At 48.0% G+C, this 286,094-nt stretch overlaps 6 protein-coding genes, 2 long non-coding RNA genes and 1 other non-coding gene across 13 annotated transcripts; 3 read left to right on the forward strand and 6 right to left on the reverse strand.

Annotated features, from left to right (window-relative positions):
- Nucleotides 1-297: 297 nt before the first annotated feature.
- On the reverse strand, nucleotides 298-32,612 carry HNRNPR (heterogeneous nuclear ribonucleoprotein R). Of its 2 annotated transcripts, XM_070382855.1 has the most exons (11): nucleotides 32,465-32,612; nucleotides 29,180-29,348; nucleotides 26,816-26,934; nucleotides 26,163-26,270; nucleotides 24,374-24,487; nucleotides 11,035-11,211; nucleotides 9,341-9,476; nucleotides 7,686-7,891; nucleotides 3,963-4,112; nucleotides 1,695-1,816; nucleotides 298-1,577 (listed from the first exon to the last, which is right to left on the reverse strand). In XM_070382855.1, exons 2-11 carry the CDS (start codon nucleotides 29,334-29,336, stop codon nucleotides 965-967), a joined length of 1,902 nt encoding a protein of 633 aa, XP_070238956.1. In that variant the 5' UTR covers nucleotides 29,337-29,348; nucleotides 32,465-32,612; the 3' UTR covers nucleotides 298-964. The 2 variants fall into 2 exon arrangements, with proteins under 2 accessions (XP_070238956.1, XP_070238963.1); XM_070382862.1 differs by lacking the exon at nucleotides 29,180-29,348 and having other exon boundaries at nucleotides 32,465-32,488.
- Nucleotides 32,613-47,543: 14,931 nt separating this feature from the next.
- ZNF436 (zinc finger protein 436) lies at nucleotides 47,544-54,153 on the reverse strand. The gene is given in 4 exon segments (XM_005905166.3): nucleotides 47,544-48,966; nucleotides 48,969-49,712; nucleotides 52,330-52,456; nucleotides 53,244-54,153. Coding segments are annotated over 4 exon segments (1,410 nt in total). The 5' UTR covers nucleotides 53,277-54,153; the 3' UTR covers nucleotides 47,544-48,460.
- A 127-nt stretch (nucleotides 54,154-54,280) lies between these two features.
- Nucleotides 54,281-56,998, forward strand: LOC102285282 (uncharacterized). The gene is made up of 4 exons (XR_011466893.1): nucleotides 54,281-54,416; nucleotides 55,294-55,487; nucleotides 56,263-56,372; nucleotides 56,656-56,998. It is a non-coding gene; the product is annotated as an uncharacterized lncRNA (long non-coding RNA).
- Nucleotides 56,999-59,026: 2,028 nt separating this feature from the next.
- On the forward strand, nucleotides 59,027-60,859 carry LOC138990787 (uncharacterized). Its single transcript, XR_011466895.1, has 3 exons — nucleotides 59,027-59,209; nucleotides 60,275-60,406; nucleotides 60,727-60,859. It is a non-coding gene; the product is annotated as an uncharacterized lncRNA (long non-coding RNA).
- Nucleotides 60,860-61,016: 157 nt separating this feature from the next.
- On the reverse strand, nucleotides 61,017-109,033 carry TCEA3 (transcription elongation factor A3). 4 transcript variants are annotated; one of them, XM_070382890.1, is made up of 13 exons: nucleotides 108,806-109,031; nucleotides 106,977-107,039; nucleotides 102,259-102,321; nucleotides 101,389-101,494; nucleotides 100,795-100,939; nucleotides 92,698-92,760; nucleotides 78,920-79,083; nucleotides 78,691-78,747; nucleotides 74,549-74,703; nucleotides 67,954-68,100; nucleotides 66,196-66,267; nucleotides 63,657-63,697; nucleotides 61,017-62,032 (listed from the first exon to the last, which is right to left on the reverse strand). In XM_070382890.1, the coding sequence occupies exons 1-12, from the start codon at nucleotides 108,872-108,874 to the stop codon at nucleotides 63,689-63,691; spliced, it is 1,113 nt and encodes a 370-aa protein (XP_070238991.1). In that variant the 5' UTR covers nucleotides 108,875-109,031; the 3' UTR covers nucleotides 61,017-62,032; nucleotides 63,657-63,688. The 4 variants fall into 4 exon arrangements, with proteins under 4 accessions (XP_070238991.1, XP_070238999.1, XP_070238985.1 ...); XM_070382898.1 differs by lacking the exon at nucleotides 61,017-62,032 and having other exon boundaries at nucleotides 63,584-63,697; nucleotides 74,549-74,698; nucleotides 78,686-78,747; nucleotides 108,806-109,033; XM_070382884.1 differs by lacking the exon at nucleotides 61,017-62,032 and having other exon boundaries at nucleotides 63,584-63,697; nucleotides 108,806-109,030.
- A 4,095-nt stretch (nucleotides 109,034-113,128) lies between these two features.
- ASAP3 (ArfGAP with SH3 domain, ankyrin repeat and PH domain 3) lies at nucleotides 113,129-163,183 on the reverse strand. The gene is given in 26 exon segments (XM_005911999.3): nucleotides 113,129-114,513; nucleotides 115,871-115,929; nucleotides 115,932-115,960; nucleotides 116,505-116,730; nucleotides 117,827-118,022; nucleotides 118,151-118,258; nucleotides 118,352-118,419; nucleotides 119,035-119,150; nucleotides 119,318-119,403; nucleotides 120,574-120,751; nucleotides 120,936-121,030; nucleotides 121,312-121,445; nucleotides 121,527-121,717; nucleotides 121,848-121,896; nucleotides 123,767-123,854; nucleotides 124,173-124,242; nucleotides 125,376-125,485; nucleotides 125,666-125,752; nucleotides 125,934-126,009; nucleotides 126,427-126,512; nucleotides 126,760-126,871; nucleotides 134,468-134,517; nucleotides 136,223-136,297; nucleotides 139,249-139,394; nucleotides 139,477-139,549; nucleotides 162,941-163,183. Coding segments are annotated over 26 exon segments (2,754 nt in total). The 5' UTR covers nucleotides 163,070-163,183; the 3' UTR covers nucleotides 113,129-114,396.
- Nucleotides 144,213-144,319, forward strand: LOC138985080 (U6 spliceosomal RNA). The gene has a single exon (XR_011462340.1). It is a non-coding gene; the product is annotated as a U6 spliceosomal RNA (small nuclear RNA).
- Nucleotides 163,184-187,096: 23,913 nt separating the features above from the next.
- Nucleotides 187,097-210,149, reverse strand: E2F2 (E2F transcription factor 2). Its single transcript, XM_070382931.1, has 7 exons — nucleotides 209,471-210,149; nucleotides 204,110-204,215; nucleotides 201,519-201,738; nucleotides 200,786-200,945; nucleotides 199,029-199,142; nucleotides 197,030-197,222; nucleotides 187,097-190,341 (listed from the first exon to the last, which is right to left on the reverse strand). Exons 1-7 carry the CDS (start codon nucleotides 209,720-209,722, stop codon nucleotides 190,073-190,075), a joined length of 1,314 nt encoding a protein of 437 aa, XP_070239032.1. The 5' UTR covers nucleotides 209,723-210,149; the 3' UTR covers nucleotides 187,097-190,072.
- A 23,020-nt stretch (nucleotides 210,150-233,169) lies between these two features.
- Nucleotides 233,170-234,804, reverse strand: ID3 (inhibitor of DNA binding 3). The gene is made up of 3 exons (XM_014481274.2): nucleotides 234,423-234,804; nucleotides 234,220-234,303; nucleotides 233,170-233,667 (listed from the first exon to the last, which is right to left on the reverse strand). The coding sequence occupies exons 1-2, from the start codon at nucleotides 234,720-234,722 to the stop codon at nucleotides 234,244-234,246; spliced, it is 360 nt and encodes a 119-aa protein (XP_014336760.2). The 5' UTR covers nucleotides 234,723-234,804; the 3' UTR covers nucleotides 233,170-233,667; nucleotides 234,220-234,243.
- Between the last annotated feature and the right edge of the window lie 51,290 nt (nucleotides 234,805-286,094).

Genomic DNA, 286,094 nt, shown 5'->3' on the forward strand with positions numbered 1-286,094 from the left:
AAATTATCCAATGCCTGCAAGAATGTTCAAAAGCCTGAGCTTGTTTTTATAAAAATAAAGGATAAAATTGCCAAATTAGATGACTATGAAAGAACATCAATCAATGAAGTGCTATTTGGAATAAGTATTAGAATTTAGACTAATCCTCAGTCTGATATCCACGATACATATTAGAATAGACAAGAAATTTTGCATGAATTTGATCACTCACATAGGCAGTTATAGTTTGAAAACAATATTCCTTGCAAGGATTACGAATAAAATAATGTTTTAGGACACAATTGAATTTGAAATAGGTAATGTTTTGAATAGATTTTTGAGTTTTATTGAAATCTTACATGAACAAGAAATTGGAAATACAATCACATCAAAGAACAAATTGTCACGGCTTTGACGTTTAAGCCAAACAAATTTTGTAGGGCAGGTTTCAAAAAGGTGTGAAGTTATAACAATTTAAAAACACAGTTGACCTACTTCTAGGAATGCAAAACATACAATCATAGGTTATTTTCAATACAAGAAAACTTAAATTTGTTTGCTTTTAATTTCTTCAAACTACTAAGACAAAGCACTAGCTTGTATTTTTATTTACAGCATACTCCATACCCCTATGTAAGCTGTCCCAAATCCAAAAATGAAACTGTCCAAAACCAAAGGTTCTGCAAAATCATGATTTTAACAGTGTGCTCAGCTTGTTTTGAAGCTAAAGTGAAGCCTGAAACGATAAAAGCATTGTAACTCCCAGAATAAGGGAACTCTGCAAGCCCAATAATGTCCAAGAGCATTTATGAAAAGAGGAAAAAATAAAAAGACTTGAGTATATACACAATAGTGATTTCTTCAGCCAAATACAAATGGCAGCAAATTGCTACTTAAAGATGAAACAGATAAGCCAATTTTTTTGAAGGATGTAGATCTAGAGCCAATCGTATCTTGTCAATATCATTTTCAAGCCCTCACTTGTCTATTTCCACTGTTGCCCATAAGTATCCTGATAAAATTCCTGGTTGTCATTATTGTAACCATAGTTACCAGAATAGTCACCACCTTGCTGAAGCGGCTGTTGAGCGATGGGTTGGGAACCCCAGTTCTGTTGGTTGTTGGTCTGACGGCGCTTGGAGTCAGGTTGGTTGTACCCGTCTGCCTTTCTCTTGCCTCCTACATTGCCCCCACGGTTGCCCCGAGATCCACGGGAACCACGGCCTCTCTGCTGTTGTGCAGGACCCCCTCTGCCACCCCTAGAGCCTCTTGGTGGTCCCAAAGGTGCCCCCCTCTGTGAGTAGCCAGCTCTACCTCTTGGAGGTGGTGCTCCCCGCCCCCTTGGTGGTGGTGGAGCACCTCGCCCTCCCCTTCCTCCTCCTCTTCCTCTTACTGCATAGCCATCATCATAGCTGTAGTAGGGATCTTCATAGCCTCCACGATAGTCGTGATAATCATAACCATAGTAATCATCATAGTAATCTTCATAGCCATAGTAATCTGGAGGGTAGCCATATCCACCTCTCCCCCCACCACGACCCCGACCTCTAATTGGAGGTGGCATGCGAGGAGGAGGGTGATAGTAATAATCTTCATACCTAGCAATGGAGGGAAGGGAGAAAAGAAAAAACAAGTTAGATTTTTCCTGACTTCAAGATTCTTCCTAACTTTTTAAACTACCGGATCTCTGATATATTTACTAAATGCAGACTCACGCAGTACTCCTCGAGGCCTGTCTAGCAGCTTGGCGCTCTTTCCTTTTCTTGTCTGGTGGCTTGGCTAAGACAATTTCAATTTCTTCTCCTTCTATTTCTTTGCCATTCATTTCATCCATGGCCTATGCAAAATTAGAAACAAATTTATTTTACAAGTAACAGTACCTTAAACATAACATTGTCTGTACCATTTAATACACCTCATAAACAATTTAATTCACAACTGTTTTAATTTCCAAGAGGAATATAGCCACCAAATTTTAAAAAATACACAAAATACTTATTCCCCTCAACCTTACTTTATGTGCAAGTTACACTGAGAATAAAACTGATGTCCTATTATTATATTTAAAAAGATAAAGCAGAGAGCTGCTTGTTACTGCTCCTTAATTGCAAGTAACTAATTCCTCCAAGCTAAGGCCAAAACAAACAGCAAATTCCCATCTGGAGAACATGCCAGTATTAACAAACTTTTCAGGATTAAAATTTTTAAACAAACATGGCATTCACCCTGTAGGTCTTAAACTGTTCTTTAATAAAAATATCAAGAATTTGAAATATAAATGAGACCATCGGTGAAATTCAACATGATACTAACCAAAAAAAAAAGAAAAAAAGCATCTTCCCCACCCCAACAATGCTTAACCTGGTATATACTTTACCTGAATGGTTAAAAGCACAGAGCCCAGCAAAGGCTTGAACTAATTAAGACTCAAGTACTCATCTGGAAGCAGTAATCAAAAGTATTCCGGGCTCTAGTTTTTTATTTCTATCATTCCACCTAATAACTTCTGCCATACTTCAAGGTTCAGGTAACTCAGTAACCAAGTATTACCTCCTCACCAGTTTTTCTGTTTCCCAATACAACCCTCTCTGGACATACATAATAAAATGCTCTAACCCTAAAGAACATTTTAGTGATTTACAAGTATCCAGACAAAAGATTAAATCAGTATCTTCCTCTTACCGAGTTTTTTCCCCTTTACCACCTAAGCTTTTGGCTGCTTCAACTAAAGCAATTAAATGAATCTATAAAAGCTTCCTGGTATAAACAAAAGAACAGAGCATCTGTCTATACTCTTTCCTCTGGCTATCTTCTAGGCTAGAAATCTTACAATTTCAGAAATCGCTTTGGCAAACCACCCTTGAAAATTATTTTCAATTATGAACAATCAGTTATTTAATACCAAGTAAATCAAAATGAATATTTAGAAGGTATAAATTTATTAGTTATCTGTCCTTCCTATCACTCGCAATTCAGAAGCCAAACAAGTTCTGTACTAAGCTATGAATTTTATAAGCAATACTGTCTCAGTAATTAGCTTCCATCAAAAAGCAAACCAATAAATTCTACTAGTCAAAGATTCTATAAAGCACATTTTAAAGCAGTACCCTGGTCAGGAAATAAAACCTGCCCTAATTAGACGGGGGGGGCGGCCGCTTTACTGACAAAACATGCAAAAAAAGAACCAGGCCTGAGTCACCAAGGGTTTTAGATCTATCTCCCCAATTATATAAAAAATCTTTTATTTTTGCCCTGTGTTTTGTTTTGTCAGCCCCTCCCCTCCCCTTTTCTCCAGAAGGGAGAGAGGGACAAGAGGAAGAAACTGAAAATTTCAGCCATTAAAGATGATATTGATCCACTATCAACGGAAAGCAGCAGAGTACTCAGGTTATATGTTCTAGACACTATATGAAAATACTGTTTTTCATACTTTTCAAATACTATCAACAAGCAAATTAACTATTATATGCAAGAAATATTTCTAACAACTATTGAAACTGTGAGAACCAAAGAAAGGCAAGACTATGAAGAACTAACCATTCCCTCAGAACACACCCACTGAATTACACTGTACTAGATATGAAGCCATGTACACTACTCAGCTCCACTCATAGGTTCTTAAACAAGTAACTAAAGTAGTTACAATGTATTCACTATCATTTTGGTATTTATGGAAGCTAATTACTATTCCTTGTTAACATTTTCAAGGTATCATGCTATCAAAGCTTAGGCTTACAAAAATAATACAGAGATTAAAAGTAACTTGCCTGAGGTCACAAACTCAGTTAGTAATAATCAGGCTTTGAAATATAGAGTCTTACCTGTTACATTACTACCACTTCACAGAGATTATTAAAAGAAAGCTCCAGAGTTCGGTAAAAGCTGAAAACCAATTTCATTTGTTTATAAAGTCACTTTGTGTGTTCTAGCAAGTTTCAACAACAAAATTCACATATCAAGAAACAAAATATCAAAATTTCTACCTTAACAGCTGCTCCTCTGTCTTCGAAATGAACAAATGCATAATCTTTCAACTTCTTCACTCTTTCAAGTTTTCCAAATTCAGAAAATGACTTTTCCAATATTTCTTCTGTCACTGTAGTAGCCAAGTTTCTCACAAATAAAACTTTCACCTAATATAACAAACATACAAAACTGGCATTGGCTACTTAATTTTAGCTGAAGTCCTAAAGTATTTCTTCCTATTTTCATGGCGTAGGTGTTCTTCTCAAAAACAATTAAGTGCTAAAGGTGCTACCATAGAAGGTATGAAAACTGAGAAAATAATGGTTACCAATGTATATAAATTATCAGTTTCTTTTCCTGCCATGTTATTACAGTGCCTAATACTGTGAACAGGACCTTCAAAGGACCAAAATAAAATTATTACTAAGTTACTTTACTAATTTAATAGGGTCCCTTTGTTGTTGTTTAGCTGTTAAGTCTTGTCCAACTCTTGTGATCCTGTGGACTGAAGCCCACCAGGTTCCCCTGTCCATGGGATTTCCCGGGCAAGAAGACTGGAGTGGGTTGCCATTTCCTTCTCCAAGGGATATTCCTGACCCAGGGATCGAACCCAGGTCTCCTGCACTGGCAGGTGGATTCTTTACCTCTGAGCCACCTGGCAAGCCCAACATGGTTCATAAGTCCCCCCGAAACAAGTTTTTTTGTCCCTCCTTCCCAACCCAAGAACTGGATGAGCTCATGATTCTAAAGTTCATATGAAAAAATAAACAAGCAGTAGTAGCCAGGGAAAAAATAAGAATAAAATTTAGAGACTAGTCCTACTAGATAAAACAAACTATCAATTCATTGCTTAAATCATTTAATCAGTGCAGTGTTGATCTGAATAACGACGAAAAGTGGACTCATACCCCATACTATATACTAGGATAAAGTCCAAATAGATGGAAAATTTAAAAGGAGGGGGATGTTTAAAGTATTAGAAGAAAATAAGAAAATAATTATGTAACACTGCACTGGAGAAGGTTTTGTTAATTTAAAATCTATATGAAGGACTAAAAAATTCAACTACTAAAAAAAAAGATTTCCATGTGGTAGAAAATACCGTAAGTAAAATAAAAAAAAAAAAAAGCATCACAAACAGTTAACCTGTCTTTTATATCAGAACTCTACAAAATAAGAAAAAGATCAACAGAAAAACAAATGAATGGAAAGATAGGCAAAATTCATGAATACATGGTTCATACAAAGAAACAAATAGTCCTTAGATGCATAAGAAATGTAAATTCAGGCATGTACAGTAAAGAGAGACAAATCATAAAAGAGCTATGAGATACCACTTGTTATGAAATTTGGCAAAACCAAGTTTGAGCCTATCCTCTTTTAACAAGGATAGGAAGGAACATCCTGTTGTATTCTGCTTGTGGAGAACAGAATACAAGTGCACCTCCTACAGAAAATATGGTCAGTGTCTTAATAATTACAGATGCACTTACCCTTTGACCCACAAATCTATCCTATAGATATGTCTGTACTTATATTAACTGAAATGATACAAGCTTACTCATTACAGTATTATAACAACAAAAGATTAGAAACATCCAATGTCCAGCTAGTTGAATATACTATGGTACACCTACAGAATGAAAAAGTACATATCATAAAAAATTAGGAGCTGATATTAAAAAAAACAATGTGAGGATACACCATTGTTAAGATTTTTTCCCCCATTTTATACCTCCAAAATAGGGATCCAATTTAAGTCAATGTGACAGACAAGCACTTGTCATAGTTTAATTGGCAGCATTTTACAATTTCTTAGCGATACATAAAATAATGGTATACTTCCTTAGAGCTAAAATACGAGATGAGATGAAATATGACAGTGAATAAAAAAAACATAATTCATTAATATAGCTACCAGTAACCATTTGTGTCAGAAGTAGGGAAGGAAAGAATATGTAATTATATTTGCCTGCTAAGCACTACAAGGATAAACCAGAGACCACTAACACTGGATATCTACAAGGGACAAGGAGGAAACAGTAGTTGGAGCTAGAGGTGGGAATTCCTTGGCTATACTTTTCTATATAATTTTGATTTGTGAACTAAGGAAATACATTACTTGTTTAGACAAAAAAATTAACCAAACAAATTGTTGCCTTAGATAAAGGACTAAGTAAAGAGGATTTGGGGAAGACACAAATTCAAGGGGGGAAAAGTCTTCCACCTCTATCTTTAACCCCTTTAATTTCCTCAATGTTGTCATATTGACATCTATTTCTACATCAGACAGGCCTCCATTACTTTATTTACCTTCTTTTTTGAAACTCAACATAGATCTTTTTTCTTTTCTGAGATGAAACCAAAGTATCCTATATAAAAATTACCAGTTGAAATAATGTTTAAAGCACTCAGTAGGAAAAAGAAAGACACCTGTATGTACAACTGAAACTAACACAACGTTATAACTCAACTATAACCTAATATAAAATAAAAAATGCCCCCTCAATCCGTAATACTATTTTTAAAATATTTTAGAAAATGCAATACAGGCTATAGTCAGTTTCTACAAGACAGATTCAAAGTTGTAAGAGATCTTATAAAGAGATTTATCCAACTCCAATAAAATAGACAACATCCAAATTCAGAAAGTTTGCTCAAAGTCACAACTGCATTAGAAGAAACAAGTGGAATTAAAATCAAGCTAGTAATAAACAAAAATAATCAGGGCTCTTCAGATTTCTAGCTCCTTCCCTTGACTCCTATCTACTCTAGGAATATAGAAGTGTGCAACACATCTGAGTCTCTCTGGTTCATTCTCAGTGGATCTTTGTATAATCCAAAAATGTTTTTGCTTACAAAAGCTTTTATCATGTTAGTATAAACCAGGTCCCTCCTCCAAATTAATCAACAGTGAGGACTGTCACCTCAGATTCTGAAGAAGCTTGCAGAAAAGACTTTTCAATCCAGAATAACCCAACCATTCATTTATGGTCATCCACAGAGTTGTGGCCCCCAAGAGGTCAAGAGACATACACCAAAATAATCAAAAATTCACTAAAAGCCAACAGAGATGCAACTCAGATATGTCCCTTCACCCCCAGGAATCACCCAGAGGAAAGCCTAAGAACCAGGACTCACGGAACCATCCTTTACCAGGCCAAGACCCGGCAATGAAAGTATAGGGCTTAGGAAGAAAGTGAAAGTCCACTACAGGACTTGCCATGCATAAGAGCAAACATGATAACCCTTCACCTTTCTTCATGGAGACAATACTATAAGGAAACTTGATCCATTAAAAAAGACACTAAATCTAAATAAAATTTAATTCATAGTCATAGTATGGTCAATGAAAATTATAATTCATAATCTCCAAAACATTACTTCTCTCTTTATTCCATAAGACCTTGTTTTTTTTCTTTTCTTAACATTTTTATCTTTGTATCTTTGACAGTGCCAAGCACTAATCAAACTCTCAGTAGGCATAGAAACACATAATTGAAGGGGGATTTAACGTCAGTTCTTTTTACACATTTATCTGCAGAAAAAGAAATGGTCAATGGAAATTCCTGGATACCAGGACAGGCTGTTAAATTGGTGCTAAAGCAGGTTTTTGCTTAAACAGTTAAGATCAAGAGCTACAATTTGTATTTACTGTAAAATTTGAAATATTCAAGCTTATATTCTAAGTACAAAAAGTAAATGATAACCGCACCCCCAACACAAGATACTGCATTTACCTTCGCCATGACTTCTGGATCTGGTTCTTCCACAGGGTCAGCCCATTCAACTGTAACTACATTCCCCCACACTTTCACTTTTCCACTCATCAGCCGGCGTCTGGCTTGTGCTGCGGACTTGTGATCCTCATACTCAAGGAAGCAGAACCCCCGATTCTTCTTTTTGTCATCGGGTTGATGATAGAGAATAACGTCCACCAAACCCTCTGTTAAACCAACAGCCAGATATATAAGCCAAAAGCATCCACCACACATTTAGCGCTTAGGTAGACCTAAATCCACTTGCCGAAGAGCAAAAAGTAATTGAAGAAGCCTCATAATGATCTGCTAATTATCCAGCTAGACAACTAAATCAGAATTATTAGATATGGAGCTATGGACGATATGTTATGTTCCTTTGAATTTTAGGGGCCCTGAAAGTACAGTCATAGACAGTAAGTCCAACTACTGTATTCTGACCTATAACATTCTATTTTACAATGTTTTAAAGAGTGTTTGACCTAACATGACCTTACTAAAACTTATGAAAATACTACCAAGGAACTTAAAAACCAAATATAAATTCAAGAGAACACCCAACAACTAATTATAACCAAAAATCATCCTTGACTCTTAAGTTTTTAAAAGTTACTATTTTTACCAAGTAATAAATAAGTAACTGGTTAAAATGTACCTCTGATCTTAGTCCTGTACCCTCACCTTTCCACATATTATCCAAATCCTTAAGAGTAATTAGATTTTATTTCTAGCAGCAATATCCAGAATGTGATTTGGATGTGGTAGAGAGGAAGTAAAGGACCAGAGATGAGGCAGTCATAAAACTAGGAGATTACGGTATTGGATGGTTCATCCACATTGATGTTGAAAGTACTAACAACAAGTTAATTCAGGACCGAAGAGAAAGACTATGAGCCAGAAGCAATCTTCAATTAACACAAGACTGAAACCAGAAGAGCAACAGATAACAGCTTGAAGGAAGGGGAAAGGACTGTTTGTCTGTAATATGTCTGGACAACAAAAATGTAAAGAAATAGTGGTTTTTATACAGGACGAAGAAGCAATGGTCTAAAAGTTGTCTTTTACAATGCAGCTACCATTAGTGGGTCTCCATCAGCATTTTAAAAAATGAAATGGAATGTGTATGATTAAATCATATTTGGTAAGTGAAAATGTAATTCTGCTAAATTTTGTTACATACAAATATATAGATATAGATATAGATATATATAGATAGATAGATCTGTGATCTAAAATTTTCTTCTCCAATCAATTCCACGGATTTAGGATTGGAAATGCGGAAAAATCTGAAGCAGACAAGGTAAGAGGAAGAAGGAGAGGAGGAGAAGCGCTCTCGTCCCCTTGGTCTTAGAGTGCACTGAACACCAGATGGGGAGAAAGCCTTCACTTGAGAGCTACAGGGCAAAGATGGTGTCAAAAGTTATGGTTCAATTAAGGAAAAGAAGCGAAGAGGACATTCCAAGAACTTGAGGCTACAAGAGAAGTTGTTTAGTCCAAACCACTAAAAGAACAGAAAGGAGGAAATTTAGACACTCAGTAGATGCGGAAATTCTTAGATTAAGATATACCTCTTTTTTTGCACTTATAGTATACCACAGATTTCCCAAAACTACTTTCTAAATACATTTTTGTTTTACCTGTGACTTTACTGAATTCTTCCAGAATGTTTTCTTTAGTCTTATTCTTCGGAATTGATCCAACAAAAAGCCTGTTGTTTGCCACAGAAATGCACACTCCAAGGTGTTTACCGGGGCGGATTTCATAGCTGTCACACTGAAAGGAAGAACAGAACCAGACACCCCACAACCACCCCAAACTCAGAACAACTGACCTCAGTCTAAAAAACCAAACAATTCAAGGTCAAACACTCCCTGCTTCATGAATTCACCAAGTTCCCTCATGCTTGCCATAATATAAAATGTGTTATTTTAAACTTTTACAGCCTCTGTTTTAGTTTGGTTTCATTAACCTTCACTGCTCTATCAAACATAAATGAATCAAAGTTATTCACTCTACCTTTGAAAAGATTTGATTTATTTCAATATTATCAATCTCAAGATTTTTAACCAGAGAATTTTAGAAAAAATACCTGAGACTGGTAATTCAGAGCCCTTGGAGATGAAATGAGATATAGATAAGTCTCAGGAAAACAACAATATGTAAAGAATAACAACTATGTTTAATCAATGCAAAGAAAAGTAGAAGAATTTCACCTTTTACATAAAACAGAATTTAAAAATTTTAAACTTCATATTAAACATAATACTTTCAAAATTGTATTAAATCATAGGAATAAAGTGTTTTATTTAAATGGTTATGGTGATGATTTCCTAGGTAAACTTGAGCTGTTTATGCATTAACATTACTTACCAATTAGTTTACAAAACAAATATGTAATTAAAATAAAAATCATCCATATGTTGCCAGAAGCAAGGAAATATAGCTTTAAAAACTTCTCAGTACTAAATAAAGAAACTGGAAGGGAAAAGGTCCATAATAAAAACAAAAATCTGGGTCAAGTTAGAAGTAGAACAAATTTAGAGGCAACTAATGAAATGAAAAGCTTTGGTGAAAGAGGTTACCATTCTAAAAGAACTAGAACTAGACTGAGGCCTTCAGCTGTCTGGCAAGAGTATCCCCAGAAACCAATGACACTGCTATTCTGAGTTACTGAGATGACTGTATCTTAACACAGTAGGAGTGAAGCCATACTTAATTTGTGTACTACTCTGAAATAAGTACAAAGGGTAAAAGGCCCTAAAGAAAGGAGATTCCTAGAAGACTGGTTATCAAGTAATAGAAAAAGAGAAAGATTAAAGACAAAGAGAACTGGAGAGTTTGGAAACAAAAAGAAAAGAACGAGAATATACTTAGAAAATAAATTGTATGATTAGGTTATGATAAAAACAAAGAGATTCACAATCATTTCCCAAATTGTGTCCTAAAAGTCAAGGAGCCCAGTTATATTCCCCAGAACCCATTCCAGACTTCATCACACTTTAAGAATTTTACTCTAAAGTTTAACAGCAAGAACTGACATTTCTAAGATCAAAAGGGAGAACTGCAAAAACCAAATATTCAAATGAAACTTTAGATACTAACTGCTGTAATAAATAACTTCTTAGAATTATGGGAGACTATCATCTTACTTCTGGGGTATTTTATTTTTTACTTTCATAATATGAAAAAATAGCCACCAGACACATACTAACTCAGTCAATATAAAACTTTTAAAGTAAATGAAACAACGTTAACTGCAAATGTTTTTACTTGACGTGTTTCTCTCAAATGACTTGCTAGACAATGGGTATTTGTTCTGTTTATCACATACCAGTTTAACAGCTTCCTGTGCAGCTTCCTTTCCACAGAAGGTGATAAATGCATACCCTCTGTTCTGACCAGACAGTGGATCCATCATAAGACGCAGATCCCAAATGGGACCAGCCTTTTCAAAAAGGGGCACCAATTCATCCTCGTATAAATCTCTTGGTATTTTACCTACAAAGACCTGAAATAAAACCTGTGTGTTAGAATCCCAATGTAACAAGCATTTGATTTTAGAGCCGCAAAGCCTAGGTGCCTTTTTTAGGGGGTGGGGACACAAAGATGGTTAAGGAAAAATCGGGGCAAGTTGAATCTTACAAAGTTAACCCTAGTTTTTCATTATAATGACTTTCAGGGCATCAATACAGAACAATATTCTATACTGAAAAATGGAAACTGATTAACAGTAAGCGCTCAAAATTTGTAGTAATAACTCTAAATCTTAAATTTTTGTAATCTGTCCTTTTCTCACAAAAAATAAAAGGCCTATATAAATATTCGTTGAAATACATCTGCATTTTTAGAAAAACCATACTTGAATATGGAGAAGGGAATGGCAACCCACTCCAGTATTCCTGCCTGGGGAATTCCATGGACAGAGAAGTCTGGTGGGCCACAGCCTACGGGGTCGCAAAGAGTCGTCCATGACTAGGCGAGTAACACTTCCATTTTCACTACAGTAACATGCCAATTCAGTAAAGTTACAATAAAAGTTAAATTAAAAAAAAAAAAAACTGAATAAAAGATCGATGAGGTCTCTTTCAAATTTTCTCAACTCTAAAATCTTTACTACTTAAAACTCCACTGCTTTAATTTTTCTTTCATCAGAATTCCTTTCTCTATCAGAATATTACATTTTAAGATATGAAAAAAAATCATCATAATTTGAAGATTTTGTTGGATGGCATCACCGACTTGATGGACATGAGTCTGAGTAAGCTCCAGGAGTTGGTGATGGACAGGGAAGCCTGGCGTGCTGCAGTCCATGGGGTCGCAAAGAGTCGGACACGACTGAGTGACGTGACTGAACTGAAATGAAGTAATGAGCTTCCCTTGAAACTCAGACAGTAGAGAATGTGCCTGCAACGCGGGACACCTGGGTTCTATCCCTGGGCTGGGAAGATCCCCTGGAGAAGGGAATGGTTACCCACTCCAGTATTCTTGCCTGGAGAATTCTATGGACAGAGGAGCCTGCCAGGCTATAGACCATGGGATCACAAAGAGTTGGATATGGCTGAGTGACTAATACTAACACTAATGAAGTAATACCAGCAATCCAAAAGATGCCAAATTATTGGAGATTAAGTTTCTGGTGTTAAATTCTGTAAGAGCTGTGGTATTTTAAGACAATCCTTTTCAAAATAATCAGGTTCACTTTCACTGCTATCTGGTAAAATCTGAGGTGGTCTTCTGAATCTCTAGCAAGATTCTTACACAACAGTTATTCTAATTTTTCTAATTCCTTAAAATCTCCAATCCTCGTTCATGAAATCTCATTCTAAGAGGGTCGCCTGAAAAGTCATTGGTTTTCCTAACATTCTTTCCTCTTAGCCTTAAAAACTTTTCTCAACATCTCTTTTCACTTCCTTCCTTTATACCTCAGAGAAAAAAATGTACCTCTTTTCCAAAACAAGAGTAGCTCCTTAACCCTAATAAATAAGCCCATTTCTTCTTACTACCTTCTTCTGGAAATAATTTTAAACCTTTATCTCTTCAACTGTCCTATCTTGTTCAGTACATTCTTTCCTTCCCACAGTTCTTCCATCTTTAAACATGCCAGATCTCCCATAACAAAAACCCCTTCTTTAGCCTGTTATTGTTCCTTTCATTTTTAAATGCTTTAAACATCTGGCCCTTACCTGTTTGCTTTCACTCATGCAGTTATTCTTTTCAACACATCTACTGTATGCTTAATACCGGGCAGCTAAGAAAGGCATAAGTAACAGATCGGCAATCATCTCAGTGACATCCCTACAGAACCATCTTTCTAATGAAAGCTCACTCTGAAAAGCACTTGCATCTATGCTTTTTTTAATTGTTCTATCATGTAGTCATGATCAAGTTCCATTTCTATTTCTTTCTTACATTTTTTTGGTATCAGTTTCTTTCCATTTTTTTTTTAATTGGAGGATAAATGCTTTACAACGTTGTGTTGATTTCTGCTATGGAACAATGTGAATCAGCTGTGAGTACACATATGCACGCTCTCTCTTGCAGCTTCCCTCCCATATGCTTTTAAACTCTCTAAAAACTAGTTTCTTCCAACACTAAATTGTACACCCAAATGTCACTAATGGACTTTTAAGGACCAAATTAAAAAGTCTTCCCTTCCTCAATCTCATCATCATCCTTGCCTTCTCAACAAGCATTAACACTAGTGATGCTACCTTCTGAAACTTCTCTTCCCGTAAATTTTCAGTTCAGTCTCTCAGTTGTGTCTGACTCTTTGCGACCCCACGGACCGCAGCACGCCAGGCCTCCCTGTTCATCACCAACTCCTGGAGTTTACCCAAACTCACGTCCATTGAGTTGGTGATGCCATCCAACCATCTCATCCTCTGGCGTCCCCTTCTCCTCCTGCCTTCAATTTTTCCCAGCATCAGGGTCTTTCCCAATGACTCAGTTCTTCACATAGGTAGCCAAAGTATTGAAGTTTCAGCTTCAACATCAGTCCTTCCAAAGAACACTCAGGACTGATCTCCTTTAGGATGGACTAGTTGGATCTCCTTGCAGTCCAAGGGACTCTCAAGTCTTCTCAGTTCAAAGCATCAATTCTTTGGCGCTCAGCTTTCTTTATAGTCCAACTCTCACATCCATACATGACTACTGGAAAAACCTCAGAATCCTCCACTAACCTAGTCTTACCTTTAACTACTCCTCTATCCTCTCCATGGTGATTCTTCTATCCATTTAATAATATAAGCTGCATGTTTCCCAAAGTTACAGCCCTATTTCCCATAATTCACTGTACTTCCTTCCCTTGTAAGGATCATATTAACATCCATATTCACATACAATGCTACAGTCATTTCCCAATACCTCCTATATATCTCAAGATCTAATTCTGTATCTCCAACTACCTATTAAACACTTCCTCTTGGTAGTCCTGATTTTACCTCAAATCATCAGTAATTTTAGCAATACCAATTTTCATTTTTTTTAGTATAAATATATGTACAGATAAGAATGACTATTATCAGAATGTTAAAAGTGGTTATCGATACATGAAAAAATTCTAATTTTATTTTCTTTATTTAAAATAAAGGTACAATGTATATGTAACAAGTTTCCTTTGTCCAAAAATCAAAATAACTAAAACTGACCCTTGTCAATCAGTTCCTCTGATTTTTTCCCACATTTCTCTTAGGAGAACATAATTTCTGCTAACCACCACCCCACTCCACCCCAGCCCCACCCCCGGCAAATGACTGAGGAAAAATACTCTCATAAACAAAAAACCTCAGATATTTTTAATCCCTCCAATTCCCATCCATATCCAATTAATTTTTAAAATATCAGCTCGAGGGCTTCCTTGATGGTCCAGTGGTTAAGAGTCTGCTTTGCAGTGCAGGGGTAATGGGTTCTATCCCTGGTCCAGGAGGACCCCACATGCCACGGAGCAGTTAAGCCCATGTACAGCAACTGCTGAAGCTAGTGCTCTAGAGCCGATGAGCTCCAGCTACTGAGGCCAGTGCACCTAGAGCCCTTGCTCCACAACCGAAGAGGCCCCGACAACGAGAAGCCCGGGCCTTGCAACTACAGAGCGGCTACCGCTCTCTGCAACTAGACAAAGTCCATGTGCAGCAACCAAGACCCAGCACAGCCATAAATACGTAAGTAAATAAATAAAATGCCAGCCTGAAGTCGCTCCAGTGCAGGTAACTAGCTCCCTCCCTATTCACAGAACTTGTCCAAACCTTTCATGAGGCGTGGACTCATAGGCCATGTATTTTTCTTCTACATTCTAGAGATGAGTGAGGAGAAGGCAATGGCACCCCACTCCAGTACCCTTGCCTGGAAAATCCCACGGATGGAGGAGCCTGGTGGGCTGCAGTCCATGGGGTCGCTAAGAGTCGGACACGACTGAGCGACTTCACTTTCACTTTTCACTTTCATGCATTGGAGAAGGAAATGGCAACCCACTCCAGTGTTCTTGCCTGGAGAATCCCAGGGACGGGGGGAGCCTGGTGGGCTGCCGTCTCTGGGGTCACACAGAGTCGGCCACAACTGAAGCGACTCAGCAACAGCAGCAGCAGAGATGAGTGAACACCACAGACAGGTCTAGATGTTCATGAAGCTTACATTCTACTGATAAGAGACAGACAATTTAAAAGACAATACAATTTCAGGAGGAAATTATAATATAAAAGCAAAGAAAAGGGATAAATGAATAAGAGGTTATATTTTAAGTAGGAGGGCCTCCCTGAGAAGACAAATTTGAACTGAGACCTGAGAGAGAAAATAAAGCAAAAGTACGAGGAAAGGGCATTCCACGGGGATAGAACAAGTACAAAAAGATACCGAGTACAACTGATATATCTGAGGAACAGCAAATAGGCCAGTGATTAAATAAAAGGTCCACACAGGAGACAGTGATGAGAAAGAGAAAATGCGGACCAGATTAAGTTAAACCACAGTTAGAAGTTTAAGAGTTTTATTCCAAACATGTTAGAAAGATGTTAAGAGGACTCTTGAGCAGACAAATAACCAGGTATTATTTATGTCCTAAAAGAAATAAGACTGGCAGCAGGGTAGAAGCAGCAGGGTAGAAAGTGGATCGTAAAGAAAAACAGGCTGACCAGTCAGGTTAACAGGGCAAGAGATGACAGTGGCTTGGTGTAGCAGGGTGAAAGCTTAAAGGCAGGCAGAATGTGAGGAACAGTGAGTTTTAAGCTATGTTGGATTCAAATCTACATTCCAGTTACGGTGAACAAGTTTCTAAATCAGCAAGTCTCAAGATTCTCATCTGAGAGTAACATCAGCAAAAGCATTCAGCTTCCATGTAAGCAGAGAGCCCACATCGTGTTGCTCATTTTATTCCCAGTACTGAATGCAGTGCCAGGGTCATAACAGTTGCTCATCTTTGAGTAAATACATGTATGAACATCTATCTCGTACTGTGACTTATACGCTAGATGCCCTCCCTTCTGTCCTACTCAAGGACTCTTGGTCTGACAACAATTTTATCATCAATTTCCTCCTTTATACATGGATCATTCCCATCAGCACATAGTATATTACAATCTCCCCCTTAAATTTTTTTTTTAACATTTATTTATTTGGCTATGCATGGTCTTAGTTACGGCAGGCAGACTCTCAGTTGCAGCATGTGGGATTTAATAGTTCCCTGACCAGGGACTGAACCCAAGCCCCCCGCACTGGAAATGCAGAGTCTTAGGCACCGGACCACCTGGGAAGTCCCTTTTCTTTAAAATTTCAATTAAAACAAAAATATATCCTGACTATAAACCTTCTAAGTATTGTCCCATTTCTCTGCTACCCTTTGTAGCAAAACTGCTCAGAAGAGCTATAATATTCTTAATGCCTCAAATTTGCTCATCTCCTTAGTCTCTTGAATCTTTTCCAATGTGGCTTTTGTCACCACTCCAGTCAAAGTCACTAACAACATTTATGCTATCATAATCAAATGTCAATTCTTATTCCTCATCTTACTTGGGAAGTTTAATACAACTGACCTTCCTTCTGCGAATACTTTCTTCACTTGACCTCTGGGACACCACACTCCTGGTTTTTCTTATCTCATTGGCTCTCTTTTAAAAATTTATTTATTGGCTGCATTGAGTCTTTGTTTCGGCACTCAGGCTCCAGAGTGCACAGACTCAGTAGCCCTCCTCAGCATGTGGGGATCCTAGTTCTGAGACTAGGGATCACACCCAACCCCCTGCACTGGAAGGCGGATTCTTAACCCCTGGAGTACCAGGGAAGCCCCTTCATTGCCTCCTTCTTCTTAGTCCCCTTTGCTAGTTCCTTCTCATCTCCCCATCTCTCTAAATGTTGAAGTGCTGAAGGAATCAGATCTTAAAAATTTTCTCTAGCTATATATACTTCCATGGTGACCACATCCAAACATGGTTTGAAAACACCATCATCTTAGATACTTATGCCTCCCATATTTATGATCACCAGTCAAAACTCTCCTATGAACTCCAAGCTCACGTAAGTAACGGCTCACTCAACAGCTCCATTTGGATGACAAAGAGACCTCTAACTCATACATGTCCAAGGCTGAACTACTACCTTTCAATCCTGCTAATCTGCTCTTCTTTACAGCCTTCCTCATTTTAGTAAGTGGCAACTACATCCTTCTAACTGCTCAGGTCCTAAGACTTAAAGCCATCCTCTGCTCCTTTCTCTCATGTCTTCGTATCCACTTCATCAATAAATCTTGTTAAGATACGCAAATTATCCAGAATCTGACCACTTCTCATTAGTTTCAGTTGTATCACCCTATAGCATTCACAACTCTATATATTAGCACTGATTAACAGGGCACAGCACTTAAACACACACACACACACACACACACACTACTGATAAAAGGCATCCTGAGACAAAAAATACACAAGAGTAGTTTAGTTCAGTCGCTCAGCTGTGTTCGACTCTTTGAGACACCACGGACTGCAGCATGCCAGGCCTCCCTGTCCATCACCAACTCCCAGAGCTTACTCAAACTCAAGTCCACTGAGTCGGTGATACCATCCAACCATCTTAGCTGCTGTTGTCCCCTTCTTTTCCTGCCTTCAATCTTTCCCAGCATCACGGTCTTTTCCAAGGAGTCAGTTTTTCACATCAGGTGGCCAAAGTATTGGAGCTTTAGCATCCGTCCTTTCAATGAATATTCAGAACTGATTTCCTTGAGGATGGACTGGTTGGATCTCCTTGCAGAACAAGGGACTCTCAAGAGTCTTCTCCAACACCACAGTTCAAAAGCATCAATTCTTCAACCCTCAGCTTTCTTTATAGTCCAACTCTCACATCCATACATGACTACTGGAAAAATCAAAGCTTTGACTAGACGGACTTCTGTTGGCAAAGTAATGTCTCTGCTTTTTAACATGCTGTCTAGGTTGGTCAGAGCTTTTCTTCCAAGGAGCAACGGTCTTTTAATTTCATGCCTGCAGTCAGCATCCAGAGTGATTTTGGAGCCCAAAACAATAAAGTCTCTCACTGTTTCCACTGTTTCCCCATCTATTTGCCATGAAGTGATGGGACCAGAAGCCATGATCTTAAGCTTTCTGAATGCTGAGTTTTAAGCCAAGTTTTTCACTCTCCTCTTTCACTTTCCTCAAGAGGGTCTTTAGTTTTTCTTTGCTTTCTGCCATAAAGGTGGTGTCATTTGCATATCTGAGGTTACTGATATTTCTCCTGGCAATCTTGATTCTAGCTTGTGCTTCATCCAGTCCAGCATTTCTCACAATGTACTCTGCATGTAAGTTAAATAAGCACGGTGACAATATACAGCCTTGACATACTCCTTTCCCTATTTGGAACCAGTCTGTTGTTCCATGTCCAGTTCTAACTGTTGCTTCTTGACATGCATACAGATTTTTCAGAAGGCAGGTCAGGTGGTCTGGTATTCCCACCTCTTTAAGAATTTTAAACAGTTTGTTGTGAACACAAGAGTAATTGGTATTAATTCTGAAATATATTTTTTAGTGTTGCTAGGCTCTGGCCACACCTAAGTCTAGCCTGGTTAGAATATCTTTATATTTGAGAATATTTGTTATTTGAATATTTTAACACTGTCCTGGGAAGTAAATTCCGCTTTCTATCGTTTCTATTATAATGCAGTGATGCTTCGTAATTACACCATTCACCATCTGTATTCTCTCCCTGCCCATTACAAACGCATGCAACAGCAAAGACAGCACACACAGTGGCACTGTGAGAACACCCACGAGGGTCTTCCCTGGTGGTTAAGAATCCGCCTTCCAGTGCAGGGGACATGGGTTCAATCCCTGGTCAGGCAACTAAGCTCCCCAAGACCACATGCAGCAACTACTGAGTCAGCTCTCTGGATGGAGCCTGTGCACAACTGGAGAAAAGCCTACACACTACAAGGAAGACACTGCGTGCTGCAACTAAGACCCGGTGCAGACAAAAATCAACAAACGAATATTTTAAAAAATATACAGTTGAACACAAATAAATGAGGAATCTAAGTGTCAAATTACTATACTACTTTCTTAACATGTGTATATATTTTCAGAAACATTCAGGTTTACTTCACTAACCATACTTGAAAAGATCTTGTATTTTCAGGAAAAGCAACTGATTGATTAGAAAGAATTCATAACAGTAAGCTCCTTGTACTCTACATGATCATATGAATGTTAGAAGTCCACCTGACATTACAGCTTTTCCACAAGAATACTGTTCTATTTTAGAAATATCAAGGAATTTCCTGGCAGTCCAGTGGTTAGCACTCTGCGCTTCTACTGCAAGGGGTAAGGGTTTGATCCTTGGTCAGGCAACTAAGACCCCATATGCCGCACATGGCGTGGCCAAAAATAAACATATAAACAAAAATAAAAGAAACATCAACAAACCTATGCCCAATGCTGTATTCACTGGGGTCCATCAAGAAACAGGCCAAAAACAATGATTTGCTTGAGAAACGGAGGATGGTCTCATTTCAAGATCAATTTAACTTAGGACTTTAAAGGAACTTTAAAAGGCTTAAAATAGATAGTATTCAAAAACTAAGTATCCCTCTTTGTAAAGCTTTTTAAGCTCAGTTTTTAATGCACTGAAACGTAATATGAATGTTTTCCTTTTATTACCGTGTTGATCCCTGAGCCATTCTGGCTCCATATGAGCTGTCCAGAGTAAACGCGCGGTCATGTGCAGGTTATCCCTCCCCACCAGAACCAACAGAATCCAGTGAATATCCTAACACCTGTTCTTCCTTTACTCATTAGACTTTAAGGTTTTGAACAAGTTTTGGCTGTTGTCTACCCACTGATTCCTTCAACAGTAACAGAGGAAGCCCCGAAGACTCTGGAAGCAATCGACAGAAGTAACCAGGCAGATCAACAGTGTCTTCCAATTATCTACAATGGCCGTTCCAATATCCGGCTTCTATTTGCTATTTTTGCAAACAGAGCAGCTTTTCTTTATATATAATGCAAATCAAATGTTACAAAGTCACATACTTATAGGTCTGTTAAACACCCTGTTTCTTTTTAACACCTCAACTAGCTAATAAAACAGAGAGTTAAGTCCAACATACAGAGTTTATTACCAATATATAGAGATGATCTGCATGGAGATCACATTTCTGTCAAGGAAATAGAGTTTTACAAAACCAGCTGAAGCACAGAAAGGTGCTGTGACACACAGTGACTACACTTACGGTGATCACTTTGAAACTAGAGAAGTATCAATCACTATGCCCTGTACCTGAACTAACGCAGTGTTCAAGGTCAACTGAACTTCAAAACCAAAGAGAGAAACAAACTCACACAAAAGCGATCAATTTGTGGTTACCGGAGGTAAGGTTGGGAGGAGAAGGATCTGGATGAAAGTAGTTAAAGAAGGGTACAAACTTCCAGTTATAACTAGGGATGTAATGTACAACATGATAAATATAATTAACACTGCTGTATGCTATATAACAAAGTTGCTAACAGTAAATCCTGAGTTCTCATCACAAGGAAAAACCATTATTTTTCTGTTTCTTTAATTTTATGAGGTGATGGATGCCTACTAAACTTACTGTGGTCATCATTTCATGATGTATTTAAGTCAAACCATTATGCTGTACACCTTAAACTTACATAGTGCTATATGTCAAGTATTTCTCAATAAAACTGGAATAAAAAGGGAAAAAAGGATACAAAAATACTATAGCCATACTAGGTCTGAGAGCCAAGGCACACTAAAAAAAAATACATTTCAAAACTGGTATTAACATTCTTGTTTATCTCTCATCTCAAGGTCAATGCTTAGCAACAAGGTCCATTAATGAGTATTCACCATAGGGTTAATTTACAGTAGATTTTATCCAAAGATAAAACTTCATTGTCTTCTCATAACTTACTTTCAATACTGTCAGTATCAGGCACTGACCCTAATTTCAACTTCCTCAATCAAGAGTCAGTAGTAGTTTTTACTAACTGCAATGAGCCATAAAAGAACAAAACCCCAAACCTTGGAGCATCAAAAGTGGTATCAATTAAAACCAATCACTTTACTAAATCTATCATCAACCCAATATATTAAAACCCTCCTAATTTTCAAAACTTTAATCTTCAACAAGTATGGGCCAAATCTCATGAAATCTGAACTTAAGGGAGGAATCCAAAACTTTACACTGCAATTTTGTTGCAACAAACTGCTTGCCAGGAGTGCTTTAGGCTGGTGATCTCATATAGGGATTTATGCTGCAACCATATCTGCTGCACATAATGATAACATACAGAAAAACACATCTTCTCCTACAGAGGGAGTGCAATATAAAATCTGCAAGAGATCAAACCAGTCAATCCTAAAGGAAATCAGTCCTGAATATTATTTATGGACGCTGAAGCTGAAACTCCAATACTTCGGCCACCTGATGTGAAGAACTGACTCATTGGAAAAGACCCTGATACTGGGAAAGATTGAAGGCAGGAAGAAAAGGGGAGGACCAAAGATAAGATGGTTGGATGGCATCACTGACTCAATGGACATGAGTTTGAGGAAACTCCGGGAGTTGGTGACGGACAGAGAGCTGGCGTGCTGCAGTTCACGGGGTCGCAAAGAGTCGGACACGACTGAGTGACTGAACTGACTGACTGTGTGTGTCTGATTCCTCTTCAAAGGCAGGACCATGTATTGTTGATTATCTAGAAATAAATACCAGCACTGAGGCAGGGTCTGGCAGAATATAGGTATGCCAAATACATGCTGGTTGAAGTGATGCTTAGAAACATAATACTCAGTTTACACACTTGTCAAAATAATTAAATGATGAGATGTTTGGATGGTGTCACTGACTCAATGGACATGAGACTGGGCAAGCTCCCGGAAGTTGGTGATGGACAGGGAAGCCTGGCGTGCTGCAGTCCATGGGGTCGCAAAGAGTCGGATATTGACTGAGTGACTGTATTGAACTGAATTGAAACAAATTTTACGTTTAACATAGGATTTGTTTTTAACTGGGTACTCAAAACAGTTTATTAAATGAAGAACTTCCAGTGAAATCTTAAAGTACTAGCAAATCCCTCCCTATCTACATCAGTTCAGTTCAGTTCAGTCACTCAGTAGTGTCCGACTCTTTGCGACCCCATGGACTGCAGCACACAGTCCCTTATCTACACAGAGCAAAGATAAAACAAGTCTCCATTAAAGAGCTCATTAATGAAGCTACCTAACAGGCTAAAAAAAAATATTTCGATTAATTACAAAATAGATACAACCAATTTTACAGTAGGCTATATTGGGCACTGTGAAGAACAAAACTGTATGATATAACTTTTATTTCTAAGGATTTTATAATCAGTCAAAGAAACGAAACTAAGAAAGTGTAATAATAACTGATAAGGATATCATATGATGAATGGTATACTACTGATAACTTTTTCAAAATGTATTCCCCTCTTGGAGGTGTTTCAACTTGTCTCAGGAACAAGAAAATGGCAAAGGAACAATTCCATTTTTCATTCAGTTTACATGAGGGCTTAGGTGCAAATTTAAAACCATTAGGAAAAAAAATACATATAGTACAGGAGTCCCTGTAAGAAAGCTGAGTTATATTTCCATATTGTTTATTATTCTTTTGGCCACACCATGTGGCATGAAGATCTCAGTTCCCCAACCAGGGATTGAACCCGTGCCCCCTGCACTGGGAGCACAGCCTTAACTTAGACTGGAGTACCAGGGAAATCCCTCCATACTCTTTAAAAATAAAATATAAATGTAGATTTGAAAGGGTTTACAACATAAGTAGAACATTAAGTATGGTGTCAGGGAATTAATAAGAGGACAACAGTGAGTATATTATGTTTCAATGATACTTTCTCCTATAAGGAATGTAGACGGCTTAGAGTCCCAATCCCAACTCTATCAATAATTATAGAGCAGTAAGTAATTTACAGTAGTTTTTTGAAATTCAAAAACAAGTATATGTACCTGATTCAGGTATCAAAAAATAAAAAGGCCTAGAGTCCTTTTAATAATGTTAAATATTAAGAAACAGAATAACTATAATAATTAACTATAATAATGCATAAAAGAAGCTCAGGGAACAACAACCAATAAATGTACATTTACATACAGAGAACATAATTAAAATTAGCTCTGATATAGATCTAAAAAGTTACATTAAATGGTGATGTCTTTATTTACATACTCATAAACTAGAAATAACAATCTGTGCTTTGGACTGCCTCAAAAGTTAAATTTCAGCACTCAGAAGGGTGTCACTGATAATGTTTGAGTAAAGTTTCAGAATTTCTTAAAATTCTAATAAGTAGGAGATACATAATAATACCACCTAAATATTTTAACTGACACTATCATTTAAGGATCTACCCCCTTCACTTTGTTTTAAAGAAAATCCTGTAAGATTATCATTTAATCTGATTTTAAGTTATGAGGTCATGATTACAGTATTCAAAAAAAAAAACCATAACCACCAATTATCTGTCCTCCTATACTCCCGGCATCCTGCTAGGCACTAAAAAGACAACGGAGGCATCAAATCAGAAAGGGGACCTGCAATGACGGGACTTGTCTCTTGGCATTCAGTGCTCTCCATTTAAAGGGTCAGAATAGTCTAACATAAAGGCATATGAAGAAACCCTCATCAACACACAGATGCAGAAGGGACTCCCTCTTCTTTCAAGTATAGACCAATGTGCTCAACCTTTTGATTCTACATCCTTTGATGTAGAATCCTTCCTACATCCTTTGATTCTACACCCTTCCTTTGTGCAACCCATTCCCTTCACTAAATCTCTCTGTAAACACTGAGTATCTTCTATGTGATGGAGGAGAGGGTCAGGAGAGATGACAAGCACCATTTTGACATAAAAGAAAAACAGAATAAAGCAATTGCTTCTCCTTAACAACCTCATCCCAAGGACCTAAAATGGTGTGTCGCTAGTTGCATAGTTCTAGCTACCAGTTCCAAGAACTCTACACACTCCTTTACAAAGTGTTTAGGTATCTACCATTCACAGGATTATCCCTGCTTACGATGGCAGCAGAATACAGATGAATAGCAAAACAAAAGTTATGGCTACTCTTTGAAAAAAATCCAAGTTATTTTCCCCATCATACAATAGATAGAAATATTCACAAACTGGAAGGATTTCAGCAAACGGCTGAAGAACACTCACTTCGGTTCCGATTCCAGGCTGCACACCAGAGTACACACTGTCCGGGGGAGGGCCGCCATACTTCCTCTGTCCTGTGGTTACATCCAAGGTATAACCGGTCCTTTCAAGCAAGGCCTAAAGATAATCAGACATGATTGTCAGTTCCTGAATGGGAAATATCATACAAACACACACACAAATCAAAACAGAAATCTTTTCCAAAAGGTACCCCAACATTTTAGGTATTTTAGTCAAGGGAGAAAAAAGAAAAAAAAAAAAAAATCACAGCATTCACACTAGTTCTTCTCACATACATAGACTTTTACTTCTCCTTTCCAGAGCATGGAAAGAGTTGTAGGCAAATTAAGTCTCTGAGCACACGTCATCTATTTTTAATGAGAAAAGAAAAAGGTGGAAGGATTACTAACACTTCGATGTAAGCTGACCCCAAGCTATCTGTTCATACTTACATACCATAGTATGCCTCCTTTTATATCCCCTCTACATCAGATTTTTTCCTTATTTGTTCCCTTTACATACCATGCTTACATCCACAAGTGATTCTTTTCAAATAAAATGTTCTCTATCCTTAAAAACAGGAAGAACTCACAAGTCCTAGCTCTTTTAGGCAGCTTCTTTCATTTACTGTTTCTCACATCATCCTATTCTGACTTTCTATTGTACTCAAATCATTTAAATTTTATTTTGTTTGATCCTGTTGTTTTGTACTCCTACACCAGAAGCTTCATAAGAACCAGACCATTTCTCATATAGCACAGACTCAAAATACTTGGCAATTACCAAATGAATACTCTCAGGTTTCAAAAAATAAACTGTTTTCTGATTTCCAACCTTCCTCACAACACTATATGAGGTATTAAGAGGAATCATAGAAAAGAAGATACTGTCCCTGCCCTTAAGGGTTTGTGTTCATATGAAAGGCCTACAGAACAAGGACACAATGGAAAAAAGAAAGGCGATCCATCTAGGAATGGCAGGATTTTACACTCCAGGTTTTTAAAAACCACAGAATGTTAGAGCAACAAGAAACTTTAGATGACATCAAATTCAAGTTTTAAAAAATATCGCTGGATAACCCTGAGATAGCAGTTATCTTAGATCCTCCATTCTTCTACCATTGACACAAAACATGTATATTATCCATTACTTGTATAATATGTAGTATACACATATTACATATACAATATGCACCTTCTCAAGAGCAGATAGCCAGTTTTAGGGAAATAACATAGACCTATTCTATGAACAGCAGTAAGTTTAAAAAAAAAATAACCATTATAGCAAATAAAGTTCTCACCTATTATTTAAGATATAAGAATGGGAGTGTGCCATTTTCCACATGAGGAAAAAAAGGTACAAAGGAATAAAAACTGTAAGTTGTAGTTCTTGTCTAAAACATGATAGAATTGTACAAACTTCAACATTATTTCAAATTGAAAAGTCTATCACTACAGCAAAACACCAATATCCATTTAACTAAATATGAGGTTCACTAGTCTTTTAGTAAAAGCCCTGTATTTTCTTTTCAGTTTATCTAAATAATAACAACAGTAACAATAATGGCTCACAGTTATACTGATCCCCCTACACTCCAGGCATTATGCACTCTATGTCAGAGCACTGCAACTGCGGAGAAGCCCGTGCGCCGCAACGTAAGACCCCACATCCTGCAAGGAAGATCCCTCGTGGACCACCAAGACCTGACCCATCCAAAGAAATAAATATTTCTAGAGCATCTGATCTCATGATTACATTTAATTTCATTACAACTACCCAAGTCAAGTTTTACCTTGATCTTTGCTTCATCAGGTCCCTTCGTGGACTCTTGCACCTTGCTCCCCTGTTTCTCCCTTTGCCTGTAGGTCTTCATAACTCCACATAAAAATGCACTTTTGTTCTAGAACAGCCAAGTAATTCAATAAAAAAGAATTACCAGGAATTGTTGAAGGGTCAAATATACAATTAAATTTAAATTTCAGAAGAACAGAATTTAAACAAAATATTTACTCATTTATTAACTCAACAAATACTTGATGAGTGGTTGCTATGTGCCTGAGACTGGAACTGACAGCACTTAAGACACAGAAGACCTCCGGGGAGCTTACCCTCAGCACTGGCAAAATAGTCTTCCATTTGCTGATGTTTAAATGTATCTGGGCTATTTTTGCCAGATGTCCTGAAACTATTCCTCCTATCTATTTTCCTCCAAGATAACAAAACAGTTTCACATAATCCAAAAACGTCACAAGAAGTGGGAGACTTTTACTTTACACTTGTGTTTCTGAAAACTTTTTGCCATGTAGATTTTTTTACGCTAACTTTTTTTTAAAGAAGCAGTAGTAGTCACAAATAAAAAATACCACTTATCCACAGAAAAAAAGTAATAGTAAAATAATTTCAGATCATTAGTTGTTCAAAGACTTTTCTGGATAATGTCCTTACCTGAACATGTGATAAGTCACTTTCCTTGAACTGCTGTAGTACAGACAGAGCTCCTTCTTCATTAAATTCCCTGAGAGCATCAATTGCTCTTTCATCAAGATCGACATAAGCTACCAATCCTAAAAATTAAATTGAAAACGGGTAACATTATTGCAACAAAGAGGATAGTCTAAACTGTGCTATCAATGTTCATCAAGAATTGCTCTATTCAATACTAACTACATTTTCATTCAACTATACGCATATAGGTCAGCTATACAAATACTATATAGAAAGATCAAGAGTACAAATATGAAAACAAAAGACACAATGTTAATACCTATAAACATAAATTTCAATCCCCACATTTCACACAAAAATTCTAACCCCATTTCCCACTCTCCAAAATGTTTAAATCTTGGAAGTTAAATCTGATGTACATACACACTGTACTACAGATTAAGCATTAAAATAGTAAGTTCTGATTATGTTAGAGTGGTTAAAAAAAAAACAAAAAAACACTGTATTTCCCAAGAATAAACCTGCAAATTATATGGACTGCTGGAGTTGTTGCTAACCACCCAAGAAGTGGGGGAAAAAATGAATTATTTTTGCTAAATAATTCTTCCCACTCTTCAAAAAGTGTCAAAGGCTTTCCCTCCTTAGCACCAAAGATAAAATGAAATTTCATTTGTTTTGAGCATCTACTTTGCTGCAGTCAGAATGTGGAAAGGCATATTTTACATTAAATTTTAAATTTTTCCTATAAATGCAAGTGCAGCTTGATTAATCAATTCTGAAAAGTCACATTTTAAGGCATTTTTTGTTCTTCACAAGTGTCACTCTGAGATTTTAAAAGATGCTGTAGCATTAACAACACTGTCAACAATGACAATTTTTTTTTTCAAATGGCAGTAAAAGGACTTTACTATGGACTTACAAGCAAAGTATATAGAAAATATATGCACTGCATTCTATATATACATATAGTATATTTAACTGCACACAGAACATCTACTATGTTTAAATATAATTTAAGTCTGTTAAATTTTATATTTCTGAATGTATTTCAGAATTGATCCAAAGTAAAATGGAAATATTTGGCAGATTAAAAGCCCCAAGTCCATAAGAACTAACATCAAAAGTGACTCCATTTTGGTAAAGCCAAAAAGAACTTTATTCCATAGTATCACTTGCAAAGTTACTTAAAAAAAAAAAAGATGCCATGATTTAAGAGCTCAAAATGAGCATGCCAAAATAACTGGCATTTCCTTACTTGACTATTCCATATCACCACCCAAAGTCACAACTCAGAGATACCCATCAATCCATTCTGTCAATCCAACCCTACACCCAAGCCATCAACCTCTTATCAATAACAAAACACTCTACAAGAGAGCATCTCTAAGCAGATCACTGCCAATTCTCTATGGCAGAACATCAAAGAAAGTTTCTGAGCACTGATTTTCAGAGGGACCATCACCCAGGAGTCAGTCTGAGAAGTCATTTTAGTGTCTAAATGAGCTTTAGCTTGAGCTTCTCGGATTTAAAAATAAATAAATAAATAAGGACAAAAAAACAGGTATTTGTTACTACAGTACTTAAGACACAGTTTGTGAGACAATTCCATTTTCTCTCCCAGAATCTGGACAGGCACACAAAACACAGAGGAAGAACGTTTCCATCTAATGGCCCCAAAGGGGGAGGACATATTTATTTATGAACAATGCTCTCTAATGGTATACATATTTCTCTCCCTCTTTAGAACCTCAAACCACTTACAACCACCATATTAAAATGTTCAAATTTGCTTAAGCACTTAACCATGGGATTCTAGATTAAAAAAAAAAAACACAGCTGTTACAAACCAAACACTTCCAAATTACTGAGAGTTGTAGATCTCTGTCTGTCACAAACTGGACAGGCCACAAACTCTCAAGGAGTCTGACATTTTATTATCGTTGCAGACAATACCATCTAAACTAGTCCTCTTTTATGCCACCTAATAAGACCTAAGCTATTTTAACAATCACTTTAAGAAGCTAAAGGTAGAAAAGTAAAAGCAAAATGACGACTGATTTAGATTAAGAAAAAAATGTAAAATTTGATATGCTGAAACACATTTTAAATTGATGGTAAATCTAAGACAAATTGATGTACTGTTCTGAAACAACTCAGACTGCATATTCAACACTAAGGCTTCAAAATAATGAAATAAGAATATCAAACTCAAACCCAATATGCCCTCAATGAAGGGAAAGTAACATTCGGCTCTACATAGATCAGAAACAATAAGTAATATTTAACCTTAAAAAAATCTGTAAAATTCAAAGTGGTTTGCCCTCACTTTCATAACCAGTCAGAAACAAGAAACGTATATTATACCTGTCTGAAATATTTCATCAAGTCTCTCTGCCACCTTCTGAGGGAGGCCTGCCTCTATCAGTGTCTTGTAGTGCTCTGTGTGATTTACACTGGAAGTATCCATTGGCTCTTCCTCTTCTTTTAACTGTACCGCATTACCATTCACCTGATTAGCCATTTTATTATGCTGCTGGAAAAAATTCAGGAGCTATATTACATTAAGCCAGAAATAACTAGTTTGTAGGACAATGCATGATTTATCTAATTTGTATACATGCTGCTAATAACCTCTATCAAAATATTATTTCTGATGGCTTTTCTGATGTATCTGACCTAAATTTGAGATAATTCTGTAAAACCATGGGAAATGTACATGGAAGTGTTGCATCTTTAAGGAACTTCATGTACACTAGGTTAGATAAAAGCTTGAATTTATTTAAGGTAGAATCACTAATTAACAAAAGCAGCAGTTGTGTCCTGATGAGCTTATCAACAGATCACCACAAAACCCTAAAAAGCCCCTCAGCTCTCAATTCTTAAACACTTTAAAAAGTCTGATTTAAAAACAGAATGAACACCCACAGACAACTTAAGGTTCAAGGACTTTCAAACTTTACTAGCTCTGCTTCAAATCCAACATAGGTGTGAAATAAAGGCCCTGTTGTCTCTAGTTCAACATGCTGCTGGTTTGGGTTTTCGCCACCTAACTTAAAAAACACAGCTTGACATTAATTTTTGTTCTAAAATTAATTTGCTATTCCCATTCACAGATTTAAAAGAAAAAATGACCAGGTTTAAAAGCTAATGATTGCTTGAAGTCCACATAAAATAAAAAGTGAGCTATAGTTAAGGTTGCTTCTTTTTAAACTTAGGTCAGATGTCTCAGATTTACCTACCCAAATCATTTTGGGTGTTCAACTTTTATGTAATGCTGAAATGGATCAAATCCCTGAAGAGAGATTAAATAATAAAACCATACAAGGCCAGTCTCTATACTAGCTCCTCAAAAGATAGGGAATTAAAGTGCATTTGTCTGTGGTGAAATTATAATGTGATGAAGATCATAAGCAGCAGAATAAAGACATTGCAACAAATACTGAAATAAAAGACATGAAGGTGGATTTCAAGGAAAAGCCTACTTTTCCTGATGAAACTGAAGATACCTAGACAGCTATAAAGAAAATACAAGTTTCCTAAAAAGCACTAAAAGCCATACATAAGATAACCACACTTCCAGACTGCTTATCAAAACACTGTGCAAACGCACCAGGTGCAGTTTTTCTGACCTGAAACAACTTCAAAGTCCACTGATATTTAGTTGAAGTTAATGAAAAAGGAAGACTGAGAAGCAGGTAATAGAAAGCAGGAAGAGAGGAAAATGCACAAACTGTTACTCTGAAAATGAGATAAACAGTATTATAACTTCTTATGATTACAAAACATTAAGACTTAGTAACCCACTAATGTCTATATAGAGGCAGACTCCGTGGTTAATCTCTGGGTGGATAAATGTTTCTCAAGGCAAAACTCAAATTCTGATGAACTGACAAAAACGGTCAAAACTGGCATTTTTGATAAAGAAACTACTTATAGTGCAAGATGAATAGTTTACTGATTAGTACAACCTACTTCTATAAAGATGCATTCAAGTCCAAAATATTTTTTGGGAACATACAGTTGTTTTCCAGGCTCACCCACCCTCAAATACGACCATAAGATAGATCACTAGAACTCAAAAAGTTCTCAGTATCACAAGACCCTTGCGGTATGCACCTGGGAATACTATCAATCACGGAAAGAAAGCAAATTTTTAACAGAAAAGTTCAATGAAAATCTGTTAAGGTGGTATTTTTTTAAAGTATGTGTAAAGCCAAAAGACAAGTTGTGTATTAAGTACAAGACAGAAATATTTATGACTACCATTCATTGTAAAGGCTCTCTACAAGTTGATTCTGAAATTGGTTGAAATTTTCAAAAAATGTCTGTAAACTTTAACAAAAAAGTACAACTATTAAGGGAGTCCAGAAAATAAAACCTTCCAGATCAAGGAAAAAGCTCTCTTCAAACCAAATATAATGTGCTCATTTTAAAAAAAGACTTTCATGTCATATGAGACCATTTAAAACTCGTGTCAATTCAATGCCACACAGCCAAACCATATTTCTGGATGCAGCAAATATACTAATGTGATTGATGTTATTTGATCTAAACTTTTTTTGCAAAACGGAGAAATTTAAAATCAGGGTTGCTGGGAGATTTGGGAAATCTGGCACTAGCCCCTCCCTGACTTTTTTTTTTTTCCCTGAACATCTCGTGAAAATTCTTCTCATTTTAAGAGACCGGCTTTCAAAGATCCAATGAAATGAAAACTAACGGTTCTCTCATGGCTTAGGAGTGTCAAGCCCTTATCCTACGACTGACTCATGAGACATAAATTTAGACTCCGGAGGACAGCAAAAAATCTGAAACAGGTAGTGTGGAAGGGGCTGAACTCTTCAAGATCCCCGTGGCTTCTTCGACTCTTAAAATTTTGGCAATACGGTTTCTATCGCAGAAGAAAAAGAGAATCGCCTTTCCAAAAGAGTGCGCCTATGACATTTAGACTTCGGTATCTTAGGCGCCGCTCGAAGCCTAAGTTTCATGGCCTCTAGTAGTCATTTTTTCCTTCAAATCTCGACTTGCAGCATGCAGAACTGGGGGTGGGGGGCGGCTGGGGAGGGGAAACGGAGGCTTTTTCCTACACACACCGGCCTCTCGGCCTCTGCTTCACACAAAAGTTTTCTCCCGGCTCCGCTCGCCCGGGTTGGCATCCCGCCCTCAGCCCACCCCAGCCCATGCCGGTCCTGACCATCAACAAACCCCACGCGCGGCTAGGCCGGCTGAGACAGGGAGCAAGGCGGGGCTCCGGCAGGGAGAGGCGATGGGGTCTATCTAAAGCGGGGACTGAAAGCGGCCGACTCGGCCGCGTGGAGCGTCGGGCGGAGGCGGGAAAAGCGCGGCGGACCCGGCAGGCCGCGCGGAGGGCGCCCAGCGGGCCGGACCTCGGGCCTGGGCTTGGAGGGGAGGCGGCGGGTAGCGGAGGGAGCGTGGAGGATGAGCGAGGGCGAGGAAGCGCCTCTGCGGCTGCTAGGCCCTCCGCTGAGCCGCCGGACGAGGCCGAAGCCGCCCCCAGCCCATCCCCACCCCCACCCCGGGGGCCTCGTAGCGAAAACGACACTGGGGAGCAGGCGCCGAGCCCGGGCCGGGCCCGGTAGGGTCGGATCGGGGCTCCCGGCCCCTCCCCCCGCGGGCCGGCGCGAGACTCACCAGGACAGAGCTGGGGCCGGTGGCCGGGCCCGTGAGAACCAGCGCGAGGCGCTTTGAAAACGACTAGAAATGGCGCGCGCACCACCCCCTCCCCCCCCCGTCACGGATCGAGACGCGATCCCGGCAGCACGCGGGGTTTCCCGGAACTGCTTCCAGGGACTCTGAGCGGCTGGGCAATCACCTCGCGCGGCGGTCTGACGAGCAGCCCAGACAACCAATAGCAGCGAGAAGAGGCGCCCCACGCCGGACGGCTCAGAAGCCAATCGCGGAAGCCGTCGGCTGAGCCAATGAGGAAATTCAGCGCCGCCGGCTGGGGCGCCTCCGGGGCGGGGGCAGGAACACAAAGGGGTCTGTGGTGAAGCCGTGAGTGGTAGGCGAGGCTGTGGGGCCGCAGGCCCAGAGTGGCCGAGGCCCGCCCCCTCCCGCGTCCCTTCTAGTCTGCCGCCCGCGCGAGGCCGCCCCCGGAACCCCGCCCCCTACGACCCGCATCGGCTCCATCCGCCGCCGGGCCCTTTTACGCTCCTTCACCGGCGCCTTAGCGCCGGTAATCCGCCTCCCTGGAGCAGCCGCCGCCACCGCGTTCGCCCCGGACACGCCCACCGCCACGCGGCCGGGCCTGCTCTAGGTCGTTCTCTGCTCCAGTTAGAGCACGCTGTAGGAGTTTGGCTCGTGTGTTTTGCTGGAGAATTTCTTCGCGGAGAAAAATCATCCCTTGGAGCACTCAGAAAACTCCCTCCTTGGCTCCCTTCCACACATGGTTGGGAGCAGCTCAGGATGTGAGGGAAATCGCTCAAGTTGGCATTTACTCAAGAGTCATGTTAGCTATAAATGACAGAGCTGAGACCTTTCTGCGTGGGGTTTGGAGCTAATTCATATTCACAAAAGAACATTGGGCAGGTGTATGCATCTACGAAGCCAAAGGAACCGTGCAAGGAAAAGAGCTAATTCCCAAAGGAGGCTAAATCCCGTTTTTCCTAAACGTTTCTCACCCTCCACCCCTACTGGTTTGTCCCCTGTTCCTCGCCTTAGTCCGAATCTCTCTCATCCCACGGCCCTTCTTTCCCCATCTCCAATGCCCTGTCCCTCTCCAGGCGAAAAGGCAGCCAAGCAGTGGCCTGAAAAATTTCCAGATACACTTCAAGGATAATTTAAATTTCCTGGAAACTATCAACCAAAAATTAGCTGTTGAAAACCTATGCATTTGGTACTGGGCTGAACGTCATGGAGAACCCAACTTTTGCAGCCTGGGGTGTGAAATTTATGCAAATAATTCTATTGTTTAGTAGCTAAGCCGTGTCCGACTGTTTGTGTACCCCGTGGACTACAACACAGCCAGGCTTCCCTCTCCACCATCTCCCCGAATTTGCTCAGACTCGTATACATTGAGTCCGTGGGGCCATCCAACCATCTCATCCTCTGTTGCCCCCTTCTCCTGCCTTCACTGTTACTAAACATCAGGGTCTTTTCCAAAGAATGGGTTCTTCGCATCAGGTGGCCAAAATGTTGGAGCTTCAGCATCAGTCCTTCCGATGAATATTCAGGGTTGATTTCCTTTAGGATTGACTGGTTGGATCTCCTTGCTGTCCAAGGGACTCTCAAGTCTTCTCCAGCACCACGTTGCAAAAGCGTCAGTTCTTCAGTGCTCAACCTTCTTTACGGTTCAGCTCTCACATCCATATATGACTACTGGAAAAACCAGAGCTTTGACTGTAGACATCTCTGTCAGCAAAGTGATGTCTCGGCTTTATAATACACTGTCTAGGTTTGTCATAGCTTTTCTTCCAAGGAGCAAGCATCTTTTGTGCTTAATTGCTCAGTCGTGTCAACTCTTTGCAACCCCATGGACAGAGGAGCCTGGCGGGCTATACAGTCCATGGGGATTCTCCAGGCAAGAATACTGGAGTGGATTGCCATGCCCTCCTCCAGGGGATCTTCCCAACCCAAGAATCGAACCAGGGTCTCGTGCGTTGCTGCTGCTGCTGCTAAGTCACTTCAGTCGTGTCCGACTCTGTGCGACCCCATAGACGGCAGCCCACTAGGCTCCCCATCCCTGGGATTCTCCAGGCAAGAACACTGGAGTGGGTTGCCATTTCCTTCTCCAATGCCGGAAAGTGAAAAGTGAAAGTGAAGTCGCTCAGTCGTGTCCGACTCTTCGAGACCCCATGAACTGCAGCCTACCAGGCTCCTCCATCCATGGGATTTTCCAGGCAAGAGTACTGGAGTGGGGTGCCATTGCCTTCTCCGTCCTGCGTTGCAGGCAGACTCTTTAACCAGCTAAGCTACCAGGGAAGGCCATTTCATTCAAATTATAATGCAAATTAAAATGCTAATTTTATAATTTGAAATGATTAATTTTGTAATTATGTAATTTTATAATATATATATTATATATAATTTTGTATATAAATTATAAATAATTTTATAATGTAAATTAAAATGTATATGCTAGGATCCTTAAGAAAAAAAATATAAAATGATGAATACAAATTTAGGAACAGAGTCTGGAAGGGCATGGTAAAAGGACTTTGAAGTTTAAACTTTATTAGCATCACATAAATCTGCGTCTAGCTCGAGGGTTCTTAACCTATTTTGTGCCATTTGACAGTCTGGTAAAACTGGATCTTTTGCGTTTTTAAATGAGCAAAGTAAAATACATCGCATTATAAAAGAAATTTTATGTTGAAATGCAATGAGGAAATACATATTTAAGACATTTGTGATATAGTAAAAAGCCTCTTGATGAAAGTGAAAGAGGAGAGTGAAAAAGTTGACTTAAAGCTCAACATTCAGAAAACGAAGATCATGGCATCTGGTCCCATCACTTCATGGGAAATAGATGGGGAAACAGTGGAAACAGTGTCAGACTTTATTTTGGGGGCTCCAAAATCACTGCAGATGGTGACTGCAGCCATGAAATTAAAAGACGCTTACTCCTTGGAAGGAAAGTTATGACCAACTAGATAGCATATTCAAAAGCAGAGACATTACTTTGCCAACAAAGTCTGTCTAGTCAAGGCTATGGTTTTTCCAGTGGTCATGTATGGATGTGAGAGTTGGACTGTGAAGAAAGCTGAGCGCCGAAGAATTGATGCTTTTGAACTGTGGTGTTGGAGAAGACTCTTGAGAGTCCCTTGGACTGCAAGGAGATCCAACCAGTCCATTCTAAAGGAGATCAGTCCTGGGTGTTCATTGGAAGGACTGATGCTGAAGTTGAAACTCCAGTACTTTGGCCACCTCACACGAAGAGTTGACTCATTGGAAAAGACCCTGATGCTGGGAGGGATTGGGGGCAGGAGGAGAAGGGGACGACAGAGGATGAGACGGCTGGATGGACATGAGTTTGGGTAAACTCCGGGAGTTGGTGATGGATAGGGAGGCCTGGCGTGCTGCGATTCATGGGGTCCCAAAGAGTCGGATACAACTGAGCGACTGAACTGAATCTTCTTCTTTAAACATCAAGATCTTGCAGCAAGATAAACTACTGAAATTTTAAAGCAAAAAGAAGGTATTTCAAGAAATCCCACAACTGGAATGAAATATGAAAATATCTGTTATTCCTATTGGTGACAGAGTGAAAGTTACCGCTAACTGTGGTTTGTTTCCTGTATTCACAGTGGGGGAAAATGCTTAATTTCAGCAGTATATTAACGAAAATAGTTTTTTTTTTTTCAAGTTGAAGTACCAGTGAATTCCAGTCAGAGACCCTTCTCCATTTAACATAGAATGAAAACTCCTGGACTGAATACTGTAAGTAAAGTGATTCTATCATCCAGTATTTTCTGAGGTCAAATACTCACCTGTATGGTCCTAAGTATACTCCACCTTTTCAGACCATGTATCTTGGTTTTTTTAAATTTGGAAAATATGGGCATCTGAACTTTGCATTTAAAAAAAAATTGTATGTGTGTGTGTGTATTCATGAATGTGATATTACACAAATATTTGTTGTGTGCCCTCTACGTATAAATCACTGTGTGGAAGTCCGAAATATAACCACAATTGCTGTCCTCTACATGCTTACATTCCAGTTTACAAGGCAAGGCAAGTATACAAATAAATACAATAAAATGAATTGCTAGGGAGCGCTCCAGCTATATTTCTAAACTTTTTAAGATGAGGCAACACAACACAGCTAGACCAGTCCACAGCTCTTCCCTGTCACAGAGCAAATCTGTGGTCTAACTGGTATGTCAATGAACAACATGCTTTTGCTTCTTTAAACAATTACAGAGCACCAGAATACTCAAGTTGAAGCTTTGACTTTTACTACTTACAACCTGAAGTAACAATGAATGTTTAAAATTATCAAACCTTTTTATTGGATCCTTAGATTAATCTTTGTCTTACTTGTCCCTTTCATGATTCTAAAGGAAGTAGTCTATTCCTCAGACTCCAAACAAGATTACATCAATTCAGCCTCTTCAAAAATGCCTTCACTTGCTACTAATGAGATTAAGCCAACTCAGCCACAGTTCAAGGTCACACCTAGGGGAAAGGAAAAAGAAATAGAAAGTAAGAATGAGGAGAGAAAAATGGAAAATGAAGAAATACCATGTATAGAATGTTAGTGGAAAGGATATCAACAACCAACCCTTGTTAACATTTAGGTGCCAAGAGGTGTCTACTCAGGGAAGCCCCAATATGATGAATAAGTTAGAAAAAACTAGTTAGAAAACTTCAGTTCTACCTGGAATTCTCCCACTGTCAAATAGAACTGTTTATTTCCTCGATCAAACTTTAATAATTATCATTTTAAGCCACTTTCCAAAATGGTAGTGCTCCAATCAAGACTGACCAGAGCTAAAGATTGTGTCTCGTTTATACCTCCTAGGATTACCCTTCTTTTAAAAAATAAAGTGCCATCTAGTTGACATGCAATAGCTTATAATCAACTGACTCCAAGATCTTACTGCATGCCTGCTTTATCATTTTTGCAACAGTGTTCTCTTGAAAATTATCCTAGCTGGTCCATCGACTTCCCTTCGATTCTCAAATTCATCCAACTGTTTTAAAACAGGAAGAGTGTCTCTCCATCTTAGTGACAACAGTGTTTTGAACAGTAATCACTACCATTTATGGAGCTCTTACTATGTATTGGGGCTTCCCTGGTGGCGCAGACAGTAAAGAATCTCCCTGCAATGCAGGAGACCTGGGTTCAGTCCCTGAGTTGGGAAGGTCCCCTGGAGAAGGAAATGGCTACCCACTCCAATATTGTTGCCTGGAGAATTCCATAGAGAAGCCTGGCGGGCTCCAGCCCATGGGATCGCAGAGTCAGACACGACTGATTGACTAACACTACTGTGTATTGAGTGCTTTATATATGCTGATGCTGATTCTCACACGAAAACTTAAGGACTGGTAACATTCCATTTTATTGAGGAAACAAAGCTCAGAGAGGTTAAAACATTTGCTCAAAGCCACACAGGTGAATTAAGACTCAAACACAGGTGTGAGCTACTTCATCAAGCTCCTTTTCGATTTAAGTCCTAGTGTTGGCAGACTCGTCATTTGTAGAGATGGATATTTTACCAGTCAAACACACACACACACACACACACCATCATTTGGCTTCCTTGGTGGTTCAGCGGTTAAGAATCCACCTGTCACTGCAAGAGACACAGATTCAATCCCTGGTCTGGGAAGATTCCACATGCCACAGAGTAGCTAAAGCCCATGCACCACAACTACTCAGCCCATGCTCTAGAGCCTGTGCTCTGCAACAAGAGAAGCCACTGCAGCATGAAGCCTGAGCACTGCAACTAAGAGTAAGCCCTGCTCACTGCAACCAGAGAAAGCCCACGCCTGGTTTTTACTCAGCACAACCAAAAAAGAAAAAGAACCATCATTGTCAATATGATGAATTTGTTGTCGTTATTTACTCGCTAAGTATCCACCTCTTTTGTGACCCCATGGACTGTAGCCTGACAGGATCCTCTGTCCATAGGACTTCCCAGGCAAGAATATTAGACTGGGTTGCCATTTCCTTCTCTAGGGGATCTTTCCAACCTAGGGGTCGAACCCACGTCTCTTGCAGTGCAGATAGATTCTTTACCACTGGGAGTCATCAGGGAAGCCCCAATATGAATAAGTTAGAAAATACTATTTAGAGCCAAAAGCAAACTGTGATATAAGATAATGAGAACATTTTCCTATGTCCTTTGCAGATTGGCTTCTCAGTGCAATTTGAACACGTTCTGAGGAACAACAGTATTAAAGAACAAAATTGTGGCCTCACAAAATGTCAACATTGAGGAGTAACAGCCGTTTGAGTAGCTTTGTTAGAAAATTTCCCATAGAGGTTATACCTATATAGACTTCACAAGACTAGTTAACAGTTTTAAAGTACCTACCATGCTATCTCATTTAATGCTCACAACAATATATGAGGCAAGTAGCAAAAGGCATCATTTCCCTTTTGCAAATGAAAAAACTAATTCCCAGGTAAGAGCTGAGGCTCAAACTATGATGTAAGTCCAGATTACAGTCTTGTAATCATGCTAAAGCTGAAACTCCAGTACTTTGGCCACCTCATGTGAAGAGTTGACTCATTGGAAAAGACTCTGATGCTGGGAGGGATTGGGGGCAGGAGGAAAAGGGGACGACGGAGGATGAGATGGCTGGATGGCATCACCGACTCTATGGACGTGAGTCTGCGTGAACTCCAGGAGTTGGTGATAGACAGGGAGGCCTGGCGTGCTGCGATTCATGGGGTCGCAGAGTCGGACACGACTGAGCGACTGACTGAATCATGCTACACAGCTAGAGCATAATTGGTTTGAGTCATTGAATCAAAACCAATAAAGTTAAATCTTCACTTTTTTTAAATTTTATTTTATTTTTAAACTTTACAATATTGTATTAGTTTTGCCAAATATCGAAATGAATCCGCCACAGATATACCTGTGTTCCCCATCCTGAGCCCTCCTCCCTCCTCCCTCCCCATACCCTCCCTCTGGGTCGTCCAAGACTTCATATTTCCAAACTTGTTGTTGGTAGTCTCTGATTTTTTTTCCTTTTGGTGATATTTCATGGCTTGTGGGATCTTAGTTCCCAGACCAGGGATGAACACGGGCAGTGAAAGCATGGAATCCATACTACTGGACCACCTGGGAATTCCTGGTAGTCTCTGATTTTTAAATTCTTTTTTGTACTTTTTTTTTTTTTTTTCATGATTTCTCTGCTTTCCTGGAGTTTTGTTGAGGGAACATGGAAAAAGTGAAAAGGAAAAATAGCAAAATGAGCTCTCCTTTCCAGCTTTCCATTCCCTCAGTCAAACTCAAGATAGCAAGAATCAAATTTCAAGGCCAATTAGGATTGCTGGGTCCAATTTTAGAGTGATGAACACTCAGTCTTTGGAGGAATTTAACGTATTTGTTCTGCTTAGCCACAGCAGAATTCCCTGGAGAGTCACCACCAGGACCTTGGTGCATCTTTGCACTGACACTGAACTCTGCAGCTGGTAAAGAGATTGGGAAGGCGGTGGTAGCAGCTTCCACCTAAATTCAAGAAATCAAATTCTAGGAGACTGTTGAACATAATATTTGGTCCATTGACTTCTGATTATTTTATCTGATATTATCTGTCTGCTTCCCTATGAGCAGACAGAAGAGTTATATGTGGCAAATCGTCTAGGAAGTGTTACTATAAGCTTTTAACTGAATCCAGTAGAATCCTAAGTATTATTACCCGTATTCCAATATGCAAGTTAAATATACTGTTACACAAATCAGATTCAACAGGGATTGTGAGTCCTGCTCCCTAGGTATAACTTCTGTTTTAAGAGTGCAATAAAATATTAAGAATTGATTACAAATAGACAATAATGTGTATAGCTAAAGTTTCATTACCCTTAAGTTAAAATATCCATTAGAGGGACTTCCCTGGTGGTCCAGTGATTAAGCCTCCAAGCTCCCAATGGAGCGGGGCTTGGGTTCAATCCCTGGTGGGGGAACTAAGATCCTACAGGCCGCATGGCACAGCCAAAAAATTAAAAAAGAAAAATAGGAAAAAATATCCATTAGAATAAGCGGGAAAGTGCTCTGAAATTATCATTAATACTAATAATAATATGTTTGCATAAAGTTTTTACATTTACAAAGAGTTTCAAGTAGAGTATCTCACTAGATATCTACTACATTTGAACATCTTGAACGTATGGCCTTTGCCCTGTGACGCTCCTCTCCTGATTCTCTGTGTGTTCTGTAATACTCCTCTCCTCTGCCCATCATTGCATATGGGTGCTCCCTGGATTCCATCTTTGATGCTGTTCTCACACTCTTATCAAGGCCACCCCAGTCACGTGCATGGTTTTCACTATTCGTTTCCATACTCACTATTCTCATTTTTTTTAATTTAAAAAAAATTATTTATTTTTGGCTGTGCTGAGTCTTCATTGCTGTGCTCAGACTTTCTCTAGCTGTGTCGAGCAGGGGCTACTCTCTAGCTTTGGTACATGGGTTTCTAATTGCGGTGGCTTCCCTTGTTATGGAGTATGGGCTCTAGAACGTGCAGTCTTCAGTAATTGCAACCCCCAGGCTCAGTGGTTGTGGCACACAGGTTCAGTTGCCCCACGGAATGTGAGATCTTCCCAGCCCACAGATCGAACCAGTGTCCCCTGCGTTGCAAGGTGGATTCTTGACCACTGGACCACCAGGGAAACTCCATCACTATGCCTACTTACCTTCCTGCCCCTTTTGGGTCCTAAGCTCTGAACTCATATTCTCAGCTACCTGCTGGGCATGTGAGTGTGTTTGGATGTTAAGAGGCTCTTTGAACTCCATGACTAGTCTCTAAAAATGGTTTTTATCTCCCATCATGTGCCCTCTTCCTCACTGAGCTCCACCCACCCCAACCTGGTGCTATTCCTCCAGCATGCCAACCACTGCTTCAGCCCCTCACATTTGCTCTTTAGTAAATTAAGAACTTAGAACACTTTCCTCCAGATATCCTGACACCTTCAGAATTCTGTTCTAATGTCACTTTAGAGTGACATTAGACTATCTTGACTATCTTCTCTAAAATAGCAGTCCCTCTTCACTCCACTTCCCTTATTTTTATTTATTGCATTTATTATCACCTGATGTTATGTATGCCTTTGTCCGTCTCCCCCACAGAAGACAAGTTCAATAAGGGCAGAGCCTTCATCTCATTCAGTCCTATACCAAGTATACTGTTGGTGCTCAACAAGTTTTTATTAAATGAATTAACTTCTATCCTTTGTACCCTGACCAGATTTCTCCTCTTTGTGTGCCTGGGTTGCACTCACATCCACTCCATCCAACAAATTACTCACCTCAGAAATCTGGATATCATAGGTTCTGACCCCTAATAGGTCACTGATGGAAACAGCTGTGTGCCTGGAGGTTGGGACTAGGACTTGAGCTAGAGTACAAATGAAAGCTTGCCCCCCTGCTCTTCCTATTCTGGCTTTGTCCTCTTCCAGGAGGGCCCTCATGGTCACCTGTGTGGCTGCAACTCCAGTCTCTGTCCATCTTCCCAAACCAAGGGCTATGGGTACACACATGGAGCTTGGTTTGCCTTCAAGAGAACACACTTGGGGAAGTGGCCTGAAGTGGGCTGTCGGGGAAAAGGAGTCCAAGGTCCTAGACAACTGAAGTTGGTGATCTAGAAGGGGAGGCAGGAGTATGAGCTCTAGATGTCATGTTCCTCTGCTCCCACGGGGAAAGGTACAACTGGAGGAGGGCCCTTTAACATACAGGGCTCAGAAAGATGGCCCTGTTGCTCTGGTATAGTGGCAGTATTGCTGCTGCTGCTAAGTCACTTCAGTCGTATCTGACTCTCTGCAACCCCATAGATGGCAGCCCACCAGGCTCCCCCGTCCCTGGGATTCTCCAGGCAAGAACATTGGAGTGGGTTGCCATTTCCTTCTCCAATGCAGGAAAGTGAAAAGTGAAAGTGAAGTCGCTCAGTGGTGTCCAACTCTTCGCGACCCCATGGACTGCAGCCTACCAGGCTCCTCCATCCATGGGATTTTCCAGGCAAGAGTACTGGAGTGGGTTGCCATTGCCTTCTCTTGGGCTAAAACCCACATTCCAATAGAGTGGATATAACCAAATGAAAGTGAAATCTAGAAAGTGTGCTTCTTTCCTCCCTCGTCTAAAAAACAAAGATTGAGTCTTGTAACTTGAGAACTATCAATACGGAGACTTAGAAAAGGAAATCTTGGGTAAAAATCCTATTAGAACACAGGGCTTCATCAAAATGTGAAACTTTGGTTCTTTGAAAGACGTTAAGGTAATAAAAAGTCAAAGACTGGGAGAAATATTTGCAAATCATGTATTTGATAAAGGAAAGTGAAGTCGCTCAGTCGTGTCCAACTCTTTGCGACTCCATAGACTGTAGCCTACCAGGCTCCTCTGTCCATGGGATTTTCCAGGCAATAGTACTGGAGTGGATTGCCATTTTCTTCTCCAGGGGATGTTCCCAACCCAGGGATCGAACCCAGGTCTCCCACATTGTAGACAAACGCTTTACCACCTGAGCCACCAGGGAAGTCCAGTAACCAAAATATATAAAGAACTCTCAAGAGAGTCAAAACTTACATTAGATTCTTAAAGGAATCTGGATCCTCCTCAAAATATTAACAACTATTGGTTTATAATGCTCAACTTGGAGAATTATCAGCTTGGAGAATTCAGAGGTTGACCAATAGCCAAATGTACAGCTGGGAGTTTAGAATCCTGCCCCAGCTCCCTGTATTGAGAGCTTGCCTTGCAACATTTTACCAAAGTTGCCATAATGTCTAATCCTAGATAACCCTCCAAAGATGACAATGATTCATCAAATACTGACGCTTCAAGAGTAGGTGATTTTATCCTCGTTTTACCTTGGGAGGATCACATAGCCTCTGGGAACCTTTTTTCCTCTTGCATGAGGCCCCCCCGGATATGCAATGACAGAATACCTCCCGTTTCTACAGACTTTCTTTTATGAGTGGCTTGTGTGGTGAAAAATCAGAAGTGAAGTCACCAGTCCTGCTAAAGGGAATGAAATTGATACATCAACTCCTTTCATTTATCCAAGACATGTTTTTTTGCCTCCCTATTCTCAGTCAAACATTTGCTAGGGACTGAAGATACAATGGTGAGCAAAACACAGTGATTTCTTGGAGGATATAAAAATCTAGTGGAGGAGACAAAGAAGTAAACGGTCATTTACAAAACAGGAATAAAGTGCTTTGACTGGGATAAACCCAGGGAACACTGAACAGGAACACCTGATTCAGTCTTGTGGGATCAGGAAAGGTTCTCTGGAACAAGCTAGGCATGGAGACCTGAAGGATGAGAAGTTGATCAGAAGAGTGGAGAGAAAGAGATGCAGCTTGGAGAGTGCTGCAAGTGCAGGGAAAGTGCAGAGAATAGAAGCTCAGGAGGGCAGCAGAGGCCAGATCTTGTTCACTTCCTCACACATCACACGCTGTGCCACTGGCAATGGAAAGCATGAGAAAGTTTTGCACAGAAGAATGGCAAGAATGGGTTTGCCCTTCAGAAAGATCATTCTAGCTGCAGCTAGGGAGAATAGTTGGAAGGGGGTTGAAAATAGAGAGGACCCATTAAGAGGTTGTTTCAGTAAGCAGGATGTAGCTTGGGGATGGTCTAAATAATTGCAACTAATATTTTAAGCTCTATTATTTCATTTAATCTTTGCAATTCTATGAGGTAGGTATAATTACCCACCACTTTACAGATGGGAAATCCAAGGAACAGAGAAGCTAAGTAACTTGCCCAAGGTTTCATGATAAGTGAGGGCAATAGAGAAAGCAGGTAGATAGATTTGAGAAATATTTAAGAGGTGGCAAGGTAATGACTGGAAGACTAATTATGCAACTGATTTTCATGATTGCTGTTGGAAGGGTGGCTTAAGGAGTAGTTTTCAAATATGAAATATAAGTTTCTAGCATGGATGACTAGACCATGACTGAGTTTGGAAGTACAGAAGTAGCAGGTGAAAGGTGATGATGGTGATAGAACAAAGTGGTAGATTCAGTTTCAGGTCTGCCTGGGTAATTTCCAAGTGATGTCTACAAGGCAGCCCAAGGGGATGCTATGAAATTCAAAGTGAGATTTTGATATCAGCCTCGGTCTCTCCCAAAGGGAAAAACAAAAGCACCTTTGAAGAAGGTAAAAATGATACAGACTTTGCATATGAACCATTTAGGAAAACAGATAAATACAATGAGATTCACCATGACACCATTTTAGGTCATTACAGGGTAATTTTCTTCAATCCGTTTTACCCCTCAGTTGTTTTTCACTAACAACCTTTTTATCTTGAAGTCTCCTAGAGATAAGGAGGTCCCAGTCGGCTGCTCCTCTGCTGTACAGAGATGGGTATCTAACCAATGCTTCAAAGAGTAAGTTTCTCCTGAGGCACAGGAACTCCTTTTTTGCAGGAACACTAACCTTTGAAACACTATGAAACCATTTAACAAATTATCATTTCAATGGACTCAGTGGAGTCCTAATGGCCTGGAAGCACAGCCCTAACCAAGGGCTAGCCACCTAGAGAAAATTCAGGGAAGGAAATCTGCCTCTATTAGAATAATGGTAAAATATTAATATATTAAATACCCTGAAGGAGAAGTGCCAGGTCAATTTCTCCACCATTTTCCTTGAACTTTCCTTTCCAGAAATAAAAAATGCTGAACATGTAGGAAGGAGAAAAAAAGTTTTAAGAAATGTTTATGCCAACTGCCTCCATGGAGATCCAGTGGTTAGATTCTGAGCTTTCACTGCCAAGGGCACAGGTTTCATCCCTGGTTGGGGAAGTAAGATCCCACAAGCCATGTGGCACAGCCCCCCATCACCCCCCACCCCCAAAAAGTCTGATAATTTATAAAATCTCTTTCCAGTCTTGGCTATAGGGTAAATTAAAAATTTTCTTTCATATTTGTATTTTCCCCCAGTTTAAAGCACTTCTACTCCCTACCTCTGTCTAAATTGGTCTTCCATTAAAAAAAAAAAGGCTTCCCAAGATAAAATTACTTGTAAGAAATTTGAAGATTGTGGCCACAAAATACCAGAAAATAATCACTGCCTTAGGCACACTGTGAAATTTTGTCATGAATTGAGAGTCTCTGACTATTTTTAAGACATCTCTCTGTTCTGGGATCCTAATACTAATTTAGTAGAAACTGTTTTAGTATTAACAGATACCCAAAAATATCTCCTTCAAGCAATATGGCCTCCCCTCATTTTTTTCCTTTTTTTTTTTTTTTTTTTGCTTTTGTTTTCCTTCCCCAAAGTTAATGAGTTACCCATACCAAATATTTCCATGTTGCTTTGTCATCAGCCTAATCTTCACAGGAAATGTCTAGGTTTTTGCATCTCCCCCAAATATGGCAATATCCAAAAGGCTGACCAATATGTGAAGACACTTCCCAGATTCCCACAAGAACATCTGTACAAAGGCATCAATATAAAAAACCAATTGTGCCCAATTTTAATGAATCTGATGAAAAGCTGTTTTGTGAATTGGTGCTGAATTACTAAAATAATTCTTCACTTTTTGATTTTAAAAATTTTACTTTTAATTACAGAATATTGTTAGAATACAGATGTAGACAGACACTAATATAACTGTGACCAATACCAGAAGGAAAACTGTGCTACATACTTAACTTGTTCACTCACTCTCCACAATCATAGAAAACAGGCACAATGTGTTCAGGGTATGTGCAGAAGCAGCCAGAGACTTGGGAGCAGAAGGCATGCAGAAAGCTTTAGCAAAGAGAGACTGATGCATAACTTTACACAGAGTTCAGTGCAGCAAATGGGCAACAACTGGCAGGAAGAGAGGATAGAGCTGGTCTGGCCCTCTGCCCTTTTAACTTCCCAACTGGAGTGTACATGTCTGGGGAGAAGGCTGGGGCACTTAGAAGCCAAGAGCAGCAGAAGGAACAGGTTGGGGGTAAGGCAGGAGAATAGGGAAAGAAAAGCGGGTAAAATACAGTTAGGTCATGGAGATGATGTCTTCTCTGGCCACTCTGAAGCTAATGCCCCTAGCAGCTCACAGAAACAACAGGAGAATTTTGATATTCATTAAAACCATCAGCAACACTGATATGGGAAAAAGACATGTTTGAGTTTAGTCATCAAGAACATGTAAGTCATTCAACAATTAAAATATGAATACCCACAGCTAGATTTCGTATAGAACAAAGAACATGCTCCCTGCCCGATTCTGTATTTAAATAGGAGTGCCAACAGAAAGACATCTACTTTGTGGAGTATTTCACTGTTACTTCTGAGGTTGTGTTATTGCAAAGGATGCAGACCCACAGGGCGGTGGGTCACAGGAAATCACTATAGTACACTACCCAAGAAAGACCACTGGCTCTTTTAACACCAAGTCCCAAAGAGTTATGGCACAAGTTTTTCAAATGTTACAACACTCACAATAAAGCACAGCATTTGGGGCAGACTCAAAAAAAAATATTCCTTACTCTAGCCCCCATTCCTGGACATCAATTCCCTCCCACCCCCACCCCCAAATGCTTGGATAAGCATCAACATTCGGGATATTTCTTAATTCCTATTTGAGCTCAGATAAGGAGAACTGACATTACTGGGCTTAAATTGGGTCAACGCTGACATAAACCACTTAAATTTGTAAGCTGAGAGAATGGAAATACATTCCTATCTAGGTTTATTAATTCCTTGTGACTAGGGCAAAGAGAAAGTCATTCAGTCTGAGACTAGGACAATCAACCTATTTGGTAATTATCTCCAACAGACTAATACATATAAACAAGTGCTTGGTTCTGTACAGATCTTTCAGGAGAGTGCACACAAGAGCACTAGTGTTTAAATTTTTTTCATAAAGAATGAACAAAAGGACATTTCTCACATTAGAGTTATGTCAGTTTTTCTGTCACATGATCAACATCACCCAAGAGCATGCTAATTCAGTGTGAATTCAGTTTCTGCTATTGGAAAAACATCAAGAATACACATTTCACTGTACATACACATGCCCTTATGCAAGCTAAGATAAACACTGGGATGTGGCCCTTATCAAATCCTAGAGTTAGCAGTATAGGGAGACTTGATCTTATAGGGTAGAGGTGAAAGAACACAGAAACGACCTGATTCCTTGGGAAGGAACTCTATGCTTCCTACCCCAGTCAATTCCACTTGCTCCTTACACTCCACCATCACTTATGGTCCTAGCTTTCCTTGAAGATATTTTCCCTACAATATTCCCTACAGTGATCCCCAAAGAAAATACATAAATTCTGATCAATGGCAATAACAACAGTGGGCATCTCTTGCTAAAATCACCACTGTTGATGAGTCCTTGGTCCCCAAATCTGTGTCTCATTTTTCCTTTCAATCTGAATCTTCAGTTAGCTTTCACAAAGAGGAAAGCTTTAAAAAAAGTTAATTAGAAACAATGAGGAGAAAAGCAATGATCATTGCCTTCACCGTGCAGAATCCTGCTCTCAGGAAGATAGAAAGATACAAATGCATGAGCAACTCAAGGAGAAAGCCCTTTGAAGGGAAGATGTGTGATATGATGGTGAGTGAATAGGTGTGGCAATTCAGGTAAAGTCTCTGGTTGTTTTGTTCCAAAGCAGCTGTGACCACCCTATCACAGTTCAACATTTCTCCTAGTATAGCTCTTTGGGTCAAGGATGGGAGAAATTACTTTGAAAGATTTACTCCATTTCCAGGCCTGAGCATTTACCAGCATTTATCACCTGGTCTTCAGATTTCCAGTTATTTGTGAGGCTGATTTTGATGAAATAATTCGTTAGTATTGGATGAATACAAATCACTATTTTGGAAAAGGGAATAATATTCCCAAAGCCATGGGTCAGAATTTCAAGTGGCTTGTCTTCTGTGATGTTTTAAATGGTGACCCACAGCAAAGAAATTCAGTACAGTAAGAGAAGCTTCAGTCTTGAGAGAGCTCTTTGATATCAAATACAATTGTACCTTCAAATGAATCATTTCCCAGTCGTAATTACAGGACTTAGTCAGTGTGCACTCTCTTATGTTTAATAAGAGCTGAGCTCCGGCTGAAACTCTTCTCACATTCTGTGCATTCATAAGGCTTTTCTCCCGTATGAACTCTTTGATGTGTGATGAGGTTGGAGCTCTGGGTGAATCCTTTTCCACACTGCACACACTCATAGGGTTTCTCTCCTGTGTGGGTTCTCTGGTGTTTAATCAGGTCCGACCTTTCACCAAAGCTTCGCCAACACTCGTTGCACTCATAGGGCTTCTCTCCAGTGTGAATTTTCTGGTGTGTGATTAGGTGAGAGCTCCGGCTGAAGCTTTTCCCACAGGCATTACATTCATATGGCTTTTCCCCAGTGTGGGTTCTCTGGTGCTGAACCAAGTGTGAGATGCGGCTGAAATTCTCCCCACATTCATTACAGTGGTACGGCTTTTCCCCCGTGTGGGCTCTGCGATGGCGCACGAGGTCAGAGTTCTGACTGAAATTCTTCCCACACTCATCACACTTGTAGGGTCTCTCCCGGTGTGGACACGATAGTGTTTGATGAGATCAGATCTCTCACTGAAGCCTCGCCCGCATTCGTTACATTCATAAGGCTTCTCACCTGTGTGGGTCCTCTGGTGCTGAGCTAGGTGAGAGCTCCGGCTGAAGCTTTTCCCACACTCCTCACACTCGTAGGGTTTTTCCCCACTGTGGGTCCTTTGGTGCTGGATGAGGTGAGACAGCCGGCAAAAACTCTTCCCACACTCGTTACATTTGTGAGGCTTTTCTCCAGTGTGGATTGTCTGATGCTGAATGAGGTGAGAGCTTCTTCCAAAACTTTTCCCACATTCATTACAGTCATAGGGCCTCTCCCCAGTGTGTGTTCTTTGATGTTGAATAAGGTGGGAACTTCGACTGAAGCCCTTCCCACATTCATAACACTTATAGGGTCTGTCACCCGTGTGGGTTTTCTGATGCCGATTAAGGTCTGAGATCTGACTAAAGGCCTTTCCACAATGAGAACATATATGATATCGGATGCTTGTGTGGACTTCTTTGTGGACAAGCAGATCTGTGACTTGTTGGAGAGGATAGCTTACCCACTCTTCTGCCGTTAAATCTCCCCATTGTCTTTCTGATCTATCCCTGTTGTCAAAGGCCTCTTCACTTTCAGGATTTTCCTCAGTATTTCCAACAGGTCTTTCAGATGCAGTCTCAAATTCTACATCTTCACTAATCTCTTGCTTTGGATTCACCTCGTTTTCACTCCTGATTTCAAAATCTGTAATAAAGGGTAAAGAATATTATTGGTAAACACACACAAAAATGATCTACTGTGGGGTGGGCACTGTGCTAAGTTCTTTATGTGAATTACCTCAACCACACTGAGCACCAGACATCATGATGCTGCTGCTGCTGCTGCTAAGTCGCTTCAGTCGTGTCCAACTCTGTGCGGCCCCATAGACGGCAGCCCACTAGGCTCCCCATCCCTGGGATTCTCCAGGCAAGAACACTGGAGTGGGTTGCCAATTCCTTCTCCAATGCGTGAAAGTGAAAAGTGAAAGTGAAGTCGCTCAGTCGTGTCTGACTCTTTGCGACCCCATGGACTGCAGCCTACCAGGCTCCTCCATCCATGGGATTTTCCAGGCAAGAGTACTGGAGTGGGGTGCCATTGCCTTCTCCAGACATCATGATGATTTCCACTTTATGAATGAGAAATCCAAGGTCCACAGAAGTGGTTCACAAAAGGTTATACAGTAGTAAATGGTGAAGCTAAGATACAAATCCAGGTGTCTGATAAAAGTTAATGCTTTGTATCACTACAGTTAATGGTTCTTTATTCAAAGTATATATGTTTCTGGTGTTTCAAAAGAAGAAAACCAGAAATAGGAAATATAAAAGATTCTAGGGACTTCCCTAGTGGTCCAGTGGCCAAGACTTCAAGCTCCTAATGCAGGGGGCCAGGGTTCGATCCCTGGTCAGGGAACTAGATCCCACATGCTGTAACTAAAACCGTGTGCCACAACTAAGCCCCAGCACAGCCAGATAAATCAACATATATATAAAAGAAATAGAAAAGACTCTAAATTAGAGCTTCTAAAAGCCAAGAGCCTAGATATTTTACATGTGAACGCGTGTGTGTGTGTATTGTATGTTCTTAACTTGTCTTCATCATTAGCATTATTTAATATCTACTAAGCACCTACTAGGGGAAAAAAATGGACTTACTGGGTTAGCATTGGAGAAAAACAGATTTTTATCAATCTATATCAAGTCTCACTCGACAGGAAAAATGACTGCCAAATGTTACTTGCTACTTTTCAGTGGCTTTTTTTTTTTTTTTTTGGTACTTTTTTTTTCCTGCCTCACCATGCAGCTTTTTGGGATCTTAGTTCCCTGATCAGGAATTGAACTCACACCCTCTGCATTGGAAGAACACAGTCTTAAGCACTGGACTGCCAGGGAAGTCTCCCTCACTGGCCTTTTAATGCAAACAGAAGTGAGACAGTTGGAGAAGGCAAAAAAGATGCCTGGCTCAGAATACTCTTGGCATTGACTAGGTAAAAACTTTAAAAGAAAATCAAAATACACAAAGTCACTATGTATAAGAAACTTTCTACCAGTCACTGCTTTTCCAAGTTGTGTCTCTTGGTACACTTTTTAGAAAGAGGTTACTAGGTATTCTGGGGAAAAAAGGTCCATGGATAAATTAGTTTGGTAAATGGTGCTTACAACATCCTCTTCTCAGAAATCCAAAATGCCCTGATACCAGATTATAGGTTCTGAGGAGTCTGAAGGTAAAGAAGTCTTGTAAACATTATTTAACCTATTCCCAAACTTATTTGGGCAAGAAACTTGTTTGTTTTTTTTTTTAGTGCTTCCATGTTTCCATCTTTCTAACAAGCATTCCTTGGGCTGGACAACTGACATACACATTCACATTTCTTTAAGATTCTCATTTCTTGTTTTTGTTGGAATAAGTGGAATACCTGGGTTCCTGACTACATCAGATCTGGGTAGATAGCGTCATTTATAGTTGCATTTCTAAAGGAAGGATCCAAGAAAGTTGAGACATCAGAGAGAGTCCAGGTTAAATAGGAAACCCTTCAGAGTTGCCATTTGTTTGTTAAAAGTTATGGGGATAAAGCTTTCAGAAAAAGAAATAATCCTAATGAATGGCAGATAACTTAGTGAACCATACATGGTTGCGAACTTCTGTCAAGTCCTAACAGGAGACAAAGTGAGTCAAAAGACTGTTCGGCTCAAGAACAGTTTATTCTAGTTGCACCCAGACAAAAGGGTATCTCAGAGAAAAGACAGGTTTGCAGGCCATTAAAAAAAATTAGCTTCCCTCTTTAATAGAATTTGTGATCTCATTTAGTTCAGGATTCTCTTGGAACAGCATCTGACACACTCAAAATCTATGATCAACTCTGAAACATCTCTAGACAAGTACCTACTCTGGATAAATAAAGGACCTGAGGCAAAGCTAGGGCTCTGAAGCCAAAACAAACACAAAAAGGTGGCTTTTGCCCTCCTGTCAACCTCGGTCAGCACCCCTTCATCTTCTAGTAAAAACACCATTTACAGGGGCATTTATAACCTGGCAAGTACCATTATGTCAGACCTGTTTGGTCAGTGATCTGTACAAACAGGCTGGAGAATGGCAAATGATTCAGGGCGCAAGAAATCTGAGTGTTTCTAAAATGTGCAGAAACAATCTTTCATCCTAGACAATATGACCTTGATATTCCCTCACTCAAAGATCTGCCTGAGGGCTCAGCCCACGCCAAAATCTAATTAGGTGCTTTAAAAGTCAAGTAACTAGTTTGTGTTGAAAGAGCTAAGGCATTTTTGATAGTCTCAAAAAACGTGGGGTGGAGAAAGAGAATTCTTACCTAATGAGACAACATTTCCATAATTCTCCTGCATAACATCCCTGTAAATGTCCCTTTGTGTAGGGTCCAGAGGTCTCCATTCTTCACGGGTGAGGTACATGGCCATATCTTCAAATGTCACAGGTGCCTGAAATCACACATTGCTTCCTCAATACTGGGTATCTAGGAAGTTAGTACCAATTTTTCTTCTTGAAATGAGAGACATGGCTGGAATTGTTGAGAAGGCAAAAGGCATTAGGTCTGATATGTAGAGTCCAAAGGAGAAATAAGTAAGCAACAAAGAGATGTGGTTCAGGAGAGAGCAATTTATGAGCAGATTGCTTTGGTCCCATGGCCGGATACCCCTGCCCTCCTCTTAACAGTACTCTTCTCAGAACACATCGAGCATCTACATCATTCCATACCTTTACCTACAACGCTCCCCTTTTCTTGGAATATCTTCCTTGGACTAGTGAAATCCTACTATTCCTTAAAACCCTGTTCCAGCACCAGCTGTTCGTCAGTCCCCACCCCTCGCCCATTCCGCCGCTCTGCTCCACTCCTCCTCCCACACCTCAGAGAGAATACTCCCACTTCTTGGTTCCCACAGCACCTTGCTCCTACAGAAAATAGTGCTTTTATCACGCTAGTTTCATGGCTAACCGGATGCATCTGTCTTCCTACAGATTGTGAGCAAACAGGGAGGGCACGTTCCATCCATCTTTGTCTCCCTAGTATTGAAAGGCAAACAGCAGGTGTTCAATAAATGCTTGTTTGTGGCTATACGGTCCTGATACTGGGTCTCTGGAGGCAGAATGGCCAAGCAAGCGAATTACTAATCCCAGGGAATTTCCCACAGGGATTTGCAGAGCAAAGAAACGCGGGGACGAGGTGGTTAAGCACAGGCAGGGTCCAAGAAGCCACCCCCGGCTTACCTGGGACCCAGCCATGAGCAGGGTGGCTGCCATCTCGGGCTCAAGGATTCGCCTCCCAGGAGAGAGAGCAGGAAAAGCAGCTAGCAGACAGCGCTATAGGAGGCGAAAAGCAGGGCGTGAGGCACAGAAACAGGCCCTGCCCACTCCCCAGGGCTGGAGTTCTGGCCGCCCAGGCGGGTGGGGAGGGCCCTGAACCCGGGCCGGGTCACTCTCCTCCCTGACCCTCGAGCGCGACCCGCCCTCTGTGTCTCCGACGCCAAGGGGTGGAGGCTGCCAGAATTTAATAAGACAACCCCCTGGCTCGGTCCCTCCCGGACCCGGGGGTCAAGCCGATGTTCTCTCAGGGAGGAGGCTCTCAGCCCAGCCCACAGAACGCCTCTGCTCCTCCATGTCGAGGCTGGGCCCTTTCCGGCAGCTGCCTCGGCCAATCAGCGAGCGAAGCTCCCAAAGCGCTCTGCCAATTAGATGCCGAGTATTAGGCCCGCCTCTCGTAGCCCGGCAGAGCCCCTTTAGCGCGCCTGCGCCCGTCCCCATGGCCTGTCGGGAGTTGGAGTTCCATTCTGTCGTACAAAGGCCAGTCAAGAGGCCAAAAGCCACACGGAGGGAAAGAACAAAAGGGTGAAGAAAAAAATCGCGTCCTCCTAGCCAGGGCGGAGTATCTTTCACTTTCTTCTCTTGGAGAGCGCAGTCGGATTAAGCCAGAGAGGTTGCCCTGCTTCTCCTCACACCCCTAGAAGTTTATCTTGAGTCGAGCTTAAATTAAGCTTAACTGCGACATCGAGCCTAATATAAGTGCTAGCCTGTGCTGGGTTCCTCTGGAATTAGCTCTCATCTGACGACCCCGGCCTGAGAGGAAAGCAGCAGCCGCCCACTCCCCAGGGGAGACTCGGCGGCCGCGCTGGAACTTTGAGCTCCACCCACGCACTACATCTCCCAGCAGCCACCGCGGCATTCTCACACTGCTGCGCAGACTACAACTCCCAGGAGACACCGCGCAGCCCTTCCGTAGGAGACAGAGGTCCGCGGCAGGGCCCGGCTGGGACTCGGCTCTATCGCTGTTAACCCTGTAGGGGTGTCCGACCGCGTCCTTCTAAAACGGGCTCCCCTTGAGGGGCCGGCTGAGTTGCGCCTAGCGGAGGGGAGGCAAAAGCCGAAGCGAAATCAGAAGAGAGGGTGGGTTATAGGGCGCGTAAGGTGGAGCGAGCCGGGCCCCGGGGTTCGGAAAGTCTGTCCTTATTATCCCTGAGGGCTTGCCTGCTAAAAGAGTTCCTGGCAGCCTCCCGCGTCGATGGGATCGTGGGCCTCTAATGGCTTAAGCCCAGCGGGCTCTCAGGATGTTAACAGCCCCTGACCGACTGAAGGCAGGAAGCCGAAAACCCGAATTGGGAACCAACAGACTCACCTCCTGGCCAGCAAAAGATGCGTTAGGTCTCCGGCTTCAAAAGATCCAAGAGGCCTCAAAACAGATTTCAAATCCTCAGGCAGAGTTCTCTTGAGACTGCAGACGTTTGGAAAGATTCTAGGAATCAGCGGCAGATCCTGGATATCTTAGATCTGCAGGTAGATCTCGAATCCGTAGACATGCAGGCAAAGCCCAGAGATGGTAGGCGGTTCCCAAAGACTCACAGAATTCCCGAAACATCAGACTCTGAGGCAGCTCAGAGAAACCACAGGCTCCTAGGCAGATCTCCGAGACCACAGCAGCTAGCCAAGAAATACCACCAGCAGCTAAGCTGCATTCAACTGGAGCTCTTCCGAACGGAAGGACTTTCAGCCTTCCCTTTCCCCAGCCAGGATGAGAATATGAGACAATGGAAGCGGAGCACTAGGGAGAGCAGGCATTCTGCGCGAAGGAGAGCTCCGAGCTCGCTGTAGCCTTGGAGAGGGAAGTGATGGAAAAAGAATATAGCAGCTTATTAGGGACTCCCACCCTCTTCAAGTTATAAATATCCCCAGAACCTTGGCCACGTGCCCAGAAGCCTGTTGTCTCTAACTGTACAGGAGACTTCTCTGCCTGGGCTGGGAAAGGGGCTTTTCTTTTGTTTTGCAGATATGTCCATCCACCAAGTGACTTGAATTTTTTTCATCAAACGTGACTCTAGGCTACGCTTTTATTAGTGAGTGTTCTGTTCCCAGTGCCCAGTTATTTATGGTTAATTAATCAAGTGTTTAAAAAGAACTCAGGACCCTACCCAGCCAGGAGGCAGACTCTCCCACTCCCCACTCTACATTGCCAACTGTGAGGTAAGAAATTTTTTAGATACCACAGAATTGTACCATCCCTCCCCCATCTAAAATTAATATGGGAACCACACACACACACACACACACACACACACAATAGAATTGTAGAGGATCCCCAAGAGGCGGTGTCCTGAGTGGGAAGTGTGTGGGCATCAAGGTCAGACAGACCTAGGTTGGAATCCAGGCTGTGTATCCTTTGGAAAGTCATTTAATCGCTCCAGGCCCACTTCCCTTTCTGGTGAAATTGGGTAGTCTGTACCTAAGGTGGTGGTGAGCAGTAAGATGATTTAAAGCATTCCATACAGAGAAAGCACTCAGATGATCGTTGATATTACTATTAATCCTGCCTTTGGTGGCAGGAGAGACTTTCAGAAAGCCTGTGGATATTTTCACTGGCTTAGAACATCTGGGAAGTCAAAGTGGCTGGATAGCTTTGGAGATCTGCTGGTAACCTTACTATCCAGAGTGTTTCAGTGAAAATCCAGAGGGAGCTGGCAGTTGAGTCAGTCTGTTGAGTTCAAGAGAACTGGTGTATTGAGCCAAGTAGAGCAGAAGTATTTGGGGCTACCAAAAACCCAGCCAGGTGAGGCATCACGCTCCCAGGGAAAGCTCTGGGACAAGGGAGAGAGATCAGCTCAGAGTTTGCAGGTTTCTAACTGGGGCGAAGGTGAGGTGAGTGCCCGAGCCCCTCAGCTCAGTGGGGCTCCCTTTTCATCCCTTCTCTGACAGATTGCTTTGTAAACTTTCTTAGGCCTTTTCTTTCCCCTTGTTCCAGAGCTTTAAGTCCTTCTTTGTCCTCTCGCCGCCGTTTCTTTTATTCCTCAGGCCTGCCTGGGGGCAGGACGACTCTCCAAGCCCAGCTTGGCTGCTTGCCTCCTCCTATGAGTAAGTGCTTTTCTCTTTTTTCACCTGGGACCCTCCAGAGGGTTGAGAAGAAGGGGGGCTGAGAGTGGACGGAAAGCATGAGTGCATTTGGTGGGGAAGAGGGGGAGGAAAGACACTGGGTGAGGGGTTTCCTGTTGCAGCCTTCAGCTGGACTCTGAGGGTTGGGGTCACTGGAGAAGGAGGTGGCTTCCTGCCCCATTGTTAGGACTTCATTGTTTTCTTGAATACTACTGTGGGTGGGTTTTCAGTAACTAACTTGGAAAGCTGTGTTCCCATTTTTCAGCATACAATCAGCACCTACTGTGTGCAGAGGCAGCAGCACAGCCTGCCACTGGAGGAGGGGGCCAGGTGAACAGTTTCATCAGGGTCTCCAATTTAGGCTTTTGACAATGTCTCCAAATGGGGTTTTACATTATGTCACATCCACTGACCAATTTGATCAAAGAGCCTCCTTACATATCCTGAAGCTTGTTTCTTATTAACAGACTGCTGTGCCTACTAAGCACTATAAATTGTTATATCTTAATAAGTCTTGTATATATAATATAATGTATAAGTACAATATATGATATTTATATAAATATATAATACGAGGAATGATGCTAAGGCTGAAACTCCAGTACTTTGGCCACCTCATGCGAAGAGTTGACTCATTGGAAAAGACTCTGATGCTGGGAGGGATTGGGGGCAGGAGGAGAAAGGGACGACAGAGGATGAGATGGCTGGATGGCATAACTGACTCGATGGACATGAGTCTGAGTGAACTCCGGGAGTTGGTGATGGACAGGGAGGCCTGGTGTGCTGCGATTCATGGGGTCACAGAGAGTCGGACACGACTGAGCGACTGAACTGAACTGATAATACAAAATATTATATTTCTTATGCTTTAATAAATCATGTTTATTAATATTAATGTATCTTAATAAATCATATAATTATCTGTGAGCGGCACAATTATAATTTTTTGTATTTGGAAGTATTCATTTGCTAGACCTTGAAAAAGATGCCTCAATATTTGTGATCTTGTTGTCTCTTCATTTTGAAATATACCAAGAACATTAAAAAAATAAAAATCAGTGATCCAAAATCCTCTTTACCCCTGCTTGGAGCAGAGATGAAGATGTCCTCATCTTAGCACAAGGAGCTGGGAGCGTGGGGAACACACTGAGTTACAGACGGTCACTTCAGTCCAGATGCGAGAGCACTCTGATGAGCTAACTAGTCTGCTCCAAACAGGGGCGGACTCAGAGCTTGGGGAGGTGGGTAGGGGAGGAGTCTTCACAGAGGAGGCGACAGAGCTGGCTCGCAGAGACCGTAGGAGTCTTGGAGGTGGAGAACGAGGGGAGGGAAAGCATTCCAGTCTTCCAGAACAGCATGTGCGCAGTCAGGGAGGCGTGAAAGGACAGAGCGTGTTTCAGAATGGTCAGGATTGGGTATGGTTGGAGGGAAGAACGTGGGGGTGGAGTGGCAGGGGAGGAAGCAGAGCAGGCACGGTCTCTTATGTCCCTTTGCCCGCCCGCCTACCTGCCTCTGGCTCTGAGTGTGGGTCAGCAGTGCTGGTGACAAGGTGCAGATGGGGTGGGGGGTGGCCTGGGGTGAGAAGAGCAGATTGACTCTGCAGGAGGAGAGGGGGGAGGCGGGGACTGGGAAGCTCTTTCTGACCTCATGCATTTCAGTTGGTTTTCTCCTGAGAGTGTCACTACTTTGAAAAAATGTAAACAGTTGCATTAAAAATGTGCCACAGGCTTATTTAGTACTGTTTCCTCTATTGACAGGCATCAGGCCTGATTCCACATTTACAGTGTATCTGTCCTATATCAGCTTGGCGCTGGGAGATAGGACACTGCCCGTCAGTGACTGCAAGGCTGCCGTGAGGATTACATGTGAGAACGGCTGCAAAGCGCAGGGGCCCAGAGGAGGGCCCTGGCACCCAGTGGCCACGATGGTCATGGGAGAGGCAAACGCAGCACAGACGCTGTCTCAGGTGAAACCGTGCTTCAGAGTGACTCAGAGTATGCGTGGGGCCCCGAGCTCAAGGCCAGATTCTGTCTCCTACAAGCAGATCACTCTCTGAACCTGGATTTCTCGGTCTGTAAAACCAGTATAATAATACAGTACATAGAGACATAAAGTAGAATAGGGCTTGCCAGGGACTTAGGGAAGGAGGAAATGGGGAATTGTTTAATAGGTACAGAAGTTTAGTTTTGCGAAACGAAAAGTTGTGGAGATCGGCTGAGCAACAGTGTGGATGTTCTTGGCATTGCTGGACTGTATGCACACTTAAGAATGGTGAAGATGGCTAAGTTTTTGTTACGTGTATTTCCCCGCAATTTTAATTTTGTTGTTTTTGCGCACAACTTCATTTAAAACCCACCAGTTCTCAACCCACAAGTTTTAAACAAAACAGTATAATAATAGTAACCTAGTTCAGGGGGGTCTGAGGGTTAGTTGAGACAATATAAAGTACCGCCCTCCCACCCCCCGCCCCATACTCATACCAATAGCTGATACTCACTAACTGGGTGCTTTGTGTCAGGTGTGATTCTAATGAATGCTCACAACAACCCTATGAGCTCAGTGTTATTATTTCCATCATTTTACAAATGAAGGATGAAGGCATGACGTTTACATAATGTGCCCAAGATACTCAGCTAGTAAATGCTCAATAATTAATAAATAATATTGACACTGTCATACAAAGAAATTATCTTTGTCATGGTAGAATGCTGTGTAAAAATTAATAGCATTTCATGGTACTGTAGAAGTTCTGAGGAACCCTATCTTTCAGCCAGGGGATCAGAGAAGACTTCATAGAAGACATGAGCCTCGAAGAAAGCGTAAGATTTGGACTGGGATGGGGGTGGGGTCAAAATAGGCAGCCACAGTTGGGAAGGTCCGTCAGGTTTGCAAGAACAGGACGAATACCTCCCTTAGGCTGGCTATATCATAAGAGGCAGCAAGGGGAGAAGATAAACCACTAAAGACAGGCAGGAACTTTTAAAGTCAGACCAAGGACAGCTGGTGAAAATCCACTGAAAATGACTGAGGGAATGATGCTTAGAGCCATGCATGGCTCGTGCAGGTAAGGTAGGGGGTGTATTTTTATTTTTATGGCCATACTGCACAGCCTGTGGGATCTTAGTTCCCTCTCCAGGGATCAAACCTGTGCCCCCTGCATTGGAAGCTCGGAGTCTTAACCTCTGACTGCCAGGAAGTCCAGGTAGGGAGTGTTTTGAGTTGGGAGTATTTTGAGTCAAGTATGAGGCCTTTGCATCAATCCAAAAAAAAAAAAAAAAAACCACCTGAGAGAAAATGTTGATGGTGGCAGTGGACAGAAGGATTGGGCAAGGGAGACTCTAGAACTGATAACTGATAAGATGAAGAGGACAAGGGGAGAGGGTCAAAGATGGGTCTAAGTAAGGAAATAGTTGACAAACAGACAAGACAGGATTGAAGAAAGAGAAGATGTGAACTCAGTTTGTGACGGACTAGACTGAGAGGGCCAGTGGGGTACTTAGAGGAGAAACCAGATAGGCGCTTGGAGACTTAAGTCTCAAGCTCAAAAAAAAAGAAAAAACCAGACCCCCAGATCTAAGACCGAATTTGGTAGTCTGGATAAGACTAAGGCTTTTCTATAGGATTTCAGGTTTCTGTAACGCCTGAAATCATCTAAACTGATTGTAGGATCTTGACTGTGGTTTTCAAGGTCTTTTGGCCCTAGCATTCCTGGTGAGACTGTTGCTTCTGTCTCCCCTAAGGCCATCCTTTCCCCAACACCGCCTGCCTCCCCCCCCAACCACCCCTCGGAAAGGTAGCATTCTCTGCCCCTAGGAAGCCTTCGGGGGAGGTAGAATTAATACTGACTCCCTTGCAGCTCACACTCTCTTCATCTTTGAAATTAGGGAGGGCATGGATTAAACCACGTGTTCCCGACAACAGTGAATGCAAAGCCCACGTGATAAAGAGCACAGCTTGACCAGTGTGGCTGGAGCACCGTGGGTCAGGGAGAGGCCGAGGCAGCACTGCAGGACCCGGTAGGCTCTGCCACAAGCAGTGGGAAAACATGGAGGGCTGTAAAGGGGGCTGATGGAGAGGGGGGCTGCAACGTGATCAGATTTGCAGTTTCAAAAAGCCTATTCTGGTCAGTGCCGTGGAGAGCGTGAATTGGAGGGGGTCCCGAGTGGATACAGGAAGACTGGCTGGGAAGGTCCTGATGCCTGCTGACCGACAGTCTGAGGCCTATTCATGCTTTTCTGTGTCCTCTCGTGAACGTAGATGTGAACTGCATAGATGTGGGAACTGGAGACGACTTGTTCTTCTGCTGTTTACTCTGACTCATCTCCTTTGTAAACAGGTTATTCAGGGTGGAGATTCAGTTTTGTGTTCTTTGCTTTGCTGTAAATCCCTGTGACAGCAGAAGCACAATGGATATTCAGATGGAGAAGTGAATACTGAAGATCGCCCAGGCTGCCATCTTTAAATAGCCCCAAAGTAGCATTTATTGACATTATTATATCAGTAGTGGTTGATATTTTGTTCTGCATTTGTTGTTGTTGTTGTTGAATCCATTTGGGGAGGGGTCCTTATTTTCCCAATGGGAGCCTTGACCAGGTGATTTCTGTGTCCTTTCGACATACTTCCATCATCCATCGAGTATTCCCTTGCCTTCTATTTTTTTTTAATTATGTATTAAAACAATTTATGTATTTTTATTTTTGGCTGCACTTTGTTACTCTGCTCAGTCATTCTCTAGTTGTGGTGAGCAGGGGCTTCTCTTTGTTGTGCCTCGTGGGCTTTACTTTCGGAGGGTGGGGGCTCCTCTCTAGTTGCGGTGTGCGGGGTTCTCCTTGCGGTGGCTTCTCTTGTTGCAGGGCCCCAGCTCTAGGGCTCCTGGGCTTCAGTAGCTGGGCGCATGGGCTCAATAGTTGTGGCGCACAGGCTCAGTTGCTCCATGGCCTGTGGAGTCTTCCCAAATCAGGGATCAAACCTAAGGGATCGAACCCATGTCTTTTGCATTGGCAGGCAAGTTCTTTACCACTGAGCCATGATGGAAGCCCTCTGCTTTTGATTTCTAGACATTTGGAGGGAGGCTTAAGATATTGCAGAGAAAAGTCTAGATATCTCAACCATGACTACTCAAAGCGTGGTTTGTGGATCAGCAGCATTGGAATCACCTGGGAGCTTATTGGAAATGAAAAAAATCTCAGGCCCCACCCCAGACCCACTGAATCAGAATATCTGCATTTTAACATGATCCTCAGGGGATTCCCACCCTTATTACAGCTGAAGAAGTACCTGGGTATCTTAAACAACGTCCCTCTGCCTTCCTGCAGGTAATATTCATACCTCAGGCATGTATCACATGCCATCATCCCATCTGGTATGGAGTCTGTGCCTGTGGGTCTCTTTCCCTGCCAGGCTGAGGGTTCCTGGAAGGTAGGGGCAGAGCACTGTGTCTGCCCCTGCATCTCTCATAGCCTCGAGCACAATGACAGGAAGCAGAAGGCCAGAGTTTCAGTCTTGGATTTGATATTTGTGAGCTTTGGGTATTGTATCTTCTGTGAGTGAGTTTTCCATCTTCCCAAAGGACCCATCCTACATCTGACTGCTAAAAAGCTGGAGATGGTGGCGGGTTTCTGTAGTTTATTTACAGGCTTCATCTATAGGAAGAGGCGGTTGGATAGAAAGAGGAAAGTTATCACAAATTCCAGAGTGGATGATGCCAGGGCACATAAGAAACGTGAGCTGAAGTTACCCCAAAAACCTGCCCTAAGAGTGAGCCCCAAGGCAGATGGAAATGCTGTGAAGCAGGCACTAGGCCCACTCCCACTTTTAACGAGTAAGTAAATGACTCAGAGAGGTTAAGGGACTTGCCCAAGCTCCCAGGAGTTCACAAGCTCCTGCGTGCTCAGTTGTTAAGTCATGTCCTACTTTTTGCGACCCCAGGGACTAGAGCCCGCCAAGCTCCTCTGACAATGGGATTCTCCAGGCAAGAATACTGGAGTGGACTGCCATTTCCTTCTCCAGGGGATCTTCCTAACCCAGGGATTGAACCCATGTATCCTGCATTGGCAGGTGGATTCTTTACCACTGAGCCACCCGGGAAACCTCTTTTTGTTTCACAAGCTCTTACGAGTTAGCTATTTCAGGAAACAAGTGTCCAGGAGGCTCAGCCTAGGGCTGCTGGAAGGCCAGGGACAGTCAGAGACTGAGACTCAGGACAGATGCACCAGACCTGCTCCCAGGGCTTTTTCAGAAGGTTCCAGCTTTGCCTAAAGTTTCCTATTGGCTTAAAAAGCAAGCCAACTTCATCGTGGGAGAAGCACAACAGGGGCCTTGTGCCCTGAAGACTTCCTCTGTAGCTCAGGGCACAACAGAGCTGTGAGGAACGCATTGCCTGGGCCTGATGGGTTCCAAGGCTCAGGATCTCCCGGGGGCCACCAACTCAGGCACTGCTTCTTCACTCAGAAACTCTGAGCTCAAGATGATGTATGGCCTACCTAGAGGGACCAGGTCTGGAGTCCTCAGAGCCCTGCCCCTGACATCAGCTAGGAATAGGGAAGAGCAGAACGTTTGAGAAGAGATGAGGGGTGGGGAATAGATCTTCCTACATGGTGTGGAAGTCATGTCTGCCTTAGCCAAATTTGATGCTGTGTGCCAACTGTTCCGCAAGTGTGACTCACAGTGGAGTGGGTAAGATCTGAGTCAGTCTGGTATTTTTCAACTCAGAAAAGACTGAAAGGTTCAGATGTGAGGGAAGGAACTCAAAGCAAAGGTCTGCCAGCTACTATCAAATATACTGCCCCTTAGCTCTGGGGCTCTGAAGTCTTGAGTTTTTCTGCAAGAGGTCTGTCCACACGGACTTAGAATCACACCCGTTAGCCTCCCCCATTCGCCAGTGCCTGTCAATGTGCTTCTGCTCTACTGTGCTCAGTTGTGTCCGACCCTTTGTGACCCCATCGACTGAAGCCCACCAGGCTCCCCTTTCCGTGGAATTTTCTAGGCAAGAATACTGGAGTGGGTTGCCATTTCCTCCTCCAGCAGATCTTCCCAACCCAGGGATCGAACCCGCGTCTCCTGCAACTCCTGCATCAAAAGGGGGATTCTTTCCCTACTGAGCCACCTGGGAAGCCCATCCCTATTGATAAATGATTAGTAATTTGTAAAGGAATTCTCCCTCTGATCCCTAATGCCCCATTCAGAGTTCAGCATTTCTCTTCATCTTAATTTTTATTTTTCTCCAGTTTACGAAGGGCTTGATGGTTTCTCTTTGTTCTTCCTCACCTTGTTCACTGAAATCCTGGTTGGTGGTTCTGTCAGCAGAACTACAAAACCAAGAAGGCAACAGCGTTTTAGAACTTTCTTTGCGCCACTCAAAGAGGGTAAAGGCACGTGGAGGGGACGTGAAAGGGAAGGTGGGGTCTGGTGCCACGCAGGATTGTGTTCATTCACTCAGTCGTGCCCGACTCTTTGCGACCCCGTGGACTGTAGCCCGCCAGGCTCCTCGGTCCATGGGATTTTTCAGGCAAGAATACTGGAGTGGGTTGCCGTTTCCTCCTCCAGGGGATCTTCCCAGCCCAGGGATCAAACGTGCATCTCCTGCATTGGCAGGCAGATTCTTTACCACTGAGCCACCCGGGAAGCCTGGAGCCACACAGAGCAGTCCAGATCCCCGCCCTGTCACTCTTAGCGGCACAACCCTGAACAAATCACTCATCTGTAAAATGGGACCATAATGCCGATCCATGAAGAAAAAGATAAGCAATGAATGGAAATTTGATGCCGGACATGTGGTGGGCTCTGAATTTATGGTCAGAAACCACCATGATTATTACTCATAGCTTGGTTAGACAGCAGGCCTCCCACATGGCAGCGGACGCTACCTGGAAATTTTGTCCAAAGCCACGTAGCTGCCACCTCTAGTGGGACCTGCCTCTCCAACTTCCAAATTCCAGTTTCTCTCTGGGAATCAGGGAGGAGGAGTTGGGTTTGGAGCATGTAGAATGTCTTTTGCCCAACAGTAACACTCATAAAAGCTACTATTTATTGAGCAGTTACTCTGGGCTAAGCAGTATTAACATACATCAACTCATTTCCTCCTCATAGTCACCCTGTGAGATAAGCACCATTATAATACTTGCATTTTCACAGGGAAAGAAGTAGCTCAGACAGGTTAAATGACTTGCGAGCTCCCATGATACTAACAGGTAACAACTGTGAATAATAAGAATGGTGGTTTCTAGGCACCAGGCATATATATGCTCGGGACTTTTTTATGTGGTTGTACAGGTTGTTCACAAGAGAGCCTCCCCACAGGAGCAGGTTGGGGCTGAAACTCCATCCCTGCTGTTTCCCAAGTTCTGGACCCAAGTGCAAGGCTACATCTACCTGCAGGAAGAACACCTTTCCCTAATTTGACAAAGATACCATTTGAGCTGTCAGAGGCCCTGTTTTTTTTTCACATGTATTACCTTCTCTAATCCTCAAAATAGCTCTCTGGGCTATATTCCTACCCTTATTTTATAGATGAGGAAATCCAGGCCTAGAGAGTTCAGGGCACTTGGCAAAGTCACTTTGTGAGTGATAAAGCTAGGATTTGAGCTTGATACCCAAGCCTGTGCTTGAAACCAGTATGCCATTATCCTGGCTTCACCTCTAAGTGCTCAACAGGTGAATGAAAGAAGAAAATACATAATCATCTGACTTTTACCCTAAAAAAACATGGCAGTTCTTATGAGGCCCCAGGGCCGTCAAGGCCCTTCGTAAAGTCATAGAAAGGTCAGGAATTTGGAGCACTGTCTTTCCGTGCTCCAAACTGCTTGACTTTATGCTCGTTAACCATTTCAGTAGCTCAATTTCCTCATCTCAAAGTGAGAGTAATATTATCAATGAACATTTCTTGTAGTGGTTGCAAAGCATGTGTATGTATGTAACAGTCTTCATAATCAGCCCGGGAGAAAGGCGTTAGCATCACCCTTTAGCTCAGGGAGGTGGTGACATGCTCAGGCTCACACAGTGAGTAGGGCAGCGTGCAGATGGGAAACCAGGGCTCCTGACTCCAGTCTCACGCTCAGTCCTCGCTAAGGACCTTACAACTTTTGAAGCACCTGCCGGCTGCCCGGTGACCCAGACAGCACACAGCACACATGCATATCAGACAGCACTGGAAGGGGACATTAATCATGTGACCACACTCAGGTGGTTCAGAAGACGGGGTGGGAAGGAGCACTCCAGGAGCAGCCTTTGCTTGGCTCCCATGCCTGAAGACAAAACGGCCGCCTTTGCGGGAGCTGGGGCTGCCTGGGTGACAGCCTGGGGTAACGTAAGGCTTTTCCAGAGTTGCCTTAGGAGGGGAGGACGACCTGGGTGCATTTGAGAGCAGTGCCTGTTTGACAGGGCTCAGTCATCCCCTGGCTGTGACCGGGCTCAAAGGAAACAGCATCTGTGGAAGCACTTTGCAGAGAGGTGTGGTCCAAGTGCAGAGGGCTATTGTTTTTCCTTCCCACCCCGCCCTCCCCGCAACCCCGGGGATCTCAGGATCTCCATCTGTGTTCAAATGACAGACTTGCCCATCCTGTGATAAAATGCCGGCTGCTGTCCCCACCCCAGCTGGGTGCTTTCCAAAACAAAAACGTGCACACACATGTGTCCTCTGGCCTTGCCTTCCCAACAATGCACCGCTATCTCCAGCTCTGCAGACCTGCTCTGTGCAGGCTGGCAAACTGCTCCCCCAGCCCCCATTTGGAGCTGTGTGCCTACTACTTCTTAAGTGGGGCGGCGCCTGAGGACGACAGGGGAGGAAGAAGGATACAGACATACAGACCTTCCAGCGATTGCCACACTCGTTGCATAAGACAAAGGTTGTCATGGGCTCATCAGCGCTGCGTGTCTGCACCTGAGAGAAAAAAGAGAGCGGGACCACTCGTGAAGTCGCCCACCCCGCTCTTGGACCTGCCACGGCTCCCACTGTAGAAGTAGGTCAAATCACAGAGGCTGGCGCCGTTATTCCCACGCCACTTTGGCAGTGCCCTCACCCCTGAGACTCCATTGTGTGTGCACATGCTCTCCTCTCTCCTCGCGGGCCTGTCGGCTCCCTTCCAGTATCTCACTGGCTCAGCCTGACCTCTGCGCTCTTCTTGTTGATCCTTCTGAACTGACTGACCTCTCTTCTCTTGCTTCAAGACTCATCTCCTACAGGAAAAATGAACACACCCCGTTGGGTGGACCTCTCTGATTAGAACTGAGTGAGCTGGAAGCACTCCTAGGGATCACTCCGTTTCTTCTTCATTTTACAGGTGGAAGAACAGAAGCCCGGAGAGGAAAGAGGACTTGAAGGTCATGGGGACATTTAGTGCTGCTTTCTGGTTTCCTATCCCTTTAACTAGACCGTTCAGGTCCAGAAACCAGGTCTGCCCCAGCAAATCCCAGGCATTTCTGGGTATAACAACTGCTGTTCTGATTTTCTGCAGTCCACCCTGGACGGCCATGACATGTAGCAAGTTGTGGCTTTGAAGACTCTTAGCTGTGAATGGTGTCAGCTGGTGTCTGTGGGATGGGAGGGAGGCCCCGGCTAATGAGCGTGCCCAGCCGTGGGCCAGGAGGACACAGCACAGCACGGCCTTGTCACTGCAGAGCAGTGACACCCCAGCAGAGAGAACTCCGCAGACAGCAGGAACCTGCACACACATCTTTGGATTCCTGCATGGGAATTCTCCAAGGGACTCCTGGAAGGCAGGGCTGACCATTCCTGCTGCAACCACATGTCCCCAGGGGCAAGGTGCTTGCTTGACAAGCAGATGGGGGAATGAATAGAGTTCTAGAATAACAGAAAGTGAAGTCGCTCAGTCGTGTCCGACTCTTTGCGACCCCATGGACTGTAGCCTACCAGGCTCCTCTGTCCATGGGATTTTCCAGGCAATAGTTCTGGAGTGGATTGCCATTTCCTTCTCCAGGGGATTTTCCTGACCCAGGGATCGAACCCAGGTCTCCCGCATTGTAGACAGGCGCTTTACCGTCTGAGCCAGAATAACTGAGCACTAATCCAAATCCAAGAATATTGGTGCCTCAAGGGCATAACATGTGTAACCCAGAAACAGGAGGCCAGGCCAGGGCAGTGGTCTTCACCCTCAGGACTCAGGGCTCAGTCCCTTAGGCTTTCCCACCAAGTTGGCTGGACTGGAGGCAGAAAGGTCTGGATCTGGGCTTATTATTCTTTCTGCCACTAACCGTCTTTGCCGCTTTAGACAAAGCCTGTCCGCTCTGGACCTCAGTCTCCCCGTGTGTGAAGTGAGGAAGCAGAGTTTTTATTGCCAAGTTCTCTTCCAACCATCTGTGACTCTGCAGAAGTTCTGTGCCCCCTGTAGGTCTGGTCTTCTTATGCTGGCTGCAGGACAGATCTGGTCGCACCTCACACAGATCTGGGTGCTTCTCTCTGGGTGCTTCTCTCTGCATCTTTTCTAGAAGCCACAGATGTACCATGCTGGTGAACCAAGACGTGCCCTCTCCACAGCCTAGCATTGTAGCCCCTCCTCCCCGCTGGCGTGTCCCTCAGCTCCTTCTGGTCGCCGCCCCCACGCCATACCTGGTTGTAGGTGCAGTTCTTCTTCTTGCACTTGCTGCACTGGAAGAGGTCGGTGGTGGTGCCGCCGGTCTTGGCCATCTGGTGCTCACGGATGGCCTCTTGGGTCATGGCATTCCTCAGTTCCCTCAGCTCATCACTGGCCATTTCCTGGAGAAAAAGGAGTGTGCCCTTCAGGGCTAGGGAGCCCCCAGGAGCTCTACCCCACACCTGGGTTTCAGGGAGCTTGAACAGAGGAAGGGGGACATTCTGGACTGGAAGGAAGCCTGGCCCTGTCCCGGCTGGGGCAAGGCTTTACCGGAAGAGTCCCCGTTCTGCCTCTGGGTGGCAGGTAAAACCCCGGGCTCTGACCAGGCCAAGTACAGCAGGGCAAGTACGGGACAGCACAAGACAAACAGCGTCCGCCCAGAGTCAACAATCTCGTGTACATTTTCTCAGCTCTGGTGCTCACAACGCCCGCCAAGGACCTCAGGAACCTGCTTGAACCTTCCTGCTTAAGCTTATTTGACCACTGACCCCGTGATCTGTGATGTTCCCATGTCCTTCCGGGCTGGACTTGACTGAAAGCCTGTCTAAGCTGTGATTACCATTCAGCCAGGCCATTGTGCCTGGTGGGAACCTTGGCCTCAACTCTCTACAACTTACTGCAGCTACCCCACCCAAGCAGGACCTGAGGCTCCTGGGTTCACACCACTGACTGCTCACCTGTGATTGCATCATGGAACATCTTTTTCTACAACGTTCCTATAGAATAGAGCCTCCTATCTCCTGTCAGCTCCCTGTAGACACCCAGTCTATGCATTATCCAGGCCCTCCCCTTTGTTTTGTCTATCTCCCTAGACATCTCACTTGCCTTCACCTTCTTCCAGAAGAGAGGGGGACACCCAAGCTGGAGAGAGCTCTAGTTAGCCTCGGTTTAGGGGGAGGAAGATGGCTGAAGCTAATTTTTTTTTTTTTTTGGCTTCAGCACATAGCATGTAGAATCTTAGTTCCCTGCTAGGGATGGAACCCATGCTCCCTGAAGTGGAAGTGTGGCGTCCTAACCACTGGACTGCCAGGGAATCCCCTGAACCTAATGTTAAAAGAGAATCTGGGGAGCTCCTTGGTGGTCCAGTGGTTAGGACTTGGTGCTTTCACTGCTGTGGACAAGGTTCAATCCTTGGTCCGGGAGCTGAGATCCTACACACCTTGTGGCATTTACCAAATTTCAAAAAAATAATAAGAGAGGATTTGGCACTGGCTAAACATTTTAATTACTACCATTTAGCCTGACCCCTTAAATCGTGGAGAACAGAGTTGGCCTAAAGGTCAAACAAATCTTGTGTGCTGATTTCTGCATTATAACCAATTGTGTTTCCTGATAAAATGCAGATTCCTATGAATCCAAAACTCTATGGGCAGGCCCAGGAATATGCATTTTTACTAGTGCCCCCAAGTTATCATTGGAGAAGGAAATGGCAACCCACTTCAGTATTCTTGCCTAGAGAATCCCAGGGATGGGGGAGCCCTAGTGGGCTGCCGTCTATGGGGTTGCACAGAGTTGGACACGACTGAAGCGACTTCGCAGTAGCAGCCAAGTCATCCTGTGTACATGAAAGCTGAACTCCTAGTGTGTCAAGTGCAAGGACCAGGTCCTAACCACGGGCAGGGGTATAGACATAGCAAGTCATCATGCTCAGTTGTTTCCAACTCTTTTCAACCCCGCAGACTGTAGCCTGCCAGGCTCCTCTGTCCATAGGATTTCCCAGGTAAGAACACTGGAATGGGTCGCCATTCCTTCTCCAGAGGATCTTTCCGACCCAGGGATCGAACCCACGGTTCCTGCAGCTCCTGTACTGCAGGTAGATTCTTTACTGCTGAGCCACTGGGAAAGCCCACAAGTCAACCCCAGGCTATATAAGCAAAAAGCAGCTGACTTTAATGTTGGGGGACTTTCCAGAGCATACTATATTTGTTCTTTCAAAGGGTATTGGATATCAATCTCTTGAATGCCTTTCACAGCACTGACACGCTGGTAAACTGGCTTTGGCCACGGCGGGTGGCTGATTTGTAGCATCCACGAATTTCCATGGCGTAAACAATCCCACCACAGCCTTTCAAGCTACTGATGTGATGTAACTGAACACAGAGTTGGGAACAGCTACACACGATCATCGCTCTGGAGCTGGTAGGCACCGACAGTGCACCACTGCCCCTAAGCCCTATGGACTGAGAGATGATTTGGTTCCTGTCTCCAGGTATTTGGCTCCTGTCTCCAAGCACTGACCTAAGATTTCAAGACAGTGTTGTTGTTCAGCTGCTCAGTGGTGTCTGATTCTGCAACCCCATGGACTGCAGCACACCGGGCTTCCCTGTCCTTCACTATTTCTGGAGTTGCTCAGACTCATCCATTGAGTCAGTGATGCCATCCAACCATGTCATCCTCTGTCACCCCCTTCTCCTCCTGCCCTCAGTCTTTCCCAGCATCAGGGTCTTTGGAACTAAAGCAAAGGTCTGCAAAGTGCAGGGAAAGCCTGACTAGTGGCTAACTGCCTGGGGGCAGGGAGGCTCATTAAAGAAATTGACACCTTCACCAGACTTGAAAGATAAGCACAACTTCCCAAGGGGCATGGCACATTCCAGAGGAAGAGAATAATAGATGTGAGAGATCAGAGGACAAGACTAACGTGTTTGAGGAAGGGTATTTGGGGTGGGTTCAAGGTGAGGAATGTGGGAGACCAGGCCAGGGTCAGACTGTTCCAGCTAAGAAACAGACCAGGAAATCAACTAAACTTCAATTTAAAAAGAGAGTGAGAGAGAGAACAGGAAAAAAAAAAAAAAAAATCTATCCACTCACCAATCCATTTACCTATCTTTGCCTGCCTTATTTAGGAAGCACATCAGAGACACATGGAGTCAGTACAGTAATATGAAAAATAAGGTTGAAAATGAGGGAAGTAAGCGATGACACTGGATCTTCACGTCATGTACAAGGTGAATTTGAAACATATTTGTTGAGCACTTAAGACTGAGCGACTTCACTCTCACTTTTCACCTTCATGCATTGGAGAAGGAAATGGCAACCCACTCCAGTGTTCTTGCCTGGAGAATCCCAGGGATGGCGGAGCCTGGTGGGCTGCCGTCTATGGGGTCGCACAGAGTCGGACACAACTGAAGGGACTTAGTAGTAGTAGTAGTAGTAGTAAGACACAGCAGGCACTGGCCTTGACGCTGGGAGCAGACAAAGCCCCTCTCCCTGCAGGCTGTCAATGTATCCACTCAACAGTTCTAAGGGATATTTCAGAATCCACCCCATTTTCTGAATCACCTGGGTGTGAGAGGAAAAGCAGAACAAAGGAAACATGAGGGCATCAGGTGGAGCAGGAAAGAGACATAGAAAAGGAGTTAGGGAGACCCAGGAGGCAGAGAGGGATGGCCAGTCACACGTGCACATCCGCTTCGCCAGGCTCTGTCTGATGGGAGGCCCTGTCTTCTGAGCCACCGCATAGCAGGCAGCCCAACCCCAAGCTGTTATTTTTCTTATTGGAGCAACAATGGTCCTGTTCAGTTCAGTCGCTCAGTCGTGTCTGACTCTTTGCAACCCCAAGGACTGCAGCACTCCAGGCCTCCCTGTCCATCACAAACTCCCAGAGTTTACTCAACCTCATGTCCATCAAGTTGGTGATGCCATCCAACCACCTCGTCCTCTGTCGTCCCCTTCTCCTGTCCTCAATCTTTCCCAGCATCAGGGTCTTTTCCAATGAGTCAGTTCTTCACATCAGATGGCCAAAGTATTGGAGTTTCAGCTTCAGCATCAGTCCTTCCAATGAATATTCAGGACTGATTTCCTTTAGGATGGACTGGTTGGATCTCCTGGCAGTCCAAGGGACTCTCCAGTCTTCTCCAACATCACAGTTCAAAAGCATCAATTCCTCAGCACTCAGCTTTCTTTGTAGTCCAAGCTGTTATTTTTCTTATTGGAGCGAAAATGGTCCTGTATTTCATTATTATTATTTTGGCTGTGCTAGGTCTTCGTTGTTACGAAGGCTTTTCTCTAGTTGTGGTGAGTGAGGGCTGCTCTCCCGTTGTGGTGCCTGGGCTTCCCACTGCAGTGGCTTCTCTCGTTGCAGACCATGGGCTCTGGGGCGCACACAGGCTTCCGTAGTTGTAGTTCCTGGGCCCTAGGGCACAGGCTCAATAGTTGTGGCCCACGGGCTTAGCTGCTCCTCAGCATGGGAGCTTCCCGGATTAGGGATCAAACCCATGACTTCTGCATTGCAGGTGGATTCTTTACCACTGAGCCACCAGGGAAGCCCTGATCCTATATTTCTTATAGAAATTTCCTGCCTAGAGTAGAAGCTGACCCCAAGAAGAAGGCCCTCTGGACCTCTGTTGCCTGGGGTGCTGGCGGGGGCCCTTTGGTGGCTGGCACTGGCAATCCCTGGGGAGGCCTGGTGTGGTCCTGGGTTGCTGTCCTTGGCCTGGTCAGCCTCTTCTTGGGCCTGTTGATCACCTGATTCTCTTGCCCTGTTCTAGTGAATAGTCCTTGGATGGGGCCAGAGTTGGCTGGTTACTTTGCTGAGACTTCTGGAGCCTTTGTCCTAACTCAGGCACCCAGCTCTGTTCCAGCCTCGGGCTTCTGGGAACTTGCCAGGCGTGGCTCACACCCATGTCTACACCTTGCTGTTGGTTTTCCAGGGCCCGGTTTCCCAATGTCTCTGCGACCGCCTGTAAGACACTCTGATGATAGCATTCTCATGACACACGCACAGAGGCAAAGGGACCCCAGAGCCACAGAGTGAGAGGCAGACGGAAACGCAGGCTGGGTTCCCATCTAAGTTGCAGCGCCACCTCACAAGGAAAGAGGATACTGTTAAGCCAAGTTGCATGTGTAACCCTGGGTATATGTTGTTGCTGCTGCTGCTACTGCTAAGTCGCTTCAGTCGTGTCCGACTCTGTGTGACCCTGTAGACGGCAGCCCACCAAGGCTCCCCGTCCCTGGGATTCTCCAGGCAAAAATACTGGAGTGGGTTGCCATTTCCTTCTCCAGGGGATCTTCCCAACCCCGGGATCGAACCCAGGTCTCCCGCATTGCAGGCAGACGCTTTAACCTCTGAGCCACCAGGGAAGCCCCTTTAAACGCTTTACATGTGTTAACTCATTCTGTCCTTCGTGAGATAGCTGTTATTCCCAATTTACAGATGAGAAAACTGAGGCATAGAGAGGTAAAGTGGCTGGTCTAAGATCACATAGCTCAGCGGCAGAGGCAGAAGTCAAACCAGGGCAGTTTGGTGCAGCTCCCAAGCTTCTAACCACTGCACATACTCCCTCAAACAGGCTTGTTCCCTTTTCCTTCCCTTAGTGACTCCTTCACACTGGGTCAATCCTTCCTTCCTATTAAGTTCCCACAGTGGCTCTATCATGGCAGCCACCACCTCTGTATGAAATATATCTGTATACATGTCTGTTGTGCTCCACAGAGTCAGGGACTCTGATTCAGACTTGGGCCCAGAGCTGGGGAATGGGATGTAGGACTGAACGAGGCAGAAGAGGGAGGCAGATCACAAAGCAGGGAGGAGGGACTTCCCTGGTGGTCCAGTCGTTAAGAAGCTGCCTTCCTATGTGGGGGACGCTTGCTCCTTGGAAGAAAAGCTATGACCAACCTAGACAGCATATTAAAAACCACAGACATTACTTTGCTGACAAAGGTCCGTCTAGTCAAAGCTATGGTTTTTCCAGTATTCATGTATGGATGTGAGAGCTGGACTATAAAGAAAGCTGAGAGCCAAAGAATTGATGCTTTTGAACTGTGGTGTTGGAGAAGCCTCTTGAGAGTCCCTTGGACTGCAAGGAGATCCAACCAGTCCATTCTAAAGGAAATCCTAAAGCTGAAGCTCCAATACTTTGGCCACCTGATGAGATGAGCCCACTCATTGGAAAAGACCCCCATGCTGGGAAATATTGAAGGCAGGAGGAGAAGGGGGAAAGAGAAGAGGAGATGGTTGGATAGTGTTACCGACTCAATGGACATTGGTTTGAGCAAGCTCTGGGAGACAGTGAAGGACAGGGAAGCCTGGCATGCTGCAGTCCACGAGGTCGCAGAGTCAGACACAACCGAGCTACTGAACAACATGTGGCGGATGCAGGTGCAGGGGAGCTAAGACCCCACGTGCCACGGAGCAACAGCCCGAGCGCCACGTCTGCGCTGCGATGAAGACCCGGCGCAGCCAAAACAAAAACAAGCAAACAAACGAACTAAAGTGGGGAGGAGCAGATGCTCCGAGGCTGAACAGCTTGGCTCCTGGCATCACCCTTTTCTGGCTGTGTGCACAGGCGAATCAGTTAAATCCTCTGAACTTCAGTGTCCTCACCTGTAAGACTGGAGATGATAAACATTTCTGCCTCCATTGGTGTGAAGCTAAACTGGCCCATGTGCCTGAAGCGATGAGCGCAATGCTGAATGCCTGGGAGCTGTGTTCACTGTTCTGACCCAGAGGCCCTGAGGGATGGGGCGTCCGAGATGGTCCCTAGCTAAGGTAGCCCCTGGCTTATCACTGCGTCGCAAGCCTCTGCCTCTCAGCCTTGGGCAAGACTGGAGGGGCCCCGGCCCTGCCCTCACCTCTGCTGTCATCTTGGCAATGAGCCCCGCGGAGATGGCCCCACTGAGCACGTTCCGCCTCAGGCCGGGATTCCTGGGGTCCTTGAGGTTGCTGATGCGGCTGCGTACGCGGTTCCGGTACTTCATGTCCGTGCTCTTGAGCTCCTGGTAGATACGTGACACAGTCAAGGGCCAGCCAGCCACTCATAGAGGGGCCCGGGAGCATGGGGAGCCAGTCCCTGAAGCCTGAGGAGCCCCAAGGCCATCTCTCTCTTTCCTTGGACTCAGCTCACCCCAAGTGCTCGAGTGAGTACCCCCAACTTGGACAGGGGTCAGACCCCTTCATGGCCTCTGACTCCCCAAGTCAGGGTCCTCACGTGGGCATTTGGGATCAGCCACATATCGGGGACAGGAAATAGCCTTCAAGGTGAGATCGGGTCATCACAAGCGCTGTGGGGCCAGGGACCCCAGGAATGGGCAGTCTGGGTTTGTTTGAGCCTCCTGTGTGACCTCAGGTGAGCCCACGACCTCTTTGTGCCTCGGCTTCCCTCTCCGTAAAACACAGGTTGTCATGAGGATTCCCTGAGCTAAGCTGCACGCTGCACTCGTGTGGTGGTTGGGGCGCGTCAAATGCTCAACTTTTAGGGGCTTAGATGATAGTGATGACGATGACCCCCTAGTTTGGAAGGGCTCCTGGACACTTTTAAGTCCAGATGTCAGAGGAAAACATCAGATTGGGGGCCACGTGTCTAAGGCTCTAGGAAGTATTACAATAAAGAACGCATTGGCTTTTGTTTCATCTGGTGTCCGAGCACATTACAACACAGAACAACCTCCCCTTCCTCTCTTTTTCTCTAGGAATACCTATTGCAGAACGCACTTTGGGAATTGCTGGTCAGTTACTTTGCTCATTAATAGATGAGGAAGCTGAGGCTCAGAAAGGGTACAGGCCCTTGCTCAAGGTCACAGGGCACATTCCCGGCAGAGGCAGGGCTGGAAGCCAGACTCCCTCCTGACGGTAACACTCTCTTCTCCACTCACCCAGCAGGAAGTCACCCCTGGCCACCGACCACAGGGAGTTCTCTGTCCAGAAGCTGCATCCCAGATGGGCCTCCTCCTTGCTCCCTCCCCCTCCTCCCTCCTCCAGAGGAGCTCAGGGAACACAGCCACATTTTCTTGGCCTCCGCGAAGCCAAGAAGAATCAGGAAGATGAAGCCTTTTCTGGGAAAAGCCCTATATACGAGAAAGAAACTGTGGGGAATGTGGAGAAACAGACACAGCTGGCTAGCTCCAAGTGGTGGGAGGGAAGGTGGTGGTATTTATTTTTTCTGTTTTTGTTTGTATAGTACAATAAAATCTGAGAAGGAAGAATATGCTCTCATGCACTTGGAAGCCCCAGTATTTGTTTAAAAATCTTATGTGTTTGGGATCCTTGGAAGTGGAGATGTGCTTGATAAGTGGGGACAGCAGGGCTGAGGATCCTTTCGTCCGCCTCTTCCTGAGTCTGCCTCCTTTCATCAAGGTCGCAGAGGAGGATGAGGCGGAGCAGACCCAGGCATCACTGACCTCCTGCCCCCCCTCCCCGCAACCTCCTCCCCACCCCGACATGAGCACATGTGAGCCCCAAGGCTGCCATGTTCGTCCAGGCCCCCAAACTCCTCCTCCCTCTGACCTCCCACCACCTATGAACAAAGAGCTGAAGGGTTGTTGGTGCAGCTCTGATGGCCTTTCCTTCAGAAGAGGGTCATTCAGAGGACGGAAGGCCATCAGCGGAGGCCATGCACTGGGTCATCTTCTCTAACTGGGCTTGAAGGTGGAGGGACCTTCTCGGAGGGACAACTGTTCGGGAGAAAACAAAGATGAAGCTCGTAATAGCTCTGATGCCTCGTGTTCTGTGTTCCTGAATTAATTAGAAATTTTGAGAGTGAACTTGGACAGGAATGAGATTAGTTCAAGAAGTGCTGGTTAATAACCAAATGATGGTGGAGGGAAACTCCCAGGAGATGTGTTGGAGGCTATTAGGGTGGTTCTTAGGCAAGAGATCGAGGGAGGCAAATCTGTTTTCTGAGACTGGCCCCTGTACCTTCCCTAACCTGCTGAGCCCCTAGGTAGAGCCCAGGAGGCCAGGAAAGGGCCTCAATGGGACACTCACACCCCTGTTCCCTGGGGAGTCTGTCCCCAGCCTCCACACTTCTTTGATATGCAAAGATTTGTCTCCAGTAAAAGGAATTCTATGCATTCACTCAGTGGGGCACAGTGTGGAGGCCCTTCTTCTCTCAAGACAGAAATCTTGGGACTTCCCTGGTGGTTCAGTGGTTAGAACACCATGTTTCCAGTGCAGGGGGCCTGGGTTCTATCCCTGATTGGGGAACTAAGGCCCAGCAAGCTCAAGGCATTGCTAAAACAACACAGCAAGTAAGTGTCAGTAAGTAACTCCTGGTCACTCAGTCTTGTCCAACTCCACGAGCCCATGGACCGTAGCCTTCCAGGCTCCTCTGCCCGTGGGACTTTCCCGGCAAGACAACAAAAAAAAGCAACAAAAAAACTTTCAGTTCAATTGGCCAGACCACACCGCAGACATCTCCTCTGTCTATACAAGGCTGCTTTCAGATGGTGGGAGCATGGCATATAGGGGAAGAACTCAGGACATGGAATCCAAAGACTAAGGTTTTCAGTTCAGCTTTGACACTCAGTAGTTCCCGAGCCTCAGTTGCCTCATCTGTAAACTGGGAACAACAGCCCCTGCCTCACAGAGATTGTTTTAAGTGTTAACAGAGGTTGTTATTGTTCAGCCACTAAGTCTTGTCTGACTCTTGGTGACCCCATGAAGCTCGCCAGGTTTCACTATCCTTCACTATCCCCTAGAGTTTGCTCAAACTCATGTCCACTGAGTCAACGATGCCAACCAATCATCTCATCCTCCATTATCCCCTTCTCCTCCTGCCCTCAATCTTTCCCAGCATCAGGGTCTTTTTCAGCAAGTCAGCTCTTTGCATCAGGTGGCCAAAGTATTGGAGTTTCAGCTTCAGCATCAGTCTTTCCAATGAATATTCAAGACTGATTTCCTTTAGGATTGGCTGCTTTGATCTCCTTGTAGTCCAAGGAACTCTCAAGAATCTTCTCCAGCACCACAATTCAAAAACGGCAATTATTTGATGTTCAGTATTCTTTATGGTCCAACTCTCACATCCATACATGACTACTGGAAAAACCATAGCTTTGACTATAAGGACCTTTGTTGGCAAAGTGATGTCTCTGCTTTTGAATATGCTGCCTAGGTTTGTCATAGCTTTTCTTCCAAGGAGCAAGCGTCCTCTAATTTCACGGCTGCAGTCACCATCCTCAGTGATTCTGGAGCCCAAGAAAATAAAGTCTGTCACTCTCCACTTTTTTACCTGATGCCACGATCTTCATTTTTTGAATGCTGAGATTTAAGTCAGCTTTTTCACTCTCTTCTTTCACTTTCATCAAGAGACCCTTTAGTTCCTCTTCGCTTTCTGCCATTAGGGTGGTATCATTTGCATATCTGAGGTTATTGATATTTCTCCCGGCAATCTACAGAGGTAGGAAGTGTCGACTGACCAAGACACAGAGCCTGATACTTGGGGGGTCAAAGATGGGAGTTGTTATCTTCAGAGGAGGAAGAGAGGGAAGGCTGAACGTGAGGAATGCTGTCCTCTCTTTGTGTCTCACCTCCTCGATGATGTCACAACCCAGACCTGTCAAGACACAGCCTCTCTGAGCCCTGAGCCCTCGGGTTCTTTTTATTTTTGGCTGTTTTTCTGGCTGTTACAGCTTGCATGATCTTAGTTCCCCGATAAGGGATTGAACCCAGGCCCCTGGCAGTGAAAGCGTGGAGTCCTAACCACTGGATGTTCAGGGAAGTCCCAACCTTCAGGTTGTAGAGTCACACTTGCTGGGTTCAAATCTTAATTATGCCAGTACTATTAGCTGATGGGCGTTGGCAAGGACTTACCTGCTCTGAGCCTCAGTTAACCTCACCTGTAAAATGAGGGAACCTTCCCTGTGAGATTGCTCTCCACATGAAATGAGGTACTGCTTCTAAACAGCCTAGCCCACTCACTGTCCTGGATCCCTTGCATTTGGGACACCTGCTGCTGGACAGTTTAGGCACCCACAGCCCTGGCACAGCTCAAGGATATGATCTTCAATTTCTGATGCCATCTTGTCACAGTTGACTCCATAGTCCTTGTAATCATCTAAAAGAGATTCGGGAAACATAGGCATCAGTTGAAGATGACCTTGGCAGTGAAGCCTGTTTGTACAGGGGACTCCAGCATCTTGTACCACTTTCATGGTGTGGAGAAAAACCACCTCTCCCAGATCTTGGGGAGCCCTTCCCTCCCCGGCCACTGGTTCAGGCTCTCTCACCATCCGCCTTCAGAGCCGCAGAGAGCATCTCCACACACTTGTCCCGGACGGAGTCCCCCGTGAGATAGCAGGGCGCCAGGAGGCAGACGGAGGGGGTGAACGTGGGGCTCGAGGGGCTGCTGGGTGTTCTGGGGGTCTCCGCTTTTGATTTGCTGCTGTTTGATCTGAGGATGACAACCAGTAACAGACATGTTGACAACAAGCAAATAAAGCATTTTGTTGAGCACCAGTGTTTTCATGGATGATCTCCTTTAATCCTCATAAAAACTCTATGAGGAAGGTGCTATTTTAGGCACTTGACATGGATCATCTCATTTAATCCTCTGAGGTTGGTACTATACTTATCCCCACTTTACAGTTGTATTTTAAAGTGTGTTTTAGAGAGAGAGAGAGAGATGTGCACATCTGGAAACCAGCAGAACCAGAATTGAAACCCAGGTGGGTGAACACTGGTACCCAGGCACTTAGCCAACCGCTGTGCTCTGCTGAGAGGTTGCAGAGCACTGTCCGATGCCAATAATTCTATCACCCACCATGCTAGCTGCTCTCTCTCATCTGCTCTCATAGAACCGTCTGTTTACTCATTCGATAAATATTAGGCATCTATTCTCCAGGTACTGTGCTGAGAACAAGGCATAAAGCAGACAAGTCAGAAGAGTTCCTTCGCACAAGGAGCTATAGTCCAGTGAAAAATGAATTTACCACCAGTTAATTGGCTTTTGACTGAACTGAACTGAATTGCCTTTCACCATGTGTCAGGAACTGTGCAAGGCCCTTTAGGAGCATTTTCTAATTTGGACCTCAGAGCAGTCCTTGGAGGTAGATACTGTAATCACCACCATTTGCAGATGAAGAAACAAGGGACAGATCTGCCTAAAGTTACACTGCTAAGATTTGAAACCAGATCTATCTGATTCCAATGCCTGTGCTCTTAACTCCTATGATACACCACCTAAGAATCATCCCGTTTTGGTTTTGGCTTAAAAGGCCACAAATATATATGCACTGGAGGGATAACCATGTTTCCTAGTCAGCTCAGGCTGCCATAATAAAATACTATAGACTACGTTACTTAGCAGCAATTCATTTCTCACAATTCTGGAGACTGGGAAGTCTAAGATCAAGGTGTCCGTTAATCTGATTTCTGGCCAGAGCTCTCTTCTGGGCTTTATACAGCCACCTTCTTGCTAAGCCCTCACATGGTGGAGAAAGAGCAAGTAAGTTCTGAAGTGTCTTTTCAGTTCAGTTCAGTTCAGTTCAGTTGCTCAGTCATGTCCAACTCTTTGCAACCCCATGAACTGCAGCATGCCAGGCCTCCCTGTCCATCACCAACTCCTGGAGTCCACCCAAACCCATGTCCATTCTATTGGTGATGCCATCCAACCATCTCATCCTCTGTTGTCCCCTTCTTTTCCTGCCTTCAATCTTTCCCAGCATCAGGGTCTTTTCCAATGAGTCAGCTCTTCACATCAGGTGGCCAAAGTATTGGAGTTTCAGCTTCAACATCAGTCCCTCCAATGAACACCCAGGACTTATCTCCTTTAAGGACGCTAATCCTACTGGATCAGGGCTCCATCCTTATGACCTTATTTAACCTTAATTACCTCCCTAATGGCCCTATGTCCAAATACAGTCATGTTGGGGGGGGGGTTGGGATTTTAACATATGAATTCTGGGAAATCACAGACTTTCAAACAGTAACACCATTTCAAAAACTTTTTTTTTTTTTTTGGGCTGCACTGCATGGCATGCAGGATCTTAGTTCCCCAACCAGGGACTGAATCCACACCCCTTGCAGTGGAAGCTCAGAGTCTTAACCACTAGACTGCCAGTGAAGTCCTAACACCAGGTTAATAGCAATTCTCTCTCTTAGATGGGATTACAGGAGATTTTCACTTTCTTCTTTCACATACATATTTTCTAAGTCTGCCCTAAAGAACATATCTGCTTTTGTCATGAGACACACCTTTCTTTTTGGTTTGTAATATTTGACAATCATGAGTGGTCCCTCTGTGCTGATGGCTCAGATAGGAAGTTTCCCGTCTTCCTATTCTCCAGTAAAAGTGGAGGCAACCTGAGTGTCCAGGGCTTCCCAGGTGGTGTGATGGGAAATCCAACTGCCAATGCAGGTTCAATCCCTGGGTCAGAAAGATCCCTTGGAGAAGGAAATGGCAAAACACTCCAGTAGTCTTGCCTGGAGAATCCCACGCACAGAGGAGCCTGGCGGGCTACAGTCCACGGGGTCACAAAGAGTCGGACATGACTGAGTGACTGAGCACACACATAAAGCTGAGTGTCTGTCCATCAGTTTATGAATGTATAAACAAACTGTGGTATGTAATACAACAGAATATTATTCAGCTATAAAAGGAACAGAATTCTGAAACATGTTACTTAGAAGACATTATGATGAGTGAAATAAGCCAAATACAAAAGGACAAATACTGTAAGCCTCCACTCATATGAAGTCATATGAAGTACCTAGGGTAGTCAAATTCATAGAGACAGAATGCAGAAAGGTGTTGGGAGGAACAGAGAATGGAGAGTTATTGTTTAATTGGAAGGAAAGTTATGACCAACCTAGACAGCATATTCAAAAGCAGAGACATTACTTTGCCAACAAAGGTCCATCTAGTCAAGGCTATGGTTTTTACAGTGGTCATGTATGGATGTGAGAGTTGGACTATAAAGAAAGCTGAGAGCCGAAGAATTGATGGTTCTGAACTGTGGTGTTGGAGAAGACTCTTGAGAGTTCCTTGGACTGCAAGGAGATCCAACCAGTCCATCCTAAAGGAGATCAGTCCTGGGTGTTTATTGGAAGGACTGATGTTGAAGCTGAAACTCCAATACTTTGGCCACCTGATGTGAAGAGCTGACTCACTGGAAAAGACCCTGATGCTGGGAAAGATTGAGGGCAGGAGGAGAAGGGGACAGAGGATGAGATGGTTGGATGGCATCATTGACTCGATGGACATGGGTTTGGGTGGACTCTGGGAGCTGGTGACGGACAGGGAGGCCTGGCGTCCTGCGGTTCATGGGGTCTCAAAGAGTTGGACACGGCTGAGCAACTGAACTGAATTGAACTGATAGAGTTTTAGTTTTGAATGATGAAAAAGTTCTGGAGATGGAAGGTGGTGATGGATATACAACAATGTCAGCATACTTAATACTAGTGATTTGTATACTTAAAAATGATTAAAATGGGTAAGTTTTATGTTATATATATTTTACCACAATAAAAAAAAATCTGTATAGTAAGTTCAATGAATAAGAGCAGCCAGAAACCCTGAAATAAGTGATGGCAACTAATCTGTTTTAAATACTGGGTTGGCCAATAAGTTCATTAGGTTTTTCTATAGGACATAACTGAGAAATCCGAACGAACTTTTTGGCCAACCCCATATTTGGCAAATCTTTTCTTTTTTTGATGTGGACCATTTTTAAAAAGTCTTTTGAATTTGTTACAACATTGCTTCTGTTTTATGTTTTGGCTTCTGGGCCACAAGGCATGTAGGATCTTAGCTCCCCAGCCAGGGACAGAACCTGCGTGCCCTGCATTTGAAAGGCAAAGTCTTAACTACTGGACTGCCAGAGAAGTCCCATTTGCTAAATCTTAATTCATTGGAAATGATGAAATATCTTTTTTTTTTTTTTGTCTCATGCTGCAGGAAAAAAAAACGGTTAAAGTGGCGAATTCTTTGGTGGTCCAGACTTTAAGGACTTTGCACTTTCACTGCTGAGGGTACGGATTCGATCCCTGGTCTGGGAACTGAAATCCCACAGGCTTCTTGATGGCCCAAAAAAAGGTGGTGGGTTTGAAATGGTAAATTTTGTTATATATACTACTTTGAAGTGAAAGTCGCTCAGTCGTGTCTGACTCTTTGCGACCCCGTGGACTATACAGTCTATGGACTTCTCCAGGCCAGAATAGTGGAGTGGGTAGCCTTTCCCTTCTCCAGATATACTACTTTACCACTGTATAAAAAAAGAGTGAAGTGCCGATACACGTAACCAAAAAAACCAGGCCGAGGCTCAGACTCCACCCGCTTGTCGGTCGCTTTTGGTTCCTGTGAGCAGGTGCTGGGCGGTACAATGAGAGCATCACCTAGATTCCTGGTGGTGGCCCCAGGCATCAGAATGTCAGGCCTTCCTGAGTGGCATGAGAAAGGTCAAACAGGTCATACGACCCTGTAATGTGGCCCAAGAAATTCAGCGAGGGATGGGGCCGGGAGTTGGCCACCAGAGGAGTGGATGGGAAAACGAATTCTTGGGAGAAATTTGTGGAAGCGTGGAAGTCCATGGTTTGTATGGGCAGGACTGAGGGGCTCAGGGCAGCTGAAGGAGGAGAGCGAGGGAGCTGGGGAAAAAGGATTTCTGGCCAGACTCTGGAGTGTGTTAAAGATGCTAATAACAAAAGCCATCATTTACTGCCTGTTTGCTACTTATTCCACTCCATAACCCTGAGAGTCATAAGTAACTGGCCCCATTTTACATACCAGAGGATGGAGAGATAACTGTACCGCACTCTCCCTTTCAGAGCTGTTTCCACACTACTCTTGGGGTGGGGGCCAGTCAAGACCTCTCTGCCTTCTTCTCTTGGCTCTTCCCACTCTCCTCTTTCAGTAACCCATCAGGATCTGCCAGTCAGTCCTCATGCTTCCAAGGAAAAACTGACTCATCAGAGTTGAAGAAGTGAGTCACTTCTTCCACTCCACCACGCTGACCCCTTGTGGAAGGGCCCAAAGGACTGCTGTTTCCCAAAATCCAAGGGGCACCATCCTCATTGTCACCTGGGTACCTCTTGAAGTTGTACAGTGCACAACCTGGGCAGCTGTCCTAGGCAGCTCTGGAGATACGGATGCACTTCTTTCTTTCAGGAAAATGGTGCTGGACTTCTCAAAGGTCAAGCCCAAGAAATTCTGTCTGGGAGTGAGGCTGGTTGAGTAGCCCAAGCTTCCCAGTGTTAAAAAACCTGGGGTGGGACTTCCCTGGTGGTCCAGTGGTTAAGAATCAGTCTGCTAAGACAGGAGACGCAGATTCAATCCCTGCTCCAGGAAGATTCCACATGCCGAGGGACAACTAAGCCCGTGCGCTACAACCACTGAAGCCCCAGAGCCTGTGCTGGGCAACAAGAGAAGCCACTGCAGTAAGAAGCCCATGCACCGTAAGTAGCTCTCCGTAACTAGAGAAAGCCTGCACGCAGCAACGAAGACCCAGCACACCCAAATAAATAAAATTTTAAAACCTGGGGTGACAAGATAATCCCATCGTTCAGTGTGAATTCTGCCATCCACCTCCTTGTCCCCCAATTCCTGCTATTTTGGACTGACCTTGACACAGGGGACTCTTGTCACCATAGATGCCCTTGGGCCACTGAGAGTTTTGTGTTCTCTGGAGCCTTGAGGTTCCTAAAGGTGTCTCAGGGCTGCCACAGAGTGGGGTGGTCTGAGGAGGGAAGGCTCTGTCCTCTTAAGGTTTATTTTATTTATTTATTTTTTGCCTTGCTGCAGAGTTTGCAGGATCTTAGTTCCCCAACCGGGGACTGAACTCAGACTCATGGCATTGGAAGTCCTGAATCCTAACCACCGGACGGCCGGGAAACTGCCAAGGTGTACATTTTGAATTCCCCCAAATTTTGTCCAAACGGATTCCCTAGTTTTATTATTTTTTTTTAAATTCAGTTTGAACTTCACCATTCTAGATTAATTCATCCTGGGTTTTGCCCAGCTCTGCCTCACAACTGGTGGCCTGGCAGCAGAGCACAGGACAGAGAAGCTGAGATCCAAGCGTCTTGTCCTAGAGTCAGATTCCAGCAGGAGTCAAGGTGCAGGTGAGCGAAGGCTGCTGCTGCTGCTGCTAAGTCGCTTCAGTTGTGTCCGACTCTGCACGACCCCATAGACGGCAGCCTACCAGGCTCCTCTGTCCATGGGATTTTCCAGGCAAGAGTACTGGAGTGGGGTGCCATTGCCTTCTCCGAGGGAAGGCTGGGAATCGGGTAAATTCGAGTCTAAGGGGCTGCCTGCGAACCAACACGAATCTTCCCGCACCCAGTCCTGGCCACTGGGCTCTCACCTGCATGACCACAGGAGACCCCAAGCTGCTCTCCCTGCCTCCCCTGACAATCTACAAAAACCCACAGCTGATGCCATCACTCCCCTGCTTCTGATTGTCTAACAGCTTCCAATCATTTCCAGCATAAAGTCAAACTCCTCACCATGGCCTCCTATCGTCCCCTCAACATCTGGCTGCGGCCTCCCCTACTGACTTAATCTCACACCTCACTCCCCCCACAGGTCACTGGAGCCCAACCCCCCTGCACTGCTGCTTTCTGTTTCTTAAGCGCACCCATCACTCCCACCACAGGGCTGGTCCCCCTCCTCCTGGAAGGCCCTTCCTCCTGCAGATTTTCTTATGATGGGTCCTTTCCTGCCAGGCAGGTCTCAGCTCCAACGTCACATCCTCAGGGAGGCCTTCCTGGACCATCCCAGCCAAGCCAACTCTCCTGCCCTGGAACTCTCTAGCACATGACCCAATTTCTTTCATCCACAGCACTTATCCAATCTGTAATTAACTTGTTTGTGTTTATAAACACTGTCTGCCTCCATCTCCAGATTACAGGTTCCAGAGAACCAGGACCCCATCTGCGGGCTCACCACTGTCTTCCAGCACCTGTGACAAGGCCCTAGGTAGACACCTGATGGATCTTTATCAAGTGAATGAACAGATGATGAATTGAGGGAGTGGGCCACAGAAATGAAAGGCACATCCAGGGGTCTAGACAGCGCTGACTTGGGCAGGGGATAGGTCCTCTTTGGAAAACCAGCTGCCCAACTGCTCTGGGATTAACAGAGGGCCCTTTGAGCCAGCATCTGTCAACTCCCACAGCCTGGACCAACCCATCTCCTACAGCTGGGACGGAGCCCAGATTCTTCCTGGTGTTGCCCCTCACGGACCTGTGTGCCCATCACCACATCCTCAGTGTCTAAGACTCATTGGTGGGGAACCAGGAAGGGAGGAGTCAACAGCATACTGCTTGGAAGGAGGCATAATAATGTTAATAAAAGTTGTCAGTTTTGGGGGTAGTGTATTTATGAAGAGCCCAGGCTTCAGAGGAGAAGGGGGCAACAGAGGATGAAACAGTCAGACAGCATCACTTCTACTGGATGATATGGTTAGACAAACTCAATGGACATGAATCTGAGCAAACTCCAGGAGAGAGTGAAGGACAGGGGAGCCTGGTATGCTGCCATCCATGTTCTTGCAAAGAGTCAGACGTGACTTAGTGACTGAACAACAACAGACTCCAGGGCCAGACTCGCAGATTCAACCTCCAATAACACCACTTTGTAGCCATTTGACCTTGGATGAGTTCCTTAACTTCCAGGTGCCTCAGTTTTCTCATATCTAAATAGAACAACAGTGCTCACCTTATAGAGTTGCTCAGAATATTAAAGCATCTAAGAGAATTCCAGCAACAGACTATTTGATAATACTTACACAGATGGCCACACTAATGTGAGCACTCTTACTAAGCGCTGTGCATCCACTGGGCACCCATTTGGTTTAGGGATGGTGCTAAGCATTTCATTACCTCATCTGAGTCTCACAGTGACCTTGTGGGGGTCATAGTTATCCCCATCTTACAGTTCAAGAGACTGAGGCTCAGAGAACTGAATTTATGTACTCAAGGTTATCCAACTGGCAAATGGGAGAGACAGACCACACATCTAGGTCTGTCTGCCTTCCAAATTCTTTTCAACACATCTCACTGTTCCTCTAAAAGGCAGAGAGCTTTCCAGAGTCCCCTTTCCTGGGCCAGGCTGGGCTGCCTGTTGCATTTCCCTCCTCACCTCCCTGGCAGGGCACTCCCAGCCTTGGTCGCTCCTCTTGGAGAGGAGCTGGCTGGCTGGCTGGCAAATCAGGCAGCCAGGCTCATTTGCTTTCAATGCACGTGAGTGGGAACTGTGCCAAACTGCAGAGAGGGCATCATGACGGGGGTGGAGGTGTTGGATTTGTCAACTGCTTCCTTCTGCTCCCCGGATGTACCAGGGCCAGCACCAGCATGTGGTCTGACATCACCAAGCTCTGAAAAAATCCTCACCAACCAGGTCTGAGCAGAGGCACCTGGAGGCCGGTCTTGCTGCTCCTGTGCGCCACCTCGAGGGCATTTCGGTTACTTGCACCACCAAGCCTGCCGAAACTGCTAGGGTGAAAACCGAAGGGCAGCTGGCAAAGTGCAACTTCTCTGTCGCAGGGGTGCCCTTGGCGGTCTGTCTCCTGGTACTCCTGCTACAGTTCCTCATACCGCCACACCTCTGCACGTGCCATTCCCTCCGCCTGGGATGCCCTCAACTGGCTGGTCTACCAGGCAATCCATCTTTCAGTTCTCAGCACAAATACTCTCTCTTCCCTGAACTCTCCTTTGACTTCTCCAGTCATGTTGAGACACTGTGTTATTATGCGTTAAGAGCTTCAAAAAACAAGCATTTTGGTGTCTCCTTGCTTAGCTTTGGAGGTCACAAACTGATGGGCTACACATGAGTTTTGTCTGAGCTACTGCATCTTAGGAAAATAGGAATATGTTGCTAACACATAAAACTGGGAATTTCTTAGGAAAATCTAGTTGGCCAGCTTTCCTTAAAAAATTGGAAGGGATGGCATGCTGGGTGTCATATCGATAAAGCAACCACCAGCTGGGGCTGGGTAGTGGGCGCCCCCTTCAGACCGGCAGGTATTCTCCACCAGTCACCCAGGTGTCCACATACCCTCGACCCCTGGAAGACGTTGAGTTTGTAAGGAGGTGCTCAACAAACGTGCTTGCTGGGAGACTTCCCTGGTGTTTCAGTGGCTAAGACGCCTCGCTCCCCATGCAGGGGGGCCCAGGTTCGATCCCAGGTCAGGGAACTAGATTTCACATGCAGAAACTAAAGATCCTGTATGCTGCAACAAAGATCAAAGACCCTGCATGCCACAACTAAGACCCAGTGCAGCTAAAAATAAAATATTTAACAAACAAAACCAAATGTGCTGACTTAATGGATGAATGCATGAATGAACAAATGAGCGAATGAATGGAAGACAAAGAAGGAATGGAGGTAAAGAGCGCAGGAAACAGTCTGAGTGGTGGGTAAAGTGAGTTTACAAGACTTGCTTCTCTCCCTCTGGGGTGCCCACCCCTAGTACTGAAGCAGCAGGAAATGGCACAGCTGTTGGAAGGACAAACATACTCTGCCTGACCAACCCTCGGAGAAAGAAGGCATTCTCGAGGGAGCCAAGAGACTTCCAGGCCACAGGGCAAAGTACGGAGAGGAGCCTGAAGGTATAAACCCTGACGCAAATGTCCAATGTGCTTCTTATAGCATCAAACCCAGAAATGGGTTACTGGCCAGCGTTTCATTTTTGGATGAGACAATCCTTCTTGATGCAGGGCTGTCCTTCACATTCCGGGACATCTAGCATCAGTGGCCGCTGCCTACTAAATGCCAGAAGCGCCCCTCCCTGCCCTCCCATTATTACATTGCAGTATAGACTGTGTCCCTCGGGCGAAAATCCATATGCTAAAGCCCTAACTCCCAGTGTGATAGTATTTGGCGGTGGGGCCTTTGGGACATTATTAGGTTTAGATGAGGTCAAGAGGGTGAAGTTCCATGATGGGATTAATGTCCTCGGAAGAATGAGAGAGACCACAGGGAATTCCCTGGTGATTAGGCCTTCTACTTCTACTGTAGGAGGCACAGGTTTACCCCTGGAAGGGAGAACTAAGATCCCACATGCCGCACAGCACAGCCAAAAAAAAAAAAAGGGAAGAGAGACCAGAGCATGAAATCTCCCTCTTTCTCTGTCTCTCTCAGTTCAGTCACGTGTAGACACAGTGAGAAGGCGGCTGTCTGCAAACCAGGAAGTTCAGTTCAGTTCAGTTGCTCAGTCGTGTCCAGCTCTCTGCGACCCCATGGACTGCAGCACGCCAGGCCTCCCTGTCCATCATCAACTCCCGGAGTTTGCTCAAATTCATGTCCATCGCATTGGTGATGCCATCCAACCATCTCATCCTCTGTCGTCCCCTTCTCCTCCTGCCTTCAATCTTTCCCAGCATCAGGGTCTTTTCCAATGAGTCTGTTCTTGGCATCAGGTGGCCAAAGTATTGGAGCTTCAGCTTTAGCATCAGTCCTTCCAATGAATATTCAGGACTGATTAGTTTAGAACCAAGAACTATGCCTCAATTCCGAGGCATCGCCTGTGGCAGACAATGCCAATCGATCACAGAACTCTCTTCTTCCCTGGTAGGATGTAGCCTCAGATTCGTGCTCCAAGCAGAGAGCCTCTACTCATCGGCTGGAGCTGGCACTCAGCTGCCACGGTGGGGATGCTCAGCACAGCTGCCCCATCAACATCCCAGGCCTGTTTGATCTTCATAAAACCTTAAATGACCTAATTTCTGTGCCCTTTTTTCTTTCCAATGTCAGTCTTACTGGTGCATGCGTGCTTAGTTACATCAGTCGTGTCCGACTCTCTGCAACCCCATGGACCATGGCCTGCCGGGCTCCTCTGTTCATGGGATTCTCCAGGCAAGAACACTGGAGTGGGTTGCCATTTCCTTCTCCAAATCTGACCTAGTCTTATTGGTACATTAGGCCTAAAAGATTGAGAGCAGGAGGAAAAGGGGATGACAGAGGATGAAATGGTTGGATGGCATCACTGACTCAATGGGCATGAGTTTGAGCAAACTCCGGGAGTTGGTGATGGACAGGGAGGCCTGGTATGCTGCAGTCCATGGGGTCGGAAAGAGTTGGACATGACTGAGCAACTAAACAACAAAAAAGCCCAAAAGAACTGGGCAGCTTCCAAACATACTCCCCTAGAAGTCAATACGCTTACCATTCCTTCCAGGCACCCGAGCATCCAATATGGCCCATGGATCCTAATCATTTGCCTTGATCCACCGTTAAGCCACTTCCTGGCCTGGCCTGCTCTCCCTTTGCTCTGGTTCTTCTGCTCTGACCTCTGACTTCCCTCCCGGGCCACAATGCACACTCCTCTATCCACAGTTTCTCCTTGCTGATCTCATCCAGGTTAGCGGCTTCAAGTGCGAGCTACATATTAACGACTAAAATTTGTATTTCCAGCCCAGGCTTTCTTCCTGAATTCCAGCGTGGTATAACCTACTGCATATTCAATTTCTTCACCTGAGTGGTTTGTACACCCCTAAATCCAACATATCCATATACCCAGGGTCTCCCACTTCTCCCCACCTCCACGCTGTCACTCTGATCCAAGCCACCCTCACATCTTCCCCGAATTATCGAAACAGCCTCCTGGCTGGTCTCTGCTTCTGTCTGTGGCCCTGACAACCTAACACAGCAGCAAGAGGGATTCTGATAAATTCACTCATAGAATCCCCACGCTCAGTACCCTCCAGGGGCTCCTTTTCACACCATCTTCCAACTCCCACCTTCACTTATTCACTCCAGACCCACTGGCCACCTCACCGCTCCCTGACCCTGCCAAGCACACTCCCACTTCAAGGCCTTCTGTTTGGAATGACCCCAGTGTCCTGCTAACTCCTCGTTTCTTTCATGTTTTTGCACACAGGTCATCTCTTCAATGAGGGCTCTCCTGACCACTGCAGTGACCACCCTTTCCAACCTGCCAATGCAGGCAGATATAAGAGATGTGGGTTCGATCCCCGGGTTGAGAAGATCCCCTGGAGAAGGGCATGGCAACCCACCCCAGTATTCTTGCCTGGAGAATTCCATGGACAGAGGAGCCTGGAGGGCTACAGTCCATGGGGTCGCAAAGAGTCGGATATGACTAAGCGATTAAACAACAATATTTACTTATCATATGTATTACCAGTTTCCCCCATTAGAATATGAGGCTTTCCTGATAGCTTAGTTGGTAAAGAATCTACCTGCAATGCAGGAGACCCTGGTTCAATTACTGGGTAGGGAAGATCCGCTGGAGAAGGGAAAGGCTATCCACTCCAGTATTCTGGCCTGGAGAATTCCACGGACTGTATAGTCCATGGGGTCACAAAGAGCTAGACACGACTGAATGCTAATAAAGTAATGCTCAAAATTCTCCAAGACAGGCTTCAGCAATAACGTGAACCATGAACTTCCTGATGTTCAAGCTGGTTTTAGAAAAGGCAGAGGAATCAGAGATCAAATTGCCAACATCCGCTGGATCATCGAAAAAGCAAGAGAGTTCCAGAAAAACATGTCAAAGCCTTTGACTGTGTAGATCACAATAAACTGTGGAAAATTCTGAAAGAGATGGGAATACTAGACCACCTGATCTGCCTCTTGAGAAATCTATATGCAGCTCAGGAAGCAACAGTTAGATCTGGACATGGAACAACAGACTGGTTCCAAATAGGAAAAGGAGTACATCAAGGCTGTACATTGTCACCCTGCTTATGTAACTTCTATGCAGAGTACATCATGAGAAACGCTGGACTGGAAGAAACACAAGCTGGGATCAAGATTTCCGGGAGAAATATCAATAACCTCAGATATGCAGATGACACCACCCTTATGGCAGAAAGTGAAGAGGAACTCAAAAGCCTCTTGATGAAAGGGAAAGTGGAGAGTGAAAAAGTTGGCTTAAAGCTCAACATTCAGAAAACGAAGATCATGGCATCCGGTCCCATCATTTCATGGGAAATAGATGGGGAAACAGTGGAAACAGTGGCAGACTTTATTTTTTTGGGCTCCAAAATCACTGCAGATGGTAACTGCAGCCATGAAATTAAAAGACGCTTACTCCTTGGAAGGAAAGTTATGACCAACCTAGATAGCATATTCAAAAGCAGAGACATTACTTTGCCAACAAAGGTCCGTCTAGTCAAGGCTATGGTTTTTCCTGTGGTCACGTATGGATGTGAGGGTTGGACTGTGAAGAAGGCTGAGTGCCGAAGAATTGATGCTTTTGAACTGTGGTGTTGGAGAAGACTCTTGAGAGTCCCTCAGACTGCAAGGAGATCCAACCAGTCCATTCTGAAGGAGATCAGCCCTGGGATTTCTTTGGAAGGAATGATGCTAAAGCTGAAACTCCAGTGCTTTGGCCACCTCATGCGAAGAGTTGACTCATTGGAAAAGACTCTGATGCTGGGGGGGATTGGGGGCAGGAGGAGAAGGGGACGACAGAGGGTGAGATGGCTGGATGGCATCACTGACTCGATGGACGTGAGTCTCAGTGAACTCTGGGAGTTGGTGATGGACAGGGAGGCCTGGTGTGCTGCGATTCATGGGGTCACAAAGAGTCGGACATGACTGAGTGACTGAACTGAACTGAGTGACTTTCACTTTCACCCATTAGAATAAAGGCCTCATACCCGCAAGGATTTTGTCTCTTTTGCTCACTGCTATATCCTTGGCACCTAGAATACTTCTTGGCACACAGTAGACCCTCAATAAATATTTGATGAATGAGTGACATGATAATTCAAGGTTGATACCATTTCTGCCCCAAACCCAGAGGTCCCAATCCAGGTACCGGCTCTCAAGACCTGTTTCATTGGGTTCAACTTGACTTTGAGGATGTTCCCCAGACAGCAATGGGATAACAGTGATTGGTCAGGCACCCCAGTGAAGGAACCATGCCTCTGATTCAGAGGCCTCCCCCGCCACCCTTATTGTGTGGGTCCTAGGAATTGGAGTCAGTGCAACATAGGAAGCTTCCTCCTTTTCCCTGCCTCGGGATTCCTCCAGTAAGACAGAGAGACACACGCACACGCTGAACAGGACTTTTGGGGTGCAGAGGTCCACGGCTGCCTTTACCTTTCCATCGACGGTCTTTTTGGAGAGGAGGTGGCTGATGACTTGGAGTCCACAGAGTCTCTCCTGAAAGGAAGAGAAAGTGGAGATGAGATGCTTTGGTCAGTGAGCATCAGTGCTGGCCTAGAGAAATCCGAGTCTGGGGAGGAAGCATCCTAGAGCCAGGAGTGCTGGGCTGGGGATGACCAAGTCCACCTGGACCCCAGCTGCCTGGCAGGGGGAGCCCCAGGAGGTACTGGCTGGTCCCCTTCACCATCAAATGAGGTAAGAGGAGGGAAGGAGACCAAGATCTGCCAAGCACCAAATACGTGTCGGATGTGGCCCATGTGTTACGTCGTGTGTTACTAATTATAATAACTAATTCTCAGCAGGCCCTTCCTCCTAGCTGTCAGGCAGGCCTTAGCTATCTGGAACCGATGGACTGAACTCCTTGGATGATCACTTCTCATGAGGAGTAGGAATAAATCAGCCGCAGCCTCCCCTGTGGCACCTTAAGAGGAGGGGAGAAGGAGGTGGGCCTCAGAGCTGCAAGAACTGGGTTTAAAATGGAAGTGAGAAAGGAGGGTGCAAACTTAGATGCATACTGGGTCTGAGGCCAGGCAAGAGGACTAATGCCTAGCAGAGGAGAAGACGAAAAGGAAATACATCCAAATGCTGAGTGACTGAAGTCACTCAGTCATGTCCGACTCTTGGCAACCCCGTGGACTGTAGCCTATCAGGCTGCTCTGTCCATGGGATTCTCCAGGCAAGAATACTGGAGTGGGTTGCCATTTCCTTCTCCATTTTTGAAGGTTGCTCAGTCGTGTCCGACTCTTTGCGACCCCATGGACTATACAGTCCATGGAATTCTCCAGGCCCAAATACTGGAGTGGGCAGCTTTTCCCTTCTCCAGGGGATCTTCTCAACCCAGGGATCAAACCCTGGTCTCCCGCATTGAGGGTGGATTCTTTACCAGCTGAGCCACAAGGAAGCCCAAGAATACTTGATCAGGTAGCCTATCCCTTCTCCAGGGGATCTTCCCAACCCAGGAATCGAACCAGGGTCTCCTGCATTGCAGGCAGATTCTTTACCAACTGAGCTATGAGGGAAGCCCATAACCAAATGCTGCTGCTAAGTTACTTCAGTCGTGTCCAACTCTGTGCGACCCCATAGACGGCAGCCCAAACGCTAGCCGTAGTTATATCGGGGTGATGGGATTAGAAGTGAAAAATTCCCCCCCGCCCCATTCTACGAAATACATGTAGCTACATTCTTTTTAGGGCTTCCCATGGTGGCACAGTGGTAAAGAATCCATGTGCCAATGCAGGAGATGCAAGAGACGCGGGTAAGAAGCCTGGGTCAGGAAGATCCTCTGGAGTAGGACATAGCAAGCCACTGCGGTATTCTTGCCTGGAAAATTCCATGGGCAGAGGAGCCTGGGTGGGCTACAGTCCATGGCCTCAAAAAGAGTCAGACACGACCGAGCACACTTCTACACATCCTTTTACTGTAGAGAATGTATTTTCCCCTTTCATAGTTTTTGTCACATTAATCTGCTTGTGAATTGTAACTCCTGTTCCCCATGTCACTTACCCAGCTCTCTCTCTCTTTCCCCTTTAAATCATTTATTTATTTTCGGCTGCCTAGGGTCTTCGCTGCTGCACTTGGGCTTCCTCTAGATGCAATGAGCAGGGGCTACCCTCGAATTGTGGTGCTCGGGCTTCTCACGGCAGTGGCTTCTCTTATCAGCAAGCACAGGCTCTAGGGCTGCGGGATCTGTAGTTGTGGTGCATGGATGGGCATGTGGGATCTTCCTGGACCAGGGATCACACCCATGCCCCCTGCACTGGCAGGCAGACTCTCAACCAGTGGATCACCAGGGAAGTCCCCAGTTCTCCTTTTTAATTCCAGTGTAGGTGTCACCATCTAACAGACCACATAATTTGCTTACTTATTTTATGCTTTGTCCAAGCAACCTACCAGGTAAATATCACAAGAGCAGAATATGGTGGGCTTTGTTCCCCGTGGTGGACGCTGTCTATGCCGAGTCCCCATCATCCCTTGGGCACTCCTCCCAAATGCACTGGGACCCAAGGACTTCCTTCTCCAAGATCCCCTGGGGCTCTGCCTGTGCCAGCCAGCGCCAGCAGGCTGATGGGCAGAAATCGCAGGAGAGTTAACAACCCCAGGAGCAGCCCTCAACCAAACAAGTGGGAATAGATGGGCAAGTACTTCAGCTTCCTCAGCCCTCTAGTGGATTGACTGAAGTGTGTCCTCCACCATCTCCAGCAAGATTTAACCCCTGGCTTCCCTTGTAGCTCAGATGGTAAAGAATCTGCCTACAATGCAGGAGACCTGGGTTCGATTCTTGGATTGGGGAGATCCCCTGGAGAAGGAAATGGCCACCCATTCCAGTATGCTTGCCTGGAGAATCCCATGGACAGAGGTAGCTGGCAGACTACAGTCCATGGGGTCACAAGAGTCACGACTTAGTGATTCAACCACCACCACTCAGGGCAGTAACCTGCTCAGGAACACACCCTGTGCCGGTTCCCCTCCCTTACCTGTCTCATTTCCTCTCTCCTCTGTCTGCATTTCCTGAAATCACTTCTCAAATAAACCTCTTGCACTTAAATCCATATCTCAGGGTTTGCTTCTGGGAAGCCCAATCTAATATATTCAACTCAACTGACTTCTCCTACGTGAACAGAACAGTGCCTGCACAGAGTAGGTGCTCTATAAATATTTGTTGCTGAAGGCTGTGAAGTCAAACAGTAAAGAAATGCTTTTTTAAAAATGTGGAAAAAGAAACCTCCCCAGAGATAAGATCATTTACGTTTAAGATCCTTCCCTCTGCATCTTTTTCTCATGCATACAAACATACATGACATTTACACTCTAAAAAGGGAGGCAGTGACATGCTTCCCAGGTGGCGCAGTGGTAAAGAATCCACCTGCCAATGCAGGAGACATGGTTTCGAGCCCTGGGTCAGGCAGATCCTCTGGAGAAGGAAATGACAACCCACCCTTGTATTCTTGCCTGGACAGAAGAGTCTAGAGGGCTACAGTCCATGGGACTGCAAAGACTTGGACATGGCCGAGCAGTGGAGCGGTGCAGAGCACAGGACGGTGACGTGAGCTGAAGTCCCAGCCCTGCCCCTGGGCAGGTCATCTTCTTTGAGCATCAGCTCCCTCATCTGTCCAATGCTGGGAAAAGGACCTGTGTTTGTGGGCTGGCTAGAAGGAAGACTCTAGATCATTAACGTCCCTACTTCAGTTCCCACCATGAAGAACTCCTCAGTGCTCCCTAATCCTAGGTATCTGATTTCTTCTTTTCCAGATAACAATAAGGCTCCTGCATGGATTTCCAGCTCCCATCTCATTCTCCACGTGGCCTGGGGGACAGCAGGTGAGAAAGTTTCAGGTGCCAGCTCTTAACGATCCTGTGGACCTCTGCCCCAGCTTAAACACAGGGGGAGGCAGCAGAGAGGGAGGGGGCAGAGACCTTCCTCTGCATGTCCCCTCCAGTCCCACACTGGGCCCTGGGAGCTCCTCTGTGGGGTCCCCCCTGACTGCCCCACGGGGATGGACAGGTGCAGGCAGAGCTGGGAGCTGAGATTCTTGCAGTGGGAGAAAGGAAGGGAGACATGGGTCTCTCCTCTCCCTGGGACTCCCCATTTTCTGGCCTTTCCTCAATGCTTTTTAGAACAAACCAGAAAAATTCTGCCATTTTTGAGAAGGATCATTATGAAAACTATTCAGGAACATGAAAAAAATGCCTAGAATACATTAGGAAGATAAATAAACAGGGATGTAATTGTCCCTTGTGTCTACAGGAACGGTAAAATTATGTAAGTAGATCAGGACTGGAAGGGAAGAGGAAGAAAATACAAGCTGTTTCCTTTTTCAGAAGCGGCACACTGTGGAGAAATATTTTTAATTCTTATTTTAAATTTTAGTAATGTGGTTACAGTGTTTATATAATAATGTGGTTATAGTGTTTATATATGATAATAGTCAATTAAGAAAATTTAAAAGAAAGGAATTTCACCAACGGAACCGAAATAGGACCCCTGCCCACTGGATTCTCCCAGCAAGGTAGGGGGACAACCACCCCACTCTCTGCTCAGCCACGGAGACAACTTCATCTCATAGCTCCAGCTGTGAAAAGTGAGCTGGCATCAACAATTAAACACCCCAGGATGCTGTTAAATGTAAAATGCTGGTTATAAAACAGTATTATAGTGTGATTCTAATTTTCTAAGAAAATATAACTCTCTCTATATATATATATACACACACACATATGTTCTTAAAAAGATGAGAAAGATATACATCAAGATGTTAACAGTGATCATTTCTGTTATTTTCTTCTTGTGTTTGACTTTCTAAACTTTTTACTCTAAATGTGACTCACTGTTGGAAAAAATATATGATGTGAAAAGGCTGCTAAATAGTATATGCAGTTTAATTCCATTTTATTAATACAATAAGTATTTCAAGGGTAGATGCACAGGAAAAAGCCTAGAAGGCTATAAACATATACACACATATAGGGAAAGGCAACCCACTCCAGTACCCTTGCCTGGAAAATCCCATGAACAGAGAAGCCTGGGAGGCTGCAGTCCATGGGGTCACAAAAAGTCGGACACGACTGAGCGACTTCACTTATCACTTACTTACAGTTATACACATTTTAGGGCTTCCCAGGTGGCTCAGTGATAAAGAATCTGCCTGCTAATGCAGGAGATGTGGGTTTTGGGAAGATCCCCTGAAGGAAATGGCAACCCATCCAGTATTCCTGCCTGGAGAATTCCATGGACTGAGAAGACTGGTGGGCTTCAGTCCATGGGGGTTGTGAAGAGGGGACACGACTGAGGGACTGAGCTCTGCATATAAACTTTATATATAATGAGATAATGACATTCATTTTTCAGGTCACAACAGTGAATCTCAGAGTCTAAGGATGTAAGTCATTAAGTTCAGCCTAGAAATTCGCTTTCTGCTTTCCAACTGTCTCCTCGCCCACACCTGTCATCTCAGTAGGCCTTTAAAGGAAATCCCTTTGCTGATCATTAGGCGGGATTTGGGGACAGAGCTAAAGGAAACACCCATGCCCAAGCTACCATATGTACCCAGATGTCTATACTCCCTATTCCACAGACTAGTCCCATATCCCATTTGCTCTCCTCACCCAACACTTCAGCCTCTAGTCTTCAACTGTATGTCACAAGATCCTGGTCCTTCATTTATTTGCCAAGGTACTTAGAACCAAACTTCCCTGGTAGCTCAGACAGTGAAGAATCTGTCTGCAATGAAGGAGACCCAAATTCAATCCCTGGGTTGGGAAGATTCCCCTGGAGAAGGGAATGATGACCCACTCCAGTATTCTTACCTGGAGAATTCCATGGACAGAGGAGCCTGGTGGGCTACAGTCCATGGGGTCACAAAGAGTCGGACACAACTGAGCAACTAACACTTTCACTTTCAGAACCAAACAGGTGCTCCAGACATGGCTAGACCAGCCAGAGCACGAATTTTCCACAGGGGATTGTGTTGGTACAGCTGGGCCTGGCAATGCTCAGTAAATGCTCACTCCATGCTAGGCATGGGGGATCACAGGATCCCTGGAGGCCAGCTTTTTAATCCCTTTGGGAAAACCAAACACACCATGTGAAACATTAAATGCCAATGACCATTCCTCCAAGTGGGATATGACTGCAAAATTAGCAGAATGAAAGGAATAGAACATTCAGAAGATTCCAAGCTGACAAGTACTGCATCTTAAAAAGCGGGCTACAGAATTGATGGTAACTATAAAAAACAGAGAAAAACATATACCAAAGTATTCGCAGTGATTATTTTTGGGTGGTGGGAATGTGATTTTTTCATACTTTTTAAATATTTTCCATGATTTCTACAACAGATTTATTTATTTATCCTTGGCCACACGGGTCTTCGCTGCTGGGGAAGGGCTTTCTCTGGTCGAGGTGGGCAGGCTCTACGCTCCAGTGGCAGCGTGCAGGCTTCTCACTGTGGGGGCTTCTCTCGCTGCGGAGCACAAGCTCTCCGGCACAAGGGCTTCTGTAGTTGCAACACACGTGCTCTATAGTTGTAGCCCATGTGCTCAGTAGCTGTGGGTTGTGGGTTCTAGAGCTCAGACTCAGTACTTGTGGTGCACAGGCTTAGTTGCCCTGAGGCAGACAGAATCTTAGTACCCGGACCAGGGATCGAACCCAAGTCCTCTGCATTGCAAGGCAGATTCTCAACCACTGGGCCACCAGGGAAGTCCCAGAATTACAGTACTTTCAAAAATTAAACAAGGGTGATAAAAATATGTTACAGGGTTTCCCTGGTAGTCCACTGGTTAAGAATCCACCTGCCAATACGGGGGACATGGGTTCGATCCCCGGCCCCGGAAGATTGGGACCAGAGCAACTAAGCCTGTGTGCCACAGCTACTGAGCCTGCACCCTAGAGCCTGAGAGCTGCAACTACTGAAGCCCCTGTGCCTAGAGCCTGGGCTCCACAGCAAGAGAAGTCACCGTAGTGAGAAGCCCAAGCACCGTAACTAGAGAGCTGCCCCCACATGCTGCAAGGAGAGAAAGCCCACGTACCGCAATAGACCCAGCGTAGCCGAAAATAAATTAATTAAATGAATACAATTTTTAAAAGTTTAAAATGTTGGTAGATCACAAGTCATACTGACTGTACCTAGTACCATCGGTTTCTAATCAGTGTCATCTAGTCTCAGTCCCTTATCTATTAAATGACCTCCTTCCGAAGGAGTTAAGTGATCTGACTAGCCATGTAGGGAACAGGTAGGACCTACTAATACGTCCATGAAGGCTTTTATCTACCATCGTGGATAAGGCCATTTGCGTTGATCAGCAAGTCATGCTCTGGGACCTCTCTGGTGGTCCAGTGGCTAAGACTCTGTGCTCCCAATGCAGGGGCCTTGGGTTCAAATCCTGGCCAGGGAACTAGATCCCACATGCTGCAATGAAGACACGGCACAGCTAAATAAATATTTTTTAAAAGTCATGCATTTTTGGAGACCCTGGCTGGGGTGGGCAAGGGGGAACAGACACAGAGTTGAGACCTCAGCAGACGTCTGAGGGTCTGACAAAGATGGGGCTCCCACTCTGTTACATAATGGCTGTGTGACCCTGAGAAAGGCCCTGCTCCCCAGTCTTCAGCTTCCTTATTGCTGAAGGCGATTTTAACTAAAAAGCCAGCAAAATACGCCTTCTCTGTGGACAAGTAAGTTCCCAGCCCCATTCACCTGGAACCCTGACGAAGGTGGACCGTCAAGCTGTATCCCTAAGTGACACTGAGTCTAGAGCAAAGGAGCCCTGATTGGTAAACTGTGTCTAGACGGGAAAGGACTATGAAAGAACTATCAACGATTTACGGAAAAACCGCAGCTTGGGGCTACCCCGAGTGCTGTGAATCTTGTAACTGGTCATTGCCCTTGCTAGAATCCTGGAGACCTGGTTTATGGGACTTATCAACTGCAGTATGTGGAGCGAGTTCCCGCCCTCGGTGGTCTCATTCTTTGCACCTGGGAATGTCATCCGGGTGGGCAGGAGAACAGCTCTGGACACAGCCTGGTCCCTATGACAAGGGTCCCCAACCTCCAGGATCTAAGGACTGATGACCTGAGGTGCAGCTGATGTAACAGTAATGGAAATTAAAGTGTACGATAAGTGTAACGTGCTTGCATCATCCGGAAAGCATCCTCCTCTCCCCTCCTGCCACCCCACCACCCATGGGAAAACTGTCTTCCATGACACTGGCCCCTGGTGCCAACAAAGGTTGGGGACCACTGCCCTGTGAGAAGTCTTGGTGATGAGGAACACCGCGGTGATGAGAAGCTGCCCTGCTGGCACGCTGCATCTCCTGTCCCTGCATCCTTCAAGGTGAAGCCCCGCCAGGGACGGCCTATTTGAGTCTCGTGAGTCAGTCTGGCGGGGCCAAGAAGGCCCCCAGAGGGGGCACTGTAGAGGGAAATACAATACCCACCTCCTGGTGTGCGAAGACGAAAAGACGTTATACAAACAGGAGCGCTGTCAGAGGACGTGTTGCGCGTCAGCCCCCTTCTCCCATCCCAGAACGAGTACCTGTCTTTGGGTTCTTCCACCCGTTTTTCCCTTGGTGGAGAAAGACTTGTCTCTGGCTTCCAATCCGAACAGTCAAGCCCTTTTTCCTTCTTCTTGGCTTTTACTCTTTCCTCTCCTTTTTCTCCTTTGGGGGTTGCTGGGGAATCTAAAAACAGAATCATGACATTGTTCCTCAACTCACTCTGTCTCAGCCAAACCCAAGACTTTGGGGGAGAAAGGAGCGAAGGGCAGGGACGCGGGCAGCCTCACCCCTCTCCCAACAAATGCGCGTTTACACACGAATGCACATACAGTGTGCACACGTGGGTGCAAGCTCAAGCTCACGCATGGGGACAGAAAGACATCTCCGCACACCGATGTGTATGTACAGATGTGTACACACACATGAAACACACAGAAATACACACGTAGGGACACAGACATGAAAACTCGCCCATCATTAAAACTACCCCACATTTGTGGAGTAGACAAACCCTGGCACTCCCACTGGGGGTCGTAGCTGAGTCATTCAACAGCCATACTCTGGGTACCTGCTATAAGCCAGCACCCAGGTGCGGGGAGAAACACTCGGCCCCGGGGACCCGGCCCCCTCACCCAGCAGCTGCTTCCAGTTCCTGATGAGGACTTTGGCCAAGGCCACCACCTCCTTGTTGGAGCAGTGCTTGCGGACCCCGTTCACGGCGACTCCAATCCTGGTGGTCTGCAAAGGGAGAAGGTCAGGAGCCAGCCTGGGAATCAGGACACACTGGACTGGCTGTCCTGGTTGGCAAGACCTGCTCCAGGGCACCCATCCCCTTGCCCTGGCCCAGGCTCCCCAGGGCTTCACCCTGGAACTGTGGCTGAGGTTATCACCCTGACTTTATAATGGACCTGCTGCCCTGAGTGAGGTCGGTGCCCAAGGCCCGGCCCCCCGCCTGCAGGGGTAACTGAAGCTTTGAAGTAAAGCTGGGGTGGCAGCGCTGGGGGCCACAGGCCTGGCTGGTGCCCAGGACTCTTCCCTGTTCTCTGCCCTCTGGTGTCCTGGAGTTCAAATTTTAGCCTAAGACACAACTCTGGCTACTTTACAGCTTGGGTATGTGCTAGCTTTTCAGGGCCAAGAGCTTCTGGCAGAGTTTTGGAGGCCACATGGAAAATGCAAAAACAGGGGAGGCTTTCACCTTTCCCCGAGACACTGGCCTCCTGGATCCCAGAAACCTCGGGTCTTAGGAACTTGGGGGTTCAAAGAAAGCAGGTCAGTCTTGTCCCCAGATCCAGAGGGCCCCGAGAGCTTAGAAAGCTTCCGTTGCCATCTGCAGGCTTCTGTTCCCACACCTAGAGTACCTCAAGACCCCCCCTGCTGCCTTCCCTTCAGAAATCCCTCCAAGACCCCCTCCTGGGAGGGTCCCCCATGAAGGTCTTTCCTTCCTGCACAAGGTCGCCCACCTGCCGCCGGCACTGCCCCAGGGGCTGCCCATCGCCACCCACCTGGAGCAGCTGGATGGACATCTGCCAGCTGCCGAGCTTCTTCAGGAGGTCCAGGGCCCCTTCCTGTGGGAGGCCACAAGGTCAGGGCTGAAGCCCGGGGGGGTCTGCCCAGGCCCCTCTCTGACCATTGCGCAGTCTTGGTGGGAGGGAGAGCGGCAGGAGGTAAGGAAGGCGGCTATTCCAGTGACAGATGCAGGCAGGCAAGCAGTCAGAGGAGAGGTGAGGAAGAGGAGGAGCAGAGAAGGGCCAGCTTCTGCCCCAAACCAGCTCTCTGACTTCACCTCCCGCCACGCATCTGGGTTCCAGCCCGTCTGAGCAGGGTCCAGCCCTACCCACTCACCCTGACCCCCTGACCCCCTCATTCTGCTGTCCTTCCACTGGGAATGCTCTCCCCTTCCCCATCTCTTCCTCTGAAGTTAATTACCTCATGCTTTACTGCTTCTGCTTTTATGTCTGTATCTGCCTCCCTTCACTTCCCAACCGTGACCTTCTGTAGGTTGAGGACTGCAGCTTTTATTTTATTTTTTAAAAACAGCTTTGTTGGGGTATAATTGGCATACAATAAACCACACATATTGTAAGCTACAATTTGGTGAGTTTTGACATAATGTGTACATCCATGAAGCTATCGCCACAATCAAGATAAGAGCATAGTCAGGGAGTTCCCTGGTGGTCAGGGGTTAGGACTCTGCGCTTCTACTGCAGGGGACATGGGTTCAATTCCTGTTTGGAGAAATAAGATCCTGCCAGCTGTACAGCGCAGCCCAAACAAACAGCATCCCTGACATTTTCCTGGCACCCCTTGGTAATCTACCCCTCTCTGCACCCCCAACCCCAGGCACCACTAGTCTACTTTCTTGCATTTTTAAGGATTTCACAGAATGTGACTGTAATGGACTTTTTGGCTGGCTTCTTCGCTTGGTGTTACCATGCTGAGGTTCCGTGCACACTGCTGCGCAGAGCCACAGCTCCTTTTTGTTACTGGGCTGTTTGCCGCTGTGGGCAGAGGCCACAGTTTGTCGGCCCATTCACCTGTGAATGGCACCGTTCGGTAGTTTCCGATTTGGGCCTGCTGCAAATAAGGCGGCTGGGAGCATTCGAGTTTTTCTGAAGATATGTACTTTCTTTTCTCTTGGGTAGAGAGGACTGTGTAATCTCTGAGACCTCTGAGTTCAGCACACAGCCCAGTGCTCCCTGAGTGAATGGATAAAGCAGAAAGCAGAGGCGGGAAGGGGAAGAGGGAGGAGAAGACAAGAGACGCAGCTGTGAAACCCCGTTGGTTGCCAGGCCCTGAACCGCCCCCGTCCTCTTTCAGTCTTCTCTGTCTTGCCACCCACTTCCTAGAAGCCAGCCCCAGCCTCCTGTCCTGATCAGGTCCCTGGGAAGCACCAGCTGACCGTGTCCTGTGCGTCCTGTGCCCTGGCCCCACTGTGCAGTGCCAGCTGCCAACCCTACCCTACCCGGCTTCCTGGGCCACATCCCCCCACTGCCCTCTGTCAGCCCTCAGTCTCCCTTAGAACTTGGGTTCATAGTATGTTTCAGAGGAATGACTTGCGGATGTGTGTGTGTGTGAACTTGTGGGCATATAACTCTGTGTGTACTACTAATTAAACGTTTATTATCTGCTGGGCATGGTGCTAAATATTTTACATGCATGATCTCCTCTGACTCTCGAAATGATTCTATGAGATTGGTCCTAAAACTATTCTCATTTTTAAAGAATCAAGATCCCATTTTCACAGGAGAGAAATCCAAGAAACAGCAGTGAATTTTCTCAGTGTTATAAGGAACTGAGCGAGGATTCAAACCATTTGGGTTTGACCCACTATACAACCGTGCAAGCAGGTATGGACCTAGGTCTGGCGAGACGTCTGCAGTCATGAAATATCAACATGGGTAAGTGCAGTGGCATGTTGGTGAATGTTTAACAGCAGGTTCTCAAAGGAAAAAAGTGATTTGTAGTGTTTGTCAATTTCCGTGGCGTCAATATTCTCCCTACAGCAATGTCAAGCTAGAGCATGCTGTCCCTGAATTGGAGACACTGGGAAGAAATGAGTGATACAGACCATATTGATATGCTGTGCTGTACTTAGTCTCTCAGTCGTGTCTGACTTTTTGTGACCCCATGGACTGTAGCCCACCAGGCTCCTCTGTCCACGGGGATTCTCCAGGCAAGAATACTGGAGTGGGTTGCCACGCCCTCCTTTAAAAAGGGATCTTCCCAACCCAGGGATCGAACCCAGGTCTTCTGCATTGCATGTGGATTCTTTACCGTCTGAGCCACCAGGGAAGCCCAAGAATACTGGAGTGGGTACCCTATCCCTTCTCCAGGGGATCTTCCCAACCCAGGGGAAAGACCCAACTGGGGTCTCCTGCATTGCAGGCTGATTCTTTACTAGCTGAGCTACCAGGGAAGCCCCATATTGATACAATACAGTATAATAAATAGCCTCCAGACCATAGATGACAGAAAAAAGTAATAAAATAATAAGGAAGTGATGACTCTTGCCAACATCCGCTGGATCATCGAAAAAGCAAGAGAGTTCCAGAAAAACATCTATTTCTGCTTTATTGGCTATGCCAAAGCCTTTGACTGTGTGGATCACAATAAACTGTGGAAATTCTGAAAGAGATGGGAATACTAGACCACCTGATCTGCCTCTTGAGAAATCTATATGCAGCTCAGGAAGCAACAGTTAGATCTGGACATGGAACAACAGACTGGTTCCAAATAGGAAAAGGAGTACGTCAAGGCTGTATATTGTCACCCTGCTTATTTAACTTCTATGCAGAGTACATCATGAGAAACGCTGGACTGGAAGAAACACAAGCTGGAATCAAGATTGCCAGGAGAAATATCAATAACCTCAGATATGCAGATGACACCACCCTTATGGCAGAAAGTGAAGAGGAACTCAAAAGCCTCTTGATGAAAGGGAAAGTGGAGAGTGAAAAAGTTGGCTTAAAGCTCAACATTCAGAAAACGAAGATCATGGCATTCAGTCCCATCACTTCATGGGAAATAGATGGGGAAACAGTGGAAACAGTGGCAGACTTTATTTTGGGGGGCTCCAAAATCACTGCAGATGGTGACTGCAGCCATGAAATTAAAAGACGCTTACTCCTTGGAAGGAAAGTTATGACCAACCTAGATAGCATACTCAAAAGCAGAAACATTACTTTGCCAACAAAGGTCTGTCAAGTCAAGGCTATGGTTTTTCCTGTGGTCATGTATGGATGTGAGAGTTGGACTGTGAAGAAGGCTGAGTGCTGAAGAATTGATGCTTTTGAACTGTGATGTTGGAGAAGACTCTTGAGAGTCCCTTGGACTGCAAGGAGATCCAACCAGTCCATTCTGAAGGAGATCAGCCCTGGGATTTCTTTGGAAGGAATGATGCTAAAGCTGAAACTCCCTTACTGTGGCCACCTCATGCAAAGAGTTGACTCATTGGAAAAGACTCTGATGCTGGGAGGGATTGGGGGCAGGAGGAGAAGGGGACGACAGAGGATGAGATGGCTGGATGGCATCACTGACTCGATGGACGTGAGTCTCAGTGAGTTGGTGATGGACAGGGAGGTCTGGCGTGCTGCGATTCATGGGGTCGCAAAGAGTCGGACATGACTGAGCGACTGAACTGAACTGAACTGATGACTCTGGAGTATTTATGACATTCGTTTTTAACATAATTTAATTGTAAGCATATAGTTTAATGTTAAAAACGATTGCTGTATTTAACAACAATGCTGAAAGTTCAACAACCAGCATTAAACCAGTCCCAGCTCACCACTGGGTGTGTGCCTGTGTAGGTCACACTGCATATATAACTCGTTCATGTAGGAGAACAGCCGTGCGCGCCGGCTGTACTGGACTCACAATGCCGTGGGCAAATGTTGCCAGGCACGTCTTTTGGCATGCACGTACGGGACGTGCAGCCAGCAGAGTCTCCAGCTCAGGTGGGGAGCTGCTGTGTGTATGCCGCTCAGAGGACTGGGCTGATGGAAAAGGTCGTTCAGGTTTTTCCAAAAAAGCTGTCATGGAAGCCCGCACGAACTTTTTGGCCAACCCAATATAATGTGTCTATTTGTCTTTGTGGGATGACGTCTATGTCGCAACCCGTCTGGACACGTAAGTGCAGCTGTTTGCTACGTTTATAGCTTTGCACGTCGGGGCACAGCTTATGGTGCACACGCACACGTTTAAACATGTGTACAGTTGTCTTCGTGTCTTTTTCTGAAAATATAATGGTCAGTGTGTCGGTCGTGTCAGGGTCAGTAAGCACATCTGTCGTGCAGTTATTTATGTTCACAGCTGCTCATTTAACCATACGGTGTGTGGCTGCATGTAGCTATGTCTGTGTGTGATCGTGCGGCATTTTGCTGTATGTCTGAGGCTGGTACAGAAGATATGCGCTTACAGCATCTGACAAAAGCCCTAAGTTGCTGGGACTTCAGTAATTGGCAGTAAATCCCGGGCCTGAGCTGCAACGTGGAAGATCCGTCTTCTTACAGGAAGTGTGTCCTCCCCCTAACCACCACTGGGCGGGCCCACTTTGGCTCCCAGAGCAGGCCCCACCTTTCTAGGTTACATGCCCAGAGCTCTGTGCCCACCCAGATGCTGCCAAGAACCCAGGCGCAGACGTGGCTGCAGACCGGCTCTGTGTTCCAGGGACCCTGTGGCCAGACTTGCATCTTTCCTGGAGAGAGCTCTGGGTACTTACACAGGACTCCTTGCCAAAGGACACTATTTCTTCTTCCCATTTCACAGAAGAAGAAATCCAGGGCTAGAGAGAGAAAGCAGAGTGGTGGGTCTAGAGCCATAAAAGGAGTGAGGGGAGGCCAGGGCAGGTCCCTTCCTCCTCAGCCACTCTGCCTTGTCTCAGGTCTCCTAAGCTTCCCACTCCTGCTCTCTCACCAAGAGGCCTAGAATCTCCTGGCCGAAGTTGGGGGTCAGCAACCGGCAGGGCTGGGACAACTTGTCTGATTGAGGTGGAATCTGGTTCAAGAGACCCAGGCTGGGGTTTGCCTCGCCCAGCTGAGTCCCATGACCTGAGGCTCAGTTTCACTGACTTTGGAGCATCCTGGAATGGAGACTCCTTAAAATCTGCAGGTTTCTGCATTTCCTCTGGCTGAGCAAAAGCACGTGTCACTCTCTGAGCCTTCCCAAGTGCCAGCCCAGATCATCCTAAGGGTTTCACATCTCTTCCACCTTCACCATCACCAGCAGAGACAAAAAAAATCCATTGACAATCCTTCCCAGGGGGTAGGTCATCTCATCTCACAGATGAAGAAACTGAGGCTCTGGTCTTCAGATGGACACCAACTCAATACTGCCCATGTCTTACTTGAGGGCTCCCTGTCACCCCATGGGTCCAGCAATCCCTCCCTTGTCCCTGCTCTAAAGGCACCCTTAGGGTCCAGCCCTTTCCTGAGCTTCTAGGATTACAGAGTGTGTTGGATATTCAAGTCCTGCTTCCACATGTGCCCCTGGATGGCAGAAGGAAGAGGGTTCTGGGACAGGGTCGAAAGGGAGGGGGACTGCCTGCCAGGCTACCCTCCCAGGCTACCCTCCCCTCTCACCCCACTCTGGGTGAGTACCAGCCCTCCCTATTCCAAGGCCAAGTTTGCTTGGCTAGGAATCCAGCGGCAGCCAACTTGAGGCAAAGATCACGGAAGGATCAAATATTAACTTCAAGCCAGGCACTGAGCGCTCAGGGATCCGCAGGTAGGGCTCCCAGTCCTGATTCTTCTCAACCTCCCGGCTCCGCTGTCCCCGCCGCCGCCGCCGCCGCCCCCGCCCCCAGCCCTGGCCGCCAGCCGGTCCCCGTTTCCCCCTCCCGGCGGGCCCCGTGGGCGCAGCGGCTGCCCGACACCTGTTAGGCCCCCGCCCGGGGCCCGGGCCCCACCCCGCGGCCAAGGAAAGCGAGAGTGGCCAACAGCTCCTGGAGCCTCTAGCCGTGCAGTTGCGGGAACCCAGGCCCTTGGCTCTTTTTGGGTCAGCTCCACTCCCGGGGTGCGGGGGTACACACTGCTCAGCACCCCTCATCAGCTCAAGTTTCTTCCCACTTCTCGGGTCACCCAGGAGTTCTTTCCACCCTTATCTCCGGGTCTCCCGTTCCGCGGTCGCCAAAGCTCCCCCCGGGCTTTTGCACACGCAGAGTCCAGGGGTTCCGAAAGTCCTTTTCCAGCTCCTGTCTCCCATTCTTTCCCGGGCCCCGCACGACCTACCCGAGGGCCCCCAACCCTGCAGGTCCAGACGGACGTGCACAAGAAGCCTTCGGGTCTTCGGGGGCTAGCTCGGTGCTCCCACAACACCCCCACCTCACCCCCGGCGCCCTGGGGCCACGCACACGCCCACCCTGAGATGCCAGTCTTCCCCCCCGGGGCGCGGATCCCAGCCCCAGCCGCGCCTCCCTCGGGTCCCCGAGTCCCGCGCGCGCCTCCCGGGCGCCGGGCCAGCACGCGCCCCCGGGACTCCTCGGGGCTCGCACGCCCCGAGCCTGCCCCGGAGTGGGGAGCGGGGGTTGCAGCCCGAACTCTGCAGCCTCACCGTCTTCTTCCTGGCCACCATCTTCTCCAGCTTCTTGGCGATCCTTAGCAGCTCCTCTTCCTGGCCCATGTTGGCCCACGACGCCCGGCGGGGCTAGGGGCGCAGGGGCCGCAGCCGGGCTGCGGGGGGTGCCGGAGGCGTAAAAAGGCAGAGGGCGCGCCAGCCGCTCGGGCCCCAAACACACCCGACACACACGCCCGGCGGGGGCGGGGCTCCCCCCACCCCTCGGCCGCGGGCCTCCCGACGTGGGGGAGGGGCGGCGTGCACTAAATATAGACTTCAAGGACTCGCCCGGGCAAAGATTGCCCGCTCCCGCCAGCCCGGCCTCCCCGGGAGAGGGACAAGCCTGCGAGAGCCCGGCCGGTCCTGGAGGGGCGGGGTGGGGGGCCTGGAGCGGAAGGAAGATTCGGGAAGGAGGGCGCTCCGGCGAGTGGGGGCGGCCGTCGAGGCGAGGAGGGCTCCTCTCTGCAACCTTTGCAGCTCAAACCCGGCGCACCTACTTCGCGCCGATGCCCAGGTGGAGGCAATTTGGTATACTCGAATCCCCTTATTTTTGCACGATCGTGAAATCCAGTTCTGTCCCATCTCCGTGCTCACTCATTGGCGCACACGGCCTGCGCACATACGCGTGTATCCAGGCCCACCGTGGCCTTCAGTTTTGTTTGTTAAAGCGAGGTTTTGCATTTCTGGTCCCACGACTGCACTCTAGTGAGGGTGAGGGCTTGGGAGATCCCTAAGTGCGCCCGACTTTGAGAACTTTGGATCCAGATGCATGAGTGCCCTTCAGGATCTGCACGCTGCCTCCCCAAGGAGATTGGGTCTGGAAACAAAATTGTGCCCCCACAGCTGTGCACACGTCTGTGTTCCTGCGGAAGGACCCTTCCAGTGCCCCTAGCTGACCCACATCCCTTCCTAAAGGAGTGAGTTTAATTGATAGAAAATGATCTTTGCGTGTGTGCTGTGTGTGTGTGTGTGAGGTGTTTATGGGCCTGGAGGGGAATCAGGGAAAATGGTTCACAGTGTGTGGGGTGTGGGAAGTTGTAGCTGGGGTGTTCAAGGGAAATCTCCAGACTTTCCTGAAAGAACCTCAGAGAATGGATGACTGAGTGGACTCATCTGGCTTCTGATGACAAACTGAAATTAAAATACATGATCACAGTTCAGGCATATGGAGTCGGGTGGCCATTGAGGATCTGGTATCAGACACATCTCTGCACCATTCAACACTTGAACTTTCAGGACTTGCCTGGCAGTCCAGTAGTTCAGACTCTGCTTCCACTGTAGGGGCACATGGGTTCGATCCTTGGTTGGGGAACTAAAATCTCATATGCCATGTACTGTGCGGCCAAATAGAAAAAAAAAAAAGATTAAACAAAACCCTTAAGCTCTCTTTGAGCTGTACCAGCTCCAAGAACATCACCAGAGTGCTCAGAACAATACCTGCCGGCTGCAAACCTTTTTGTCTCAAGGTCTCCCCTTGTAATTATGCAACCACTTTGGATCGCAACCAGTCTTTACTTCACAAGCACCTTTACTTCTGGCCAGCTGCAATTGTAATTCCTGATAAATAGCTCATGTAACTGACTATAACTTTGCCATTTTCTCCTTTATACGCCTGCCCCATTTTGAAGTCCTGCAGAACACAGTTCATGCACTTCTTCAGGACTACAGAGCTACTAAAACCCAAATAAAAAAACTTCTTTCCCAATCAATCAGGTCTCCATTTCTAAAATTGGGCTAAAACTTCTAACTGCTGCTGTGTGACCTGGGACCAAGGTAGGAAGGGGTGGGTTTTTCATTCATTCAACAGATACACACTGAATGTCCAAGCAACGAACAAAATAGATCTAGTCCCAGCAAGCTTGAGGCAGTATCTGGGTAAGAAAAACCTTAAAACAAATGTGGACACCATCACTTCTGTGTTATCACAACTAGGGTGAGGGTCAGGAAGTAGAGGATACTTTACAGATATATCTGAGGGGTTTTATACCATGTGGCATGTCATGTTCTCTGAAGAAATGACGTTTAAACTTTGGGCGGATGTACTCAGTGGGAGTTGGTGGGTCGGAGGAGGAGAGTTTTGAAATAAGAGAAGAGGGACTTCCCTGGTGGTCCGGTGGCTAAGACTCTGTGCTCCCAATGTAGGGCGTCCAGGTTCGATCTCTGGTCAGGGAGCTAGATCCCACATGCCACAAGTAAAAAAATCCCCCATGGTGAAATGAAGATCAAAGATCCTGAGTGCCACCACTAAGACCCAACTCTTTGTGACTCCATGGACTGTAGCCCACCAGGCTCCTCTGTCCATGGAATTCTCCAGGCAAGAATACTGGACCCAGCACAGCCAAATAGATAAATACTAAAGAAAAAAGAGAGAGAGAGAACAAGAAACATTCATTCATACGTGTATTTACTGAGCGCCTACTAGGTGCCATGCACGTTTAGCCTTGAACATCCCGAGAGGTACAAATCAATTCTGCTGGAATTCCAAATGTGCAAAACTTATGGAAGGGAGAGTGTTTGGCCTGTCAGGGTTAAAGGAACTGAGAAACTGCTGTGGCCACAGCACAGAGGTGAGAGGTGTGTGCAGAGGGGGAGCGGCCTGATCATAAAAAGCACTATGAGCCACTTTCAGGGTTTATCAACCCAAGCATGTCCCTCTGGGTTGAAGAGACAGCTGTCTGCAATTACTTATGACTGGTCTTTTTAAAAAAGCAGATTTGAGTTTTCTCAAATCTCCACCCAACTCCCACTGTGAATTAACTGACATCAAAAGAAGCCAAGACCTTCATCAGGGCTTGAATGGACGCTAAGAAAACATCAAGTCCTACCCTTTCTTTGTACAGATGGGAAGATTGAGACCCAGTGAGGACTACGATTGCACTGCTTAACCGTTACCAGTTAGTACCCACTACCTCCCCTCTGCCTACCCATCCACCGTGGAGGTCAGGTCAGTTCAGTTCACTCAGTTGTGTCTTGGCGACCCCATGGACTGACCCCAAGGCCTCCCTGTCCATCACCAACTCCCAGAGTTTACTCAAACTCATGTCCATTGAGTCAATGATGCCAGCCAAGCATCTTGTCCTCTGTCATCCCCTTCTCCTCCTGCCTTCAACCTTTCCCAGCATCAGTCTTTTCAAATGAGTCAGTTCTTTGCATCAGGTTCCTAAACACATCTCTGACAGCTTCCTGCATCTGACTGAAGGCTTCAGAGCAGCCAGGAAGTTGAGAATTAAGAACTGACACTCCTAGAAAGGACCCCTGAACCAGTGAGAGACTAGAGTTGGGGGTAAATACACCAGTCCTTCAGTCTCCATGGGACAACTTGAAGGCATGTTCTAATTAATACAATCTGTCAGAAGTTCCCTTCTTTTCTCACGGTGGTAACTCATTAACACACCCTTTACTGCTTTTTTCCTTCTTTTTAAAAATATGTGTTTATTTAGGGGACTTCCCTGGTGGTCCGGTGGCTAAAACTCTGTGTTCCCAATGCAGGGGGCCAGGGTTTGATCCCTGATCAGGGAACTCAATCCCACATGCCACAACTAAGACCCAAGGCAGCCAAATAAATAGGTAAATGTATTTGAAATATTTCTTTCTTTAGCTACACCGTGTCGTAGTTGCAGCATGTGGGATCTTCGTTGGGGCGCGCAGGCTTCTCTGGAGTCTCTTCTCTCTAGTTGCACGTGGGCTCTGGAGCACACGGGCTCAGGAGTTGTAGCGTGCATGCCTAGTTGCCCTGCAGCACGTGGCATCTTAGCTCCCCGACCAGGGTGGAATCCGCATCCCCTGCCTTGGATGGCAGATTCTTGACCACCGGCCCATCAGGGAAGTTCCTCCTTCGCTGTTTTTTGACTTTCTGTTTCCCTGCTCCCTCGTTGTGCTTCCTAGGACGATCTCACAAATAAACTACCCTCTCCAATCCTTGTCTCAGGGGAGATGAAGTCGAAGCAGGGACTGAAGCAGAGCTACACTGCAGGTCTCCAGACTCCCAGGCCAGTGCTCTCCCTCACACCGTGTTTTCCCAGCCTCAGCACTATTAACATTTTGGAAATTCATTATTTTGATGGGCTGGCCTGTGAACTGAAGGATGTTAAGCAGCAGCCCTGAACGCTAGCCACTAGATGCCAGCATCACCTTCCAGTCGGGAACAGTAAAAGATTTCTCTGCCTTGCCATATGGCCTTGGGGGGAGAATCACTCTGGTCACCATCTACTGCTCTGCACCAGGCTGTCCCTTTTCCAAGTCTAGAGCAAGAATTCCAAGCCCTAAGAATCTCTCCCCTTCCCTATGGCTCTTGAGAGCACATAAATGATACCACTGAAATTTACTCCAAAAAATCCTTTATTAGAGATGAGTGAAATAATAACAGATCTGAGATGAATAAAACCAGTCACTGGGGGCTCTGAAGACAACCCTGCTCCTGTGGGATCACAGACTGGCCGGGTCTCCAGGGTAAACAGCCCAGCCTCCCTGGCCAGGCTGCTGTGTTGGCCACTGGCATCTTCCAGCTGCCCTCGCTCATCCCGGTCCACCCTGCCAGGGCCCAGTGCCCAGCGCCCACAGAACTGATGTGTTAGAGACTGATGATGGTGTAGGTGTATCTGTTTTCCAGTATGGGCCTGAAAGCGATGGTGGGATTTCTGATGCTAGGAAGCAGAACCTTTAAGTCTCCACCCTCCATTTCTATCACTCTCCTTTCTCCTTTCTTGGCCCTTTGCTTCCCCCAAGACTGGAAGGCTCCTGAGCTGACTGAGAGAAACAGGAGAGAAACGATGATAATCATCCTAGACCACGCCTTTCCTTCTGGCTAAATCAAGGAGAGTAGGCAAATCGGGGGTGAGCCCTACCCTACCTCCTGGCTGGGGATCTAGCAGAGGTCCACAGCAAGGCTGTGCTGTCCCTCAGAAGGAGTGATATTTAGAATATTTATTTAACAGCCAGTACAGCATGGGCATTGACCAACCAGGATGGATGCAGGCGGCAGACAACTGGAATACCATTCGGTGTAAGCCAGCTGATTGTCAGTCTGCCCCTGAGCCCAGAAGCATCCTCTGGAATGGCCCTGCCCATTCCCAAGCCTAACTCTTGGGACCAGCTGCTGGGAAAGGGACCTCAGCTGCAGGACCTGTATCTTATTCCTGTGGCCTCTGCAGTGCCTGGCTCAGGAATGGACAAAGAGCCAGAACTCAGTCAAAGAATACTAGGCTAATGAATGACTGAGAAGACAGTCCCTAGTCTGGCAGAATCCCTGGCCTATAGAATGATGAATGTGAGCTAAAGTCCCCCAGACTGATGGAAGAAACACAGTCCTGCTCTGATGAAAGATTTAGGGTTCTGCAGCTGGAGCTAAGTCAGGAGCACTAGGGTCCAGACAATAGGGTTCCCTTGCCCCTGGCAGGTATGAGATAGAGGAAAACAAACCACCGTCGGCCCTAACACAGAGGGCCCAGTGTTCCTGGCAGGGGCAGGGGCTCACGGCAAGGAGGAAGGCCAGCCACAGAGGCACAAGGGACAGAAAGAGCAAGACCCCAGGGCATGAGCACCTCAGCTCCTGTCTGGTGAACTGAAGTCCTAGCTCTTAATGCTGGGCTTCAGCACAAGGGTGGTTCAGGCATGCAAGGGCCAGCAAGGAGCCAGTCCTGCAAAAGCTGCACAGAGCTCGGCAGGAGAACCCCAGTCCTCGAGCCGTCTCCTTCAGGGAAGCCGACCTGGGGAGGAAAGGATGAAAATTGGTATCTTCTAAGCACTGGGAAGGGCAACCCACTCCAGTATTCTTGCCCGGAGAATCCCACAGACAGAGGAGCCTGGCAGGCTACAGTCCATAGAGTCACAAAGAGTCAGACACGACTGAAGTGACTTGGCACGCACACAAGCACTTATTATATCCCAGCTGTTTATCTCACTCAGTTTCAAACAGTTCTGTTGTAGGTAAATGAAATTATCATGAATGAAATACCCAATTTTAGAGAATGAAACTGAGGCTTGAAGAAGTGAAACACCACTTCTCCAAGACCTCCACACACCAAAGCAGGTCCTTATTCTCACATCTCAACAACGAGCATCAAGCGGGTAATGGACGATGGTGGCCATAGACACACATTCGTGACTGGTGCCTGCCTTTGGTGGACTGAGGATGACGATTCCCCAGAGAGACCCAGTTCCTCCCATCCCTTACTCTCAACACAGACAACTGATGCCATCCCTGGTGAATCCCCAGGGGAACCAGGAACAGAGGTGGCTTCCTTCTTGGCATGCTTGCCTCTGTCCTCTGCCCACCCCAAGGCTCCTCATCTAAAGATGTATGATTGTTCGAGACTCTAATTCAGCAGGGAGAAGCTGGATTAGGGATGACAGCTCTTGCCGTGCTATCACGGCAAGAAGATGATAGCACATCCCTGAATGCCTAGAAGTTTCAGCAGATTCCAGGAGACTCCTGTGCAAGGGGAGAGTCCGGCAAACCAAGGGCTGGTACCATAATCCTACCCTAATCCTAATCCTAATCAGCCACCTAATTAGCCACCCTAATCCTACCTCGTCTGCAGGGAAGCAGCACCCCTTCTCAGTGATCAGGCTGGCTGACACTGCTTTGCTTATCCTCCCCAGGGGAGCAGCCAGAACTTGGGCCTCGCCACCTCTGCCGCCTCTCAAGGCCACCGCTCTCCCCAGCTGCACCCATCAAGGGCTGCAGCAGGGAGGAGGACCATGAGGAAAGGGACTGGCCAGACGAAGGCTGCCCCCCAGTGCTGGAGAGAGATCTCCTGCCCGAATACACTCACTCTTGACCAACTCTGCCTCCCAAGCACCCTGTTGTGCATGCATGCCTGCTCAGTCGCTCAGTCGTGTCCAACTCTCTGCAACCCCATGAACTGTAGTCCACCAGGCTCCTCTGTCCCTGGGATTCTCCAGGCAAGAATATTGGAGTGGGTTGCCATTTCCTACTCCCAGGAATCTTTCCAACCCAGGGACTGAACCCATGTCTCCTGCATTGGCAGGTGAATTCTTTGGCACTTCGTCACTTGGGAAGCCCAGGCACCCTGTCACCATCCTGCAAACCGCATGTCCTACCATCACGTTCCTTCCGGGTACAGGCTGCCAGGCTGAGCAACACTCTTCCAGGCTCCGCCTCCTCGCCGATAGGAGCGCGTGCTCTCGGAGCTGGAAGACAGGGAAAGGCTAACGTGACCCCCGTGCCCAGAGAGCCCCTTGAAGTTGGGGGAAAAGGCTCAGGGAGAGAGCGAGGCTGGGGGCTTGGGATGGCTGGGTAGACAGTCCATGAGGCCCCCAGGCTGAGTCCATCACAGGCCTCAGAGGCCTGGAACTGACCTCCACACTGGAAATTTCCTCATGTCTATTCCCCAAACTCCAAACTGAAAGGGTCTGCAAGGAAGGCAAGACTGAATCCTGGGTTGGAGGTGGGGACAGAGTGAAGACCCCACTGTGAAACCCCAGAACAAGTACACAGGTGGGACAAGGCCTTCGCTCTTCCAGCCTGAGCCCCAGACTCAGGAGCAGATGTGTGAAGGGGGAAGAGGTCCAGTCGCCCTCCACTTAAGGTCTAGCATTTCCACATCGTTCATGGGCCTCAGAGCTGGGAGGCATCTCAGGCTTCAGGCAGGCACCCTTTAGAGGTGGGGAAGTAAATGAAGGCTCAGAGAGGTCTGGAGACTTGGCTACGTTGCATAGCCGGGCTTTCACCAACCTGAACCTCACTGGGGGATACATCTCTGCAGGGGAGATTCCAGATGTCAGGCTGGGGCGGGAGGGGCCTGGGGGCTCGCAGGGGCCCTCTTCAGAGCTGGGTAGGGTTTCATTGGGACCCCCAGGTTCCACAGGGCTTGTGAGGCTGGAGGAGGAGGAGGCTGGGCTGCTCAGGTTCTCAGAGGCCCCAAGGGACTCTGAGCTCAGGCTGGGAATTTCAGAACGATCTGAAATCAGAAGTGATAAAGCCTGTCTTCATCACTTATGCAAAGGAACTTTTGACCTTGGGGACCTATCATGGTTCTCTCCCAATTCCCCACCCCGCCACCTACCTCTCCGGCACTTAACTCTTCCCCATCACGCTTCAGTCTCATGGCTCACACTGTTCACTGTTTTGCTTCTGCTCACACCCTCTCCTCAATCTGGACTCTCCTGCTCATCCTTCAGGCTCAGCTCTGATGCTGCCCCCTCCAAGAAGCCTTCCTAACCCCCACACCAATCCTAACAGGGTCAGCTCCCTTCCTGAGTTCCCAGAACAAGCTTGTTCATTCATTCAACCAAGAGTTCTTGACAACAGCCAGGCACTGTGCTAGGTGCTGGAGAAATAGTCAGCAAAGCTTGCTTCTTTCCTTTTGGGATTTATGTCCTATGTCACACTATGCCTTATATTATAATGAGCTGCTGCTGCTGCTGCTGCTAAGTCGCTTCAGTCGTGTCCGACTCTGTGCGACCCCAGAGACGGCAGCCCACCAGGCTCCCCTGTCCCTGGGATTCTCCAGGCAAGAACACTGGAGTGGGTTTGCCATTGCCTTCTCCAATGCATGAAAGTGAAAAGTAAAAGTGAAGTTGCTCAGTCGTGTCTGACTCGTAGCGACCCCATGGCTGCAGCCCACCAGGCTCCTCCGTCCATGGGATTTGCCAGGCAAGAGTACTGGAGTGGGTTGCCACTGCCTTCTCCTATAATGAGCTAGCCTCCAGTTTTTATCTCCCTCTCTAGACTGCATCTCAGTAGACCCCAAGGGACTTGAGATACAGTGGATGCTCAAAACATTCTTCCCTCTCTTTTATTTAAGTGAAGCACTGAGGAATCTGGAATAAGACATACCTGGGTTTGAAGCCCACATCAGGGTTTAGCTGTGGGATCTTGGGCATGTTACTTAACATCTCTCTGCCTTTACCTATAAGGGGCAGATGATAACCCCTACCTGCCAGGTGATGGTGAAGATAACATGGACTAACACAACGCTCTTAGCTCAGTCCCCCAGCACATAGCAGGCCCTCAATGAATGGCATGAGAGAATTTTTCTGGGCAACCAACCATACCTCCACTGGCATGTCCCACACGCCCTTGGGCCATGGTCCGAGAAAGGTTTTTGACCGGCAAAGGTGGGGGGCAATCCTCACTCTGGCTCTTAGGGGCAGCTGGTCCCAGGCTGGTGATGGTCTCATAGGTCTTGTTGCTGATGTCCAGCCTCCCACTGGTCCAGCGGGCCTGGGCTGGGGGCTTCAGTGCACAGCGCTGCTGGGGCAAAATGGTGATAGGAAAGATGGCCTTGGTTCCCCGTGCTCAGCCCCACCCCTCCTCACCTCAGGGCCCATCTGACTCTTCCCTTGGGCTGTCTGGAGACCTGAGAGGCTGGGACGCACCTTCTCTTCCTCATCCTCCTCACTGTCGGAGCCAGGCTCTGTGGAAATTCCCCAGGCGTAGTCCAAGTGCAAGGGGAAGGTGAGGGTCCCGGCCTGGGCCTGCTCCAGCTGCCAAACACAAAACCTTTGTAGTTCAGAAGGCCAGGGGCTCGGTGGAGAGAGACGAGGGGTCGGGGCTCCCTCTCCTTCCCTAGATCTCACCAGGTTCTCACACTCCTTGTGCTGCTTCCTCCTGGCTATGTCCAGAGCTGTCTCTCCTGCCTCATTCACTGGGAGGGATAAAGACAGCGGTCATGGTTAGGGTCAAAGAGGCATTATAACACAGAGGTTAAGATGAGTCTTGGAATCAAAACTGTCTAGGTTTTAATCTTGGCTCTGCTACCTCATGGCTGTGTGACCATGGACAAGTGACTCAACCTCTCTGGGCCTTAACTGTCTCACCTATAAAGTGAGTATGATACTAACTACTGATGAGGTTGTTGTAAGGATTAAGTTAATGGACATAGAAAACCTGGCACATTATCAGGTGCACATTAAACAGTCAATTGTAGCTATTCTAAGCACTATTATTCAGATTTAGTTAATGTTTACTTGACTAGGTACTTTCAGAAACATTTTATTTTATCCTTTTAGCAGGTCTACTAGGTCAGTGATTGCATGCCCATTCTACAGATGAAGAAGCCGAGGTTCAAGAGATGAACAGACAAACTCCAACATCACAAAGGCGGTCAGAAGCAAGCCAGGGTAAGAACCCAAGTCTGTCTGCAAAGTCCATTTGCAGTGCTTGGACTCTCCAAGTGCTCTGTGTCTGGGAATAAGGCAGGAAGTCCGCCACGAGGGGTAGCCAGGAATGGGGGGTTGATGGAGGAGTTGTCGAGCCCCACCTGTGGCCACTGAGGCTCTCCCTTTCAGCAGCAGCTTGAGGCAGTCGAGCTGGTTATAGAAGGCAGCGCAGTGGAGGGCGCTGTTCCCATCAGCAGCTTTGGCATCCAGGTGACCACTGCGGGTGTCGGGGGGTCAGGGATGTAGGGAGGTAGGAAGGGAACAGACAGGTGAGGGGGTCAGAGTCAGGGGCAAAAGAAGGAGAGGAAAGGAGGGAGGAGACGGGGAGAAGAGGAAGGAAAGGGGAGCGTGAGGAGGTGGGCAGGCGGGCAGGAAGGTTCTCACCCATTTTGGATGATGAAATCCACCAGGGGCAGGGAGGCCTGGTTGGCGACTCTGACAGCCAGGTGCAGGGCGAGCTCTCCAGGTGCCTGAATACACGTCCACACCTCTGAGTTTCCCCCAGTTCACCTGCCCCCACAACATTACCCTCTTGAACGCTTGCTTCCCCCTGACACCTCCAGATATGAGAGTGCCAGAACCCCGGTGAGAGGAGACTGAATGGGGAAACCTCAGGTTTCAGAGCGGGGTGCAAGGCCATTCCTTCACTCCTTCCTTCAGTGGTTCTGCCTCCTCCTCCCCCAGGAGAAGGTGTTTCCCAAACTTGGTTCTTGGCTCTGCACTCCTCTCTCTGCTCCTCCTTTTCATGACCCCCAAGACCACAAATAACCTTGAGCTTTCAGCTATCATTTGCATGTAAGTTGCTCCAAATTCTTACCCTGTCTAAGTGCTGCACCCACCCTGGCCCATGGACAGCTCCACCAAGATATCAAGCAGAAGGCTCAAAGACAAGGCACCCAATTACTGATGCCCAATTAGTGTCCATTTAATCTTTCAAAAGTCTGTGTTATCCTTTCCTTCCCAGCTCACATGATATTTGTTACTAGAATCACCAATGTGATGGTCTTCCCCTGCTCTGATCTCATCACTCCTACCCATTTCTAAAGCTTTTCAAGAAAAAAAGAAAAGAAAAGATTCTAACATTTATTGCATATATTATGCACCAGGCCCTTTCATACATGACTTCTCACCTCAACCCTGTGGGTGCTATCATTAACTTTTTTTACAGATGAGGGAAAAAAGACTCAGAGAAGTTAAGTAACCTGCTCAGGAGCACACAGCTAGGAAGACAGAGCCAGGATCTGGCCTTAAGATTGCCTGACTGAAGCTGCGTTCTCCCATTTACCCCTCTGATGGCAGGGTTTGAGCAGATGTCAGAGGTGGGGCACAGGCTTCTCTGGTGGCTCAGATGGTAAAGAATCCACCTGCCAAGCCAGGAGAGCTGGGTTTGATCCCTGAGTCGGGAAGATCCCCTGGAGAAGGGAATGGCAGCTCACTCCAGTATTCTGACCTAGAGAATTCCATGGACAGAGAAGCCTGGTGGGCTTGAGTTGCAAAGAGTCAGACACGACTGAGTGACTAACACACACATACACACACAGAGGTGGGGGCAGGGGGCAGTAATAATAGCCAGTCCTGGAGGAGGACAGGGTGTGCTAATTGTGTCTGGGTTGTAAGTGGTCCTTGGAGAAGGTTCTCACCTGCCCCTCGGGCCCTGGCAGTGGCTGTCCAAAGTCCTGCCCATTAGCGAAGGCCTCCAGCACAGACAGGAGATCCCGGTTGCAAATGGCTGTACAGAGTCTCTGAGGCTCAGGGGTGGACCTCCGGGCAAACCTGTGTTCCACATACTTGGCCACAATATAGTCCCTGCGGGCGCTCCTGCCAAAAATAACCGCGGGATGTCAGAGCAAGGACTGTTTCCACCCAGTTGACCCTTGAGACCATCCCACATGTCCTGGACTCTTCCAGACCGAAGCCTCCTCTTTCCCCAGGCTTCTCCCTGGGCTCTGGGGAAGCAGAATTTCCCCGGCCGGCATCCGCCCCCATCTGAGAATCTCCTTACATGTCACTCTCAGCGGAGGGCTTAGGGCCGCCGTGCGAGGGCAGCTGGGCCTCCATGACCTCATTGAAGCGAGTGTTTCCGATGTTCAGGGCCAGCTGGGTTCGCGGGAAAGTGATGGGGTTGAGACCCGGAGCTTAGGATAACACCCACCCCTGGAGGACTGAGCCCCCAGAGGTCCCGCCCCTCAGGCTCCCTCCTGGTCCAGGCCCCGCTCCTGACCATCGTCTTTCGGGCTTGTCTGGGTCCTGGCCCCAAATCGGCCGGGCCTCACCCAACCCCACAAGCTCCAGCAGAGCTGAACCAACCGGCCCAAGCCCCGCCCCCTAACCAGGCCACGCCCCAAACCCCGTCTGGCCCCGCCCCACCCCGCCCTCACCAACAACTCCGAGGGGCCCAGCAGGTCCAAGGTAAGGGACTGCATGCGTGAGAAGCGCACGCCCAGCTCGCGGTGGACGCCCGAGCACTGGATGCAGGTGAGCACGCCCAGGTTGGTGCTGAGCCAGGTGGGGTCTGCAAAATAGAGGCACTCGTGCCTCGGAGGCGTGGGCCCCGCCCCTCCACTTCCACCCGCTTCTCCTCGCCCTGCCGCACCTGCAGCCCCGCAGTCGCAGCACTGGCCATTCCCGGGCCTGCTCTTGACCTCGGCGATGAGCAGTTTGGTCAGGTCCTGGGGCTCCCCGTCCAGCCCGGCGGCCCCCCAGGGCCCCGGGCCGCTGCCGGGCTCCCCGAGGAAGGCACTGCTCAAGGCTTCGTCCTTGCTGTTCTGCAGCACTGACACCCACCTGCGGAGCCGGGCGAGCCACAGCGTGGGGATGACGCCGCCGGTGATTGGGGGGGGGGGTGCTTCTGTATCACGGCCGGAGGCTGCCCCCCTCACCCCCACCCCTTGGCTGGACTTCAGGGGGCACTCACGCCTCACACTCATGTTCGTCCTCCGCCTGGAAGTGGTACGTCCTGTTGTCTGTGGGGAAAGGAGAGGTTGTCTGGGCCACAGGGATCCTGCTGGCCTTACCTCCCTGGGCCCGAGAAGATGTCATCCCAAGTGCTGAGTCCAGAGGGAGCTTTTGTCCCTGTGGGGCCAGGCTTGGTTAGGCTACCAGGGGAGGGTGATGACAGTGGCCAGCAGAGGGGGCAGTTTCTCAGCAGTCTCCAAAGTCCAATTCCAAGAAGGCCCCTCTGTGTGAACCAGCTTCCAGGGTCAGGTGCCGTTTCCCAGGGCACAAGACCCCCCTCAGCCCACAAGCAGAATATCCTCTGACCCTACAACCACCTTCCCACTCAGCCCCAGGTACACAGCCTCCCTTCTGGTCTTCCTGGCCTGTCCCTGTCCCCGCGCCCCCACCCGCCTGCACCAGCTGCCAGATGGTTGGGCCCGAGGTTCTGCCCTAATCACGCCATTTCACTGCTCCAAGGTCTCCTGTGGCTCCCTCCTTCCAGGAAAGAAGGTCCAAATCTTTAAGAGGTATTCCCAGGGACTTCCCTGGTGACCCAGTGGCTAAAAATCCACACTCCCAATGCAGGAAGCCCAGATTCGATCCCTGGTCAGGGAACTAGATCCCACATGCTGCAACTAAGACCTAAGCCAAATAAAAACAATAAATAAAAAAAGAGAAATTCCCAGGCTTCATCTCCCACTGCTCCTATGTGAACCCTGCACCCTGGCTAAACTGGTGGGCCCACCCTCCTGTTTCCATGCCTTTCGCCACACCAGGTCCTGTCTCCCGAAATGTCCTTCCCTAGACTTGACGTTCTGGGTTCTTCAAGGTCAGACTCTAGAGCTCTCTCCTCCCAGCAGCCTTTCCTGATTCCCCCATGGCAGGGTAGGACTTCTGTCCTCTAATCTCTGAGGGGGCTCTATCTGCACCGCTCTTCTGGACACTTCCCATCCCCTTGTAGTCCTGGGTCTCCACATTACACCCCTGCCAGGCAGAGCTCCCCAAGGACCAGATCTAGGGCTTTCTCAGCCTGTGCTGGCCCCCGTGAGATGCCTGTCACCAAAGACTCCAAATGATGAAAATGGAACATTTTTAAGTAATAATAATTTTGAAAGCCAAATTACCCAAATCCATTTAAATATATTTTACAGAAATAATCATATTCAGAGTGGTGCGTGAATATATTTTGGGCTTCCCTGGTGGCTCAGTGGTAAAGAACTGCCTGCCGATGCAGGAGATGAAGGTTCGATCCCTGGGTGGGAAAGATCCCCTGGAGAAGGAAATGACAACCCCCTCCAGTATTCTTGTCTGGGAAATCCCACGGACAGAGGGCCTGGTGGGCTACAATCCATGAGGTCAGAAAACAATTTAGGGACTAAGCACGCACGCATGCATGTGGGTGCATTTTAATCTTTAATGTGATATAGAGTGAAGCTTTTAAATAGCCTGTCCAGGGCTTAAAGAGTTGTATGCCTGTAGTAGGCTATTTGATAAACACTTGGGGCTTCCCCGGAAGCTCAGCAGTAAAAAAAATCCACCTGCAGTGCAGGAGACCTGGTTCGATTCCTGGGTCCGGAAGATCCCCTGGAAAAGGGATAGGCTACCCCCACTCAGTATTCATGGACTTCCCTTGTGGCTCAGCTGGTAAAGAATCCGCCTGCAATGCGGGAGACCTGGGTTCGATCCCTGGGTTGGGAAGATCCCCTAGAGAAGGGAAAGGCTATCCACTCCAGTATTCTGGTCTGGAGAATTCTAGGGTCACAAAGAGTTGGACACAACTGAGCAACTTTCACTTGTGGAATTGGACACAGACCCCCTAATTGGAGCCTCCCAGGACTGACTGGTCTCTTAGAGAAGCCTTGGCCAGTTGAGGTGTAGGGGGCAGGGACTACTCACGGGTCACCAGGTCAAAGCACTTTTTCTCCTCGGGGTTTGGCCTTACTTGGCATGTCAGCAGGGTCAGCTTCACTGGGGGCCGGTTTATCTGTGGGAGGTTGCAGATGGAGGATGTACAGTTACCCTCTGGGCCTCCCAAACTCTTAGGCCTCAGTTTCCCAATCTGTTAAATGGGCATAATAATTATGTTCCAGTTAATGTCTCCCCTCTCCCAGCACCTCAAGGATGTGGAGGCTGGGCCAAGACCAGCTTGGGGGCTTTGGAGCCCATCCTTCCTCCTGCGGAGGGTCTCCAGCTCCCTGGATCCAGGTTTGCATCTTAGAGGGAGGGCTTGCCACCTGTCTGTTCTGAACACCAGGAGGAGAGGACCCATCATGCCCTGAGATCCCCATCCTCCAGGCCTCACCGTGCTGTGTGAGATGGTCAGGCAGCCATACTTGACTCCACACTTCCTTTTCTGCCAGACTCTTCGAATTCTAGGGCCCAGAGGGATAGAAAGACCATCACCCAGGGCTCACACTAGGTGTGAGCATGTTGGTGAACAAGGTCCTAGACCAGGTCTCCGACCCCACCTGTATGACCTCCAGTCCCACTTCTTTACCTTTTCTGTCCCCTGACTCCGACCCCTATACTCCTGACTCCCTGGCTCCCTTCCGATGAAGGAGGCACAGCCCTGCCCTTAGAAAGCTCCCAGTCAGATGAGGAAACAGCCCCACTCTCTGAGAGTCTTTATTCTAAAGGGGACCATGTGACCTTGGTCCTCTGAGAGCTTCTGGTCTGATGGAAGAGACACAGCTCGCAACCTTAGGGAGCTCCTAGTCTGAGAGAAGGAATAGGCTCTTGACCATGAGAGATGAATTGTGATTAAAGACCAAGCAAGATAAACACCGAGACTCCCAAAATAAGATGGACTTTCCAGGTGGCACTAGTGTTAAAGAACCCGCCTGCCAATACAGGAGATATGAGACGCAGGTTCAATCCCTGGGTCAGGAAGTCCCCTGCAGGGGAGCATGACTCCCGTATTCTGGCCTGGAGAAGTCCATGGACAGAGGAGCCAGGCGGGCTACAGTCCACAGGATTGCAAAGAGTTGGACACGACTGAAGCAACTTAGCATGCGAAATAAAATGAGCAAATCCATAGTCAAAGCTACTTAACACTTTTCCTATAAGAGGTAAATATTAATTGGTTTAACCAAGTTATTTTTCTCTGATAAAAACTGATTAGTTAGTAAAAAAAAAAAAAATTAATGAATGGATCCCATAAAGGCTTTTGCATTTACAGCCTGATTTTTGTTTTTCACATGAGGGAACAAGGCACAGCCAACATTTTCATGTCCAGGCATATTCAGTATATTACAATGGTTAAGAGTAGGGCCATGGAGACTGCCCAAAAAGTGTTTGGCGCTGCTGTTCTCCTTCTTTCCATTAAGAACTGCAACGTTCAGCAGAGTTCATGAGCCCAGGATTCTGGTGGTTTTGCACTGCAGCATGGAGGGCCCTGGAACCCTCAACAAATAATAGGAACTAGCCCTTCAGGCGCCTCCTTCAACCCTATCATTTACGTCTGTGTGGCTTCGGGCAAGTTACTCGAGCTCTCTGAGTCACTTACCCGTCACTTTTCTTATACAAGAAGCCAACCTTCTCTGTCCCAAACTGCTTGTTGCCTTGGTGCTGGTGGATGCTGTAGCCACCTCCCGAGTTCTTCCGGCTCAGACTCTCCTGTTGCTTGGACACGTGAAGGAGACCTCAGGGCATGTGGGGCAAAGAGCCCCGTTCTGCAGGGGTCTCGCTCAGGGAGACCTTTTCAAGGGGACCTGTGGGGTCTTCCTTTCTCTCCCTCCCTCCAGGGTGGGCCTGGGAGGGGGTGGGCACTTGTTTGGGGATGATTTGGGGGCTGACCTCTCTGCTCTCGAGCTGCAGTGTCCCTCGGAGGGAGTCCCGGAGCTGGGTCAGCTTCTGTAGCTCCTCCTCCTGGGCTTGACGCAGCTATGGGATGAAGGGCAGGACCCAGTTATCAGCTGACAGTTGTGCCAGGCACGGAGCTCATGCCCAGAGCAGCAGGGCAGCAGCCTCGCTGTCTCGGCAGGAGCCAGCTCTTCCACAGCCACAGATGTTCCCAGGAGGACAGGGGGCTTAACCACACGCTCAGGGGTGAAGCCTGACTTACTGTGTGTACCGAGACTGCCAGCTTCTCGATGAAGGGAGACAGGCTCTGAGCTGCCTTCAAGCCATCTTGGAAAAAGCTGAGTTTGAGGCCAAGCACGGGACCAGAGAGAGAGAGAGAGAGATGAAAATGAGAGATGAAGTATGAGAGAAGGTGCTCTAAAGATCCCAGGGCACCTGGGGGGTGGTACAGTTTGATGGTCCAGATCCTGTTTTCTAGCTATGTGATCTTAGTAAATCTGAGCCTCAGTTTTTGCATCTGTAAAATGGGAATAATATCAGTAGCTGCTCAAGGGAGTTGTGTAAGTACTTAGTGCCTGATACCTGATAAACATTCAATAAAGAGCAGCTGCAAAAAGCGTTACCAATGACATACATTCACACTTAGAAACTTCGAGGGTCTGCCAGACACTGGAGATGACCCTGTTCTGGGTTGCCTGAAGGGTTAAAGGGGCAAGAGACTGTGGGGATACGGGTGGGACATCAGGGGAACCTACTTGTGCTGAGCATGGAAGAATTTGATGAGGCTCTGCAGGAAATCAGGGCCTTGCTTCATCTGGCTCTCCCCGGCTTTCAGCAGATACTGGGGAGAGGGCAGGGCAAAGTGTGTGACGTGAGCAAGACGAAATCCTGGGGACAAGAGGCTGCTGTCTTCATCCCCAGCTAATCTTCCTGGCCAGGACTGAACCTGGGTGACATCTCAAGGGCCATCTAGCAAGGACCTCGGCTGAGACTGTGACTGGGCCCCTGAGGGTTCAGGGATGTAGACTGGAAGACACATCCTATCCCACCCTCACCCTGGGGCCGGACTCACCCTGGGGCCCCCTTACCTCACACATGTGCAACTGGAAGACACGTCGTTCTCTCTGCGTGTCCTGGGCCACCTCCCCAGTGCTCCCTCCTATCACCCTGGCCCGGTCCCTCTCCTTCTCCAGCCTGGCCCTAGACCCCAAGGAAAGAGAGGCCTGAACAACTCTCCCTAAGCCCCTGCATGTCCCACCACCCCTACACGCTGCTCTCTGTATGGGCACACGAGGATGAGGGGGACCCTCTGTGCCAGCTGTTGAGGTACAATGGTCAACAAGGTGGATTCAGAGAATCTACAGGCTGGTAGCGGGGAAAGACATGAATCAAATCACAGCCTTGCAGTGAGTAAGGGGAGAGTAAAATGGGCATCCGACCTCATCTGGCTGCTCAGGATATGGGAGCTGAGATCTGAAGTCTAAGAAGCCAGGGCTGGTGGGAGGATCAGACAGCTGCAGACAGGAGAGACAGGGCTCACAGCAGGGATGGAGGGAGGTGCTTCCAAGGCCTGATTCAGACCATGCTGAGGTTCTCGGTCTTTGTCTCAAGAGCAATAGGAAGGAGTTAAGGGTTTCTAATGCAGGGAGAGGATGGGTTCCCATAGGGCCAGGCGGCATTGGAATTAGAGTTTGCTGGAAGGGATTTAGGACCATGGGGGTTAGGAGGCACCACAAGGTGCCTTCATTCTTCTGAGCCAAGAGCTTCCATTTAGAGCTTAGAAAACCTTGATTCTTTTCTTTTGTAGGTGAAGAAAGAAAGCACTTCCCACCCTGTAGCTGAGAGTAAGCTGGGCCTTCCCCTCCTGTTCTCAGGGTTGGTGGTTTCCCCTGTTTGGGGTTGGGTGGAACTGTGGGCAATTAGTTTCCTGGAAATCCCACACCCATTAGACTACCCACTCCCAACCAGGAGAGTATTTCCACACCTGGGGCTGGACCCATGAGCCTGTGTGAAGGAGACGACTTGCATAACAGTTTTGCTTCCAAGGGGGTGTCAAAGAAGACAGATGTGGGATAACCTTACATCTGCATTACTTCCCCTCTCTAAGCCTCAGTCTCCACATCTGGAAAATGGGGCTGTTCATCTGTACCCAGATGAGATAAAGGATGCAAAAGACTGAACACACAGAAGACTCTGCAGCTGTGCTACAGGCCTCTTTCGGCTGCAGTTCTTCCATCTACGAAGGGAGGAAGCAATGGCCTAGACTGAGTTCTCAGTCTTTAGTTCTAGGCTTTACTGACCTCAGACCTCTGGAATGGTGCTTATTTGCACACTCTGTCTCTGGAGACCTGAAGAGCAGTTTCTCAACCTTTGAACTACAGACATTTTAACCAGATACTTTTCTGATGTGGGGGCCGCTCTGTGAACACAGGCTGTTTAGCAGTACCCTTGACCCCTGCCCACTAGATGCCACCAGCATCTCCCTTGTTGTGACAACCAGAAATGTCTCCTGGGGGATAGGGTGGGGGTGCAAAATCACCCCGGGTGAAAGCCACTGCTCTGAGAGCAGACTTTTGCAGGGTTTTTAGTGGTTTTGTTTTTAATTTTCTTTGAAGTGGTGATTCTTCATTTCGCTAAAGCTTTATAATACCCCGGGAGGGAGTCTATGGCAGGAGAGTGGAGTTAGGTGGGGACTGACCCTGGGAACAGGCTTGAGGGTCAGGCAGATGCTTTTTTTGAGATCTGAAGATGAGTGGCAGAAAGAGGTGATGGCCAGGCCTGAGCAACAATGAGCTCGGCAGCTCATTAAGCAGGACGGGGGACTGTGGGGGCAGAACAACTGGGAGAGGGCAAGGGGGGCTCCTGCCTTCACTGTTACCATGTCTGTAAACAGGGAAAAATGAAAAAATGAGCTACATATCTATCAACGGGAAGTGGTTAAATAAATTATGCTATGACCACACATAGGGATATTATGCAGCTGTTAAATAAGGATGGGGAATACACTGACGTTTTGGAAAGCCTGCTCCAGAGTAAACGGACGAAAAAGAAGCCACGGTAAAGTGTCATGTCCAACTCTCTGCAACCCCATGGACTCTACAGTCCATGGAATTCTCCAGGCCAGAATACTGGAGTGGGTAGCCTTTCCCTTTTCCAGGGGATCTTCCCAACCCAGGGGTTGAACCCAGGTCTCCCACATTGAAGGCAGATTCTTTACCAGCTGAGCTACAAGGGAAGCCCAGTACGGTGGCTAGAAATGTGGATTTTGGATTTATGGCAGCTCCCTTGCTTATTTAACCTTTATGCATCTTTCTAAACCTCACCTTCCCCATTTCCAAAAATAAGACTAATACTGCTTAGGTCTCAAATGATCTAACGCATTGGAGACATTTAGTACAGTCCCTGGTTGTGGTAAGGCCCTCAATAAATGGCAGGACTATGATGCTGCTAATGACACTGATGATTAGAGTAATAACCTGGTGATTCCTTTAGATACTTTTTTTTAGTGTAGGGTAGGCTTCCCTGATAGCTCAGTTGGTAAAGAATCCGCCTGCAATGCGAGAGACCTGGGTTCGATCCCTGGGTTGGGAAGATCCCCTGGAGAAGGGAAAGGCTACCCACTCCAGTGTTCTGGCCTGGAGAATTCCATGGACTGTATAGTCTACAGGGTCGCAAAGAGTTGGACACGACTGAGTGACTTTCACTCACTGACTTCACTCACTTCTTATTTAGGGCTTCCCTGATAGCTCAGTAGGTAAAGAATCTGCCTGCAATGCAGGAGATCCTGGTTCGATTTCTGGGTTGGGAAGATCTGCTGGAGAAGGGATAGGCTACCCACTCCAGTATTCTTGAGCTTCCCTTGTGGCTTAGCTGGTAAAGAACCTGCCTGCAGTGTGGGAGACCTGGGTTCTATTCCTGGGTTGGGAAGATCCCGGGAGAAGGGAAAGGCTACCCACTCCAGTATTCTGACCTGGAGAATTCCATGGACTGTATTGTATAGGGTCGCAAAGAATCGGACACAACTGAGTGACTTTCACTTCCAATAATTTTTTTTTTTAATGCCGGTCTAATGGAGATTAAAGGATAGAAGCTATTTAGTTCAGGATGAAGATAAGCTGTAAAGTACGATACAGGGCCTTGTGATTAATCATAGCTTTGTCCTTCAGCCTCAGCTATGGTAATTATAGAGATTTCCCTACAAAGTCTGATATAGTCACCCAAGATGACCCGAATCACCTCACACTAATAGCTGGGAGTGCTTGTATTGCAACACACACACCCCGACCCAGAAAATAACAAATTCCATTCCCTCCCTGTCCTCAAAGGATCACCAGTGTTTCTTAAACATTTCAAACCTTAAGAATATTTTTTATTTCCTTTGAATGGAGTTGCAGCAGGAGTGAAATAAAATAGTGAAAAGTGCTGAAATGCTAGTTACTAAGAAGACAGAGACAATTGGAGAAGGGGACCACAGCCATTGTCTAATGTGATCCAGGGAATGAGAGACAGGTACCGGTAGAGTGAGGACGTCGGGGTGGGGAGATGGGAGAGGGAAGGAATCAAAAGGAACCGTGCACCTGCCAATCTGGCCCTGTGAACCACCTCTCGGGCGATGCCTTTTCCAATCACCCTTCTCTCCACCCAAACAAAACCGCCTGCCCCTTCTGCGCCTCTGTGCTGATACCATCGCTAGAGCACTTTTACTTTGTGTCTTCATTCTTTTGGGACTTTCTTCTTGCTAACAAACCAGTGGGATCCACTAAGGCAGGGATTGTGGTGGTATTTTTTTCCCCTCACTACTCAACCTAGAAATTGGGGATGACAGCCCCTTTTCCCTTCCAACAACAATCAAAACTGATAACTGATGTAAAAAGCTTATCACAGCAGTTGGCACAAAGGAAGCTCTTAAGGAAGTATTATTAGCTGCTATTATTAATATTTATTTTGAAAAAGATGTATTTGGCTGCACTGGGTCTCAGTTGAGGCATGTGGAATCTTTAGTTGTGGAATGTGAGATCTAGTTCCCTGACCAGGGATGGAACCCAAGCCCCATGCATTGGAAGCATGGAGTCTTAGCCACCGGGCCACCAGGGAAGTCCCTTAATAATTATTTTTAAGCGATAATTTTGTACTGTGTGCTCTGCTAGACCCATCACACACTAAAGCAACAACCCCGCAAGGCAGGAATCATGACTTTATTTTATAGACAGGGAGCCTGAGGCTGAAATGGTAAGTGACTTGTCCAAGCCACACAGCCGCTAAGAACTAGAGCCAAGATTTGAACCCAAGTCTGCCTGATGCTAGAGCCTTAGGGAGGGTGCTGGTAGCCAACACTGTGGCTCAGATTCATCCCCTCCCTCCTTCCCTGGCTGGTCTCCCCAAGCTGGTGACAGTCGCAGTGTCTCTTCTGATAGATCACGGTCAGAAACTATCTTACAGAAGGTGAAGCTGAGACCCAGAGAAGGGAGGTAATGGCTCAAGATCCCAGGCTGGTGGGGGAAATGCTGGGAGCAGAGGTCTGGGCTTCTGCCTCTCTACCCCGTGGTGTTATTCTGGCCCCAGTTCTGGCTCAGCAAGAGGGCAAATAAGCACGTGTTGACCTGCAGTGCCAGGGGCTGTCTCGTCTCCACATCAACCCTGGAAAGTAATGTTGGCTCCATTTTTCAGATGAGGAAACAGCCCTGAAAATGGAATAGCCTAGGTAACTGTGTCTGCTGCCCAGGGCCTGGGATGCCTTTCTTAGCAGCCCCAGGTGGGGAGGGGACCTCCTACAGCAACAGCCAGTATGTGAGAAGCTGGTGGTGATCAGCAGATGTTATCAGGGCCCTGGGTCCTTGCAGCTGCTGCCCAGACTGGTCTGGTAAGAATGAAGTGCAATTACACAGCAACTTTTGGTTTGCTAATATCTAGCTATACCTGGAGCCCTCGTAAAAGGAATGCACACAGTCACCTGTGCCAGGACATAATGGCTCAACCTGTGTAACATGAGAAGGAGACAGGAGGCTATGTGGAGTGACCAGAAGAGCACCAGACTCAGAAATCCTGGGTTCTAGCCTAGGTCCTGTTGGTAATTCACTGCATAACCTCAGCCAAACCTCTTTCCCCATCATTCCACAGACTTTTCTTTCAATGAAACCTCACAGGCAAGATCAATATATCAATCTGGTAAAGGCCCAGCTGCTTGGGGAGGTCAGCATTGCGTAGGGCTTATTCTACTTAGTAGATCGGTGGTCCCCAGTGTTTTTGGCACCAGGGACAGGTTTTGTGGAAGACAATTTTTCCAGGGGCCAGGGGTGGGGATGGTTTGGGGGTGGTTCAAGGGCATTACCTTTATCGTGCACTTTATTTCTGTTCTGCAGCACTCTCAGGATGTTCTGCCTTGACTTTAGGGTTAGGGTTTGCCCTCCCATGAGAATCTAGGGTTCTCTGATCCGCCGCTGATCTGATAGGAGGCAGAGCTCAGGTGGCAATGTGAACGATGGGGAACAGCTGTAAATACAGCTGAAGTTTCACTGTCTTGCCTACCACTCATCTCCAGCTGTGCAGCCCAGTTCCTAACAGGACTGGTACTGGGGGTTGGGAATGCTTGTAGTAGATGATTTCCTGAAAGGCTAGGGGCTCCGTCAAGGGTAACTCAGGAAGATGAAGGCTATGTGATCCCACATCAAATCAGAAAGAGAAAGGTCTTCCGCCTGCGTGTCCACACCCCTCCCCGGGTGCTGATGAGAACGGGTGGCCACGCCCATCACAGCCCCACACCCTCCAGCACCAGCTCTATACCCACAGCTGGGGCGCACATGGAGGCCCTGGTGGAGGAGCCGTTTCAGCCTTCTGTCGGACTCAGGGAGGTCCCCATGGTGCTGGGAGCCTGAGGAACAATAAAGCTCCAGGAACTACTTCTCGGAAAGGTTCTACAGAAATAATCATGGGTGGGAGCAAGGATGCAGTTCCAAGGATGCCTCCCGAACAACAAGGGCAGATTAAATACACGGTGGGGGTGCATATATTGAGACACAGTGCACCCATTTAAGCGACGTTATTGGACTTCCCTGGTGGTCTAGTGGTGAAGAATTTGCCTGCCAATGCAGAGGACACAAGTTCGATCCCTGGTCCATGAAGATTCCATGTGCCACAGGGCAACTAAGTCTGTGTGCCACAGCTACTGAAGCCGGCACACCCTAAAGTCTGTGCTCCACAAGAGAAGCTACCGCAAGCAGAGGGGAGCTCCGGCTTGCCACGACTAAAGGAAGCCTGAGCGCAGCGACGAAGACGCAGTGCAGCCAAAAATAATAATTAAATAATAATGATAATGTAACATTGTACATAAAAATATGTAATGATGTAGAAAGATGGTCATGATGTATTTTTAAGCAACCCCCCCCAGTATAATTATGATATTGGTTCTGTAAAAATAGTTCTTTATACATAGAAAAATGACTAGATAGATGTTAATACTTTAGGCTTAGAAATAAAGGGTCAAAACTGCCCTGGGGGTCCAGTGCCAATTCAAGGGCCTGCATTTGATCCCTGGTCACGGACTAGATCCCATATGCCACCACGAAGAGTCTGTATTCTGCAAACTCATTAGCCTGGCACAGTTAAATAAACAAATAAATAAAAATGAATGTCCAAAAAAGAAAGAAAAGAAATGAAGGCTCTTCTTCCTTGTTTTCGGTAGTTTCCTCTCCCCACACAAGTTTTGTTTGTTTTGGCCATGCCACACAGCTTGTGGGATCTTATTTCCTTGTGGGATCTTAGTTCCCCAACCAGGGATTGAACCTGGGTCACAGCAGCGAAAGCACGAGTCCTAAGCACTGGACCAACCCAGGAACTCCCCCTCCTCCACTTTTTAAAAATGATGAAATTACAGTGCTACCCACACTATGGAAAAAATTCTAAAAATAGAGAAGTACTAGATATCCCCCTGCAGGACCCTAATCTTCTCCTAAGGATAACTTAAATTTTTTCCTCTTCTACCTCCCCGTATTTTCCAAAGTTACTCATAATGAACACATATTGCTTTTGAAAACTGCAAGAGAAGCCAACATTTTAAAAAGAAGAGTAAACAGTGCCCTGAGGTTCAGTGGGCCCGGCTGGGCCGGGGCAGAGGGCTGGGGTCGGGACTTGGACAGACTTTAGAAGGCAGAGCCCGAGGAGTCCCCACTCAGGAAGAGTTGGTCACTGGGTACCTGGGACTCCTGTCGCCATAATGTCCCAGTAGCTAGTGAGAAACCCGGCTGGTGCACACAAGAGGCCTGGGTATGGCCTTTCCTCCTCTGTGTCCAACTAAATGTTTACAGATACTCCCTGGTGTTGCAGAATCAGGATCACCAAACATGAGTCCCAGCTCTGCCTCTGCCTAACTGTGTGGCCTTGGGCAAGTAACTTAACCTCTCTGAACCTCTAATTCCTCCTTTGATAACTGGGATACCAATATGTCCCTCAGAGGCTGGGTGAGTGTGAGGGTGGATGTCTGGCACTTGGAGCTGTTCGGTAAATGGATGCTCCTTTCTGTCTCTCTACCCATGTTGGCACCACCAAGCAGAAGGGTCTTGGGGAGCATCTTGGGGTCCTTTCACAATAGCTCCTCCTTGGTTGTCTCATGGTCAAGCCCCCAGACTCCTTTCAAGGTCTGGGCATAAATACCCGCCTCGCGTAAACATTTCTGGACAGCGAGATGCCATGCACTTCCGGTGACACGCCCTGGTAGCGCTTGGTTTCTTCCCCACATCCAGCCCCCTGCTGCAACAGAAGCATCACTCTCCTAGACCAAGCACCCTGGCCACAGTCACTTACATTTTGGCTTCGTAGTCCTTCCATGCCTTCTCCAGCTGCTTTTTGGAATCCTGTAGTTCAGGAAAAAAAAACAAACAAACACAATTTGCCCAAAGAGGGTCTTGGGGTCTGGAATCAACAGGACACTGTGCTACAATTAGGGGGATCCTGTGTTTGCAGGCTGAGAGCCACCCTCCAACCAGCCCGTATTCACATTAGCCCTGACTGCAAACCTCATCAGCAAAATAAACCCTACTGACCCCACTTCTCAGAGCGGAGGCCCTCCTGCCTTCCCACAGTTGCCAGTAATCAGTCTGAACTGGTAGGCTCAGGCCTAGGATATTGGGACTATTTGGGGGGAGGTCTGCCCTGAGTCCCCTCTCTTAGAAGATGGAGATCACCATGAGGAAGAAGAGGGAGGATAAAGATCAGAATCCTCCCCCTAACTCTGTCCCACTGGTTCTCCTGCCTGGTTCTAGCTCATCCTTTCAACAGGAAGGTACAGGTTGAGGGACATATGCACAGAGAGGCCAAGAAGTCTACCCAAGGCCACACAGCAAGCCAGAGAGACCTGGCTGATCCCAGGCCCCATCCAGCGGGCTGCTCACACCCTTCAGAACAGTCAGCCCCGGCATTCAAGGTGTCTCGGTCTGCCAGGTGGAAAAGCTGCCGGTCTGGTTTGGGTGGTTCCCAGGCTGGTGCTTAGCCAGGGGTGATGGCTCCTCCCCTGGGCCTTCTGGAGCAGACTTCCCACGGAGATTATCCTGTTACTTTGAGCTCCGGTTTGCCTCCAGCCAGGGGCTGCCTGGTGCAGATAGCGCAGCAAGCATGGGGGGGTCAGGAGCCCTGGCCTCACACTGGCTCCTCTACTGACCAGCTGGGTGACTGTACTGCTAAGTGCTAAGTCGCTTCAGTCATGTCCGACTCTGTGCGACCCCATAGACAGCAGCCCACTAGGCTCCCCCGTCCCTGGGATTCTCCAGGCAAGAACACTGGAGTGGGTTGCCATTTCCTTCTCCAATGCATGAAAGTGAAAAGTGAAAGTGAAGTTGCTCAGTCGTGTCCGACTCTTAGCGACCCCATGGACTGCAGCCCACCAGGCTCCTCTGTCCGTGGGATTTTCCAGGCAAGAGTACTGGAGTGGGGTGCCATTGCCTTCTCCGGGGTAGACTGTAAGCAGGTTATCAAACGCCCGAGCCTCAGTTTCCTCAACAGCAAAACGGGGATGACCGCACCTACAGGACACACCTCATGGGGCTGTTATAAGATTCCATGAGCTATTTCCAAAAGGGCCCTGGCTCACCTAGGCTCACCCCAGACCCGGGCCCTCCTGTCTTTCTGGGGGTCGATAATACGAGGACAGCACACCCACTGTGACAGAGAAGGAACTGGCACCCCACTCCAGTACTCTTGCATAGAGAATTCCCTGGACAGAGGAGCCTGGTGGGCTCCTGTCCATGGGGTTGCACAGGGTTGGACACGACTGAAGTGACTTAGCATGCATGCATGCACTGGAAAAGGAAATGGCAACCCACTCCAGTATTCTTGCCTGGAGAATCCCAGGGACAGAGGAGCCTGGTGGGCTGCCATCTTTGGGGTCGCACAGAGTCGGACACGACTGAAGCGACTTAGCAGCAGCAGCAGCACACCCACTATGACAGCTTCACTTGGCCTCCGTCCTCAGCCCAGCCCTGTCCCCCACTATGGTCTCCTGCCTGCCCCACTTCTTGCTCCATCTCACCACCTCTGGGCACCCCTCCCCACATGGAAACTCACCTGCCGTCCATCCCTCAGCTGCCCCTTCAGCAGAGTGTCCAGGGGGAAAGAGACAATGTTGTTCAGGTTCTGAACCTGGAAGAGGCAGAGACCCCCACACCCCACCTTGAGCAAACGCCTGTCCAGCCCCACAGGGCTCAGGGTACAGTGAGGCATCACCAGAACAGCACTGGGGTGAAGGAGGCAGGGGAGAGAAAGACAAAGTGGAAGGGTACACCGGGGTGGCGGGTCGGCCTCCCTGGAAAGCTCTTGCCTTCCCCCGACTGATGGGCCTCATCCCTCCACTGCCCGCTCCACTGCATCCACGGTCAGCCCTTCTCTGCTCCTTGGCCAGAGGGACACCCTCACGTCTCCTTTCTGACGCTCCGAGGTCCACCTGTGTGGCCCACCTGTTGTTTCTCCACTCCCCTGTAATGTGAGAACCCTTTCCCTATGGTCACATGGGGTGAACACGAAGTCAGAGCTGACCAGAGTGCTTCATGGGGGGCCACTGTGATTGGCTCAGGAACAGGCACGTGACCCAAGCCAGCCAATCAGGATACCTTCTGGGACTCTTCTACCAAAGTCAGGAGAGAAAGACTGTCTTTCTCCTGCAAGGTGTGAAGCTGGGCCTGCTGGGCCATCCTGCCCCCTGAGCAGAGACGGAGAGAAACCCTAAGAGAAAGAGAAGGAGCCTGAAACCAGCTGCATGTCTGATCTTCCCATTATAGGGGTCAGTGAATTCTCTTTTTGAAAATCAACCTCGAGGGGCTTCCCTTGTGGCTCAGTGGTAAAGAATCCGCCTGCCGATGCAGGAAACACGAGTTAGACCCCTGATCCAGGAAGATCAGGCATTCCCCGGAGCAACTAACCTGTGCACCACGACTACTGAACCTGTGCTCTAGAGCCTGGGAGCCGCAACTCCTGAGCCCAGGTGCTGCACGTACTGAAGCTTAAGAGCTTTGAAACAAGAGTAGCCACTGCAGTAAGACACCCAGGCACAGCAACTAGCGTAGCCTCTGCTCTCTGCAACTAGAGAAAAGCCAGTGCAGTAACAAAGACCCAGCACAGCCAAAAATAAAATAATAATAAAATAAAACAAAAAATTAACCTGAGGAATTCCCTGGTTGTCCAATGGTTAGGACTCAGTGCTTTCACTGCCAGGGCCAGGTGGGCCCAGGTTCAATCCCTGGTCGGGGAACTAAGATCCCACAAGTCGTGTGGCATGACCAAAAGAAGTAAAAAAGATTGGAAGAGAGAAAAAGACTTATTAAAAAAACAAAAACAAAAAACCTAGTTTGAGTTGAATTTCTGTCATTTGGCAACTCAAAACAGCCTATCTGATATTTCAGCCCACCTTTCAAGATACAGCTCAAGTCTCTCCTCCTCCAGGAAGCCTTCCTGACTACTTCTTCCCATGGCCTGTGCTGATCTCCTCTTTTCTGAGCCATGGCAGTTCAAGGCCTCTGACCTAAGCTGCTGGGTCCTTGAGTTTGTGCCACGCTGCTAATCTTGCTTGGTGTCATCTCACACCTCAGTTTCCGTCTCCTGGACTATATGGCTCTCCAAGACAGAGCCTGACTCTTCCCTGTGTCACAGCCCCTGGTACAGTGCCCACCACCGAGTAGAGCCTCAACAAACATTAGTCTGACCAAAACAAGGGGAAGAGGAGTGAAGACAAAGGAGCCCCTGTCCACTGATTCAGTTGAACCCAAACACTGTTAAAGGCCTCTACTTGCAGGACAGGCCACGAGGCAGTGCTACCCAGAGATAAAGTGATGATAGATGGCATCAGCTAACGTGTACTGAGTGCTTTCCCTGGAGCAGGCACTCAACTTGAGAAATCCTCATCCCTGCTCTGTGAGGTGGAGACCATGGTTATCCCCATTTTAATTTTTAAAAATATTTATTTATTATTTGGCTTGCCGGGTCTTGGTTGTGGCATGTGGGATCTAGATCCCTGACCAGGGATTGAAACTTGGCCCTCTGCAATGGGAGCACAGAGTCTTATCCACTGGACCATCATGGAGGCCCCTTTCATCCCTGTTACAGATGAGGCTCAGGCAGACTGAGTGACTTGCCCAGAGTCATACACCTCGTGAGCAGCAAAGCAGGGACTCAAGGCCCGAGTCTAAGCCTGAGGTGTGGGTGCTTGATCACTAAGCAGCTTGCCTTACAGAGATGATGTGGTCCTCGCCTGCCAGGAGGGCCCTGGTGGGACTTCAGCCATGAAAGCCAGCCCTAAAGCTATGGAGCCTAGGGCGGGGAGAGGGGCTTTCCTGGTAGGCAGTACCAGCAGGCTAATTACACTCGGATGCTGGGTTCAAATCCACCTGCGTGACCTCAGGGGAGGTACTTAACCTCACATCCTAGTCTCCTAGCCCGTGCAGAGGGGACAGTGGTAAAACCAACCCCACAGAGCTGTGCGCCAGGGTGCATGTGGACACATGTGAAGTGCCGAGAGCCGTGCTTGTGCCCGGGAAGAGCTGGGGTCTTGGGGTGGCCTCGAGGTGCGGACTTAGGGAACAAAGCCATCTCAGGAAGGAACCAGAGGCCACTGGCCCACGTGCAGGAGTGAGAGGTTTACTGACAGGAGGCACGTTCTAGGCTTTGAGGGCAAAGTAGGTGTGCTCGGGAAAGCAGAGTACAAAGCAGGTGAAGGAGAGGCGGTGGTGCAAAGACAGGAAGCAGAGCTGGCCTTCTCCTCTCTCAGGCCTCCTCCAGGGAGCCCTCCCTCACGTGGCCTCTTCCCTGCTGTGAGACCTCTCTGCTCCTGGGTGCTCACCACAGAGGAGGAGGAGGAAGGCAGGGAGGGAGAAAGAGGAGGGGAGACACCAACAAGAAGTCAGAGAGGACGAAGAAAGCAAACGGGAGGTCAGAAGTGGAAAGGGACCTCAGGTCATGGGTCAGAGGTCAAGGGGGACTAGAGGTCAAGGACAAGCTGAAAGAAGGATGGAAACCAGCCCTTTCCCAGCCAGAGTTTTAAGCCACAGATTAGATTTGCCCTGAGCCCGGGCTGAGGCCGACGGGGAGGCGCAGGGCCTCACCAGGTTCTTGAAGAGCGCGGCCACCTCGCGGGTGAACACGGCCAAGTTCAGGAAGCCGGTGGACAGCTCATGACTGTTCTGGGACAGGTGGCTGTTGCCCAAGGACTCCACGGCCTCTCGGTACTGCTCCTCGTTCTCCACGTGGCCTGTGGAGGCGCAGAGTTAGGTCCAGGCTGGGGCCGGGGACGGGGCTGCCTTGGCCAGGCTGCTCCCGGTAGGCTCACTCACCAAGGCCGGAGCTGTGGATCGCACGCACGGCCTTCTTGATTCTCTGCAAGATGGCCTGGTCTCCTTCCAGCATCTGGAAGCAAATGTGGACAGAGGTTCAGGGACGCTCGGCTGGGAGGGCTGCCCGATTCTGTGATCCCGCCCTCCAAACACATACAGAGTTTCCTCCCTAGGGGCCCCCTGCAGCCTCACCAAACATAAACAGACCACCCTCCCTCACCCAGACCACACAGGAAGCCACGGGCCAGTCACACCCCTCCAGGAAGACTTGCGGGACAAGTAAAGGCAGTGATGCCAAGGCACATGGCGTCGTGGGGTATGCCAGGCTGGGTCTGAATGTCAGCTCTGACACTAACTAGTGTGTCAACCTAGACACACTGTTCACTTCTCTGAGACTCGGATGCCTGGTCTGCAAAATGAGGATGACACTACAGAGTTGCTAAGAGAATGAATGATTTGATGAATATATACATGACACAGCAAAACACCAGAGGAAAGAACGTGGACATCTCTATATTCTTATTTATTATTTTATTTGGCTGGGTTAGGTCTTAGCGGTGGCATGTGGGTAATTTTGTTGCATCACAATTTGTGGGATCTCTCATCACGTGGGATCTCTCATTGCAGTGCGCCGGCTTCTCTCTAGTTGTGGCGAGCCGGCTTCTCTAGTTGGTGGCGCGTGGGTTTAGTTGTCCCACAGAATGTGGGATCTTAGTTCCCCGACCTGGGACTGAACCCACATCCCCTGCATTGGAAGGCAGACTCTGAACCACTCGATTACCAAGGGCAGTCCCGACATCTCTATCTTCTTGAAAGATTCAGCTGGGGAACACTTGTTCCCCACACCCCAGGCTCAATAAGCAGTCATGTGAGGACGAGGAGGAAGAGGCCAGGATACCAGTGGAGTGGGGTAGATGAGGAGGGTAGAGGGGACACTGAGCCCCCTCTGGACAGAATTGGTGGGATGGTATCAGGCAACCCAACCCCAAAGCCTAAGGGTTGCAGAACAAAGTCAGACTGTAGGGAAACCAGAAGATGTAATGCGGAGAAGCAGGAGTCACATTTTCCTGGGGGCTCAACCCAGATGGAAACCTCCCAGATACATTCCTGTTTTAGTGGGGTAGAGAAATTGCCAGTTTCATGAAACCCTCATGAAATGCAGAGTGAAGTGGGAAAGGACAGAATTAGGGCTGCAAAGGGCCCACAGATCCACAGGTGAGGAAACCACAGCCAAGAGACGGGGGAGTCTTGCCCAGAGTCAGAGTGGGACAACGACTGAGCTGGGCTTTCAGGGGGTGCCCTGGGACAGTGCTCCATCCGCACATGATGGCCCCATCTTGACCCCAGGCCCCTGCGTTTCCTCAGTGACTATAATGGAATCAAAATGTGATCTCCAAAGAGTTACTTCAATGTGACAAGAGTTAGCAAACATATTTGGAACGGCATCTGCAAAGATTCTAAACGAAATTCATAGGACACGCACGGGGCAGATCTTGGAGGCAACAGAGTGTTCTGGAAGCCTTGGGGATGTGAGTAGCCTCTGGAGGGAGAGGGGTCTGGTCTTGAAGTGCAGTTCCACTGCCCAAATGCTGTGTGACTTTGGGCAAGCACCTATTCTTTCCGAGCTCCCTGATCAGCTATCTGTAAAATGCAGGAAATAATGCCTACCTCTCAGGACAATTATGAGGATTGTACGTATGAGAGGATGCACATAAAGGGTTTAGTTTGGGTTTCCCTAATAGTTCAGTTGGTAAAGAATCTGCCTGCAATGCAGGAGACCCTGGTTCGATTCCTGGATTGGGAAGATCCCCTGGAGAAAGGATAGGCTATCCACTCCAGTGTTCTTGGGCTTCCCTGATGGCTCAGCCAGTAAAGAATCTGCCCGCAGTGCGGGAGACCTGGGTTCGATCCCTGGGTTGGGAAGATCCCCTGGAGAAGGGAAAGCCTACCCACTCCAGTATTCTGGCCTGGAGAATTCCTGGACTGTGTAGTCCATGGAGTCACAGAGTCGGACACGACTAAGTGACTTTCACTTTGGTGTGAAGCACAGACTGTGTCCTCAATGAACAGTCAGCAGTCGCTCTGATGCTAGAAAGTACCCATCAAATTCTAGGTACTTTTCCTCCAGGTAATATAAACCAAATAGTCTCTTTCCCAACTATGGCCTTGAGATAACTTTCATGTCTGGGACCAGTAGAGGCCCATCCCAGGGCTGAAAAAAGAAAGCAAGCTGAGGAATAAGGGAGACTGGGAGAGGAGGCCATAACTGACTCAGCTAAAGAACTAAGACACTTCTACTTGAGAGACAAAGACAAGAGGAGAGAACGCAGACAGGTCTGTAGTTCCTGAAGACGTAGGCTGGGAGACACGTGTTCGCCAAAGTCCTTGAGTCCCACCTTGAAATGTGAAAAGGGAAAGATAAGAGTTGATTAATGTAAGGAACTGGGACTTCACTCCAAAAGACAGTGCAGGTTAAAGATATGGCAAATAGAAGGGGAAAAAGTGAAAACAGTGACAGATTTTCTTTTCCTGGGCTCCAAAATCACTGAGGATGGTAACTGCAGCCATGAAATTAAAAGACGCTTGTTCCTTGGAAGGAAAGCTATGACAAACCTAGACAGCATGTTAAAAGCAGAGACATCACCTTGCCAACAGAGTCAAAGCTGTGGTTTTCCCAGTAGTCATGTACAGATGTGACAGCTGGACAGTAAAGAAGGCTGAAAATAGTGAAACAGAATCAGTTGCTCAGTCATGTCCAACTCTCTGCAACCCCATGGACTGTAAGCCCACCAGGCTCCTTTGTCCATGGGAATCTCCAGACAGGAATACTGGAATGGGTTGCTATTCCCTTCTCCAGGGGATCTTCCCAACCCAGGGATCGAATCTGGGTCTCCTGCATTGCAGGCAGACTCTTTACCATTTGAGCCACAAGGAAGCCCCTAAAGAAGGCTGAGCACCGATAAATTGATGCTTTTAAACTGTAGTGCTGGAGAAGACTCTTGAGAGTCTCTTGGACAGCAAGGAGATCAAACCAGTCAATCCTAGGGAAATTGACCCTGAATATTCATTGGAAGGACTGATGCTGAAGCTGAAGCTCCAATACTTTGGCCACCTGATGCAAAGAGCTGACTCACTGGAAAAGACCCTGATGCTGGGAAAGACTGAAGGCAAAAAGGAGAAGGGGGAGGCCGAGGATGAGATGGTTAGATAGCACCATCAATTCAATGGACATGAATTTCAGCAAACTCTGGGAGACAGTGAAGGACAGGGAAGCATGGCATGCTAGCAGTCCATAGGGTGGCAAAGAGTCAGGTGCCACTTACTGACTGAACAACAACAAAGATGTGAACAAATTCCAGACAGATTTAGAAAACTCCCTAGAAGGCAGATCTGTGTGCCAAGCACACAGAAGGCGCTCAGTAACTGTTTATCTAAATGAGTGATGGTTTACAAAGCCCTGGGACACAGACCTGAGCGGTCTATGTCCATGCTCTAGCTACTCTTTGGGGAGTCCTCCTATCCCCTGACACATATTGTCTGACAACCTCTTTACAGGTGGGCCCTTGCTGCCTTGTTTGTCCTTGTCATAGCTGACTGGACCAAGGTGGACACCTGGCCCAAGCCAGGCCAATCAGATTCTCTTTCCAAGAAATTTGGAATCAGCTCTGGAAAGCTTGAACTTCCCTGGTGGCTCAGATGGTAAAGAGTCTGCCTATAATGTGGGAGACCAGGGTTCAATCCCTGGGTCAGGAAGATCTCCTGGAGAAGGAAATGGCAACCCACTCCAGTATTCTTGCCTGGAAAATCCCACAGATGGAGGAGCCTGGTAGGCTACAGTCCATGGGGTCAAAAGAATCGGACACGACTGAGCGACTTCACTTTCACTTTTTCATTTTCTGGAAAGCTAGCTAATTGACTGGAAGTGTTTAAGCTGGGACACCTTCCCTACCATAGGCAAAGGGAAAAGAACAAAGTAGATGTGTAGAAAGAAGCAAATAAGACCCACCCTGCCATAGAGAGGCACAAGAAAAGAGCTGCCCTGGTTTCCAACAACTTTCCAGGTCCTTCACTCTCAGAGGCCCTTCCATACTTCCTGTCCTTGGGCCTCCATGAAATACCCCCATATCTACCCAACAAATTCCCTTGACAGCTCAAATTAGTTTAAGAGGGTCTGTCTTCCCTGCAGTAGGGCAGACGCTACTGGTTGGCTCTCAACCCATTCTCTTTTCTTCCTTTAGCAATTAGAACCCTGATTTTTCAAATGGCCACTTGGCCAGTCACAATAAAGACTACATTTCCCAGCCTACCTTGCCGCGAAATGTGGTCACGTGACAGAGTTCTGACCAATGGTATGTAACGGATATTTCATTAGTTAGCTTTCAGCAAGTATTTTTTAAAAGGAAGGGATGACTACACACCTATTAGAATGACCAGAACCCAACACACTGACAACACCAAATGCTGGCAAGGAAGTGGAGCCACAGGAACGCTCACACATTGCTGGTAGGAACCCAAAATGGCACAGCCACTTTGGAAGACAGTTTCAGTTTCCTACAAAACCAGACAGACATTTACCATATGATCCAGCAACAGCTGTCCTTGGTGTTTACTCAAATGAGTTAAACTTATTTCCACTTAAAGACTTGCACGTGGATGTCTATAGCAACTGTATTCATCACTGTCAAAACTTGGAAGACAGTGGACTATTATTTAGCGCTGAAAAGAAATGAACTATCGTGCTCGCTTCGGCAGCATATGCACTAAAATTGGAACAATACAGAGAAGATTAGCATGGCCCCTGCGCAAGGAAGACACGCAAATTTGTGAGGTGTTCCATATTTTTTCATGTTGGTGCATGGCAAAAACCATCACCATATTGTAAAGTAATTATCCTCCAATTAAAATAAATAATTTTTTTAAAAAGGAAAAAAAATGGAAATGCTACCATTTGTACATGAGTCAAGAAAATTGAAAATAGAACAATAAAAAGTCAAGAAAACAAAAAAAAAAAAATAAAGCTATCAAGCCACAAAAGACATGAAGGAAACTTAAAAGGAAAGAAGCCCATCTAAAAAGGCTATATACTATATGATTCCAAGTATATGACTTTCTGGAAGACCCAAAACTATGGAAACTGTAAAAAGTCAGCAGTTGCCAGGGGTTGGAGGGAGGGAGAGACGAGTGGGTAGAGCACAAAGGAGTTTTACGCAGTGAAACCATTCTGCCTGATGCTACGATAGTGGACACATCTCACTGTACAGCTGTCAAAACCCACAGAATGTTCACCACCGAGAGAACCTTAATGCAAACTGTGGACTTTGGGTGATGATGGTGTGTGAGTGCAGGTCCACCGATTATAACAGATGTTCCATGCTAGTGTGGGATGGTGATGATAGCGGGGGAGGCTGTGCATGTGTAGGGCCAGGAGGTATGTGGGAACTCTCTAAACTTTCCACTCAGTTCTGCTGTGAGCCTAAAACTGCTCAAAGAAATAAAGAAAAAAGAATTAATAAAAGAAAAAAAAAAAGAAGGGAAGCGTGACCTCTGTCATGCATGTGTATGATCAGTTATGTCTCTTTGTGACTCCTTGGAGTGTAGCCCGCCAGGCTCCTCTGTCCATGGGATTTCCCAGGCAAGAATACTGGCGCGGGTTGCCATTTCCTATTCCAGGGGATCTTTCCCACCCAGGGATCGAACCCACATTTCTTGCATCTGCTGCATTGGCAGGTGGATTCTTTACCAGCTGGGAAGCCCATTTTTAAGGAGGAAGTTCTGATCATAGCCTAGGAATGGGATGGGATTTGGAGAAAGGCACAGAGGTTTCTGAACTCCTGTAACAAGGCTACCAGGGTATGATGAGTCACAAGCTGAGATTCTAGCCCCAGTCTCCTGGAGACTGTCTCCCTGGGTGACACTAGCCCAGCCACATCCCCCCTTCTTTAAAACAGGAGAAAGATCATATCACATGGGGAAAAAAATCCACTCTCCACTTCACTCACAGAGTTACTGTAAGGCTCAGATGAGACTGCAGACATAACAGCATGTGCCAAGGCTTGAGGCAGTTGGAAAATATGAGTATGATTTTTACAGTGGTTTGTTTTCTGCCTCTGTATGAGGTCAGCCCTCCTTCCTCATTCCTGTGATTGGATAGGTTAGGAAAAAAAAACAAAAATTAGCCTCTGGACTCAAGGGGGTCTATTTAATCCCCAAGTCAGTGATTCTCAAGTGGGGTCAGCAGCATCACATCACCTGAGAACCTGTTAGAAATGCAAATTCTTCAGCTGAATCAGAAAATCTGGAGGTGGAGTCCAGCAATTTGTGTTTCAACAAGCCCTCCAGGTGATTCAGACACATGCTAAAGTTTGGGGATCACCGGTTTAATTCTACCCTTTCAGAGATGCAGTAAATCATCATGGCAAAATCATGAGGCTGGCCCCAAACTACCCGGTCTTGAATTCTAGCTCCATTTAGATATTTGCTATGTGACCTCTCTGTGCCTCAATTTCCCTATTTATGAAATGAGGATGATAATAGTTTTTACTACCTAGGGTTATTGGGGAAATGGAATGAACATACATAGGTAAAATGCTTAGAATACTATTATTTGATTGATAATAATATCATCCATTTCAAAATGAAACTGAATTTGATTGAGGATTTCTCAGCTTTCCTTGAGCTAATTGAAGATACTTCCCCTCGACCCATGAGCCTGCTCAGCAAGATGTGGGAACCACAGTGCCGAGGGACCACAGTGCAACCTCTGCCACTGGGCAGCCAGAGTGCAAGGTGTTACATGTCCTGAGTGCCTGAGGAAGCCTTCTGGACCAGGCTCTCACTTGTCACTCTTCCTGCCACCCTTTGAGGTAGGCATCACCATCTGCATTTTGTAGATGAAAATGCCAGGGGAAGGAGCATGTCCAGGTTTGTCCGGGTCACGTAACACTGCAGAGCAGCAGAGTCATAATTTAAACCCAGGTCTGGCCAAGCCCAGGGCCAATGTTCTATCAATACGAGCAAGCAGCCCCACCGAGACTCGGCTCCTTTGATCCTGGAGCTGGATCTGCCTTTGAGCCTGAATCTCAGCTCAAGCATCTTTATCATATCCCCTCAACATCCCCTCAACACAGGAGGGGAGGAGGGAGCGACAGAGGGAGACCTGTCCAAAGAAAAGGAAGTTGACAATAGCGGCTGGACCCCCACTGCAAATACTCCAAGGGCTGTCCTGCTGCTGCTGCTGTCGCTTCAGTCGTGTCCGACTCTGTGCGACCCCATAGACGGCAGCCCACCAGGCTCCCCCGTCCCTGGGATTCTCCAGGCAAGAACACTGGAGTGGGTTGCCATTTCTTTCTGCAATGCATGAAAATGAAAACTGAAAGTGAAGTCGCTCAGTCGTGTCCGACTCTTCGAGACCCCGTGGACTGCAGCCTACCAGGCTCCTCCGTCCATGGGATTTTCCAGGCAAGAGTACTGGAGTGGGGTGCCATTGCCTTCTCCAAGGGCTGTCCTACTAGAGAGAAAACAGATTGGTTGAAGTTGGCCCTGAAGAGGATTCCCTGGACTGACAGGTAGAAGTTAGAGAGACAGAAACAGACATCAGCTCAAACGGAGGAAGAAGTTCCTAAGGAAGAATAAGCTACCCTGGAAGGTGTAAGCTTGAAGTATTCAGGGACTTCGGGTGGTAGAAGAGTGTGGTTCAGATTTTGGATCAGCAGGGATCGCCATTTAGATTTCTCTCAAAGCTAAGAGTTCACGCAAGAGTCTGGGCAGGCACTGGGCAAAGGGAGGCGAAACTCAGAGTACCGGGGACAAGTCTGAACTTAGAAAATCAACCGGAGTCCTTCGGGCAGCCTTGCCTGGCTGGGCTTGGACAAAGTCTGAATTCCAGTTGGTGATACAGCTCCATGTTGCTCCCCACCCCACCCCAGACATAAACACACACACCCCACACACACACCCCCCACACACACTGTGCTCTTCCTCACTGCAGCAAGAGACCACAGACGGCAGCACTAGGGCCATGCCCAGCTTCCCTGCTTGGAAGGGCCTTCTGCATGCCCCCTTCCTGGGTCAGGATTCATCAATAGGAGCCATTCTTCAGGCCTGTGGTTTCTCAGAACCAGCTGTGGTAACCATGGCGACCCAATCCAGGGGGCAGAGCTGCTAAAGCTAAGGCCTTGGGAGCTGCAGATTAAATTTCACCATTGGACATTCATTCCTTTGGACTATTATAGTACAGGGCACAGGCACCTCTTCTGTGGGATTTCATGACCGCTGGAGCCATGATTAATCCACCACAGTATTTTCCCCACTGACTGGCTTTGTTTCATCATTCTGTTAAGGCAGTTCTTCAGGTAGCCTCTACCTATCAAACTATAATTGGCACAGGAGATGAAAACCATTTTCTACCTTTGCTTTGGACCATGATGTCGTCCCTTGTGAGACAAAATCACAGAATATGGGAGATAATCTAACATTATCTCCGCATTTTACAGACTGCAAAACAAAAGCTCAGGTGAGTTTCTGGCCCCAGCTCTCACTGGAAATGCAAACAAACTAAGAAAAGAATAAATCCAAAACTTGCACAGGGCTTTACAGTTTGAAAAGCAATTTGACATCCACCCTTTAAGACTCACAACATCCCGATAAGGCAGGTATTGCTTTTATTCCCATCTGGCTGATGTCAGTGGGGCTCAGAGAAGTGAAGAAAGTTGCCTGAGCTCACAGCCAGAAAGTGGCAGAGACCGACCTGGGACCCAAACTGGAGCCTGTGTGCCATAACTAGAGAGTCCAAGCAATGAAGGATCCCACATGATCTGACGCAGTCAATTAAATAAATTAATAGTTTTTTTTTTTAATGGGAATGATAGTAACTCCTGCTTCAGCTACTTTCCATTGGGATTTGGATCATAAAGACTGGCTAAGTTTGTAGCCCTTGCAAATGTGAGCTGTCCTGTTCGTATCATGCTCTAAGTTTGCTTTTGCTCACCCACCTGCCCAACCAGCAGATCCAGAGAAAGGCAGGGAGCCCCACAGGGCCCTTCATGGGTGGCCAGCAAGGAGGGGCAAGGGTGGGACTGGGAAGTATTCAAATAGCATCCCACCTCCAGGCAATCCCAGCTCAGTTCTACTCCCTGAACAGCATCTACCCTGGGACCTCAAATCTGAAGGCTGCCCCTCTCTGCCCAGTGGGGCCGAGGCAGGGGCTGGGGTAAGGTCTCCAACAGAGTCACCAGTATACAGTAGGGGCTTGTCCACACATACTGAGCGTCCAGCTGTGCTCTGCCTGACTGTGCAAGTGCTGGGGAGAGGAGGTCAGGCCAAACGTAGACAAGAATGTGCTCAGCCAAGGGCTGAGGCGGCCTGGACGAGGCTGGAGCAGAAGAGATGCCTGTTGGGGGGAGGGGGGCACAGGAGTGCCCACCCTACCCTGGGATGAAGCCTTCACCAGAGCCTTGGAAAGATGAGGAGACACTGGTGGAGAAAAGCAGGACGGGAAGACCATTCTAAGAGGGGAGAGGGGACTTCCTGGTGGTCCAGTGGCTAAGACTCCGTACTGCGAGTGCAGGGGGCCTGGGTTTGATCCCTGGTCAGGGAACTAGATCCCACAGGCTACAACTAAAGATCTCACATGGTGCAATGAAGATCGAAGGTCCCCTGTGCCTCAAGGAAGAACCGGCACAGCCCAATTACTTCATTAAAAAAAAAAAAAAAGAGGGGAGAGGCGCCTTGGCAAAGTCCCTGGGTTGAAGCGTCAGCACATTTGGGGAACTGCCTGGAACTTATGTGGCAGGCACCCACCAGGCTGGGTGGGGAAGTGGCAAGTAGTGAGGCCTCAGGCTAAGCGGGACCTTGCGTGACCCACTGGGAGCCCATGTTCCTAGTGAGAAGCCAGGGGATGGTTTTACATCACTGCCATGTGCCAGGCTTCTTCTAAGAACGTGACAGATTCTGCATTATTTCACACAATCCTGTCAACATCCCCAGAAACTTTTACAGATAAGGAACCTGAGGCCCGGGGAAGTTATGGCATTTGTCCAGCTCACATAGCTGGTAAGTGGTGTGACTGGACTCAGGCCCAGGGTATCGGGCTTCAGAATCCATGCGTTTAACCCAAACCTCTAGGTTTTAGCCCACGAGTGATGGGGAGGTTCTGCAGAGTTCTGAACAAGAGAAGAGTGACCCGATAAATTCTCGTGGTAGATGGGACTTCCTTGTGGTTCAGTGGTTAGGACTCTGTGCTACCACTGCAGAGGTCATGGGTTCAACCCCTGGTCAGGGAACTAAGATCTTGCAAGCCGCACGACTCAGCCAAAACAAAAATTATTGTGGTAGAAAGACTGACTCAGGGACACATCTGCAGACCCAGGCCCAAGCGGGAGAAAAGGGGTGCAACCTTGAACCTCAGGCTTGACTAGGTGATGGGAGAGCACAGCCCAGCCCGGCCCAAAGCAGATCACCAACAGGAAACACTTGGGCTCCAAGCTCCCGGGGGATCTACTTACATGAATCCAGCCACCACCCCCACTTACGGAATGCTGGTTTATTTCTGTTTCCTTGTTTATTCCTGTGAGGTAGTTAATATACTCCCCATTTTACAGATGAGGAAACCGAGGCTGGGGGAAGCGAGGCAACTGGCTCAGAGTCATGTAAGTAGTGCCCTCTGCTCCAGAGCCTTCTCTCACTTGCACCCCTCTCTGAGCTCCACTCAGCTCTGTAAGGATGGCTGTAAAGAATATTAATAAATTAGGTCGTGGTTTTTCTAACGGCGGATGTCAGGCATCTTTGGAAGTGATGCAGAAACATTTTGAGGGAAAGGAGGGGGGCACTGAATTTTAGGCTCAATTCTGCCAGCAGCCCCTCTGTATCCCTCTGAGCAAATTCCTCCCTCCGTCTGTACCTCAGTTTCCCCACCTGCAGACATGACCCTTCCTGGTCAAAGCTCCAGGACTCAGAGCTGAGTTAAGCATCTTCGGTAAGGCTTCGCCAAGCTTGGCCACCAGCACGAGCATGCATGCGTGCTAAGTCAGCTTTGGTCTTGTCTGACTCTTTGCAACCTTATGGACTGTATCTTGCCAGGCTCCTCTGTCCATGGGATTCTCCAGGAAGAACACTGGAATGGGTTGCCATGCCCTCCTCCAGGGGATCTTCCCAGCCCAAGGATCGAACCTGTGTCTCTTACATCTCCTTCATTGGCAGATGAGTTTTTATTTTTTTACCACTAGCGCCACCTGGGAAGCCCCACCAGCAGGAGCAAATGTCTCCAAATGGTTTTCATCTGGATAAGCCCCCATCCCCAGCACCCGAGCACCCGGGCTGGGACAGTCCGGAGGAGGGGCTCCACTGCCAGTCCCAGGTCTGCCCCGGCCCCCGCTGTGACCTCGAGCAGTCAGTCTCCTTCCCTCCCTGGGCCGACTCCTTGTCTGGAACAAGGGGCTGGGCGGCGACATGGAAGGCTCCTGCCAGCTCCGACATTTATTATTTCAGGGTCCCTCAGTCTCTCGCTGTTTTCCTTCCTGCGCTGCTGGAGACTGTGGCTGGCCGTGTGCCCCCACGGTCGGGCCCCTGAAGCCGTCTCCCCAGCCCGGGCACCTGGCCAGCCCTGCCAACTCAGCCTCACGAGCTGCCCCTTGCAGGGTGGTGGGATGGGAAGCGGGGTTGTGGGGGGGAGAGGGGTTGCAGGAAGGGAGCCGCACCCTCTGTGTGCACTGAGCCCTCCACAAACCCCAAGTTTCCTGGCTGGGATTTTCCTCGGGAGACTGCTCGGCAGAGATGAGCTAAGATAGCAGGAACTCTGCCCGAGGATCGCTGTAGATCCCATCTGACCTCTGGCTCTGAGCCCTGAATTCCACCCAACCCTGAGGAGAACGCAGCCTGTCCCCGGGACAGGGCAGCAGGGGCCCCATGCCTCCCATCCTCTGGGGTCTCTTGTGGGCCTGGGTGAATCCTCCCCTGCCCCCACCTGACGGTCACCACGAACCCCCTGAACCCTGGTCTTCCCCAGCTCTGGCTGTTTCCAGCTGCTAGACCTTTCGCCATGCTGCCTAGCAAACACTCCATCCTTCCCCACTCAGCTTACAGGTCATTGTCCCCCACCACAACAGAACTGACTTTATGCCACCCCAGGCCCACCACAGGCTTCTGTCAGAGCAATCATGGCCCTTACTTACCACTTCTGACTCTCTACGGGCACTGAAAACACTAAAAGGGTAAGGATAAGAATTTGCCAGCAGCGGGTGGGGGATGGTTGGGGTGGGGGGAGCACCGGGGTTTGATCCTGGTGTCAGGGAACTAAGATCCCACACGCCTGGAGCTACTAAGGATGCCACAACTAGAGTGCCTATTTGCTGCAACCACTAAACAGCCGCTCTAGAGACTGCTCTGTGATGAGAAGCCTGCGCGCTGCAGTGAAGACCCAGGGCCGCCAGAATTTTTTAAAAATCAATTAATTACAAGGGGAGGGCAGGGATGGCCTCATTTGCTTTCATATCCACAGCACCCAGCACAGGGCCTGGCACATGAGCAGCAGTAAACCTTCGTGGAATGAATGAATGACTAAATGAATACTAGCAGGGCCCTATGGGAACAGAGAAAAGGCAACAGGGGTTAAGAACTCAGGACATCACACTGTTCTGAGGTCCAAATTCTAGTTCTAATTCTCTTAGCTGTGTGACCTGGGGCAAGTGACTCAGTTTCTCTGAGCCTCCATGTCCCTATCTGTTTGATAAAAATAGTACTTAGCTCATAAGGCTGAATCCCATCAGGCATTTAAGCACTCAGCCCAGTGTCAGGCACACAAGGAGGGCTGCATGACAGCCAGGAAGAAGAGGCATGGAAGACGAAAGCAGACATCTCCGCATTCCCAGGGCCTGAGACACAACCCCAGGCTATCAGGGGAAAGACCTGGAGTACTTAAAAAAATAAGGGAGCCAGAGCCTCACTTCAGACTTAATATCCTGTTAAGTCAGAGTCCCCGGGGGAGTGAGAGGTGAGGCACTCCCACGTGCTTTGAACTGCTCAGGTCCAAATAACTGGCTTGGCCACTTACTGCTAGCAGAGTTGCCAAATGTATCAAAAATAAATACAGGACATGCAGTTACATTAGAATTCCATATAATCAGTGAATACTTCTTACTGTAAGTATGCTGCAAATCTTGCATGCACATCCTGTATGTGCTTTGGCAATTCTGCTTCCTGGGCTATTTCATCTCTCTGTGCCTCTGATGGGGATTACCAGAGTTAATATGTACGTGAGAAATGCTTATAACGTTGCCTGGTGGGTATGGAAGAACCTTGAAACAGTAAGCTAACTGAGAGAAGCCAGATACAAAAGTCCATATACTGTAGGATTCCACTGACGTGAAGTGTTTGGAATAGGCAAATCCATAGAGACTGAAAGTTGCCAGAGGCTGGAGGGAGTCATAGTGGGGAGTGACTTCTAATGAGCACAGTATTTCTTTTTTGGCCTGATGGAAATGTTCTAGAATTAGACAGTGGCAATTATTGCACAACCCTGTGAATAAAGACTGCTGAACAGTACATTTTAGAATGATTAAAATGGTGTATTTTGTGTCATATGAATTTTATCTCTATTAAAAAAAAAAAACAAAAACGACCTAAAAGCAACCCAGGGGATTGTAATGTGCAGCCAGGACTGAGAATGGAGATGGCTCTCAACAAATGTTTGATGTGGAAAGAAATGGATGGGAAAGAGCAAAGGGCAGAGCTGAGGGGACAACCCGTCTCATCCAGAATCAGGCTCAGCTACTCATTCCCGGACATCTGCAAGGTACACAAGATTTCTCATTTTGCTCCGGTGCCAGAACTACACAATTTTAGTGCTTACTCACAGTAATTACCTCATCCCTATTGCAATGATCTTCTCCTTTTCTCTGTGGCTACTAATCTACTTAACTATTCTATAGCAGGGATACTTGCGTTTTCAGTAAAAGAAATTAAAAAAAAATTAAGTATCTGTTATGTGCCAGGTAGATGCTAGAGGCTTTATATGTAATCCCCTCAAAAAAACCCCGTAAGACAGTTATCATCATCCTGATTTGCAGATAGGGAAACTGAGGTTCAGACAATTCAAGTCATGTGCCTGAGGTCACATAACCCATGAGAATTCAAACCCAAGTCTGCTTGACTTCAGTTACAGGACTCGCTCCTTTGATCTCAGCCACACCTCTTTATGCTGCGGGCTGTCAGTCATCCTTCCACGGGCATGAGTTCTTCTCCCTCCCAGGTGGGTACCTTGCCATCTCCATGCCTTCAGAGACTACCATTTTACCTTCGTACACAGCAGATGTTCAATAAATAGTGTTTAACGAATAACAAACCTTAAGTGAGCACCATAATAGTTTTCACTCTGACTGCTCATCAGAGTTGCCTGGGGAACTTCTGACTGTTCCCTTGCCCAAGTCTCACCGCTGGGAGATTCTGATCTGTAGGTCTGGGTGGAGCCAACAGCATCTGAAGTTCTTGAAAGCTCAAAGTCAAAACCAAGCCCAGTTAGAAAACCTTTAGCAGGGACTTCTCTGGCAGTCCAGGGGTTAACACACTGTGCTTCCAAACCAAGGGGTGCTGGTTTGATCCCCACTTGGTGAACTAAGATCTCACATGCCATGCAGTGCAGCCAAAAAAATAAAATAATTTTTAAAAAAGAAAACCTTTAGCAGCTGTTCCCAGCTTAGCCTCCTGTACCTTCACGGTGAGGCCCACTCCCAAAGTTCCCAGGACAAAGGGGGCCCAAAGCCCTGCCCCAGAGTCTGGGGAACTCACCGTGCCCCTGTGGGCTTCACTGCTGCATATACTCTGAGCCTATCAAAGGAATCTTCTGGCAAAGATATCTGAGGACTATACTACCAAATTGATTTTGCAGAAAGCATTGCCCTTCTACTCTGACCTAAAACCCCAGTTTCTGTCCCCAAACCTGCCTGTGTCACCTTGGTGGCCAGAAACAGCTGAATACCAAGCAAGGAAATTGGGCCCAAAGACTGAAATTTGGGGAGGCAAGGAGACTTTGCGAGACTGGGCTTGAGGCTGACACTCCAGAAGGACCCTGTGTCCTTGTGCAGAGACAGCCTGGAGTGGGAAGAGGCTGGGCTCAGACGGAGCTGGGTTCTAAGTGTGGCCTGGAAAACCCTCTTGGCCCAGGTCCCTGGTCTGCATCCATGTCTCTACTTCCCTTCTCAGGAAAATTGGTGTGGAGGGGAAAACAGCACTAAGGTCACTTAAGGTGACCTTAAAATAGCACTTAAGGTTCTTAAGGTCACCAATGACCTCCAAGCTGCCAACATTAGGAGTCATGTCTCTATCGTTTTCTTATTTGATCTCTGGACATCTGACAGAGCTGAGCATTGCTCCTTCATCGAAACATTCCTCCCCCTGGCTTCTGAGGCACTGTACTCTCTTGATTTCCTTCCTTCCTCCCTGGCAGCTCCTCTAGCTCCCTTATTAACTATTCTTCCCATCCTAACCTGTCAGACCTGGAGCTCCCCAGAGCTTGAGCCCAGACTGTCTTCATTCCTCTCCCTGGGTGATCTTACCTACTCCCACTTCTTTAAGCACTAAATGCACTAAATGCATTAAATGCACTAAATGCATTATGTAGTTCATAGACCACCTACATGAGCATCTCCTTGGGGTGCTGATTAAGAGCAGATTCCCAGACATTCTCCTGCAGGCTGGTGAACCTGCCAAGGACATTTCTCATTTCTGCAGACTGGTATCTAAACCTCTTTCCTACACCTGGGAAATTACTTGCTACGCAAGCCTCAGCAGAGCTTGCCTTCTACAAAAGCTGCCAAGACCAAATTCATGATTTCCAGACTCCCTTGAAGCTAGGGTACAGGAATGCAGGAGCTAGGCTTGGCCAATCAGAGGCACTCAATGCAGACTGAATCAGGAGCAGAGAAAGTGGAAGATCATTCTGATACTGATGGCAAAATTGGACAGCAAGGAGATCAAGCCAGTCAATCCGAAAGGAAGTCAACCCTGAATATTCATTGGAAGGACTGATGCTGAAGCTGAAGCTCCAATACTTTGGCCACCTGATTTGAAGAGCCAACTCATTGGAAAAGACCCTGATACTGGGAAAGATTGAGGGCAGGAGGAGAAGGGGGTGACAGAAGATGAGATGGTTGGATGGCATCACTGACTCAACGGCCATGAGTTTGAGCAAACTCCGGGAGATAGTGAAGGACAGGGAAGCATCGCATAGTGCAGTCTCTAGGGTCGCGAAGAGTCTGACACGACTGAGTGACTGAATAACAACAGCAACAGCGAAGGTACCCAGTCCCCAGAGCACAGCAGTGGTACAAGCTGCGGCATTTAATGCATGTCAGCAGCGTCCTCGCCAAACTGGCTCAGTAGAGTGGCTTGGCTGGGATCCCGTCTGCTGCCTTGCCCCAGTTCTCCAGCTTCCCAGAAATCCTGTGAACTACTGAATATTCCCTTTCAGTGAACTTCTTTTCTGTTTAAATCAGCTCAGGTTGGTTTCTGTTACTTGCAATAAGAAGGCTAAGTAAGAAACAGCTATTCAGTAGGACTCTCTGGGAATGATGCCAGGTGATGCTTACACAGATCCAAGTTTGAAACCCATTATCTCAATGCTGTGTGTGTATGTTAGTCACTCAGTCATGTCCAATTCTTTGCAACCCCATGGATGATAGCCCACCAGGCTCCTTTGTCCATGGAATTTTTCAGGCAAGGATACTGGAGTGGGTTGCCATTTCCTTCTCCGGGGGATCTTCCCGACTCAGGGATCAAACCCAGGTCTTCTGTTTACCATCTGAGCTACTAGGGAAGCCCATCTCAGTGCTGACAACTCTCAGATGTGTATCTCCTGCCTAGTCCTTTGACCTTCAAATAAATATATCTAAATGTCTTTTTGACTTCTCCACTTGAATGCTTCAAAAACCTATAAGATGTAAAAACAGAATTCTTGACTATCCTCCAAACCTGTTCCTGTCTCAGATTTCTCTTCCTAGGAAGGGGCAATGGCATTCTTCTGTTAGGAATCTGGGAACCATTCTTGACCACTCCCCACATGCATTCCATCAACAAATCCTGCTGTCACTACTTATAAAATCCTTCTAGAATCTGCCCACTTCTCCACCAACCACAGCCCCAACCACTTCTCCCCACAACCACCATCGGCTCTTCCATGAACAACTGCCAACTGCCAACAGCCTCCCTGGGTCTTCTCCTGACTCCTCCAATCCAGTCTCCATGCAGCAGCTGATAACGATCTTTCTAAAATACAAGTTGAGGGGGACTTCCCTGGTGGTTCAGTGGCTAAGACTCCTGGCTCCCAATGCAGGAGGGCCCTGGTTCAATCCCTGGTCAGGGAACTAGATCCCACATGCAGCAACTAAGAGCTCACATGCTGCAACTAAGACCCAGGGCAGTCAAATAAATAAACAGATATTAAAAGAAGCAAATATTAAAAAGAAATAAATAAAAAATATAAATTGGGTCATGTTGCTTGCCTGCAAAATAAATAAAATCCAGACTTGCCCCAGGACCTACAACCTTGAAGATCATCTGGCCCTTGCTTCCCAAACTCATCTGGGGTGGCTCTTCCATTTGCCAGGCTATGCTTCTGTTCCTCTGGCCTTCTTTCAGTGTCACAAACACTTTAGGCTCTTTACTAACTCAGATGTTCCCTAAGGTGTTCCCTCCAACTAGAGCACCCTCACCCCATCATTCTCTAGTAATGCTCCTTTTCAGGTTTCTTCTTTTCATTGTTATTCCACGGATATTTTCTGAGCTCCTACTATGGTGCTACGGTCAACACTAGGGATCCAGTGGTGAGGGAGGTTCTTGTCTCACGGAAGTCGAAATCTAGTGAAAAATCAGATTTTAACCAAGTAATTATGCAAAGAAATGTAAAATGTATCTAGGGTGTATGCTGCCAAAGACAGTGACACAGGGCTGTGAGGGACAGCAGAGCCAGAGTAAAGTGGGAAGACAAGTTAGGAGAGCAGCGTGGCATTCCAGGGGAGAGGCGACAGTGACGTGGACCAGGGGCGCGATGGAGAGAAGTGGACAGAGATGCTTAGAAGCTAACACCGATGACCTTTGGTGCTGAGGGACATGGAGCTTCTGGCTTGTGTAACAGAAGAGAGGGAAGGACCTTTCTCCGAAAGGGAAAACTGGAAAGGCTAGCCTGGGGCAGAAGTTGTGACGTGGCTTTGGACACACTGACCAAGTGAAAGGGAAACAGCCATGTGAGCAGCTGGACATGAGGGTCTGGGCTAAAGGTACACTTATGTGAGTCACCTGAAGACAGAAGACTGAACCCATGCGCATGGATGAGATTGCCTGCAGAGATGAGGACCCAGAACCAAACCTCAGGGCAGGCCTAGACAGGGAGGATGAGCCTCCATGACATTCATGACATGTGCAATTACTGACCTGTTTACTGTCTGTCTTTCCCAGAAGACTATAAGCTCAGCAGAGCAGAGACTGTGTCTCTTTTAATGAGCAATGTGTCTACCCAGGGCCTAATGTGGGGCCTGGCATGGAGCAGTTTCCCTGCACCATGTTGGCCACTGTGTCCCTCGGCAGGGACAACCTCATCCAATCCTTAGACAACATGATTGGTCCACTTGTCTCTACTGTCCAGCAAAAAGCCCAAATGCCTAAATGACACTCAAGACCCTCCAAGTCATGCTGCAAGCCTCAGCTCGCCATCTTTTTAATTGTACTACGGCTCAGTTTTCCAAACTGGGGTTCCTCTTCACCTGGATAACCAGAGGCACAAAACAGGATGAACACAGCGCCTCTCCCTGGAGCCTGCGACCCCATAGACGGCAGCCCACCAGGCTCCCCCGTCCCTGGAATTCTCCAGGCAAGAACATTGGAGTGGGTTGCCATTTCCTTCTCCAATGCGTGAAAGTGAAAAGTGAAAGGGAAGTCGCTCGGTCGTGTCCAACTCTTAGCAACCCGACCCCATGGACTACAGCCTACCAGGCTCCTCTATTCATGGAATTTTCCAGGCAAGAGTACTGGAGTGGGGTGCCATTGCCTTCTAAATTGTGCCAAATGGATTGCCATGGACAAGTAGGGTTTGGGTGGGGACTTTCCAGGTCCTGCTCCTCTTCTCTGAGAAATGTCTCCTCCCACAGTGTAGGTCTCTGTGGCTGGGTTTCCCTGCCTGGGTCTATCCCTTCATGACCTCTGCTGATGAAACCAGGGGTGGAGACCCAGCTTCTGGAACCAGTCAAGAGAGTTGGTGGGCGGGGCCACCAACCTACCAGGAACTTGGAAGTGGGACACAAGACTGGCTTGGTTCCCTTTAGAAGCTGGACCAGTGAGGTCATGTGAAGGTGGAGGCTAACGATGCCTGGCCTCCCAGAAGACTGTGTGATGCCCCTGGGGGCCTGGGTGACGAGTGAGCAAAAGCACTGCTCAGAGGTGCAGAAAGAAACAGAGGCCGGAGGCGATGGGAAGGATGAAGCAGCTACTTTTGTTCCTGACGACTTTTCAGCCTCAAGTGGGGCCTTGGTGAGGCCTGGGTAAGGTCTACTGATGCTCAGTACCACAAGGCACCTCTAATTCCTTAAAACAAGTTACCTTCAACATAAACTTAAGAGGCTTTCTGGTTCTTGCAAACAAAAAATATCTCTAAGATTACATCATTTTTACCATTTTTTTAAAAACAAAAATGTTATTATTTGGGTAAAACAAGTATCGACACATGACAAAGCAGAATGTAGAATTCACAAGAATACTGAGAATTAAGAATGAAACCCTTTCTAAAATTAGATTCAAAAACGCTAAAGTTACAAAGGAAAAGATTGATTTGACTCCAAGGAAACTTAAAACTATGCATTATAAGACATGATACTGATTTAGGTAAATATCCCTCTTCACCACCACCCCTTTACTGAGAACACATTTTCTGAGGACAGATACTGGGAAGCACGCACATTTACATAGCAGTTACCTCTGGAGAGAGGACAGGAATCATGAGACATGGTCAGAGGTGACTGTAGCCTTTTCTGTTGTCTTTAAAGTTTTAAATTAAAAATCAGTATGTCTTTTGTTCAATGAAAACTTCATTACATTTCCAAAAACATATACAAAACACAAGCACATTTGTGGTGGACTGATTCATCCAAGACCCACTGTAAGTTCATTGGTAGTTTAACACACATGACATAGCATAAAGTCTTGGCATTGTCACAGTGAAACTTAGTGACCCACTACAAGTCATAGTGGCCTACTTGGTTCCTGAATTGCTTTCTTCCCATCTGTTTCCATATTCATTCACTTGTCCTCTCCACTTAGTAGAGTTCTTCCATCCTTCCAAGCTCATCTGGAAGTGTCACCTCCTCCAGGAAGCTGTCCCTGACTACATCAGTCTCTCTCCCTGCCTTGCTCCACTGGTCTCTTATGGCACTAACCATATCTTTCTCTGTGTACTCTGGATAGACTCCTGGGGTTCCACTTATCAGTCGGCAAACCTGAGCAGCATCTTTATGTTCTTGGTGCCTAGCAGAGAAATAGTATGGAGAACTGACACAGAACAGCCTTAAAGTCAGACAGATCCACTCTGTGACACAGGGCAACTGCCTTAATCTCCCTAGGTCCCTTTTCACCTGTATTACTGTGAATATCAATGTAACAATGGCCCAGGACAGGAAGAAGGTGGTTGATAGAATGAGTATCTGTTTTAATACTCCCTTATGAACAGTTTTAAATTAAAAACAAAAACCTTTACCAACCCAGAGAGGCAAGCAAGGAAGGATTATTAGACCCATCTTAAGGGTAAATAACTGAGGTTCAGAGAAATTACATAGGGACTTTAGAAGGAAAGCGAATAGGACCAAGGGTTAGAACATTTGGGTGGAAATGCTGATTCTTCCACTCCCTAGCTGTGGGTGCTTAGACAAGTCTATAGTACTCTCTGGATATCAGTTTCCCCATATTTTTTTTTTCAGAGTTATTATTTTTTTAATCTTAATTTATTTATTTTTTAATTGAAGGATAATTGTTTTACAGAATGTTGTTGTTTTCTGTCAAACATTGACAAGAATCAGCCATAGGTATACATGTGTCCCCTCCGCATCTTAAATGGGAGTTCCTAGGTGATCTCGACCTTCAAGCGCTTCTCAGCATTGATATTCTTGTTTCCTGTAACCTACCCAGGATGCTTCTTAGCAGGACAGCAAAAAAAGACTGCAAGTCCCAGGGCAGAGCCCTTAGTGATTCCCAGGAAACCAGCTGGAGGACTTGCTTTGAGAATCGGTCAAATTTGGATTCAGCCAAATGGAACTTCAAGCCTGGGGGTCAGTCATGCCCAGAACTGAGACTGGGGAAATGCCAGCATCAAACTGCATGTAAATATAAACACAAACGCAAAGCCAAACAGGAAACCTCAGAAAAGTCCAAAGGTCAGAGTCTAACTTTTGAGGCACTGACATGCTGAAGAGAAAAGCTGAATTTGGATGTCAGAAACCTTTCTGTTGCAAAAATGAACCCTTGCATGCACCAAACTAAAGTCTCAAAGGCAAAAATTTGAGTTTTGTCAGGCCTACACTGGAGCCAAGGCAGAGTCCTGATAGGAGCCTGCGGTGGCCTCCAGATCCATTCTCAGGACTCCCTCCCCCAGGCACACACAAGTGCTTACCCACGCGGAGCTGGGCAAGGCCAGATGCACGGGCATAAATGGGCATTTCTGTCCCTGGAGAAAGGTTCATAGTACAGCCCTTTCTCCAGATCCTGCTCTGATTTAACATTTTAATGAACAACCCCAAGAGGAGTATGAACTGTGAAAGCCCTAAGGATGCTGATCACACTGACCTCTTCCAGGTCACAAAATGAAGACAATCCTCTGGAGGCTCTCTCTCCTCAGGAGGAGGTTCTGGGCAGTTTCCCTGTAAGCCTCCAGTAAAATACATCCTACATTCACAGGTGTTAGGTTCCATGCTACTGGTTCTGCTCAAGGAAAGAAGCCAAAGGTCATCGCTGCTTCAAACAGGTACTGCCCCTCCTCCACTATATATAGCAAAGCATTAGGCTAGGCTGGGGACAACAGAGGATGAGATGCTTGGATGGCATCACCAACTCAATGGACATGAGTTTGAGTAAGCTCTGGGAGTTGGTGATGGACAGGGAAGCCTGGCGTGCTGCAGTCCAAGGGGTTGTAAAGAGTCAGACACCACTGAGACTGAACTGAACTGAACTGTGAAAGACATGAGGACAAAAAGAGACCCATCCCCGTCTAAAGAGGTCTGTCAATTAACCCTATAATCATTTCATTAATCAAAATGCATGCGTTACCTACGTGGCCTCATATAATACCACAGTCCTGTGAGGCAAACATTATTATCCCCATTTTACAGATGCCAAAAGTGCGGACACAAACAGATCAGGTCACATGCCCAAGCTCACACAGCTGGCAAACTGCAGAGCCAGAATTTGAACGCAGGTCCACCACGCTCCCCAAAGAGGATGATCTTTCCACAGTCCTCTATTATCACTACTCTAGGATGAGGGTTCAGACTGCAGGGGAGAGGAGGAAGAGGAGAGATTCCCCAAGACATTGGCCCAGAGTATGAGGACTACTAATCTTTTTATCTGCTACACAGTAGGTGCTCAATATTCTCAGGGTGAAGGATGGAAGGGGAGAGCCACTTCTGAGATCCAAAACGCCACCTAAATTAAGGGCATCTTCTGAAAGGGAGCTGCAAAAACACAGTATTCTCCTTTGGCCCAAAGCCTCAGGGTGTCTGCCCTAGAATATTCCGGCAGAGGAGGCCCAGGAAAGTGCGGTGGGTCTGGAGAAAACGAACGAACTCCTCTGAGCAGGGGAATGGGGTGGGGCAGCCTGCAAAGGCCAAAGGAAAGGCCTGGGACGGCAATGCTGGAAAAGACAAAGAGGAGAGGGGAGGGGAGAGGAGACTGTAAACTCCTGAACAGCCTGGCCAAGGTGAACCCCAGCTCCTGGCGCCTTCTCCTCCGCATTCATTCACACACCAGCCAAATCTCAGAACCAGCAGTCTGCGGGAGAGGGGGCCTCCCTGTTCCCAGGGAGAAGTTTCGTTCCGGACTGTGGCGGGAAGGTAGACTTTCCAGAAAGGGAGTGACTTAGGAGCCGAACTTGTGGGGCTCCAAAGATGAAAACCCAAACAGATGCAGTGAGGCGCTGAGCAAACCCGCAAGCGACCGGGCTGCAGGTCATCAAGAACACTGCGGGTATGTCCCTCGACCTGGTAAGTCTGTCGTCGAGGTGACTGCGAGGCGCCGCAAATGGTTCCTCGCCCCCCGGCCCCAGCCCCAGGCACTCGACGGGGAGGACGCAGATGTTAGAGATGCACTCGGTTCTCAAAGATTTAGAGAAGGGGCAGGTTTCTGGGGCGCGGTAAGGACCATCACTGCTCGGGTCACGCCTGTGAAGGTCAAGGAAAGGCCCTGCCAGGACCCCAGACCCCTCCTACCGCGGCCCTCCTCTCACCTCCTCCCGCGCCAGGGCTGCCCCGCGGCACCGGGGCATCTTGGCGGCGAAGGCGGCAGCCCCGGCCGGGGAGCTGAGGTCCTCTGCCGTGACGGCCAGGAACTCGGCGACGCTGAGCTGCTCGGGCATGGCGGGCGCGAGGTGTGGGCGCCGGGGCTGTCGGAATGGGGCCCGGGGGGCGCTTGCTGCACTGCGCGGGGCTGGCCTCTCCGCAAGCCGCGAGAGCCGTCCGGGACTCGGCGCGCCCCGCCCCCTCCGTGCCGCCCCGCCCCGCCCCCTTCGCCCGGCACAGCCGCGTTCCCCTTCGCGTCCCGGGAGCCCAGACCTTTCCCACCCCGCCCGCTTCTCAGCCCCGCCCACGGCCTTCCAGCCTGTCTCCGCACCTTAGCCGGGACCGCCCGGCCGCGGCCCTCGCCGGGCTCCTAGGCCCCGCCCCTGGCCTCCTGGCCCCTGAGAACCCCGCCCCTGGCTTGCTGCCCCGCCCCCGGCCCATCGGCCCCGCCCCTGGCCTCGCGGCTCCCGAGAGCTCAGCCCCTGGCTCACTGCCCCGCCCCTGGTCCATAGGCCCCGCCCCTGACCTCCCGGCTCTTGAGAGCCCCAGCCCTGGCTCACTGCCCCGCCTCCGGCCCATCGGCCCTCCCCCTGGCCTCCTGGCTCCTGAGAACCCCGCCCCTGGCTCACTGCCCCACCCCCGGCCCATCGACCCCGCCCCCTGGCCTCCCGGCTCCTAAGAGCCCTGCCCCTGGCTCACTGCCCCGCCTCCGGCCCATCGGCCCTCCCCCTGGCCTCCCGGCTTCTGAGAACCCCGCCCCTGGCTCACTGCCCCGCCCCCGACCCGTCGACCCCGCCCCCTGGCCTCCCGGCTCCTAAGAGCCCCGCCCCTGGCTCACTGCCCCACCCCCGGCCCATCGACCCCGCCCCCTGGCCTCCCGGCTCCTAAGAGCCCCGCCCCTGGCTCATTGCCCCGCCCCCGGTCCATCGACCCCGCCCCCTGGCCTCCTTGCTCCTGAGAACCCCGCCCCTGGCTCGCGTCCCCGCCCTTGGCCCCCCAGAGGGCTCCGCGTCCCCTCTCCCTGCCTCTCTGCCGGGTCCTTCGGCCTCCCTTAAAGCTCCTCCGCCCGGCCTCGTTCTCGGCGCGTCTAGGGCTCCGCCCCTTTGTCGGGCCTCTGAACTTAGCCTCGCTCCCAAAGCCCGGGGCCCCATCTCCGCACCCCTCCTGAATGCACCCTGTGTCTTCCTCTCCTGTCTGTTGGTTCCCAGCCCTCACGATATCACCCTTCAGCCTTATCCCCCACCCGGCCCGTCATCTCTCTCTCGAGCCCGGGATCGGAGGGCTCTCGATGCCCTGCCTGCGCCCCGGATCGCCCCACCCCTCCCTTGCCCGGCACACCAGTCTCTGTGCCTCTGCTCGGCCAGGACCGCCCACACCCGCCCCTTGGCTCCGTCCCTAACCGTGGACCGTGCCTCCGGGGTCTGTGTGTCTTCGTGACCTAGCTAGCTGTGATTTAAGGAAAAGTACGTCCATTCTTGGAACCTCAGTTTCGTTCTCTGTAGAATGGGAAGTCTAATGCCACTTAGTTGTGATTTGGGGAGGAGGGAGCCTCACACAATAGGCGCTCAGGAACTGGTTCCCCACCACCCCTTACCCAGCCCTCTCACCCACACCTTCATTCTTTCTGGGCTCAATCTCCTGCCTTTCACCGACTCACCATCCCGACCAGGCTCAAGACTACCATTCCTTCGCACCCACTAAACTCTGCCTCTTGGGAAAGGACGAATATGTTTGGGTGGATGAGGGATGGTGTTCAGGATAAAAATCCACTTAGGTTTAGTTCTGGAGCATGAGGTCCTCTAGAAAATATCAGGAAGCACTGCGCTGAAGAACACTGGCTTTGGAGTCAGATCTCAGTTCCCATCCTGGCACTGCTGTGGACCAAGCTGTATACAGCTGAGTAAATTGCTTGCTTCTCTAAGCTTGAATTTCCCCCCTTTTGAAATGACTTCATGGTATTTCACCCCACTGCCTTATTGAGAAGCTTATCTAGCTAGCCAGCAGTTGCAGCACATGGGCTCAGTAGCTGTGGTGCATGAGCTTCGTTGCTCCATGCTGCATGGAATCCTTTCGGATCAGGGATCAAACCTATGTCCCTTGCATTGGCAGGCAGATCCCCATCCACTGGGCCACCAGGGAAATCCCTCTGGGTGTATCTTAAAGGCTGGACCCCTTGCTCTTCTCACTCCACCCAGGCTTCCTGGACACCTTCATGCAACCCCAACAGCTCTCCTTACACCATTAATGTTGATGTCTTCTATAGTCATTTCCTCTGTAACAAATTACCACGAATTTGGTGGCTTAAAACAACACCTATTTATTCTCTTATAGTCCTGAAGGTCAGAAGTCTGAGGTTTATTGGACTGAAAATCAAGGTATCAGTGGGGCCATACTCCCTCCAAAGGCTCTAGAGGAGAATCTGTTTCCTCATCTTCTGCTTCTAGAACTACATTCCTTGCATTCTTTGGCCTGTGGCAAAGTTCACATCTTAAAGGCCATCTTGCTTCTGTGTCATATTACCTTCTTTTCTGTGGTCAAATTTCCCTTGATCTCCATCTTATAAGCATGTTTATGATTACATTTTTGGCCCATCCAGATGATCTAGGATAATGTCCCCTTCTCAAGATCCTTAAATTAATCACCTCTGCAATATTCCTTTTGCCATAGATTATAACAGGTTCCAAGGATTAGGACCTGGGTATCTTTGGGGGCCATTACTGAGCCTATCACATCTTGCAAGACTCCTTCTCCAGCCTGGAACCTTCTCTGGCTTAAGATCTATGTATATAACCATTTATGGGATGGTTTCATGTGACTATCTCACAGACAGTCTATGTGTCCAAAACTAAACTGGCCAATTTGTACCTTACTCCTTCTCTCCCTGTCTTGGTGGAAGGCACCACTGTGCCCCCTGAAAACCATATTCCCCATCTCCTTCCACCAGCCTTCACTCAATCATTATCACTACTTCCTAAATGTCTCACAAACATGGCCAACTTCTCCATCTCCTGGCCAACACTAGTTCAGATCACACCACCTCTCATCTCCTCACCAGTCTCTCTGCCCCCAGTCTTGCATATCTGGTCAGCTGCTCCCCTCCTTAGAATTCTCCAGTGACCCCCATTGCTCTCTGCGTGAAAGACAAACTTCTTCATGGCTATCTGGTCCTATATGATCTCTTGCTCCTGCCATTTATAGCCTTACCTCTCATCTCTCCTCGCCTGCCATGAACTGAAAAGAAAAGACAGTAGAAATTGAAGTCTCTCAGTCATGTCCAACTCTTTGCGACCCCATGGACTGTAGCCTGCCAGGCTTCTCCATCCATGGGATTTTCCAGGCAAGAATACTGGGTTGCCATTTCCCTCTCCAGGGGATCTTCCTGAGACCCAGGGGTTGAACCAGGGTCTCCCACACTGCAGGCAGACACTTGACCATCTGAGCCACCAGGGAAACCCAGCTTTCTCATTATTCTTCCCATAACATATCCCAACCTCCTTTCAGCTGCTCAGATAAGATGTCAGTTCCTCCAGGAAGCCTTCCCTAATGTTTTTCCTGGGACTCCCACTGGACTTAGTACCCTTTGCCCCAGCACTTCTCACTGAAGGCTGTAGTCACCTATTTGCTGGTCTGGGTCTCTGGCCCATTTATTTATTGAACACTTACTAGGTACTGGGGCTTCCCTCATAGCTCAGTCAGTAAAGAATCTGCCTGCAATGTAGGAGACCCGGGTTCGATTCCTGGGTCAGGAAGATCCCCTGGAGAAGGAAATGGCAAACCGCTGTAATCATCTATTTGCTGGTCTGGGTTTCCGGCCCACTTATTTATTGAGCACTTACTATATGCTCTGGTTTCCCTGGTGGCTCAGATGGTAAAGAGTCTGCCTGCAGTGCGGGAGACCCAGGTTCGATCCCTGGGTCAGAAAGATCCCTTGGAGAAGGAAATGGTAACCCACTGGAAAATCCCATGGATGGAGGAGCCTGGCAAGCTACAGTCCATGGGGCCGCAAAGAGTCGGAGACGACTGAGCAACTTCACTTGCTACTTTCTTTCTACTATGTAGTAGTGACAGAGCCAAGGGCTATACAAGCAATAGCTCACTCAATACCTACAGCAGCCCAAGGAGGTGGGGAACATTCTTCTTCCTGTCTCTGTGTTAGAGATGGAAAAAACCAAGGCTTAGAGGGGTTGCTAATTTGTGTAAAGTCAGAATGAGTGACCCACTTATTTTGGCTTCCCTGGTGGCTCAGAGGGTAAAGTGTCTGCCTGCAATGTGGGAGACCTGGGTTCGATTCCTGGGTTGGGAAGATCCCCTGGAGAAGGAATTGGCAACCCCACTCCAGTACTCTTGCCTGGGAAATTCCATAGACGGAGGAGCCTGGTAGGCTACAGCCCATGGGATTGCAAAAAGGCGATCACGATTGAGCAACTTAACCCTCAGAATGAATGAATAATGTAACCAAGACTGCAACCCAGGTCTGCATGACTCCAGAGCTTTTGCTTTAGTTTTATTATTAATCACCAAAGTATGCTACCTAACTAAAAAATATTGCCTCTTATAAATTAAGTAGATATATATGTTCCATATATTCTCTCCTATAATTAAAACATGACATCCCTCAGAGGCAGAATACAATCATAATACCTTGCTGCTGCTGCTGCTGCTGCTAAGTCGCTTCAGTCATGTCCGACTCTTCGCAACCCCATGGACTGCAGCCCATCAGGCTCCTCCATCCGTGGGATTTTCCAGGCAAGAGTACTGGAGTGGGTTGCATCGCCTTCTCCGATAATACCTTGCAGGCTAACAAATTCCTCACTATTTTGTAAAGCAACCTCTTCAGTGTCAAATCCTCTACCAGATACTCAAACCAAGAGACACGTATTTTGAGGGTGGGTCACTTTCGGAAGTACAAGTTCTATTTCAAGACTTTTGGGAGAAAATGAATAATAAATAATAAATAAATTACAGTATTATTTGGAAATAAGATAAACCCAGAGCGATATCAGGGTAGGTTAAACATTTTATTTTGTTTAGGCCAAGCTGCACCGCATGTGGGATCTTCGTTCCCTGACCAGGGATTGAATGTGGGCCCCAGCAGTGAGAGCACTGAATCCTAACCACTGGACTGCCAGGGAACGTTTCAGGAATTTTTAAAGGAAACATGTGCCTTCAAGGAAATTTCCAGTTGCTTCTAGTTGTTTCTCCAGACCGCCCTACATAAACATTCACTTTACTAAGTCTATTTCAAGAGAAGAGTTTGAGATACACTACTTATAAAATCGCTGTTTCTAGGTCCCTGGACCAACCTGTGTAAATTCAGTTCCCTGGAATTCACTTGTTCACTCAATAAACGTTTATCAAGCAGGTGTACTCTTGAGTGAAAAATGAGGAGTGAGAAGGCTTTGAATACAAAGATGGGCAAGATAGGGAGAGATTCTCAGGGAACTTGTACTTAAAAATGCCCTTAAATAGATGTTATGGGAATTAGGAATGGGGAAGGGCAAAGAGTCCTTTGGTGTCTGGCTCAGGGAAGCTGGGGAGGCTTCAGAGAAGAAGGGCACCTGATCTGAGCCCTGAAGGATTTGAAGGAGTTGGGACAGAATGAGCAAAGACAGGGAAGAAAGTACAGAAAAGTCCGTTCCCATCAGCCTGGACACGTGCTGCAATACCTCCCATAAAAAAACAGTTCCTCTTGGATTCCAACTTCTCCCTCTAACTGCTGCCCCATTTTTCTGCTCCTCTTTGCAACTGAAGTCATTGAAAAGTCACCACTATATTCACAGTTACGTATCCAATTCCTTTCTTCTGATGTTTTTCTTTTCAATAAAATAATGCTTTGTTTTTATTTAAATATTATGTGAACAGTTCAATTACATTGGAATTTCCCCTAAATTTCTAGGTTTAGGGTAATCTTTAGGTGTTTGTTATTATATCATGCTTTCAAACTGTCGTGTTGGAAGAGACTCTTGAGAGTCCCTTGGACAGCAAGGAAATCAAACTAGTCAATCCTAAAGGAAATCAACCCTGAATATTCATTGGAAGGACTGATGTGGAAGCTGAAGTTCCAATAGTTCGGCCACCTGTTTCAAAGAGCCAATTCACTGGAAAAGACTCTGATATCGGGAAAGACTGAGGGCAAGAGGAGAAGTGGGCAGCAGAGGATGAAATGGTTGGATGGCATCATCGACTCAATGGACATGAATTTGTGCAAACTCTGGGAGATAGTGAAGGACAGGGAAGCCTGGCGTGCTGCAGTCCACGGGGTCACAAGAGTCAGACACGACTGAGCGACTGAAAAACAACAATCATATCATGCCCAAGATTATATTTATATTGGATTTATATAGAGGAGAAAAATGTAAGAATTCCAGCATTTGATATACCTAATGCAAAACTCTCTTTTAGATTTATAACTTTTTAAACAGAACTTCTGAAGATAGCTTCTCTTTATCTATATCACCAGTAGTATAGATTAGGAGTAATTGAGCACCAGCCTCACTGGATTGCTGTGCTTGGTTTTGGGTCATGGGCAAATTACCATCTGTCAAGAGGAGACTCCAGCACGTTGCTGGGACTGAGCAGTGGGGAGGCTGAGAAGCGAGCTCACTGGGCAGAGGAGGAGTTCAGGAAGGAGGCCACTCCTGCACGCTACTATTCTGCTCTCTCTGACCAGGCTTTTGTTCTCACTGACCACTGAAACTGTTCTCCAATGACCCTCAAGCTTACAATCCAGCCTGGACCTCTCCCCTGAACGCCAGGCACCTCTCTCCAACCACCTCCTTGACACTCCCACCTGAAAATCTATTAGGGCATCTTGAACTTAATGTGTCTGAAGGTGAACTCCTGATGTCCCTTCCCAAACCTTTCCCCCCACATCAGAAGACCCATCGGCTCTTCCTCAAAATAGATCTAGAATCCACCACCCCTCACCACTTCACTGCTACCAGCCTGATCCCAGCCACCATCATCTCTCGCCCACATTCCTTTGGGAGCCTTCGGATTGGTCTCTCTGCTTCCACCCTGGCTCCTCTACAGGTTGTTCTCAACAGAGTAGCAAGTGAGCCTTCAAAACATCATGTCAGATTATGTAGTTTCACATCTCAAAACCCTCTAATGGCTTCTCATTTCACCCAGACTAGAAGCCAAGTCCTTGCATGGCCTGCAGTTCTTGTATAATCTCTCTCTCTGAGCTCATCCACGCTTCCCCGTGTTCCCCACCTCTGCCCCAGCCACACTGACTGCCTTGTTCCTTATTTGATTGGAGTATAGTTCCTTTACAATGTTGTGTAAGTTTCTACCATACTGCAGAATGGATCAGCAATATGTATACATGCGTCCCTTCTTTTTTGGATTTCCTTCCCATTTGGTCACCACAGAGCAATGAGCAGAGTTTCCTATGCTATACAGTAGGTTCCCATTAGTTACCTGTTTTATACCTGCTGCTGCTGCTAAGTCGCTTCAGTCGTGTCCGACTCTGTGCGACCCCATAGACGGCAGCCCACCAGGCTCCCCCCGTCCCTGGGATTCTCCAGGCAAGAACACTGGAGTGGGGTGCCATTGCCTTCTCCATTTTATACCAGAAGTGAAGTGAAGTCACTCAGTCGTGTCCGACTCTTTGCGACCCCGTGGACGGTAGCCCACCAGGCTCTGGGTCCATGGGATTTTCCAGGCAAGAATACTGGAGTGGGCTGCCATTTCCTTCTCCAGGGGATCTTCCCAACCCAGGGATTGAACCTGGGTCTCCTGCATTGCAGGCAGATTCTTTACTGTCTGAGCCACTAGGAAAGCCCATTTTATACCTGCTGCTGCTGCTAAGTCGCTTCAGTCGTGTCTGACTCTGTGCGACCCCAGAGATGGTAGCCCACCAGGCTCCCCTGTCCCTGGGATTCTCCAGGCAAGAACACTGGAGTGGGTAGCCATTTCCTTCTCCAATGCATGAAAGTGAAAAGTGAAAGTGAAGTCGCTCTGTCGTGTCCGACTCTTAGCGACCCCATGGTCTGCAGCCCACCAGGCTCCTCCGTCCAGGGGATTTTCCAGTTGAGAGTGCTAGTAATGTGTATATGACAATCCCAGTCTCCCAATTCATCTCACACCCTCTTCCTCTCCCTGGTGTCCATACATGTCTTTACATTTGTGTCTATTTCTGCTTTGCAAATAGGTTAATCTGTACCATTTTTCTAGATTCCACATGTTTGCGTTAATATATGATATTTCTTTTTCTTTTTCTGACTTACTTCACTCTATGACAGTCTCTAGGTCCATCCGTGTCTCTGCAGATGGCACAATTTCATTCTTTTTTATGCTGAGTGACATTCCACTGTATATATGGACTACATCTTCTTTATCCATTCCTCTGTTGATGGCCATTTAGGTTGCTTCCATGTCCTGGTTACTGTAAATAGCGCTGCAGTGAACACTGGGCTGCATGCCTCTTTCTGAATGATGGTTTTCTCCAGGGACTTCCTTGTTCCTTGAATGCACTAGGCACAGTCCTACCTCCGGACCTTTGCACTGGCTGCTCTTCCTGCCTAGAATGCTCTTCCTTTGGATATCCACATGGCCAACTCCCTCAATTTTTTTCATGTCTGAACTCAACTGTCACCACCTTAATGATGCTAATCCTGACCATCCCATTTACAGTTGAAATCACCTCCTTTTCTCCCACACTCTCAATCACATCCTGCTCTGTTTTTTCCTATTGAGCACCTTTTAATATTTGCATCTTTTCACATGCTGCTTTTCTAGTTTGTTTACTGTTTGCTCCCTCCATTAGAATGTAAGTTCTGTGAGAGTAGGAGCTTCTTTGTCCTGATTAGGGCTTTGTGGGGAACCAGGTTATGTGTCCAGGCTTTGAAGACAGACTGCCTGGATTTGAATATTGACCTTGCCATTAACCTTGGATAAATAGCTTAATCTTTGTGAGTCCCAGTTTCCTTATTTGCAAAATGAGGGAATAATGGTGTCCCCTTCATGGAGTTATACAAATGATTAAGTGAGATAATGGATGCACAGGATTTAGCAATAGTTCCCGGCACATAGTATATGTTTAGCTCTATTCAGTTCAGTTGAGTTCAGTCGCTAAGTCGTGTCTGAATCTTTGCAACCCCATGAATCACAGCAAGCCAGGCCTCCCTGTCCATCACCAACTCCCAGAGTTTACTGAAACTCATGTCCATCGAGTCAGTGATGCCATCCAGCCATCTCATATTCTGTCATCCCCTTCTCCTGCCCCCAATCCTTCCCAGCATCAGGGTCTTTTCAAATGAGTCAACTCTTCGTATGAGGTGGCCAAAGTATTGGAGTTTCAGCTTCAGCATCAGTCCTTCCAATGAACACCCAGGACTGATCTCCTTTAGGATGGACTGGTTGGATCTCCCTGCAGTCCAAGGGACTCTCAAGAGTCTTATCCAACACCACAGTTCAAAAGCATCAATTCTTCGGGGCTCAGCCTTCTTCACAGTCCAACTCTCACATCCATACATGACCACTGGAAAAACCATAGCCTTGACTAGGTGGACCTTTGTTGGCAAAGTAATGTCTCTGCTTTTGAATATGCTGTCTAGGTTGGTCATAACTTTCCTTCCAAAAAGTAAGCATCTTTTAGTTTCATGGCTGCAATCACTATCTGCAGTGATTTTGGAGCCCAGAAAAATAAAGTCTGACACTATTTCCACTGTTTCCCCATCTATTTCCCATGAAGTGATGGGACCGGATGCCATGACCTTAGTTTCCTGAATGTTGAGCTTTAAGCCAACTTTTTCACTCTCCTCTTTCACTTTCATCAAGAAGCTTTTTAGTTCCTCTTCACTTTCTGCCATAAGGGTGGTGTCATCTGCATATCTGAGGTTATTGATATTTCTCCCAGCAATCTTGATTCCAGCTTGTGTTTCTTCCAGTCCAGCGTTTCTCATGATGTACTCTGCATAGAAGTTAAATAAGCAGGGTGACAATATACAGCCTTGACGTACTCCTTTTCCTATTTGGAACCAGTCTGTTGTTCCATGTCCAGTTCTAGCTGTTGCTTCCTGACTGGCATACAGGTTTCTCAAGAGGCAGGTCAGGTGGACTGGTATTCCCATCACTTTCAGAATTTTCCACAGTTGATTGTGATCCACACAGTCAAAGGCTTTGGCATAGTCAATAAAGCAGAAATAGATGTTTTTCTGGAACTCTTGCTTTTTTGATGATCCAGCAGATGTTGGCAATTTGATCTCTGGTTCCTCTGCCTTTTCTAAAACCAGCTTGAACATCTGGAAGTTCACGATTCACGTATTGCTGAAGCCTGGCTTGGAGAATTTTGAGCATTACTTTCCTAGCATGTGCTGCTGCAGCTGCTGCTAAGTTGCTTCAGTCATGTCCGACTCTGTGTGACCCCAGAGATGGCAGCCCACCAGGCTCCCCCGTCCCTGGGATTCTCCAGGCAAGAACACTGAAGTGGGTTGCCATTTTCTTCTCCAGTGCATAAAAATGAAAAGTGAAAGTGAAGTTGCTCAGTCGTGTCCGACTCCTAGCAACCGCATGGACTTCAGCCTACCAGGCTCCTCCATCCATGGGATTTTTCAGGCAAGAGTACTGGAGTGGGTTGCCACTGCCTTCTCCACTAGCATGTGAGATGAGTGCAGTTGTGCGGTAGTTTGAGCATTCTTTGGCATTGCCTTTCTTTGGGATTGGAATGAAAACTGACCTTTTCCAGTCCTGTGGCCACTGCTGAGTTTTCCAAATTTGCTGGCATATTGAATGCAGCACTTTCACAGCATCATCTTTCAGGATTTGAAATAGCTCAACTGGAATTTCATCACCTCCACTAGCTTTGTTCACAGTGATGCTTTCTAAGGCCCACTTGACTTCACATTCCAGGATGTCTGGCTCTAGGTCAGTGATCACACCATTGTGATTATCTGGGTCATGAAGATCTTTTTTGTATAGTTCTTCTGTGTATTCCTGCCACCTCTTCTTAATATCTTCTGCTTCTGTTAGTTCCATACCATTTCTGTCCTTTATTGAGCCCATCTTTGCATGAAATGTTCCTTTGGTATCTCTGATTTTCTTGAAGAGATCTCTAGTCTTTCCCATTCTATTGTTTTCCTCTACTTCTTTGCATTGATCACTGAGGAAGGCTTTCTTATCTCTCCTTGCTATTCTTTGGAACTCTGCATTCAAATGGGTATATTTTTCCTTTTCTCCTTTGCTTTTTGCTTCTCTTCTTTTCACAGCTATTTGTAAGGCCTCCCCAGACAGCCATTTTGCTTTTTTGCATTTCTTTTCCATGGAGATGGTCTTGATCCCTGTCTCCTGTACAATGTCACGAACCTCCATCCATAGTTCATCAGGCACTCTGTCTATCAGATCTAGTCCCTTAAATCAATTTCTCACTTCTACTGTATAGTCATAAGGGATTTGATTTAGTTCATACCTGAATGGTCTAGTGGTTTCCCTGCTTTCTTCAATTTAAATCTGAATTTGGCAATAAGTTCATGATCTGAGCCACAGTCAGCTCCTGGTCTTGTTTTTGCTGACTGTATAGAGCTTCTCCATCTTTGGCTGCAAAGAATAGAATCAGTCTGATTTCGGTGTTGACCATCTGGTGATGTCCGTGTGTAGAGTCTTCTCTTGTGTTGTTGGAAGAGAGTGTTTGATATGACCAGTATGTTCTCTCGGCAAAACTCTATTAGCCTTTGCCCTGCTTCATTCCGTACTCCAAGGCCAAATTTGCCTGTTACTCCAGGTGTTTCTTGACTTCCTACTTTTGCATTCCAGTCCCCTATAATGAAAAGGACATCTTTTTTGGGTGTTAGTTCTAAAAGGTCTTGTAGTTCTTCACAGAACTGTTTAGCTTCTTCAGCGTTACTGGTTGGGGCCTAGGCTTGGATTACCATGATATTGAATGGTTTGCCTTGGAAACAAATGATCTCTTGGAACAGAGATCATTCTGTCGTTTTTGAGATTGTATCCAAGTACTGCATTTTGGACTGTTTTGTTGACCATGATGGCTACCCCATTTCTTCTAAGGGATTCCTGCCCACAGTAGTAGATATAATGGTCATCGGAGTTAAATTCACCCATTCCAGTCCATTTTAGTTAGCTGATTCCTAGAATGTCGACGTTCACTCTTGCCATCTCCTGTTTGACCACTTCCAAATTGCCTTGATTCATGGACCTAACATTCCAGGTTCCTATGCAATATTGCTCTTCACAACATCGGAACTTGCTTCTATCACCAGTCACATCCCCAACTGGGTATTGTTTTTGCTTTGGGTATTGTTTTATTCGTGTCCAACTTTTTGTGACCCCATGGACTGCAACCCACCGGGCTCCTCCATGCATGGGATTTTCCAGGCAAGAATGATGGAGTGGGTTGCCATTTCCTATTCCAAGCGATCTTCCCAACCCAGGGATCGAACCTGCATCTCTCGTGTCTTCTGCATTGACGGGCTGATTCTCCATCACTGCGCCACCTGGGAAGCCCACTGTCAGAGGTCGGTACTGTTTCACCCCCATTTTCTAGAGTGGCAAAGGAAGACGGGAAGCAGTAAAAAACTTACCCAAAGTTACAAGTCCAGAAGCGACAGGACCCGGGAACAAACGCAGGGACTGTGGCAGCGGACCAGTGTCCAGTGCCTGGGTTTCTCTCTCCCAGCCTAGATGAAAGCAGACTCAAGCTGGGGTGACTAAGTCCAAATTATCTTCACCAACTTCCATATTAGAGGAGGAGGATAGTCAGGGTCCTCCAAGCCTCTGCCCCTGCTCCAGCCAGACGGGCCCCTAGCATCTTTGGCTGAAGCCCATCCAAGCAACTAGGAGTAGAGACTGCCATGCAAAGTCTTTTCTCAAGCCTGGTGAAGACAACCTTTGGAGACAGGCCTGGGTTTCCATCCTGGCTGTGCTCCTTATTAGGATGGGGAAGCCTCTGTTTTCCAAATAGCAAATGGAAAGAATAATGCCTGTCCATGGGGCTGTTGTGAGGATTAATGGAGAGCATGCTCACAAAGGACATGCGTGCTAAGTGTTAAGTCGCCTCAGTCGTGTCCGACTCATTGCAACCCTATGGATTGTAGCCCACCAGGCTCCTCTGTCCATGGGATTCTCCAGGCAAGAATACTGGAGTGGGTTTCCATTCCCTTCTCCAGGTGATCTTCCTGAGCCAGGGATCGAACCCATGTCTCTTACATCTCCTGCATTGGCAGGTGGGTTCTTTACCAGTAGTGCTACCTGAGAAGCCCTCAAAAAGTACAAAATACTGTAAATACTCAGGAAACGGTGATCAATCTTGTTATTCATCTTTGGTTGAAGAACAGAAAACTCCTTGCAGTTTTTTGGAGGTCTGTCTCTTAGCTCTAGATGTCGGAAGTCTGAAATGTGTCTTACTGGGCTAAAATCAAGATGTTGACCGGACTGTGTTCCTTCCAGAGGCTCTAGGAAAGAATCCCACTTCCTTCCCAGTTTCTAGAGGCCTTGGCTCCTTCCTCCGTCTTCAGAGCCAGCACCTTAGCACCTCAAAATCTCTCATTGATTCTGGCACTGACTCTTCTTCCTCTTTCATTTGTAAGAATGCTTGTGATTCCATTGGGGGCACCTAGATAATCCAGGATGCTCTCTCCATCCCAAGGTCAGCTGATTAGCAACCTTAATTCCAACTGCAAGTTTAATTTCCACTTGCTGTGTAACGTTACATATTCATAGGCTCTGAGGAATAAGACATGGACACCTTTGGAAGGCCATTACTGTGCCTACCAGAGTTAAGAAAGAAAATGTTGGGCGGTGACGTACTGGGACTTTGAGCCAGGAGTACACCTGCACTCACAAACCTGCATGGCTCCCTCTGCCTCCAGAAAAGGGGCCAGCCCTGTCAGCCTGGCAGGGCCTTTCATCAACTGGCCTCCATCCCATTTATGAAGAGGCACTCTCCGGTCTCCTTGCCTGTGCTCCGCCTGAAAGGCCTTTTCTTCCGTTTATGGTCATTAAAATCCTTCCATTCATCATCGCCAAGTTCAAATGTCATCTTTTCCATGAAACTTCTTCAGAAGCCCCAGAATGACTCTTCCTCCTCTAGCGCTATTACAGAATGTCTGGACGGGAGTTTTCGTATATGTCCAGGTTTGGGTTGGCCCCCATCTGACTGTGGGCAGCTGAAGCACACAGACTGCTGTAGCAAAAGTCTGGGGTTTTCACATTTGAGTGTACATCAGAATCACCTGGGGGGCTTGTTAAAATATCAATACAGGCTGCGGGGTCCAATACGCAGAATTTTGGATTCAGTAGATCTGCAGTGGGACCTGGTAGTCTGCATTTCTAACCAGTGTCCAGGCGACTCTGACGCTGCTGGTATGGGGAATACACTTCAAGGATCCTAGGCTCTGAAGTTGAGGTGAGGGCACAAACCCAGACTTGGGCTCAGCTCTCAACTCTTCCTCTCACCACGTGACTTTGGAGACATCCCTTGCCCTCTCCGAGCTCCTTTCTCATCTCTGAAAGGATTCTCTTCCCCCTCCATTGGGTTGATGTAAGGAGTTACAGGCTTAGGATAATGCAATGCACCTTAATGGTACTGAATAGATGGCTTAGAACTCTACCTCTATAATTTCCCTTTACCATGTGTTTTGACTTCCTAGTGGGAGTTCAAAAAAATTTGTGAATTGGTTTTAGGGAAAACTACTGACTTGGACCCTAATGAAAAATGCTGGCAAAATGAGAAGAGCTAAAATAGCCAAGTTGCATATGTCTGGGTCAAAGGAATGCTAAGTACCTTCACGCTGGTGGGCGTTTTCACGCTGGTGAGGGTTTTCTTTCCATGCCCAATGACCACACAGTACAATAACAATCACGTGTAGTGTCACAGTGGACTGCAGGTACACTGTGTTCTAAGTTCACGGTTGTTTATCCAACAAACGCTTCCTGAGCACCTCCAAGGGGCCTGCGGGTGCCCTCTGACTTGGCTCAGGGCATGTACTCCATGAAGAAGACTCCTTGTGACTGGGACACTGCCTTCAGGCCTCCCTGAGGACCTAGTCCCTTAGCATGCCACACACACACACACACACACACACACACACACACACACACCCATGCCCCTCATGCTTCTCCTGGAGCAAGGCATCTTCTCCCAATTTACGTTGGTCAGATACGAGCCTTGCTCTTCATGGGAAAAGGGTTGTGTCTTTGTGCATCATCTAGCGTTGTACACACAAAGGAAAAGCCCAAGGTGAGAACGGAACCCCTGCATGCCAGTCAGGAGGCTGGGCACACGGTGGCTAAGACCGCAAGCCTTGGAGTTTGGTTGACTGGATTCCAGTCCCATCCATTGTCTCTCTTACCTCACTCTAGTCACCACCCTCTCCACCATGTCTAGCTGTGTGACCTCAAACAAGTCACTTTCTCTGAGCCTCATTGGGCATAATAATACCTATTCTATAAGGTTTTGGGGAGATTAAACCCGCCCTGAATGGTCTCATTGGTCTCATTAGGGAGAGTTCTTTTCCCAATTTCAGCTTTTGGCCGACTGGCCACCAGAGGGCGGTGGTCCCCATGATGGGAAAAGAGCCTGCCTGGTGATCTGTGATTCCTTCGAAGAAACACACACACACATCTGCACACACGTGCACCAGAAGGATATGTGGCCTTGACTGGGTCAACACAGCCAGTGGCCGACAAATGGGCACCCTGCTGGTCACTCTCCTCTGGGGTCACTCGAGGACTGGCATGAGCCTGAGACCAGTGAATAGGCGTTTGCTGGGGCCTTCCATTCTTTCTACCCTAACCATGGACCCACCGGCCTTTTCAAAGTGGTTCCTTCTGCTTACTGTGCTTTGGTAAACGTCCTCTTCAGGTTCATCCCCACCTCTCTGAGTTCTTTCCTCCACAGATGGGATTCATCTAGGCTCCCCAAACACGGTAGTCTTCTTAATGGTAGCATTTAAACGCATCATTAAATTACTTATGTGCAGTTTAACTAGATGTTAACAGTAAGGATGCTTGGAGGTTGGCAGCCTGGGCTCTGGCTTCACTGTGTAACTGTGTGCACATTATCTAACCTTTCTGAGTTACAGCTTCCTCATGTGTAAAAGTGGGACTAATAACAGTACTCAGCACATAGAGTTTTCCTGAAAACTACACAACATTAAGAATGCAAAGCCCTGGTTTGATGACCAAATGAATGACCAAGTGAGTGAGTGCCTATTAAAACCCTTGGAGTTGTGAAAACTATAAAACATGATAAAGGAAAATGATTCAAAGGAATGGAAAGATATCCCATGCTCTTGGGTTGGAAGAATTAATATTGATAAAATGGTCATATTATCCAGAGCAACCTACAGATTTAATGCAATCTCTATCAATATATTCATGACATTTTTCACAGAAAAATTTTCCTAAAATTTATATGGAACCACAAAAAACCCAGAATTGTCAAAACAATCCTGAGGAAAGAGAACAAAGCTGGAGGCATAATCCTTCCAGACTTCAGACTATACTACAAAGCTACATCAAAACAGCGTGTTATTATGGCCAACTCTAAGGATGTACCATACCCTACCAGACTCCGCTTCCATGGAATTTTCCAGGTAAGAATACTGGAGTGCGTGGGTTGACATTTCCTCCTTCGGAGGATCTTCCTGACCTAGCAATCGAACCCGCATCTCCTGCATTGCAGGCGGATTCTTACCAGTTGAGCTACCCGGGAAGCCCCAAATGGGACCTAAGTAAACTTAAAAACTTTTGCACAGGAAAGGAAACTATCAAACAGACAACCTATGAAATGGGAGAAAATATTTGCAAAGGAGGGCTTCTCTGGTGATCCAGGGGTTAAGCATCCACCTTGCAAGGCAGGGAACACCGGTTCGATCCCTGGTTGTGGAAGATGGGGCAAATAAGCCCAGGCACCACAACCAAGCCTGTGCTCTGGAGCCTGTGAGCTGCCCCTACTGAGACCACATGCTACAACTCCTGAAGCCTGTGCTCAGTAGAACCCGTGCTCCGCAGCAAGAGAAGCCACCGAAACAGAGCTCTCCTTCTAGGCACAGGCACAGCAACAAAGATCCAGCATGGCCCCAAATAAGCAAATAAATATTTAAAAAATATTTGCAAAAGATATGATCAACAAGGGGTTAATACCAAAAAATACATCCACAGTTCATACAACTCAATATCAAGAAAGCAAACAACCCGATTTTAAACGATGAACAGAAGACCGAAAGAGACATTTTTCAAAAAAGACATAGAGATGGCCAACAGGCATATGAAAAGATGCTCAATATCACTAATTATCAGAAAAATGCAAATCAAAATCACAGTGAAGTATCACCTCATCCTGGTCAGAATGGCCATCATCAAAAAGTCTACAAACAGTAAATGCTGGAGAGAGTGTGGAAGAAAAAGAGCCCTCCTACACTGTTGGCGAGAATGTAACGGTGCAGCCGATATGGAGAACAGTGGGGAGGTTCATTAAAAAACTAAAATTAGAGCTACTATATGATCCAGTAACCCTACTCCTGGGTATATGTCTGGAAAAGATGAAAACCCTGATTCAAAGAGATACATTCACCCCAATGTTTTTTAGCAGCACTCTATACAATAGTTATGGAGAAGGCAACGGCACCCCACTCCAGTGCTCGTGCCTGGAAAATCCCATGGACGGAGGAGCCTGGTGGGCTACAGTCCATGGGGTCGATAAGAGTCGGACACGGACTGAGAGACTTCACTTTCACTTTTCAGTTTCATGCATTGGAAGGAAATGGCAACCCACCCCAGTGTTCTTGCCTGGAGAATCCCAGGGACGGGGGAGCCTGGTGGGCTGCCGTCTATGGGGTCGCACAGAGTCGGACATGACTGAAGCGACTTAGCAGCAGCAGCAGCATACGATAGTTAAGACATGGAAACAACCCAAGTGCCAACAACAGATGATTGATTGAAGAAGATGTGATACATACACACAGTGGAATATTACTCAGCCACAGTGCCAGTGAAACATTGATGAACCTAGAGAATATTATACTTGGTGAAGTCAGACAGTGAAAGACAAATATTATATGATATAACTATATGAAATCTAAAAAATAGTACAAATTAATCTATACACAAAACAGAAATAAACTCACAGATATAGAAAACAAAACTTACGCCAGAGGGGAAAGGGAGGTGGGAAGGATAAATTAGGATTAAAGAAACAAGCCCACAGAGCTATAAGCTCCTCAGGAGTAGGAACAATTTTCTTTCTTTTTTTACATTGTGTAACGCTTGAATCCCAGTGTGGGCATGTTGCCAGTACAATGGTTTTCAAAGTAGGTTCTCCCAACCAGCAGCCTTGGCATAACCTTAGAGCTTGTCACAAATGCCCATTTTTTAAGCCTTGCCTCTGACCTACTGAATCTCTGGAGATGGGGCCCAGTAATCTGTGCTTTAGTTAGTCCTCCAGGTGATTCTACTGCCTACAGTTTGTGATCTACTGGCCTGGAGCACAGAGGCTCAGGAGTATTCATTTAAGTGGATGTGGTGGTGGTTTCGGAGAAGGCAATGGCACCCTACTCCAGTACTCTTGCCTGGAAAATCCGTGGACAGAGGAGCCTGGTGGGCTGCAGTCCATGGGGTCTCGAAGAGTCAGACACGACTGAGCGACTTCACTTTCACTTTTCACTTTCATGCATTGGAGAAGGCAATGGCAACCCACTCCAGTGTTCTTGCCTGGAGAATCCCAGGACGGGGAGCCTGGTGGGCTGCCATCTGTGGGGTCGCAGTCGGACATGACTGAAGCGACTTAGCAGCAGCAGCAGCAGCAGGAAAGAATACTAGAGTGGGTTGCCATGCCCTCATCCAGAGGATCTGCCGGACCAAGGATTCGCACCCCGTCACTTCCATCTCTTGCGTTGGCAGGTGGGTTCTTTACCACTAGTGCCACCTGGAAACCCATTAAGTGGATATGCTGCTGCTGCTAAGGCACTTCAGTCGTGTCCAACTCTGTGCGACCCCATAGACGGCAGCCCACCAGGCTCCCCCGTCCCTGGGATTCTCCAGGCAAGAACACTGGAGCAGGTTGCCATTTCCTTCTCCAATGCATGGAAGTGAAAAGTGAAAGTGAAGTCGCTCAGTCCTGTCAGACTCTTCTCGACCCCATGGACTGCAGCCCACCAGGCTCCTCGGTCCATGGGAGTTTCCAGGCAAGAGTACTGGAGTGGGGTGCCATTAAGTGGATGTACCAACCTGTAAAATCCGGTGATTTGAATTAGAATAGGCTGTAAGCTCTGTGAAGGCAGCAGGAGCCATGTTTTCCCTAGAACCTAGCAGATGCAGGCACACAGTAGGTGCTCAAAAATGTTTGTAAAATACATGAGTGAAAATCCTTTCCAGTTCTTCTGCTGTTTTTTAATTATTTTAAACCTTCCAAAGTTCAGTTTCATCTGTCCTCTCTCCCGGGATGGATGGAAGGATCAAGAGGCAAATGAAATATATGAATATACATAATCGAATAGTATTGTCATCAGAAATTCCCCAGAGAGGTCTGGACCCCTGTTGTAAGCTAGAACTTCAGGCAGCTTAAAAGTTCTGCTGCAGACGCACACCTGCGAGGCCTTGTCCATCCATGGAATGAGGAAGCCTGCTCTTAAAACAGCTCAACACTCTTAACAAGGAAGGAGCAGTAGTTATGACCCCATCCTGGCACAAGGTGGATGCTCAATAAATGTCTGAAAAGTAAACAACCCCCTGGAGAGCAGAGTTAATTGCATGGATTTTGAGCCATCAAATTGTTTTTCTTTTTCTCTCCTTCTTGTCCTATTGCTTTGTCCAGGATTGCCAAGATGATGCTGAGTTGTAGGAGTAACATTAGGTGTCCTTGTCTTGTTTCTGAGGTTTTATTGTTAAACATGATACTTGCTGTGGGCTTCAGGTGGCACTGGTGGTAAGGAGCCTGCCTGCTAATGCAGGAGACAAAAGAGACGTGGGTTCAATCCCCAGATCGGGAAGATCCCCTAGAGGAGAGCGTGGCAACCCACTCCAGTATTCTTGCCTGGACAATCTCTTGGACAGAGGAGCCTAGCGGGGTACAGTCCATAGGGTTGCAAAGAGTTGAACACGACTGAAGCGACTTAGCAGCAGCAGTAATTCCTGTATATTCTGATTTACCTATCAGGTTTCTAAAAATCATAAATGAGAGTTGATTTTTTCCTGTATCTATGGAGATGGTCACACGGGTTTTCCTTTAATTTGTTAATGTGAGGGTTGCATAAATTGCTTTCTTCCCAATTTTGATGGCAGGAGTTTGTGTCACGTGTGGTGTCAGAACAGCACCCAACAATTCACAGGCACCTAAATATATCTGCTGAATAAATAAATGAGGAACAGATTCCTAGGAAAACTTCCTCAAAAGTTGCATTTCTAGCTCACATTGTGCACAAAAGAAAAGCTTGGAGTTTTGCAGAAAATATGCTGATAATGTGTTTGTGTGCCTGGATCAATCCAAGCTGGCTGTGATTTATTTTTATTTTGCAAGGGTATATTTAATTGGCTACTATATATTTAGGTGGAAAAGGAAATGGCAACCCACTCCAGTATTCTTGCCTGGAGAGTCCTGTGGACGGAGGAGCCTGGTGCGCTGCTATCCACAGGGTCGCACAGAGTCGGACACGACTGAAGCGACTCAGCAGCAGCAGCAGCAGCATATATTTAGGATTTGTGTCTCTACATTTGAGAGAATTCTTCTGGAATTTTCTTTTCTTCCATTGTCCTTGCTTGGTTTAGGGATCAAGGTTATCCTAGCCTCATAAAACACATTGGATGATTTTTTCTCTCATTCTCTGAAAAATGTGTAAGTTCAAGATTAACATTTAATAAAACTTGTAAACTCCTTCTGGCTCTGGCATCATTTGGAGTCAGAAACTCCTGAATGCCAATTCAAGCTAGTTAACAATTTGTATTTCTTCTTGAGCCAATTTGGGTAAATATATTATTTTCTAGAAAATTGTTCCTTTCATATACATTTTCAGCTTTGCCTCTCATTGGCTGCATTACCTGGGAACTTTTTTAAATTAAAAACTTTATTGAAGCATCTTTTACATAATCTAAATTTCACCCAATTTCAGGTGTACAATGCATTGATTTCTAAAAATTGTATCAAGTGACTGTAACTATTACCATAAATTTGCATTCACCCTATTTCCATTTGTAAAGCAATAGCTTTGTTGAGATATAATTCATATAGCACACAATTCAACTACTTGAAGTATACTATTTAGGATATTCATGGAGTTATACAGCCATTACCACACCAATTTTAGAATATTTCCATGGCCCCCTCTCAATAAAGCCCTGTTCCCATTAGCAGTCCCTCCTCTTCTCCCTTCCTTCAAAGCCTTAAGCAGCTACTAATCTGCTTCCAGTCCCTAGACAGGCCTATTCCAGACATGTCATATAGTAATATCCTGTTACCATTTATGTCTGGCTTCTTTCATTTAGCAGGTTTTCAAGGTTCACCTGTGTTGCAGTATAAACCAGTAATTTATGTCTTTTTATTTGCTAAATAATACTCCATTGCTATGGGCTTCCCTGGTGGCTCAGATGGTAAAGAATCCACCTGCAATGCCAGAGACCTGGGTTTGATCCCTGGGTCAGAAAGATCCCCTGGAGAAGGAAATGGCAACCCACTCCAGTATTCTTTCCTGGGAAATCCCATGGACTGAGGAGCCTGGCGGGCTATAGTCCACGGGGTCACAAAGAGTCAGACATGAATGAAGCAACTTCACACACATGCTTCGCACACACGCATTCCATGACTATATGAATATATTTTATTTATCCATTCATCAATTGATAGACATTTGAGTTGTTCCATTCTTGGATTATTATGAATAATTCTTCCATGAACATTTGTGTACAAGTTTTTATGTGAATGTTTTCAATTCTCTTGGGTATATACCTAGAGGTATTATTACTTGGGTTGCATGGTGGGTTTATGTTTAAAGTTTTGAGGACCTGTCAGACTTTCCCCCACAGTGGTTGTATTATTTTACATTCTGACTAGCAGTGTACAAGGGTTACAATTTCTCTACATCCTCAGCTGTGTTATTAAATATTATCTTTTTGATTATTGCCATCCTAGTAGATATGAGGTGGTATCTTGTCGTTTTGAGTTACACTTCCCTGGTGGGTGGCTAATGAGGTTGTGAATCTTTTCACGTACTTAATGGTCATTTGTATATCTTCTTCGGAGAAAAGCCCATTCATATCCTTTGTACATTTTTTTAGTTGGGTTATATATATTTATTAAGTTTTAAGAGTTCATTCTGGGCTTCCTAAGTGGTGCCAGTGGTAAAGAACCTGCCTGCCAATGCAGGAGACATGAGACCTGGGTTCAATCCCTGCATCAGGAAGATCCCCTGGAGGAGGAAATGGCAACCCACTCCAGTATTCTTGCCTGGAGAATCCCATGGACAGAGAAGCGTGGCAGGCTACAGTCCACGGGGTCCCAAAGAGTCAGACACGACTAAAGTGACGTAGCATGCACACAAGAGTTCCTTCTATATTCTGGATGTGGTGTGGTGTGGTTTAGTCGCTAAGTTGTGTCCGACTCTTGCAACCCCATGGACTGTAGCCTGCCAGGGTCTTCTGTCCATGGGGATTCTCCAGGCAAGAATACTGGAGCAGGTTGCCATTTCCTTCTCCAGTGGATCTTCCTAACCTAGGAACTGAACCCAGGTCTCCTGCATTGCAGGCAGACTCTTTACCAACTGAGCTACAAGGGAAGCCCATATTCTAGATACAAGTCCCTAATTATATGTGTTTTGTGAGCATCCTGAGGGTGGGGACTATTCTCATTCATTTCTAGCTCCCCAGTGCCTAGTAGGTCTTCAATAACTCATAAAAGACCATATCGATTGTACAAAGTGTTAATGACTATGTACCAGTGTCAAGGAAAACCTCTACAAAACACTGAACTGGGCCTTGAATAAGCAAGAGCCTGCCCAAGTGAAATGCACAGAAGGGGGATAACTTGCTGTTTACAGGAATTGACAAAGAAGTCCAGTGTGGCTACAGGTTGTGCGGAGGAGTGGTCAGTAAGGCTGGAAAGGTAAAGTAAGCCAGTTGGAAGGTTGAAAATGGACGTTCACACCAAGTAAAGGGGTATTTCATCCTGAGGGCAGAGGAGCCACCCATTAAGCAGTGAGTGACATGAAGAGAGCTGTGTTTTAGACAGATATCTCTGGGGTTTCCTCTGGCGGTCCAGTGGTTAAGACTGCCTTTCAATGAAGGGGGCAAGAGTTCAGTCTCTGATCGGGGAATTAAGATCCCATATGCTGCACGGGGCCAGAGAAGGCAATGGCACCCCACTCCAGTACTCTTGCCTGGAAAATCCCATGGATGGAGGAGGCTGGTAGGCTGCAGTCCACAGGGTCACGAAGAGTCGGACACAACTGAACGACTTCACTTTTGCTTTTCACTTTCATGCATTGGAGAAGGAAATGGCAACCCACTCCAGTATTCTTGCCTGAAGAATCCCAGGGATGGGGGAGCCTGGTAGGCTGCCGTTTCTGGGGTTGCACAGTCGGACACGACTGAAGCAACTTAGCAGCAGCAGCATGCTGCATGGGGCAGCCAAAAAATAGATAAAAATAAAAAAATTTAGGACTTCTCTAAATTAGTGGAGGGGCATAGTTTGTAAAACTTTGCCTGCATTAGAATCACCTAGAGGGCTCATTAAGACAGACTCAAAGTCCCACTCTCTGAGTTTCTTCTTACTCAGAAGGTCTAAGGTGGGGCCTGAGAATACACATTTCTTACAAGTTCCCAGGGGATGCTGGTTTGAGGGCCACACTTTGAGAGCCAATGATATAGAGGATGGGATGGAGAACGGGTAGCAGTGAGAGTACTGAGTAAGCTACTGAAATAGCTCAGGTGAGAAGTGGTAGAGGCAGCACAGAGCAGAGGTTCACATTTTAGATCTGGGTGCTGCAAACTTTGTGTCTTAGTGGGGACATTTCAGGCATGGTAACAAGCCAGCGGAGAAAAGGGAGGCTGTTTTGGGGGGCTGGATCAGCCAGTTGGTCAGAAAAAGTCCCCACCCCCGACCTGGGAGGACCAGACCCACCCTTGGTAATGACCTTCAGAAAGCACAAGAGACAAGCAGCTGAGGTTTGTCATTTAATGCCCAATCATCACAATATGAGGAGGTTTTACACGGTGCTCGTCAAGGCAGGACCAGAAACCAGGCTGGAGGTAAGTGACCCGCATGGAATCCCAGCACAGGGACTAGGTTCCCTCTAGACACTGGTGTCCCGTCCAAGGCTCCACCCAGGAGCCAGCAGGCTGGCCAGGTTTCTGCTCATCGAGGGCCCCAAGGATGAGGCAGGGACTTCAGGACACAGTGGCGAGAACCAGAAAGCTGCTTGCAAACAACCCCAGAAGGCTTTCATTTCAAACGCTTTAAGCCACACAATGCTCGGACACAGGAACACCCAAACTCTTTCACTAAGAACTAAACACAGCACAGAACTGAGACTGAACACCTGGAAAGGAGAAATGAAGTCAAAACCACACAACAGCCAGTTTGAACGCGCTGCACCTTCTTCCTCTTCTTCCCTGTGGCCGCGCTGCTCAGACCACAGTGTGGCCGTGGAGAAGGGAGGCTATGCTGGTTTTAAGAAATATCTTCAAATCTCCGAACAACTCTACCAGGCGACTTAATGCTACTGGGTTCCCAGCAGCCCCTGCGCCTTAGATGCCCCTGGGGGCACAAGTGACGGGGGGTGGGGGGTGCTGCCAGAGGGACTGGGAAATTTCCTGGCAGAAATAAAGTACCTCAGAAAGAAACTGGCTTTTCTTCTACCCTGGTTTTAAAGTTTATTGGGCCCCTAAAGGGAATTCCACTCAAAATGCTTTTTAATGCACTTGATGGAACTTGGGAGGTTTCAGGCATCACTGGCAAGAAAGAGGCACAAACTTGTTTCCTGCATGGAACCCGAAGCTTAGCCCGGGTGGTCCAGGCCCTGGGCCAGGCCGGGTGTGGAGGGGTGGAGATGGGAAGGGGCAGGGGCAGCTGCTCTAGATACAGGCCATGGGCCCAAGGGGCAGCCCCTCTGTCTGGCCCTGTGGCTAGGCTTTTGGGGAATGAGCTTCAATTCTGGCTGGACTTCGCCATAAGATTCATTCCCGGTGGGTCCTGCCAGCCTCTTCTCCTTTTTTCTCTCATTTAATTCTAGGAGAAAGCTCCAGCCAGCACCCCAGGCTTGGAAGGCAAAGGTCTCCATCCTCAGAGATGGCACGTGGCTAAACCACCTCACAACAGCAATGCCACCTCCAGCCCCACGCGCCAAACCAGGTCCCAGGAATGACCCTCTTTCCTCCACCCAAGGGCCCAGGGGGAGTCCCTTGGCCCTGGGCATGTTAAGCTTCCAAACTGCCTTTTGCTGAGACCCCTGTGAGTATCAGGAGAGGGGAGACGAAACACACCTCTGTAAAAGGCAAACAATTAGCCCTGTTATAGACTGGGGCAGCTGGGACCATTCCTGAGAGGGTGCTGACTTGAGGACCAGGAAGCTGAGCCAATGACAAGGCCTGACTGTCCCCAGCTGGGCATTAGCTCACATCAGACCCCACCCCCAAAGAAGCCCACTTTCCAAACTTCAGATGCCAGTAGGTCAGCTCGGGAGCAACCCCACGGAGCCAACTTCATATTTGAAACCAACTTAATGCTACAAACTTAAAAAACAAAAAAGTGCTGTCCTGCTGAGCCCCTGAGGAAACCTAGCTGCCCGAGGGTGGGCAGTGGGTCTCAGACCACCACCACCCCAGGCTGCCTCTCTCCAGAAGGCACAGCCTGGCTTCGACCCAGAGCACCCCCACCCCGAGTTGAGTGGGGAGGAGAGCTGATTCCTTGCTACCCAGCTGGGCTATATGGACAACGTGGGATGGTCCAGCCTCTGGGGGATGGGGAGGAGGTCAAAAGACCAGCTTATTAATAGGACCCCAAGCCTGAAGAGGTAATCTGAGCACATCTCCCCATTGGTTAGCTGCCAATGACTGGTCTGCAATGAAGACCCTTCCCTGTCACCCTTTCAACATCCTGTGACAAAAGGAACCAATGTGCCATCAAGCCATGGTCACTTCTGTCCCTAGGTGGGTCTGTGTGAGAGCTGGGGGCAAGGGGAGGTCCTTAAAGAATCATCCCCTTCAACGAATGGGCAAAAAAAAAAAAAAATGCTTCCTGGGACGGGGAGGCCCATACCAGCAGCTGCCATACCAGCAGCTACGGCAAGAGGTACTTTCTGGCAGTTTCTTCCTTTAATCTCACCCTTGTCTACAGTGAGGCTGCCTCTGCCTCCCAGGTCTTCAGTGTTAAACAGCCCCCCGTCCCAGTGAGAGGCAACCACAGAGCAAAGGTGCCTAAAGCAACATCCCCCGCTTCCATGTTCCTGCCCGTTTCCCCAGAAGCTCTTCTGGGCTTAAGCCTGTGGGAACCCCAGCTCTGGGACAGAGAACAGGAATCCAGCAGCTCCCTCTTGCTGGAGTGAGGAGGCCGAAGTGCAATTGGCGTTCCAGAAGACTGGACAGGCCCTCGGGCCCAGCCCACCGTGTTGGGGGCAGTTGGGGATTTGGCCTGGGCCCCTGGAAGCCCCAGCCTGCCCTTGGACAGCAGATGGCGCTGGGCCTGTCTGAGGAGCAGTCTTACTAGAAACTAGAACCACCTCCCTGCTAAAACTCAGGGAGGGCAGACAAACAAAACTCAACCTGCAATAAATACAAAGGCATTAAGTGCTTCTCGATAAACAGGGTCATAGTGGCCCCTCAAAAAGGCAGTCACCAGGCCTCTCCTTAGACCCAGTCCCCTCCTCTGGAGCCCTTCAGGCAAGAGGTCAGAGATCAGGAGACTTACTAGGCCTTCCCAGGCCCGGCTTCCACCAGGAAGGACAGGGCCCCACCCTTGCTGGGCTCCTACCCTGTATCCTCCACCTCCCCCAGAACAGTGTCGACTGGCAGGTGGGTAGGAAAGGAAAGGGGAGGGGGGAACCCTTCCATGAGGGCAGCACCTCATGTCTCACGTCCTGTGAGGAGGTAGAAACGGGCCGGGCTGCCCCGGGTGGGGTGGGGGTGCAGGCAGTGCCAATTCAGTTAATCAGCAGGTCCCCGAGATCGTAGGTGTCAAAGAGGTCGCTGATGCCCTCCCCGCCGTCCAGGCCCCACAGGTAGTCATCCTGGTCTAAGGGCGGGGAGAAGCTGATCAGAGGGGAGCTGCAGGGCAGCGTTGGGGACAGGAACTGGTCCTCCGTCTGCTGCAGCAGCGGGTGCGGCAGCTCCAGCATGTTCTCCGTGGCCTCCAGGGGGACAAGGGGCGGCGGGGGTGGCGGCGGGACCTGCGGGGACGTCAGTGCTGGCTCTGCAGACAGACAGACAGACAGACAGGGTTATGCCCGGTCCCCCCAAAGCCACCAGTCAGACCTCTGGGAACAAGAACTGCCTCCAGTTCCCTGGGCGGCTATGCACCCTGCACGTCTCTCCTATCCTGGCCCTCGCCCGATGGCACAGGACACCTCCCTTTCCCACCGCAGCTCCAGCAGCAACCCCCGCCTTCACCCGCACTCTGTCCCCTCCCCTCTCCTGTCTCCACACACCCCCCCAGCTTCTGCCCCCAACCCTCCCCACTTTCACCATCAAGGCCCGCACCCCTGAAGTCATTCACTGTTCTGTTTTTCTGCATCATCAACCCCTCTCACTCTCCTAGGTCTTTCCTGTCGACGCACAGACATCCTTTAATAACTCTTATCTTTAAAGAGCATTCCTCCTCTGACCTCATGACTCTCTCCAGTTACCAGCCCATTATACTGCTCCCTTTCCCAGTGAAGTTTCTCAAGAGTTACCCATGGGACCTTCCTGGTGGTCCAGGGTCTAAGATACTGTGCTCCTGATGCGGGGTGCTGGGGTTCAATCCCCGGTCAGGGAACTAGATCTTACATGCCGCAACTAAGTGTACATGTTGCAACTAAAGATCTCAGACCTGGTGCGGCCAAAAAAAGTTTCCTGTGTTCACTCCCTACTTCCCCACCACTGTTCATGCTTCAGCCCACTCCAACCTGGGGTCTGTCCCCACCACGCCACTGAGCCAGTGCCCTCTGTGTTGCTAAATCCAGCGGTCAGTTATCTGACCTCATCCTATTTGACCTTCCAGCAGAATTGCACACAGTCATTCACAACCTTCTGGAAACATGTTCTTCCCTTGACTTCAGAGGTACTAGATTCTCCTGCTTTTCTTCCTACCACTTTGGCTTCTTCTTGATCTCCTTTCCTCTTCCCAATTTCTAAACCCTGAAGCCCAGAGGCTCCATCCTCTGATTCTTCTCTCCTTTGGTTTCACCCCTCCCCAGGTAATCTCAGCCAGCCCATGGCTTTATACCCGTCTCCAGACCTACTGCTCCCAAGTGGACGCCTCCAGCCTGGCCCCCACTGCCAGGCTCTGGGCTCCTGCTTCATCTCTACTTGGTGTCTAAACGATATCAGAGCTCAGCATGTCAAAACCACACTCCTGGTTTAGTTCAGTTCAGTTGCTCAGTCATGTCTGACTCTTTGCAGCCCGTGGACTGCAGCACGCCAGGCCTCCCTGTCCATCACTAACTCCTGCAGTTTATTTAAACTCATGTCCATTGAGTCGGTGATGCCATCCAACCACCTCATCCTTTGTCATCCCCTTCTCCTCCCGCCTTCAATCTTTCCCAGCATCAGGGTCTTTTCCAGTGAGTCAGTTCTTCCCATTAGGTGGCCAAAGTATAGGAGTTTCAGTTTCATCTTCAGTCATTCCAGTGAATATTCAGGACTGATTTACTTTAGGATAGACAGTTGGATCTTGCAACCCACTCCAGTGTTCTTGCCTGGAGAATCCCAGGGATGGGGGAGCTTAATGGGCGGCCCTCTATGGGGTCGTACAGAATCGGACACGACTGAAGTGACTTAGCAGCAGCAGCAGCAGTCAAGGGACTCTCAAGAGTCTTCAACACCACAGTTCAAAGGCATAAATTCTTTGGCACTCAGCTTTCCTTATAGTCCAACTCCCCAAATCTCGGTCTTCCCCCATGATATTCAGTGAACCCCCACCCACTTAGTTGGGCTTCCCTGATAGCTCAGTTGGTAAAGAATCCGCCTGCAATGCGGGAGGCATGGGTTTGATCCCTGGGTTGGGAAGATCCCCTGGAGAAGGGAAAAGGCTACCCATTCTGGTATTCTGGCCTGGAGAATTCTGAGGACTGTATAGTCCATGAGGTCGCAAAGAGTCAGACACGACTGAGCGACTTTTACTTTCAGCTGCTTAGTTTGGGCTTAGGCCAAAAGGCCCAAGAATTATCTGAAATCCTGCCATTTCTCCCGAATCTAACCCGGCAGCAAGTCTGGTCATCTCCACAACCAAGTCAACCCTCCAAGCTGCCCACTGGCTCTTCAGTCCTGCTGCTGTGGTCTGGGGCTCACCCCCCTGTCTCTCACTCAGGCCCCTGCCAGAGCCGCCTCACCAGTCTTCTTGCTTCAACTCTTGGCCCTCAGTCTATGCTCTGACTTAAAAATGGCTTAGAGGGACTTCCCTGGTGGTCCAGTGGTTAAGAATCCATGCTTCCAAAGCACGGGGTCTGGGTTCAGTCCCTGGTCAGGGAACTAAGATCCCATATGCTGTGTGGTACCACCAAAAAGTTAAAAAAACAAAAAAAGAATAAAATCCAAGTTCCCACCAGGACTGAGTAGGCTCTGTACAATCTGGTCCCTGCCTCCCTTTCTGTTCTCTCTCCGGCCTACCTCCCACAGCTTACGCCCGCCTCTCCAGACACACCAGCCATCACCTCCTCTTCAGCATACTCAGCTCATTTCCACTTAGATGTAAGGAGGTGATTCCCTACACAGGCATGTGGAGCAGGGCACTGGAAATCCCCTGCTAAATATACCCTGACACCCAGAATCTCACCACCCGAATCGGTCCTTACCTTACCAACCAAGCATTGTTTTGAAAATACAACCATGCTGATGTGCCAGACTGCCTGATCAACCTCCGAGCTAGGCAACTTCCTGGATGGCCCAGCGGTTAGGAATCTGCCTTGCAAGGCAGGGGCTGCAGGTTTGACCCCTGGTTGGGGAACAAAGATCCCACATGCCGGGGGGCAATTAAGCCCACACACAGCAACTACTGAGCCTGTGTGCTGCAGTGAAAGATCTCGTATGATGCAACGGAGATCCTGCATGCCTCAACTAATGCCTGATGCAGCCAAATGAATATTTTTTAAAATGGGTGGAAGGAAAATAAAATAAAATTCATGACAAATCCCTAGAATTACAAAAAAACAAACAACACACACACACAAACCTCAAGCTAGCTGTATAACTGTGTGGGTAAATAACAGCATTCACAGGCCTCTGTTTCTTCGCCCCTAAAATGGGAATGATGATACCTGCCTCTGGTTGTTGAGAGGCTTAAATGATAAGTGAAGCTAAAAAACAGCTGGTCTGCAGGCTGCCCTTCTGAAAAATAAAATAGATCCCGATTACCGAGGGCTTGCTCCCCAGGTGGCTCAGTGGTAGAGAATCCAACTGTCAATGCAGGAGATGCAGGTTCAATCCCTGGGTCAGGAAGAGCCCCCAGGGGGAGGAAATGGCAATCCACTCCAGTATTCTTGCCTAGAGAAGTCCATGGACAGAGGAGACTGGCGGGCTGCAGTCCACGGGGTCCCAAAGAGTTGCACATGACTGAGTGACTAAACCACCACCACCAAGGGCTTAGCAGACCCAGCTCTCCTCTCAAGGAGAGGCCTGCTGCACCTCCTCAGACACTCAGGCAGCCCCAGGGGAGGTACTGTTATGATGTCTATTTACAGATGAGGAAATTGAAGCGCAAAGAAGCCAATCAAATGTAGTATTTGCATGAAAAATAAAAAAAGAGTTTGTTTAGCACACTGCAGAGGCCTGCAGGTGTTAAGAGGCCTGGCTTAGGAGCGAGGAAAAGACTGGAAGCTCAGACTCTAGCCCCTCTCACCGGCTACAGGACCCGGCACCTTGGTTTTCCCACCCAGAAAAATAAGGAGCCACCTCCCTGAGCTGTGGAAGCAGTAACTGAGCTGTCACATGTGAGAGGTTCGACCCCAGGTCAAACTCCTCTCATCCATCCACCCACCCATCCATCCATCCATCTATCCATTTCCTCTCTCTCTCTCCCTCTTTGTCTCTCTCGCTGTTTATTACATCCAGAAGAGAACTGCTCTTTGTAACATCTGTGCCTCCACTGCACCCTGAATGGCTTGTATCCACTTAAATATCTCCAAACCCATACACAGTAGGTGTTTAGTTCACATAAACTTTTAAAAAGTCACATTTATGCTGTATCCTCGCCTGAAATGCACCCAAACATCATAAGGGAGTTTTAGCGTCTCTGTTTTAGAAATGTAGAAACAGAGGCTCAGAGGAGTTAAAACAGCTCTCCCACAGTCACCCTGTCATAGAAAGGGAAGCGCAGACTCAGACCCAAGCCTCCCAACTTCAGCTCAGGCACCCTCAGCCACATGCAGGTTTAAGTCAGAATGTCACAGCCTGGAGGGATGTTCAGTGACCCCAGTTCCAACCCTCCCGTTACAGGTGAAGGAAACAAGGTCCCATTTCCCTGGTGGTTCCAGAACTGGGAAACCATCCCTTCCCAGGATGGGAACCTGGGTCCCAAGACTGCAGTGACTTCCTCTTTGGACCTGGCCCTTGGACCGCAGGATGACCCTGCTTCAAGCCAGGACATGGAGCATGTGCGCACGTGTGTGTGTACACCTTCTGGAAAACTTCTCCTCTTTTCAGCAGGGACATTGCTAAGAGGCCATGTGACAAGGGCGGAGGGGGCAGCAAGGGCACAGGCCCTGGCAGAGAGCCGGCCCCTCCATCAGCTCTTCTGTAAACCTCTAGTCCTTTGGGGCCTCAGGCTCTTGCTTGTCCAAGTGAGCTGAAAGCCTCACCCTGGTTTCTGCACTCAGGTCCACCACCCCTGCCCAAGGTCTCAGATGAAAACTGAAGGTTCTAACTCTGGAGAGCCATGTGTATGTTGACAGCGGAGTGAAAAAGCAGAGCATCGGAGGAGGAGGGAAAACAGGGTGGGGCACTGGTCTGGACTGGGAGATAGGCACTGGGAGGTGCCCAGAGGGACAGATGGCTGATGTAGGGAGAGCCCTGGTCACCGGACCAGGCCAGGACACAGCAGAGATCACTAGAGAAGAACTGGCAGTCTGGGCTCTGGTCTAAGCCCTGCTGCTATCTTGCTGTGTGACCATAGGAAAGTCACTTGCCCTCTCTGGGCTTCAGTTTATTTGTGTATAAGATGAAGCGTTGAGTTAAAACAGGGGTCAACAAACTTCTATAAAGGGGCCAGATAGTATCTTAGGCTTTGCAGGACATGTATGGTCTCTGCCACACACACATCACTTGCCCTACCCCAAACCCTCAACTCTTTAAAACTATGAAAACCATTCTCAGCTTATGGGTCACATAAAAACAGGTCAGATTTGGTCTGCAGGCAATAGTTTTGTTAACCCTTGAGTTAAAGAAATGGAATCCAATCTGTGTTCTGTTGATACGTGCTCCCATCCACGACACACACACAAAAAGCCTCTTCCAGGGGATTCCCTGGCAGTTAAGTGGTGAGGACTCAGAACTTTCACTCTCATGGTCTGGGTTCAATCCCTGGTCAGGGAACTAAGATCTCACAAGCCACACGGCCACAAAAAGAAAAAAAAGCCTTTTCCACCAGACCAGTTCTAGCTCTGCATTTGTTTAAACACCAGGGTTCTATTTAGGGAAATTCTGTTGCTAAGAAAACAAAAAGGGCAAAATCCATTCGGAGGGACGGGCCTTGCAGAGGCTCCCATTTCTACTCCTACCCGACTCCCAGTCTCCCCAGGAAGCCCTCAGGGACTCTCCCACTTCCTTACTTCTTGGCAACATCCTCGTTCTACCTCCTGCCAGGCATAGACAGCTTTTAGCTGTACCACCCACCTCCCAGCCACCGTCCTTCCTTGATTTGTTCTGTGCCTGGTGGAGAGATTCCTGGGCTATGAGTGTGGAGACCAAGGTTCAAGATACAGCTCCACTGTCTTCCAGCTGGGAGGCCTTGGGCAGGTCACATCAGCTCTGTTTCAGTTTATTTATCTCTAAACTGGGAACAATAAAAGCCACCTCAAGAACTGATGTGAGGAGTTATGTGATAATGGATGTCCTTGACACATGGTTGTGGTTCAAAAAACCTTCGTTATTATCTCCTAAGAAAGTGTTAAGAACTTCCCTGGTGGTCTGGTGGCTAAGAATCCACCTGCCAATGCAGGAGAGTTCAATCCCTGGTCTGGGAAGATCCTACATGCCACAGAGCAACTAACCCCGCGCGCCATAGCAACTGAGTCCATTGTCGCGCCTTTCTCGGAAAACCTACAGTTTCCATTTACCAAGGGCTGATTGAGTGTCAAGGAGCTTTGCTATTGGTTGTTACAGAAGTAGCAGGACTAACGGCAGACACCACCATATTGATAATAAGAGGTAATTATTATTGCTATTAATAATAATATTGCAGTTATCGCCAGGCATTGTTCTGAATGCTCTACCTGTATACAGATTTTTTGGCTGCACCTTGCAGTATGCAGGACCTCAAGTCCCCCAACCAGGATTCAAACCTGTGTCCCCCGCATTGGAAGCTTGATGTCTTAACCACTGGACCACCAGCAAAGTCCCGGCCTTCCTTATATTTATTAACTCATTCGATTTTCACAACCTGTGAAGTAGATCCTATTAATTACTATGCCCAATTTACAGATGAGGAGATTAAGACAAAGAAAGGTTAAGTAACTTGTCCAAGATCATACGGCTGGTAAGTGGAAGAGCTGGGATTTGAACACAGGCCCTCCTCTGCCCAGAGCAGCATCAGTCTTCCCGTTGAGACAAGGAATGTGTGTGTGCTTTATAAAGTGTAACGTGCAATGCACACATGTGGGTAGAAGGTAGGTATCCCACAAATGCTGATACGGAAGAGGAAGACTTGAAGGCCGGTGCCCCTCCCCATCTCCTGTCCCTTGTCTCACCTGAGGATGCCGTGGGTTCCGTGATCCCAGGGTCGCTGTTGCTGTTGAGCTGGGTGGAGTCAGGGCTGGGGCTGAGGGCGGAAGTGGAGGGGAGGGGCTCCTTGGCAGGACTGTGGGGCTCCTGCACCTCTTCTGGGCACAGGTAAACCTCGATGGGCCCCTGTGTGCTCTTCAGATGTATCTGCAGGTTCTCCTGCAGAAGGGAGAGAAGCCAGGTCATGGGTCTGGGCACCAGGGCACTTACTTGTGGCTCAGCGTGTGTGGACGGACACATGAGGCTCTCAAAGTCCATGCGAGCATGCAGCCCCTGAGCTGGGCACTGGGCCTGTTCCATGTGGCCTGTGGCAGACATCTGTCTGGGCCCAAGACCTCCCCCATCCCTTCTTTTAGGGAGAAAGCTTTGATTTTCCTTAGAGAAACCACTCCTCCCCTACTCTCAGGCCTGAACTGCTATCATAAAAGCTGTCTTTGCCACTGCAAGTGGAGAGCTGGCCTAGAGTATGGCAGAGTGAGAATGGAGAGCGTGAAGCCAACTTGAAGTCCCAGTTTGAGCACCTGAATCCAGCCTTACCTGCAATCCCCAAATCTTCCCCTGAACCCATCACTTGGTTCCCCTGGGTGCCCCTCACTGAAGCAGGTTGGACGTGGTTTTCTGTTATTTATAACTGAGAGACTGATACTTGGCCTTCCCGCCCTTGCTTCCTGTGTGCCTCAACCAACGTAAGCCACAACCCATAACACAGGTGCTGCTCCCGATGGCGTTCGGGTGTCTGCGCCTGCGCCCAGGCAGCCCCTCTGCCTGCCCCTACTTCTCCTGGCAAAGACCCTATTCACTCTTTAGGACTCAGTTTACCTGTCATCACCTGTGGGCCCTTCCTCCAACTCTCCTTCCCCCAGGCCCTCAAAGCAAATGACAGCCTCACTGCTTGCTTGGCTGGCTCTTTTTCCCACTAAGTCCTGAGATTCTTCAAAGCGAAGCCAGGGCCCTTATTAATCTTAATGCTTTTCTGCTAAACAGATTATGTCCTGAGCCCTTATTGGACTCTGGGTTGGGAGTACAACAGGGGTGGAACATGGTTTTGTGGAGGTTACCCTCTAATAGAGGAAGCAGCACATAATTATGTAATCACTGATACATCCTGGCCAACGGAGGTTAAATGTGATGGAGGACAGGTGGGTATGAAGCTGGGGAGTAATCAAGGAAGGCTTCCTGAGGAGGTGACGTTCACGTTTCGACATGTAGGATGAAGAGCAGTAAACCAGGCAGAGAGGGACTTCCCTGGCGGTCCAGTGGTTAAGAATCTGCTTTCCAGTGCAGGGAACGAGGGTTCAAGGAACCTGGTTGGGGAACTAAGAGCCCACGTGCCGCAGGGCAACTAAGCCCCTGTGCCCTAGAGCTCACGTGCTGCAACTGCCAAGCCCACGCACTCTGGGGTCGGTGCCACAACTAGAGAGCCCGTGTGCTGCAACTGAAACCCAAATAGACATAATGAGGCCGAGAGAGGGAAGAGCATTTCGGCTGGAGGGAACAGCATGTCAGAAGGTCTGGTACTGGGGTTGAGCTTAGCATGGTGTGGGAACTGCAAGCAGGTCAGTGTGGCCGAAGTAAAGACAGGTCAGGAGCAGCACGGAGAGGAGGCTGGAGGGGTCAGAGCTCAGACGGTCCCATAAGGTGTGTAAAGAATGCTGGCCTTCAACCTAGGAGAGCACGGTTAACACGGAAGGATTATTGTGAGTACCGACAGCGCTGTGTGTGGGCACAGGAACTCAGGGCTGGTGGGAGGTGGAGAGAGACTGGAAACAGAGAGATTTCTCAGGCCGGTGCCTGATGCCCATGCCAGCTTCTGCCTCTTTCGCTCCAGCTCACAGACCATCAGTCTTGCCGTGGCCACCAGCATGGCCCTGGGAAGCCTGGGCCTGGGCAGTGCCGGGGACAGAACTCGCAGGGCTGCCTGGAATGTCCCTGGCCCTGCCCTCCACCAAACGCTTCCCCTCTCACCTCACTCCTGTCAGGCACCTCCAGTCTCGTCTGCGGAGGGGCCTTGACCGCAATCACCGTCTGCTCCTTAAAGTTGCCCACAGCACGGATGTCCTGGTACGTCACGTAGGCCAGTGTAGGGGCAGGGGAGTCAAGAGAAGTGACTGTTGGCTCAAAATTCAAATTCCCAGCCTGCCCAGAAGGGATCTAAACCCACCTCTCAAAACCTCTAGCCATATCCAAACTATAACCTGTTATTTTAATATCATAAGCTACATTTGAATCCCTTGAGAAATAGGGGTATAAATCATTTTTTAAAAACCTGCCTTAGGGATTTCCCTGGCAGTCCAGTGGTTAAGACTGCACTTCAAATGCAGAGGGTATGGGTTTGATCCCTGGTCAGGGAACTAAGATCCCACTTGCCACGTGGAGTGGTCAAAAAATATAAATAATGCTGCCTTATATCAGCTTTTTACATAAAGTCTTCAACTGTTAAGCTAGATTATAAGCTCTGTCTTACTTCTTTATATTTCTCACAATGCCTCCCATCCTTCCAAAAATATAAGGTCAGATCCAAATGCCAATTAGATGGTTAAACCATTTGGGGAAAGTGTATGTAAAGCCATTGCAAAATTTATGTTCTCTGACCTCATTGACTCAATCCTAGGAATCTAACCCAGGGAAATAAGTAAAAAAAACTCAGGAAAAGGTTCTATCTATATTTATCACAATGTTGCTTTACAGACGCAGAAATCTAGAGCTGATCCCAAAGCCCGTTCTAGGCCTTGTCAACAAACCACAGTAGGCTGAGCAGGACATTCTCAAACCATTTAAAATATGAGGTTAAACCATATGAAACTGCTGTTTTTTATAGCTTAAAAAATGGTCCAATACCAATTTCAAGTGAATCAACCAAAATAATTAGGAAGGACATATAACATAAAAACCACCTATGCTGTGCTGTGCTGAGTCGCTTCAGTCGTGTCCGACTCTGTGCGACCCCACAGACGGCAGCCCACCAGGCTCCCCGTCCCTGGGACTCTCCAGGCAAGAACACTGGAGTGGGTTGCCATTTCCTTCTCCAATGCATGAAAGTGGAAAGTGAAAGTGAAGTCGCTCAGTCATGTCTGACTCCTAGAGATCCCAAGGACTGCAGCCTACCAGGCTCCTCCGTCCATGGGATTTTCCAGGCAAGAGTACTGGAGTGGGGTGCCATTGCCTTCTCCAAAACCACCTATGGTAATACACTAAGTGGAGGAAAAAAAGTGAAAGTGAAGTCGCTCAGTCATGTCCAACTCTTTGTGACCCCATGGGCTGTAGCCTACTCGGCTCCTTCGTCCATGGGATTTTCTAGGCAAGAGTACTGGAGTGGGTTGCCATTTCCTTCTCCAGGGGATCTTCCTGACCCAGGGATCGAACCCGGGTCTCATGCATTGCAGACAGACCCTTTACCATCTGAGCCACCAGGGAAGCCAAGTGGAGAAAAGTAGGATATATTAAAACGCTGTGTGCAGTAGGCACACACTGCATTTACTTTTCTCTATATGTTTTCTCCATTTTCCAGATTTATGGAAACATACTTGTCTTTTTTTTATCATGAGAAAGTAACTTCAATAGACCCAAGAGGAAAAACCACCAAGGACGTCTTTCTTCGGTGATACGCCAGACACCTGGGGTGGATGGGCCCCTCCAGAGAGGTTCTGCATCAACTCTGGGTGGTTACGAGCATGCCACAGGCCCCCTGCCCCCAGACCTCTTCTTCCCAACCAAGGAGGATATCTCTTGTTGGCCTTGTCCTCCGTCAGGTGCTTGAAGTTCAGAGAGCAGCTGTGGATGAGCTGGTCCAGGGCCTGCTCCATGTTCATCAGCTCCTTCAGCTCCTGCCCCAGCTGCTGCTGCTTCCCAGGCCGCGTGGGGTCTTCAAACAGTCCCCTGCCCCTGGGGACAGAACAGCCACCCCACCCAACAGTGTCAGTCTAGGTCTCCATCCAGGGACCCCCGCCCCAGGGCTGCTGTGCAAAGCTGCACAGGCGGTGCAGGCGAAACTCCAGGAAGAGGCTGTTCACAGGGTCTATGAAGGTGCCCCTTGGCTTGTAAAGATTAGTGGTCCTGCCTAGCTCCCAGGGAACTTCCAGGGATTGAAACTGCTCAGTATCGCAGAGGACTGTCCTAAGTTAGAAGAAGGCAATATTGGGACCCCTTGCTCAAAAAGATCTGGGGTGCTCTTAGCCTCTACATGCCCTGGATATCACTCTCTGCCCCCGCCATGCTCTCCTCATTTTATTCTAGCATAGACACCTGCTCGTCCATCCCCTTCTTAAATACATTGGCTCCACCCCCAGCATGTAAGCTCATTGGATGTTGCCCTGGGATTTCCCCAGCCAGCTCGTGTGCCCATTGGATGTTGCTCTCAGGCCCGCCTCCCACATAAGCAACATGCGGCTGTTGCCCGGGCCCCGCCCACTGCACGTGCACTCATTGGAGCCTCCTGCCCCAGGCCCAGGCACTCACACCCACTGGATGTTGTTCTTGGCCTTCTTGCGGATGAGCTGGATGCCCTCCAGCACGTTGGTGATGTCGTAGATGCGCCGCTTCTGCACGTCCAGCACTTCGGCAGCCCAGTTCAGATCCAGAACCCCATCCTCAGACTCACTCAGGAGGTAAATGAATTTCTTGGTGAGCAGCCCCAGCGATGTGTCATAGCGAGTCTTTTCTCCGGGGGACTTGGGGGCTGAGAAGGAAAGGGGCTCAGTCACTGCTCAGAGAGGAGCCCTGGGGACCTTCCTCCATTGACCTGAAGCCACTAAGTCCCACCCTTCACATGAGCACCCACTTCCCAGTTTACAGAGTACTGGGAGGGTGGTCATTCACCACCATTGTTCAAACAGGGAATCTGATAAACTAGAGAGGCAAAGTGACTTGCTTCAGGTTTCACAATCATGAAGGCGTTATCAGGGCTGGAAACCAATTATTCTAACTCTTGGTTCACACCTTTCCACCAAAGCTCAGGGCAGCCACACAACCACCAACACCAACAGCAAGTGCTTACTGTGTGTAGGCCACTGTTCTAGGCACTTCCCATATACAACAAATTTAATCTTTACAACACCCTGTAGGTTTGATGTGGAAGCATCCCCATTTCACAGATGAGAATATTGAGGCACAGACAGAAAGTGATTTGCTCAACTCCCTCAACTAGAAAGTGGCCAAGTTGGCACTTAAATCCAGGCAGCCTGGCTCCAGAAGTCTCCCTTCCTGCTGCTGCTAAGTCGCTTCAGTCGTGTCCGACTCTGTGCGATCCCAGAGACGGCAGCCCACCAGGCTCCCCCGTGCCTGGGATTCTCCAGGCAAGAACACTGGAGTCAGTTGCCATTTCCTTCTCCAATGCATGAAAGTGAAAAGTGAAAGTGAAATCGCTCAGTCATGTCCGACTCCTAGCGACCCCATGGACTGCAGCCTACCAGGCTCCTCCGTCCATGGGATTTTCCAGTCAGGAGTACTGGAGTGGGGTGCCTAACCCTAACCCTAACCCTTCCCAGCAACTGCCCAATCCTACCAGTTATGTCAGGAATTTGGAATTAGGGTAGGAAGAAAATGACAAGAACATGTTTATAGACTTGCTTTTTTTTTTCATTTTTGAAATATAATTGACATCCAGCACTGTATAAGTGTAGACTTGCCTTTTCTTTCTATGTGTCACCCAGTGATTATCTGAGAGGAATCAGTCCTGTTATGTCACATGCAGCAGGTTCACGAAAAAGGTCCCTTTCTTAATGAGGTCGATGTCACAAGACCACACCTCAGCTGCAGTGTCTTAAACCACAAGAAGACTTTTGCAATCTAGTGACTTGCAAGTCATATAGCAAGTTAGTGGCTAAACTAGTTCTGGGAAATGAGTTTTAGAGAGTCTCAGATTCCTCTAGAAGGGGACTTTAGAACCCCTTAATATATAGATCCAACCAGTCCATCCTAAAGGAGATCAGTCCTGGGTGTTCATTGGAAGGACTGATGCTGAAGCTGAAACTCCAGTACTTTGGCCACCTCATGCGAAGAGTTGACTCATTGGAAAAGACCCTGATGCTGAGAGGGATTGGGGGCAGGATGAGATGGCTGGATAACATCACCGACTCGATGGACATGAGTCTGAGTGAACTCTGGGAGTTGGTGTTGGACAGGGAGGCCTGGCATGCTGTGATTCATGGGGTCGCAGAGTCGGACACGACTGAGCAACTGAACTGAACTGAACTGAATATATAGATAGCAAGTATTTGGCACACAGACAGCTTTGTCAATTTTTGCATCCAAGACAGACATTACTAATTGATTGGGATCCTTCAATGAAGAGCTCTGGGAAGCCTCTACTAGTCAACTGAGAGGAAACTCTTGCTATTCCTGATCTAGCTGTGCCTTGTTTTACAGATGATACGGCTAAGGAGTGACCACTCATGTCAGAGCCCTGCCCAGACCTGTAAGTTCCAGACCCTCCATCTTCCAACCCAGTCACATACCTTTTTTTATTAGGTCTCAGTTCCCCCAAATTAGTGTTAATACAATTGCTTAAACTCCCTTTCAAACCAGGATGGTGCTCAGTCACTCAGTCGTGTCTGACTCTTTGCAACCCTAAGGACTGTAGCCTGCCAGGCTCCTCAGTCCTTGGAATTCTCCAGGCAAGAATACTGGAGTAGGTTGCCGTGCCCTCCTCCAGATCTTCCTGACCCAGGGACCGAACCCACGTCTCCTGTATTGCAGGTGGATTCTTTACTGCTGAGACACCCTTGGAAACCCCTCAAACCAGAATACTGACTGAAAATATCAAGAGGCAGAAACTGGCTTCTGGCCCTGACTCCACTGACTAGCAGTTTGACCTTGGGTAAGTCACTGAAGCTCTGGGTCTCCAGCTGCCTCATCAGCAAAAGGGGGATAATCAACCTGCCTGCCAGGATCCAGTAAGAAGGTACAGGTCACTGCTTTGTAAACCAGAAACTGCGCTACGAATATCACTCCTAGTGACTTGGCCTGGGCTGCTGCCCTCTGGCCCTCCCCACTCCACCTTGTCTCTGAGCCTGCCCTTAGATAATACCCCATCGGCGTGGGTATCTTACTTTTGGGGCTGGGGAGGCCATCCACTCTAATGCACTTCCCCTTGGGAGTCCGGAATTCAGGGACCGTGGGCCTCCCGATCCCCTCCAGGTCCAGCTTCCTTTTGGCCTTGGGGAGAGAGAGGAGAGAGAGGCAGAGTTTGAGAAGCATTCCTGCTTTAGCCTTTCCCCGACCTGGGGCCAAAGCCCTAAGGCCGCCAGCAGCCTAAGGCCTCCTGCCTCAGTTTACCACCAATCCTGGGTGAAAAAAAATCACTGTACCTGGTAAGGAAATATCAGTGACTTGAAAAGTAAGCTTTCAGGGGAAGGAAGTCCTATTGCTGAGGGGCCCACCACACTCCCATCTTCCGAGGCCCAGGCCCTCGAGGCTACCAAAGCCAGTGTGGGTTCTAATGCAGGGTTCCTTAATAAGAAGCCCCAAGGTCACTTCTGCATCCGTCTCTCCACCCCCTCCCGGGATGATACAGGGAGGAAGGAATGGGTGGGGCCTACCCCACATCAGGCTGGGGAGAGCCCCCCTCCTCCCTTGCAGAAGCAGCTGGCCCAGGCAGACCGAGTGCCCATCACAGCCTCACAGCTGGCCCTTTATCAGGGTGGGGCTGGGCATCCGCCCAGGCTCAGGGAACTTCCTGGCTCAGTGCCACACCCCAGGGAGGTGCCCACATGGGGAAGAAGTGCAAACATCCCCCCACCCCCATGTTTGGGCTCCAGCTCAAGGGCCCCGGGAGCCTCCTGAATAGACTCTATTTGCCATTCTTTCTTTGCCGAGAGGGGCAGACAATGAATCCTTCCCCTGTGTCTTAAGGACAAGCAGCTGAGGTCCCCCCTACTCCCCCCTCCCTGTTCCCGCCAAGCTTGGGAAACACCTGCTGGGGAAATCAAACCACAGACCCATCTGCTCCTCTCCACCCCACTGCCGCCCGGCCTCAATTACGCCCAGAAGCAGTGCTGGCCCGGAAGGGGCCTCTCTCCTCGCGAGGGCTGGGCAGAGGCAGGGTTGGGGCACTGGGGCACAGGTCAGAGATATGGGCTTGGGTCTCCCCACTCCTTCACAGGCTCGCTGTGTGACTTGGGAAATGCTCCACATTTAGGAGCCCGTTTCCTCCTCGTAAAATGAGGTAGATGATACCTACCACGGGGGCTGTCCTAAAGCTTCAAGGAGACAGATAACCTTTGTAAAGCGCTCAGCATTCAGTAGGGGTTCAGGCTAATCTCAGCTTCTTCTTTGACAAACTATTCTGGGGGTCACTAAACCCATTTCCTTCCTCTCCCTTTCCCCCAGTCACCTAGACACCCCTACCCTAGCTAAGACAGAGAGGCCTATTTTAACCTTTGGTGGTGAGGTCATGCTCAACAGGCCTGAGACTTCTAACCGCTGCTGAGCACAGCTGGGCTGACAGGTGTGGGAGGTGATGATGGCTCTTGCTGCTGTCAGCTCCCTTCCTCCTTCTCATGCCTCCTCCAGGAAGTCTTCCTGGACTGCTCTGAGGAGCCCCGTTCCTTGGTTTGAGGAACTTGGTTGGAGGAGATTCTCCTCTCCTCCACCCCCACCCAGACCTGGACATGATCCAAACACCACACCTCTTTGCTTATTCGAATCTCTTGTTGAAGTCTCTCTGGAATATTCCTTTTCTAACCTCCCAGCTGGGAAGATGCTAGATTCGAGGGACAGTGACCTGCTCTAGTCCCATCTTGTCTATAGAAAAAGTCCTAATCATTCACTGAGACCTTCTACCTGCCTTAGACCAAGTCCCAACATTCATCACCTCGCTGAATCTTTTCCACACGGCAAATCCCCATTTTACAGCTGAAGAAACTGAGACCTGGTGAGTCCAGGGTAAGGAGAGGAAGGGAAGTCAGGCTGAGTTCTACCTGAGACAGAGATGGTGCCCAGAGTCTCCCCACTCCCACTCGCCTCCCCCACCCAAAGAAACCAGCCTCTGCTGAGTTCACAGAACATGACCTGCAGAGCGAGGAGGGGAGGGCCTTGAACGGAGTGCCTGTGCGGGGCCTATCAAACGCTCACTAGCCCTAACTCATTATGGCAATCTCTCTTCCAGAAGGAGAAGTGGAGACTCAGAGAGATTAAGCCATGTGCCCAAGGCCACACAGACAGGACAGCCAGAGTTTGAACCCAGGTCTGTCTGACTCCAAAGCCATGGACCAGACTGCTCAGCTCCATTCCATACACATTGCCCAAGAACCTACTGAAATTCAAGTCAAGACCTGGCTGTGTTCACCTACCCCCATCACTACTTCACACACACACACACACACACACACACACACACACACGTCCCTTCCCTTTTCTTCCTCCCCTTCACCCTTATCCTGCACTCTCAGGGTCCATAAGCAGCAAACTGAGTATGTCTCGCTGACACCTTTGAGCACTGCCCAGAGAAAAGTCAGCACGGATGCGCCTGAGCCGGGAGAACAGAAGCGGCAGAGGACAAGCCCAGGAGGATGAGGACCGAGGAGAGGCTGAGCGCAGGCCTTGGAGCCAGAGCCACTTGTGTCCCCATCTGGGCAGACCTCCTGAGCTCCACCGGCAGAATGGGGATGCCTGCTCATCCCCTGTCATCGAGGATCCCGTGAGAGGGCAGCAAAGGGCTTGCTCATACCGCAGAGCTGTGATCGCTAACCAGGGGCAACAGCAAGGGGAGGGCTCAGAGGTGAGCTCAAAAGCATCGGGGATGTACCTCAGAGCAAAGGCCAGCTGGGCTCCAACCTGACCCTCTTAGGCAGCCCCTCTGACTTAACCTAAAGGCCTGGTTAAGATTCCAGTCCACACTGGCAACCCCACAGGAGAAGAACAAAGTTCCTGGCTCGGGCAGCCCTAGCCAGTGATGCCAGACACCACCCCCAACAGGTGAGGTAACCCAGGCTCAGAGGAGGGGAGGTGACTTGCCCAAAATCACACAGGGCGTAGAGCCATGTCTCTCCTGAGTCCCAAGTCCTAAGTTAGACAGTGCGGATAGGAGCTGGTGTTAAGAAGCTGAGAGCTTTGCTTCCAGATCCCCGCTAGCCTCCCTACGCCTACATTTCCTCATCTGACCCACCTTGTAGGGGTGCTCATTAAAATGCTCGTTTTCTTTCCTGATTCTCAGAGAAAATTTGGAAAATACAGAGAAATGAAAAGCAAAGGAGAAGTCTGCAGGATCCCACCCTTTCCCCAGGCTCCGGCAGCGTGACCCCGAGTGAGGCCATGTGCCTGGCTGGAGCCAGATCAACCCACAGGTGGTGGAAAGAGCTCTAGCCAGGGAGCGAGGAGACCCAGGTGCCTGCCTTCTTTCTGCCACTGATCTTGTTTTGCCATCTCTGAGCAGTGCCTAAGGTCCCTTTAAACAGCAGCTCCCCAACAAATCCTGCCTCACCCTGCACTTTGCAGCCTGGCCACAAAGCAAGTGGCCACACCCAGGGTTGGGGTTGGAGCTGCTCCTGGTCACACCCTGTGAAAATGAGCAAACAGGGGGCCGCGGCCTGCCCACAAGGCTTTGGGACACCGGGCAGCCGGGGAATGACAGGAGAGGGGACTCTGGGCCCCGGAGGCCTTTAGGGTGACCTGAGGCAAAGAGATGCTCCCACGTCTTGGCTTAGGACCTGGACAAGTGACTTCACCACTGGGCTTCGTTTCCTCATCTGTGAGATGCCTCATCCCAGGCATCTTGACCAAGATAATGAATGTGAAGAGTGCCAAGCAGTGCCTGGCACATGAGAGGCATTCAGTAAAAGAGCCATTCTTGCTGTGATCACTGAGCCCCTCCGGGAGGGAGGTGCAGACAGATGCACTCAGCTCCTCTGGGAGGCAAGTGGTTCAAAACCACAGCTGTTACTAAAACTCTGCCGGGTCGCCTGAAAGCAGCTGGCCAGAGGAGAGACTGGGTCCGCCACTGAGCCCCTCCCTGGGGGCACCCAGCTCCTAAGTCAGACGGTACTGGAGAAAGTCAAGCAGAGAAGAGACTGTATCTCCCTAATAACTTCAGACAGATTACATCCCCTTTCCAAGCATCAGTTTCCCCCTGCAACACAGAGCTGCTAACACCATCTACTTCCTAGGGTACAAAACTGTTTTAGATTGTAAAATACTGATCAAGAGATAGATGCAAAATTCCTGGTTATCCTTGAGTGCTTGACCTGTAAAAATAGGAAAAGTACTCCTGCCTCCTTCCTCCTAATTGGAAAGAATGTACAAGAAGGGGCTCTGAAAGTTTAAAGCCTTGATCATGAGCAAAGCAGGATTCCAGAAGCAGGAAGTGGGGGCTCTGCCTGCAGCCTGGGAGCCTAAGCCTGCAGACTGACACAGGTCTGATCAGTGCCTCTAGATCAGAGGCACTGGGGCAGAGGGAGTTATGTTTCTGTAGTTGAACTTGATTCACCTCTCTCAAGAAAGTAACCTATAACACCACCATCTTCCCTCCCGGATCCTGCTTCCAAAACCCTGGATCTTGAGCTGGGAGAGAACTGAGGTGAATTAGTCCCACAGCTACCACCCCCACACACACACACAGATTTTCAAGACAAGGAAAATGAAGCCCAGACTCGGGCTGACTTGTTCAAGGACACACAGTGAATTAGTGGCAATCAGGATGAGAAACCAGGCTCTCCAACTACCACCCCCACTCCCCAAGGCTCTTCCCACTCTATCCCCACCCTATAGTTGTTTCATTTTGCATGGGCTCCAGGAATTCCACTCCCACAAAACACACCCTGTGCCTGGTGCCACCACACTTTGGGCCCTCCCTGGCAACAGGCCTGGGGGTTTGAGAAAGGAACACTCCATCTGCAAAGGAACCTCAGAGGGCTGCCCCAACCTTGCACCTGCCACTGGCTGGCTGGGACAGAAGACTGGGCCTGGGGGTGGGGGGTGGGGGTGGTACCCAGTGCAGATAATTGGGAAAGAGTTGGCTGGATGGTAAATTGAGTCTCAGCCCAGCTGGATCTGAGAGACCTCCTCCTGTTTTAAAGCCCCCACGGTATCCCCAGGCTCAGCTCTGTGCTTGGACAATAGCAGGTGCCAAGTACTGGTTTCTGAACCAAACAATGAATGAATGAATCACAGCAAACTGATTCCAGAGATTTCCCCAAGGTCGCACGGTGCGTGGATTAGGTCTCCACACTCCTGTTCCAGTGTTCTTTCTATTCCACTCCAGTAGATAAGCTCATTTCATCCCAAGTCTGAAAAGGAAAGACTCTTCTCCTTAGATACTGGGGCAATGGGTTGTTCTGGAAGCTGAAAGCAACCCTTCTGCCTCCCCAGACTCACTTAGACTAGGTCCCAGGCGCCCCTCCCGCCTTTCCCACACCCGTAAAAGCAGAGAGCTAAGCGTTGGGTGTGGGTGGGTAGGTTGGGGTCCCCAGCATTACCGGCAGCCGGCCAGCCGGCACGCATCGCACAGCTTGACCCTCCGGTCCGTGGGGGGTGGCGTCGAGGCAGGTGCCGGGCGCCGCAGCGGGAGGCACAGTCTGCGGGTACAGCTGGGTGTAGTAGGTGGTGGTGGTCGGGCAGAGCTGGGGGCTGCTGAGGCCCGGCGACCACAGCTCCGTGGGGCTCATCGCGGGCAGCCCCTTTGGGGGTGGCCCGGCTGCCGGAGCCAGGGCCCGAGGCCCCCGCAGCATGGCGAGCGCAGCGCCCCCCTTCCCAGCCAGGCCTGGCGCGCCCGCCGGCACCTGCGGGCTTCGGAGCCCGCGGCGGCTCACACCGCCCGCGGCATGGCGCGGAGGCCAGGCAGGGCCGGACCCTCCTCTCCTGGCCCGCAGCCGAGCCGGGCAGCGCTTGGAGATCGCCGCTTGGAGATCGCCCGGCGCCGCCGGCGGCGGCGGCTGCGGCAGGGCCAGGGGCTGCCCCGCCCCTGGGGCGCTGGCGACCGGCGAGGGCCCCGCGCCCCCGAAGGCTTCAGCCCCTGGGGTCCGGCGGGCTCCGGGGAGGGGGTCTCTGGGATGCCCACGGGCTCGGCAGAAACAGCGACGCACTCAGATGGGGGAGGGGGACCGATCGCACCGACTCCCTCTCGCCTCGGTCTGAAGTCCCTGAGTCTTTCTCTGCTGCTTCCCCCCCACCTTTTTTTTTTTTTTTTTTTTTTAGCGCGAAACTGCGTGCCGCGAAATTCGGATCTCCCGCGGAAAATGCCGGGCTCCGATTGGTCGCTGCTACAGGCACAGGCTCCACCCCCCGGAAGGACCAGTCCCTCGAGGTAGTGATTGCAACACAAGCTTGATGCTTAAAGGGGCCGCCGTACCTGCTGTCGCCCGGTACCCTCCCGCTCTGGCAGCCCGAGAAACAGACCCGGAGGGTGGTTCCCAGACAGCAGAGGCAACCACGCCCTGAGGACTGGGTCCGAATACCCAGGGGGTGGAGGGGATCTTTTGGCGTGGAGTCTCTGGCCTGAACCCAAACCCAGGGGTACATTGCCCGAGCTGCAAGCCTTTTGTTAGTTTGCATTATAGCTCAGCTAACGCTAACGTAGAGGTATTTATAACCTTTTCCCCGCTGAAATGAAAGCCAGAAAAGTCTACTCTTTCTTGGCACGGGGCGGGGTGGGGGTGGGGGGAGGGCGACGGACGGAAACTAAGGTTTATACCCCTTTATAGGGGAATCCTAACATCTATCGGATGAGATGGATGGCATCACCGACTCAATGGGCATGAGTTTGAGTAGGCTCCAGGAGTTGGTGATGGACAGGGAGGCCTGGCGTGCTGCAGTCCATGGGGTCGCAAAGAGTCAGACACGACTGAGCAACTGAACTGAACATCTATGGACGGCCACAGCATGCCTAGCACCCTGCTAGATGATTGCTTTATCTTATTTTATTTAACTGGATCCAACAATTGCCGAAAGAGGAGTGATGATCTTCCTGGTAAAGATGGGCCGTCTGAGAGGCTAGGTCACTTGTTCAAGGTCACACAGAGAGAGACTGGCTGATTTGTGATCTGACAGTTCAGTCTGGGACAGGCCATCTCCTGAGCCCTTGTTTGTTCCAATGAAAGAATCCTCCCACACTCTCCCAAGCTGAGCCCAGGCCCTTGCCGGACTGGGTGGAAGTCCAGAGTGCAGAGCTCTGACTTGTCCACAGTTGTATTCCCAGAGCCCAGCACTCAGTAAATATTTGAACATCTCCAGGTTTCTCCTCAACAACCCTTTCGTCACAGGTCTTCCTTCCTTCATGGCCAATAATCCATTTACATTCTTCATCTCTCCAGTCTAGAGAGGCCAAGGCTCATAGCAGTAACCTTGGCTAGTGATTGGCAGAGCCACTTAAAGGCGCTGCTAGATTCCAGGTCTGCTGATTCCTGCCTGCTTCTGTGTGATTTTCATGCAAGTCTGAACCTGGCATTCAAAGCACTTCTTCAGAGTCAGTTCCCAGCTTCATACTTGATCCTCAGATCTCGAAGATGAGATGGTAATAATGCATGGGGATGAAGAACCCAGACTTTAAAGCAGATAGCCCTGCTTTCAAACCCAGACCTGGTCACTTTACTAGCTGTGTGAGCCCAGGCAAGTTTTGTAAACTCTCTGAACTTGGGTTTTCTTGTCCCTTAACACTCACTTCATAAGACTGCGGGGAAATCTCATGAAATAATGCATGCAAAGCTCTCACCACAGAGCATGGTTTATAAGGAACCCCAAGATATGGCAGCTGTGGTTACATCTCTGACCTTATCTCCAATGCACAGATCCCTTTACTGCAGTCTACACATTTCACTGGTCTTTCATGGCTCAGTTTATCTTTAAAAATTTTATTATTATTGTGTGATGTTATTTGAATGAAAATAGACTTTACTGCCCAGGGATTAAAACCATTTGAACATGTATTTTTCTATATAACTTATTGTGAGGGGATCAGTGTTCACTAAAATATTGATTTTCATCATTTGCTTCAATTCATGTCTTCTTGACCAGTTCTTTTTTTTTCCTTCTCATATATTGTATGACACACCTTTCAGGCAATGAAGAATTTTTTAAACACCACAGCTAAGGACTTGAACATTCATCTGCAAGTACTTATATGCTTATTATTAATACATGCATTTATGTTCTTCGTGGGTTTTTTCACAGCTATCCTCTATCACAAGTTTTTGGAAAACATTTATCATGACAACCTTCACTCACCTTGAACTCATAGGCTCTGTTTCACCTTGAAAAGTCTGATAACTGGCCTCCAGGTGCTGCTGCCCTGCCCACACAGCTGATGGTGCCCCTGGTGACTTCTTTCCTCAGCAACCACATGGGGAAAAGTTTCATGCCCTAGTTTAACTATCACCTCCTCCAGGAAGTCTTCCCTGCCTGCCTCCCCTCTCCTAGTCAAAGTGCTTCTCGCCCTTTTCTGGACCCTTTGTGTGTTCTGCCTCCACAAACAAGGCTTTATTTCCGTGCTTTGTTTATCTGTTAGGCTCTAAGCTTCCTCAAGGGACCAGGTGGTATCCCTCTTTGAATGTCCCTCAGCATCTAGAGCCTGGCTTGGCATGCAGAAGATGGATAATAAATATTGATTAAATGCTTCACTCATCTTCCCAGCAAAGACTGGCAGAAGTTAAGGAGATCTGAAATCAGAGGCTCGGCAAGCCCAGCTTCAAGTCCCACTCTCCAACCTCCCAGCTGAGAACCCTCAGAGAAGCTGCGGCTCCACCTCTCCACGACAGTTTACTCAACCATCAAATACTGATAATGCTTCCAGTTGGCCGGTGTCACTAGACTCCAGGGATATTATTGGCTAATGATGGTGTTGATGATTGCTAATATTTATGGAGCCTACTGTGTTCTGGGCTCCAAGCACTTGGGCCTCTCTTCTGATCCTCGTGACACCCCTCTGAGACAGGCACTGTTATTATCCCCATTTTACAGATGAGAGAACCTGGAAGGAATTGTGGAAGAGCAGGTTTGGGGAAGGAACAGGGCCCCAGGGCCAGGAAGGGAAATGGGGGTGGTAGGGTGGGGCTGGGATGAAAGAAGGGAGCCAGCAAGGGGGCCATGAGCCAGCTTTCTGCGGCTGAGTTTCGGGCAGCTGGGGCTGCCTTTAGAGTTTCACTGCCTGGGAACTAATTCCTGCCAGAAGTGTGGGATGCCGATCTGCAGTCTGTTGCCCTGAGCTTGAATTCCCGCCCCTTCTACTCCTAGTGTAGGGCTCTTAGTCAGGCTGTTGGATCTCTCCGAGCCTCAATTTATTCATCCTTGAAATGGGTATGGCAAAAGTGACCTTTCCATTCAAGATTCAATGAGGTGTTGGATATAAGGGGTGCACAGCAGGTACTTAATATATTTTCACTGAGCTTTGTGTGAGTGAACCAGAGAGACCTTCACAAGGAGCTAAACGAAAATACTTGCAGTTTTCCATTCACGCCCTATACTCTCCTGTTTCCCAGCCTTGACTTCCATGGCTCCGTATCCACAAGGCCCCTCCTGCCTGCCATCCCCACGTGACAGATCTGACCCATCCTTCAAGGCCCAGTTCAAACGGTGGAGTGGCAGGAACAGAGTCTGAATAAAACTTCCACCGACCCATGCTGTGTTTTCATCTTCATGCCCTCTCCCTGAGCGTGCCAGGCACATAGTAGGCCAGCAGTAAGTGATGATGGTGTTAAGAGTTCACGTCTCCTGAACCCTTCCTCAGTGTAAAGCACCAACCAGGCACTTTATATACATTATTATTTTTTAATATTTATTTAGTTTTGACTGCGCGGGGAGTTGGTGATGGACAAGGAGGCCTGGCGTGCTGCAGTCCATGGGGTCGCAAAGAGTCGGACACGACTGAGCGACTGAACTGAACTGAACTGTGCTGGGTCTTCATTACTATGTGTGGGCTTTCTCTAGTTGCAGGGAGCAGGGGTTACTCTTAGGCGCGATGCTTAGTCTTCTAGTGGTTTCTCTTGTAGAGGAGCACCCGCTCTAGGCGCCCGGGCTTCAGTAGCTGCAGCTCATGGCCTCTAGAGGGCGGGCTCAGTAGTTGTGGTGCATGGGCGTAGTTGCCCTGCAGCTTGTGGGATCTTCCTAGACCAGAGACTGAACCTGTGTCTCCTGCACTGGCAGGTGGATTCTTAGCCACTGAACCACCAGGGAAGTCCTACATGCGTTATTATATTGAAACTTCCCAACTACCCTATAACATTGTACAGTAAGGGCATGTGTGCATGCATGCTGAGTCGCTTTGGTCATGTCTGACTCTGCAATGGACTGTACTCTGCCAGGCTCTTTTGTCCATGAATTCTCCAGGCAAGAATACTAGAGTGAGTTGCCATGCCCTCCTCCAGGGTATCTTCCTGACCCAGGGACTGACAGAGCCTCAAACATATAAGGAATTTGAGCTAGGGCTGGTTAAAGAAGAAAGTGAAAGTGTTAGTTGCTCAGTCATCCCATGGACTATAGCCCACCAGGCTCCTCTGGGCATGGAATTCTCTAGGCAAGAATACTGGTGTGGGTTGCCATTCCCTTCTCCAGGGGATCTTCCTGACAGAGGGATTGAACCCAGGTCTCCGGCATTGCAGGCAGATTCTTTACTATCTGAGCCACAAGGAAGCCCAGTGATTAAAGGGGAAACCAGGATCTGAACTCAGATCTCTGTCTCCCAAGACACTGAGCTATTATTTTGAATGAAGAACTCAATGCTAGAACCAACCCCATTGAAGGAGGGTATGTTCTGCCAGTGAACCCAAGGTTCCAGTCCTGCACACATTGCTGTGGATAGGAAGAATGTGCCCACAACTATCAATTACTTTATAATTACGGATGTTTAGCCCCATTTTCCAGATGAGGAATTTCAGTCACAGGGGATGTTAAGAGAGGCTACACAGCTGGTAAGGGAGGCAGCCCTGTTCTTGAAAGAACCAGAAGCCCTGGAAAAGTCCCCAAAACAAAGCAAATTTTCATTTCAGCTGTTGTATCTCATCCCTGGTGAATTTTCTTATGAAAAATGCCTCTGATTCCCTCTTCTCAAAGCCCTACTTATCAAAATATAATATGCTTGATAGAAACTTCCCAAAGGCACAGACCTCCTGTTCTGGGGCTCCCAGCGTGTTCAGTTCAGTTCAGTCTCTCAGTCGTGTCCGACTCTTTGCGACCCCACGAACCGCAGCACGCCAGGCCTCCCTGTCCATCACCAACTCCCAGAGTCCACCCAAACCCACGTCCATCGAGTCAGTGATGCCATCCAACCATCTCATCCTCTGTCCCCTTCTCCTCCTGCCCTCAATCTTTCCCAGCGTCAGGGTTTTTTCCAATGAGTCGGCTCTTCTCATCAGGGGGCCAAAGTATTGGAGTTTCAGCTTCAACGTCAGTCCCTCCAATGAACACCCAGGACTGATCTCCTTTAGGATGGACTGGTTGGATCTCCTTGAAGTCCAAGGGACTCTCAAGAGTCTTCTCTAACACCACAGTTCAAAAGCATCAATTCTTCGGCGCTCAGCCTTCTTTATAGTCCAACTCTCACATCCATACATGACCAATGGAAAAACCATAGCCTTGACTAGACGGACCTTTGTTGGCAAAGTAATGTCTCTGCTTTTTAATATGCTGTCTAGGTTGATCATAACTTTCCTTACAAGGAGTAAGTGTCTCTTAATTCATGGAGCCCAGAAAAATAAAGTCAGCCACTGTGTCCACTGTTTCCCCATCTATTTGCCATGAAGTGATGGGACCGGATGCCATGATCTTAGTTTTCTGAATGTTGAACTTTAAGCCAGTGTGTTATCTGTTCACAAAAATCCACAATCAGATGGAAGCCAAGTTGGAGCTGTGCAAAGGGAGGGGGGAAGCCTCTGCTCTGCTATATTTGCACTTTTCGGTACAGTCTTTTTCAACTATTCTAAAATAAGCACGTATTCCTAAGCCAGGAAGAATCTGCCTGCAGTGTAGGAGACCCCGGTGTGATCCCCGGATTGGGAAGATCCCCTGGAGAAGGGAACAGCTACCCACTCCAGTATTCTGGCCTGGAGAATTCTATGGACTGTATAGTACATGGGGTCACAAAGAGTTGGACACGACTGAGCAACTCACACGTTCACTCTTTGGTAACTGGAGAGAAAACGTTATTAAAAAAAAAAAAAGCGGCGGGGGAGAGCTTTCCTGGAGATTCAGAGGTAAAGAATCTGCCTGCCAAGGAGACAAGGGTTCGATCCCTGGGTGGAGAAAATCCCCTGGAGAAAGAAATGGCAACCACTCCAGTATTCTTGCCTGAGAAATTCCAAGGAAGGAGGAGTCTGGTGAGCTACAGTCCATGGGGTTGCAAAAGAGTTGGACATGACTTAATGACTAAAAAATAAGTCATTATTTTTAAATAAAAACAATAAGTTGCTGCTTCAGGGAAGCAGAGAAGTTCTATTGATAATGATAGTTTCACTGGAAAATTGTTGGAATGTGAGGTTCAGGGGTTCTCTGGACTGGCACATAGTAAATGCTATATGAGTATTTGTCAAGTACATAAAACGCTGGGCCCTGAGCTTCTGTAAGCTGTGGCCTCTTGGACATAGCATGCCACTGCTCTGGGCCTCAGTTTCTTAACCTGAGAAATGGGACAAATCATGGATTCCTCATATAGTTACTATGATAGTTGAAGAAAATCCAGGGTGGTACATGGATGTGTGTGTGTGTGTGTGTGTGTGTGTGTGTGTGTGTTGGGCATAATATTACCAAAGTGAATTGAGAAGATAAAAGATTTGAATGAACAGTTCTCCAGAGAAGACATATAGAGGCCAGTAAGCATATGAAATGGTGTCCAGTATCATTAATCATTAAGGAAATGAAAATCCAAACCGCAAGACTCACATCCTCTAGAATGGCTGTAATCAAAAAGAATGTTAATGATAAGTTTTGGCCAGGATATGAAGAAATTAAAACCCTCATATATTGCTGGTGGGAATGTAAACTGGCATAGCCATGTTGGAAAACAGTTTGGCAGTTCCTCAAAAAGTTATACACAGCTAGCATCATTCGGAGAAGGCAATGGCACCCCACTCCAGTACTCTTGCCTGGAAAATCCCAAGGATGGAGGAGGGTGGTGGGCTGCAGTCCATGGGATCGAGAAGAGTCGGACACGACTGAGTGACTTCACTTTCACTTTTCACTTTCCTGCACTGGAGAAGGAAATGGCAACCCACTCCAGTGTTCTTGCCTGGAGAATCCCAGGGATGGGGGAGCCTGGTGGCTGCCGTCTATGGGGTCACACAGAGTCGGACACGACTGAAGTGACTTAGCAGCAGCAGCAGCAGCATCATTGTTGTTCAGTTGCTAAGCTGGGTCTGACTCTGTGATCCCATGGACTGCAGCACGCCAGGCTTCCCGGTCCTTCGCTATCTCCCGGAGTTTTCTCACATTGATGTCCGTTGAGTCTGTGATGCCATCCAACCGTCTCATCCTCTACCACCCCTTGCTTTTGCCTTCAATCTTTCCCAGCATCGGGGTCTTTTCCAATGAGTTCAGGTAGCCAAAGTGTTGGAGCTTCAGCTTCAGCATCAGTCCTTCCAATGAATATTCAGGATAGAGTTATGATATGACCCAAGGATTCCACTCCTAGATATATACCCATGTTGATACAAAAACATATACATGGATGTTCACAGGAGCAGTATTCATAATGAGCAAAACATGGAGACAACCCAAATGTCCATCAGCTGATGAATGGACACACAAATGTATATCCATCCAAAGGAATATCATTCAGCCAAAAAGAAATGAAGTACTGATATCTGCTACCACGTGCATGAGTCTTGAAAACATTATGCTAAGTGAAAGAAACCAGACACAAAGGGTTACATACTACGTTATTATATTTAGGTAAAATGTCTAGAATAGGCACATCTATAGGGACAAAAACCATTCCAACAGAAGGATGTCAGTGCCACGCTTCTCCAGTGGAGACAGGCCATAAGAGGATGCTGTTCGTGACCCCCACACATGGGTAGGGCTTCCCAGGTGGCTCAGACGGTAAAAAGAATCTACCTGCAATGCAGGAGACCCAGGTGTGATCCCTGGATTGGGAAGAGCCCCTGGAGAAGGGAACAGCAACCCTTTCCAGTATTCTTGCCTGGAGAATTCCATGGACAGTCCACGGGGTCGCAGAGAGTCAGACACAACTGAGCGGCTACCACTTTCACCTTTTTCACGGGGACAGGAAGTCTATCGGTGTTGCCAGGGGTGGGTTGGTTTCATCTTACAGACGAGGAAATTGAGGCTCAGAGAAACTGAGTTCCGCTATGCCCACCTATCTGGTGACTTTGGACTGGTGGCTTCACCTCTCAGAGCCTTAGTTTTCTCAACTAAAAAATGGAGGTAATGATGGGCACTTGAGAGGGTGGTTGCCCACCTTCAAATTAGATCATGATCCTTCTCTCTGGCCTTTCCAGGTGGAAGCTGGTGGGGTTAAAGGAGTAAGGCTGCCACCTAGAGGTGAACTCTGGTACCTGCCAGAAGCCTGCAAAGCTATATAATCGCTATTAACCAATGAACCAACCCCTACAGACTTGGGGAGGAGAAAAAGAACGTGAAGGATGCAGCCGGCTGGGAAGCCCAGGGCTACCAGATTGGCCAAATTCTTTCCAGATGTTTCCAGGCCCTGAAGATGTTTTTCACAGATGTTGGGTCTTGTGGTCTCATTGGAGGAGGGCAATCAGATTCAGGTCCCAGTAGAGGTGCCCAGAGGAGTTTGGGGAAACACAACCTACGAGTCCTGTGATTATCAGTTTAGTCCCTCCTTTTCCCAAAGGAACTCTTTAAAACACACACCCGGTCTTGTCACTCTCTAGCTTATGATCTTGCAAATAGCTCCCCAGTATGGCCTGGCCAGCCCACCCGCTACAAGTTCCTCAGATCTTCAGCCTCCTTCACACAACAACCTTAGGCTTTGATAAAACACCCTTCTCTTGACACTCCCTCTGACCTCCCTGCTCTCCCTGTTAGCCCACATTTCTGTTCTCTCTGCTTGGGCTTCTCTCCACCTCTCACACCAGAAAAAAAAAAAAAAAAAAAAAGGTCTGCTCTCAGACACAAGTTTCTCAGATACACAAGTCATACAGAATGCTGTGTATACCCCCCATGCACAGGTGATCTCAAACTACACTCAGTAAAATGGGTGTATTTTCCATCTACAGATGGGTGGTTAAAGGGGATGTGGTACCTGTAATACGACGGAATATTCCTCAGTCTCTAAAAAGAATGAAATAATGCCACTTGCAGCAACCTGGCTGGACTTTGTGAGATTATCATACTAAGTGAACTAAGTCAGACAGAGAAAGACAAACATGACTTCACTTATGCAGAATCTTAAAAAATATATACAGATGAACTATTTACAAAACAGACACAGATTCATCGACTTAGAGAATGAATGTATGGTTATATTATAGTTGGGGAAGCGGGCTAACTGGGGGAGGGAGAGATTGGGAGTTTGGGACTGACGTGTACACACTGGTATATAACACTTAAAATAGATAGCCAGGGACCTGCCTGGATCTCTGGCAGAGTCCAGTGGTTGAGGCTTTGTGATTCTACTGCAGGGAGCATGGGTTCGATCCCTGGCTTGGGAACCAAGATCCCACATGCTCTGCAGGGAAGCCAAAAAATAAAATTAAAAAAACGATAAAAATAAATAACCCACACGGACCTACTGTATAGCACAAGAATTACTCCTCAGTATTCTATAATAACCTAATTGGGAAAAGAATTTGAAAAAGAATGGCTACACGTGTATGTGTAAGTGAATCACTTTGTTATACACCCGAAACTAACACAGCATTGTTAATCAACTATCCTACAGTATAAAATTAATTTTTTTTAAAAAATGTGTGTGTTTTAACCCTTCAGCTGAATAGAATTGAAACCTGGGACAGCAATATCAAAAATCCAGATCAACCACTAACATAAAAAATAAGACTCAGAACTAGTTTGAAGTAAACAAGACATTCAGTCTTTGGAGTCTGAGTGGTATTGGCCACACTATGAGTGTGGGTGGTGATAGCTTAGAGCACCCATTTCTCAGATGCTGACTCTGACCCCTGCTCTACACTTCCTGTAGGGGATCTCAGTCTGTCATCATTTCACATTGTAATTCTGTTCTGTCCCTCCCCCCAGATTTAAGTCACTCCTTGTCTTTATTGTCGCACCCCCATATTCAGCCCAGTGTTCATTGCAGAGTAGAAGCCCAAGAACCGCTGATTGAAATGAACTCAGTGGAAGATTTTTGGAATAGATGAGAGGCCACTCCCAGTCTCTTCCCAGAAAAGTCTTTGGCCACTGTCAGAGGCTCTGTGACTCTGCAAACCAAAGAGACTGCAGGGACGAGAATCCTCAGGTATCTCCTCCTGGCTTGTTGACAGAGTAGCGTCTCTCTGCCCATCCCTCTGCCCCCATGATCAGCCCTTCCCAAAAAGGCAGATTAAAAAAAAAATGATGCTAATAGTAGCAAAGCAAGTACATTCATACCTCAAATCCACTTTAGTTACCATGATAGTCCTAAGAGAAAGCCACGATTAGCCCTACTGTATGGGTGAAAGAGGGGCTTCCCGGGTGGCTCAGTGGGTAAAAGAATCTGTCTGCTAATGCAGGAGACACAGGAGGCGTGGGCCAATCCTTGGATCGGGACGATCCCCTGGGGGAGGGCATAGCAGTCCACTCCATTATTCTTGCCTGGAGAATCCCATGGCCAGAGGAGCCTTTTGGGGTCACGAAGAGTCAGACAGGACTGCAGTGACTGAGCACACATACATGCCCAGGTGAAAGAACTGAGGCCAGAAGCTCCATGATACTCCTGAAGGCATACAGCTTAAGAAGTGTCAGGGCACAGCATTTTATTTATTATGCGCCAATCACTGTTCTGAAGGCTTATAAATCTTATTTTATATATCCTCGTAACATCACTATGAAGTATGTGTTGTTATCGCTCCCACTTTACAAATTCGAATCAGACTCAGAGCTCAGGTACGTTTCCCAAGATCATCAGGCTGGTGATGCCTGGTTTTGAGCCAGGGCAGTCTGGATTCACCCTCTCAACCACTCTGCTGTCTTTGCTTCCTTCTGCATACCATCTGAAAGCCTTGGCTTCAGGATGTGTAAGGAGGGTAAGAACACCCACGTCACAGAGTGGTTGTGAGGATTAGATCAAATGTACGTGGGCATCTGGAACACACAAGATACCAAGGAAAAAGAGGTAACAAGTTTGGCTAAAGTCGAAACTGACAATTGTGGCAACTGGCCACCAGGGGGAAGTCATGCGCTGAAGACCTAATACCTTCCTGGGTCCTGGTTGACCACTGGATGGTTAAGAATTCTATTGAGACCTTTTCCCGGGGCCCCGACCCTGTGATCAGTGACATCTTGCCGATGCAGAACCTGGTGGAACTAACCTTCCTGCAGATGAAATGAGATATAGACCTTAAACATATCCAAGGCCCCTTTGCCAACACCAGTTCTGGGAGGATGTATGCTGGGGGGAGCCTAGCTGTGTCCCATTTGGGGGTGGCCGTGGTGGGGGACAGCAATTACTAGCAATGCCCGTTCTGCTGGAGGCTGGACTCCTGGAGCCACAGCTGCAGGGTGGAGGGTGACAGGAGGGGCTTTGGAATTGTCTCCCTACGGGTTTCCATGGTTACAGATTGATGCAGGCGGCCCACTAGGCTGGGTCCTTTATCTGTATTGTCTCCTGGGGAGACAATGGGCTTTAGGGATTGGGGCGGGGGGCCATTCCATGCAGATCACTGCTGCAGGAGGGCCCTCCTGGGCCCTGCTCTGTGAATCCCTTGACCCCGGGGCTGCTGGGGCTGAGAGAGCAGGGCGTAGGGGTCAGCCTTGGCAATCACTCCCTGCTTTGGGGTCCAACACACTGCTAGAGACTTGGGAGCGGCCGTCTTCGGGGCCCTGAAACAACAAAGCGGCAGAAGTCTCGGGGTCCTGGGCAAAAAGCACACAGTTTAGAATCGGCCCTGATTATATCATGATTCCAACTCGGGAAATAACTTTTTACCTGCCTGAGTCTCAGTTTGCTCATCTGGAAAGTGGAGGGGAGCAGCGACTTCATAAAATTTCTGTGAGGCAGCATCAAGCACAAAGCCTGGTATCGAGAGGCTCATGGGACTAAGCGCCGAGCGACTCGGAGCATGCCTCGGGTCTCAGGACTGGCTGTCACTCAGTCTGTGGCCTTAGCCAAGGCCCTTCCCCTCTCGGGGCCTCAGCTGCCCATGTGTGGCTTGGGGACTTTGAAAGGTTTATAAAGGATGAGATGAGATGATAAGAAAATGCTTAGAAAAATAGAAGTCAAACCCTAACACACCACTCTGCCTTCCAGGACTTAAAGGCACTTGGAATATACAACAGATGATCACAGGGGGCATGTGACGTCCAGATGAGTTGAATCTGTGGTGCTATGGCAGAAAGGGGAGGCTTTTTAGGAGGCTGGACATGGAGGGTCTCAGAATCAGGCAATTATTCCAGGAAGATCTGCCACCCTGATCAAAAAAAGAGGAAACAAAAGCACGGAGAAGGAATTCCCTAGTGGTCCAGTGGTTAAGACTGCACATTCACTGCCAAGGCTGAGGTTCGATCCCTGGTGGGAAAATTAAGACCTCCCCCCACACGCCAAGGGCACTGGGCAAAAATAAAAATTTAAAAAAAAAAGCACAGAGAAATGAAGGGACTCAGCTCTCCACCACCCAGTTTAATCACCTTGTTCTGTCATCACCTTCCTCTCCAAGGAAAGGGTGTGTCTAGGCGGGGAGGAAAGGAAGGAGTAAGGGAAAGTTACCGTCATTCATGGGACACTTTTATATGAGGTTAAGTTGATCATTAGCCCCATTTTATAGATAAGGAAACTAAACAATGCTATTACGGTTATTCAACTGGATTGGCCAAACAACATATGAGGCCCAAGAATAAAAATAATTTGTCTGCAGGATGGAAGACAGAATTTGTTCAAGAGAAAACTAAAACAATTCCCAGCAGAGGGAATCAAAACTTTTAAGTGTCTGTCACTCATCCTTCCATTAAGATGCACTCAGCCCAGAGTCTTGCACAATACAAGTGTCCAGGAAATGAAAGTTCTTATCACCATAAATGCTACTATTACATTTATTACTACACATTCAACACAGGAGATACAAAGGTAAATAAAACTCCCTCCTGTCTTTGAGGAATTTGGCCTACTGAAAGGGAAGGAGGTGCAAAAAATCATCTCTTACACTTACTGGACTTGACAGTGTGCAGAGCACTTTTACATACACCGTCTCAACTGAACTCCAAACAACCTAATGAGGAAGGCATTTTTCCCATGTTAGAAATATGGAGACTGAGGCTCAGTGAGGCCCAATGACCTGCCCAGACATTGTGAAATATGAATAAATTAGGAAAGAAAATAATTTTAGGAGGAAAACCACCTTTACTGGATTAGCAGATGTGTTTAAAAATCAATAAACGGTATTAATTACATAAGGCACCCAGATCATAACCCTGTTTTATTAAAGAATATAAAAAGATAGCTCTTACTGAGTTAAAAAACCAACGTGCTTTGAAAAGCTCCCATATATGGAGCAATGACAATGTGCCAGGCACTTTTTGTTCACTTTTCTAATCCTCAGGACGACCTTGAAAGGTCCGCCCCCTTTCACAGATGGAAGGTCAAAGCTCAGAGAGGTGAAGTGAGGTGCCCAGGGTTGCACAGCAAGGCAGGGAGAGAACCACTACTGAGACCTGGGCTCTGATACTCAGGTTAAGAGCAGGAGCCAGGGCTTCCTCCCAGGTGAGTTTTTTTTTTTAATTTTGTATTAATTACTTTTATTTATTTATTGGAATATAATTGCTTTACAATGTTGTGTTAATTTCTGCTGTACAACAAAGTAAATCAGTCATATGCATACATATATCCCCTGCTTCTTAAGCTTCCCTCCCACCCCACCTCCATCCCATCCACCTAGGTCATCACAGAGCACCGGGCTGAGCTTCCTGTGCCTTATAGCGGCTTTCATCCTGATTGACAGAAAGAGTCAAGACTTGGGCTTAGGGTGGAAAAAGCCTGGTGCTCCCCAGAAAGACAGCACTGAATTGATCTGCCGCCAGAGAAGGCTGTCATATCCTAGGTGGTCTGGCCCCACCTGACATCTTGGCTTTTTGTTTTATTGTTGTTTTTAATTTTTATTGACTTGTAGTTGACTTACAATGTTTTGTTCATTACTGTTCTACAGCAAAGTGGTTCAGTTATACATATATACACATTCTTTTTTATATTCTTTCCTGTTATGGTTCAGAGAAGGCAATGGCACCCCACTCCAGTACTCTTGCCTGGAAAATCCTATGGACGGAGGAGCCTGATAGGCTGCAGTCCATGGGGTCGCTGAGGGTCGGACATGACTGAGCGACTTCCCTTTCACTTTTCACTTTCATGCATTGGAGAAGGAAATGGCAACCCACTCCAGCGTTCTTGCCTGGAGAATTATCTATGGGGTCGCACAGAGTCGGACACGACTGAAGCGACTTAGCAGCAGCAGCAGCTATTATGGTTTAACATGCATGCGTGCTAAGTCACTTCAGTCGTGTCCAACTCTGTGACCCCATGCACTGCAGCCCACCAGGTTCCTCTGTCCATAGGATTCTCCAAGCAAGAATACTGGACTGGATCGCCATGCCCTTCTCCAGGGCCAGGTTAGTTTTGCCAAGGAATTCTCCTGCTGAGAGGTCACACAGTCACCAGTCTCCCTTCACAGAGGAAAGCGAGTTAGAGGGAGCATGTAGGCCGCTCTTCAATGCAAGAGGGCTTGTTTCAGCTCATCGTGTGTGTGTGTGTTCATCTAGCGCCTAACAAACGTCACACGTAGCCACACTTGTGCGTGTGCACACAACACACAAGTGTGGCTACGTGTGAAGTTTGTTAGGCGCTAGATCTCACAAAACCATATGATAAAAATCTGTACATCTTCTTGAAATGCCAATTTTTAAAAAATTGAGATATTAAGATTTTGTATAAAAACACAGATGGCTATAGAATGTATGAGAACACAAACTTTACAGACTGTGCTAAGATAATGAATGACAAGTAGCATTTGGGGGTTCCTATTATGTGCCAAGCATTAAACCGAGCGTACTATGTGGTAACTGATTTAATCCTCACACCTGGGAATTCCCTGGCAGTTCAGGGATTAGGACTCAGTGTTTTCACTGCTGGGGGCCTGGGTTTGACCCCTGGTTGGGGAACTAAGATTCCACAAGCTTCATGGTATGTCCAAAAAAGAAAAGTTAAAAAAAAAATTTTCCCAACTGTCCGTAGTAGGGACTTTCATTATCCCCATTTTATAGGTGCAGACACTGAAGATGAAAGAACTTAGGTAGTTTGTCCAAGTTCACACCGTAAGTGGGGACTGTGGACACATACAGCATATCAGAAATCAAATACTGTTTGTTCAATTGGAAGTTTACAAAAAGATTCACAATGAGGGTGACGACAAAGACTACAGGTGGCTCCTGCTCTACTTCATCTTGATAAAATGATAGGGACTGCCAACTTCAAGCAATCCATCTGTGCCAGGCACTCTGTCTTCTTAGTTCCCGAAACAGCTCTACGAAAGAGGTACTACTGGGAGCTTTAGAGGAAAAACAGGCCGAGAGAGGTGGTGTCCTTTAGCTGATCACACAGCTAAGAAGTGGCAGAGACAGGTCTGTCTGATCACAAAGCTCCTGCTCCCCTGATTTCATTATGTTTGGCCTCCAGGTTCTCTGGCCTCTGAGTCATGTCCATCCTACCCCAGCCCCGACCCCTGTTCTCTTCTACGGAGGGATGCGCTCACCAGTGAGCTGGTTCTGTATCAGGCGGAGCCTGGGTTAAAAGTTCTGACTTTCCACAGTTGAAAACACCTTTGTCATGAAATGGTTATAAATCCCAGTAATGAGAGACTAGTAGCTGGGCAAAGGGAGGAGGCAATGACACCCCACTCCAGTACTCTTGCCTGGAAAATCCCATGGGTGGAGGAGCCTGGTAGGCTGCAGTCCATGGGGTCGCACAGAACCAGACACAACTGAAGCGACTTAGCAGCAGCAGCAGCAGCTGGGCAAAGACTGGGAGCATGAAGATCTGGTCTTTAGTCCCTAGGTCTGTGAGGGGTCTTTTCACATGACACTGGATGTGTCACTTATGCCCTCTGGGACTCAGCCTCTCCATCTGTGAAATAGGATTATTTCTAACTCCAGCTGTAACTTACTGAGTACCTCCACGTGCCAGTGAGCCTCTTGGTGGGCTATCCTTAGTTCCTCACTAAATCCTCAGCAAGACTCTGTGGTGGCTCCAGGCTGGTTTTCTGAGGTTCAGAGAGGTTAAGGAGCTTGTCCATGGCGGCACAGCCTGGGAGTGGTGAGGCTGAATTGCAGGCCTGCTTTTTTAAGTCCTTGCACTATTCCTCAAGGCACTGAGTGTCCTGTTGACCACATACTCCTGCGTGTGTGTGTGAAAGGCCTCTGAAGAGCACGCCTACTGGACAGGCAGTGCTGAGATGCCGTGGATGGACTATGCCAACAACACGGCCATCTGGAAAGATGAGGGAGGAATTATGTGAGGAGTCTGACAACCATGCCCAACAAGCTCCGTGGCTGCCATCATCCCCGGCCACCGAGTGCCAGGCGCCTTACATGTCATCTGCTTTAATCATCACAGCAAACGATGTGGCTCTGAGAGGGTAAATAACCTACCTCTAATGGCTGGAGAAGAGATTGGCTACCCACTCCAGTATTCCTGGGCTCTCCTGGTAAAGAATCCGCCTGCATACCCACTCCAGTATTCCTGGGCTCTCCTGGTAAAGAATCCGCCTGCAATGCGGGAGACCTGGGTTCCATCCCGAGGTTGGGAAGACCCCCCTGGAGAAGGGAACAGCTACCTACTCCAGTATTCTGGCCTGGAGAATTCCATGGTCTGTATAGTCCATGGGGTTGCAAAGAGTCGGACACAACTGAGCAACTTTCACTTTTCACTTTTCTGATGGCATAGCTGATACATGACAAAGCTAGGGCTTCCACCAGCAGCTGGCTGATTCCCAAATTCACAGGAAGTACAGGAGGGCTGTGGGGGTTGTGTGAGGCCAATTCTGTATGACCACTGGTTAGTAGAAAGTTTTAGAAGAGCTGCGTTGGCTCAATGGTAAAGAATCCGCCTGCCAAAGTAGGAGACGCGGGTTCGATCCCTCAGTGGGGAAGATCCCCTGGAGAAGGAAATGGTAACCCACTCCAGTATTCTTGCCTGGGAAATTCTATAGACAGAGGAGCCTGGGGGGCTACAGTCTGTGGGGTCTCAGAGTTGGACGTCACTGAAGCGACTTAGCACACACTATAGCAGATATCAACAAGACAGGATGTGGAAGCTATGTCGGAGACCTGGGCTCTGGTGCTTACTTCAAGGTGATCTTTGGCAGGTCCCTTAATATCTGTGAGCCTCATAGGGGTGAAATGGAGGCAGCCCCCCAGGATCCTACAACCACATAGACTAAAGTCCTGTGGACCAGGAAATGGCCTCTGGGAACATTCTCTTGCTGCTGTCTTTGAATATGGAGTCCAACCTGTCCAGGGAAATGTGATTGACGGGATGCAGGACCAACATTTAGGCTCCTCAAGGACCACCCCCACCCCCCCGGATGAGTCCTGGATGGAAGCTGAGACCATCCCTTCATACATCTGGACCCACTGCAGGGGCCCTGGTGGTGAAAAGATGTGTGAGTCAGGATGTGGGTGGTTCTGGGGGGGCTGTCTGTCGTGATGGTCCCTAAGTCTCTGATCCTACCCACAAAACCTAGAGTGGCCTAGTACCCGGTGTCTTGAAATCACTTTTTTTTGATGTTAAAAATGGAAACAATATCTGGTTTGGGAAGAACCTGGATAAGTGAGTGGGCAGGTTATTCTGGTGAGTCTGCCTTAGGTACCCTCACTACCACACAACACACACTTTTAGCCCCAAACCGACCAACTGCCAGCTGGCCAGCGACCACTTCGACTTAGGGTAATGAGTTCCATATGTTTCCATAAGAACCCAGCTAAGCTTTTCCCCAGCAGTTCTTAAAAAGTGTTCTCTCCCCAGCTTTCTCCGGCCACCCTTGTTTCATTCGCTCCTAATGAGGGCGCCAGGGAGGGGCTGCGTGGCAATGACAAGGGCGCAATGCTTCAGGGAATCACCGGCTCCCCACTTCACAGGTCCAGATCCTCAGGTGGGTGCAGTCCCCTCCCCCTGGCAGTCCCTCTGAGAGAGCCGGGCGAGTCCAGAAGCCTCTCAGGGCCTCAGCTGCCCCATCTCTAAAGTGGGAATAACAATCCTTGCTCAGGGTAGGCAGAGGATCACAAAGAGTGCCCTAGCTAGAAAGGTAAAAGGCATGAGTTTCTGTCTTTTTTTTGGGCCATGGGAATGGGATCTTAGTTCCCCCACCAGGGATTGAACCCAGGCCAGGGCAGTGAAAGTGCTGAGTCCTAACCACGGAACCACTAGGGAGTTCCCTTGAGTCCTGTCTTGACCACGAACTTGCTGGGTGTCCCTGAGCAAGCTTCTTCCCCTCTTAGGCCACACGTGTGACCTCTAAGAACCCTTCCATCCCCAACAGCTTTTAGGTTTGTAAACAAAAGGCAGAAGGTACAGGGAAGATCAAGGTACCTGTTCCCCATGGGTGACGCAAAGTGTTGGGGGTGTCCCTCAGAAGCCTAAGGCCTCCTTGCCATGGCCAGCGTTACCGTCAGTCTGACCACGGGTCTGCCCCAGCCAGGGGTTTTTTGCCTCCAGCATCTAGCATAAGGTAGGAGCAGAGAGGTGTGGAGGGCAGGGAGTGTCCCAGATGGAAGCCCAGCTCTACAGTCTGAGTAATGCCAGGGGGAGGCTATGACCAGCCCCCAGCTGTGGAGGGATAGGAATCTTGAGTTCAGAGAGCTACCACACCGACACCCCGCCCCACTGCACTTATCTGGCTTGTCAAAGGCAACCACCAAATCCTAGTCTCTGGGTGACCTAGTACCCTGATCCACACTGTTCACTGACCGTGCCCAAGACTGACTCACTGACTGGCCACTGATGCTACTACTCTCTGTCTATTAAGCCCAGCTGTAGACTGACCACTGCCAACTTCCACCCACACTATCTCCAAACCTTGCCACAGTCTGGCTAAAACCCCAATTCTGGCCACACTCTGACCCCTCACTCCACTTTCAGACTGACCCTTGATTTTGATCACAAAGTGATCCCCTGACCCTGCCACTGACTGACCCTTAACAGGAGAAATAACCAGAGAACAATTAAATGCTAAACTCGGAGTGAAACCGGACATCAGAGATAGAAGAGTCGGGCGGAGTAGGGAGGGAGATGGGGCGGAGGGCGGAATCTTCCCGGAGGACCCCGGTGGGCCCGGGGGCCTGCACTCGGAAGGTCGGAGAGGCCTCGTGCGGGGCACGTCGCAGGCGCTCGAGGAATGCAAGTTGCCTGAAAAGAATGAAGGAAGGAAGGAACGGGGTGCGATCCAGGGCGGCCGCCCGGTTCGGGCAAAACTGCCGAGGCAGGAAGCGGGGTGGGGGCGCGTCGAGGCCGCCGCGGTCCGAGCGCAGCTGGGGGCAGCGGGAGAGCAATAGGGTCAGCAGCTCGGCTGGGTGGGGGTGGCCCCGGAGGGGGGGGGGTGGCCGGTCCCCCCGCCCCTCAAAGCCAGGAGGCTGGGAACCGGGAGGCCGCGCTGCTGGCAGAGCGGCAGGGGCGCCGCGAGGCTCCGGATGGGCTGGGAGCCCCGCCCGCAGGCTGCGGAGGGAGCCGGAGCCAGAGCGGAGCCAGAGCTCAGACATCCGGGCGCCAGCGAACACCTGCGACCGGCCCCCAGGGCCCGCGGGGGGGAGCGCGGGTCGCCGGGCCGGGGGCGGGGCCGGGGCGGGACTATCTTGGCCCCGCCCAGCCGGGCTCCGGGCCACGTGGGCCGAGGCCCCGCCCCTGCTCCGGCCTCCAGAAGCCTTGGCGGGGAGCGGAGCATCAGAGGCAGTTCTTCAAGAGCGACGCGAGGATTTAGGATGTATCCCTGGGAATGGAGACGAGTGCCAGCCAGCCGTGAGAGATGATGAGGTCGAAAGACAGCCACTGACAGTTGTCCGGCACATCCACAGCTAAGGAGAGCTGTCGCTGGCCTTCTCGGACAGGGCACCGTCTCTGGTTTGTCACACGCATGAATTTGAATCCTTGCTTTGTCACTTAGGAGCTGTGGGGCCCCGGGCAAGTTACTTCGTCTGTTCTGAACCTGGTTTTTTTGTTTGTTTGTTTGTTTTTAACAAAGTAAAAATCCCTTCCCAAAGTCCGTTTTTCAGAGCTGATGCAATAGTGAACTGTTAAGATTCGGTTAATGGTGAATCTTGTATTTTCAGAGAGTCTGGTAGATGCTTTATGCATCTTTAATCCGAAGCACAGACCTGCAAAGGAGGCACCATCATCCTCTTTTAACAAATGAGAGGGAGACCTGGGGTGGGCCTAGGTCTTTCATTTAGCAAGCACCTACTGGGGACCAAATATGTTCCCTTCCCAGGGGAAGGGAATGGAGAGGGAAAAAATTGAACGTGGACTTTGGAGCTAGGTGGTGCTGGATGCTGCTTTGCTGTGGCCCTTCCTTGTTATGTGGCCCTTCTTTGCTATGTGACCTGGATCAAGTTATTCAGCCTCTCTGAATTTGTGTCTTCTGTAAAATGGGAATAATGATACATTGCTGGGTGGTGGTGAGGATTAGAAAAATGTTAAGATAAAATAGAGCCTGGCACCTGGTAGGCATTTGATAGGTGTTTATGACACAAGACAACTCCCCTCTCTCAGAGTTTTCTGCCCCAGGGCCAAATTGCTTTCACTCTCTAATGACTAAAGAATTGGTGTGCTGGTTTCAGCTTTTGTCCCCACCACCTGAACAGCTCAGTCTCTGAGGACCTTACAGGCAATTTCCTTGGAATTAGCTTAATAATACCTCGTAGGTGTGTGATGCATTTCAAAGAACTTTCCCACCATTATCTTCCGTCCTGGGAGGCAGCAATGCGAGAAGCACCAGCTGCTGTGCAAGGGAGGAGAGAGGCTTGGAGAGGTGAGGTGGCTGGCTCAAGGTCACACAGCAGTTGAGCCATCCAGAGCTTCCTAGCCTTTCGGTCCTGCAACTTCCGAGCAGGAAGGGGCATGCTGTGGCAAAGGGCACAGGGTATTGAGTTCAGTGCCTGGCTCTGCTGCAATTAATGGTTTAATGTGGGGCCAGGTGCCTCAAAACTGTATCAAGATCAGCGGTCTCACACAGGTGTGGACACTGAGGCTCAATAGAAACAGTCCCTAGCTTGCAGTCAAACAGCTAGTATGCTGTTTGCACTTTTGTGTGGCTGACTTACTTCAGAGCCAGCACAGAACACCTAACGAATGATCCCAGGCAGACCCAGCCTGGGTCTTGTACTTACTGGGTTTGAAGCAAAAGTTCCTCACACGGGGACTGAGGGCTCTCCCCCGGGCATTGGAAGTTTGCTTGGCCATGCATGCATCCTCAGTCGCTCAGTCGTGTCCATCTCTTTGTGACCTCGTGGACTGTAGCTGGCCAGACTCCTCTGTTCATGGAATTCCCCAAGCAAGAATATTGGAGCGGGTTGTCATTTCTTTCTTGAGGGAATCTTCCTGACACAGGGATTGAATCTGTGTCTCCTGTATTGGCAGGCAGATTCTTTACCACTGAGCCATCTGGGAAGCCCTATTGCTTTGGCAAAATTGTGTGTGAGTGTGGATTTTCTAAAGAGTATTCATACCTTCCACCAGATCATTGGAGGAGACAGGAAACAGGTTAAGTACACTGGTTTATCAGGAGGGTGGTTCACAAAGACAAAGTTTGCCTCCCCATCACATTCCCCTGTTCACCCTTGCAAATTCACCAGGGTTAAGGCATGAAAGGTGGGTGATGACGTGACCTGTTTGTTATGAAATACTGAAGTAACTAATGCCAGGTGCCAACACATGAATGAGATCATATCATAAACAGGAATCTAGTAGGACCAGGCGCCTGGTGGAACCTACCTGGGGAACTGCCAGATCGAGGTGGAGGGGAAGCAAAGGAAGATGGCATGGTGTAGGAGTCTTGCCCTCTGCCTGACTCTCAAGCCTGGCCCCATGGAATAGCCAGTCTCAGATCCTGCTCCTTTCCACGACAGTCATGGTCACTGTTGTTCAGTCATCAAGTTGTATCCGACTGTTTGTGACCCCATGGACTGTAACACACCAGGCTTCCCTGTCCATGGTCACTGTAGTTAAGTTTAAAATCCCATTTCTGCCTCTCAAGGGACTGTGTGAACCTGACTCCAACTCATTATCCACTGAGCCTCAATTTCTCCATTTCTGAAATAGGGCTAAAGGTACTTATAGAGGAGACTCCCATTGGAGATGTTATTGGAAGGATATACCAGAAATGAGGGCTATGGTACCCTCTTCCTCAAGGCTCAGTCTTCAACTAACTGGTGGTAGAATAATTCGTTCCCCTATTTCCCAACCAGCACCAAAATCCTTCTGATCAGAGTGGTTGATCAGATTTGAGGGAAGAGACTCCTATCCTATTTTCCCCAACTCTGGAAGCCCAAGAGGAAATAAACCAGAGAACGTGAGGCAGGAAATAAACCAAGCCCAATGATCCATTTATTCATCTCTGAAATGGGTCTATCAGCACCATCCCTGCCTAACAGGTGAGGGTCCTGTTTCACATCCCCTGCTAGAGAAACATCATGAATGGCATTAAAGAGGACAGCCATCTGCTAGTTAGCAACATGGCTCTCAAACTACCTAAGAACTGGGACTCAGGAGAGCAGATTTCTATCCTAGGCCCCAACTTGCTGGATGAGCTTGTTCCAGTCACTTTCTCTCTCCAGTCTTCCCTCACTTGTAAAGTGAGACAGGACAAGGCTCTTCTCTGCACCCAGTGCGTGTGGGGCTCCACCATGAGCCCTTTCTACTTCCCCCTCTTCCCCAGTCTTAGCTGGGCATTCGCCCATCTCCCTTTTAAGGGAATAAGCAAGTTTACTTTTCCTAAGCTCCAAGAAAGACATGAATTTATTCTCCCTAAATCCAGCTTTGTGAGAAACAATGTTAGCACTTAAGGAATCAAATTATAAACACAAGTGTTTAAAAACCGTTTATTATGCAAAATGTTAACTTTTATAAAAAGTTTAATATACATCGCATGGTTACAGAAAGTCACCTTCCTGCAAAAAAGGTACAAAAGCTAAATACTCTATTATAGAGTTCATAATCAGGGCAACAGAGTCTTTCTCCAAGGAGACCAGAAGACCAGCTCTACCGCTGCCTTGGCCAAGGCAGAATTTGGAGAACAGCCAGCCCCACCCCCCAACCCCGTACACCTCCACACACTGAAAGACAGTCTTTAAAACTTGGGAGTGGGGTGAGGGCAGGGGGAGGTTGCCCAGCTGGTGCCCAGAGCTAGCGCCGGCTCTTTAGGCCACCCAAGTTCACAGTCCTTCGCTCCCGGGCGCAGGTCCAGCCTCGAGGCAGGGGTTTGGGGAAGTCAAGTGGGCAGGGCAAGGTTGAGGCCCATCCATGCCCTCGGGCTTCCGGCCGTAGAGGGTCCCGGGGTCCCGGACGGGCGCCAGCACCTGCGTTCTGGGCGGGGCAGGAAAGAAGACCAGGGAGCCGTCAGTTTCCGCCGAGCGCGCCCAAGCGGGGGCCGTCCGCAGACTGGCCGGCGCCAGGGAGGAAACTTGGTCTCTACCTCCAGCTGATAACTCGCGCCCCACACTGCCCCCACCCAGTTGGCGCCGAAAGACCACAGGCGGAGCTTGCACCACCCCTGCCTATTGGAAGTGACACTAGTTGGGAGGGGGGCTGAGAAAAACGCGGCTCCTTTTACGACTCCAAGCCACAGACAGACTGGTTATTTTATCTAGTCGGACCTGCGTCTATAGTTTCGCACCTTTGGCCAATGGGGAAGACGGGAACAACGTGCACTTAAGGTTGAAACGAACTCTGGATCAGAATTGGTTCCGTCATTCATTTGCTGTGACCACGGGCAAGTCACTTGCGCCTCTCTGGCCTGAATTTCCCTAAACCGAGGGGGCCGCGGTAATCCTTTAAAAGGCCTACCAACTCCAAGATCGCCGTTTAAGCACCAGCTGTCCCCCTTCCCCGCCCCCGAGAGAAGGCTTGGATACTCACCTGGAGGCGCCAGGACGGGCCAGGTCAGTGGCAGAAGCTCCTTTGGTCGTTGGAGATCACAAGTTCCGGAGCGAGCTCAGCTGTCTGAGAGAAGGAAAAGGGGGGAAGGGTTTACGCACGGAGTTTGGAAGGTCCAGGGGTCCCGTAGCATCCCAGCCCTGGAGCTCAGCCCCGCCCCAGCTCCCGAGCACGCCCGCGCGCACCTGGATGGGAAGATGCGGGCCGTCTGGGGGCCCAGGGGCCGGCTCGGCCAGGACCACCTGCAGGTCGAGGATGTAGTCGATGACGCGCTGCAGGATTTCCACCTGGCTAAGCTGAGTGCCTCGCGGGACTCCGGGTACCAGTTCCCTCAGTCGCGAGTAGCAGTGGTTCATGTCGTCAAGCAGGCTCAGCGGCTCCTCGGCGGCCGGGCTCTTGCCACGGCCCCGCGCGATGGCCAGGCTGCGTTCCGACAGGCAGCATACCGCCTCGTAGCAGCCGCGAACCGGGCTGAGCGCCTTCATACTGAGCAATGAGGTTGGGAAGTGCTGGAAGGAAGGAGATAGACAGAGACCCTCTAGAGCAGCCTGCAACGCGCTCACGCGCTCCGAAGTCTGCACTTATAGAGTCGGCCTGGAGGGCACGCCCCTTTATGCAAAACAGACCGCTGTGGCCCCGCCTCCGTCGACCCTGGGCGTTCACAACCCGGGTAAATTGCAAACAGGCTTCCTCTGGCCGGTCTGACGCCGAATACCGCGGAGCCGCGGATTCAAAGAATGAGGAAGCGCTGATACTGGGGAGAGGCGGGCCTCCTTGCCAGCAAGGATTTTAAAAAATCACTTAAAACCATTAACTTTTAAGAATTTGCCTTTTCCTGGCAGCGCCCCATATCTTCGAGCTCCCCTGCCCGCTTGCCAGTCCACCTACAGCCCAATACTGGTTCGAACCCATAGTCCTCCGAGGTCATAAATCCCTGAACAGCAAAGCTTTTTTTTTTTTAAGCAAAAGATTTTTCAAGGGAAACTTGTAAGGAATTAGTGCCGCCTTGTTCCCCAATTTGCTGTTCGTCTGACCTCCAGACTCACTGGCGTCAGGAATTATCTTGTGACCAGAGGGGGAAAAAATTAATTGCGGTGAAGCTGAGGTTACAATGAAGAAAACAGATTTGGGCTAGGCGCTGAGATTGCAGAAGGAGGAGGGGAAGGGGGTTTGAGCAAAGAACACTGTTTGAGCAACAAGGAGAAAGAAAAAAAAAAAAGCTTGAATTGTGGTTTTTGCTTGGGGAAGGAAAAAAGCTCCCACCCTCTGGCCCCATGCATTCCATAAGGAGCCAAATATATGCCCAGTTATGTTTTGGAAGTGAGTTTGATTAGAATTTTGGACAGGGTTTTGAATATGGGATACAGATGGGCTGATTTCTAGATAACCTTTTTAGGAGCTCCCTTTGGGTCAGTTAATCTTTTTTTTAACTCTCCCTTCTCCCTCCCTCCAACCCCACATTCTCCACACACCTCTATGCAGAAAACAATAGTTTGGTAATTTCATCACTCTATTGTCTGTCTCTTTCTGCTGTGGAAGGGCAGGCCACCTGGACTTGATTATTCTTAGCCTTGCTGAAATGGCTCCAGCTCTATCTGAGAGCCCCCAAGAAAGGGACGGGGGGACAGGCGAGTAAGCCCCGTATTGCAATGAGACATTGCATTCTTTGCTTGTCTTCTTGTCATTTCCAAGGGTTTGGGAGAAAGTGCAGCCTCTGAATGCTGGTTTCCATCTGGGGAGTGACCAGGTGGGATCCCTCAATGGTTGCTTCCCTAATCAATCACTTGATGAATATTTATGGAGTTGCTTTCCTTAAAACAGTGACTTCTGCTCTCAAGGATCCCAGGACTCGGGGAGACAAGATTAACACCGGAAACAATTAAGAGTTCTATACTATGTGGCACTGAAGACTGGAACAATGGGAGCTCAGAGCTAGGACAATCTCAAAAGAGTCATAGTAAAACAGGACTCTAGACTGGGAGTTAGGAGTCCTGGATTCAACTTCCCAGCCTTGCCAATAATCTGTCCTGTGACCGTGGACAAGCTCAGGTACCCTGGGCTTGGTTCCTTGTGACTAAAATGGGGAAATGGTGCTAAGTGATTATTTAAAATCCTTTCCAACTCTAGCAGTCTGCTGCTTTATGAAATTTGGACAGGCAGGTGTGGGATGGTAAAGGGTCCAGAAAGGAGTTTTAAGATGTTCTCAAGGTCACACCACAAGTAATGGCAGAGCCAGCCCCAAAGCCTTTTTTTTTTTAGCTGTCATACCACAGGAATCTGTGTCCCAGGTAAAAGGTCTTCAAAAGATTTCTTCCTGAAATACGGATGTTTTCAAGGACAGTCTCTTTAGTATAAGAAGGTGAAGATATCCTGTGAAAGGACAAATCAGTCTATGTATGCTACAGAAGTCAACTGGAGAGCCTGTCAGCTATTTGGTCTCAGGAAGGGAATATGGTGACTATGAGGACTCCTGCATGACCAAAAAGAAAACCTTTTCCTTTTCTGTCACGCAGGCCTCCATGGTTTGTGCAAGATAGTCAAGCCCAGGTTCTGGAAAAAATCATGGCCTCTGAGGCTAGGCAGATTTATGTTCAAATTTCCATTCTTTTTTAGTAAACCTGTGAGTTTTGGGTAAGTCACGTCTCTCTGCCTCAATTTTCCAATTTATAAAATGGAGCTAATTAGACCTACCTCCTTCCTTCCACATGTAATTATTAAATGTCTCTTCTCTGCAAGGCGCTTAACATACTGTCTCCATCACATCCATTAGTCTCCTTGGTGCCTGAGGACTGGTTGAGTGGATGTGAAGGCAAGTGACTGTTGAGTGCATGTCTGGTTGAGTGGTCCGTGCTTAGTCCACAGGTCCACATAGATTCGGGAGAAGGCAATGGCAACCCACTTCAGTACTCTTGCCTGGAGAATCTCAGGGACAGGGGAGCCTGGTGGGCTGCCGTCCATGGAGTCGCACAGAGTCGGACACGACTGAATCGACTTAGCAGCAGCCACATAGATTCCCCCATCTCTTTTTCACTCCTCCATCACTACCACTGATGTCTCAGGCTTGTACAGCAGTTTGCAAAACACTTTCACGTTATCTCTAAAGATGCTTTCAGGTTAAAATGCCCAGAAGCTGGGCGACACAGGCAGGAAAGAGATGCAGTGGGATTAGCAAGCAGAATTCTTTCCTGGTCATGTCAATAACTTGCAATGTGGCCTTGGAAGAATTTCCTTCCTTCCTGGGCTTCATTTTTTTGTAAAATTGGGGGAGGGGGCAGCAAATGACCTCTAAGGGTACTCTCCAATGTAAGATGCTAATTCTGAAAGAAATGGGTTACGGTTGAGAACACTGGATAAAGTTTGAAACCAAAAGACTTCTTTTTCCCAACAGCGGACTGAAGGGCTAGCTCAGGCCTTCTGCAACTTGTTTAGCGGTGGTGGGGCCTCAGTCTCTTATTCCAAATGCCTCTGAACTTTCTGTTCCCAGTTCTGCTCCTTTTACCAGCTTTTTCCCCCCTCTTGCATTTTTTATTTTTATGAAAGGATGTCATTAAGGCTTTTGTCTGCGCTGTTTTTGTTTCAGAACTTTTCTCACAATCCTATTTTTTGTTGAGGAATCCGCTCCTTTGCCCAGCTGTGGGTCCCGGTCCCACAGCTGTGTTGATCTAAGACTCAGCCCCAGACAGCCTGGCGCCAGGGTGGGACGTCATGCGTTCACACAGGGATGCGTGTCCCAGGCAACCTTTCCTCGGGCAGTCACCGGCCGGCGACTGCCGCCCCCACCAATGAGCGTCCGACACCCGAGAAAGGGGCGGAGTCTGCGCCGCCCCGACTCACAAGCGGCTTGTGAATTGCAGATGCTGAGAACTTGATAACGTTCCTTGAATTGGGGCCCTTTAATGGCTTCCCCCTTCCCCACCGTCTATCTCTTTTAGTTCTTTCCTTTCTTTCGTTGATTCGCTTTCTTCCCACCTTCGTCCTTTACTACATGTGTTTAATAAGTTTTCGTCGTCTTCTTTTTTTAACTATCTCCCCCCAGTGTCAGGAATCATTTTGCAAGCATTTCCAGAAACTGAATCTTCCTTTGCCAAAATTTAAAAAAAAAAAAAAAAAAAAAAAGCCAATGTTGTGCTCTCTGTTTTTTTTTTTTTTTTAAGAGTTGGCAGAACTGTTATACTGTTTTGTCTTTAAAATTTTTAAAAGTGGTGGGGGGTCTCTGAGCTGTCGATTTCAAAGCCAAAGTAATGATGATGAGAATTGCAGATGTCTTTTTGCCTAAACTGAGCTTCTATCTACCTTTCTATTTTTTGCTTTTAATGTCGAAAGTGGGGATCAAGGGAACCTCTGAATCTTGCCCAAAGTTACTCTTTTTACTATGGGGAGCGTCTGGATCTCAGGCATGAGCCCTTATAGGAATGTGGACATCAGAGGCCTCCAAGATGGGCTCCTCTATAGTTCAGAAGTACTCGGATATTAGTTGCTGACCTGTAGCCAGGACCCATACCTACCCTTCATGTGGCTCCCTGTCCACTTTGCCCTCTAAATCTCTTTTGAATTAGGGTAGTCTGCTGTATTAGGGATACCTTAGGGGTCTCAAGAATCCTCAGATGCTGCATTTCCTAATATGTACCTGTTTGACTTCCCTGGTGGCTCAGACAGTAAAGAATCTGCCTGCAGTGCAGGAGACCCTGGTTCAGTCCCTGGGTCTGGAAGATCCCCTGGAGAAGGGAATGGCAACCCACTCCAGTATTCTTGCGTGGAGAATTCCATGGACAGAGGAGCCTGATAGGCTACAGTCCATGGCATCACAGAGAAATGGACATGACCAAGTGACTAACACACACACACACACACCTGTCTACTCACAAAGTACCTGTAAGAGTGTGAGGAGGATTTCCTAGCCACACACTTAGAACATACCCCTCCCTCTCCCCCTAGCAAGGCTAGACCTCCAACTACATCTTGAGACTCTTGTGCAACAAGAAGATCACAGGGAATGCAGGTTCAAAGCCAGGCTCAAACCCTTGGATGGACTACCTAGCCTGCCTCTGCCTCAGTTGTCTCCTCTGTAAAATGGGGAGAAATACCCACCCACTTAACAGCTGGGAGGATCAAGGGGACAAGGGATAGAAAGTGCCACAGGAACCAGTTAGTTATTTTCATGTGCTGTGATGTGATATAGCCCCTGGTGAGTGAGGTGGTTTCAAGAAGCTTAATGGTTCCTGCTGAGACTGTTCTCAGGAACATGGGCAATACTGAGAAGAAGACTATGGGGAGCCTCTGGATCTCAGGCATGAGCCCTTACAGGAATGTGGACATCAGAGGCCTCCAAGATGGGCTCCTCTACAGTTCAGAAGTACTCGGTCTCATCATTATCGTCATCATCGTCGTCATCCTTCACTGAATCTTAACTATTTGCCAAGTCCTTCTTGCCTTATGCATTATCTCATTGAATCATTCTGTGTTCCAGCAGACCGAGGCTCAGGGAAGTTAATATACTTGCCTAGGGTTACATGGCTAATAAGCTACAGATCCAAACTTTGTACCCAGGTACCTGTTTCAAAGCTTTTATCCTTCTGTGTTTATGCTTTTCCTTCTGCCCTTTCAAGGGACCTCCTAGGAAAGTAGTCTGCTCCTGAGACATTTTATTCTACTCGATAGAGAAAAGCAAGGGGGACAATCATTAGGTTGGAAGACAGACACTAAGGTATTAGAAAATATTTTCTAAGCAGAGAGAGACTCAGAGAGCTTTGGAAATTTCTTGGAAATCTGAAGATTTTTTTTTTTCCCCCAAAAAAACCTTCCTGTCCATGCTTTAAGGGATGTTTATTCTTAAACAAAGTGCAAACTGACTACTCCTGTATTTAGGAGTCAGCTGTGGAGTTGAGTTTCCTCCCTCTCTCCTTCTTTCAACCCAAAGCCAGCCTAGCTTGGTCCAGTCATACCGCCCTGAAGCTAACTAAGCCCTTATGTCAGCAGGTAGGCAGTGACCGTGGGACGGCCAGAGGCTGGGTTGGCATCTGGGAGGTATGTGGGTGGGTAGACAACTGCAGGGAAGTACGAAGGGAATTTACTTTCTGATAACCTATCTTGTGCTGGTGCTTTATAAATTCTGTCTTGTATAATCTTCTCTTTTGAGGGTAGGTATTATGACAAAGGTATTGAAGGTCAAAGAGACTTGTCCACAGAGCCAGGAGAAAAAAACATTCCAACAATCAAAATCTGAACTCTCAGGTCTGGTGGCTCAAACATTGATGAACAAAAGGATGGAGACAGACTTTCAAACTGCACACAGTGTCCAGACACACAAGGACTAATTCCCTCACTCCAGCTGCTGCTGCTAAGTCGCGTCAGTCGTGTCCAACTCTGTGCGACCCCATAGACGGCAGCCCACCAGGCTCCCCCGTCCCTGGGATTCTCCAGGCAAGAACACTGGAGTGGGTTGCCATTTCCTTCTCAATATTTCTCCAGCATTTCTAGGCTAATGAGGACAGATAGGGATAACCTCATTTCCCTGTTAAGAGAAGTTTGGAGAAAAAAAGAAAGAAAGGGTTTGGAGCTTCTAGTCTTTGGAGAGCAGCAGCAGGTTATGTGGGAATCAAGTAGCAAAAGGAAAAGGAATTATTGCAGAGGTTTTGCTATTTCCAAAGCACTTTCCTTCATAGTTTCACTGAACTCTTCTAACCATCCTGTGGGGTTTATAGCTCACCTGCTTTGTAATTATGTCATATTGTCTCCCCAGTCTCAGTATCCCTCACGGTGCCTGGCAGAGAATGGGCAATGAGTAAGGATGTACTGAATTAAGCTCCATCCCAGTGATCACTCATGGGAGACCCCTTAGGGGATGTAGTTACCACAGACAGATACTGACAATTGGATTAGGGCTGTCACTACTGGGGTTCAGGAAGGGCTTTAGAAAGATGATGGAACCAAGGCAAGAAAAAATGAAGGTTAAAAAAAAAAAAAAGGATCATGGAAAAGCAATGTTCACCCTGCCCCGATATTGTCTTGTGTTGGTGCAGGTCCCAGCAGCAGTTCAAAGGGTAGGTATTGAGGTTGGAATGGGACGGATCTGGCCTGGGGACAGAGCTGAACCTGCTGGGGCCAATTCCACGCCCAACTGGGCATTGAGGTAGAAGTGCAGGGGTGCAGGAAGGCTGAAGACAGGCTGGCCACAGCTACCCCTGAGTGTCTTCGTTACTGGGGCCCCAGCATCAGCAGGCTCATAAGGGATTAGTTTTACCAAGTGCCAACGATGAGTCAGGCATCTTACATATATTATCTCCTACAACCCACATATCCATCGAAGCTCAGAGAGGTGAGGCGACTCACCCAAGGTCACACAGCTGTTAGGAGGCAGAGCACAGCTGCTTGAGTCCAGAGCTTGTGCTCCAAAGCATGAGCCAGGCTGCCAACTGGAGGGAGGGTCTAGAAGCTAATACTGGAGAATGCAGGCCAGTCTTAAGGAAAAATGGGGATTGGAAGGAGAAGTGAAGTGACATGAAAGTCGCTCAGTCATGTCCGACTCCTTGTGACCCCATGGAGGATATAGTCCATGGACTTCTCCAGGCTAGAATACTGGAGGGGGTAGCCTTTCCCTTCTCCAGGGGATCTTCCCAACCCAGGGATCGAACCCAGGTCTTCTGCATTGCAGGTGGATTCTTTACCAGCTGAGCCACCAGGGAAGCCCAAGAACACTGGAGTGGGTAGCCTGTCCCTTCTCCAGGGGATCTTCCCCACCCAGGAATCCAACCAGAAGGAAAAGGAAATTCATATTGGAAACCCACGTTGCTGAACAGACCTTTATGGTGTCAGGTGGTGTGTGGGTGTCTGTGTATGTGTGTAAGTGGGTTCTTCTTTTGAATATGTGTGTTCCTCCCAGAGTGTGTATTGTTGGCCCCTCTCTGGCTGTGGGACCCTTCTTGAGAGTTTGTGTGTCTATGTCCCTGGTGAGACAGAGTGTGTGTGTGTGTGTGTGTGTGTGTGTGTGCACGTGTCTCCCTGCGTGTTACTTAAAAGTGCGGTTCTCGTGGCCCCCTGCCTGAGGATACGACCTCCTGCGGGTGTGCAGCCTTCTCCCCACGTGCCCTTTCCGCGTGTGCCCATCTTCCCCCAATCTCGGGGCCAGCTGCAGAACAGGGCCAAGAGGACAATGGGCTTGCGCGCCCGGGTGGCCCTTTTCCTCCACTCCCTCGGCCCCTGCGACCCTCCCGTCCGCACCCCGCGCCCCCGCGGGCCTCACCCCGGGCTGGGTCGACCTGCCCCGGCCATCCGCGCCCGCGCCCCTGCGCCCCACCCCGGCCCGGCCCGGCCCGACCTCGGGGGGGCCCTCCCCGCCCGCGCCACTGCGGCCCCACCCGGGCGGCCCGGGGCGCGCAGCTGCGGGGACACACAATCGCCGGCTCCCCCGCCCCGCCCCTCGCGCAGCCCCTCGCCCAACAAAAGCCGCTTTCTTTCCCCCACAACAGATTAAAGACCAGGAGGGGGTGAAAAATAGCTTCTCCGGCCCTGGCGGGGGAGGGGCGCGGGAAAAGTCGGGGCTTTGGGGACTCTTTGATGGCGAGTGTGTGGGAAACCCGGAGGAATGCGGCTGCTCCGACCGCCGCGGCGGGGAGAGGCGCCGAGAGGAAGGCCCGCCGCCCCTCCCCACCCCGGGACCCCCGCGGCCCGGGCGCCCCCCGATCGCCCCCATCGCCCCTCGCGCCCTCGGGGTGCCTCCTTCCTCCTCGCCCCCGTCGCGCCTCTCTTGCTCTTGCGGTCTCTCCCGCACGTTCTCATTTCTCTCTCTTCTTCCTGCTCTGCCTTCCTCTCGTTTTCCTTTTTCTGAATCCCCTTTTCATCTCCACCTCCTTTCTCTTTCTCTTCTGTCTCTTCTCTTCGTCTCTCGCTCCGTGCCTTGATCTTGATCTACGTCCGTCCTGTTCTTCTGTCTTGGGCACACTCTTGGTTCCCCTTTGTGTCTGCGTCTGGGGTTTCTTCTCTGTGCTTCTGGCTCGGGCCCTCCTGGGTTGGCTCATAGCAATGATGATGCCCGGTTTGGGACGTCTCTCTCGCCCTTTCTCCTGCCTGTTTGGAGAGGCTGGGAAGAGGGCACAGGGATGTGGGTAGTCTTTACACATTTAAACACCCCCATTCCCTAACACACGTATGAGTGGAGACAGGAGCTGGCAGGGGAAGTCTGGGGGAGCCCAGAAGATGGCCGAGAGCAGACTTGGGGAGGCCTGGCCCGCTAGATCCGGCAGAATAGAAATAAGGAGCTCCTGGAGGCGTCCAAGGGTGCAGAATTATTTTCGGGCTCAGTTTAATTCAGTCTCTGAAAGGAATTCCTGGCCCAGGACCGGATTGTGGCCTTGGGACCCTGGTGGGAATGAGTTGGGTCTCCTGACTCCCCCTTCTCTCTAGTCCTCGGGATAGGCTGGGGAGAGGAAGGGGGCTGGTTCAAGACAAAAGGCTTCCAGGTGGCTGGGGGCAGGGGCCTTCCATGTACAGACAGTGAGGTCCATGCAGGGGAACTCAGCCTGAGAGCCCAGAAACCCTGCTTTCGCATGTGGCTCTGCCACTGGCTGACAACCCTGGACAAACCTTCTCCCTTTTGGGCATCAGTGTCCCCACCTGTCAAACGAGATACGTATTTAGATCCGTAGTTCTCAATCTTATTACACCCAGAGGTGCCAAGATCTGACTTACTCCAAATGCACTGCTTCTATTAATTAATCTGCTTTCTTCTTTCGTGTTTATGAAAGACAAGCATTCAGTCAGAGCTTCTGATTAGCATGATTCATTACCATGAAGAGCTATTCTGATTCCAGCCAAAGGCACCCCAGGAGACCCCCCTTGATGCTTCAGTGGTATGTGCAGCAGAATGGAGACTATGGGCTTTGGCGGCAGACAGCTTGGGTTTGAATCCTGCCAGTGTCCAGCTGGGTGACCTTGGGGAGACCACACCTTCCCTCTGTTTTCTTATCTGTAAAAAGGAGATATTCATAACATCTCCCCACAGGGTTGCACTGAGCGTTACATCAGATAACAGATACAACAGTGTAAGAAGAGAGGTGCTCAATAAACAGCAGCTGTTAAGATATTGATGCTCTTTACTAATGCCGTCCAGTAGAACTAGCATTTAGGCACAGATGTGAGCCATGTGTGTAATTTAAGGTTTTCTAGCAGCCTCACTTTTAAATTTTTTAATAAATTAATTTCAATAATGTATTTTTACCTAACCCAATATACCCCCAATACTATTTGAACCTGTAATTAATACCAAAAACCCTACTAATTTCACATTACTTTTTCATGCTAAATCATCAAAATCTGATGTATATATTATAACTCAGCACATTTCAGTTCAGACTAGCCACATTTCAGGTCCTCAACAGCACACAGACAGCGCTAGTCTAGTTAGTTAGAAAGTCAGTGTAGGCAGCTTCCCTGGTGGTCCCGTTGGAAGACTTCAAGCTTCCAATGCAAGAAGCATGGGTTCAACCTCTGGTCAGGGAACTATGACCCCACACGCTGCACAGCATGACCAAAAAAAAAAAGTCAAGATAGACCTTGGAGAGGAAAGGACACCTGAGCTAGACCTGAGTCTTGAAGGCCAAGTAGGATTTTAATACTTGAAGAGAAAGCAAGAGGGAGACAGCAGAGAATGGTGGGAGCAGAAGTGTTGATCAGCTTGGCTGGGCAGAAGCTAGAGGGCAAGGTGAATGCTGGCCAAGACTGGATGGGTAGATGGAGCAATGGGGTGTGTAGAAAGCCTTGAATGCCAGGCTAAGAGGATAAAGGGTGTGTGGGCTTTTTTCACTTTCTTTCCAGGAAAGGAGGCAGCAGTACCTTGGATTCTAGCACCATTCTATTAAGATTCTGTTAAGACCTCTACTAATACTAGCTACCATTTATAGAAGATTCACTATGATCAGGCACTGCTGCTGCTGCTGCTAAGTCGCTTCAGTCGTGTCCGACTCTGTGTGACCCCACCAGGCTCCCCCATCCCTGGGATTCTCCAGGCAAGAACACTGGAGTGGGTTGCCATTTCCTTCCCCAATGCATGAAAGTGAAAGTGAAAGGGAAGTCGCTCAGTTGTGTCCAACTCTTCCCGACCCCATGGGCTGCAGCCCACCAGGCTCCTCCGTCCATGGGATTTGCCAGGCGAGAGGACTGGAGTGGGGTGCCATCGCCTTCTCGGTGATCAGGCACAGTGCTAAGCATTTTATGTTAATTATCTCATTTAATTCTCTCAGCAAATCCTCATACTTACTGCTGGGAATGTAAGACTTTGAAAAACTAGCAGTTTCTTACAAAGTTAAATATAAATTGACCATATGACTTTAGCCATTCTTCTAGGTATTCACCCAAGAGAAATGAAAACATATGTCTGTTCAAAACCTTGTACAGGGAACAGTCATAGCAGCCTTGCTCATTATAACCCCACATTGGAAACAACCCCAAAGTCTACCAAATGATGAACGCATAAACAGAATGTAGTACAGTCATATATGATGGAATATTACTCAGCAATAAAAAGTAGCAAACATGGGAATTCCCTGGTGTTCAAGTGGTTAGAACTTGGTGCTTTTATTGCCTTGGGCCTGGGTTCAATCCCTGGTCAAGGAACTAAGATTCCCACAAGCTGTGGAGTGTAACCAAAAAAAAAAAAAAGGAACAACTACGGATGTATAGAATCTATAGATGGACCTCAAAAATATTAGCCTAAGTGGAAGGAACAAAGCACAAAGGACAACATATTGTATAATTCCATTTATGTTCAATTTCCAGGAAAGGTAAATTTATAGGGATAGAATATAGAATAGTGGTTACCTAAGGCTAAGAAGAAGAAGGGGAGTGACTGCTAATGAGTACAAGAGAGTTTTTTTGGAGAGACTGATCACATCTGACTCTTTTCGACCCCTTGGTCTGTAGCCCACCAGGCTCCTTGGTCCATGGAGTGGGTAGCCATTCCCTTCTCCATGGGATCTTCCCGACCCAGGGATCACACCTGGGTCTTCTGCACTGTGGGCAGAGTCTTTACTGTCTGAGCTACCAGAGAAGCCCCAATAAAAATATTTTAAAATGGATGTGGTGATGCTCATACAATTCTTTAAATAGGCTAAAAAATCACTTAGTTGTGTACTTAAAGCAGGTGAATTTTATGGTATGTAAATTATACCTCAATAAAGCGCTTTTAAAAAAAGAAAAGCGTCTCAACATCTGAGATAGATACGCTGGCCTTCCCATTTCACAGGTGTGGAAGCCTCAGAAAGGTGAAGCCCACCGCCACTCAGCTAGGAAGTGGAGGAGCTGGGTTTGAAACCTACAAGGCTGTGCTCTTGATCACTGGGCTCTCTTGCTTCCTAAGGTTTGCTTGGGCAGTGCCCTTCATCTTTCTGGAGCATCTAACTCCCAGGTTTGGTGCCAGACACACTTGCAAGCTACAACAACTGCTCCCTAGATGACGAGGGTTGGGGGAGGCGGCAGAGGGCCTGGGGTGGATCTGGGACGCTGGGAGAACCTCCTCGTGAGAAAGCTCAGGCAGCAGCTGGGCCAGGGTCACCCATGGCAACCCCCCCATGCACTGACACCCCCTCCCCAATCCTGTATCCCTCCCCGGGGAGAGAACTTGGCTTCAAAACTGAGACCAGAATGTGAGCCAGAGACCTGACCTGACCCCCACCTTAGAATCTACTGGATCTGGGACTATGTCAGGGGAGGGGCTGTCCCCAAACCAAACAAACTGAAATCCAACTGCCCCACTCAGTCCTGTTATTTTATGATCATGCCATATAATCACACCAGAAGACAGACTTTAATTGAAAGTCATGGAATCTGGAATCTTGAAATCCTGATTCAAGCCTCTGTCTTCTCTGTGTCCAAACTCAGTGTCCTTGAGGAACTTGCTTACCTTCTCCAGGCCTCAGTTTCCTTATCTATAAAATGATGACCTGGATATTCCCTTCAGAGTGTGGTTGTAAGTATTTGGGGGCCCAGAGGTTAAATTCACTTCATTTTGATCACCTTCATTGCATGTCTTAAGTTGTTATTGTGTGAGTCGCTCAGTTATGTCCAACTCTTTGTGAACCCATTGACCGTAGCCCGCCAGGCTCCTCTGTCCACGGGATTTCCCAGGCAAGAATACTGGAGTGGGTTTCCATTTCCTTATCCAGGGGTATCTTTCTGACCCCTGGATTGAACCCAGATCTCCTGTATTGCAGGCAGATTCTTTACTGTTTGAACCACCAGGGAAGCCCTAAGTTGTTATGGTTTTAATAATTCTCCCACTCAAAAGAAACAAGTTTAGAAGAGAACAGTAAAAATAATAATAAGAGTCATTTTTGGACACTGATTTTGTGTTGTTCCAAGTGCCTTACTTACCTTAACTCATTAATCTTCGTAACAGTCCATAAAATTGGTATCATTATCACCTCTGTTTTACAGACCGGAAAACTGAGGCTCAAAGAGGGTAAGCACATTGGCTCAAGGTCACCAAGCTGAGCGACTCTCAAGTCTTAGCTTTTTGCCATTCAGATTGGAATAGAGTGGAACTGAAGACACCAGTTGGTTTTATCAAAGTCCTGGTGTGTGAGGATAAGGAAAAACAGCAAAGATGGTGGATCCAAAGTAACTAGCCCATTTGTTAACATTTATTCACATTTCACCATTTCTAAACCTTCCTGCCAGAAGGTCACACATTGCATTCATGTTTTGTTTTGTTTTTTACCTTGAACGTAAACTATTGTGTTTTTAAAATATTTTTAAATGAATAAAGGGATTTCAATGTAATGTTTTAAATAGATAGCACTTCCACCTGGTTCGAAATTCAGAAAGCATGAAAAGGCAGAGAGTGAAAAGCCTCCTGCTCCCCCCGACCCCTGCCAGCCTCCTGCCTGCCAGTCTGCACACAGTCAGCCGGTGTTGCTAGCGATTTCAGGGGGAAGAGAAGAACTGATACGTTTTGAAATTAGAAAGGGTCTGCTTGATTTGTTCTGAAGCCATGAGGCATAAAGCCTACCTCAGTCTGGTTGATTTCTTCAGGTTGGCCTCTGCCTGATTTCCTGTACCCTTTGATGCATCACTGCTTCCTGCAGGTGATGGCTGGTCCCTCAGGGAAATGGTTGGTCCCTTCTCCCTCTCAACTTTCCCCCGAGGCACCCCCTGCAGTACCTGCTCTGCTCCTGACCACGTTCCCTCCCACATCCAGGCCCAGCTGGTTCCTCCTCCCCCAGAGCCTGGAAAGCCTGTAAATGCCAGAGGACATCTCATCATCTCACCATCTCACCACCAATGGGGTGGAGATAAATTCAGAAGTCACACCTGGGTGGCCTCAGGCCAGATCTAGCCCATGAGAATTTTTTTTTTCCCAGCCTGTTCAGTGATTTCAGAATTGGAAAATTTCACCCGAAGAAAGCTGGGGCTGAGCAGCAGATGCCCCCTTTAGAAGGGGACACTGAGAATATGTTCTCATTTAGAATATGTTCACTGGATCGTCATGGTCCCCACTGCTCCCTGTCAGGTAATGGGGTAGACAGATTAATGGTCACTTTGAAGGTATCCACATCCTGGAAACTCCTACACTGTTTGTGGGAATGTAAGTTGGTGCAGTCACTGTGGAAAACAGTACAGAGGTTCCTTAAAAATCTAAAAATAGAGTTACCGTATGATCTAGCAATCCCACTCCTGGGCATATATCCAGACAAAACTCTAATCCAAAAAGATACATGCCCCACTATGTTCATAGCAACACCATTCACACTAGCCAAGACATGGAAATAACCTAAATGTCCAGTGACAGATGGCTGGATCAGAAGATGCGGTATCTGTATACAATGGAATATTACTCAGCCATAAAAAAGAACGAAATAATGCCATCTGCAGCAACACGGATGCCGCTAGAGATGATCACACTAAGTGAAGTTAGAAAGAGAAAGACAAATACTTTATGATATCACTTATATGTCAAATCTAAAGTATAACATGAATGAACCTATCTACAAAGCAGAAATAGATTCTCTGACATAGAGACCCAACCTGTGGTTGCCAATGGGGAGGGGGATGGGAGAAGGGATGGAGTGGGAGGTTGGGGTTAGCAGATGTAAGCTTTTCTATGAGGAATGGATAAACAACAAGGTCTTGCTCTATAGTACAGAGAACTATATTCAGTATCCTATGATAAACCATAGTGGAAAAGCATATTAAGCATATATATATATCACTGAATCACTTTGCTGTACAACAGAAATTAACACAACATCATAAAGCAACTATACTTGAATTAAAAAAAAAGAAGGTATCCATCTCTTAATCCCTGGAACGTGAATATGTTATATGAACATGTTACATTACATGGCAAGTGGGAATCAAGGTTGCAGATGGAGTTAAAGTTGTTAATCAGCTGATCTTAAAATCAGGAGATTGTCCTGGATTTTCCGTCGGGTCCAGTGTAATCACAGGGGGCTTCCCTGGTGGCTTAGGCAGTAAAGAATCCACCTGCAATGCAGGAGATCCAGGTTCGATCCCTGAATCAGGAAGATCCTCTTGAGAAAGGAATGGCAACCCACTTCAGTATTCTTGCCTGGAGAATCCCATGGACAGAGGAGCCTGGAGGGCTACAGTCCATTGGGTCACAAAGAGTGGGACGTGACTGAATGACCAACACAACAACAACAACCTAATTACAAGGGTCCTTAAAAGTGGAAGAAGGTAACAAAAGACGCGAGTCAGAGATGTGGCGATGGAAGCAGGGTCAGAGAAGTGCCATATGGCTTACTTTGAAAATGGAGGAAGGGGCCAGAAAGCCAGAAAAGCAACAAAATGGAGTCTCCTCTAGAGCCTCCAGAAAGAAACACAGCCCTGCAGACACCTTGATTTTATCCCAGTGAGATCCTTGTCGAGCTTGTAATCTACAGAACTGAAAGATACTACCTTTGTGTCATTTGAAGGCACTAAGTTTGCAGTAATTTGTTACAGCCATGACAGAAAACTAATGCAGTTTATATAGGGTCTCTTAGGTCTTGGGATGGTGGAGAGTGGGGCCCTGCTGGTGAGGGCTGTTGTAGGTGGGAGACACCTAGCTTTAGATGCTCAAGAAATGGGGGCTTCCTTGGTGGCCCCAGTAACAAAGAATCCAATGCAGGGAACTTGGATTCGATCCCTGGTGGGGGAACTATGATCCCACAAGCTGTGGGGCAAATAAGTCTGCTCACTGCAGCTGCTGAGCCAGCACGCTCTAGAGCCCACACGTTGCAACTAGAGAAGCCTGTGCACTGCAGCTAAGATCCAGCACAGCCTGAAAAATAAGAGAAGGGATAGGCGGCCCACTCCAGTATTCTTGGGCTTCCCTGGTGGCTCAGCTGGTAAAGAATCAGCCCACAATGCAGGAGACCTGGGTTCGATTCCTGGATTGGGATGATCCCCTGGAAAAGGGAAAGGCTACCCACTCCAGTATTCTGGTCTGGAGAATTCCATGGACTGTATCATCTGTGGAGTCGCAAAGAGTCGGACACAACTGAGTGACTTTCACTTTAAAAAAAAAGATGCTCAAGAAATGGCACCTATTGTCGGAAGGAATAGGCTTATGAGGTGGGCCCAGGCCGAGGAGAGACATTGATTCTTGCTTTGACTTTTCCTCCATCTGCTCTGCTAACACTCCTGCCTGGTTTGCTTCCCAGAGCCCAGTGCTCGCTGACAGGGGTGCTGAGTATCTAGGCCTTAGAGTAAGAACATGGCAACCACTCCAAGAGTCAGCAGGTGTCAGCAGCCAGTGGAGGGATCTGATCCCTGACCTAAGATAGGATTAGGGGGTCAAAGCAGAAAAACAAGGACTAGGTCCCTGGCTGGGTAAAAGGGCCATCTCAGCTGCAGGTGGGAGGAGCAGGAGCAGGCCCTGAAGTGGGGTGCAAGGTGGGACAGGGCACCGCATTGGTCCAGGCTGGAGGCCTGCTTGAGGTGAGGAGTCCTGAGAGCAGGCGGTAGGATGCCTTGCTGGGAGGGAGCTGAACTCATTTATCCTGAGCAATTACTGATGACCGCTAGTGGCTTACTGTGTCAGACTTGCCAAAGACATTCATGTTTAACAGTGCATATCACTTCAACATAAAAAGGTGAAGTTGCATTTCAGGTCGCAGTCTCTGAGAAAGAAAACCTCATGGCCAGGGAGATGTAGGATGCCACGTGGATGACCACGTGCCTTATTTGCTCTCAGGGCCCTACACCCTCAGAAGGATTCCCGTGTTCTAGTGCCTGTACTCTTAAATGTCTTTAGGCTTTCATTACAATTCTTCATTGGAAGGGCTGGTGCTGAAGCTGAAGCTCAATACTTTGGCCACCCAATGTGAAGAACTGACTCACTGGAAAAGACCCTGATGCTGGGAACGATTGAAGGCAGGAGGAAAAGGGGATGACAGAGGATGAGATGGTTGGATGGCATCACCAACTCGATGGACATGAGTTTGAGCAAGCTCTGGGAGTTGGTGATGGACAGGGAGGCCTGGCGTGCTGCAGTCCATGGGGTCGCAAAGAGTTGGACATGACTGAGAGACTGAACTGAACTGAACCGAGCAATTCTACTTGCCTGTGTATTCTGGGCAAGTTTATTTTTTCTTATTTTTAGCATATGCTCATATAATACTTGGTATATTAAGTATTAACAGCCAGGCACTGTTCTAAGCACTTTATAAAAATGTATTTAATCATTATAACAACTATTGACAGAAGTACTGTTATCTCTATTTCATAGATGAGGGAACAGAGGCACAGAGAGGTTAAGTAATTTTCCCAGGTTGAGAACGATTGTTCTCACAGGATCTGGGAAGGGTTAGATGCAGTAATGCCCGCAAGATACCTCTATACATTCCTTTCCCCATCCTTCTATCCCTCTACTGGGTGAATTCTGCCTCCTCAGAACCTTCTTTATCTTTCTGTTCTTTACTGATGTTGAAGATGCGCCTACTTAAGTATAGACTGGTGTTCGAGAGCTTCTTGCAAAGCTGAAGCTGGCTCCAGGAGTCAGACCTGTGTTCTGGTCTCATCACTTCCTCTGACACTGCGTGTGGCCTTAGCTGAACCCCTTTCCCTCCCCCAGCCTCAGTTTCCCCATGTGTACAATGAGGGGGTTGACCTAAAAGCTTTCCAAAAGATCTTCTAGCTGCAGAAATCAGTGACTGGGTGATTCATACCAAATACAAACAAATTCCCCTTACAAAGTCCAAATTCTTCCAGAGACTTAGTCATTCCAGGGTTTGAACTTTCTCGCAAAAGCCATTTCAAAAATTCTTCCAGCTTAAAAAAAAAAAAAAAAAAGAAGCTATTAAAAGAAAGTAAAAGTTTCAAAACCAAATCCTAAGCAAACCCCCTTGAAAACAATACACAGATGCACACACACACACACACAACACCCAAGGTAACTCTGAGAACAGGATATGAAACCTCTCAGGCTGGCGCTAAGAAATGATTCACAGGCCTTTCGAGATGCTTCTATTTCAAGGCATGATCCACCCACTGGATCTGGTGGCTCCAAAACCAGAATAAACCTTAAAGAAGCTGCCATTTCTTATCTCAACATAGAGTTAGCCCAGCCTGCATCCTCGGGTCTCAGGGCTCCCTCCAGAAGACGAGGTTGAGTCCTGTGAATTCCCTTTCTGTTCTATTTCAGGTCTCAAGCTGCAGGCTTGTTTAAAGTCTTTTGCATCCACCTTTGGTTGGCTGACTCCGAGTTTAAAGCAACACGGCCTAATGGGTTTACAGCACAACCTGGGCGTTCAGTAGTTTAGCAAGGTCTCTCTATGGCTCCGTCCTACTGCATTCTAGGTTGGTCATTCCATAGCTGTCCCCAGCTAAACAATCCTACCTGGCTTTGTATCAATATCTATAATACTGGTAGTATTCCGCTATCACTATTATACTTGTCCAGAAAGCATGGATTATAGTGCACCAATCAAAATGCCATGTTCTTATGTAAAACAGAAATATAAAAGTCATTTATTTATTCAATGAAATTCTTATGGAGCACTTACTATATACCAAGCCCTGAAGTGGATTGGTGCTAAGATCCAGCCCCAGCCTTCAAGGAGCTTTGTGAATAGGAAAATCTGATGAGTTAAATGTAGTAGAAACATAAGGAACTATTTCCTATAGGAAATGGCCTGCATAAAAACTGATACCAAAGTTGGAGCAAAATTTAAAGAAATGCAAATGCTTGTGACATGGTTAAGTACCTGCTCACCTGGAGTTTTCCTGTGTTTTAAATTTAGTAAAGTTCTACCCTTCATGATGCTTCAGTTGCTCCCTAAAATCCTGCAGGAAAGGTCATCATCTGGACCAGACCTACTTTTCCTCCCAGTGAGTTTCCTCACCCCAATCACGTGTTCACACATCATTGCTTCATGGTGTCTTCCCTCCTCCTCTTCTTATCTCTGGGGTCTGATTCAAAAGCCCACTTTGCCCAGGAACCTATCTGGCCATGCTGTCACAATTCCTAAACACAGATCTCAGGCTCTTTGCTTGGCTTTTAGCCTGTCCTGCTTTGGCCTCTCTTGTATTTCTGTCCTGAACCTTCACCTAACTTGTGAATCAGGGGAAAGAAGACAAGAACTAACATTTATTAAATGCTTTCTTGGTGCCAGGCTAGCCCTTTCCTGCACATTTTGTGCCTGGCTTCCCTGGTGGCTCAGTTGGTAAAGAATCTGCCCGCAATGTGGGAAACATGGATTCGATCCCTGGGTTGGGAAGATCTCCTGGAGGAGGAAATGGCAACCCACTCCAGTATTCTTGCCTGGAGAATCCCATGGGCAGAGGAGCCTGGCAGGTTACAGTCCATGGGATAGCAAAGAGTCTAACACAACTGAGCGACTAAGCCCACACACATACGTTTTAGCCTTAATTGTATTTTGTTTAGTCTTTACAGTTGAACAACTGAGAGACTAACACTTTCACTTTCACTTTCACAGAGAAAATGTTAAATATTTGCAGACTGAATACTTAACTTAAACCTAATAATAACTCTTTGAGGCAAATGCTATGTGTATTCCCATTTTAGAAATGAGGAAATTGAGGCACAGATGGGTTAAAGCCTGCCTTTGAGGTCTTTCTGCCTCCAAAGCTAAAGTTCAGGCTCATTTTCCTACTCTGCATTGGTTTTTTTTTATTTTTATACATATTTTTCCCCTAAAATATCTTATACATATAGTAAGTGCTTAACAAATAGCTACTGACTAACAGGACACATGCCATGCTTCCTGCTTTATTCCACCCCAGACACTACTATTTGTTCCCTTTTGTGAGTCCATCTGCTTTATTTCTACACTTAGTTTAAAAACCATTCTGCTGTTATCTATGGCTGTCTGCCCCTCCCACTAGACTGTGGCAGAATTAATGTAATATGCCTGCTGGTGCCCTGGCTGGCACATGCTTTGTGCTCCTTGAAGATTTACTGACCTGGGTGGCAACAGGGTGAGTTGAATTATACTCTTTAATAAGATATGTCCAGGGACTTCCCCGGTGGTCCACTGGCTAAAACTCCATGTACACAATGCAGGGGGCCTGGGTCTGATCCCTGGTTAAGGAACTAGATCCTTCAAGCCACAGCTAAAGATCCTGCATGTTGCAACAAAGACTGAAGGACGCCACGACTGCCACCCAGCGTGCCCAAATAGATATTTTAAAAAATACTTAAAATAGATATGTCCAAATTCTAACCCCCTGTATCTGTGAATGTGACTTATTCGGAAATGGAGTGTTTACAGATGTAATTAAGGTAAGTGTGTTATCCGCTCAGTCGTGCCCGACTCTTCGTGACCCCATGGACTACAACCCACCAGGCTCCTCTGTCCATGAGATTTTCCAGGCAAGGATACTGGAGTGGGTTGCCATTTCCCCCTCCAGGGGATCTTCCCAACCCAGGGATCGAACCCGGATCTCCTGCACTGCAGGCAGATTCTTTACCGATTGAGCTAAAAAGGAAGCCCAATTAAGGTAAGGATGTCAAAATAATCTCATCTTTGCATTGAAAGTGAAAATGAAAGTCACTCTGTCATGTCCGACTCTTTGCAACCCCATGGTCTATAGAGTCCATGGAATTCTCCAGGCCAGAATATTGCAGTGAGGGGCCGTTCCCTTCTCCAGGGGATCTTCCCAACCCAGGGATCGAACCCAGGTCTCCCACACTGCAGGCAGATTCTTTACCAGCTGAGCCACCAGGAAAGCCGCTTTGCATTCAAGTTGAGCCCTAAATCCAAGGACTGATATCCTTATAAGATGGGCTTCCCTGGTGGCTCAGCGGTAAAGAATCTGCCTGCAATGCAGGAGACTCAGGAGATGAGGGTTTGATCCCTGGGTCAGGAAGATCCCCTGGAAGAGGGTATAGCAACCCACTCCAGTATCCTTGCCTGGAGAATTCCATGGACAGAGGAGACTGGTGGGCTATTGTCCACAGGGTCATAAAGAGTTGGACATGACTGAAGCAACTGAGTACAGCACATCCTTAGAAGGGAAAGGAAAATGAGACCTAAGACAGAGAGAAGGCCATGTGAAGACAGAGGACAGAAGCAGAGACTGGGGTCATGAAGCCCCAAGCCAAGGAACGCCAGGGACTGCGGTCAGCCATCACAAGGCAGAGAAGCATGGAGGGGGTTCGCCCCCTGAGCCTCCAGAGGGAACCAGCCCTGCTGACACCTTGACTTTGGACCACTCAGCTCTGTAACTGTGAAAGAAGCTATTCTTGCTGCTTTAAGCCACCAAGTTTGTTATAGCAGTCCTAGGAGAGTAGCTGCTAAGTCACTTCAGTCGTGTCTGACTCTGTGCAACCCCATAGACGGCAGCCCACCAGGCTCCCCTGTCCCTATTAGGGACTCTCTAATTAGGACTCTCTAATTTCTAATCCTGGCTAAGAAATTCAGGGCTTGAGAGAAACAGCTTTGACTTTGGGGTCTCATAGACCTGGCTTTGGCACCTACCTGTTCTATGGTCTTCACTAATGGACTCTGCTCTTCTGAGCCTCAGTTTCCTTCCATGTAGAACAGGGGCAGTCACAGTAATCGCTAACATCTATGGGGTGCCGGAGAGCGTGCTAATCCACTTCCATGCATCCAGGCCCAGCCTGAATAACAGGCCAGGAGTAACCATTAATAAGGGTTTCCCTGGTGGCTCAGATGATAAACAATCTGCCTGTATTGCAGGAGATGTGGGTTTGATCCCTGGGTAGAGAAGATCCCCTGGAGGAGGAGTATTCTTACCTGGAGAATTCCACGGACAGAGCAGCCTGGTGGGCTCCAGTCCATGGGAATCACAAAGAGTCAGACACGACCGAGTGACTAACACTTTCACTTCACTCGACCATTAATAAAAGAAACTGGGTTTGAGGTTTATAATTTCACCTTGCCATGTCTGAAGAATTCTGCACTTGGCACCGTTTGGCTGTGGACCTGACTATGTGATAATGACATGTGGCAATGACGTGATAATGACACGTGGTAATGACAAGAGCACAGATGGGGTCAAGCAGAGCCCAGTTCGAATCCTGGCTCTGGCGTTTACCAGCTGGGTAAACTTGTGCTATCTATTTTGCCCATTTGAACCTCAGTTGCATCATCTGTAAAGTGGGCTTGGTACTGGTCCCAACTTTGTGATGTCGATGTGATGAGTCAGTTGTGTCTGACTCTGTGACGCGATGGACCAGGCTCCTCTGTGCATGGAATTTACCAGGCAAGGATATTGGAGTGGGTTGCCATTTCCTTCTCCAGGGGATCTTCCCAACCCAAGGATCAAACCCAGGTCTCCTGCATTGCAGGCAAATTCTTAACCACCTGAGCCACCAGGGAAGCCCAAATGATATAAGGGGATGCATGCGATTACCAGCTGTTCCGTGAAGGGTTCCAAGATGCGGTTCTGGCACACAGTAGGTCATCAACAAGAGGAAGTGTCTGCTGCGTTGAAGACGATGGTTCAGGAGGGGACAATCCAGAACAGCAAGAGAGTGAGAAGAGGACTACAACAGCTGGTGGCTGGTTTTCCCAGAGGAGGGCTGAGGGACAGCAGGGGCCTCTCGGGCAGCTGCTTCCTGGGGTTGTGATGTCACCAGCCCATCCAGGAGGCCCTGGTACCCACGCCTGTCACTGCCTCCCAGCTGGCCAGCTCCACTTCCTGCGCCCCGAGCCTGCCCTTGGCTTCTTTCTCATGACCCGGGGGAGGCAGCTGGACGGCAGTTCAAGAAACAACTCCCATCTGCAAGCTGGGAGAGTGCGGGCTCCTCCTCCCTCCCAGGGCTCCTGCATCTTGGGAGGGACCCTGAAGAGTGAGTCTTGTCCAGTGGTTTTCAAACTGGGTTCCTCCAACCCCTGGGATTCTGCAGAAGGGCCTCAGGGACCACTGAGGGTGGGGCGGGGGAGTGTGGTGGAAAAGAGGGCTACACTAAGCAGGCCAGCTTCTCAGGCCACCCCTCCACTCCTCCAAACAGCCCCACTTGTGTCTGGTTTACATATTGGGACTCTATGTAAAATTTAAGTTTAGTAAAAAAGATTCTTGAGGAAAGAAAGTTGAAAAACCTTTGATCTTCTGTGGTATGTGAGTTATAGCTCAGTTTTTGAAAAACCCTCTGATCTCTTCTACTGCTTTCATTTTCTAGAAGGGAGGTTGAGGCCAAGTGAGGAGGAGCAGCCCACGCACGGTCACCCAACGGGTCAGTGATGGAACTGGGAACCAGGTCTCCTGCCACAAGCCAGGTGCTATCAGGAGTGGGGTGGAGGGCAGACAGCTCTGGTTGCCACATCTGACAGTCACCACCTCATCCCGTCACTCTCTGGGACACAGCTCAGATGCAAAGTGGGGCCACTCAGTGACTAAGACAGGCAAGGCTGAGGCTAAACGAGCAATCATCTTGCCTCCCTGAGCCTCCATTACCTTCCTCCGTACAAAGGAGAGACATGGTGGTTAAAGAGGGGTGGAGGGGAGCTCAGATTTATTAGCTGTTCTTTGAACAATTTTTTTTTTTTTTTGATGGCACAGTTTGTGGGATCTTAGTTCCCTGACCAGAGATTGAACCTGGGTGATGGGCTTCCCTGGTGGCTCAGATGGTAAAGCGTCTGCCTGCAATGCAGGAGGGCTGGGTTTGATCCTTGGGTAGGGAAGATCCCCTGGAGAAGGAAATAGCAACCCACTCCAGTACTCTTGCCTGGAAAATTCCATTGACTGAGTAGCCTGGTCACAAAGAGTTGGACACAACTGGGCAACTTCACTTTCAGTTTCTTTTCTTTCATGGCAGTAAAAGCACCGAGTCCTAACCACTGGACAGCCAGGAAAGCCGCTGAACAAATATTTTTTAAGTGCCTGGTATGTGCCAGGCATTGTACTTGGCTTTGGGAATCAAGGCGGGACCAGGATGTCAGGCTCCCACTATCATGAAAACTTACATTTTTATGGGCGAGGCTGAACATAAACAAACAAATAAATAAATGTCAATAGAAACAGGTCAGAGAATGTTAAGTTCTATGATGAACACAGAAGGGGTGACAGGGTAGAGACAGGGTGCATCTCTGATGAGATTGGACGGTTGGAGAGAATCCTCTAAAGAGGTGCTATTTGAACTGAGACCTTGAAGGGGTGAGGACCTAGGGAATTCATGCTAAGGGAGGGTGCTGTGTCAGTGTCCAAGAGGACAGGTGAGGGATGCAACTGACTACCACAAGTATCCATCTGTATCACAATTGCATTATTATTACAAATATGCAAATACGATGCGAACATGTTTGCATCACGTGTTTGATGACGGTAGTAACTGTTAACACTGTTCCCACACTCACAAGGTGCTATGTCCTCTTCTAAGCATTTAGATACGTTGCTTCATTCTCACAGCAATCCTGTCGGGGGTCGGGGGGCACTCTTATTTCCACCATTTTACCCATAATGAAACTGAGGCTCATAGAGGTAAATTGACTTGCTTGAAGTCACACAGCCAGAAAGTGGTAGAGCTGGAACTTGAATCCAGTCAATCCAGGGTCTGGTTTCAACCATTGCTCAACTTTGCCTAACCCACTGTCTGCCCGGGGTAGGTGCTCAAATGAAAAGGATGTCTGTTTGTGTTTAAGGAGAGGGAACTCCAACCAGACCTGTAGCACGGCTGCCCCTTGAGTGACCCATGAGGTCCTGTGCTTACCTTTGCCTGCCTTGCTCCCACCAACCTTCCAAAATAAATCCCCAAGGTTCCCCACAGGGGAAGGAGGGACAAAAGTACTGGCAGGAGACTTGATAGTGTCTGCAATCATCTGTGTGGATTGTGAAACCTAGACAAGTTCTGAGACCGTGACTCACAAATTTTTCATCAAGAAGGAAATTACAAAGAAGTAATAACTAGGAGCATCATTTCGCAGAGCATCCTTCCCAGGCTGTGTCACCCCGGGCCCCTGATCCTATATTTTAGTCACAGCAGGCATCTGGAATACAGATGGGAGCCTCGCAGCCCCTCCCCTCAAGGCTCAAGACATCCTCCTCCCAGATCTTGTCTCTTGGGAGAGTTGGGTTTGGCTCTTCCCAAGCTGCCCTCAATCCTTCTGTAGTTTTCTAAGATGATAGTTCCTGTTGGGAAGCCTGGGTTCAAATCTCAGCTCTCCCATTTACCAGCTGAGTGCCTTTGGCACAATACCCTTACTGAAGGACTAAGGTCCCAGATGCCCATCTCCTAGGGCTCCAAAGGTGCAGTGTTCTTATCTGTTGTATTAACGGCTGTATCCCTATGGATTACAGCGGTATTCTGCATATAAGGAGAGCCTTAATAAATATCTGCTGAATGAACGAATGAAACTAAGGTTCCTGGACACATAGTAGGTGCTCAGTACCTGCTCACTGTTATTATGACTACTGATTCCTGACAGAGAACTTTCTGGCCAGCTGACCTCAGGATTCATGCTATTCAGCCTGTATCTCTCTCAGGATCAATGAAGATGCTGATTCAGAGTATTTTGGATGGTCCTGGATGGATTTACTAGTGTGAGTCAGGGTCCCAGAGCTTGGATCCTGGGGCTGGTAGAAGGGGCTTAGATAGATAAGACCTTGATCTTGAAACATTCAAGAGGAGATTTGGGGCACCAAGGCCTCATTTAGGGCTGCCATCTGTGGGGCTCAGCTGGGCAGGCAGCTCTGCAGAGACTCCTCTCCCAGCTGGGGTCTGACTCTACACCTCTGAAGACTTCCCCAAGAAGGGGCTATCCTTTGGGATACAGGGACCTTCTTTCTGCAGTGGGGTGTGGGCCAGGCAGGGAGAATATCTTGATAAAAACAGGGAGAGGGACTTTCCTCGTGGTCCAGGGGCTAATTGCTCCCAATGCAAGGGGCCAAGGCTCAATCCCTGGTCAGGGAACTAGATCCCACACGCCACAAGTAAGCATTCGCATACTGCAACTAAGATCTTGTGTGCCCACAGGGATCTTTGATCCCGAGTGACGCAACCAAGACCCGGTGCAGCCTGATAAATACATAAATATATATATAAAAGGAAAGTGGCTCCTTACATCTGTCAAGGTTCCACCAGGAAGCAGATGGCCCACTGGAAGAGGCTCCTGGAGAGAGTTTAATAAAGGGACTCTAAGGAGATCCAACCAGTCATCCTAAAGGAAATCAGTCCGGAACATTCATTGGAAGGACTGATGCTAAAGTTGAAACTATAATACTTTGGCCACCTGATGCAAAGAACTGACTCATTGGGAAAGACCCTGATGCCGGGAAAGATTGAAGGCAGGAGGAGAAGGGGGAGACAGAGGATGAGATGGTTGGATGGCATCACCGACTCAATGAACATGAGTTTGAGTAAGCTCCGGGAGTTGTGATGGACAGTGAGGCCTGGTGTGCTGCAGTCCATGGGGTGGCAAAGAGTCGGACACGACTGAGCGACTGAACTGAACTGACTGAATCTCTGAAGGGGTGGGCATGGTTAAGGGATAGAGGGGTGCTCAGGGACCAGCAACAGCCCTGAAAGTGTAAAGGGAATGAGTGGGGAAACTGTAGCTGCAGGAAAGGAGCTGTGGCCTTAGGGAGATGAGCTCAACACAGTCAGAGGATCCCAAAAGGGAAAGGGGAGGCAGGACAAAAATACCTGACCCTCTCTCTTCCTTTAGACACCAATCTCCTGCCAGTGCTTCAATTGGCCAATTCCAAGTGGAAGCCAGAGAGCAGAGGAGCCCAGATTCTTCCCCAGGTGGGAAAGGGAAAGCCAACCTGGGTGGGGGAGGGGCCAAATGGAGAAGACACAGCATGTTTTGTTTGTAGCACGTCTATAAGTGAAGAGTTTTACATCCGCCATTATATTATTGTATGTATTACATATATTCTGACAGTTACTCTGGGAGGTGAGGAAACCAAGACTCAGGCGGTAAAGGGACTTGTCCAGGTCTTCTGACTGCAAAACCAGTTTCTTCTTTCCTTCCTTTTTTTCTTTTCTTCTTTCTTTCTTGAAAAGATACGTTAATGAAGTCTTTAGGCTTCCCTGGTGCTTCAGATGGTAAAGAATCTGCCTGCTATGCAGGAGACCAGAGTTCGATCCCTGGGTTGGGAAGACCCCCTGGTGAAGGGAATGGCTACCCACTCCAGTATTCTTGCCTGGGAAATCCCACGGACAGAGGAGACTAGAGGGCTATAGTCCATGGGGGGTCATAAAGACTTGGACATGACTGAGTGACTAACACTTTCACTTTTTTTTTTAAAGTTTTATGGGAGATAGGAGGATATTTCAATCTCTTAAAAGCCAAAGAGAAGCAAAGCACAGCCTCAGCCTGGACTAATGTCACCAGAGCTTGGAAGCCAGGCGTGTTTGAATGCAATAGCCCAGGGTGGGCTGAAGAAGGAAGACCCAGCAAAGAAGCTCCAGGAAGTCCATTGCTTTCTGGGGCACAAGCTCAACATTATCCATAGACTACCAGTTTATTATAAAAGGATTTAAGTCAGGAACAGATGGAAGACATGGGTAGGGCGAGGTACGTGGGAAGGGGCGTGGAGCTTCTCTGCCATGTCCGAGGGCCACTCCCCACAAATCGCCAAGTGTTCACTAACAGGAAGCTCCCCGTGTCCTTTCCCTGTAGCATGATTCTGACAAGAGTTCTCACTGACTTTCTGGCCATGTTCTTTCCAGGGAAATTTCCCTTGACCAGGTTAATTCGTAGGCTCACATGGGAGGGAATTCAGGGGACAGAGCAGATAGAAATATGTTCTTTGCCGCAGAGCTTCTTTGGTACTCACCAAACCATTCCACAGCATCTCATTCATTCTGTGATTCAGCAGCTGAGACCTGCAAGGTGAGGGGAGCAGGCAGGGACTCGGATTGGGAGGGGCGTCGCCCATACAGTGATTAGGCAATTAGCTCTGGCAGGTCCACCGCCTAGAGAAATACACACAGATACAAGAGGATCATTGCAGTTTTTTTCTGTAGCAGTGGAAAACTGAAAAGCTCTAGATGTCCATCATTCTGTGTGTTGATTGTATCGAGTTAATTTACAGAGGTGGCTGTGTGACAACACAGTGAGGCCAATGCCACTGAGAGAAGTTCTGTGACTTACAGTTCCAAAGAGGAAGGACATATTACACCACACAAAAGCACATGAGGACGCACCGGGTCAGGCAGAAGGCAGAAGCAGCGAGGGAGGTCATGGCCCAGAGCCTGTCCTGTGGTTTGCCTTGGAAGGAATGGGTTGAGGGAGGGTGGGCAAGTTCGAACAAGCTTAGGGTTGCTAGTTTGCCTGTTAGCAGGCTCTGGGCTATATGGGTGGTTTCCTGGGTATCCAGCACCTGGCCCTGGGGTGAGTTAGGGCAGGGAAAGTATTGACTTGGTGCGTGAGACTTAGATAGAGGAGGTGGATGGGGATATGGGTTTTAAATAGGGGTTGGTTTTATATGAAAGGGATGTTCTCAGGCAAGTTGTTCACCATGTTTACTACCTCTACAAAAATGCCAGCCTGGGAAGAGCAATCTCTCCAGGATTAGCAAGACCCTAGGATGTGAAAGCACCACAAAATACAGAAAATTTAAAACATGATTAATACATTCAGGGAATGGCTAAAATACAGAGTACAGTCGTATTTTGGTTTATTATGTGGTAGTTAAGGAGAAGGTGATGGCACCCCACTCCAGTGCTCTTGCCTGGAAAATCCCATGGGCGGAGGAGCCTGGTAGGCTACAGTCCGTGGGGTTGCGAAGAGTCGGACACGACTGAGCGACTTCACTTTCACTTTTCACCTTCATGCCTTGGAGAAGGAAATGGCAACCCATTCCAGTGTTCTTGCCTGGAGAATCCCTGGTGGGCCGCCGTCTCTGGGGTCACACAGAGTCGGACATGACTGCAGTGACTTAGCAGCAGCAGCAGCAGCAGCATGGTAGTTAAAAACAGTAAAGGTGTTCTAACATGGATGGCCTCCAAGACATTGTTAAGTAGAGAAAACAAGTTATGGGACAATTCATACTCACATGATTCCATTTATAACTGTCTGCAATGCAGCAGACCCAGGTCCAATCCCTGGGTCGGGAAGATCCCCGGGTGAAGGGAATGGCAACCCACTCTGGTATTCTTGCTCAGGGAATCCCATGGACAGAGGAGCCTGGTAGGCCACAGTCCATGGGGTCGAAATGACTCAGACACAACTGAGAGACTAACACTTTCACTTTATAAACGAAAAAAAAAAAAACGCAAATGAAACTGAAACTTCTGTATACCTATGTGTATGCTCGCAATGCACCCAAAAATGTATGAATGAACAGACAGCAAACTGGCACCCATGAGGAGGCCTTTTACCTTACCTACATGTTTGAAAATTGTATAGTAAGTACATGTTCATGTATTACCTGTGTGAAAGTGGAAGTGTTAGTCGCTCAGTCATGTCCTTGTGACCCCATGGACTGTAGCCCACCAGGCTCCTCTGTCCATGGAATTCTCCAAGCAAGAATACCAGAATTGGTAGCCATTCCCTCTCCAGGGGATCTTCCCCACCCAGTGACAGAACACAGGTTTCCTGCACTGGAGGCAGATTGTTTACCGTCTAAGCCACCAGGGATGCACATTATCTGTGTAATTAAATAGAAAAATATTCATTTAAAAACCAGTGTGAAGATGGGGGAAATTGGATAAAGATTGTCAAAAGGTATAAACTTCAATAAATTCTTGGGATGTTATGTGCAATTTGGTGGCTGAAATTTACTGTACTGTTTATTCGAAAGTTGCTAGGAGAGTAAGCAGTTCTTCAAAGTTCCCATCACAGGAAAAAAAGAAAATTGTAACTACCTGAGGGGATGCATGTTGACTAAACTTACTGTGGGGGGATTTCCCTGGTGTCCAGGGGTTAAGAAAAGACTCCAAGCTTCCAATGCAGGGGGCTCGGGTTGGATCCCTGGTTGGGGAGCTAAGATCCCATATACTTCTCAGCGTGGCCAAAGGGAAAAAAGAACTTACTGTGGTAATCATTCCACAGTATATACATATACGAATCATTATGTTGTACACCTGAAACTTATAAAATGTTATATGCCTACTACATCTCAATAAAACTGGCATGCTCTTTCCCAAATCTGTCACCTCCTCAGAGAAGCCTTCCTTGATTACTCTGTATGAAGTAGCTACTCAAGTCACTAACTTCTCAGCCTGTTTTATTTTCTTTAGAGCACTGGTCACCATTAGAAATTATCTTACTATATTTGTTGACTCATCCATTTGTTGTCTGTCTACCTCCATTAAAATGTAAGCTCCAGGAAGGCAGGGATCTATCCTTGGGGCCCGAGGACAGAGTTTGGCATGCAGCAGTGGGTTTTTTTTTTTTAGTAATTTTATTTATTTATTTTTGGCTGTGCTGGTTCTTCATGGCTGCACCGGCTTTCTCCAGTTTCAGCAAGAGGGGGCTATTCTCCAGTTGCGGTGCACTGACTTCTCACTGCAGTGGCTTCTCTTGTTGCGGAGCTCGGGCTCTAGGGCATAGAGGCTTTAGTAGCTGCAGCTGCCAGGCTCAAGAGCACGGGCTCAGTAGTTGTGGCAGAGAGGCTCAATCACCTCGCTGCATGTGAGATCTTCCTGGACCAGGGATCAAACCTGTGTCTCCTGCACTGGCAGGTGGATTCTCAACCCCTGAGCCACCAGAGAAGCCTGCTCGGGAATTCTTTATCAAATGAAAAGCAGCTAGGGTGGGTTCCTGCAATCTGGGGGAGTCTGCCGGGGCTGGGGTTTTCTGCTGGAGGCCCTGATGATGGGCATCAGGAGAGAGAGCTGTTAGGAAACTGAACTGAACTGTTGACACAGGTTAGAAAAATTCATCCTCTTTGGGGGGTTGTCAGGGGGGCGGGGAGGGACAGGGTGGGGTGAGAAAGAGTTTAAAATAGGTGACCTTTTCAAGCAGATGTGGGAGGAAGGAAGGGCCCTGACATCACAGCTGAGAGGCCCAGAGCTCCGTTGTGGCCCAGGGGCCAGGGCCACCAGAGCGGGGCCCTGGGGCCTGAGTCACTCCCACCTGTAAGTCAGGGGACCAGGCCAAACCCCGGGTGGGGGCGTTGTCCTGGGAGGAGCCGGCGGCGGGCGGGCAAGCGGGCAGAGGAGGCAGCTGCTGCATACCCTGCATCTCCTTCCTTCCCTCAGCTTCCCTCCTGCAGGCCGCCTGCCCATTGCATCACGGAGGCCTGAGCAAGGCACAGCTCCTCAGTTTTCTCATCTGGGAAATGGGGTGAAGGGAGAAGGCTCAGGTCCAGGTGTCTCTGCTGGTCACAGATGATCTCACCCCAGCTATTCACCTCCACTCACTGCAAGCACACCTGCGGGAGAGCTGGAACCCATCCTGCCTTAGGCCTCCATCCAAGCTCTTCATTCCCCACCCCCAACTCCCACCCCAGGACCTCGTCTCCTACGGCCGGCTGTGCTGTCCATCCCCAGGCGCTGGGGGCAGACAAGGCAAGAGTGTAGGCTCCAGGGCCTGAAGATCCAGCTCTCTCCCTGACACCTGGTGACCCTTCACCTTTCTTACCTCCCTTTTCCCTCCTATAGCGTGGGGATATCTAACATCTGGGCTTCCCAGGTGGCGCTAGTGGTAAAGAACCCACCTGCCAATGCAGGAGACACAGAGACTCGGGCCGGGAAGATCCCCTGGAGGAGGGCATGGCAGCCCACTCCAGTATTCTTGCCTAGAGAATCCCATGGACACAGAGGAGCCTGGTGGGCTCCAGTCCATGGGGTCGCAAAGAGTCGGACACGACTGCAGTGACTTGGCGCGTGCATATCTAACTTCCAGGTTGTGCTAAAGATAAAAAAGATCCTCTTATGAAAGTTGGCTTCCTTTGCCCTTCCCCCTCCCCCAATTTTTTTATCGTGGTAAAACACACAATTTACCATCTTGACCATTTTTAAGTATATAGTTCAGTGGCATTAACTATATTCACAATGTGCTCACCACCTTCCGTCTCCAGGACTCTTCATCTTGTAACACTGAAACTCTGGACCCATTGAACAATGACTCCCCCTCACCCCTGGCAACCACCATTCTACTTTCCGAGTCTATGAATTTGGTTGACTCCTCTAAGTTCCTTGTGTAAGTGGGTCATATGGTTATTTGTCTTTCTGTGACTGGTTTATTTTACTTATGTCCTCAAGGTTCTTCCATGCTGTAGCGTTGTGTTGGAAATGCCTTTCTATTGAAGACTAAATAGTATTCCATTAGAACACATTTTTTTTGTCTATTCACCCATAGCTGGATAGTTGAGTTGCTTCTGTGTTTAGTTATTATCAATAATGCTTCTATGAACAGGGTCTCAAATATTTCTTTGAGACCCTGCTTCCAATTCTTTTGGATATATACCCAGAAGTGGAATTGCTGGATCATATGGCAAGTCCACTTCTAGTTTTTTGACGAATCACAATACTGTTTTCCACAGTGGTTGGACCATTTTACATTCTCATCAACAGTTCCTTTACCTCCCGCCCCTACCCTTGTTCCTGCTGCCCTGAAGCCTTTCAGAATTTCTTAAATGGATGAACTCCAATGGTGCTAACAGCCCTTGGCTGGCCCACCACGAAGCCCTTGACCCCAGGCTGGCTGAAAGTGGAGACGGTTTCACTCATCGGTGACTCTGACTAAGAGCTGGTGGTGGGACAGGGAAGTTTACTAAACACCAACCGTGCATCAAGTGCCCTCCTGGGCACTCTTTACGCATCATCTCCTTCACTCCTCACCGCACAGAGTTGTTATCAGCCTGCCAGGAGAGCGCCCTGCGAGGTGCCCTGACTTGCCCAAGCAAATATCAGTGAGCTATAAAGCTGGAGAAGTGGGCAGGGCTCGGTTTACAAAAGTCCTTGAAAACACTCTATCTGGAGGGTCATGGGAGCCGTGGCGGGTTTTAGACCGGATAGGGGAGGGGACCGAGGGGTGGGAGGGCAAGGTGATCAGCTCCCGCTGAAAGCTGAGCAGAACTGAGACAGGGAGGGAAGAAGGGAGGATTGTGGGGGTTTTGTTTTGTGTTTTGGTTGCACTGTGAGGCCAGCCAAACTTCCTGGACCAGAGACTGGACCTGTGCCCCCTGCAGGGGAAGCGCAAAGTCTTAGCCACTGGACCACCAGGAAAGTCCAGGGTTGTGGTCTAATTTTTGCCTACCAGAGCAGTAAGAAGGGAGACCTTATCTTGGCAAAGAAGGGAGGAGATACAGGCAAGGACAGATGGCAACGGACTTGGCACGTGTGACCGGGAATGAGCCATCTGAGCTGGGACTGGGGGGCTGGAGCTTAAGGAGGGTCCACGTTGCCAAGTCCAGGGGCTGTGTGGTTTTTAGGCGAGTTACTTTTCTTCTTGATTCTCGAGTTCCTCATCTGCAGTATGGGCTTAATCACAGTAACAACCTCCTAGGGAGCTGTGAAAGTTCAATGAGATCACTAAGACATGCAGAGACTGACTTAGGGCAATGCCTGGCACACAGCAAGTGCCCATAACCACCGAACATTGTGGAATCCTTACTGTTCCCAGGACAGCCTCCCAGGTAGGCTGGGGGTCTTCAACCCTCCAGGAGCATCCCTAAGTCTGGCTCTTTAGGGTGGGCTCTATCGGATGACATTTCTCTGCTTCCTGGCAGGGAGAGTGGAAATGACAGCCTCGTCTGCAGGTGCTACCTCCCAGCTCCCTTCCCTCCTGGCCCCCCTGCCCGACTCCTCCCCCCTCCCCTCCCCCTCCCCTCCCCTTCCCCTCCCCCTTTCCCCCTTCCCCCTCCCCCCTCCAGCTCCTGCTCTGCTCCCCTGGTCTATTTCCAGCCACAGGGCTGCCTGAAGCCGGTGGCAGGTGTGGGTGGTGAGTCAGAGCTGGGCTGAGCGGACATGGTAGCCCTGGGGGCCTGCCGCTGTCACAGCCTCCCTCCCTCAGCCTTTCCCAGCAGCGCCATGAGCACTTTGATGGGGGGTGGGGAAGCAGAACCAGTGCCAAAGAGCCCCCGAGCAGTGTCACCAAGAAGACAAGGGGACAGAGCCCCAGCATGCCCCACATCAACCTCTTTGCTGGCTGGAGGTGGAGGCAGGGACCCAGCCCTGTTCCTCTCCACTCCCAGCGTACCTAGGACAGGGCTCGGCACCTGGCAAGGATGCAGTATGTGTTCACTGACTGGATGGGCCAGCATTTGCATGGGACTTTGAAGACATAGGATTTGCTGTGTGCCCGATGCTTGTGAGGAAACAGAGCAAGAATTCTGCAGATTAAACCGACAGTCCGAGTTTATGTGTCCCTGAGCACGTGAAATGGCCTCTCCAAGCCTCAGTTTGCTCATCAGTGAAATGGGCATAACACCATGTACCTTGTAAAGGACCACTGTGAGGTGTAAAGGGGGCCGCCTGAGAAAAATGGCTACTGAGCCTCAGATGGAATCTATAATAACAAGGGTCGTATTGTGTTACGAGTGGATTACTGTATGTGATCCTCTTCCCTGGGTAGCGGGCAGCTCCTGGGTCAGGGCTGGGGCTTTCTCTCATTCACATTTGCTCCCTCGGGGCCAGGTGCTGGGCCAGGCACAGAGCCAGTCCTCCATACATGTTTGTTGCACAACCGACTGACCCAGTGCATGCCTAGAGCTTGTTAGGTGGTGAAAAGTGCTAACTGCAACAGCAGGCCACAGGCTATTTCTATTGAAAAGAGGAGCCTGCTTTTGGCTTACCATTTCTTAAGCACTTGTAAACCAAGAGCTTTGTAGTTGATTTCATCAAATTTTTACAGCACCGCACAGGCTGGTACTGTTATCCCCATTTTACAGATGAGGGAACTGAGGTCCAGCGACCTTAGGTCACTTGTTCTAGAAGTGGAGCTGAGTCTAGTCCCAGGTCTGCCAGGTCTTACAAAGTTCTTGAAAATTTGAAAGTTTAGTCGCTCAGTCGTGTCCAACTCTTTTCGACCCCATGGATTGTGGTCTACCAGGCTCCTCCGTCCACGGGATTTTCCAGGCAAGAGTACTGGAGTGGGTTGTTATTTCCTTCTCCAGGGGATCTTCCTGACCCAGGGATCGAACCCAGGTCTCCCACATTGTAGGCACACACTTTACCATCTGAGCCACCAGGGAAACCCCAAAAGTTCTTAATCATCCCCAATTTTGCCGGTGTAGACAGAAGAGGGAGTTGGGAAGGCACACGTGCTGACCTGTGCTGCCTTGAGATGGCCAGGACCTTGGGATTGGAAGGGCCTATCTGTGTGTCTGTGTGCCCCACTAGGGATGGGCCTATGTCTCCTTCAGCTCAGTAAGTCCCGGGCTGAGGACAGGGTTTGGCAAATCTTTTATTAAGATAGGAGTCTCCAGAGTGAATGAATGGCCTTCTCTCCTGACTGGGTCCCACACGGTTGAGATAGCACAAACTGGTCCATGTGAAGGCACTGCATTTCTGGGCATCATCCCAACCCAGCTGGCAACAGCAGATGCCTGAGAGGGTCAGCCCCTGGCTGAGCTGGCTCCTTAGTCAGAGTCAGCACTTCCTTCTATTTCGGATTCTCCCTGTCCAGCCCCATATCAACCATCCTTCTCTCTGCCTCCTGAGACTCTAGAGTTCTTCCCTGTCCCCCACCCAGCTCTTTCTCCCTTATTTTATTTAATTTTTATTTTTTTGTCTGTACCACACGGCATGTGGGATCTTAGTTCCCTGAGCAGGGATCAAACGCATGCTCCTGGCATTGGAAGCATGGAGTCTTAACCACTGGGCCTCCAGGGAAGTCCTTCACATCTAGCTCTTGCACTTGGCCAAGTAGGACTTGCTTTGGGGGTCATTGAGGTAGTTCCATGTTGAGTGGGCTGGGCCTTTTAACTTAATTGAGTCTTACAGTCGTTAGTCATTGCCCACTCCTCAGTTCCTAGCACAGTGTCAAATACACAATAGGAGCTCAATAAATATCTGTTCAATGAATGAACACATCTCAGGACTCAACATACCTATGACTCTATTGCTTTCTCTGCTCACAAAGTTCTGGATTGATGTGTGTGTGTGTGGCCTTGGCATTTCCAGGCCTTGATGTTCCCATCTTTGAAATGGGTGGGTTGGCTGGAACCAGCCCTGTCCACCCCAGTATCCACAGCAGCTGACAGTGGGCATTCCCCACGTAGAGCCTTTCTCCCCCACCCCTGTGCACACTCAGATACAACTGCTGTGGGGGAAGCAAAGCCCTATAATGATTTGTGATCATAAACTGATGGACCTGGGAACTAGCCACTTGCTGTGGCTTGGGCCTTTACAATCCGCTATGCAAGAGCAAGACTCCTTTGTTCTCTTCAAGGAAGCAGATTGCAGAGCATCGGGTGTGAATGACATGATTGCAGGGATTCAGTTGTTCATCTCTTTACCGATTTACCAACTGTTTATGGAGCATCTTCTAAGTACCCAGCCCTGGGGATACAATCATGAATAAAAAGCCCTTTGGGAGCTTGTGTTTTGGTGAGAGAGACAGGGGATTAAAAAATAAGGCTACATATTAAGTGGGAAGATTTCTAATTACAGTAAGTGCCCTGAAGGAAATTATCAGGGTGCTGGGCTAAAGGGGGTTACCTTAGCTGAGGGGGGAGGGTCAAAACTGGTCCTGAAGCTTCATTGAAGAGCTTTTTGGAAAAGGTGCTGAGCTTGCAAAAAGCAGAGGGAAGAGCATACCAGGCAGAAGGAAGAGTTTGTGCCAAATCTCCAAAAGGGGAAAAGCGATAATTGGATATCCTTTTCATTTTCTTAAAGAAAAGAAAGGTAAAACTACAACTCTTCAGTTATTATTGATAGTAGTGCCAGATTAATTCATTCAACTGACAAGCCCCTACTGTCTGGCTGGCCCTGTGCTAGGCCAGGGGACCAGCAGTGATGCTTGGGGGCCACATTCTTGTCACACACATCGGGGATCTGGCACCCCCACGGAGATGAGCTGGGCCGATGTTTGGGAAGGGCTCCCAGCTTGGGTCCTCGGGGAATCCAAATAAACCCCGCAGGTTCTGGCATCCCAGGCCTCCCGCCCGCCAGCTCCTGGCCTCCTAGGAGGGAGGCTTCTGTTTCCTGCTTCTCCCTCCCCCACCCACCTGGGCACAGAGGGTCTTTCATCCATTGTTACTGCTTCCTGCCCATCCATCTCCAGCTGCTGGTCTGAACCCTGCAGATTTACACTGACAAGCGGATGCTTTTACCAGGACCCTCAAGGGGGACAAGGGAGGGGAGTGGCCTGGAGTGGAGGGAGAGGGGGAAGCTAGAGCTTTGTGACAAGGAAGAGTTTCCTGCCCTAAAGAGGCAGCAGACCCTGAGGGCTGAGAGGACCGGAAGCAGACCTCTGTCCCTAAAGCCTTCCCCCACCACCACCCCCCATGCTAGGGGAGGGAGTGATTAATGACCCCTGACTCAGCAGGGCCTCCATGCCCCTTGGATGGGGTTTGGGTTCAGCCACGTCTTCCCTGGCCGCATTTCTGATGTGTGGTGTGGAACGAGGGCGAGGCTTATGGTCAGGAGACTGGGCTTTATGTCCAGCTCTGCCAACTCCTTGCTGGGTGATTTAGGCAAATTCTGTAGCCTCTCTGAGCCTCAAGCGTTCCTCATTTGGCAGGTGAGGCTAATAATCCACACCCAGCAGTGTTGTAAAAATGAATGTGATCATGGAAGATAGACGGTTGCCAAACGCCGTAAAATGAAAAGCATTTCTTCCCCTCCGGCTCTCCTATCCAAAGTAGGAAGGTTACCAATTGGCTCCTGCTCAGGAAGGCTTGAACATCTACTGCATGCTAGCATTGCAGATAAGGGGCAATGAGATTCAGTTCTAAGTGAGACCGACAAGTAGACAGACACGAGTCAGGCAATTGGTTGAAGCATCTGAACCAGACAGCTCAGAGTATGGCTCTGGGGTCAGCCTGCTGGGGCCCGCCACTTACTGGCTGTGTGGCTATATGCAAGTCATGTATCCTCTCTTGGCCTCAAATTCTTAAATCTATAAAATGAGGAGAAGAATTACCCACCTGGTACAATTATTGTGATGATTCAATTATTTAATATTTGTAAAGCACTTACTACAGTGCCTGTCACATCAGCTGTTGTTCAGTCGCTCAGTCGTGTCCAACTCTTTGTGGCTCCATGAACTGCAGCACCCCAGGCTTCTCTGTCCATTGCTATCTCCCCGAGTTTCCTCAGACTCATGTCCATTGACTTGATGATGCCATCCAACCATCTCATCCTCTGTCACCCCTTTCTCCTCTTGCCTTCAATTTTTCCCAGCATCAGGGTCTTTTCCAATGAGTCAGCTCTTCACATCAGGGGGCCAAAGTATAAGTCTCAATAAGTAAAAGTTATGGGGACCGCATTTCACCCAGAATATCAGGAGCCCCGTCCCTGAGCGGAACTGCAGTAACCAAAGCAGAAAGGCCAGTGATACTGAGTGAGCAGCTGGTCAGGCGTCCGTTCTCCATGAGGTCATGTCTGTCTGTCCAGGACAGCGCAGGATCAGGGATCACCAGTTCATCTAAGGTCATCTGCACGAAGTTGGAGTTGATCCTGAACCCCAAGGTGCTGGAGATGCTGGTGGCCACGTGATCCCACCAGGCAGTGGAAAAGCATTTCTTTGTGGCCCTGACGGGCTCTTACTTCCTAAGACTGAGCTCCCTAAAACGGCACAAGCTGGTCCACACTGTGCTGTCTGAGAGGCTGGCTGGCCCATGAGCTGACCATCTAGGACAGACCCCTGCCCAGTGGAGTGAGAACCCTCAACCAGACATGAAGGTTCAGTCCCTCACTGCTTGGGTGGGAGCAAGAAAACTCAAAGAAGTCCCTGAATCCCAATAGAGATGGAGGATCCAGATGGGAATGTCCTGGGTGAGAATGAAGCACTGGGATTTGTAAGGGATGAGGGCCCCGAACCCCTTTCTACTGGCATGTACATATCCTCTGGACACAGCAGCTCATTCCCATGAAAGCTCAGCCAAAGGAAGAGCAGCACCTCTGACTCCTGCTCTTGCCCTGACAGTCAGGAAAAGCTGCCCGGTTGTTTCATGTTCAGTTGTGACTAAGGAATAACCAGACCTGACAAGCTGGAAATGATCCTGTACGTTAAAAGCAAAATTAGCATTTGAAGAAAGTTATCATGTACAGGTGCTGATGAAGTCAACTCGGAGCGGCGAGGAGGTAGCCCAGTGAGGGCCCAGTGCAGCTAGTGCTGGAGTGCAGGATGGTATGAAAAGCTGAGCCTTCGATGGTGTGGAAGAGCCACGAAGGGCAGACCTGAAGGGGGCACAATGCCAGCAAAGGCACGGAAACAAGAAGCAGCATTGGGTGCTCCGTGGAAGGGCAAGTGGAGATCCAGACGAGGCACATTGGGAGATGATGCAGGCCTAGGACTCAGGGTACTGTAAGCTGTGGGAAGGGGATGGGTCCTGATCCTGTAGATGATTGAAGATTCAGGCAGAGGAGGACAGGCCAGATTTTGGTTCTTCTCAAGCCCTGGTTGAAGTATGATGGACAGGTTTGAGGTGGAGCCTGAAGCCAGGGAGATCACAAGCTGGTCGGTGTAGTAGTGCTGTGGGAAGTCAAATGGGGGAGGGTTCGATGAGAATAATGTACGTCTAAAGAGCCTAGCACAGTGCCTGACACACAGTAGGTATTCAGTTAAAGGTCGCTGTAAATATGGTTAAATGACGACGGTCTGGTTAAAGAAACACGGAGAAAGTCACATCTGTAGCAATCTTTGACTAGCAGGGTGAGAGAAGAGGAGTCAAAGAATTGCTTAGCTATTTATTAAGCACTCATCATGTCAATGGCACCCCACTCCAGTACTCCTGCCTGGAAAATCCCATGGACGGAGAAGCTTGGTGGGCTGCAGTCCATGGGGTCGCTACGAGTCGGACACGACTCAGTGACTTCACTTTCACTTTTCACTTTCATGCATTGGAGAAGGAAATGGCAACCCACTCCAGTGTTCTTGCCTGGAGAATCGCAGGGACGGGGCAGCCTTGTGGGCTGCCGTCTATGGGGTCACACAGAGTCGGACACGACTGAAGCGACTTAGCAGCAGCAGCAGCATCATGTCATGGTTTTTCCAGTGGTCATGTATGGATGTGAGAGTTGGACTGTGAAGAAAGCTGAGCACCAAAGAATTGATGCTTTTGAACTGTGGTGTTGGAGAAGACTCTTGAGAGTCCCTTGGACTGCAAGGAGATCCAACTAGTCCATTCTAAAGGAGATCAGTCCTGGGTGTTCATTGGAAGGACTGATGCTAAAGCTGAAACTCCAATACTTTGGCCACCTTCTGCAAAGAGTTTATTCATTGGAAAAGACCCTGATGCTGGGAGGGATTGGGGGCAGGAGGAGAAGGGGACGACAGAGGATGAGATGGCTGGATGGCATCACCGACTCGATGGACATGAGTTTGAGTGAACTCTGGGAGTTGATGATGGACAGGGAGGCCTGGCGTGCTATGATTCATGGGGTCGAAAAAAGTCGGACACGACTGAGCGACTAAACTGAACATCATGTAATGAGTTAATTCACCCATTCATGGTAGTCCAGCTCCACTCATACACCACTTCTTCTTGGGCACCTCCTATGTGCAAGGCACTTTCCTAGATGCTGAAGCTACAAAACGAACCAGAGCTGAGCCTAGTGCCCCAGTGTCCACTGTTCAGACTTTGTCCAGTGATGGAAGGACTGACGGTCTTCATCAGATGGCCTGAGACTGCCAGGGCCTCTGGAGCTGCCTCCTGGCAGTCTGCAGACGTCTCAAGCCCAGCATGTCCCAAACTGGGTTCCCACCCCTGCCCTTCTATCTGCATGTCTCCCCACCTCAGGAAGTGGCCCTGCCACCCACCAGGCGGTAGGGCCAGAGGGCTGGGTATCCCTTCCAGGGCCCTCTTCCTCCCTTCCCTCCACCCCACCTCCGACCCCATCCATCTACAGCTTCTGGGAAGCTTATTTCCAAAACATATCATGAATCCATCTGGTTCTCGCTGTTTCCTTTCCCATCTTAGTCCAGGCCACCAGCAGTCCTATCTGGATCCCATGGCCATTATTGCCTAACTGGTCTTCTTGCCACGGCCCCTCCGTCATTACCCCAGGCAGCAGGCATGAGCAAACTTCTTCAAAGGCAAACCACTCCCCATGAGCCCACGGCGGAAAACCTGGTTTCAGGAGCTTCCCGTGGACCTGGAGTCTAATCCATAAGCCCCAGCAGGTCCTCAAAGCCCGCACGGGCCTGGGCCTGCCTCCTTCCAAGCTCCTGCAAGCCTACAGCCCTTCCCTCTCTCCCCTGGCAGGGGCCTTCCAAGCCTCTTGAACCACCGAGCTCTGTCCCACCTTTGGGCTTTTGTGCATGCTACTGTGTCTCCTGAGATGCCGTTCCCTCCATTCTTTGCTGGACTGGTTCCTTCTCATTCTCCAGGTCTCAGTTTATTTATTTACTTTTATGTTTAAGTTGGTTTTTTTTGTTTGTTTTGATGTGGAGCATTTTTAAAGTCTTTACTGGATTAGTTACAATACTGCTTCTGTTTTATGTTTTGATTTTTTTTGGCCAAGAAGCATGCGGGACCCCAGATCCTTGATCAGGGATCGAACCTGCACTCCTGCATTAGAAGGCAAAGTCCCAACCACTAGACTGCCGGGACTCTGTTAAATGGCCCCTCCTTCCAGGGACTTCCCTGGCAGTCTGGTGGTTAGGACTCTGAGCTTCCATGGCCAGGGCCGTGGGTTTGATCCTTGCTTGGGGAACTGAGATCCCATGGTGCAGCCATAAAAGCATATTATATAAAAAAAGGTTAAAAAAAAAATATATATATATATCACCTCCTCCCAGAAGCCTCCCTACCTACCCTGGTCTCCCCTATTAGTCTCCATCTCAGCAGTGTCCCTCCCTCATAGCACTTAACCCAACATGCAATTATTTAACTTGTCCACTTTCACCATCTGTCTCCCACCCTCATGTGACTAGACCTCTTGAAGGCAGTGTCCACATCTGCCTCCCTCCCTTGGTGTTCCTACAGCCCAGCATCGTACCTGCCCTGCAGCCAGCCTGTGCTGACACTGCCTAAAAACACCGAGCTCCCGGCCAGCACGTCAGCCCTCTGCAACACTTCCCAGCTCCCCTCTGTTCAAACAGAGGCACTCTCTCTCCTCTCCAAGACCTCAGTGGAAGAACTTGTGGGTTATCTTGTCATCTATCAATCTCTAATAAGCCAGGTTATTTTTAGAACAGGTGAAAGCAACGATCTAACATCTCTGAGAGGATTTTCCACTCCCATCTGCCTTTCTACTACAATTTGGTTTCCTGTGGTGGTTGCGGAGGCTGTGAGCCTGCAGGCTTTGTTATTCTGGGGTGCAGCGAAGGGCCTGAGGAGAAAACTCACCCCTCTCTTGCGCCTTCTTCCACCCTGCGTGGTCAGAAATTTAAGGTGCCTAGTACCATCCCCTGGCATACTGTGGGAAGCCCGGGAAGGAGCCTGCTGCTCCTCACTTGCTGTGTGACCCTGGGCTCATCACTTTCCCTTTCTGAGCTGAGTTACTCATCTATAAAAAGAGGGGGTTGGAGGGTTAGCTACTCAAGACTCTGACTGCTAAGATTTGGATGAAACCATGAGCGAGTGAGTCTTTTCCATCCCCAAACATCAATTACGTGCAGGTCTCAGTTCTTTCTATGAACAAAATGTAGTAGGGGGGCCTCTTATAGCCCTTATGCAAATGTATGCAAATTAATGTAAAAATAAAGGGCCCCAGAAGCTCTTGTTCACAGGACCAAGGTCTGGCCTGACCCGGGCTGGAGGGAAAAGCTTAGTTCATGCTTTCAGCCTGCTTGGCTGTCTTGCCCCACGCCCCACTCGAACAGAAAGGAAACTGCAACCACAGAGGGAAAGTGACTTGCCCAAGGTCACCAAGCAAGACACTGGCAAAGGGTATTAGCAGCCAGGTCAGCATTCCGGCACTTTTCTCACGTGCTGTTCCTGCTATTCGACTGCAGGCCTGGGACTAGGACCTGGCTCTAAGGGAAGGGAGGTGCATCCTCTGGTCAAGACAAAGTGGACGAGAATATGCTTGGGCAGGAAGCTCAACCAAAACGCTCTATATTTGGAGCAGGGAGATAGATACCCTTTTGGTTCTGTGATCAGAGTGAAGACGTCCTTTGGATCAGATGTTGGAAAATGGAGATGTGGAGAGAGAATGCCGTGTAGAAGGAGTAACATCTGCCAAGAAGCAGATACAGAAGAGGTGGTGGCACAGCCAAGGCCAGGCGTTCCTGCTTATGAAGACAACTTCTAGACAAGCTTCCCCACTGTACCCCCTTCCAACAGAAATTCTCCACTGCCGATAGGATAGAGCATATGAAGGCAGAGAGTGAAAAGCTGGAGATTGATGCGGGGAGCTGCTGATACAAGGTCTGGAATAGTAGGTGGAGGGATCCTGACTTTATTCTGAGAACAATAAGGAGCCATTTAAGGTTTTACGGCAGCGAGAGAGAAGTCATCAGATTTGCACAGAGGATGGCCCGATTGGCTGCTGGCAGCAGGGAAATCAGTTTGAAGACTGGGGCAATAGTCCCAGGGGTTAAGGCAAAGGCGGAAACCAAGGGGAGAAGGCAGCGGGGATAGCATGAACTCCTGTGTGAACCGAGCAATCTGAGCTTGCTGGGTTGGGGAAGCCAGGGAGAGGATTGAGAAGGGTGAAGAGTTCTGTTTAATCCAGGGAGGAAGGAGACTCAGGCGCTTGCTCTCTCTCCTTCTGGGGTAGGGGGGCTCGCCCCCAGCCTGGTGCTCAGGCGGGAGGAGAAGGAGGAGCATAGGTCCGTGGAGCAGCTGCTTACCAGGAATCCAGGACAGAGGGCAGCTTGACTTAGTTCTCTGGGGACTTTTATTCTATTTCTTCAACTTGTTAAGGAAAGACCTGAGGGCCTCGGGGGACCACAAGTCAATTATTTCTCAACCATTTATTTAGGACTCACTGGGGCAGAGTATTCGTGTGGAAGACCGATAGGCTGAGGTCTCAAAGTGGGACATCTGATCTGCATAGGGTTTTTTTTTTAATTTGAGATTTATCTACAGGATAAGCACTTGAACGACATCTGTAATGGGTTGAATTGTGTCCCCAAAAGATAGACATTGAAGGACTAAAACTTAGCACTTCACAATGTGACCTTACTTGGGGATTCAGTTGTTGCAAATAGAAGATGAGGTCATGCAGAAATAGGGTAGGCCTTTAATCTCATATAACTGCTGTCTTTATAAGAAGAGAAGCAGGTAGGGAATTCCCTGGCAGTACAATGGTTAGGACTCTGGGCTTCTACCGCCGTGGGCCCGGGTTCAGTCCCCCATCTGGGAAACAAAGATCCCAAATAAGAGGAGAGAGACACACAGGGAGAACGCCACGTGATGACAGAGGCTGAGTTTCGAACAATGCAGCTGAAAACCACAGAATGCCAGGGACTGACGGCCACCACTAGACGGCAGGAAAAGGCAAGAAAGGATTCTCTCCCCAGAGTCAGACGACACGGCCCCAAGGACGCCTTAGTATCCATCCTCTGACCTACAGAGCAGTGAGAAAAGACATTTCTGTTATCGTAAGCCACCTGGTTGGTGCTTCCGTGTTACAGGTAGCCCTGCTGCTGCTGCTAAGTCGCTTCAGTTGTGTCCGACTCTGTGCGACCCCAGAGACGGCAGCCCACCAGGCTCCCCCGTCCCTGGGATTCTCCAGGCAAGAACACTGGAGTGGGTTGCCATTTCCTTCTCCAATGCATGAAAGTGAAAAGTGAAAGTGAAGTCACTCAGTAGTGTCCAACTCCTAGCGACCCCATGGACTGTAGCCTACCAGGCTCCTCCGTCCATGGGATTTTCCAGGCAAGAGTACTGGAGTGGGGTGCCATTGCCTTCTCCACAGGTAGCCCTGAGACACTAGCAAAACATTGAAAAAAATTGCATTTCACTTTTTGTCCATTTCAGCCCCGATCACCACTTTGAAGGAGGGTATCCTAGAGCAAACACGTCCACACCACTCTCTTGCTCAGAACTTGTCCACAGTTCCCTGGGAACCCAGGCAAGGCTTTGAGCTACTCCTTGCCTCCCCAGTCTCACCACTCAGCACCTTCTGCTGCCCTCTTGGCGCCAACACACCGTCTCTTTGGGCCTTTCCTCTTGTTACTCCCTCCAGTCACCCTCTGTGCCCCCAACCCCGGTTCTCGCTTTCCTTTCCTCAGTGGAAAAAGAAAGTGCGACCCTGAGAGGAAAAGGCAGAGGGCCAGGGGCAGAACCCGAACTCCACTCCAGCACCCCCAACCTCGCCCCCCAGCCCCAGCACATCCTGCCCCCCGAGGTGGCCCTGCACAAGCTATCACCCACGCACAGCTACCCCGTCCCCAGCCTGCAGCTTCCTCTGACACACATTTTCCATTGCTGGGCGGGGCAGAGCAGGTTACAGGTGAAAACAAGCTCCGAGGTTTCCTCTCCAGGGTCCTTCCCCCACCGCCCAGGCCTCACCTGGGTTTGGTTTCTGTCCCTCCCCACCCCACAGGTCCGCAGCCCCAACTTCAGTGGCACAGCATCAACAGGCCACCAGCCTACGTGAGGTGTCGCCTGGTGTCCCGGAGCGGGTGCAGGGCAGCTGTCAGAATGGCAGCTCTGCTGTGTGTGAGCTATGTGACTCTGGGCAAGCCCCTGGGCCTCGCTGAGACTTCCCTCCCCATCTGTAAAAAGAGAAGGAATTCCAGCCCCCCTGGGACTGTTGCGGGTGGAGAGGGGGAATTAAATGGAACAATGGAAAGAGCATGAGTGAGCTCTACCAATCTGATTATTGATAAACAGGGATCCGGGCAGGGGAAGGTCCCTTGTTCTGGGCCCAGCTCCATGCCAGGCCCTGAGGGTGGACGAGTTGGGGTCTAGATGCTAATGGAGAGAACCCAGAAGGTACTGGAGTTAGAGACTCGGGCTGTCCATTGTGACTCTGGCAGGGCAGTTTCTCGGATGCAATAAGGAGGATATCTTGCATGCTTTCTAGGTCTTCTGAGTCCGACATCCCAGAGCCTGTGCTAAGAGAAGGCCAGGCCAAGTAAGGCTTTGAGGGACTTCTGTGTCATGACCACGAGAGCCGGGGGTGAACTCTTGGCTCGAGGCCACTGCTCCTTCATTCCCTCCCACCAGCTTCTGTGGTGGGTTCTTTTGTGTCCCTGGCCATCCCGCATCCCTGCCCATCTCATCAGCCAGGTTTCCTTCTTCGGCCTTCACAAGCCCCTGTTCCTCTTTCAAGACCAGCTTGGGTGTTCCTTCCTCAGGCAGCCTTCCTGACTCACAGAAAGTCACAGTTGGGCATTTCCTCCTCGAAGCTCCTAGAACCCCTCTCCATCACCACACTTGCTCCCTTGCTTAGACTAAGGGCTGTCCACTCACCAGGTCTGAAGGAAGGCTTGAATTTTACTCACCATTGCCCGTTGAGCATTCAGCAGATGATTGGGTCCAGAGTTGATGGTGAAAGACGGGTAGGTGACAGGAGAGAGGACAGAATGAATGAAGGGTGGGTGAAGGAAAGAACAAACTGAGAGGCAGATGCATGGACAGGTATACAGGACCTCAAGAGGATGGCTGGATGGATGATTGTACGGGTGAATGGATAATTGATGAGTAATCAATGGGTCAGGAATACTCAACTCCTGAACATTACTCTTAGCATCACACATCTCTGGAATCACAAACACACAAACACACCCTGGATGTGCAGGGAACTCCACTTGCTTCCAGCCATTCTTTCCTGGCTCTGATTTCCCCTTCAGTGCATGAATGTGAGTCAAAGAATCTACCCACGAGAATCTGGGGTAAGCCGCTCATCCGAATGTCTTACCTTTATCATCCCATTATAATTTCCCAAGCATCATTGTGAAAATGATGGTGATGAATTCACTGTGAACTTTAACTATGACCCTAGGCTCTGGGAGTGAGCATTTCTGGATAGCCCTGCGTTCAAGCTCAGAAGGAACTGCTGACCATGGGGTTGGCAAAGATGCCAGGATCACTTGCAACCATTTTCCAGTTTGCCTAGTCTAGTTGCCACCATCCTGTGCAGCCCTCACCTTCTACCCCTTAACTACCCCCTCCTCCCAAAAGAGAATTTAGCAACTTAGCCAGAAGTCCTCAGTGCTCCTCTGCCATCACCCTACCCCCATGCTATCTCAAGGTCCTAGGAGAATAGGGGTTGGAGCCCATTTTGGAAGGTTATTACCTTCTCTTATTACCTTCCCTTATCTGCAAACTCCAGGAGATGGTGAGGGAATGGGGGACCTGGCGGGCTGCAGTCCACGGGGTCACAAAGAGTCAGGCACGACTTGGCAACTGAACAACAATGACAACCTTCCCTTAATCTGTTCCCTGGAATCAGCTGAGGTAGAAACACTGCAGGATTTGGGGTCAGAGGACTTCAGTTAAAGTTTTGACTTTAGCCCTTGTCAGCGGCTTCACTCTGGCAAGAAGGGGTTGGTCCAGAGGAAGACAGGCTTTGGAACCACACAGCTGTAGGTTCTAGCCTGCCCCCATCAGGGAGTACTTGTGACCCCGGGCAAGATACTCCCCTGAGTCTCTGCTTCCTCAACTGCAAAGTGGGAGCAAAAGCCCTACTGAGCTCCCAGAGATGTTGTGAGAATCGAAGGAGATGCTGCTCCACACTAGAGGCTACGGAACCCTGAAATGGGATCAGGATGAACTAAGATGCGCCGTAAGTGCAACACACACCCCAGATTTGGAAGACTTCAAAAAAGATGTAAAAACCTCTGGCATTTTCCCATCAATTTTACTTGATAATATTATTTGTTGATATTTTGAAACACTGGGCTAAATAAAATGTTATGACTTTTTTTTTTCAAAGATGATGCTCAAAAGTCCTTCCTCTGTACAGCCTCTCCGAGCGTGATGGCTTCCCTTCTGCCTGGCCACAGCATTCGCCCATGCCTCTGTCACGGCGTTCAGCAAATATTGTGGTTGTCTCTTAAGGCATCTGTCTCCCCGACTAGTCCATGAGTTCTCTGAGGTCAGGGACTCTTGTCTTGGTCATCTCTGCCCTCAGGTCCATACCCAAGAGCCTGGGACATGGCAGATCTCAGCAAAAATTAATTGAGTGGATAAATACCTGACCGTGAAAGCCGTGTGAATGTTTATTATTCGACCATACCTGGAGTCCTAAATGAATACATCAGGGTACACGTCACACATGATCAGGGCCCTGGCAGGAAACAGATGGTACATTCAAATTGAGTAATTTGAAGAGAATTGAATCAAGGGTCTATGACAAAGATGTGGGCAGGATTTAGGGAGACTAGGAGGGACAAGGCAGTGTCCCAGGGCTGGCAACCATGGAAAGTTGTTATCACTCACAGCCCGAAGGGTCGGGAGGGAGAGGGTACCTGGACCCAGAGCCACAGTTGTACGCCTGGGGCCGCTGACGGAAGCTGCAGACTTTGGGTGAGGGACACGGGCAGCCTGTGGGTGCCCTGCAGGAAGGGGCTGGGGCAATAAATAGATTGTCACCCTCCACCTGCCTCTGCCTCCTGCCCCACCCCACCAGAAGCCAGAGGACAAAGCCCATTGATGTCACCCACCAAGGTCACCTACCAAGCACAGAACAGATGGAGATGGGCAGAGGACAGTTCTGGAGGGACAAACAGAGAAATTGAGCACTAGAGTGAACGTTAGAACGCCCAGGATCTTTGAGGGGTTCTGGACATCCTTGGAAAGTATAAGAAATGGTCACAGCCAACCACAATTGTTAGTTAAGCAATTGCTGTGTGTTGGCTGCTGTGCAAACCTCTTTTCCAGGCTCAGAGAGTCCAAGGAACGTGCCCAGGGAGGACTGGAACATAGGTCGGCCTCAAAATTCTGGTTCTCCTTGCCTCTTGGTGACTTCACGTCAGGAGCCAGGCTACGCACTCTATCTACAGCATCTCTAATGTAGGTCATGTCCTTTTCCTGTCTCAGAGAGGCCAAGTGACTTCTCTGGAGCCACACAGCTTACGGGAAGTAGGGGTGGGGAGGAGAAGCAGAGTGGGAGAGTTTGCCCTTAATCGGGGCAGGCGACTGGCAAATTGCATGGTGGCGCCTCAGGGATTTTTTTTTAGCCCCATTAGCCCCAACGGGTGGAGCCACCTCTTACCAGGTGCCTCCTGGAGTCACTCCTCCAGCTGCAACCACAGGATTTAGATTTTCAGAGCTGGGCCGGGCCCTCAGCATCCTCTAGGCTGGCTCTTGTCTGTGACTCTAAAACTAATAACAATGATGGCAGCGACAGCCATGGCTTCCTGGGCCCCCGGTATATCCAGTCATTGTCATTCTCTACCTGGTCACTACATCTGGCCACAAGTCTCCCCGAGGATTTTGATACCCGTGCGTGCGTGCGTGCATGTTCAGTCACTCAGTCATGTCCGACTCTACAGGCAGGTATTATGGGCTGCTCACTTTGCAGAACAAGAACGGAGGCTGAGAAGGCAAAGGACTTGTCCACTGTTACACGGCAAATCACTCTCAGAGCCAGACCTGCCCCCAAGCCAGTGCCTGCAGCTCAGAGCACTGACTCCGGACCCAGACAGGCTGAGTTCATCTGCACCTACCAGACGGGCTGACCTCCGGCAAGCCATTTTTCTGCACCTAAGTTTCCACACCTGTAAAATAGGAATGACATAGTACCTACTTCATTTGGTTGTGGTGAGGATGAAATGATCATTCTCTGCAAAGCACGTCAAACACCGGCTAGAACATACCAAGGGCTTCAGGATTATTTTACCTCCAAGTCCACCAAGCTTTCCACCCCCACCTGCAGAGGCTCTTAGAATTGTGTTCCTGCGGGACCCTGGCTTGCACAGTAGCTGACTGGGTAGCTGCCACCCCACCGGGGCATGCCTATGCCTACTTCTTCCCTACTCACCCGACCCTCACCACAACCTCATCCCACTTTACAGACAAGGCAACTCAGGCCCAGAGAGAAGGGATAACCTGGCCAGGCCTTCACACCTCAGACATCTCAGAGCCAGGATGGCAGCTCCCACAGCCAAGCTGGTAATCCCCTACTTCTCCCAACTGCAGGAAACCCAGATTGTTGTGATTATTGGTATTGTCATCCCAAACAATGCCCGAGAAGACAACAATGCGACAATCACGGAGGGTGCTTATTTCCACAGGCTCCACAATCATCCCGAGGCCCAGCGGGGAGGGAGCCTGGGGCTTTAAGAAGAGGCTCCTCAAGGCAGGATGAACAAACAAGCAGTGAAAACCCTGCAGCTGGGCCCCAGGTGCTGGGAGAGAGAGTGGGGCAGGAAGCGGGCAGGCCATTTCTTTCTTTCCTCTTCTTTCTTATTTGTTTGAGAAGCAACTTTACTTTCTAAATCGGTCATTGTCACCCGTTGGCCCCTGCCCCACCTGGGCCAGGGCCTCTGGTGACGGGAGCTCTGGAGGAAGTTCTAGGGGGCAGGCAGGACGAGGGTGCTAGGTGTGGCAGGGCCCAGCTGGACCTGGCGGGGGGGCCTCGTCCCCCTCCTCCTTGTGACCGGAGCCTGGCAGACAGTGCTTGCCTGTTTGACCCGGATCCTCCGGGTTCAGCTGCCAGTGGACAGGGGCCCATCCTAAACCGGGGGGTAGTGGGGACAGTGGTTAGGGGCAAGGCCCTCGAGTCAGACCCGTCTAGCTTCCCAGCTCTGTGATCTCATTTCTCTGAGCCTCTGTTTTCTCATCTGTAAAATGGGAGTGGTTGCTGTGAAGATTAAACATCATTAAATAACACGACCTGGGTAAAGCATTTAGCACGTTGACTAGCACTTAGCATATTCACTAGCTGGAGACTCACTTAAGAGGCCAAAATAGTTACTGGGGCATTTACTATGTGCCAGGTGTTTTCAAAGCATTCTACACCTATTCATTCATTTAATAACACCCTCCCTACTTGAGAAAATCGAGGTACATGGAGAGACCAAATGCATTAGACACACAGAGCCTGATGCATGTTTTTCAGGCTGTCAGTAGCGCTTACACAATACTGGGGGATCCCTTTAAGAAAAAGAATAGAAAGTTATGAATATAAAATAAGGTACAAGGCCATGCAAGTGAAAGACCTGAGGCTTAAGCCTCACCTTAAGTCTCCCTCTAAGCTCTAGACCACCCTGCTAGCAAGTAGCTGAGCCCAGGTGGCCAGCTCCAGAACCCACGGTTGGTATAAAAGCAGTCCTACTGGTAGGCAAGGCAGTCACTGCAGAATGCCATACAAGAGGCCAGCAAACAAGAGGCAGCTCTTCCCATGTGCTAGCCACGTGCCACACACTCTTCTAATCTAACCCTCCAACGACCCAGTGAAGTGAGCACATTATTACCATCCCCCTTCCACAGATGAGAAGAATGCGGCTCAGAGAGGACCAGTGACTTGCCTGAGGGCAGAGCAGGATTCAAACCCAGGCAGCCTGACTTCGGAAGCCTTATGTTCACAA

This window comes from Bos mutus, chromosome 2, assembly GCF_027580195.1.
Source record: "Bos mutus isolate GX-2022 chromosome 2, NWIPB_WYAK_1.1, whole genome shotgun sequence".
Taxonomy (NCBI): domain Eukaryota; kingdom Metazoa; phylum Chordata; class Mammalia; order Artiodactyla; family Bovidae; genus Bos; species Bos mutus.

What these genes read in the sequence shown, in the direction of transcription:
- HNRNPR (XM_070382855.1), bottom strand. Translation starts at nt 29,336, where the DNA reads ATGGCTAATCAGGTGAATGGTAATGCGGTACAGTTAAAAGAAGAGGAA. An exon ending in GTGACTTATCACATGTTCAG is followed by an intron (nt 26,271 to 26,815) that starts GTAAGGACATTA and finishes TGGCTGTTCTAG; the next exon opens with AACAAAAGTGCATTTTTATG. An exon ending in CACAGGAAGCTGTTAAACTG is followed by an intron (nt 9,477 to 11,034) that starts GTATGTGATAAA and finishes TCTTCCTTTCAG; the next exon opens with TGTGACAGCTATGAAATCCG.
- TCEA3 (XM_070382890.1), bottom strand. Translation starts at nt 108,874, where the DNA reads ATGGGCCAGGAAGAGGAGCTGCTAAGGATCGCCAAGAAGCTGGAGAAG. An exon ending in TGCGGCTCTGAAGGCGGATG is followed by an intron (nt 78,748 to 78,919) that starts GTGAGAGAGCCT and finishes AATCTCTTTTAG; the next exon opens with ATGATTACAAGGACTATGGA. An exon ending in GGCATCAGAAATTGAAGATC is followed by an intron (nt 74,704 to 78,690) that starts ATATCCTTGAGC and finishes TGACTGTGTCAC; the next exon opens with GTATCTACCAGGAGCTCAAG.
- E2F2 (XM_070382931.1), bottom strand. Translation starts at nt 209,722, where the DNA reads ATGCTGCGGGGGCCTCGGGCCCTGGCTCCGGCAGCCGGGCCACCCCCA. An exon ending in TGGCCTCCCCAGCCCCAAAA is followed by an intron (nt 201,739 to 204,109) that starts GTAAGATACCCA and finishes TTTCCTTCTCAG; the next exon opens with CCCCCAAGTCCCCCGGAGAA. An exon ending in AGGTGCCTGACAGGAGTGAG is followed by an intron (nt 197,223 to 199,028) that starts GTGAGAGGGGAA and finishes TCCCTTCTGCAG; the next exon opens with GAGAACCTGCAGATACATCT.
- ID3 (XM_014481274.2), bottom strand. Translation starts at nt 234,722, where the DNA reads ATGAAGGCGCTCAGCCCGGTTCGCGGCTGCTACGAGGCGGTATGCTGC. An exon ending in GCCCGCATCTTCCCATCCAG is followed by an intron (nt 234,304 to 234,422) that starts GTGCGCGCGGGC and finishes TCCTTCTCTCAG; the next exon opens with ACAGCTGAGCTCGCTCCGGA.